Source organism: Microcebus murinus, chromosome 11 (assembly GCF_040939455.1).
Source record: "Microcebus murinus isolate Inina chromosome 11, M.murinus_Inina_mat1.0, whole genome shotgun sequence".
Lineage (NCBI taxonomy): Eukaryota > Metazoa > Chordata > Mammalia > Primates > Cheirogaleidae > Microcebus > Microcebus murinus.
The window spans coordinates 14,157,336-14,445,693 of NC_134114.1; positions in this window are offsets into that span (position 1 = coordinate 14,157,336).

Consider the following 288,358-nt stretch of genomic DNA (forward strand, 5'->3'; position numbering starts at 1 on the left):
GGTTCATCCTCTTAATCTGAAACACCTGTATTAAATAGCCAACTTCAAGCACATAGGTGAAAATACATAAATAAAACCAGCATGAAAGCCTTTGATATTGTAGCTCATTAAAATATTAGAAGACATTTTTAAGCCGTGCTACCCAAAGTGTGTTTCACAGACCAGCAGCATTGCTATGACCGGGGAGTTTGTCAGAAATACAACATCTCAGGGACCTATCCAGAACTACTGAATCGGGATCTACAATCAAACATCATCATTACCTTAACCATCACCAATATGAATAACAGAAGGAAAAATAAAACTAAGAAAAATATAATACTAAAAGAGAATCTGAAGATGTAAACTTTATACAATATCAATGGAGTGGAGTCAAAGTGGCATAAATGCAGTGTTTCATTAGCTGCTATAAGCCACTGACTTTGAGATATGTATGTGCTAAATGACATCAATGAGAAAGGACATAAAGTGGTTCATATAGCATACCTAAATTTAGCATGTTTTGGGATAAAATTAAGAATATGGAATTCAATTAAATGAAGTTATATATACATTTAATTCCACATTATACTGCAAGAGAGAGCTTGTCTATATTTTACACTGTCATTCCCATAAATAGAAATTATGAAGAGATGTAGGGATGGTTCAACATATGCAAATCTATAAATGTAATTCACTACATAAATAGAAGCAAAAATAAAGACTATATGATCCTCTCAATAGATGCCGAAAAATCATTCAACAAAATTCAGCACCTTTTTATGATAAGAATACTTAACAAAATAGGTATAGATGAGACTTACCTCAAAATTAAATTTCTTTTTCTTAATCTTGATTTCATTGTGTGTTTTTCTCCCATTTGTTTTTTTATCATAATTCCCCATGTTATCATGCTATTGTCTATCTCTATGTCCCTTTTCTATCCCTCCATCTTTTCTTTTCTTTATTGGGAAATTAATCCAAATTTAAAAATACAGTTTAAGGTTTCTGTCAATTTAACAATTCTTGTAAAGTGATACTTGGTGATAATAAACTGCATATTTATTAATAAAGAATAATTCTTGGTCCAAAGTAATACAGCCAATAAACAGAAAAATTTATTGTAAGTTGTTTGAAGTCAATAACAGTGAATAGATCATGATTGTGCATTAACAGATGAGACTCAGAAGCAGAAATTTTCATTACTGTAAAAAATATGCTCATAATTGTATATCATGTATACAATCATGCTCCTTCCTAGAAAGGAAACATAATTAAAAACCATATGGTCAACATCAAATAAGAAAGGAACACAATTGAGATTTATTTTTCTGTTTGAACAGTAATGAATTAATTCTTTATTTCTTTTATCATTTAATTTGGTCCAGATGGTTTCAATATGTCCACATTAATATACTCTAAGTCTCATGTCAATGGAACAATGTAGTCCTGCCACACAGTTTTTCAATTTGTTTCTGTATCCATATTTTAAAACTAAAATTATTTTATGTTTATTTATGAAAAACTAAGTATCTTGAAGGCAAAAACCAAATAAAAATTTTCTCATTAAAAATCCTACTTTTAAGGCAATGCTCATCTGTCAAATAAATATGGTATTACTTTATATACTCAAATCAACAGAATACATATTAAAAGTTTAAGTAGTCTAGAAACATTGGAATATGTACACCACAATATCAGTAATTTCTGTGTTTGGATGGAGAGATTATCAATGAATATTTTCCATTTTTTTCTTTCTATTCTCCCCTTTAGCTTTCTATGTGTTTTAAGTTTCTAATCATTATCATAATCATAATAAATGTCTGTATCAAATACCAAAGATGTATTTTTAAATGGAAGCATACTTCTTTTCAAATATATAAAAAAATTACAAAAATTCAAATAGCTGAAATGAAAATTTTCAATAGAAATTAGTAGTTAATTCTAAATAAAGAACTACAAATTTTAGGTCTATACAGTGAATAAATGCTTTACACATAAATATCACTTGTAAAAAAATAACAGAATACTTATTTTAAATTCATTGCAATCACTATTTATTGTATATCTTCTATAGGCCAGCTTATATATATATATATATATGATACACACACACACACACACACACACACACACACACCTTAAAATATTTCAGTAGTTGAGACAATGGCAATAGGATAAAAATGAATTACTAAGACAGAAAGTTTCTATAAAATGGGTTAACTAATTTTGGACTTACAAATGGAAACTTTGACATCAATGAAAGTTTGCTAAGATTTAGTCTTCAAGTGACTATATATATTTTTCAAGTGATTAAAATTTAAAAAGAAAGTTTAACCATAAAAATATTCATATAAAGACAGAGAGAGAGATACATATAGGTGTGTGTGTGCAAACATACACACATATGTATATATTTGCATATATATTATATCTACACATAACATTGGTGGTTATAGTCATTCCATTAAAAATGAATATTTATAATTTTTAAATTAAGAAGGTAGAGGGCACATATATACTTTTTTGTATAACTTTATACACATCATATAGAATATATTTATTTCTTAACTAGTGAACTTGATTTAAGACTTAATTTAAGACCAATAAGAATTAATTCATATCTTTGATTCTTCATGACCATCATAAATAAATTGCTGCCGGATTTGCCTTACTTCCATGTGAAATTATAAAACTGGAAAAAATATATGAAGAAAAACTTTTTAGACCTGAGAAATTTGGTGGAGCAGGACACTGATTCCTGAGATCATAGAAACAAATAAAATGAGCTTAGTGGTTTGCTGGTGAAACTGGTTTACACACACACACAAACACACAACACAAAACCAAAAAACTCAAACATACCCTAGTCTTTAGCATGTGCATTTTTCTGTGGTATAAACACATGGTTGGATATAAGTTTTCAATCAATGTCCCTGAACACAATGTGATGCATATAATCAGGTCTTGAGAAAGTTATGCCCAGTTGAGTGCATGACTGATTGAGCTCTGTAGTTACTCTAGTTTTGGGCCTAGAAACATCTTCCAGACCACAGTGGAGGGTGGCCCAAAGCCTAGGATGGTATCTTGACAGAGATAAGAAAATATATACTGTATTTTAAGGAAGCCAAGATGGCTGAATGTTGTAGAACACAGTCCCAGAGGGAAAGAAGTTGCCTAGAGAGAGAGAGCTACAGAAGTCTGCATAATGGTCCCCTCAAGCCTTTGACAGAGTAACTGCGCTATACACCGTAGGGTAAAGCATCACAAGATGACCACTAGGATCTTTAAGCTGAAAAATTTCCAGAGCTTACAAAGTCTAGATGACATTCAGATTCTAATCAAAGTAGAGATCTCATGTCAAACACAATAGCAACCACAGGAAGAGTATGCCTTGGGAGTAGAGCCAACATAGGTGTAGAATAAAGGCTGGTCTAGATTAGTCCTTGGAAGGGTCATCAATAAGACCCAGGAAGGATCAAGTTGATTCATAAGTAACTTAGAACCTGCCAAAATAAAATTCAACATGCTCTGCAAAAATAGAATGCAACGTAGTCATCTAATAACATAATGTTTGTAATGTTACATTCGATATAAATTTGCTAGATAAGGGAAAAACCAAAAAATGTGTTCCCTCTTATCAGGAAACAAAATCAGGTAGGGCCATAGAAATAGACCAAAAATCTATATAATTATAGACAAGGATTTTAAAACTACTATTATAAATATAATTAAGGATTTAAGGCAGATCTTGCATATAATGAGAATAGAAATGGCAGCTATAATATAAAAAAAGAAACTTATCGAATATCTGAAAATACAAAATCTGAAACAATAACTGAAATTTAAAAATAATAATTAGATAGGCTTAACAGTAAGCAGTACATTATAGACAACACAGTCAGTAAATCTGGAGTCATAATAAAAGAAATAATCTAATCTAAAGCACACTGAGGGGAAAAAACAGAAAAAAATGAATTTAGTCCTATTGATCAGTGGAATAGTATCAAATTGACTTTTGTAATGTAATTGTAGCTCCAGAAGAAAACAAGTATTTTTAATACTTTCATATTTGCTTTAAATAGTTTTTAATTTAGTATTTTCATAGAAATGTTTCATCTTTATTGTCATATTTGTTTGAGAAACATTGACATGGGATTCCCTTATATTTTTGCTAATTAGGTCTTTGTATTTCTGTACCTTTTTCCAGTCAAAGTTATTTGAGTAGTTATTATTTATATATTACTCATACATGCAAGTTTATGTTTAATATTAGCTTTTTAAAAGATTAAGATATTTTCAAATTTAATACCTGCTTTTTTTCTTTTTAATTAATACATATTTATGCATCAGAAATGATATCTGGCTGTATTTATATAAAGTGTATTTTCTTTCTTTCTTTTTTTTTTTTTTTTTGAGAAATCTGCCTATGTTGCCCAGGCTGGAGTACAGTGGCTATTCATACATGTAATCCCACTACAGATCAGCACTAGAGTTTTGATCTGCTCCATTTCCAAGTTGGCCATTTCCAAGTTACACCCCTCTGGAAGCAACCTGGTAGTCCCTGCTCCAAGGAGTGCACCATATTGATGCTAAACTTAGTGTGGACACTGATTGGCATAGCTCACTATAGACTAGAACTTCTGGGCTAAAGTGATCCTCCTACCTAAGCCTCCTGAATATCTGGAACTACAGGCATGTGCCACCATGCCCATCAGGATGCATACATTTTTATATTCTTTAATTCCTCATTTAATTAATTTTATACTTGGCTCTTTTCTGATAAATACAATAGAATATTGTTTTTCAGAGTAAATCTTATACCAGGTATTCAAAAAGTCTTATATATTTATCTCTGTATAATTACTGGTATTTCTTCATATTAATGGTTTATTTTTTGTGTGTTTCTGTCCAAGAATAGCCTTGGTTTGAGATGGTACATAAACTCATTATATTGTACCTACTTTATATTTTTATCACACATATTGATTTAGAATCTGTGTTTATCAGTTGTGGAAATACAGTGTTTTCAAAAGGTCCTGGAAAATGCATATTATGAAAAAACTATGCTTGGATTTCAAAAGTTTTTGTACCAAAATAAACTTGTTAGTTATATTTTGTACCAAAACTGACTTGTTATAACATGTCTGAAGAGGATGTGGGTTGAGGCACTATGAAGGATAAGACATCAGTTTGAAAAGAGCCCCTATCAGAGTAACATGAATTCTGCTAAAAGTGAGACAAGAACAAACATAAATTTATAGTGAAATTTGGGTGGGAGAATGTGAAATCATTGATGCTTTACATAAAGTTTATGGGGAAAATGCCCTGTATAAATTGATAGTTTACAAACACATAACTCTTTTTAAGCAGGGACAAGACAATGTTGAAGATAAAACCCACAATGGAAGTCCATCCACATCAATTTGTGAGGAAAAAATTCATCTTGTTTGTGCTCTAATTAAAGAGAACTTGCAATTAACAGCTCAAACAATAGCCAATACCAGGATATCAATTAATTTATCTTACACAATTCTGACTGAAAAATTAAAGTTGAGCAAATTTTCTACTCAATGGGTGCCAAAACTATTGCACACAGATGAAATTCAGATAAGAACATAGCTTTGAATGGAAATTTTAAACAAATGTGATCAAGATCCTGAAGCATTTCTTTGAAGAAGTATAACAGAAAATGGAACATGGTTGTACCAGTATGATCCTGAAGATAAGGAACAGGCAGAATGTGAGAGAAAATATATAGAAAAAGGATATGATGGAGAAGCCAGTTGAATAGACACTTTCTTGGTTGAAACAATTAATAGTGCCAAATTTTGCTGACACATCAAATAGAATAAGGAAAAAATGGATTTAGAGACATAATCATCATTTCCCTCAACAACAATGACAACAAAAAAATTGCTAAATGATGAGACCAGATGCCAAAATGAAATAGATTGAGATAAAGAGACTGAGTTTTTGAAGTGGATTGTGATGGAAAGGAGAGAGTTTAATATGTTAGACAGAGATATTTGAAAAGTTATGTGAGAGTGTTTCTGCTATCTTTGTATTTGTTGTAATGGGAGAAAAGTACTAAAGTTATTGAGAAATACTGATCTGAGAAAGAGTGGTTAACTACCCAAGTGAAGAAAGAAGATAAATAATAGTTGGATCTTCATAAGGCTTGAAGAAAATCAATTTAAAACACTAGCAGAGAGATTCAGATTATTTAAGAGTAAGAAGAGCTTCCGTATTGTAATCAGAAGACAAAATTACAGGTTGATTTCAGATATGGGTTGATGATCAGAAGATGAAGCATTTTTCATGTGACATTTATATTTTCTAAATAAAAGTAGGATGTCAGGCCAAAGGCTAAGAATGAAGTATTTGAGGTTGGAAGCACTGTACGTAATTATGTAGACAATTGTGCTGAAACAAAAGAGTAGACATGTCAGGAAGACATATTTCTGGTTGGGTGCCATGAATTTAGAAGAATTAAATTACCCTGTTCAGAAACTCGATCTGACACAGCCCTTATAGTAGTTATAGAGACTTTGACGAGTTGGTTATATTCATGATTGGATTATTTTAATAAGTAAAGTTAAAAAACAAAGGTACAAATAATTTAGTATATAAATAAATTAATTTGATCAATAAATAATAATTAAGCACCTAATTTGTGCTAGAAGCATATCTAAGTGACAGTAACATAACAGTGAAAATATAGACCTTTCTTCTCATGGAATTCACATTCTGATGAATTGAGAGGGCTATTATTTTTGATAATAATAACTGCTCTTTAAAAAGCAGGACAGGAAATAATGGATGATTAGAATAATATTTTATAGAGAGTGTCCAAAGAAGGCTTCTAAAAGGTGATGTTTGAGCAGAAAAATGACTAACGTGTGCCCGTAATTGTAATTGTGTCTGGTAGGGTAATAAGGCAGAAGAAGGTAAGCAGAGCAGGTGCAAAAGTCTAGGTTACAGACTTGTGTGATCTATCCAATAAAAAGCAAGCAGATTAGTATGGTTCAAAGGGAATGAGCCAAAGAGAAGGAGAAAATACATAATACCAAAGAGTTAATTAGGAAGCAGATCAATGAGAATCTAGTGGAAATTTCAAAAAAAAAGTTTGGATTTTAATCAGATTGAAATGCAAAGTAGTTAGAGAGTTTTAGAGAGAGTAATGATCTATGCCTTGTGACATACACATTTGAGGTCTCATTCTAGATTCTACGTGAAGAATATATTGTATGGTCAAGAAAAATGTTTATGGGAAGACAAGGTAGTAAGCCATGGCAGTAGTTAAGACAAGACTAAGTAGCGACAAAGGTGGTATTGAAATGATGGCCATAATCCCTTATCCAATGTGTTCAAAATTATTTTTCTGAAAGAAAAACAAAATGTGTTCTTGTTATTGTGTTGCTTAAATTTCATCAGTAACTTTCCATTTTCCTCAATATTAAGTCAAAATTTGCTCATATATATTTCAGGGACCTTTATGACCTGCACTCTGCTTGCTTTCTGTCTCATCTTTAAGATCCCAATCACAAAGTCTAATTCATTTCACTCATCAAAAACTTTTTCCTGGACTTTCCCAGATGGTGTTATTTTCCCTGGCAAATACTCATTCTGTTGATTCCACCTGTTTCATCAATTTCCTTGGCAAATTCCTGCATGTCCTCAGATCTTGCCTTAAATGTAAGTTCCTCCAGAAAGCCCTTCATTACCCCATGTATCATATCAGAAACTATTCTGTGGCTTCTGTAGTCCTCTGCATCCCACCTCATGACATATATTAGACTTTATTGTTATTTCCACTTTGACTCCATTCCCTTAATGGCTGACACTTGACCTCCCTTTCATGAGAATTGTATTCTTAGATTTTGAACAGTGGCAGTTACTTAGTGGGAAAAGTATTGTTAAGCAGGTAAATATTCATATGTATCCTAATGTTTGGTTTCCTATAAATACTATCCATCTAAATGGGTTTTTATTCTATACAGAATAAGCATATCACTATTTGTTTTAGTTTGAGCTATTACAACAAAACATCATTGACTGGGTGGCTTAAACAACAAACATTTATTTCTCATACCTCTGGAGGCTAGAAATTCCATGATCAAGGCACCAGTAGATCTGGTGTCTGGTAAGGGACCTTTTTCTAGTCTGAAAATAGCCATCTTTTCATGTGTCTTCAAATGGCCTGAAGAAAAATCATCTCTCTTGTGCCACCTCCTGTTGGGACATGAATACCATTCATGAGGGTTCCATCCTCATGACCTAATTACCCTCTGTAGGACTCATCTCCAAATACCATCACATTGGGGGGCAGTTAATATTTAAACATATAATTTTGTGACTACACAAATATTCAGTCAGTAACACTATTTATGATCATGTGTGAGATGCTTTTATGTATTTTATTACATCCACAATTAATCAAGACATGAATTGTTTAGCTTTTAAATGCTCTCTTATTCAGTTCTTTTTACTCCAGGTTTCTATTCTCTAGCTGATTGGTACAGATGACTATTACATGCTCACATAACTTTAAAATATTTACATTCTCTGATATACCATGTACAATTTATGTTCCAAATGGATGTTTTTTATTTAATTAGAGATTCTTACTGAAATGTTGGCCAAGTAATGTCATAAGATGTTTTACATTATATTTTTGGAGTTGAAGAAATACAAGACACAGAATTATTGGGGCAGGTAAGTGCTGAACATAGGGCTTTATTCAACAAAGATGAACAACAACAAAAGCATCCCAAAATTAATATGATTTAAAATTATTCTCCTTGGTCTGTCTTGTATTTATAAAAAGAATTGAGAAAAAACATTGTGAGTCTGTAAATCCTTTTCTCCCCCTAGAGGTATTACACCAGAAAACATATCTGTGTGCTAAGCAACAGCTGAGTTATTGATTAGGTATTATTTGGGTAATTCTAAGAATTCCCACTGATATTTGACCTTGTTTTTTGATTGTTTGTTTGTTTTATTCCCTCCTTTGAAAAGTTACCAGAGGCTCTTGAGATGTCACGTATCTGAGGTGATTTGAAGAGTAGTCTGGTTTTATCAGATCTATCATTTTTTTGCTTTAGAGAAAACTATAACCCTGGAAATCTTTCCCTTAAAATGTTTTGATTTTGGAACAAAAGAAAGAATGAGAAAATAAGGACGTGTTTTATTTTAACCATGGTTTTCTTATTTATGAACCACCCACCTTGAAAGCTTGTAAATTTAAATGTGCACCAAAAAGTCAATCCCACATATGTTGGGAAAGTTCGGAGCTATACTTCTTCATTCAGCAATTCAAACCAAACCAGAAGGCACTCTAGGAAGAAATCACATTAGAAAATTCTGTTTTATTTGCACTCTCTCTGTGTATACATAGATATAGCTCTGAGTGAATGAGACTTACCTGTGAAGTAGAATACACCCTAAAGTACTTATTTTCTTTGTTCTGTTTCAATGGTTTCAAGATGTTGACTAATTCAGAAACTACTAATAGAGACAAATATACTCCCCAATTCTGTTATTTAAAGTAAAAAAAGTGCTTGTACTCTTATTACCCTATTTTAAGACAGCTATGCTAGAAAAATAGTGATTTCCTGCTTTTTCCTCATTTATAAATTGAGTAAATGGATGTAAAATTACATACTTCTTTTAATTAGAGTCTTAATTTTTGATTCATTGAATAATCTGTCAAATACTTATTTTGATATAAATTATCATAAATGTCCAAATAAAGTTATACTTTTTTTCCCTACATTCTTGAGTTGAAAATAAATACATATACATAGTTTTAAAGAAATTCCCAGTACTTAACATTTAAATTTATTTAAGATATAAAAATATTAAATAATAGCTTATGTGCAATTATCCTGGTAAACTGAACTACAGATTTTGTCTTCCTCTCAAGTTAGGACTTTTGTAACTTTTCGGTTTCCAAGCTATCTGTTATATTGACATAGAGGAACATTTGGCCAGGTGATACTCTTAATAGTTGAGGGGGTCATTGCCAAGGACTAGTCATGTCCATGTCAAATGAATGCAACATATTCCCCAATATCATAATTTTATATCATATCAACATTACAGTTTATGTAAAAATAGATATGACTTTCTTCCTAATATTGAACTGAAATGTTGATTTAGAGAGTATTTCTTATTAATAATTATAATCTCTAATAATTAAAGTATTATTGAAATTTACTTACCATAATATAGTATATCTGTTTTATGTATATAATTTATTTCTATAAATTTATAAATATATTGATTATTTTGTAAATTTATAGAATTATCCAACCATCACCACAATCCAGTTTTAGAACATTTTCATAAGCACAGAAAGTTTTATCATCTCTGTTTGCAGTTACTTCCTGCTCTAGGTAATTAATGATCTGCATTGTGTCTCTAAAACTTTCTCTTTTGTGGGCATTTCATATAAATTGAATTATTTAATATGCAGTCTTTTGTGTCTGTTTTCTTTCACTTAGCATAATATTTTTAGCATGCACTTTGTTCCATTTTAATGCTGAATAGTACAATATTCTACTGTACAGATATCAGAATATTTTGTGTGTGAATTTACAAGTTGAATGAACATATGGATTGTTTCCAGTTTGGGGCAGTTATGAAGAATACTGTTATAAGTGTTCGCACATATGTCTTTTTGTGAATGTATGCTTTTAACTTTCTTGGGTAGACTTTTAGGAGTGATATTTTTGGTATATACTTAAGTTTATGTTCAATTTTTAAAGAAACATTAGATCATTTCTCAGATTAACTATATCATTTTTATACCCAACAGCAACATTTGATAAAGATATAAAGAAACTGGAATACTAAAATATTGCTGGTGAGTATTAAAGAATGACTTTATTTTATCTTTTTTTGAAAAACAACTTATCTGGATGTAGAATCTTGGTTGAAAGTTTATTTTGAATACTACAGTTATGCAATGAGTTATTATTTTCTCTTTAGCTTTGGCTCAATAATTTGACTATGATCACTCCGATTATGAATCTCTGTGTATTTATGCTCCATGAGGTTTCTAACTTTCTTGAATTTGTAGACCAATTGTTTTCATCAAATTTGGCAAGGTTTTGACAATTACTTCTCCAAGAATTTTTCTTCCCTGCACCTTGTTTCCTCTGGGATTACCATTACTAAACACACACATGTTGGTATACTGGAAATGGTGTCAGAGATCTTGAGATTCTATTAATTTTCTTCCATGATTTTTCTTTTTATTCTTCAGATTGTGTAATTTATTTTGATCTATCTTCCAATTGAAACATTCTTTATTCTTCTACCTTGAATCTGCTAGTGAACTAAAAATTGGGCTTGTCTAGAAAACTTTTAATTATTTTATTTTTCAGCTTCAGAATTTCCATTGGTTCTGTTCATAATTTCTAGTTCTCTATTGAGGATTTCTTTGTCTAGATTCATTGTTGTCAAACTTCTTTCTTTAGCTTTTTAACATATTTATAGTAGCTTCCTTACAGTCTTTGCTAAATCCAACACTGTGAACACTCAGAGGCAATCTTATTTTATGTGTTATTCTGAATATGAATCATACTTTCCTTTTGCTTTGCATGCCTTATAATTTTTAATTGAACACTGGTCATTTCAAATAATATGTTATAGATTCTGATTTTTTTCCTCCATGAAAATTGTTTTCACTTTGTTTTAACTTGCCTGAGCTAAATCTGCGAATCTGTCTCCAAATAGTGCATACCAAAACCCCTCAATAAGGGCATTTATGTACTAGTAATTTTCAAATGACTATAACTAGTAAATGAAATTTTATAGTGTAGGGGAATATCAATAACTGATAATCACATATTTCAGTATGGTTTCACACAAAGGGAGAATATGACATCTCATGAAAAGAAAAAGGAGAGAGAGAAAGAGTAGAGTTAGTCAGCTGGTCTGCTGGCAGATAGAACCTGTATTCCTGAGATATGATTGGAACCATGTTAGACTGTCTAGTCTTAGGAGAGTCCCCATCAAGTAAATAGAAGTACATGAACGAGCTCAGGCAAGTCCAGCTTTAGAACAAATGCACTGAAAACTTGTAAAATGATAAGCAAATACTAAATTATTGAGGTTTTTTTAGGAGACTAAATTTTCAGACAATTTATGCAACAATAGATTACGAATACAGTTTGTTTCTTAAATAGAAATTATCACTCAGAAAGAAACCCAAATGAAATATTCAAGTTATGCTCTAAATAATACAAAACAAACAAACAAAAAAACTAGTGTATATAGAAAGGCAACTCTATTCTTATCAATAACAGACACATAAGTTACAATCAAAATAGATTCAGTTATCTCCCTTTAATCTTTGAAGAGGTGTCAAATATTATTAGATCATTAAATATGAAATGTTCAATTTCAAATCAAAAGTTTACTTATATCTCAACAAGAAGTGGTACACTTAATCAAAGCATGTGCCTAAAGTATTAATACAGTTTTGTCATCTTAACAGTAGCTTGTTTATGGCAGCAGTGAAGAAGCCTGCAGAGCAAATGGAGATGACATCACCAAAGGTGTTTTCCACAGATTGTTGAGAATTGAATATTTTTTCTTGCAAGAAATTGTCCAAAGCCTGGAAGAGTGGTAGTCAGTTGGTACAAGGTCTGGTGAATACAATGCACAACAGAGAGTTCCAAGTTCAGCCTCTGTAGTTTGAGCAGCACTGTTTGTGTGACACGTGGTTAAGCGTTATCTTGCAAGAGGATTGGTCTGTCTCTTTTGACCAATCTCGGCTGCTTAATTGCAAGCCAAGGTTCACCTCTGGAGTCTCTGGGGTTGTATGGCAGCTTTGGCGGGAGCCCTGGATCTACACAAGCAGAGCCTCAGGCACAGTGAGAACTTCAGAGCTGGCTCTGGGGATTATGAGGGTAAAGTCATACATATGGAGGGCTGTTCTGCCAGTAGAGACTGCTGATGACTAACCATGCAGGCAGGGGTTTGTCTCAGCAGCCCAAGGACCAAGGAGGTGGACTGGAGCTGCTGGCCAGCCAAGTTTCTTCCCCTACACCTAAGACCCACTGAGGCAGTCTCCCAAGACTTCCCAGGTGGTGCCTGTGTCATCTGTGGCTTCCCCTCTGCTCAGGTCGCAGGTAGGGCAGGGGGAGCACTCAGCCCCCAATCACAAGGCACAACATAGGTGAGTTTCTGTTCTATGTACTCCATTGCTGGCCTGGTGAGGTTGATGCAAAGGCTGCTGCTAGAAGGCTGAGTCCCAAGCAGACTTGTGTCCATGTACCAGAGCAAGCAGGATGGGGTTGGTTGAGGAATCCCAGGATTGGTAGCCATCTCTGGTTATTTCTAATGTGTTGAGCTTTACTTCTTTTAGTGCACTAATCACACTTTCAATATTTAAAAACATACGATTTAATTATATATAAATGAGTGAATTAAGAATAAAATATTAAGGTAGCTTAATAATAAATTAAAAAACAATAATTCATAAAACTAAAGAATGCTTTTAGAATCTTCTAATTATTTAAAAGCTGTAGAAGTTGACTCAGATCTCTTTGTCCATGATGTTGTATCTACTCATATCTAAAGTTGGAAGACTCTGACGATTAAGTGACATTAGAAAATGACTAGAGGGAAAAAGAACAAAGTTATCTCCGAAACTTTACCTAAAATCAATAGTTACACTAACTTTCTCCATAAAATTTTCTTTCATTTTCATTCTAGTTAAGAGGATTTCTCAACTCAATATGCTATTGCAATTCAAAATAAATCATAATGTACCTTTGGGGTAGATTTCCACCTCAGGACACTGCAGTATTCCTGAAACAGGAGTCGTTTTTATTTCTGTGCTTTGAGAATGAGATCTGAAAGCTGAAATAATGGGGAATTTCTAGCTATACAAGTCTACAGAAAAATATAAATATTAATATATTATTTTAAATTATTTTTATAAGTTCCTATTGTATTATTTAGTTATTAATAATTATATAAAATTATATTCCAAAAAAGGTTATCATGCATAAATAATAGATTATCTACCATACAGGAATAAATCTTAAATCCAATATATTGTATAAACATATTAGAAAGCTTTAGATATGTTTTTGGTTCTGTATGATTTGCTTTTTGTTTTTCTTTTAAGACTATACTATCATTATTCCTTTCCAATTTCTTCCTATGTAGTCCATTACTGATGAAAAGAAGTATTGAATATCAAATTAACTTAGCACTATTTATTAGGAAGATTATACTTTCTTTATTGTGCTTCAAAGTTGCTTTTGCCATAAATCAAATGACTTTACATCTTTGTATTCTTTGTGCACTCTAGTCTGGGCGATTTGTCAGTATATGACTGCACTATCACACTCTAATAGTCTAGCTTTATAATATGTCAATTAATTAAATAAAATATCCAGATAGATTATCTCAGCATATTGAGCATATTTGAATCTTTGAATTTATAATAATTACAAAATGAGATTGTTAATCATTAATGAATTTGGATTGATAGTGCATAGAATTTATTGAGAACTTATGGAAAATCAAAGTATTTGCGATAGAGTCAATTCATGAATAAGGTATATCTTTCTATCCATTTAAATCTTTGTTTACCTTATTCAATAACATTTTAACTTTAAGTATATAGCTCGAATTATTCTTAAGTTTTTATTGTCTTCTTACTGCTATTGTAACTGGTCTATATGTTTTTTTTTTTAATTTCGGCATATTATGGGGGTACAGATTTTAAGATTTCAATAAATGCCCTTTCAACCCTCCTCCCAAAAGTCTGAGTTTCCAGCATGACCATCCCTCAGATGGTGCACATCTCACTCATTATGGATATATATACACGCCCCCCTCCCCCCTGCTGAATACCCTATTACTGTAGTAACTATGTGTCTACTTAGGCGCTACTCAGTTCATACCAGTTTTCTGGTGAGTACATGTGGTGCTTGTTTTTCCATTCTTGGGATACTTCACTTAGTAGTATGGGTTCCAGCTCTAACCAGGAAAATATAAGATGTGCTATATCACCATTGTTTCTTAGAGCTGAATAGTACCCCATGGTATACATATACCACATTTTATTAATCCATTCTTGGATTGATGGGCACTTGGGCTGTTTCCACAGCCTTGCAATTATGAATTGTGTTGCTATAAACATTCTAGTGCAGGTGTCGTTTTTGTAGAGTGTCATTGGATCTTTTGGGTAGATGCTCAGCAATGGGATTGCTGGATCAAATGGTAGATTCACTTGTATCACTTTAAGGTATCTCCATATTGCTTTCCACAGAGGTTGAACTAGTTTGCAGTCCCACCAGCAGTGTAGGAGTGTTCCTCTCTCTCCGCATCCACGCCAGCATTTGTTATTTGGAGACTTTTTTATAAAGGCCATTCTCACTGGAGTTAAGTGATATCTCATTGTAGTTTTGATTTGCATTTCCCTGATGATTACAGATGATGAGCATTTTTTCATATGTTTGTTGGCCATTCTTCTGTCTTCTTTAGAAAAATTTCTGTTCAAGTCCTTTGCCCACTTTTTAATAGGGTTATTTGATTTTTTCTTGATGATTTCATGAGTTCTAAGTATATTCTAGTTATCAGCCCTTTATTGGATATGTAGGATGCAAAAATTTTCTCCCATTCTGAAGGTTGTCTGTTTACTTTCATGACTGTTTCTTTGGCTGTGCAGAAGCTTTTTAGTTTCATCATGTCTCATTTATTTATTTTTGTTGCTGCTGTGATTGCCTTTGGGGACTTCTTCATAAACTCTTTGCCTAGGCCGATGTCTAGGAGATTGTTTCCAACAATTTCCTCTAGAATTCTAATAGTTTCATATCTTAGGTTTAAGTCTGTTATCCAGCGTGAGTTGATTTTTGTGACGGGTGGAAAGTGTGGGTCCTGCTTTAGCCTTCTACAAGTGGCTATCCAGTTTTCCCAGCACCATTTATTGAAAAGGGATTCTTATCCCCAGTGTATGCTTTTGTCTGCTTTGTCAAAGATTAGAGGGCTGTATGAGGATGGTTTTATATCAGGATTCTCAAATCTGTTCCACTGGTCAATATTCCTATTTTTGTGCCAATACCATATTGATTTAATTACTACAGCTTTGTAGTATAGTTTGATATCTGGCATATTAATACCTCCCATTTTGTTTTTGTTGCCTAGAATTGCTCTTGATATTTGGGGTCTTCTTTGGTTCCATACAAAGCATAAAATTATTTTTTCTATATCTGTAAAGAATGCTGATGGGATTTTAATAGATGTTGCATTGAAACTGTAGATCAGTTTGGGTAGTATAGACATTTTAATGATGTTGAGTCTGCCTATCCACTAGCATGGAATGGATTTCCATCTGTTTACATCCTCTGCTATTTCCTTCCTCAGTGTTTCATAGTTCTCCCTGTAGAGGTCTTTTACCTCCTTGGTTAAGTATATTCCTAGGTACTTTAATTTCTTTGTTGCTATTGTGAAGGGTATTGAGTCTTTAATTTGGTTCTCAATTTGATTGTTGTTGGCATATATGAATGCCTCTGATTTCTGTGTATTGATTTTGTATCCTGAGACTTTACTAAATTCATTGATCAGTTCCAGGAGTTTCTTGGTTGAATCTTTGGGGTTTTCTAGATATAATAACATATCATCAGCAAACAGTGAAAGTTTGATCTCTTCTGCCCCTATTTGGATAACTTTAATTCCACTTTCAGTCTGATTGCTGTAGCCAGGACTTCCAGCACTATGTTGAACAGAAGTGGAGATAGTGGGCAGCCTTGTCTGGTTCCAGTTCTAAGTGGGAATGCTTTCAGTGTTTCCCCATTCAGTATGATGTTGGCTATGGGTCTGTCATATATGGCTTATATCATTTTTAGGTATGTCCCTTCTATGCCTATTTTCTTAAGGGTTCGTATCATGAAAGGGTGTTGAATTTTGTCAAAAGCTTTTTCTGCATCTATTGAATTAATCATGTGGTCTTTGTTTTTGCTTCTGTTTATGTGGTGAATTGCATTTATAGATTTACGTATATTGAACCATCCCTGCATCCCTGGGATGAAGCCCACTTGGTCTTGATGGATTATTTTTTTGATAAGTGTCTGGATTCGGTTAGCTAAGATTTTGTTAAAAATTTTTGCATCTATATTCATTAGGGATAATGGTCTGTAGTTTTCTTTTTTTGTTGCATCCTTTCCTGGTTTTGGTATCAGAGTAATATTCGTTTCATAAAAGGTGTCGGGGAGGTTTTCCATTCTTCTCGATGTTGTGGAATAGTTTCTGCAAGATAGGTACTAGCTCTTCTTTGTGAGTGTGGTAAAATTCGGGTGTGAGGCCATCTGGACCGAGACTTTTCTTTTTAGGGAGATTTTTAATTGCTGTTTCTATTTCAGCTGTTGAAATTGGTCTGTTCAGGGAATCTGTTTCTTCCTGATTGAGCCTAGGGAGGCTGTGTGTTTCTAGAAATTTGTCCATTTTCTCCACATTTTCTAATTTGTGTGAATAAAGATTTTTGTAGTATTCATAAATTGTATCTTGTGTCTCTTTGGGATCAGTTGTGATATCTCCTTTTTTGTTCCTGATGGAGCTTATTAGAGATTTCTCTTTTCTGCTTTTCGTTAGCTTAGCCAATGGTGTGTCAATTTTGTTTATTTTTTCAAAGAACCAACTTTTTGTTTTATTAATCTCCTGAATAGCTTCCCTGTTTTCAATTTCGTTTAGTTCTGATTTGATCTTGTTGATTTCACTTCTTCTGCTGGGTTTGGGGTTGGTCTGTTCTTCTTTTTCCAGCTCTTTGAGTCGTTTCATTAGATTGTCTATTTGTGATCTTCTTGTCTTTTGGTTATAGGCATTTATGAAGATAAACTTTCCTCTCAGAACTGTGAGCTCTGTCTCAGAGGAGTTGATAACTTGTCTTTCCATTGTCATTTTCTTCATAGAATTTTTTCATTTCCATCTTGATTTCTTCATTTATGAAGTAATCATTTAGTAGGCGGTTGTTTAATTTCCACGTTTTTGTGTAGAAATGTGAGTTTCTGTTAGGGTTTATTTCTACTTTTATTCCACTGTGATCTGAGAGGATACATGGTATGATTTCTATTTTTTTAAATTTCTTGAGGTTTACTTTGTGTCTTAGGATATGGTCAATCTTAGAGAATGTCCCGTGTGCTGATGAGAAGAACGTATATTCAGTGGATTTGGGATAGAATGTTCTGTAAATATAAGTCAGACCCAATTGTTCTAGGGTTTTGTTTAAGTCCCTTATTTATTTATTAATTTTCTGTTTGGAGGATCTGTCTTATGCCGTCAGTGGGGTGTTGAAATCTCCGGTGATTATGGAGTTGGTATTAATCCATTTGCTTAGCTCCAGTAAGGTTTGCTTTATGAATCTGAATGCACCTTAGTTGGGTGCATATATATTTAAAATTGTTATCTCTTCTTGTTGAAGTGTGCCCTTCACCATTATATAATGACCCTCTTTGTCTTTCACTACTTTTGTTGCTTTAAAAATGAAATCGTCTGAAATTAGAACTGCCACACCAGCCTTCTTTTGGCTTCCATTTGCTTGGAATACTGATCTCCACCCTTTCATTTTTAGTCTATATGCATCCTTGCAGGTTAGATGTGTTTCCTGAAGACAGCATATACTTGGCCTGTATTTTCTTATCCATTCAGCCAGCCCATGTCTCTTGAGTGGAGAGTTTAAACCATTCACATTTATTGAGAGAACTGATAGGTAAGGTAGATTACTGTTTATTCTATTGGGTTGGATGTTGTTGCTATGATTTCTGGCTTGAGCCATTGTAATATCTGGCCTTTAATCTTTGGGTTTTGGTTGTTTTTATATTCGTGGGTTATTATTATGATGTTCCATGTGTAACACTGTTTTGAGTACTTCTTGTAGGGCTGGTCTTGTCTTGGTGAATTCTCTGAGCCTTTACTTGTCAGAGAATGTCTTTATTTCTCCTTCATATACGAAGCTTAGTTTTTCAGGGAATAATATTCTAGGCTGGGCATTGTTTTGTTTCAAAAGAGTGAGAATGGGGCCCCAGTCTCTCCTTGCTTGAAATGTCTCATTAGAGAAGTCTGGTGTTACTCGAATTGGCTTTCCCTTGTATGTTACTTGCCTCTTTTGTCTTACAGCTCTTAGAAGGGCCTCTTTAATTGATATTTTGGTCAGTCTGATGACTGCATGTCATGATGTCTTCCTGTTTGCATTGGATCTCCCCAGGGTCCTCTGAGCTTCTTGAACTTGTATATCGAGATTTTGAGCAAGGCCTGGCAAATTTTCCTCTGTTATATGTTCAAACAGCTTGTCCAACCCTTGAGTGTTGTGTTCTTCCCCTTCTTGCAACCATATGACCCTCACATTAGGTTTCTTCACATAATCCCACATCTCTTGTAGTCTTTGCTCTTTTCTCTTATTTCTCTGCTCTATTTCTGTGACTGATTTATTTAATTGGAGGGTGTTATCTTCAAGCTCTGAGATTCTTTCTTCTGTTTCATCTACCCTGTTCTTGAGACTTTCCACTGTATTTTGTAGTTCCTTGAATTGATTCTTCATTTCCAGGAGTTCGGTTACACTTTTCTTCATTGTGTCTATTTCTTTTCCCATATCCTGGAGGCTTTTTGTGGTTTCTTTGTGTTGGTCATTGAGTTGTTGTTGCAGCTGGGTGAGTGTTCTTATGATCCACATACGAAATTCCTCTTCTGTCATATTGGTTTCCTGATTTTGGTTGGTGTCCGTGTCTAGGGGGCTGGTGCTCCTCTTTGGGGGTGTGTTTTCCGTTTGGTTCTTCATATTTCCTGAGTTCTTTCGCTGATTTCTTCCCATGTCGATCAGTTGTTGTTTCTTTCCTTAGGTTATTGTTTGGGTATTCACACACCTTGTTTAGTTTCTGAGGCGTTAGGTGGTGTCTGTGGGTGAGATTGGACCACTCCCTGTATATTGAGTCAGTGAGTGCCGTGGAAAGGGTTTGCAAGATGCCGTCCCTGTCAGTAGGTGGCGTTTGCTTGGAGGAACAGGCTATACTTTTGATGTTTTGTTCTGTTAACAGCTCTTGTTCTGGGCGGAGCTGGGTTGGGTAAGCCTGCCCTCAGGCCGTTAGCAGGGGTCAAAGTTCTGGTCTCTTCTTCCAGGGAAAGCTGTCAGGGCGGGGCTGGAATGGTCCTGCTCAGCCAGAAAGTCTGGGTGTGGGGGTGGGGCTGTCTGAGACCCACAGTCTGGAGCGGGCCTTGCTTCTTTCCACCCTCTCCAAATCCGCAGCTACTCCTGGGCCTCTGCCAGCAGGCCAGACCACAAGCCACCAGGCCTCCCCGGACTGTGATGCCGGCAGGGAGGTTCCCTGCACAGGAACGCCACCTGGGTTGGGCGCATGGCCTCCTCCTGGGAGGAGGGTTGCCCTCTAGGACGCAGGTCCGCCCCTGGAGGCACACACACCTCAGTAGGCTGTTCACGTATAATCCTTCTGTGCCCCGGGCAATGCCAGCCCTCAGTGCAGGGGATCTGGTCTGTAGGTCTGACCTCTGGGTCCCAGAGTTCAAGCTGTATCCCCACCAGGGAGAGGATTTCCGGTCCCAATTCACCCACAGGGAGCCCAAGCTGGGTCTATGTCTCTCAGCCTCTGAGTCGGCACCGTTTTCCTGGGAACACGGTGCCAGCAGCACCTGGGAGGGCGGGCGGGTAGGGGCTCACAGTCTGAGTTCCCCTAAGTCAGGTGTAGGGTCCCAAACGGGAAGGTCCCATTCCCTGGAGGTGCCTCCGGCTGGTGGCTGTATTGTCTCTCTGGGCAGCGGTGGGTAGGGTCGGCGGAGTGGAGGAGGAGGCAATATGGTGCCTGCCTCGAGGCTCGGGTCTGTGCACACGGAGGTGCCCGGAGGAAGTTGGGAACCTGGTGCCACGTCTGCTACAGGCTCACCGTTGGCAGGCGGCGGCGGTCTCTGTGCTGGTGTCCGCAGGTCTCCACCCGCTGGGGAGCCCACCAGCAGTCCCGAATGCAGGGGAGGGGAAACAGCAAATCCACCTACCCTTGCTGCTGGTCTCTGGGCTGCTCCGGTGGTCTCAACCTCCAGTTCTCCTCCGCAGCCTCCTCCCGTGGAGTCTCCCGGGGTCTCAGGTACCCCTCCTTCCGACCCTTGTCTGCTGTATGCTTCTCTTCTTGCTTCTTTCCTCTAATTTCTGCTAGAATCTGTCTTTTCTGCAGAGACGCTCTGCCTAGCGGTGTTATTCGTCCGCCATCTTGCTCCGCCCCCCTCTTTTTTTTATCTTTTTAAGTAAACAACATTGGAGAACACAGGGAAGCCCTGCTGGGAAGGAATAGCTCTCAATTCAGAATGTACAGAAACATTTAATTCTTTGGACTCAAGGATCAAGGTTACTCTTTGTGAGAAAATAAGCAGTGAAATGAAGTTATTTAGTCTCATATCTATTGTTTTCCACAATGTTTTCTCCAACTAAATTAACTTTTTTTTTTCAAAATTATTTCCCTGGAGAATATCTACTTAAAGTTTGTCTGATATCAATTTTTTATTCATTTTCTGAAGAAATGGATTTCAAAATTTTTACACTTACATCTTTCTCCCATCAGTTATTCTAATTTTTAAGTGCATTTTTCTTTATCTAATTTCTGTTGGGATCTCTCTTCACCATTACCAAATAGAAAATTGTTTGAGGGACTAAACTCTAACTGTCCAATATCTCAAAATCGAAAGTTTTCCCAAATATATTTATAAAGTCCTCAAATTCTAAATGAAACAGAGAATTAAATCCAAGTTAATCTCATATCTTGGCTAAAGGAAGTACATTTGTTGTTTTGATTATCTAGTGACAATTAGTTGAATTTTAATTATGAGTGTCAGGCTCAGTATTACAACTAAAAATCTTATTTTTTATTTGCATTCAAATATAATAAATATGTCCTGTGAAAATAACTATTAAAAAATATGTCATATTTTTTCACTTAGTAAATTTTTCTCTACCTATTTACTTAATGCAAATATAGTTTAAACAATTAAATATTTTCTACCTATAATAAATGCATTATTATATATAAATAAAATATTGTTTAAATAGATCAGTATTCTATATTTCACATTGAAATTAGGCATACAATTTTATTAAGCTGCCTTAACATTTACAAGAGACATATTTAATAAAAATATGAAACCATTAATTAGTAACTTAATAGCTGTCATAAACTCTTATACTGCTTGTATATCATAGTGCTACCAGTTTTCAATACCTGGACAAGTGTGCCACGGCAGCAGATATCATACTCTAGTCCACTTATATTAGTTTGCTAGTAACTATCTTTTATTTATTTTGTTGGTCTTGTCTGTGGTTTTATATTTCCTTTTTGTTTGTGAACTCTGAAGTTTTTCAATAAAAAAATTCAAAGCTCATACAACATTGCAAGCCTAAACATGTGTTCTTTTGAGAACTTTTAATAGTTTATAGTTAAAGGGATTCTGTAATATCATTATTTTTTGTCATACAAACCATCTTAATAAATCAAACTTTTCACCTCTGGAATTTCATTTTTTCCCAGCAGTAATCTACCACTTTTGACCAATAATTTTTAAAATATATCTCATAATATCTTTAAAAGTTGAACGCAGCAGGCATCTAAACTCAAAAAGGACGATAAGATATATAAAAATTGCCTTTTTTCTTCACTATGAGAAGATATAAATCTTTGGGTTTGCTTCCAATAAATTTGTTATTGCTTCCAAACAATATATCTTTCTCTCAAATAAGATTTAGACCTTGATAGGGAAAACGAAAATGAAATGACATGAAACATAAAACTTGGATGACACACACACACACACACACACAGACACACACACACACACACAGAAACATGTACACATATTATATACTATAAAATATTATTATGACCATCATTATAATGATAGTACATTATAAGGTAGAACTTACATTCTTTCCTACATCTGATGCATATTTTCTATGGATAGTTTAAATGCAATTTTCAGTATGCTCTTTTGTTTTCAAATTATGACCCATTAGTCACACAAACTTCTAAACTATTCATGCATATAAACAAATATTTATACAAGATCTCATTCATGATATTATATATATTTTCTAACATCTTCATATATAACTCTAATATCTAATATCGTAGCAGTCATGGTGGTATTTGTCCTTGGGTGCATGGAAGTGCCCTGTCTCCCTTCTCTCACCTTGGCCCAATGGTGGAAGGAGCAGCAGCCATGTCAGTCCAGCCTTGGAGCAGGATACAGATCTCCATAAGTCAGGTTCTCAGAATTGCACCAAGTTGAAGCTGCTCAGGGCCTGGGTGCCTGTGGGACTATGCTGAGTTTCCTTTCTGGAGCAATGTTTCTGCGCAATCTCTAGGCAGCTTTGTATGTTAGACTCAAAGTCCATGTGAGTTGAGTTCTCCTGTTACGAAGAATGTAAAAGCCCATGGTAGAAACATGAAGTCCTGAGGGATTCTCTCTTACCCTTCCCCCTCACCCAGGGACTTCTCTATGCTGCATTAATCTTGAACTCTAGCCTTCAGCATTGACAGAAAAAAAATTTCTGTTGTTTAAGCTTCCTAGAATATGCTATTTAGTTATGGCAGTCAGAGCTAAAAGCTAACAGCTGCAGTGCCTCACATGCAATAACGTTAGAATACATGTAATCAAATCACCCAGGTTTTCCAAAAACACTCAAAGATTCAGTGGGTGGGAAAACCAATATTCCTTGGTTTCCACAATGTGTTCATTATTATTGCAACAAATATACCTAATTATAAAGTTTTATGCAAAATTTATTGTTTTACTTTCACCTTCAGGTTTGATATAGGCCCTATTGTGTCAAAAAGCATAGCTTTATCATTGTCTTTTGATGTCATCATATAACTCATTGATCTTTATCTTTTTATTAAACCATAGAGGCTCTGGCTCTTACCTTATGATGATTTTTCTTGAGTATGAAACAATAATGAATTTTCAGGCTTTAGTCTATTTTGCTCATATTCTGAGAACTTGACTGATTCTATTCTACTTTTTCTTATCGAACAAGTTTCTATTGGATGAATTTACTATTAAGAAAGCAGTTATTAGATTTCTTCAGTGGTGCACTTTGAATATCAGGGAAAGGGGTTTTTATGGCATGATAACAATATATGTAAGGGTAGGGTTTCCATAATTTCTATCTGAAATATCATCTATATAGCTCATATCTTTTTTATTACTAGAGGATCCAATTCTCTTATAGTATCTTTTAGATAATATTTAAATAGTATTTAAGCCAGTAATATTTAAGGAAACATGTTCTTATTATTAGAATATATAATTAAAAGAAACGTGTTGACAATCAGTTTAAATTACTCCATAAAATTGTTGGACAGTAAAGCATATAAACAGTACTCATTAAAATTACAGTGAAAACATAAAATAGAATGGATACTAATACCTAGTTTGTATTTCTTTACCCAAAGAAACTTTTTAAAGGAATAAAAATAATTTCTATAGGAAAAGGGGAAAATGTGTTTGCAAAAGAACAAAAGAATACATATTTGAAAAATGAATTATCCAGAAGATTTCTAGTACAAGGCTGTTTAAAAATATTTTATATTAGGTTCCTGTATTTTCTTCTTTGATGAAAGATAAAGGTCTGTTTGTGTACAGTAGTCTATGAAATCGTCATGAATATCTTGTAATCCAGCAAAACTGATGTTGAGACAAATATATAGTGACCAATAAATGTTTATTAACAAAAAAATTATTATTTTTTTGCGTCCTTGTAATGCTCTTAACTACGTCATCAGAAAATTGATTTTGTTCCTTATGTAACTTTTTCTATTTCTTTTAAAAAGGTCAATTTTTGCAATGTTAAATGTCTTTTAAAATTATATTAATAAAAGCAGTGGATTGGCACATTTATCTTATACTAAGTGACTTGTGAAAGAATTAACTTTGCAACCAAATAAATTAGATAAGTGATTGATTTTATTTTTATAATGAGATTCTTTGACCAGAGAAAATCTTATTGTTTACATTATACTGTACCTTATAGGCCCAACCATTATAGAAAATAATAATGGGAACAGCAATATAGCATGACTATTGGCATCCATTTGTATGTGAATGATTATAAAGTTTTAAAAAGTCTGAGACAATTAGAAAACTTCCATAAAGTTTATTTAAACTGACTGCATGGAAACCATCTATGTCTATATCATGTTTTTTTTAAAAGTTCAAAAGATGAAAACAAAGTTTTTTTAATGCATAACTTTACACAAGTTACAACTTTATAGATTTCACAGATTCTACTTCAGTTTTTCTTTTTATTATGTAAGAAAATAATTTGCCATTTACAAATATATTTTCCTCTTTTAGTACCCTGAGGAGATTTTAACTTGTCTAGAATCTTAAGCCATAGGATGGGATAACATTGTTAGGAGGTAGGAGAAGAGGGGAAAGAGTCTCTTAAGTGATTTTATGTAAACAATAACAATCTACCTCTGTTTAAGGTCACTGTGGCTGCTAAAGGCAACTAAGATTCTCATTACAATAGAGCTTTGTTCTGGTCCCATCACATTTTAACTTAGAAACTTTATGCAGCTCATTTATTCTTATAAAGTCTTAGGGTAATCTTTTACAAAATTGAAATAATTTCAATTTCAAATATTTCAATTGAAATAATTTCAATTTCAAAATTGAAATAATTTCAATATTAATTTTCAATAAATTCAAAAATACATCATATTTGATGTATTTTAAAATGATTTATACAACTATATATGAGAAAATAGATGAAATATATAATAACATATTATTTTGCAGTTATACCAAATGTTCAGTAATGTCTCCATAAGTATCATGCTCCACACTATTGGAATTTATTTTCCCTTTCTACAAAAATTCTAGGAAAAGCATCTTGACCTCTGAAATATTTAAAAATAATGGTCATTTTCCATTATCTTAGTCTAGATTGATTAAATCCTTGCATATATAACTTTACAAGGGACTAGTTATTCTTCTTCACAGGTATATTATTCCATGCCTCCTTTTATGCTATGAAGTTCCTTCTTCATGGAATACTCTCTCTAAACTCCACCCCTAGTTAATCTATTTCAAATAATTCTCAAATATTACTAAAATATTGCCTCATCTAGGAAGACTTCACATATTCATTAAAGTATAGTATTTTTAGACTTATATTTACCACTTCATTATTACAATCTTTGTAAGATAGCAATTTCTATTTTCTCATAACCTAGAAACCTCCTTAACCCCATGCGGGTATTTGGGAAACTTATTCAACTGGACTGAGACCCAGTAAACTACAGCACTTCTCATCAACTTGACCAAAATACACGCATTTCAAAGTCAATGGTACACAGAATTGATGACTTTTGAATGATGGTGACTTTTTTCATTCAACATTCCTGTTTGAATGGCCTGGATGTGTGTGTGTGTGTGTGTATGTGTGTGTGTGTGTGTGTGTGTGTGTGTGTCTTTGGGTGTGTGTGGGGGGGTACACACTTGAGTAGAAAGAATTATTTCCTATGTAATCTGGAGACATAGCTAAGGTTTAAATCAGAGGTTATATTACAGAAATTTTTACCACCTTTTCATTCTCATTATCTAGCAGCAGAGTTTTGTGTAAATATGTCACTTAAGGTTTAGAATCTCATTAAAAATCTTTCATACTGGGAGAAAGAAAAAAGAATCATTGATGTGCTTTGTGTTTTAAATATAACTTTTGAATTTCACAGATTTTTTTCCTAACTTTATCTATAGAGTAGCATAGCTCTGATAATTACTTATCTTCTTACTTTTCCCAGATTATCAGAAGGATGTAAAATGTATTTATTGACATTTAAAAAGTTACTCTTTTGGCATCATTATTTGCTAATGAGCTTGTTTTGGAATGTTTGCAAGCTTATGTGACAGGATGGCATTTTACTATTTGAATAAGGTCAGCTGTGTTACTCAGTCTATGAGAAAAAAAAGTCATATTGAAAGGTGAAGCTATTAACTACATTTGACCTAAAGCCTGCTTTCAAAATCAAGAAATGGCACCTCAAATTCATGTAGCTCCTTTAACCTGTGAGGTGGAATTTCAGCAATTATCAGGCAATGTCAGGAGGTAGGTTGAGGATGGGGATCACACTTTACCCATGTTAAAGGTTGTGTTCGAGTTAATTTTTGAATGGCACAATGGCCATAATTTTAAACGCAAACAGACTTTTGAGAAGAAATGTAAAAGTTGCTTTGTTTTCCCTGGTTTCTCTTCTTTCATTATCTGTCATCATTAAAGATGTCTGAATGGCTATGAGCAGAGGCTCTATGGAATAATTAAATGCTATTTTTAGTCACTTGAGATGCCATAAAAGGGGACTTAAATTTTGGTCTTTAAGAAATGAGGAGGTTTGAGAGTATGTGAATAAATCTCTGAAATGACAACATTTGTTTTTTACTAATTTTCATCTTGTGGCTATAGACTAAATTTGAATGGAATAAATGTATTTAAGAAGAAATATATCTCAGTAAAAAGGAAATTTTGGACTCCTTGAATATAAGCACATCCCTTCCTGCAAAATGCATCAGTTTCATTACAATCACTTGCAAGTTGATAATTATGATACCATTTAAGTGATATCAAAATTATTAGAATAAAATTTGATATATGAGAAGAAAGGAAGTTGCATTTTTCACAGGTGATTCTATAATATGATTATTAAGTTAGCATTATGTAAGCATTGTCCTGTAAGATGAGCAGTATTTTGAAAGGTAGAGATGTGGAGTGTTATATTTTATCTCCTAGTAATCAGAAAAGCCCAATCTCATTCATATGTGTCCTCTTAGCATGCTTTGAGAACACAAAGAGCATATATTTTCTATACATAAGACAAGCAAAAAGAAATTTAGCCTCATTATAGGTGTCTTAGTTTATTTGTTTTGTTATAACAAAATGCTAAAATAAAAAATACAAACTGAGGAGCAGAAGTTTATTTCTCACAGTTCTGGAGGCTGGGAAGTTGACAATCAGGGTGCCTGCAGGTTGTCTGCTTCCAAAATAGTGCTTCGAACATTGAGTCTTTCAGAGGAGAAGAATACTGTGTCCTCATATGGCAGAAGGCAGAAGAACAAAAAAGGAGGAACTCCCTCTGTGGAGCCCTTTTATAAGGGCACCCAACCTAATTCACTAGGGAGGACCCCTCGTGGCATAATCACCTCTTAATGGTCCCATCGCTTAATACTATTGCATTGGCAACATCTGCATTTTGTAGGAGACGCATCAAACCATAGCAACATGTATGATTAATTACATCTGACCAGGTTCTAGTCTCTTTTCAGTGGCATATGTGAGTTATAACTTGGCTAGGCTGACATGAGACTCAAGGCTACAGAGAGAGAACAAAATGTAGAGACCAGGAGAGTCAGTGATAATGAAGCCTAATTTGAGTGTGCATGCAACATTGCTGGGAGGAATGCTGGAGATTAGCAGAGTGGATTATCAAACTTCAGGCTTCCCAAATTCGTGTAATTCTTTGTCCATGCTTTCTTCTCAAAGAGGATCTTTTTGGGAGGAAGGAATTGTAACACACTAATATGTTCAAGTGGAGGTGAAATAGGAGTGTGGAAGGAAATTATAGTGTTGAAATAGCTTGGCAAAGAGATTACTGATGTTCCAAGTAAAGATTAGAATGCTTGGTTTATGCAGGTGACTTGAGACAGCACAGCAATGACCAACTCAATAGAGAAGTGATTTGGACCTTACAGCAGCACCAAGAGCTAATGACAAAATAGCAATGTAAAAATCAGAACCAATTCAAAGAGCCTGATTCCACCATTAGTACTCTAGGAAAATATCCTTCTTTCTGGGAAATATGGCCCTCTGATACTTGATTAGGGAAAAATACAGGAAGAGAATGAATTTGGAATTTACTATCATCATTTTGTAATATTTTAATATTCACATATATTCTATTCTAATTATTTATTTTATATTCATATTAATACTCACCTTTTTCTTTATATTGTAAAGACACAAAGTTTTGGAAGTACAGAATATGTTTGAGAACAAATATTCAATTATAATCGTAGTCTCACATTTTAAGTGTGTATCTGTTGGGGGTAGGGATTGCAATCCATTATTATATGGATAAATATTAATAAAAGCTTGATAAATTTAATTAGGAGACTTCAGTAAGGGAATATATAAATAAATAAAACCAAAGAAAAAAAGGCAGAAGGCACTAATGTCCATGCTTCTAATTTCTCAAGCATGGATGAAATCCCAAATGCATACCTAGTTAATATTGAAAGAGATTCTGCTGGGGATAGCATCACGATTTAAACAATTTTAACAACTGTAAGTGAAATTGTATCTTCAATATTTTACAGAATTAGAGTTAGTGTTACATTAGCAAAGCATGTAAAGTAACTGTTAGTCCTACATCTGAAAATAGTGTTATAAAATAATATTTTCTATGTGATTTTTAGCTCCTGTTGCTAATTTCCATCTAGTAAGAATATTAAGCTTGCACCTACATACTCATATAACACCTACTGGTAGCAGGGACTGTTTTAGTATTTCACTTTTATATAAAATTTATTTTAATCTCCATAATAACCTTATATTGAACATGCTATTTATGAGCTTTTTAAAATTTACAGATAATTATACTGTGACTCAGATACCTTTGGTGACACAGTAGATGTTAGAACAGTTACCATTCAAATTGACTTCAGAGACCATTAAAACCACCACTACCTATTGTGTGTCAGTGGTGTGCTTACCATTTTAGACTATTTCAATATGATAGCACATAAATTGTGGCATAGAATTTATTCTCATATATTTTACATTTCAAAAGGGAGACTATCATTAACAACATGGAATAAAAACAATGTCAATCAAAATTAAAATATTTGGGAGATTCAAATAAGGTGTCTTCTTATCTCCTTCAAAAATTATAACTAACTGAATAACTGTACATAATTTAAAATGATACACATTTTAATACTAACACAAGTATCCTAAGCTAGGTGCTTAGGAGTTATGAATGGCATCCAGGAGAGAGAGAGAGAGAGAGAGAGAGAGACAGAGAGAGAGAGAGAGAATTTCAGAGGGTATCTCTCATAAATTGTATAATTGACTAATATTAGTTCAAAGTTCTATAATAGCATATAGCTTTTCTTTAAGCTATGAAAGTGAGTTTGGCTTGGTAGCTATGTCTTTGAATATATCATTTTACATATCAAAATTGCTGTAATAGAACAGAATTCTTAAGCCATGGGCTTGTAATAATCTCCTTGGTTGAAGTAAATTCTACATTTTTAAAATTCAATACTTTTTTTTTAAATGGAAATATTTATGGGTAGTTTAAAAGTCATCACATCATCAAATGTATTTTATTATGTATTACTGTCACACCTTGGCTGGTATTTCATCACAGATTCATTAAAATTTCTTCTATTGTATATAATGCAACAAGGTTTTCAAACTGCTTAGGATATTTGAGCTAAATAAACATCTTTGTAGTTATGATATTTTAAAATGTTGTTCCCCATATTATATTCCAACAATGTAGAGTGAAAATATTTCATTTAATTCAGTAATAGTTTTTATATACTGATCTTATTTTTTTATGTTTTTATACATAAAATGTTTCAATTTTCCTTCAAATAGTAAATTTTAAAGTACATTGGTTATTACCATCCTGACTGAATCATAAACCCCCCAAAATTGCAAGAGATGTCAATTAGGAGTTTTTTTTAATTCTCTGCTCTTTTTCAATGTTATAAATGAAATGGATCACATAAGCTTCTTAGAACAATGGCACATAATCACCAATAAACGTTTTCAAATATTATTATTACCAAGTTAAATTCTGAATATTATATCTACCTTAAGTAGAATATTACTATATATTACAATGATTTTATTTTTCAAATATGTAATTTAATGTCTTATATACAAGCCTATTTACTCATCATAATTTTATGGTTATGCTAACAAGAATTGTATACTCCTACTAAGTAAATACATAATTTTCTATTATATGCAAAAAAATATTCTCAGTGATAAACTGGCTATGTATCTTTGATCCTATCCTTTTAGTTGTGTTAGCCACAGGGTTTTTTCTTTTTAAAAGGAGATTGCTGGGCTAATTAATATCTACTACCCTTCAAATCTACAAAAATATGGTGAAGACAAAGTGGCAGTAGTTGTTCTTCATGTGTGAAATTTACATTGGTGGTAAATATTGTCTCAGTGGAAAGTCACAGATTCTGAAGTAAGATAAACAACAGATGGATATAAAATGAATGAACCACAATCAAGAAAAGGATTATCTTGGACGCTAACAGAAGTTTAACTCATTATTTCAATTATTTGTCTTTCTATCTACAAAGCTTAGTGCGATAGCAAACATATAACAGGAGTTTAGTAATTGGTTGTTCAATGAAGAGATTTACCCTACTTAAGATATTAACAAATAGCCTTTCTAAAATAATTTTTAATCCCAATATTCATCCTGAACATAGTACTGTTTCTTAAATTTTAACCAAATTAATAAATGTTTATCAAACAGTGAATGGTATTCAGAGGTTATAAAAAATAGCCAGGTCTTAACTGACCTCATTCTACTTCCCGACCCTGCTTCTTTGCTACCCCTGACCCTCCTTTTTCTTTTTCTTTTGTTAATCACCCAATTTTTATAAATGCATGCTTTATGACCATTTTATAATTCATTGATTTAGCATTATCCATGGACTTATGACAGTAATATTCTTCCTCTACCTCTTCCCATTATTCTACAAATATTATTATTCTACTGTTCTTGATTAATCCAGTAGTCAAGGATTACTTATGTGAGTATGTAAACATTTTTCACAGATGGTTCATAAATTTACCTTTCTTATGTAATTTAATTTTTCCTGGGGTTTATAATGTCCCCATTTTGTAGTTATTTTATTATGCTCCTATTTTCAAATTTCCTCAAATTCTGCAATAGGTATATATAACACTTCGCAAGATGTTTAAAAGTGTTAAAAGTTTAAAAGTTGGAAGTGTTTAAAAGGCCTGAATATTCCATTAGCTTCAAGTATTTTCATAAAGCTCTAAACTCTTGAACTAATCTCTCCTTTGGACTGTTATAAAATGGTCACAGAAGGACTCTCATTACTTTCATTTCCAAAGGTTTTATTTTCTATTTCCTGAGTCCTGTGGCTTTTCTTTGTTGTTTCCTTCCTCCAGGAGCTTCCTTAGGAGGAAGGGAAGGGAAGATTTTGAGAATCTATGTTACAAAGTAACTTTTTTCTAAGCTTGTATTGGATAGATCATTTAGATACAGAATTGTAGATCGCAAGTCTCCTTTTCTTAGAAGTTGGAAGGCATCTCTCATTTTTTCCTAACATTCAGATTTGTTGCTTATTAAGTCTGATTCCATTATGATTCCTGAGGTTTTGTATAAGATCCATTTGTTTTTCCTATCCTCACACAGAAAATCATAGGATCTCTCTTTATTCTTGCTGTTCAGAAGTGTTAATGATACAACTTTGAAGTAACCATCCTTTCATTCATTGTGTTTGATAGTAGTGAGTACTTTCCCATCCTTTCATTCATTATGTTTGATAGTAGTGAGTACTTTCCATCTGTAAAATCCTGTCTCTCAACATTGAATTTTCTGTTATTAATATATTCTTTCTCTGAAAATGTTCTCTCCATTGTAATCTCTGTTTTCCAATTGTGCAACTTCTATTATTTGGATATTGGACATTCTTGCATATTCTCCATTTTTAAATGTTTTAAACTATTTCCTATTTTTACTTTTACTAACCTTTTAAAAAAATTTTCTAATATCTCTTTTTCATATTATAAAATCTATAAATGCATATTTTCAAAAGACCTTTCTTATTTCCTTTCGTATAATATGTTATACTAATTAAATGGTTACATTTCCCTTTACTCTATGAAAATATTGCTTGCTTTCTCTGTACAGTTTTCCTTTGATCTCTGAATTGTCTGTTTCCTCCAATTCCCTCCATTCTTCCAGCCCTTTTTGTTTACTTGTTTTGGTCCCTCTAATATTAAAGCCTTTCTTCAAATATTTGACATCCCTGACTTTAACTCTTAAATTCAAGTAATAAAAGGCTAAATGATAATATTCTGTGTGTGTTGATTTAAGTGTATGTGTGTATATATTTTTCTAAATGCTAGACTTTACTGGAGGGTGAGCTGGTGGATGAAATGTCAGTTGTTTTTCTTTTTTTTTTTTAAGAAATCCAATTGCAAGTAGTTGGAATGCTTTTTATCTGTGACTTCCCAGATTCCGTACAGAAAATTTTCCATACTTTTGCTTTATAAAGGTGGGTCTGTTTCAGAAGCAGGGAAAGCTAGAAATCTATTAATTTTCAGCATTCTGACACCTAAATGCAGAGATTGAGTGTGGAGGTTCAATTTACACAGAGACTTTGCTTCAGACCTGGCTCTCACTCTCACTTTCCACTCTACTTGCTTTTCCTGAGTACTGAATCTATATACTTCTTCAAACTTACTTGGGACTCATGTACTGTTAAGTCTTTTAAAAAGATTCTGGTTCACAGATAAGGTTTTACTATAAATTTTTCACTATATTCCCTCCCTTCATAGAGAATAGAACTTCTTTCTCATTTTTGTGAAACTGTCTAGCAGGGCAATATTCTGTTTCAGTTAGAATTCATCTAAAAAACAAACAGTACACTTAAATCAGTTATATAAAGACAGTTGGAAAGAGGGTCTTTCCACATGTGTGTGGGCAGGTAGGATGTAGAGTAACCATAAAGGATCATGCGGTATTCCAGTGACATAGACTAATGAAGCACCTCATGCTTGAAGATGCCAATTCAAGGAGTTTTTATAGGAGCCTGGAATACAGAAGAGCTGTATGGCAAGGGCCAGATGACAGGAGCCATAGCCTACAGCCAAAGAACAGAGTCAGTCCATAGACCTTCAAAGAGAGACAGAGTATTTTAATTTCCAAAATGAAGGGAACACTCATTGGCAGACACTCACCAAATCAGAGTGAATATTAACGCTAAATAGAGATGATGGAGATTTATAATTAAAATGCTTCATATGAGACAATATTGGCCCTACTGTCTCAGATAAGGATAATTAAGATGAATCCTCTGGAAGTGTATCTAGTCAGTGAAAATTTTACAATAGTTGTTCTAGTTAGCTGAATAATTGCCTCCAAACAGATACACTCACATTCTAATCCCTGGAACCTGTGAATGTTATTTGGAAAAAGGGTCTTTTTCCAAATTTGGAATTAAGTTAAGGATCTTGAGATGAGGAGATTATCCTGAGTTATCTAAGTGGGCTCTAAATCCAATAATAAGTGTTCTTAAAGGACACACATGGAAAAAGAGAAGACAAAAAGACAATATGAGCAAGGAGACAGATATTGGGGCGATGCAGTCTCACATGATATAACACCTGCTGCAACCTCAATGTGCAAGAGGAAAAGAGCAGAATCTCCCCTAGGGTTTTCAGAGGGAGCATAGACCTTCTGACATATTGATTTTGGACTTCTGGCCTCCGGAACTATGAGAGAATAAAGTTCTGTTGTTTTAAGCCACTCCATTTGTGGTCATTTTTTTTACAGCAGCCAGAGGAAACTAATACAGGCCCAAAGAGTTTTAAATTTTTTCCCCAAGACTTTTTTCCTTTAATGTAGTAAGAGTTATTTAGTGACATAAAAGGAATTAGAATTACTATGGCAAGATTATACAAAGATTGGGCTCAACTGTTGAGTATACATAGATGGAAATACATAGATGGAATAATAGCACACACACAAGCACAAGTACACATACACACACTATACATATCAATTCAATCAGGGAAAAAAACGTTAAATCTCTGCACTTCTTTTGCAAGAACCAGGCTTTTTAAAAGAAGAAAGCCTGTTTGCAATCAAGGAACCCTATAAGGAAGGAAGTACCTTAGAAGAAAAAAAGATTTGCTATGAGTCCATCTGTCTGCCCTCAGAATAGATTATAGTTGTAAGGTTGAGTTATGTGCTGAAGATCTTCAAAACATGATGTATGAGGATTTTTTACGGGGGTGATGTTTATGGATTGGTCCAAAAAAATATTGAAAGAAGTCTAGAGCCTATATTAGCCAATCTTCTGATAGAGAGAGCAATTTTACTCATCATTACAGGAAGCCCAAATTTATAAACGTTTATTACCCTTTCAGTAATCATTGTATAACCAATGCCAAGGAGCTGCTGTAGATTTATTCTCCTCCAGCAAATCACTGTTACCCCAAGAGTTGCCTGAATGTTCTCAAGTGAAAGTCCAGCAGAAAAGATGCACGTTAGCCCCTTCTTAATGATCTTATATGGAAGTCCCCTTTCAAATACTTCAGAACAATGAAGTTAATAATGGGTATCTACAATTCTAGAAGATGTAGTTTAGGAGGCATCATTCTTGCTTATCAATAACTGGTTCTCATCTCTTTGCACATAATCAGGACAAAGAGACTAGAGATAGCCAAAAGACAGTTAAAATGAGTAACCATGTAAAACTTTTATGATGAGATACTGAAAAATCCATGTGACCTATCTGTCATTTTCTTTATTCTCCATAACCTAGAATCTACTTATTGAGAAGAAAGTGGCACAAGATGAAACATCATAGATCCTGAATTAATCATTATGATGGGTCTACCACAGTAGACTTTGCATGTGTAAAGATAGACTGGTTATACTGCTAAAATTTGGAAATTCTTGGTTGACTCAGTACATTATACCTTTTCATTACTAACTCAAGAGAAGGTGGTGTTATGGAAGGTAGGGCAATCAACATCAAACTAGTGTGGTATGAGAAAAATAAACTTAAAATCTTCTTACATGGTTTGACAGGTGTGAAGCCCACCTCTCTGCTATCCCTGATACATGTATTGAAAAATTGAAACTAAGTTTTCTGAGGATTGATTTGTGACTTGAATGAAATTATCAATAGTCCTAATTTAAAAATGTTAAATTACTACTGCTGTTAGCATTCCCAATGATATTTTGGAGGTTGCCCCATCTACAATCAGTATTCACCTGCTATCAATCTGCTCTAGGTACTGTTCACTCCATGGTTCATCTGTAGATTTTGGATTTTCACCACCACTTTCTAATTATCCAATTAGAACAACCAAAGTAGGATAATTAGTAGCTCATGCTTTCGATTCTTTAGAGATAATTGCTTGCTTCACTTTCACCTTTGTAAATTTCCAGCTCTCTTCTCTTCAAATTCACAGTATTTGCTACTTTGATTGGCTCTCAGCTAGGTATATCTTCATGCTGAAAGTTCTCTTTTCTTACTATTGTACTGGTTTCTCTCATCATCAAATCTGCCTATGTATTTCTGTAGCCCAATTCCATCTAAAACCATGAGGGACACATCTTTTTTTGCTGAGATTCAGTTTTATCAGAAGGATGGACTTGACTGGAAGGTTTTATTTCTTTTCTTTTCTTTGTTTTGAGACAGGGTCTCACTTTGTTGCCCAGGCCAAATAGCTTTGTGCACTAAATGTTTAATTAATTGATCAAGCTTTTTGGCCATTAAAAAAATGTTGCTGGGTAACATTGCTCTCATTTTCAAAAACATCACGATTATTATGGAATTTTTTATGGAATAGGCATTCATGATATTCCTAGGTATTCCAGAGATCTGTTTTCTAATTCTACATTATTAACTTGGACATAGCTTCACCTCTTTTTTACTTTGACCTGGATAGTATGGGTCTCAGCTTTGATTTTAAGTAAAGGCTTACTCTTTTTTCCACTATAAAAATTATCGTAATTTTAAAATTCAAATAAAAAAATAAACTCATGATAATCCCACCACTAAAATAATCACCTAATACTAAACTTTTGTTATGTTCACTACTTTCAACAGAAAATTAGAACATTTGTTGTCATGTCAATTATGGAATTTGAAATCTTTTCTAAAATGCTTTATATCATTATGATTTTCTTTGATGACAGTATCTTTATATTTTGTGAACACAATTCTGATTTTAATGGTTCTATAAATCTCATAATGTAACCATCTTCATGTATTCATTTATTTTTTCTCATGCATGGAGTGAGACATGTTGAGGATCGGCATTCCAGAAAATGAAAATGGCAAATATGGAATCTTCCAGGCTAGAGAGCACCTTTCACAGGAATAACAAGAAAGCCAGCTGATGTAGTGGGAAAGAGCGAGTTAGAAAATGAGTAGTAAAGGAGTTCAAAGGTGTAACAGGGACTGTTGTACCCTTAAAGCTTTTATTCATGATAAGATGGAAATTCTCTGAAAGGTTTTGAGCTGTGTAACACAATTGGCTGTACATTTAACAGTTGAGAGGAAAACCATGAAGAGTTGCAAGAGATAAAGCAAGGAAACAAGTTAGAAGGCTGATGTAACAGTTCAGGCAAAAGATAATGGTGGCCAATACCAGAGTGGAGGCAGGAGAGGTGATGAGATATAGACAAATGTTAAATGCATTTTGAAGGGAAAGTGGGAACAATGCTTTAAGTAGATCAGCTATAGAGTATGAAGAAAAAGAGGAGCCAAAGACAATTCCTAAACCCCTGGGAAAAAATGGCATTGCCAATAGTATATTTTTTAAAAATTTAATTTACCTGATTCCAGGTGATATTGAATTAGCAACTTTATGCTTGATAACCAGTTGTATATCCAATTTTATCAATTCCTGGATAATTTCTTAAACATTTATTTTTCAAGGAATTCTTCAGACATATATCTCTTTAAAATATGGACTGATTTTCCCACATTCTACCACCAAGTAGTGTCGTGATATTTGTGTTAGTCCTAATATATAAAATTGAACATGAATTTTAGTCCCTACCCATTTGAGTAGTTATTACACTCTGATCTTGTTTAATCTCTCATTTTGCCTTGAATTTTTCAAAGTCAATATGTAGAACAAGTATGAAACTGTTAATGTTATTAAGGATGACATTGAAAAATTATATTTTCTAAATGTCTTTATAATTAAAAATAATTTTACAGATGGTTAACCCACTTAATGTGGGGACCAAGTCTCTGGCCCACTTAGATATGGTCCAGTGCTTACAATAAATACTTAAAACAGTCCTTGAGTAGTTAAATATGTCATATAGTTTTCATGGAAACCAACATTTGTAGTATTATCTTCATATCCCCACATCATAACTAAATGTACCAATTAAGGGAATTGGTACATTAAATAGACCAATTAAGGGAATACTTAGGTGACTGTCCCAAGGCCAAATGTTAATGTTGGAGTCACTATTTGAGCTCAGGTTTTTCAGTACCTGTTGGGGTAGGCAGAATTCCAAAATGGCTTCTGAGATTCCTACCCCTGGTATGCGTGTCCTGTATAGTATCCTTTCTTTGAGTACAGAAAGAACCTGCAACTATAATACAATAGGCTACCCTTCCTGCGTTTAAGTTACTAAACAGTTAACTTTAATTTTATCAAAATGGAAATTATCTAGGTGGTTCTCACTTAGTCAGGTGAGCCTTTGAAGGGGATGGATCCCTACCTGAAGTCAGTTTGGCAACAAAAACAAAATGGGAGGCATTAATATGCCAGATATCAAACTATACTACAAAGCTGTAGTAATTAAAACAATATGGTATTGGCACAAAAACAGGAATATTGACCAGTGGAACAGATGTGAGAATCCGGATATAAAACTCACTTGAACTTTTTAAAGAATGAAGAATTTTTTTGACCAATACCATTGCATTCTAAAGAGAAAATAATTAGTATGATATATAATCGTTATTAGAGAGCATATTTATATATATAAGCTTCAGCCCGAGTCCTTTTGTGAAACATTCCCTGTATTATTATAATTAATCAACAGACTACAAAGATTATGACAAACTTTGTGTGCACTTGTGCAACACAGAAAATGCAATATAATTATTAAATAAATGGGCTATAAATTGATAGGACTTGTGAAATGCTTATTACTGAAAATATATCATTCAATCCACAAATAATGTTTGTGTAGTATGTATACATGAATGGAAAATGACTTTGTTATTAGGTGTTACATACCTTGTTGGCTATTATTAGAATAGAAGTCTGTCTATAATTTACTGAAGGATCACCTGTGACCTGAATGAACAATCTCAGCTTTTTAAATTATGACCCTCATTCTGAAGCTGTGTCTATTCAGTTGATGGTAGAGCAATTCTTGTGGAAGTCTAAAAATAACACTCAGCTGAATGCACATGGTCTGGATGAACTATATGGGGTATTACTGGCAAAGATTCAGAAGAATCAATTGCTCTGATCTTACCACTCAGTAAATGGACCAAAGCTGATGGTCTAAATTGAAAATAATAGTTGGAATGTTCTACAATGGCTCTGCTCCAGAGCATGTAAGACAACTTCACTGAACAGTTTGAGCACCAGATGATTACATCTCAAATTCAGTTAATATCTTCCTGAACTATCTCTACAAATTACATATCACATTTCCACAACACAAATGCATTGTCACACTTTGTATAGCTAATATAACCATTGTTATTGGTACTTTGTCAAAAATGCCATCTTGATGGGAAAAAATGCTTCTAGCAAAAACAATTACTACAATAATTATAGCCTAGCATAATAACAACTTCTTCCATTCTACCTCTCCATGTTTAGACTCCAAATCATCATATATGCTTATCATTCTAATGTTAGCTGACTTACACCAACAAATGTGGAAGTAGCAAGGACACTTTGTTGTGTGATTTTATTAATGTGTCTGCTTACTGATATATTTAACATAAACATGAATTTCTATTTGGTTCATTTGACACATAGAAGTTCAATGACCCATGACTTCTCCTTATTAATCACTTCTCTTTGAATTGGCAGGTGATATTAATTTTATGACATTTCTCATTGGTTATACTTTTATTATATAAATCATCATGTTGAAATTTTTACTATGATGTATATAAATACAGATATATCATAAATTTCCCCAAATCTAACAAAATCAAGTTATATTTTTTCACTTTAGTATTTAGAAAGAAGGATGTATTTTTCAAATAATGTACAGGCAAACCTCTGCAATGTTGAGGCTTTGGTTCCAGACCACTGAAATAAGTGAATATCTCAATAAAGTGAGTCATATAATTTTCTTGATTTCCCAGTGCATGTTTGCCTTATACTGCAGCCTATTTAGTGTGAAATAACATTATGTCTATAAATATAATATACATATCTTAACTGAAAACATTTGATTGCTAAAAACTTCTAATGACCATTTGAGCTTTCAGTAAGTCATAATCTTGCTGGTGGAGGGTCTTGCCTCCATGATGATGGTTGCTGACTGATCAGACTGGGGGTTGCTGAAGGTTGGGGTAGCAGTGGCAATTTTTAAAAATAAGACAACAATGAAGTTTGCCCCATCGATTGACTTTTCCTTTCGAAAAAGATTTCTCTATATCATTCAATGCTGTTTGACAGCATTTTACCTTCAGGAGAGCTTCTTTCAATATTGGAGGTAAATCTCTCAAACCTTGCAACTGCTTTATCAGCTAAGTTTATGTAATATTCTAAATCATTTGTTGTCATTTCAACAATGTTTATAGCATCTTTACCAGGAGTAGATTCAATCTGAAGAAAACACTTTGCTCATCCATAGAAAGCAAAGCCTGATGCATTATAGTTTTATCATGAGATTGGAGGAATCCATTCACATCTTCAGGGTACAGTTCTAATCCTATTTCTCTTACTATTTCTGCCACATCGTAGTTGCTTTCTCAACTGAAGTCTTGAACTTCTCAAAGTCATCCATGAGGGTTGGAATCAATTTCATCCAAACTCCTATCAATTGATATTTTGACCTCCTGCCATGAACCATAAATGTTCTTACTGACATCTAGAATGGTGACTTCTTTACAGAAGATTATCAATTTACCTTGCCCAGATTTATCAGAATAATCACTATCTATGACAGCTATAGACTTATGAAATATATTTCTTAAATAATACACTTGAAAACAGAAATTACTCCTTGATCCAGGGGTTGCAGAATGGATGTTGTGTTAGCAGGAATAAAAACATTAATTTCCCTATACATCTGCATCTGAGTTCTTGGGTGACTAGGTACACCCTGGTATAACCAGATGTGTTATATCTAGGCTTTGTTGTCTCATTTCTAGTACACAGAGTAGATTTAGCATATTTTTTAAGGGACCTAGGATTTTAAGAATGGTAAATGAGCATTGACTTCAACTTAAAGTCACCAGGTGCATTAGCTCCTAACAATGAGACTCACCTATCCTTGGAAGCTTTGAAGACAGGAACTGAATTCCCTCTAGCTATGAAAGCCCTTGATGGAGTCTTCCATCATAAGGCTGTTTTGTCTGCATTGAAAATATACTGTTTAGTGTAGCTACCTTCATCAATTATCTTAGCGACATTTGGATAATTTGCCCCAGCTTTTACATTAGCACTTGCTGCTTCAACTTGCACTTTTGTTATGGAGATGGCTTCTTTTCTTAAACCTCATGAACCAACCTCTGTAAGCTTGCAGCATTTCTTCTGCAGCTTCTTCAGCTCTCAGCCTTCATAGAATTGAAGAGAGTTAGGGCCTTTCCCTGGATTAGACTTGGTTTAAGGGAATATTGTATATTCTTTGTTCTTTTTATTTATTTATGTTTTTATTTATACTTTTATTTATTTTTTTTTATTTCAGCATATTACAGGGATACAAATGCTTAGGTTACTGATATTGCCTTTGCCCCATCTGAGTCAGAGCTTCAAGTGTGTCTATTCCCCAGATGGTGCACACGGCACCCATTAGGTGTGAATATCCCCATCTCCACTTCCCCCCCTTCTACCTACCCACACCCAATGAATGTTGCTACTAAATATGCACTTAATTGTTGATCAGTTCATATCAATTTGATGGTGAGTACACGTGGTGCTTGTTTTCCCATGCTTGTGATATAAAACCATCCTCATATAGCCATCTAATCTTTGACAAAGCAGACAAAAACATACATTGGGGAAAAGAATCCTTATTGAATAAATAGTGTTGGAAAAATTGGAGAGTCACATGTAGAAGATTGAAACAAGATCCACACCTCTCACTTCTCACAAAAAAATCAACTCACAGTGGATAACAGACTTCAACCTAAGCCATGAAACTATAAGAATTTTAGAAGAAAATGGTGGAAAAACTTTTATAGATGTGGTCTAGGGAAACAATTTGTGACAAAGACCCCAAAAGCAATCACAGCAATAACAAAAACAAATAAATGGGACCTGATCAAATTAAAAAAGCTTCTGCACAGCCAAGGAAACTATCATGGGATTAAACCAACAACCTACAGAATGGAGATGCTACACATCCAATAAAGGGCTGGTAAGGAGAATCTATACAGAACTCAAGAAAATCAACAAGAAAAAAGTCAAACAACCCCATTAAAAATGAGCAAAGGACATGAACAGAGAAATTTTTCAAAAGAAGACAGACTAATGCCAAGAAACATGAAAAAATGCTCTAATCATCAGGTGAAAAAACATCTCTAATCATCAGGGAAATGCAAATCAAAACCACAATGAGATATCACTTAACTCCAGTGAGAATGGCTTTTATCAAAAAGTCCCAAAACAATAAATGTTGGCATGCACGCAGAGAGATAGGAACATTCATACACTGCTGGTGGGACTGAAAACTAGTACAACCTCTGTGGAAAGCAGTATGGAGATACCTCAAAGAGCTAAAAGTAGAACTACCATTTGATCTAGCAATACCATTACTGGGATAACAGTTGTATAACAACTTTTTATATAGCATTCACATTATATTAGGTATTAGAAGTAACATAAAGGTAATTTGAAGTATGCAGAAGAATACTCATAGGTTATATGCAAACATTATGCTATTTTATACATGGACTTGAGCATTCCATGGATTTTGGTATCGTGGAGGGAGGAAATGTCCTGGAACCTATCCTCTACTGATATCAAGGGATGACCATATCCTTTTTTACTTTGAGAATTTTGAAACTGTGTGTTACTAGCAAGCTTCTAAAATTAACAGAGATATAGCCCTGGCTCAACTTTCAAAGAACAAGATCACTAATGAATTAGCATGGTTATTAAATACTGTATATGGTAAGCAGCATTAAAAGATGGCCTTACCGATAATCCTCACCTGCTGTTGTTATGTTCTTGTTTAAAACCGTTCCATTGAGTGTGGTATTACTCAGTGATACGCTTATAACCAGCAGAATACAGCAAACATGATACAATGTCTCTTCTGTGATTAGGTCACTAAATATTGTCCCTTTTGTCTTGGCAGTAGACTCTATTGTCCTTTCAGCCTGTACACTCTGATAAACAAGCTGCCATTTTAAAGAGACATACTTCAAGGAAATGTGGGCAGCCTTTTCTTCAACAATGCTTGACAAATTCAGTTCTGACACTAATCATTGTGAGCTTAGAAGTCTTCAGTTGATTTCCAGATGAGACATAGTTTTAGCTGACACCTCAATATCAGTCTTGTGAGAGACACTTATGCAAAGAATCCAGCTATGCCTTGTCTGGGTTCTTGATCAACTGAAATTGTGAGAATGGATATTAAGTCACTAAGTGTGTGGTAGTTATTTAATTCATAAGACAATACCTAACTCTAATATAATTTTTTATGTTGAATTTAAATGAAATGAATAATCCTATTATAACAATTTTGGTTTATCATCTAATTAATCAAAATAACATAAATAACTGTGTTTTATGTCTATTAAAAATTAATCTAGACCAAATGACAAAAGATTAAGCCAATATCAAAAATATAAGTATAAATAAAATATTGAATATGAAAATGTATGAATGAAAAAGGTATTCAAAACAAATAAAAAAACACAAACTATTTCTAAAATATTAATAAAAAATAATTTTAGCCAATGAGTCACAAAGAAATAACATTTGTATCTCAAAATATAAATATTAAATTCACTATCAAAACTTTAGGAGTCAATTGTAATTAATATTAATAAGTACTCAATGTGGGCATTGATGCAAAGGCAGAAGTGGCTTCATCTGTCACTTTTAGCTATTGGAAATACAGTATATAGCAAACACATACTGGGTTCTGGATTCATCATCCCTTTCCACCTGTGATCTCATCTTCAGAATAGTGCCACAAAACCATTTTCTTCCTCAAGGTCAATACATTCTCTCTCTCTCTCTCTCTCTCTCTCTCTCTCAATATTTTTTTTTCTCAAAGAAGGCACTACCATTGCTGGCAGATAAGCCAATGGAACCAATTAATATTCTCAAAGAAACCTAAAAGATTTTCTTTCTTCTTTCTTCAAGAATTTGAATTTAGATCCAGCAATACCATTACCAGGTACAGATCCAAAAGAAATGAAATCAGTATGTCAAAAAGATATCTGCCCTCTCATTTTTACTGCAACATTATTCACAATGACCAAGATACAGAATCAACCTACGTGTCCATCAGCAGATGAATGGATTAAAAATATGGTATTATTACATATACACAACAGAATGCTATTCAGCCTTTTAAAAGAAAAACAAAGTCCTGTCATTTGTAAGAACACAGATGAACCTGGAGGACATCATGCTGTGTGAAATGAACAAGGCACAGAGAGAGAGGTATCACATGACCTCACTTATATGTGAAATCTCAAAAAAGTTGATTTCATAGAAGTAGAGAGTAGAACAGTGGTTACCAGAGGCTTGGGAAGATTGGCAGGGAGTAGGGAGAGATGGGTCAACTGGTATAAATTTAGATAGGAGAAATATTAACAACATCAAGAGATCCATTGTACAGCATGGTAACTATAGTTAATAACAAGATATTGCATTCTTGAACATTGATAAAAAAAAAACAGATTTTAAGTATTCTTACCACAATGAAAAGTTTGTGAGGTAAGGCATATGTTAATTAGCTCAATTTAGCCATTCCACAGGTGTACATATGTCAAAACACCAATAGAAGCTGCCTAGTGTACTCATGCCTGAGACTTCATCTGAGTTTGTGCTTGTCTTTCCTCCCCTCAGCTCCATCTGTTACTGCCAAATAATTATTTTGTAAAAAATATAATTACGCAGTTATTTTCTATTTTCAGACATGTCAGTTACTAGCTGAGTGATCTTTATGTCACGTTTTAAGCTTTTTAAAATGACATTTACTTGACATCGTTTCATTTTGCTTAATTTTACCCAAAATAAGAATTTAAGGGAGAGTAAATAAGTTTCCAGGCTAAAGGCAAATCAGTATGACCAAATATGGTACTCGCTTCTCATATGTTTGGATAATAAAACTAATGGTTCTCTAATCTCTACTCACCTTTCTAGAAAATATTTCTTACTGATGTGAAGAAAGAATTGTAAAACTGGTTATTTAAGGAAAGCATCACAATCTTTTCATATGGATTACAGATGAAATTTTAAGAATACAGCAATGACCTTTATTGAGGATATTCCAAATTATCTTTGACGTATCTTCAGTCAACCACAAGCAAAGAGAATTGGTCTAATTTAATTCTGCCATTGTGAGTAAAAGATACCTTCCATAACTCAAACTGAATAATTAGCATATATACACAAGAGTACATTAGACAGAAACTATATGATATGGTTAGCTAATTCCCTGTAAGGAAATAATGAAACCATAAACATAACACAATTAATTCACTATCTAGATATTGAAATAGTTTCCAAATGCTTATTTCAGAACTAAAACAACATTATTCCTTATTTATGATAACTTTAAGAAAAAGATAAAGGATAAATCATGTTTTAAACATTTTAAGAACAAGAGAATTAGCTTTATAATTATAAGTCAAATAAACTATTTTCACATTATTTCCTGAAATTGAAGTACTTTAAATGCTTTACAAAAATAATTAATGTGGGGTATGGATGAAAACCCAATTGTGATATGATTTAAAACATATAAAAACTATCACATAAGTATGCTACTAAAACATCTATTTTATGAAACATAATAAATCAAAATCTTTAAGGAGAAACACATGTAAATACAGAATATTATGAACATTTCATAATGTCATTAATCTTATTAATACATTCTTAAAGAGTGCTAGATCAGAATTGACATAACCACTAATTTGGATTTCAAAAAACTTTCATTGCCAGGCATTACCCTTGGTTAAATTGGAAAAATGTCACTTGTCAAAGATCTCTAGACTAAGGTCACCAAGAACACACCTGTGGTTGAATAAGCTGGATTTATGACTCTTTGCATGAAAAGAAAGCACACAGCATAGGAAGTCATGGGGCCTCTCAGTAAGAGGGTATTAGAAAAACCTATTATAAGATTTGAGCTTTGGTTAGGTAATTCAGAGGAGCATCCAAAGAAGTCCGGCTTTGTTCACGATTGGATGCTGTCTGGAAGAAAGACGATTTTATGATTGAGTACCTCAACAAATCTTATCTAGGGGAAGGGCAGACTAGGTAAAGAAGCAGCTATCACTCATTTTTGCAGAGAGAAAGGGGCATTTGGGTACTTCATAGATTGCACAGTGACCTTGTTTTGCTTCAATTTATAATCCCCTCAAGATGACCTGATGTTGTTATGTTATCTGAGATTGTTTATGTTCACCAGGAGGCCAGCATTGCTCTAGCTGTGAGCATCAAGCAGCTTATAATAACACTGAGCCCTACCTGTGAGCTTTAGACCAGCCCAGGATGTCAGGAGCTGTTTTCCTTCTCAGACTTTTGTATAGCTGCTAGCTACCAGCTATATATATTTTCAAAACAGAGAGGTTCATAAAATAATATAGTGACAGCTCTGAAAATAATATGGATTCTTCTGGATAATCCATTCATAGTTCATATGGGTTTAGTGACCTTTAAAAAGGGCATTCGGAAGTGGGTTCTCTGTCTTGGTTCTTCTGCTTTTCTGCTATGTGAGGAAGAGTGCTCCTTCCCTCCAGAGGATACAGCAAGGCACCATCTTAGAAATGAAAAACAGACATTTACCAAAGTGTAATGTAGTGTTTGGTATTAGCAGATACCAAACCTGCTGGTGTCTTGCTCTTGTATTTCCCAGTTTCCCAGCTTCCAGGACTATAAGAAATACATTTTTGTTCTTTGTAAATTACCCAGTCTCAGGTATTTTGTTATAGCAGGAAAAATGGATATAATAACATATAATATACTTGATATATATATAATAAATAGCATATATGTTGTATAATAGCATAATAAAATAATAACTTCTATATTTTATATAATTTTAGAAAAATTTAACCTTTTATCCTAAACCAAGTATGTATAAATGTCCACACTATATGCTGGAGTGAGAGAGAAAAACACTTTATATCTTGATATAAACTGAAAATAAAAGAAATTCTGATTTTTTAAAATTGAGTACTGGTCCTCAAAATAGATGATAAAATCTTCTGTCCTTTTCTGTAAATTGCACTGATCCTAATAAAAGCACCTTAATCTCTGATTTTCACAAAAGTGATGAACCTATGCAATAAACAGGTGATATGATATCCCTAGCAAATATAGTGATCATCTGAGAAAACCAATGTTCCTTTCCATCATGAATAGACTATGCGGTAGATGCTTGTGATGCCATGTGTCATGTCTCCTTAGCCAACCCCTGATTTCAGCCACACCTGAGCATGCTTTCAGCATTCTACTCATGTGCCCACTTCAGAAATTTATTTTCCATTTAAATTTCTGCCTTGGGCCTTCTCATAATCTGTTCTACCCGACAGGAGGCACAATCTGAAAATAGCCTATTGAGAGTACCTCTCAACCAGTTGAGTATATGAGAAAAGCAATATTCCAGTTCCCAGCTTTTGGACTGATGATTTGAAGAAAACTTCTTAAGCTTTAGCAATTGCCAGTAGTGTTGGCTTCCATTACTGAGAGCAGCAACCTTAATATATTACCCAATATTTAGCCTTTTTTTCAGCCCTTGTGTCTATGACAAATTGGTTTGATAATTTTTGTTTAAAAAGAGCTTCTTGAAGACAAATTATTTACATTATCTCAAAGAATTTTTCTATAAATGATTAATTAATTACACAAGAGAAAACTGTAAATTTACACTAAAGACCCTTGGCTCATATACCTTACAGTAGTGATCACCAGGTTGTTATAAAGAGATATCATGTGCCTCCTGCTATAATACAATGAGAAAAAAACATGACTCTGGGTCTTCCTGTCAAAAAATCATAAGCTAGAGGGGGCGGAGCAAGATGGCGGACGATTAACACCGCCAGACAGAGGGTCTCTGCAGAAAAGACCGATTCTAGCAGAAACTAGAGGAAAGAAGCAAGAAGACGAGCATACAGCGGACAAGGGCCGGAAGGAGGGGTACCTGAGACCCCGGGAGACTCCACGGGAGGAGGCTGCGGAGGAGAACTGGAGGCTGAGACCACCGGGGCAGCCCGGAGACCAGCGGCAAGGGTAGGTGGATCTGCTGTTTCCCCTCCCCTGCATTCGGGACTGCTGGTGGGCTCCCCAGCGGGTGGAGAGACCTGTGGACATCAGCCCAGAGACTGCCGCCGCCTGCCAACGGTGAGCCTGTAGCAGACGTGGCACCAGGTTCCCAACTTCCTCCGGGCACCTCCGTGTGCACGGAGAGCCGCGCGGCAGGCGCCATATTGCCTCCTCCTCCCCTCCGCCGACCCTACCCGCGGCTGCCCAGAGAGACAATACAGCCACCAGCCGGAGGCACCTCCAGGGAACGGGACCTTCCCGTTTGGGACCCCGCCCGCCCTCCCAGGTGCTGCTGGCACCGTGTTCCCAGGAAAACGGTGCCGACTCAGAGGCTGAGAGACATAGACCCAGCTTGGGCTCCCTGTGGGTGAATTAGGACCGGAAACCCTCTCCCTGGTGGGAATACAGTTTGAACTCTAGGACCCAGAGGTCGGACCTGCAGACCAGATCCCCTGCACTGAGGGCTAGCATTGCCCGGGGCACAGAAGGATTATACGTGAACAGCCTACTGAGGTCTGTGTGTCTCCAGGGGCGGATCGGCGTCCTAGAGGGCAACCCTCCTCCCAGGAGGAGGCCGTGCGCCCAACCCAGGTGGCGTTCCTGTGCAGGGAACCTCCCCGCCGGCATCGCAGTCCGGGGAGGCCTGGTGGCTTGTTGTCTGGCCTGCTGGCAGAGGCCCAGGAGTAGCTGCGGAGTTGGGGAGGGTGGAAAGAAGCGAGGCCTGCTGCAGACTGCGGGTCTCAGACAGCCCCACCCCCACACCCAGACTTTCTGGCTGAGCGGGACCATTCCAGCCCCGCCTTGACAGCAGAGAACAGAACTTTGACCCCTGCTATCGGCCTGAGGGCAGGCTTACCCAACCCAGCTCCGCCCAGGACTAGAGCTGATAACAGGACTCAAAATCAACACCATAGCCTGTTCATCCAAGCAAACGCCACCTACTGACAGGGACGGCATCTTGCACAGCCTTTCCACGGCACCCACTGACTCAATATACAGGGAGTGGTCCAATTTCACCCACAGGCACCACCTAACGCCTCAGAAACTAAACAAGGTGTGTGAATACCCAAACAATAACCTAAGGAAAGAAACAACAACTGATCGACATGGGAAGAAATCAACGAAAGAACTCAGGAAATATGAAGAACCAAACGGAAAACACACCCCCAAGGAGGAGCACCAGCTCCCTAGAAACGGACACCGACCAAAATCAGGCAACCAATATGACAGAAAAGGAATTTCGTATGTGGATCATAAGAACACTCACCCAGCTGCAACAACAACTCAATAATCAACACCAAGAAAACACAAAAAACCTCCAAGAAATGGAACAAAGGTTCAACAAAGAGATTGACACAGTGAAGAAAACTTTAACCGAAGTCCTGGAGATGAAGAATCAACTCAGAGAACTACAAAATACTGTGGAAAGTCTCAAGAACAGGGTAGATCAAGCAGAAGAAAGAATCTCAGAGCTTGAAGATAACACCTTCCAATTAAATAAATCAGTCACAGAAATACAGCAGAGAAACAAGAGAAAAGACCAAAGTCTACAAGAGCTGTGGGATTATGTGAAAAAACCTAACGTGAGGGTCATAGGTTTAGCCGAAGGGGAGGAAGACAACACTCAAGGGCTGGACAAGCTTTTTGAAGATATAATAGAGGAAAATTTCCCAGGCCTTGCTCAAAATCTCGATATACAAGTTCAAGAAGCCCAGAGGACCCCTGGGAGATTCAATGCAAACAGGAAGACATCACGTAATGCAGTCATCAGACTGACCAAAGTATCAACTAAAGAGGCCCTTCTAAGAGCTGTAAGACAAAAGAAGCAAGTGACATACAAGGGAAAGCCAATTCGAATAACATCAGACTTCTCTAATGAGACTTTACAAGCAAGGAGAGACTGGGGCCCCATTCTCACTCTTTTGAAACAAAACAATGCCCAGCCTAGAATATTATTCCCTGCAAAACTAAGCTTCATATATGAAGGAGAAATAAAAACATTCTCAGACAAGCAAAGGCTCAGAGAATTCACCAAGACAAGACCAGCCCTACAAGAAGTACTTAAAACAGCGTTATGCACGGAACATCATAATAATAATCCACGGATATAAAAACAACCAAAACCCAAAGATATTAAAGGCCAGATATTACAATGGCTCAAGACAGAAATCATAGCAACAACATCCAACCCAACAGAATGATCAGTAATCTACCTTACCTATCAGTTCTCTCAATAAATGTGAATGGCTTAAACTCTCCACTCAAGAGACATAGGCTGGCTGAATGGATAAGAAAATACAGGCCAAGTATATGCTGTCTTCAGGAAACACATTTAACCTGCAAGGATGCACATAGACTAAAAATAAAAGGGTGGAGATAAATATTCCAAGCAAATAGAAGCCAAAAGAAGGCTGGTGTGGCAGTTCTAATTTCAGACGATTTAGTTTTTAAACCAACAAAAGTAGTAAAAGATAAAGAGGGTCATTATATAATGGTGAAGGGCACAGTCCAACAAGAAGAGATAACAATTTTAAATATATATGCACCCAACTTAGGTGCACCCAGATTCATAAAGCAAACCTTACTGGAGCTAAGCAAATGGATTAATAGCAACTCCATAATCGCCGGGGATTTCAACACCCCACTGACGGCACGAGACAGATCCTCCAAACAGAAAATTAATAAAGAAATAATGGACTTAAACAAAACTCTAGAACAATTGGGTCTGACAGACATCTACAGAACATTCTACCCAAAATCCACTGAATATACGTTCTTCTCATCAGCTCACGGGACATTCTCTAAGATTGACCATATCCTAGGACACAAAGAAAATCTCAAGAAATTTAAAAAAATAAATCATACCATGTACCTTCTCAGATCACAGTGGAATAAAACTAGAAATCAACCCTAACAGAAACTCACATTTCTACACAAAAACGTGGAAATTAAACAACCTCCTACTAAATGATTACTTCGTAAATGAAGAAATCAAGACGGAAATAAAAAACTTCTATGAAGAAAACGACAATGGAGAGACAAGTTATCAACTCCTCTGGGACACAGCTAAAGCAGTTCTGAGAGGAAAGTTTATCTCCATAAATGCCTATAACCAAAAGGCAAGAAGATCACAAATAGACAATCTAATGAAACGACTCAAAGAGCTGGAAAAAGAAGAACAGACCAACCCCAAACCCAGCAGAAGAAGTGAAATCAACAAGATCAAATCAGAACTAAACGAAATTGAAAACAGGAAAGCTATTCAGGAGATTAATAAAACAAAAAGTTGGTTCTTTGAAAAAATAAACAAGATTGACACGCCGTTGGCTAAGCTAACGAAAAGCAGAAAAGAGAAATCTCTAATAAGCTCCATCAGGAATAAAAAAGGAGATATCACAACTGATCCCAAAGAGATACAAGATACAATTTATGAATACTACAAAAATCTTTATGCACACAAACTGGAAAATGTGGAGGAAATGCACAAATTTCTAGAAACACACAGCCTCCCTAGGCTCAACCAGGAAGAAATAGATTCCCTGAACAGACCAATCTCAACAGCTGAAATAGAAACAGCAATTAAAAATCTCCCTAAAAAGAAAAGTCCCGGTCCAGATGGCTTCACACCGGAATTTTACCATACTTACAAAGAAGAACTAGTACCTATCTTGCAGAAACTATTCCACAACATCGAGAAGAACGGAAACCTCCCCGACACCTTTTATGAAGCGAATATTACTCTGATACCAAAACCAGGAAAGGATGCAACAAAAAAAGAAAACTACAGACCAATATCCCTAATGAATATAGATGCAAAAATTTTCAACAAAATCTTAGCTAACCGAATCCAGACACTTATCAAAAAAATAATCTACCACGACCAAGTGGGCTTCATCCCAGGGATGCAGGGATGGTTCAACATACGTAAATCTATAAACGCAATTCACCACATACAGAAGCAAAAACAAAGACCACATGATCCTTTCAATAGATGCAGAAAAAGCTTTTGACAAAATTCAACACCCTTCATGATACGAACACTTAAGAAAATAGGCATAGAAGGGACATACCTAAAAATGATACAAGCCATATATGACAGACCCATAACCAACATCATACTGAATGGGGAAAGATTGAAATCATTCCCACTTAGAAATGGAACCAGACAAGGCTGCCCACTATCTCCACTTCTGTTCAACATAGTGCTGGAAGTCTTGGCTACAGCAATCAGACAGGAAAATGGAATCAAAGGTATCCAAATAGGGGCAGAAGAGATCAAACTTTCACTGTTTGCTGATGATATGATATTGTATCTAGAAAACCCCAAGGATTCAACCAAGAAACTCCTGGAACTGATCAATGAATTTAGTAAAGTCTCAGGATACAAAATTAATACACAGAAATCAGAGGCATTCATATACGCCAACAACAATCTAATTGAGAACCAAATGAAAGACTCAATTCCCTTCACAATAGCAACAAAGAAATTAAAGTACCTAGGAATATATTTAACCAAAGAGGTAAAAGACCTCTACAGGGAGAACTATGAAACACTGAGGAAGGAAATAGCAGAGGATGTAAACAGATGGAAATCCATACCATGCTCGTGGATCGGCAGACTCAATATCATCAAAATGTCTATACTACCCAAACTGATCTACAGATTCAATGCAATACCTATTAAAATCCCATCAGCATTCTTCACAGATATAGAAAAAATAATTTTACGCTTCGTATGGAACCAAAGAAGACCCCAAATATCAAGAGCAATTCTAGGCAACAAAAACAAAATGGGAGGCATTAATATGCCAGATATCAAACTATACTACAAAGCTGTAGTAATTAAAACAATATGGTATTGGCACAAAAACAGGAATATTGACCAGTGGAACAGATGTGAGAATCCTGATATAAAACCATCCTCATATAGCCATCTCATCTTTGACAAAGCAGACAAAAACATACGCTGGGGAAAAGAATCCCTCTTCAATAAATGGTGCTGGGAAAACTGGATAGCCACCTGTAGAAGGCTAAAACAGGACCCACACCTTTCACCTCTCACAAAAACCAACTCACGCTGGATAACAGACTTAAACCTAAGATATGAAACTATTAGAACTCTAGAGGAAAAAGTTGGAAACACTCTCCTAGACATCAGCCTGGGCAAAGAGTTTATGAAGAAGTCCCCAAAGGCAATCACAGCAGCAACAAAAATAAATAAATGGGACATGATCAAACTACAAAGCTTCTGCACAGCCAAAGAAATAGTCATGAAAGTAAACAGACAGCCTACAGAATGGGAGAAAATTTTTGCATCCTATGCATCCGATAAGGGACTGATAACTAGAATATACTTAGAACTCACGAAAATTAGGAAGAAAAAATCAAATAACCCCATTAAAAAGTGGGCAAAGGACTTGAACAGAAATTTTTCTAAAGAAGACAGAAGAATGGCCAACAAACATATGAAGAAATGCTCAACATCTCTAATCATCAGGGAAATGCAAATCAAAACCACAATGAGATATCACTTAACCCCAGTGAGAATGGCCTTTATCAAAAAATCTCCAAACAATAAATGCTGGCGTGGTTGCGGAGAGAGAGGAACACTCCTACACTGCTGGTGGGACTGCAAACTAGTTCAACCTCTGTGGAAAGCAATAAGGAGATACCTTAAAGCGATCCAAGTGAATCTACCATTTGATCCAGCAATCCCATTGCTGGGCATCTACCCAAATGATCCAGTGACACTCTACAAAAAAGACACCTGCACTCGAATGTTTATAGCAGCACAATTCATAATTGCAAGGCTGTGGAAACAGCCCAAGTGCCCATCAATCAAAGAATGGATTAATAAAATGTGGTATATGTACACCATGGAGTACTATTCAGCTCTAAGAAACAATGGTGATATAGCACACCTTATATTTTCCTGGTTAGAGCTGGAACCCATACTACTAAGTGAAGTATCCCAAGAATGGAAAAACAAGCACCAGATATATTCTCCAGCAAACTGGTATTAACTGAGTAGCACCTAAGTAGACACATAGGTGCTACAGTAATAGGGTATTGGGCAGGTGGGAGGGGGGAGGGGGGCGGGTATATACATACATAGTGAGTGAGATGTGCACCATCTGGGGGATGGTCATGATGGAGACTCAGACTTTTGGGGGGAGGGGGGGAAATGGGCATTTATTGAAACCTTAAAATCTGTACCCCCATAATATGCCAAAATAAAAAAAAAATCATAAGCTAAATCTAGTAGTCATGAAGAAAATAAAATGTAAAAATACTAAAACACTGAGAAACATCATACAGAATAAAGGACTGGGCTCTTCTATATGCCTGCACTAAAAATGTCAAGGCAAAGAAATACAAAGAAAGATTAAGGAACTCTTGAACATCAAAGGATACTATAGAGATATAACAATTAAAAGCAATGAATGCTCCATACTGGATACTTAACTGAAAAAAAATGAACAGCTAGGCAGATACTTTTGGAATAGTTGATGCGATCTGAATATGGATGTGGATTCAATATTAACCAGATTAGTACTAGATTAGTAAAAAGACAGCCATCCCCTTAGCCCATGAATGAAGCAAGCCAAGATAAATGGAATCACCCAAATAAATCCCACAGATATGTGACAAATACATGCTTATTGTTATAATTTGCCCCTGAGTCTGTAATTTCTTTTTATAATTGCCTCTGAGTTTGTAGTTTCCTTTTCAGCATTGTCATGGTAACAAAAAACTATTATATTAACATTGTTAATAAATATAAGAAATTGGCTGAGCGATGGTAGCTCACACTTATAATCCCACTTTGGGAGGCCAAGGCGGGAGGATTACTCGAGCACTGGACTTCAAGTCCAGGACAACATTGCAACATTGTGAGACGCTATCTCTGGAAAATATAAAAATATTTATTTTTTTTTTTTTTGCATGTAGCAATAACTAATTAAGAAGCTGAAGTGGAAGGATCTCCTGAGCCCAGGAGTTTGAGTTGCCATGCAATCTGGGCAACAGGGCAAGATACCACCTCAAAAAAAAGAAAGAAAAAAACATCATCCATTTATTTCCCTTAAATCTATGTCTAGTTTGAATTCAACAGAGGATATTTATTGCAACAGAAATTAATCATTCATTAAGCGATATCTTTTCCCCAACTGACTTCAGTTTAAAAAAATCAAAATATTCTTAATATAGGTAATAAACCTATATTAATAATAAAAGCTTAATAATAACATATATCAATTTGTCTGATGAACAAAATAATTCCTTCTTCCTTTAACAGACCTAGTTGAGCTATGCTTCAACGCAACTGAAGGTACAGTGCTGATTGCCAGGACAGGAGGTAAAAACAGATTGAGGATTCTTTTTTTTGTCTTGAGAAGAACAGGCATTACCTTTCAGTATAGGGATGTTCCACCGCTTATTTGGGGGTAGCCATGCCATTCTGGCACACTCAAAAAGTTCAGAAGAAAATGAGGACTCAAAATTTTTGTGGTTTTTTTTTTTTTTTTTGCTTGGAGTTTCCTAATTCACATCTTTGATTCATTTGATCCTGTTCTCAGGTTTTCCCAGCCTTAGCATAAAATGTCTGCCTGGGCTGAATGTTCAATGATCCTCAAAGTTTATTTACTCTGATTATTAGCTCTTAAACTCTGTATAATACTTCTTTTCTGCAGCAAGAGATATTTTTATTTGTCTGCAACCAACGTAGCACACCAATGATACAGTCCTCATTGCCAGGAGGATGAATAATAATATAGCTCCAAAACCCCACTTAGCACCTTTTATTCTCAGTCTATTCCAAATAAGAACTGTCACACATTGGGTTCTCCAGAAACAGACATGAAGATTGAGCTTGTGATACAATATTTGTTTTGGGCATCAATATCTCTTAAGGGAAGACAGAGGATGAAAATTGTGCAGAAAAAATAGTTCAAACTGCCATGCAGACATTGTAAAGCATCAGTGAAACTAGTTGTGATTCTAGAGCTGGTATTGCCTATCTCAGTGCCCTATGTCTGGCTCAAATGACCAGTCTTTTATACCCCTGCCTTGCTCAGTTGCTGCATGTGGACGGGTCTGAGGAATATGGTGATCTAGCACAAAGCACCTGTGCAACTGAAACAGACTCTGAAGGACTGAACTCGAAGGGGGAACTCAGTGGCACATCTTAAGTGTTTGACACCTATTTTCCTCCATATATGATGAACTAATACCTCAATCAGGTGATTCAGCTGGCATTCATACACAAGATCTTCAAGTTCATATTATTCAGAAAAATTCAGTACCAGTTCCTTAAAAGACGTAGCCTTAATAGCCTTTCCAGTCTGAATGGGTCCCAATATCAAGAACAAAATGGATAAGAGGTTAACTAGTCACAAGGATGGGAGAGAAATATCACTTTTTCTCCAAAGCAGACTATGCATAAAGACACACTTGAATAAAGTTGAATATAGCAGCTGGAGAAGAAAGGTAACAAATGGATGGGTTATTTTAGGTTAAATTTTGAGTCAATTGGAATTTACTAGTGTCAATGAAAAAACAAAAACAAAAAAGCCAAACTGTGAAATAATTTTAAAGAGATTTATTCTGAGCCAAATTTGAGGACCATGACTGGGAGCCATGCCCAAGAAGCCTTGAGCAAGTGGACTCGCTGTGGCTGGGTTACAGTTTGGCTTTATATATTTCAGGGAGATGGGGGTTACAGATAAAGTCATAAGTCAATACGTGCAAGCATACATTGGTTTGGCTTGAAAAGGTGGGCCATCTTGAGGTGGGGGAGGGGCTTACAGGTTATAGGTGGGTTTAAAGAATCTTAGACTTGTAATTGGTTAAAGACATGAAGCTTTTTCTAAAGGCTTGGAATGTTTGCAGATAAGGAGATCTGTTAATTAGAGACAAGCCACAAGACATATATTTATTGTGTAAATTGAGGACCTGCAGGTTTGTCTTGTATACCCTTAGGCCTGTTAATGGGTTACAAAAGCTATCTCCAAGATGGGGGGGGGGGCATGATGAGGCATGTTTGACCTCCCTCCTCCTGGCAGACAGTTTAGTTTTAGGATATCCCCTTGGTGAAGAGGGGGTCCATTCAGTCAGTCAGTGGTGGGGAACCTTAAGATTTTATTTTAGTTCACACTAGTAACACCATGACTTTTACAGAACAATTATAGCCAAGAAGCTGGGTTATAACACTAATTTATATTCAGCAACCTTTGGAATACTCCTAAGCCTGAAGATAAATCTTTCCCTTCCAAAGATTTCAAAGCTTCATAACAATATATATTTGAGATATAATATCTCAGCATGTGGCAACTAATTTAGAACCAAACTAAAAGTCAGCTTCAGTTCAGGTAATAAGGACATAGTGAAGATAATAAAAACATTATCCTCATGGGAATAAAAGATATATAGTGGTTGTAATTTGAAATACCCTTCAGTCCCTTAGTGCAATCTTCCTCTCTCTATGTATTCAGGCTCATAAATAAGTAGGACATATGAGAGTGCATAAATATCCCAGAATGTAAGATATTTCTACCATCTTTGTTCTTCTAATGAGCAACCATGACAAGGCTGGTATAATTATTTAAGTACATTCCTGTGAAGGACAATAATTAACATGACTCTGATCTTATTGAACAATAAATCTGTTGGGTGAAACAATTAGCATTTTGACATAAAATATAGACACAATTTTTCTGCACTAAACTCCAGATAGAAGCACATTGAAGTTTGCTAATAAGCTACTTATTCCTTTCTAAAGAGATATGACAGATTCTTGACATGGAAATTCTAACATTTTTGTCTAAAAAATCCATATTAATTTATAATAAAAATGTCATTTTTATTAATATTTGAAAGGTTTCATCTAGGCTTTCAAAAATTGTAAATAAATAGTAATGTCTTCTACAGTATTCTTTTTCTTTTGCTTTTTTTCTTTCCTAAAAGAGACACTTTACTTTTTTATTTTAATTCAGACCAAAATATTTGTTTATTTGTCCCTTGCTTTATATTAGGCATTGTGAAAAGTTCTAAGGTTGTGAAGTTAAGTAAGCTATGATCCCCAGCAACATAGTTTGTTCCTTCTATTTGCAAGACAATTTACTGAGTATAATAATCATTTATAAGACAAATGCTGTGGAAACAGAGTGGTTAGAATGACTAATTCTTATGGTAAAAGTCATCTCTAAAAATTATATATTTTGAACAAAAAATTTAGAAATATTTTAAAAATCAGGACCTGTCCAGACTTTGTTTTTGGTCTTGTTGCAACTACTTAATATAAAAACAAATACAAATTAAAAATAAGATGCTTAATTCTTTGTTTTGAGAGATTCCCTTTCCTTTCTTTTGCTTAGAGCATTTATATTAGAAAACTTGTGATTGTAAGTACTTTCTCCTCTCTTTAAAATGTATAGAAAGCCTTTTGTCACCTTCAGGACCCAGGAAAGTCTTTCTTAGAGACCTGGAAGCCATAGTTTTGAAATGTAAACAAGGGAGACAACATCCTTATCTCCCACTTCCTATAGGGGGGGAGTAGGAATCTAATTCTGACATCTTCCTTCAAGTTGCAAAATGATATCTTGTCACAAAGATATTAGAAGTTTGTCCTCTGAATAAAGTCAATTAGTTAACATATATGCACACGCCAATTATCAGTTAAATTTGGGGCAAACTATGTTTGACAAATACTACTTCAAGTCCTCTTACTTGAGCAATAGTTACCATTCATTTGAAATCACATGTGTAACGGGAAAAATCTGCTTGGCTCCATAACACAGTGAGATTCATTTATTATTTTTTTTCTGCATAATCTCTTAGATTGCTTTTGATGTGTACCATATTCTGGTTTAATACTGATTTAATAATAAAACTGTTGTCTTTCTCTGTTACCTTTGTGGATAGATTTTCTGGGCTGGGAGAAGATTTTGTTTTTAATTATATTTACTCCATCACTCATTGTGCAGTCTTGTGTTTTATGCCAGCTACTACCTTACTTCTTTATAGGACCTGGAGTTTTCACAATTTCATCTATAGTAGATAGTTTATTTGGATGCAAACTATTAACAGAATCCATCTGTTTGTCTGTGTCTGTCTCTCTCACACCTGGAGAAATGCACACAGGTACACACTGACAACAGCGTGCACAGTGAAGACATTTATTTGTCTTATGTAAAAATAAATAGAAGAAGCCTACTGTAAAGTGGGCTTCAGTAGTCAGTGAGGTCTGGACATGAAGTGAACTTTTTTTGTGCATCTTTTGGTTGAAAGAACACTGCTAACGCTGGTATCCTAAAACAAGAACTTCCAAAGTAGAAAGACAAGGAGCAGTGGCACAAAAAAGGTTTCTCTTTTGTGTAGCCCAACACTTTTATAAGGGCAAATAATTTGTAGCAAGTTGATCACAGCAGAGTTCATCTTAGCTTTGGTTGCTTACGCCCAGACAACGTCTCACAAACTTGACCAGCATGGCTAACACTGGCTGACATCCAGTGAGTCCAGATCTTCTCCTGGATCTGGGAGACAGAACACCCAGAACGTGCTGCCATCTTGATACCTAAACAAAATGGCAGGTTTGGTTAATGAGAAAGAATGAGGCTGTTGTGAGCACTGTCTGCCCACAGTGCTCTTGGCAAATGTTCTTGCCTCACATTCTCTAACAATTCTCACTCGTGCGTTTCCTAATTTCTTCAACTCTTTCTTCCAAAATTTCTTTAAGGGCTAGCAATGTTTTCTCAGTCTTTTTCTCTTGTCTTCCTACATAGCATAGACTCAGTTACCATCATATTCTGATAACTCCTGAAAATAGAGTTCTTGTTTTAGGATGCCAGCGTTGGGAGTGTTCTTACAACCAAAAGATGCACAAATAAGTTCACCTCATGTCCAGACCTCGCTGACTACTGAAGTCCACTTTACAGTAGGCTTCTTCTATTTATTTTTACATAAATAAAAAGATTCTGTGCCCAGATCTCTCTCTGGAGCCTCAGGTCTTTATGCTCATCTGCTTACCGAAAGGCCGCTCTGCTTTAATGTCATTGTGCACTTCCAAGGCCTTCATGATAAACCCAAATTCTCTGGCATAAGAATATGGGTAACTGATAATCAGACTTTCCAAAAGCTCTGGCTATGTCTCCTGCGGGAACCTCCCATTCATCCCACACACTTTTCTCCAGTGACACTGAATTTATTGCTGTTCCCTAAGCAACCTTGGCATGCTCTTTCTAATTTCTAAACTTTGAATTGACTCTACTTGTGAGTCACCTGTTCTTACCAGGCTAATCCCTATCAACCTTTGGGTTGAAGTGTGTCTCCTCACTTGCTCCCCACTTCTCCAACACACCAGGGTACCCTCTGTGTTTCTGTCTGGACAGATAATGTGTGTTGTTGCTTTTGTGCTTTTTGAATAGTTTGTGCTTCATACTCTTTTAGTGCAATTTTTATTTGTTTCCTCCATTAGGCAGTAAGATTTGACTGATTTAATCAAACCATTAATCTCTCAGAACCCTTTATACCTTAAGCATTCAACAGCTTATCCTTTGACTTTAAGATAATAGTACATTAATGATTGTGATTTCCTGGTCAAAGTAATATAAAATAATGAATGTAAATTTTTGAATCAGATATAGAGTAGTATCTATTTTGATTCACATCAAGAAATATTAAACATAAAAATAATTTGGTTTGAATTAAAGGCAAATTATAGGTGCAGCATGAAATTTATATTTGAGAAATGGGGGGTTAAATAGTAGAAATTGGTATGTAGTAGGGGTAAGAAGTTCTGAGAAGTGGCATAGATGTCTTGACAGAAGCAAATGAGGCAAATTATGAGAGTGAACATGGCTCCTCTAAGATAAAGTAAAATGACTCAGCTGTTTGTCACAGAGCAATCACCAGACAAACCAGTTGAGTGCTTTCTGCAGGCTAGTACTTAATAAAGGATGTATAAATGAATTGATCCAATTTGTGTTCTACATGCAACTGCAAAGTGTGTAGGCAGGCACTATAAAACATCAACATTAATGAGAAGCCCTAAAAGCTGTATTCTCAGTAAGAAGAGGCAAACTATGAATTTTACTTTTAGCATTATGAAGTAGAAAAAAATGTTTAATCCCTATGAAACAAGGATTGTGCTAGTATAAATTTAAAGAATACACACAGGTGTTCTTATTTCTAATCAAATAGCTGTCTGGTGAGGAAACATGAATGCATATTCATATATGGTTATAGGTTATCAAAAGCACCAATTTAACCCACCAAACCACTGCCTTATTTACTGTCACGAAAACAAAGATACATATTGAATGATACAAAGTGAGCCTCACTGAGGCAATAGAGAATTCTTAGTTAACAGAGCATATCTGCTGAATAAATATCAAAGACTACTGGGAGGAGAATGCTCTTGGATTTCAGTGAATATAATCTCCTAACTGTACAGTTTCAGTTACTGATATTTAGAGAGAGGGAAGAATGTACAAATTAGTCAAAGAGATAGAATCAAATACATATGCATCAAGTCCTACCACATGCCTAATCTTGTGTGCATTCTAAGCCAGGATCCAGAAATATTAGCAGCAATGCTCATATCTCAAACAGGGCAAAGGTAAATAAAATATATGAAGTTGATTTGTAAATATTCACTATAGCATATTAGTGTCCTGGCCAAGAAACTGTTAAAAAATAATGCAGAGAAAATAAATCTCTAGAATAATTGAATGTAAGATCTTCATTCCATATCCATTGGAATACCTGTGGATAACTGGCGTGTATGTGACTGAGGCTTAAAGAAACAAGTTCACTTTGCCTTAGGTGGTGGTTCTTGGGTTATTGTTTGAATATCTGACCTTCAAATGTCACCAAACGTAACTCTTAATTGATTCGTTTCTACTGCATTGTAAGACAGAATATTATTTTGAGCAGCTAAATAAAAGCCATCAAAAAGTCAATAGAAGCTATGCAGCCATCTCAGAGGCACATTTTTGGAATTTAGAATTTTTTTTTTTAAGACTGTATCCCTGATGTCATGGCAGTCTCGCTCTCACAAATACCCTGCAGGAAATATCCTGAGATGGATCTCAATAGGTCCATGTTTGATGTCCAAGATGCCTCAGATCTTCTCCAAAAGGGTTACAAGAACTATCACATTTAGGGGATAATCTCTATGTTTGTTTAATATGGATGTAGTAAAGGTCAGTCAATATAATGGGAGATAACTGAAACTAAAAACCAAAACAAATGAACAAAACCTGGATTTAAGGTTCTCAAAGGCTGAATTGGCAAAGGAATATAAACTACATTTTATTTCCTAGGAAGCATAAAGATCCACCACCCTATTCCCAGGCCAGGGTTGCTCTGACTCAGGCCTAAGCTATAAAATTGTCATCAAGGTCATGTTACAGGGTCTGCTCTGATGGATCAGATAATCTCCAAAAAGCTATAATGAAATAATGCTGGTACATATTACATGCATACTTTATATTTGCCTTAAAAAATACAATGGAAGCACATTCATTGGTAGCATATGGATTGCCAGATTTTTAATTTGAAACTATTCACGTGAGATATGAAGGTTCATGTGTTTTAAGGATTTCATCCTGATGGGATAGGCTTTATATCACTATTTCTATCAGAAGAGAGTCTGAACTTGTTATACTCAAATATATTTCTTCTGCCTCTCGGTAAATGCAAACTCACATTTTCAAAGTCAAGTAAAGTCAGTATTACCATCTTAAATCATCAGAGACAATACCCTGTGATTTTGATTGTACAGTCATGTGCTGCTTAATTATGGATATATATTCTGAGAAAAATGCATCTTTAGGCAATTTAGTCATTGTGTATAATATTGTAGAGTGTATTCACAAAAATCTATATGATGTAGCCTCATACCTAAGCTACATAGTATAACCTGTACAGAATGTTACTGTGCTTGTCAGGTTTCAGTCTGAAATTTTGGTTCTTCATGCACTCATGGCTGAAGAATGGCCAGACACACCAAAGTAAGGCAAATATGAAAATGAGGTTTATTGAGGAGAGAAAGATAGGATTATACGGCAAGAGCAAGGCATAAGTTTACAGAGTGTGATACAGTTGCCACAGATGACGACTGGACCCATGGTCACAGCAAAGGAAGAGCATAAGAAGAGCAAAAAAAATGGACTTGGCTATGGTCTGCATCTTGGTTTATAGTGCCCAGATTGGGACCTCTAATTGGACAGCTAAGAGTTGCATTACTACCCATGTGGGTTGTTCATGTCAATCTCTGGACTCTGTGGTACCTATGCTGTTGGCCCATGGGCTAGGGAATCCTCTGCATTCTTTTACAGCTGATGAGTTAAGTGGATTGGCAGATTCATAGGGTATTCCTTCCTCCTCAGGCATGGCAGTCACTCAGGAGATAAGGGTGGGGTAGAACAAACATGGGGGCTTCTTCCCAGGTGGGGGAATTGGACCAAAGCAATGGCACTCACTTTTGTCCCAAGGAGACCCGAAATCCCACGCTGTCTACAGAACACATTGAATACTGCAAGTAAATGTAGCAAAATTGTGTATCTAAAAACATCTAAACATAGAAAAGCTAAAGTAAAAATACAGCATAAAAGATTGAAAAGAGGTACACTTGTATATGGCTACCATAAATAGAACTTGCATGACTGGAAGTTGCTCTGGGTGAGTCACTGAGTGAGTGGTGAGTGAATGTGAAGGCCTAGGACATTACTGTACACTACTGTAGACTGTATAAACACTGAACACTTAGTCTACATTAAATTTATAAAAGAATATTTTTCTTTATTCAATCATCTTAGCTTATTGTAACTTTTTTACTTTATAAACTTTTAAATTCATTTTTGTTTTTTTGAATAATGCTGTTTTAATTATTTAAGAATATTACAGGGGTACAAACACTTTGGTTACATAAATTGGCTTTGCACTGCCTGACTCAAGCTACAAGTGAACCCATCTCCCAGATAGTGTGTACTACACAAATTAGGTGTGAGTTTACCCATTCCCTGCTTCCCTCTCCCACCTGCCAGACACCTGATTAATGTTACTTCTATATGTGCATGTAAGTGCTAATTGATTAGCACCAATTTAATGGTGAGTACATGTGGTGTTTGCTTTTCCATTCTTATGATACTTCACTTAGAAGAATGGGCTCCAGCTCCATCCAGAATAATACAAGAGATAGTTCACCATTTTTTGTGGCTGAGTAGTATTCCATGTTATACATGTGCAACATTCTATTAATCCACTCATGTATTCCTGGACACTTGGGTTGTTTCCACATCTTTGCAATTGTGAATTGTGCTGCTATAAACATTCTAGTGCATGTGTCTTTTTTACAGAATGTCTTTTTTTTTTCATTTGGGGAAATACCAGTAGTGGAATTGCTGGATCAAATGGTAGGTCTACTGTTAGTTGTTTGGAGTATCTCCATATTACTTTCCACAGAGCTTGTACAAATTTTCAGTCCTACCAGCAGTGTATGAGTGTTCCTATCTCCATGCATTCAAGCCAACATTTGTTGTTTGGGGACTTTTTGAGGAAAAGTCATTTTCACTGGAATTAAGTGATATCTCATTGTAGTTTTGATTTGCATTTCCCTGATGATTAGAGATTTTGAGCACTTTTTCATATATCTATTGATCATTAGTCTGTCTTCTTTTGAAAAATTTCTGTTCATTTCCTTTGCTCACTTTTAAATGAGGTTGTTTGATTTTTTTCTTATTAGTTTTCCTGGGTTCTATATAGATTCTAGTTATGAGCCCTTTATCAGATGCATAGCATGCAAATATTTTCTCTCATTCTGTAGAGTGTCTGTTTGCTCAAAAAAAGTTTCCTTGAATGTGCAGAAGATTTTTAATTTAATGAGGTCCCAATTATTTATTTTTCTTGTTGCTGTGATTGCTTTTGGAGTCTTCTTCATAAATTCTTCACCTAGGCCGATGTCTGTAAGAATTCTTCCAACATTTTCTTCTACAATTCTTATGGTTTCATGCCTTAGATTTAACATTTAACTTAAAACACAAACACATTGTACAGTTGTATAAAAATATTTTCTTTCTATCCTTATCCTATAAGCTTTATCCTATTTTTAAATTTTAAAATTTATTTTTCTTTACTCTTAAACTTTTTTTTGTTGTTGTTAAAAAATGAGACACGAACACACAGATTAACCTAGGCCTACACAGGGTCAGAATCATCAGCATCACTGTCTTCTATTTTCACATCTAGTCTAACTGGACGGTCTTCTGGGCTATAACACACATGGAGCTTTCATCTCCTATGATAACAATGCCTTCTTCTGACATATCTCCTGAAGGATCTCCCTGAGGCTGTTTTATAGTTAGCTTCTTTTTTTAATAAGTAGAAGAAGTACACTCTAAAATAAGAATTAAAAGTATAGTATAGTAAAGGGATAAACCAACAACATGGTTGCTTATTATTATTACCAAATATTATGCACTATACATAATTATATGCACTATACTTTTATACAACTGGCAGTACAGTAGGTTAGTTTACACTAGCATCATATGAATATGAATATACACAGGCATATGAATAATGTGTTACACTATGATGTGATGATAATCTTATGGAACCACCTTCATATATGTGGTCCATCATTGACCAAACCATTGTTATGTAGCATATGGCTATATCAATATTTTTATAATTTATGGGGCTTCTATATTAATGCATTTGAATGATCATTTTGACATATCTTGAATATTTTTAGACCCATAGTACCTTATTTACCATCAGAGTAATGATGCCTTGATATTTTTGGTAAGTCAATTTAGTAGGAATTACTAAAAAAAGAAAAAGAAAAACACAACCTAGATAACAGTTTTCTGGGTAGTCTTTAGAATTATTTTTTCTTTTCATATGATATAATCTAAAGTTTATCAAAGTGAGTTTGAAGGAAATTGGGCATACGAGAGTGTAACACATGTTAAGTAGGAAAAATAATGTGATAGGTGATCAGGTAAGTTTGAGAAATCATGAGTCAAACTAAATTAAAGACTTACCCCTTATTCTATCTCAGTGCTTTTGATGTGATAATAGCTCCCTACATTATCAGAGTGGGATTTTAATTTGCAGATGGCTTTAATTCTGGCTCATGGAACACTACTGTGAGTGGGGATCAAGAGCCCTCAATTTGGGAAAGAATGGCATGGTAGAGTGAGGAGTAGTTTAAAACTCATGAAGTTCATGTGACTTACAAAGTGCATGGCAGGTAAAATCACTTATATTTTCCAGTTCTGGATTGTGTCATCTTTAAGAGTGTTGAGGCAAGAGGAGAGGACTTTATACTCTGTAATGTTAGAGCTAATAACAATAATGTGCTTAAATATAATCTATAATTTGAAAACCAAATGTAATTCCAAGGGAGTTGGTAGGTTAATCATTATTTCAGAAACAAATTTGTGGTATTTAAACTACTACTTTTCTTTCCATATTTCATTTTTAAGCATTTTCCCCTTGATGTGAGTTATCTTTTTTAAAGTGACTAGATCATTCAAAGAAAAGGAACAATCAAAGCTAACTTTGCCTCAGGCTATTTGCAGTTGATGTCACTTGAATTTAAGCCACAAAGACATTTCAAAGAGAAAACATTTTCATCTCCTAATATGTAACCCAGGAGAGATGAAATCATGACATCTCCAGGGACACAACTTTCCCTGATGTCAACTTAGCAACTTGCATCTGCTGTTCAAATGAACAAAGAAAAAAGATTTAGATATAACAGTTTAAAAACTGTGTATCCTTAAACTTTTTACCTTAAATGCTGCATAAGGGAAACATCCTACTCTTCTAATGGAGATTCAAGGCTTTAACTTCTCTCACAATTGTGTTGGCAAGGGGAAAATAAGATGCACTTGACCCCTGTGTCTAAGACTCATGCTTAAGATCCCCAGTTATATAAGATTAAAAACCATCCTGATAATGGCCTCTGTTCTCATTGCTTCATATCTACTTTTTTCTTTGAACAGATAACAAGTCCGCATATAACCATTAAGATCAGCAAATTTGTGGCAATAAAAGTTAACTAAAAACTACTGCTAATACTTTTTAGCAAGAAATGGACTCACACATTTACCAAATTACACTCTCCATGGTCATTGGCATGCAGCTCTATGAAAAGGCATGTATGAAAATGCCATAACTTTTTTGAAATATCTACTTTGAAGCCCTCAGATAAACATGCTGGTAATTATTCTATTTTTCTATAACCTAAATCATATGTTTAATCATTCTATGACTTTCATCATTTTCAGTTTTTTAAATATGCATGTCTTTGGAACACATAGAAAATAAAGAAATAGAATAAAAATTGTTAGTCACCTTCAAGGAATTAAAATTTCCCAGGAATGACAAAAATACAAACATAAGTAAAATAAAACAGCTTCAGGAATTTATTTCTGAAAAAGTTAGGTAAGGTTTCTTATAAGAAATATTACTTTTGGTGGAACCTGAGAAACAAATGTAGTTTTTTGTTAATAATACAAAAATGAGGTGGGCATTCTAGATAAGGGGAATAAAACCTACAAACTGTAAAGGCACAGAGCTTAAATATAAACATAAATCAGCTTAAATATAAATCAGCATATTTTTAAGGTGGAAGTAATAATATATTTGGAACTGGATTAGAAAATAGAGTGCCTGAAATGTGGAACTATCTGTTGCTTCTGCTTTGCTAACAGAGAGTTACAATGCTAAGGTTCAGTGGGATCTGACCTGCATCCTGGAAATTTCTGATCTTAGGAAATGAGGGATATCACATAGAGCAGCACAGTCTTCAACCTATTTGGCACCAGGGACTGGTTTCATGGAAGACAATTTTTCACAGACTGGGAGGTCGGGGAAGGCAGAGCTCAGGTGGTGATGCAAGTGATGAGGAGTAGCTGTAAATACAGATGAAGTTTCTTTTGCTTCTTTGCCAACCGCTCACCTCCTGCTGGGCAGCCCAGTTCCTAACAGGCCACAGACTGGTATTGTTCCATCACCTGGGAGTTGGGGACCACAGATGTAGAAGATCAAGTTTCCAAATCTTCCTCAGATGAGAGATCAGTAGGTCATATTAGATACATGATTGAGTCCTAGGCACTAGAAACAAAACAAAACAAAAACACTCAGAAGAAAAAGAAGAGTTTCCATGTGTAGCTTATCAAGAGATGGTAAGTCATTTCTAAAAGCATATAAACATTTACAAGGCTCAGAGATAGATTAGTGGATGTTTTTAATATAGGGGTAAGCCTAACTTCAAAGAGCCTTATACAAGATGAGATAACCAGTGAAGAGTGTCCATCATTGTGTACATTAAAGGGTGTTGCCAGGTAAATGTTCAACATGCAGCAATGGGCACGATAAGTAAAAAAGCAGTTCTTAGTGAAAGCTGACATATGACATTATAAAACTAAGACCAAAATGCAGCATTACATGTGCTTATTTTAAAATATCAATAAATATTTTTGATATTTATTTATCAATAAATATCAATAAATTTTATAGTATCTACTTATTAAAATCTTATTAACCATCATAAAATGGAACTGGGCTTACAATCACATCAAACATTGAAGCACAGGTCCTTGAAACACTCCTCCACTGCTTATGCTACATTTATCTAAACATTACTATTTATTTACATATCAGACACATAAATCTGTTAATTTGAGGTCTCCCATTATACAGATATTGATGTATATACATTCTTAATATGCAAATATATTTCAAGTATGATCAAATTGTCATGTTTTAATTTTATTTACTGATATTTTAAGCAATAAAACATATAATTATTATTTTTATTAGAGATGGCATCATTATTTTTTTAAAAGTTGTGCCAGAAAATAAGGCTTATTTATAAAATCAAGTTTCAGTATATCAAGAAACATCAGAATGATTTTTTTGTCAAATATGTGTTAATTCTGCTAAATGTGCATAAATGAGTTTTATACCAATATCTAAATCAGAACTGAAGCCTTTAAAAAATTTCTTTGGGCTAATCAATAAGAAAAAAAAAAAAGAATATACAATATTTACTTTCTAATGATCATGGCCATACTAACTCTGTATAGTGTTTGTCTTAGTTTCAAGATCATCTATTTCTCTATATAATAATAGTTATCAGGAAAATATAACATTTATAAATCTAATAGTCTAACCACTAGAATATATAAGCAGTTTTATTGTAAGAAACTGAGCTATCTAACTTAATTCATAAGCACATTTGTAATAGAATTTGAAGCATTCACTCAATCTGCAAAATGATCTCACTGATCTTATGCTTTTTAACTCTGAACTATATATAATATATAATCTATTCACCTAACTTGTCCTCGCATGTTTGTAAATTGCCAGTGAAAAATATTGCCTCAATTTTATATACAATTACAGTACCACTCTAAATAAATTTCTTTAAAACACATTGTTAAGCCTTCGGGTTGTGACATTGAAGAAAAATTCAGAATTTTCCCATTTATGTATGGTGAATCGTACAGAAGGACTTGAAGACAGAAAATAAAAACAGAGAGTTTACTTTTAAAATAAAACTAGGGAACTGATAATATCTTTAGACTTCAAAGTATGTGTAAGTGCTACCAAAAGCAAAGGCAGAGCTGGCATAGAAGCCAGGAGGAGGAAGTAGAAAAGATAGGGCACAAATAGTGAGATCTACAGGGCATCAGAGAATTTGTTTCAGATAAACAAACAAGCAAGGAAACAAACTAACAAAACACTTTTAGAAGGCATAATCTGGTCTGGGTGCTGAGCCAGCCAAACAAGCTCTCCTTTAGAGAACAGGTCAGAAATGCAAAGAAAGTCAGAATAAATGAACATTCCCACAAACATGAAAGATGAGGAGGAATCAATATGTCATTAGGGCAATAGAGAAAAAGAGGGCTTTTGTCACTGTGACATCAAGCTGGTCAAAACAACCTCTCCCCTGCTGGTATTAAAAGCTGTGTCACAGTAAACCCATCTCAATCAACAATAAGTGGTAGAAAGAGACATTCTTTGCATCCCTATGAGAATACTTGAAGAAAAACATTGAAAAAGTATTTTTCACAGTGAAGAACCCTCTCTAGGAACAACATTGTCACAGAGCAAGGAAACACTTGAACATTTTTTTCTCTATAAATTTAAACACAATCTTTTCTTGGATTAGGAAAAGATTGATGTCTATAGAAGACAAAATATAGCTTTTTGTATAGAAAAAAGGAAAAGCTAGAGCTTTACTTTGTTAAAATAAAATGTATTTATTTTTAAAAATATATTTTTAAAAATATATTTTGAAGGAAACTTACCAGGAAAAAAAAAGGCAACATTGAAAAAGCTGACCACATGCCAAGAAACAAAGATACAATAAGAGAGAGAGAGAGAAATATATGTATGTATAAATATAGATCAATTTCCAAAGAAATAGAGAATTTTTGATATCTAGCACAAGATTTTATGGTATTTCTACAAAGTGAAAAAAATAACTTGGATGGGAAAGATGAACAACTTCAATGCTTTTATTCATGTCGTGAATTTAATGATGATACCATAATTCAACAATGATTGAATCAAAAAGGAATATCACATAAATATTTTTTAAAAGTCCTAAATGAAGTATTAGTAAATAAAATCCAGTACTTTAGTGGCAAATAAATCTGATTGGGGAATTACACAGAATGGAATAATTTAGTGATTTTTATTCCGGCAATACAGAAATGGTACAATGTTAGGTAAACCGATAACATAATTAAAAATTACCATTAAATTAACTAGAGAAATATATAACCATTTTAATAGATGTAGAAAGTTCAGAAAAAGATATGCAGTAAATAAACATGGGGAAATATATGACATGGTAGGATTTTGAGTGAAAGTCCTTATTAAATGGCATTAAAAAACTGAATAGCTATCTAGGAGTTGGAGGGAAGTTGAGTCCCAATTACACAAGGATAAATTTTAAGTAAGTTAAATAAATTTAAAATAAAGCTTAAAAGTAGTTTACAAACATGCACATTTTTATTTTATAAATGTAATGTAATTATGGATGTCTAACTATATTACAAAATCCAGATGCCATAACAGATTTAAAGACAGAAATGTATTATTAAAAAACAAAATTAAAGCAAGCAAACAAACAAAAACTGAAAATTACCTGTCAAAAGACAAACTATAAATCACAAATTTGGAAATTATTTTCAAATTACAATATAGTAAAAGTATCAATTTCCCTAATTTACAAAATGCTCACACAAATCCATGCAAAAATAAACATGAGACAAATACATATTTAAGTAGAAATTTCACAGGAAATAAAAATACTGATAACATTTAAACATATGAAAGATACTCAGCCTACCACAAAAAAGAAGCATAGTATATGTAAACTGAAGAGTAACATATTTTATCTATGAATTGACAGTGACACAATTTTTATAACATGGTTTCTTGGGAACTCAAGAACACCTACTAGTGGGAATGTAATTTTTACATGCCTTATGATATTAGCAAACAAAATTACAATGTAAAAGTCCTGTAGTCCGATAATTCTGTGACACTTAAGTAGCAATAGCCTACTGTTGAACTAATTGCCTTACTAATAACATAGTCAATCAGGACAGATTTTATATGTTATATCAGCAGCTCTCAACCTTTTTGGCACCATGGATGGGTTTCATGGAAGACAATTTTTCCCTGGGAAGGGGCGGGGACACGGGCAGTGATGCAAGCCATGGAAAGTGGCTGTAAATACAGATGAATATTGGCTTACTTGTCCATTGCTCACCTCCTGCCATGCAGCCCTGGTTCCTAAGTTTCATGGAAGACAATTTTTCCCCAGCCATGGTGGGGCCAGGTAGGCAGATGGTGATTCGCAGCCTGGTTCCTCACAGGTCACGGATGGTACTGGGCTGTGGCCTGGGGGTTGCGAACTGCATTTTTATCTGTATTATATTCTGTATTCTTAACAATAAAGTAAACTAGTGAAAAGAAAATGTGATAAAGAAAATCATAAAGAAGAGAAAATGTACTTACTATTGATTGAGTGGAGGTGGATCATCATAAAGGTCTTTATCCTCATTGTCTTCACATTGAGTAGGCTGAGGAGGAGGAGGAGGAGGAAGAGGAGGGTTGGTCTTGCTGTCTCAGGGGTGGCAGAGGCAGAAGATGTAGAGGAGGTGGTAGGAGTAATAGTTGAACTGAGTGGACTGGGGAGAATTTTCACTGAATAGCCATATATGTATCTGTTTCATGTTTTAGCTACTCAAAAACTAAGTAAAATGCTATCAGGAGCAATTGATTGGAATGAGCAGGACTAAAAACAATTCTGGCATAAATATTATGGCTTAAGAATTAGTAACTGAATAAGAGATTAAATAAATACCCAAACACTTCACTCTTCTTACAATATTTTGTTTGAACAATAGATGGAAATAATGAAAAAAAAGCGATATCTTTAAACAATCACTGTCTAATGAAGTGTATTTAGCTATGAGCTGCTTAATCTCCATCGCTTTGATTTTACTTGTAAATCCACTTAAATAAATATTATACTTGAACTTAGAGGAGGAAAAAAATACCTATCTATCTGTATAAATTACAATTGACTCTTGAACAACATGGGTTTGAACTGGGTGGATCTACTTATACACAGATTTTTTTTTCTCCCTCTGTAGAAGAGACAGCAAGACCAACCCCTCCTCTTTCTTCTCCTCAGCCTCCTCAATGTGAAGACAACAGGATAAAGGTCTTTATGATGATTCACTTTCAATTAATGAATGGTAAATATATTTTCTATTCCTTATGATAATCTTAATAATAATTTCTTTAGCTTACTTTGTTGTTAAGAATACAGAATATGTATTATGTGTTAATCAACTGTTCACGCTATTGGAAAGACTTGTGGTCAATAATAGGCTATTAGTAAAGTTTTGGGTGAAGTGAAAAGCTTTATGAAAATTTTTGACTTCATAGGGATTGGCAGCTCTAATACCCATGTTGTTCAAGGGTCAATTGTATTCTTTCATACCTTGTTAATGCAGACAGGTGTTCAATTTATACTGCTAGGAGTTATTAGAAATTTCTCTATTTGACTTATCATGCACAATCAACCAATAGACAAATCCTGATTATAAAAATCTTCTCTATAGTGTATGTGTATGTGCATGTATTTAATTTTTTATTACTAAGTATACTTAAAGTATACTTTTTATTACTAAGTATACTTAAGTATACTTAAAGACCCTTCCTTGTTCTGCCAAAACTGTTCATTCATTAGTTTAGTATGTATTAGGTATATTCCATTGTAAAGTTTGCCACAAACATCTCTCTCCCTTGATGTTTGTGAGCTTATTCTGGAAAAGGACCATGACTTCTTCATCACTATAATGTTGGCATATAGCAGAGTGAGTAGCAACAATAGTTTGCCAAAAAAAAAATGCATTGATATAATATCTATCTCATAAAAATGCAAATGAATGCAAGATGGATATTAAGAATAAATCATATTGGACATTCTGATTGTGATTCTCCTCTTTCTGCTTATCTTTTTTTATTTTGGCTTCAGAATAATTCTTACTTTTCTAACAGTGTCATAGAAATTGCAAAGGTTCTAGTTGAACATGCTTATCTCATATCTATTATCCAACAGCAGGAGGCCTTGAAGCTATGTATTTTCAATTACTTTATAATTACATACATTTCTTGATTGAATTCAAACTGAGAAACATGTTTCTCTCGTGGATACAAAAAGCCTTATCACTGCCAAGATGCAGCCACTTCTGACAATTAAAGCTCTTTACATCAAGAACTGTTTTTTATTTTTACTCAAAGGTGCTAAGAGGAGCAAAACGTTAATTTGGGTGTTTTTCTTCATTTTTATTACGTTTATGGATTTGTTGAGATGGAAGTTAGAAACAGAGGTAAAGAATAACCCCTAATGGAGAGACAGGGGGAAAACTCGGACTATGGAAACACCAATACATTGTTTTAGAGCAAACAGAGCACCTCGCCCTTATACTCAGTTTTAGCCCTTAGGGATCTAGATAAATGCAAATAAGAATACCTATTTGTCATACTGCTTCTGCTAATCCTGTGACTCTGACAACTCCTAGTGGCAACCCTGATCCAGATAAACAGGCTAAAACACTAACTACATTACATTACAAAACATTTCCAATTCTGTCTTACTCTAAGACTTCAATCCCTGCTCTTTTCCCTAAGCAATTTTAGCATAACTTTTAAAATTCCAATAGACTGTATCAAACTATTTGGTAATTTTAATAATATAAATTTTCTAGATTTTTAAAAATTCAGATATTATAGCATATCAGTTCTTTCTTACTGTTTTTCTTTAAAATTTTAAAATAGTCTTTTAAAAATAAAGTACTTATAATAAACATTTAAATTTTTTTTAAAAAAGTATTCACTATATATCTGGCAATGTACTTTAAAATGTATGGAAATTATCTAATTTCATTCTTACAAAATGCTGTGATGTAGTTGCTGTTTTTATTCTATTTTACCGATAAGGACATAAGGCTCTGATTCATTACCTTCCATTTTCACTTGAACCAATTCCATTCCAACACTTCAAAAAGAAAACTATCTTTGCCAATCTTACAAATAACCTTCACTTAGAAAATCTAATGTAAACTTTTAATTTACTTCCTGCTTCATCTTCCTGCAGCACTGATCACACAATATATCCCAAAACTGTTCCTTTATTTCAGGAAAAGCACACCGTCTGTTCTCTCTTTGTCTCATTTGCAGCTCTTTCTTCCTTTCTTCAGAAACTCATCATCCTAGCTCCAGCCATATATCTTTGAAATACTCCACAGTTTAGTTTGGAGCTATTTTGGTCTTTATCGATATTCACTCTCCTGGTTTCTAAAGCCTGTCCTATAGCTTTAAATATCATTTAGATACTGAGGATTTCAAAAATATATCTTCAGTCCAGACATTTATCTTAAAATCCAGACTTATGTTTGCTTAACTAGTAATTCAACCTTTTTACTTTAATATTCAATAGATTATCTCAAATTAATATGCAATAACTTGAATTCATTCTAATCTTTCATGTTTCAATCACCCTATTCAAGTCTACTTTTATTGCACTGTTCCATTTTTTTATAAAAATAAACATATTTGCAAAGAACCTCTATCCTCCTATTGGCAGAGTCCAAAATACTTGAATTTACCTCAACTCTTCTATTTCTCTTATACCAGCTATTGAATCCAACATGAAATCCAATGAGCACTATCTATAAATTATATCCATAGAGAGACCACCACTACTTCTTTCCTGTATATTTTCAATAGCCTCTATTGGTTTCCCACTTCTTACTTTGCTAACTCCAAATTCAATCCAGGAACCATTGTCATCTTTTCCAAACAGAAGTGAGAATGCATGACTCTTCAGCTCTGTGGTTTCTTGTTTCACTCAGAAAACATCTGCACTATTATTTGTGGACACAAATATCACAGTCTTGATGAATAAAGATTTATATTTTATTTTATAGATTCAAATATCAACTTTTTCCTTGAAATACCTATTTCTAGTCAGCAGGAACCTCAGATTACTTCAGAATTTTCAGCAGAATCAGAAACACACTAAATACCATAATAAAAATAATTTGAAATAAAAAAAAAGGCTTCTGATGAATCTTGCCATTTTCACGAAATCCACCTGGAATTGTATTCTCGTAGTATTGGGGCTCCCTCATTTTTCTTTCAGCTGGGAACTGTGCTCCTGGTCCTAGATTTCATAGATTCCACCCCCTCCAAAAAAATATTCCCTTCGGGGAGACTTGTGATAAGGAATCATATTGGGATATACAAAGGCTTGAGATTCAACATTTCCATATATATAAATATATATATGAGATTGAGATTCTACATTTCCATATATGTGGAAACATGTGTACAAATACACACACGCACACGCACATATATATATATGTTTAACATCAGAAAGCAAAAACAAGAACACTTTAGAGCCCTTATACATCATAATTAATTTAGGAAAAGAAGGAACACCTTTGAAGCTATTCAAGCTACATTACCGGGAATTTTTCAATACTAATCATTAAATTCATATTTGAATACTAAGAATACCTCATCTCTTTTAAAATATAAGTGATATGGGCTCTCAAAAGGCCATTTCACTGTAGGGGTATAATTGAAACAACCTAAGCATTAGTGCCAAGTAATGGATACAATAGCTCACAAATACTAAACAATTAATACATGCATGCAAGACACTATTTTTGCTACTTATTTATATGTGTGTGTATACATACAAGTAGTATGTATACACACACACATATATATACATGCCTATATACATATATATGTAATCTCAATGAATTCCCCACAAGAATTATTAGAACTAGTAATTTGATCTAGTTGTTTTGATTCTGCAACCCATGACCTTAATGATTATATGAAAAGCTATCATTTTCAATGGCAAGTTTATTTCCTTGGGCAAATTACTAAATAACCATGCCACTTTGTTTTCTCATCTGTCACATGAGTAGGACCTTCACTGTTACATGAATTAATAGATGGAATGTCTTAGTATTTATAGATTTAGAGTTTAAGCATTCTAATAAGTTTTAAGGAGAAAAAAGAAGGGAAAAATAACAAAAAGAAAGCCTTGCATTTTAAGACCCAATAGACATCAATTGTTCTTAAAATGTAATTTATAAATGCAGTTATAGGTGAGCTTACTAAAAATTAAAGAGTTTTAATTTGAGATTTTAGAAAGGATATCTTGTTTTCCTCATTCAGAGAATTGAAATACATTTTAAACTGTGAGCAGGCAGCTGTGGCCTTATTTAGTAACACTGTCAAGAAATTTGGTTTTGGTCATTAAAAAGGCAAATGGAAAAAAAAATGTAAAAAAGGCAAGAGTAATTGTTTATCGCCAAGAAGCAGTTTTAAAAAGTATTTCACTTGACTATCAACATTTAAAGATTAATTTTGAAAGGGTACATCTCTGATAAACATAATACAAAAAAGCTTGATAATTAACACAAATACTATACAGTTCTAAATTAAATTTTTTTTTACAGGTCAGGTTCTTGCAAGTGCTGATAAATTAGTGTTTATTCAAGATTTAATGACAATTAATGCCACTGTCAAACTGAATTCTTTAGCTAGAAAAGGCAAATCTGATTTACATTAACCTGAACACCTTAATAACTAATTAAAATCTCAGCCTTCTGGCTAAGTTCTTAGATATTTATTCTGTTTAACTCAGCAACAAAATATTATTAGTCACTTTCTTCTGAGAGAAATGGGCCCAATTTATGGGTACTATTAGGTATTTTATAATCTGTAACCTAATCAGTCTTAACAAAAGATTTTGTACTCAGCAGGGCTCAAACATTTTGCTCAATAACTTATTGAAAAATAAAGCCTGCCATTGAATATCTGCCCTAGTTTACTGCAGTGATTTTGTATTACACATATTTGTCCAGTTCATATGTCTCATTGAAAAACTATAAAAAATAAAGAATCCATATAGATTAGTACAGGACTTCCCCAGATTTGTTCACATTTATTAGATCCTAAAACTAAATAAATAGGATATAGGCTAATGTTTTTCTAAATTGAAATGGATTAATGGAATATATGAAGTGAAATCACTTCATCATATTTATTATTCTTATGAGACACTGGTAATTGAGTATGTGACTAAGAGCATGAAGGCTCTCTAAAGGACATTGCTCAAGTGTACGATATAATTTTCTTTAATTTTGATCTGAAAGATTGTCAATAGAAAGATGGAAATTCTGTCAACAAAAATGATTGGATTTCTACTGGATCTGGGAAATATATAGCACCACTGATATTACAGCACTTAATTATTATTATTATTTATACCCCCTTAGTATTTGCAAAAGTAGTTGAACTTGGTGCCACTTGTTGAGAAAGAAAATAGCAGAAATTAATCACAACTGTTAGAGGACTATAAATTTAGCTTTGGATGTATGCTGTATGAAATCTTTTGGTATAAACATGAATGAAGTAAACTTGAGAAATGCATGGATCTGAAGTTCACTAGATATCTATCTGGTTTCAAGAATGATACTGGAGATTCATCTGTATATAAGTGGTAATTGAATCTTTAGGTATAGAGGAGTTCTCTTGGGAGGGAAAATAACTTGAGAAGTGTAAGTATTACAGTTCCTAGAGCATAAGGGAAGAGAAAATGAAAATTCTATAGAAGAGAAGTAGAAAAAAAAAAATAGACTACATTTGAAATGCAAAAGTCAAGAGAAGAAAAAGTTTAAAGGAGGGTTATCAGTAGTTATCTGTGTTAAAAGTTTATGAGAAGCCTAGTAAAAATAACTGATATTTGTTGTTGGTGGTAGTGATATAAGATATGGTATTGATAGAGTGCTCTTAGAGACAGTCATTTCGGCACAGTGAAGTCAAAGCCAGAAGGGAATAGAAAGAATGAGAAGTGAGAAAATAAGCACAGTGGGGTAAAAGAACCCTTTCAAGAAGATCAATAAGAAATGGATGTAAAATATAATGTGGTAATATTTGGAGCAATAATTTGAAATGAGAAATAGGCCCCCAGAAATGTATTTCTTTTTATTAGATGAAACTCTGCTTTTTAAATATAATGGTCATTTTTTAGTTGAATTGAAAAAGTTACATTGACACAAAAGAGAGACATTGTGTTTACAATGTAAAGTTTTTATATTTAGAATGTTTTGGACATCAATGTATAGATAAAATAATTTGTTTTGAAAGTACAGGAGATACAGGTGCTCTTAGTAACAAATGTGAGGATGGTTTTATAAACCTTTGATGTTAAGTGTAGCATTTGGGATGTAAAACCATTAGAATATTAAATTACTTGCTTTTTCTGAAGTATCTGTTGAGAATAATTATGTGTTTGACAGTGATGGTGAAAAGGAGGAATTCTGATAGCATTTGAGGAAAGTAGAGAAAAATTAATATTATTATTGTGAGAAGTGGGAGAATAGATCAAAGATATATGATGGGATTATTGGGTAGTTCTGTGGATGATCTGTTTGAGATTGGTCATCAATCAGTTCAATCAGATCCAATATATGAAATGATACCATGGAGTCAGAAGCACATTGAATGAATAATGCAGTGTAAAGGATATATAGAGTAATGAGTTTAGGAACACAGATGAGTTATTTTTCTTAGGATCATAATTATTTAGAACTGAGAACTTTTTTCCTAACATAAAAGTTTGATATTATATAAAAATACATGTCTCTGTCCAAATTGTGTTTTAATTAACATGAGCATGTAAAAGCATTTATTGTTGAGTAAAGTAATATTACTATAATTATATATCCTTTAATTAATTTTTTACTTAGTTTTTTTTCTAGAGTTGATACTTACCTCATATTTTCATTGGTTTTGGTGTATTCAGACCTATGGCTATTTTTTCCATTCCTTTAGTATATATGTATAGCTTTACTTGATCTTGTCTTCTAAAAGGCTATAATTTTTATCTTTTTGTATGATACAGCCTTCAGGGTGCCTTTTCTTACCTTCATCTAATCAGGAGTCCTTACTTTCCATAAGTTTTGATACATTTGATACTCCTAGATTCTACATTGCCTCCCTCTTTTGATCTCTACTTTGTGGGTTCTATGTCTTCCTTTTTGCTTACTCACCTATTTTGCTGGGATTTGTTTTCAAGTAACTTCATCAGAAAGGATGCATACAAGAATAATATGTTAGATTTACCAATTTGAAGTTATCTACTGGGTTTCCAGTTGACTCAGGAGCTTTGTTGAAGGTGTTTTTCAACAAAGAAGGACATTTTTTTGGTGTGTGTGTGTGTGTGTGTGTGTGTGTATGAATGATAACTCTTTTAGTCCATTTGTATTGCTGAGGCTGGGTAGCTTCGGAAGAAAAGAGGTTTAATTGGTTCACAATTCTGCAGGCTGCATAAGAAGCATGGAGCCAGCATCTGCTTCTGTTGAGGGCCTCAGGCTGCTTCCACTCATGACAGAAGTCAAAGAGGAGCTGGAGTGTGCAGAGATCACAAGGGGAGAAGAAGAAAGTGAAAGAGATAGAAGAAAGGTGCTAGGCTCTTTTTAATATCCAGCTGTCATGGGAATTCATAGAGCAAGAGCTCACTCATTACTGAGTATGGCAATGAGCCATTCATGTGGGATCCACTGCTATGACCCAAACATCCCATTTGACCCTGCCTCATTGAGGATCAAATTTCAGCATGAGGTTTGGAGGGGTCAAGTATTCAAACTACAGCAAATACTTAAGTTTTGACCTTTTGTAAATGAAGATTTTGCTTTCTGTTCTTTATTGTCATTCAAATATATAAATAGAATTTTCTTAATGATGTGAATGGGAATTAGAAATGTAAATAAATAGCTTAAGTAAATGCCATTGAAACAATTTTTATGTGCATATGACATGAGACTGCAGTGTATAGTGTCATATTGTTAATCATTGTTATTCTCAGATGTTCAAGATTTAAGAGTTCCTGAATCGATTTATCTTTAATTTTTACATTAAAATAACAATTTGTTTTAAATGTTTATTACAATAAAAATATAAATTAATGAATAAATAAAAAAATAAGGCCTATGTTTCTTAGAAGACTAATATATTTATAAAATTAGAGTGGGAGAACAAATACTAAAATGAACAATATAAAGACATCTTACTATGTCTAAAATTCAGCTATTGGGATAGCTGAATTTTATTTTGAAACAAATGTACTGGTTTCTAAAATAAAATGCAAATTAAAATGTACTTTTGATATGGAGAATTTTTTTCAATATTAAACCTATATTGAGAATAGTAACTTTGTTTACTTTTATGGAACAATGTTAGATTTCTCCAATAATCATCCTGAAGATACTGAAAATAAGGAATTTTTTTGGCTATTAATTTCCCTAAGGTTAAATTCTTGTTTTTTCTTTCATTATTAAAAAAGTTAGGGGGGCGGAGCAAGATGGCGGACGAATAACACCGCCAGACAGAGGGTCTCTGCAGAAAAGACCGTTTCTAGCAGAAACTAGAGGAAAGAAGCAAGAAGACGAGCATACAGCGGACAAGGGCCGGAAGGAGGGGTACCTGAGACCCCGGGAGACTCCACGGGAGGAGGCTGCGGAGGAGAACTGGAGGCTGAGACCACCGGAGCAGCCCGGAGACCAGCGGCAAGGGTAGGTGGATCTGCTGTCCCCCCTCCCCTGCATTCGGGACTGCTGGTGGGCTCCCCAGCGGGTGGAGAGACCTGCGGACATCAGCCCAGAGACTGCCGCCGCCTGCCAACGGTGAGCCTGTAACAGACGTGGCACCAGGTTCCCAACTTCCTCCGGGCACCTCCGTGTGCACGGAGAGCCGCGCGGCAGGCGCCATATTGCCTCCTCCTCCCCTCCACCGGCCCTACCCGCGGCTGCCCAGAGAGACAATACAGCCACCAGCCGGAGGCACCTCCAGGGAACGGGACCTTCCCGTTTGGGACCCCGCCCGCCCTCCCAGGTGCTGCTGGCACCTTGTTCCCAGGAAAACGGTGCCGACTCAGAGGCTGAGAGACATAGACCCAGCTTGGGCTCCCTGTGGGTGAATTAGGACCGGAAACCCTCTCCCTGGTGGGAATACAGTTTGAACTCTGGGACCCAGAGGTCAGACCTGCAGACCAGATCCCCTGCACCGAGGGCTAGCATTGCCCGGGGCACAGAAGGATTATACGTGAACAGCCTACTGAGGTCTGTGTGCCTCCAGGTGCGGATCGGCGTCCTAGAGGTCTGTGTGCCTCCAGGGGCGAATCGGGCGGAACGGCGTCCCAGGAGGAGGCCGTGCGCCCAACCCAGGTGGCGTTCCTGTGCAGGGAACCTCCCCGCCGGCATCACAGTCCGGGGAGGCCTGGTGGCTTGTGGTCTGGCCTGCTGGCAGAGGCTCAGGAGTAGCTGCGGAGTTGGGGAGGGCGGAAAGAAGCGAGGCCTGCTGCAGACTGTGGGTCTCAGACAGCCCCACCCCCACACCCAGACTTTCTGGCTGAGCGGGACCATCCCAGCCCCGCCCTGACAGCAGAGAACAGAACTTTGACCCCTGCTAACGGCCTGAGGGCAGGCTTACCCAACCCAGCTCCACCCAGAACGAGAGCTGATAACAGGACTCAAAATCAACACCATAGCCTGTTCCTCCAAGCAAACGCCACCTACTGACAGGGACAGCATCTTGCACAGCCTTTCCACGGCACCCACTGACTCAATATACAGGGAGTGGTCCAATTTCACCCACAGGCACCACCTAACGCCTCAGAAACTAAACAAAGTGTGTGAATACCCAAACAATAACCTAAGGAAAGAAACAACAACTGATCGACATGGGAAGAAATCAGCAAAAGAACTCAGGAAATATGAAGAACCAAACGGAAAACACACCCCCAAGGAGGAGCACCAGCCCCCTAGAAACGGACACCGACCAAAATCAGGCAACCAATATGACAGAAAAGGAATTTCGTATGTGGATCATAAGAACACTCACCCAGCTGCAACAACAACTCAATAACCAACACCAAGAAAACACAAAAAACCTCCAAGAAATGGAACAAAGGTTCAACAAAGAGATTGACACAGTGAAGAAAACTTTAACCGAAGTCCTGGAGATGAAGAATCAACTCAGAGAACTACAAAATACTGTGGAAAGTCTCAAGAACAGGGTGGATCAAGCAGAAGAAAGAATCTCAGAGCTTGAAGATAACACCTTCCAATTAAATAAATCAGTCACAGAAATACAGCAGAGAAACAAGAGAAAAGATCAAAGTCTACAAGAGCTGTGGGATTATGTGAAAAAACCTAACGTGAGGGTCATAGGTTTAGCCGAAGGGGAGGAAGACAACACTCAAGGGCTGGACAAGCTTTTTGAAGATATAATAGAGGAAAATTTCCCAGGTCTTGCTCAAAATCTCGATATACAAGTTCAAGAAGCCCAGAGGACCCCTGGGAGATTCAATGCAAACAGGAAGACGTCACGTCATGCAGTCATCAGACTGACCAAAGTATCAACTAAAGAGGCCCTTCTAAGAGCTGTAAGACAAAAGAAGCAAGTGACATACAAGGGAAAGCCAATTCGAATAACATCAGACTTCTCTAATGAGACTTTACAAGCAAGGAGAGACTGGGGCCCCATTCTCACTCTTTTGAAACAAAACAATGCCCAGCCTAGAATATTATTCCCTGCAAAACTAAGCTTCATATATGAAGGAGAAATAAAAACATTCGCAGACAAGCAAAGGCTCAGAGAATTCACCAAGACAAGACCAGCCCTACAAGAAGTACTTAAAACAGCGTTATGCACGGAACATCATAATAATAATCCACGGATATAAAAACAACCAAAACCCAAAGATATTAAAGGCCAGATATTACAATGGCTCAAGACACAAATCATAGCAACAACATCCAACCCAACAGAATGATCAGTAATCTACCTTACCTATCAGTTCTCTCAATAAATGTGAATGGCTTAAACTCTCCACTCAAGAGACATAGGCTGGCTGAATGGATAAGAAAATACAGGCCAAGTATATGCTGTCTTCAGGAAACACATTTAACCTGCAAGGATGCACATAGACTAAAAATAAAAGGGTGGAGATCAATATTCCAAGCAAACAGAAGCCAAAAGAAGGCTGGTGTGGCAGTTCTAATTTCAGACGATTTAGTTTTTAAGCCAACAAAAGTAGTAAAAGACAAAGAGGGTCATTATATAATGGTGAAGGGCACAGTCCAACAAGAAGAGATAACAATTTTAAATATATATGCACCCAACTTAGGTGCACCCAGATTCATAAAGCAAACCTTACTGGAGCTAAGCAAATGGATTAATAGCAACTCCATAATCGCCGGGGATTTCAACACCCCACTGACGGCACGAGACAGATCCTCCAAACAGAAAATTAATAAAGAAATAATGGACTTAAACAAAACTCTAGAACAATTGGGTCTGACAGACATCTACAGAACATTCTACCCAAAATCCACTGAATATACGTTCTTCTCATCAGCTCACGGGACATTCTCTAAGATTGACCATATCCTAGGACACAAAGAAAATCTCAAGAAATTTAAAAAAATAGAAATCATACCATGTACCTTCTCAGATCACAGTGGAATAAAACTAGAAATCAACCCTAACAGAAACTCACATTTCTACACAAAAACGTGGAAATTAAACAACCTCCTACTAAATGATTACTTCGTAAATGAAGAAATCAAGACGGAAATAAAAAACTTCTATGAAGAAAACGACAATGGAGAGACAAGTTATCAACTCCTCTGGGACACAGCTAAAGCAGTTCTGAGAGGAAAGTTTATCTCTATAAATGCCTATAACCAAAAGGCAAGAAGATCACAAATAGACAATCTAATGAAACGACTCAAAGAGCTGGAAAAAGAAGAACAGACCAACCCCAAACCCAGCAGAAGAAGTGAAATCAATAAGATCAAATCAGAACTAAACGAAATTGAAAACAGGAAAGCTATTCAGGAGATTAATAAAACAAAAAGTTGGTTCTTTGAAAAAATAAACAAGATTGACACGCCATTGGCTAAGCTAACGAAAAGCAGAAAAGAGAAATCTCTAATAAGCTCCATCAGGAATAAAAAAGGAGATATCACAACTGATCCCAAAGAGATACAAGATACAATTTATGAATACTACAAAAATCTTTATGCACACAAACTGGAAAATGTGGAGGAAATGGACAAATTTCTAGAAACACACAGCCTCCCTAGGCTCAACCAGGAAGAAATAGATTCCCTGAACAGACCAATCTCAACAGCTGAAATAGAAACAGCAATTAAAAATCTCCCTAAAAAGAAAAGTCCCGGTCCAGATGGCTTCACACCTGAATTTTACCATACTTACAAAGAAGAACTAGTACCTATCTTGCAGAAACTATTCCACAACATCGAGAAGAACGGAAACCTCCCCGACACCTTTTATGAAGCGAATATTACTCTGATACCAAAACCAGGAAAGGATGCAACAAAAAAAGAAAACTACAGACCAATATCCCTAATGAATATAGATGCAAAAATTTTCAACAAAATCTTAGCTAACCGAATACAGACACTTATCAAAAAAATAATCCACCACGACCAAGTGGGCTTCATCCCAGGGATGCAGGGATGGTTCAACATACGTAAATCTATAAATGCAATTCACCACATAAACAGAAGCAAAAACAAAGATCACATGATCCTTTCAATAGATGCAGAAAAAGCTTTTGACAAAATTCAACACCCTTTCATGATACGAACACTTAAGAAAATAGGCATAGAAGGGACATACCTAAAAATGATACAAGCCATATATGACAGACCCATAGCCAATATCATACTCAATGGTGAAAGATTGAAATCATTCCCACTTAGAACTGGAACCAGACAAGGCTGCCCACTATCTCCACTTCTGTTCAACATAGTGCTGGAAGTCTTGGCTACAGCAATCAGACAGGAAAATGGAATCAAAGGCATCCAGATAGGGGCAGAAGAGATCAAACTTTCACTGTTTGCTGATGATATGATATTGTATCTAGAAAAACCCAAGGATTCAACCAAGAAACTCCTGGAACTGATCAATGAATTTAGTAAAGTCTCAGGATACAAAATCAATACACAGAAATCAGAGGCATTCATATACGCCAACAACAATCTAATTGAGAACCAAATCAAAGACTCAATTCCCTTCACAATAGCAACAAAGAAATTAAAGTACCTAGGAATATATTTAACCAAAGAGGTAAAAGACCTCTACAGGGAGAACTATGAAACACTGAGGAAGGAAATAGCAGAGGATGTAAACAGATGGAAATCCATACCATGCTCGTGGATCGGCAGACTCAATATCATCAAAATGTCTATACTACCCAAACTGATCTACAGATTCAATGCAATACCTATTAAAATCCCATCAGCATTCTTCACAGATATAGAAAAAATACTTTTACGCTTCGTATGGAACCAAAGAAGACCCCGAATATCAAGAGCAATTCTAGGCAACAAAAACAAAATGGGAGGCATTAATATGCCAGATATCAAACTATACTACAAAGCTGTAGTAATTAAAACAATATGGTATTGGCACAAAAACAGGAATATTGACCAGTGGAACAGATGTGAGAATCCTGATATAAAACCATCCTCATATAGCCATCTCATCTTTGACAAAGCAGACAAAAACATACGCTGGGGAAAAGAATCCCTCTTCAATAAATGGTGCTGGGAAAACTGGATAGCCACCTGTAGAAGGCTAAAACAGGACCCACACCTTTCACCTCTCACAAAAACCAACTCACGCTGGATAACAGACTTAAACCTAAGATATGAAACTATTAGAACTCTAGAGGAAAAAGTTGGAAACACTCTCCTAGACATCGGCCTGGGCAAAGAGTTTATGAAGAAGTCCCCAAAGGCAATCACAGCAGCAACAAAAATAAATAAATGGGACATGATCAAACTACAAAGCTTCTGCACAGCCAAAGAAATAGTCATGAAAGTAAACAGACAGCCTACAGAATGGGAGAAAATTTTTGCATCCTATGCATCCGATAAGGGACTGATAACTAGAATATACTTAGAACTCACGAAAATTAGGAAGAAAAAATCAAATAACCCCATTAAAAAGTGGGCAAAGGACTTGAACAGAAATTTTTCTAAAGAAGACAGAAGAATGGCCAACAAACATATGAAGAAATGCTCAACATCTCTAATCATCAGGGAAATGCAAATCAAAACCACAATGAGATATCACTTAACCCCAGTGAGAATGGCCTTTATCAAAAAATCTCCAAACAATAAATGCTGGCGTGGTTGCGGAGAGAGAGGAACACTCCTACACTGCTGGTGGGACTGCAAACTAGTTCAACCTCTGTGGAAAGCAATATGGAGATACCTTAAAGCGATACAACTGAATCTACCATTTGATCCAGCAATCCCATTGCTGGGCATCTACCCAAATGATCCAGTGACACTCTACAAAAAAGACACCTGCACTCGAATGTTTATAGCAGCACAATTCATAATCGCAAGGCTGTGGAAACAGCCCAAGTGCCCATCAATCAAAGAATGGATTAATAAAATGTGGTATATGTACACCATGGAGTACTATTCAGCTCTAAGAAACAATGGTGATATAGCACACCTTATATTTTCCTGGTTAGAGCTGGAACCCATACTACTAAGTGAAGTATCCCAAGAATGGAAAAACAAGCACCAGATATATTCTCCAGCAAACTGGTATTAACTGAGTAGCACCTAAGTAGACACATAGGTGCTACAGTAATAGGGTATTGGGCAGGTGGGAGGGGGGAGGGGGGCGGGTATATACATACATAGTGAGTGAGATGTGCACCATCTGGGGGATGGTCATGATGGAGACTCAGACTTTTGGGGGGAGGGGGGGAATGGGCATTTATTGAAACCTTAAAATCTGTACCCCCATAATATGCCAAAATAAAAAAAAAAAAAAAAAAAAGTTAATCTATTCTGCATTTATATTTAGAGGAAAAATTTGAAAATGAAGTTAAAGTTTTTTTACCCCAGGCTCATGAAAAGCAGTGAAAGATCTGGCTGTTTTATGAAGAAAATATTTAAGAATTAGGAAGCTGCAGGCCAGTTGAAATGCTTCATTTAAATATTTTTTCTTTTTATTTTCATTTAAGAGTATTACAGGGATACAAATGTTTTGGTCACCTGAAATGATTTTATGCCATTTTACTTAAAGTTATAAGTGTGGCTATCACCAAAATGCCATTCACTGTACCCATTAGGTGTAAATTTACCCAACCCCTCCTCCCCTCTCCCACCTACTTGGTTTTCGCTGAGTTTTACTACCATATATGTACATGAGTGTTGCTCAATCACTTCCAGTTTAATGGTGAGTACATGTGATGTTTGTTTTTCCATTCTTGTGAGACTTCTTTTAGAAGAATGGTCTCTAGTTCCATCCATTTTTTATGGCTGAGTAGTACTCATGATATATATATATATGAATGTGTGTGTGTGTGTGTGTATCATATTTTATTAATCCACTCATATATTGATGGGCATTTGGTTGTTTCATAATCACATCTTTGTGATTGTGAATTGCACTGCTACAAACATTCAAGTATAAGTGTCTTTTTTATAAAACTGTCTTTCTTTTTCCTTTGAGTAAATACCCAGTAGTGGGATTGTTGGATCAAATTTAAATATTTTTAAGACTTTCAGTAAAATACTCTAATAATACATGAAGTTCTCTTTAGAATTTATCAGTTATTTGAAATGAAGAAGTAGTAAAAACTCAACACAAGGGAAATAACTGTAATGGAAAAAAAAAAAATCTTCCTCCCAAGAGATACTTATAGTATTCCTTAGGCTTTCTTAGAGCAGATTTCCTCCAAAGCTAAAGGAATAGGTAGATCTATCTTACAATGATACAAAGAAGATAAAAAAGAAAACAGTTTATAAAATCTGAATCCTGAAAAGAATTTAAAACATTCAATTCTTCACATTAACACAGAAAGACATCCACGTTCTTAATTTGGTTCACTTGTTGTTTCTTATATAATGCTTTATTCTGCATTTATATCCTATGACTCAGTCATATGAAAACACATTGTGTTCTCACTATATTCTCTATTATTTCTCCCTTCTATGTCTTTAAAAATGAAGAGCTACCTTGCTAATTTTTCTCTATAAATTCAAAAATTTTAATAAGTTTTGCATGGATACTAGATCAATGAGTGGACATGAAATGCTCCATTAATTTTTTAAAACTGTATATAAGTTTTTGCATATCTGCATATGCATGTTCTTTTCAAGAAAGTTTTCTTAAGCTTGTTTAAATCATTTAAGAGGTCCTAATACACAAAATCATAATCACTGGTATATTTGTTTAGTTAGTTCCAGTTTTTGTAGAATGCTTATTGAATATTTTTAGGATTAATAAAAACATTTAATTCTTACCATATCACTCCAAGATCTAGCATATCACATGATATATAAAAGTGTTTAATATTTGTTGAGTGTTTAAATAAGCAAAAAAGCCCATGACATAATTTACATATTTGGAGGCTAAAGTCTAAAGAGGTTAATTTAATTGCTCAAGTTCACTCTGCCAGAATCAGTGCAAGTTGAGAGATGCACTGATCTGGTCTGTTTGATATCATCTCCAAATGGGAACATTTAAAGTTCCAAACCCAAAAAAGACATACTTGAATTTTCAAGATGCCTATCATGTTTCTTCTTCAAATAAAGAGTCTCTAGTCACTATCTTTTCACTCATCTGGGTTACCTGTTCCCTGTACCCTCTACAAACCTTCATCATAACACACAGCATAATGTATGCAATTTGCAGTGATAATGCTGCTGGTAAATCAGCTCTCCAATGGGGAGAAAACACTCTTTTGTAATGTTTGCTAATGCCCATGATATAAACACTCTCAAGGCTGATTTGCAGCTATTATCGTGATGTCTTGGGATACAGAATTCAGAAGAATGAACTTGATGAGTTGAATCTAGATGGTAGTAGCTAGCTCCAGCACAAAAGGGTAGGTTTCTTAATTTCCACCAATAGACTGATATGACTTTATTCTCCAGGGTGTTAGTACTTTATTCAGTCCAAAGTAGATATGCGTTAACTGGGTGAGACTGTGAAGTAGCTATATTTTGGTGCATATTTCTCAGAATTCAAACAAGAAGAAATAGGAAGGCATGTGAGAATTCTTAGCCTTTAAAGTTCAGTTTTGTGTGGGTGTGGTAAGCTTAATTCAAAAGGTTCCCCAAGATACTTGACTCACTGTTATTCATTCAAATACTACTCTAGGCTCTGCTGTGAAGAGACTTTGAAGATAAAAAGATGAATTAATGTCCCTAATTAGACAGCATTAAAGTAGGGAAATTGTGCTGGATTATCCAGGTAGTAGCTCCAAAACAAAAACAAAAAAAAAAAAATCAAAGGAGCCTATAAAACAGAAAAGAAAAAGAGTCATTCAGAATGATAAAAGGTATAGGAAGGCATTGAAGAACGATTGATGGTCTTGGATATGAGCTACCCAGAGGATGCAAATGTCATCTAGAAGTTAAGGATGATTTCCTTCTGAAGGTCAGCAGGGAAATGGGACCTCGGTGCTGGTGCTAAAACTGCATGAAACTGAATTCAGTCAACTACCTGAATGAGAATGGAAGTAGATTCTCCCTAGGGTCCCCAGATAAGAGCCCAGGAGGACTGTCACCAGAGGGCTAACCCACAAAATCATGAGCCAACAAATAGGTGTTGTTTTAAGCTGCTCAATTTGTGGTATATCTATTGCAGCAGTTATAGAAAAGCAATATAGTGGGTATGGAGAAACAAAGCTTAGTGTAATGCCTTTGAAAGTTGTTTAGAGAAGTGATAAAGTGAAAAATATATACTTGGATTTTGCTAAGAATGGCAATCCAAGCCCTCAGCAGCAAAAAGAGTGACTGCACATAAAACCAAATTTTTTCTTACCCTGTGAGGTAGCAATTGTGAATCATTTATGGATAAGGGTGAAGATGAATAGTCTGTACAAGCAATAAAGTCTTTGCTTTTACCAAGTAGTATATTACACTTCTCCACCAACTCATTTTATTTATTTAAAAAAATAATTAAACTCAGAGTTCAGTCTTCATTTGGAAATTAATCTTCTCTATCTAGCTGGATTATTTAAAGAATGACTATTAATTTGTATCAATCACTGTTCATAGAGTGAAACTAAATAAGTAAAGAAGAATGTAACACTATAACAAATGTGCACAATATAATGAAGGAAACTGAAGATAATCATCTTAAAATATGGGATGGGGAAGAGTGCTCATCTTTTAGTTGGATATTTTTAAATATTATGCTTAATCACATTTTAAAATACAATGTGGATCTTGTGTTTTTCTGCAGTTAGATAGAACAATAGGGATATAAAGACATACATATTTCAAATTTTTGAAAGATAATGAAAAGATTTTATATTCCTTAAGATATATCACCTACCACATACCTCTAATTATGTTGTGGTGAATAAAACTTTTATATTTCAATTAGAATTGTTAAAATGGAAATATAACCAGGAAGGATTTCACAATAAAGTATAAGCCATTTTTTTTTCAAAAAGTAAATTCATGAAGGAGATTGGAGTTAGACTATCATAAACCAGGATACCATGCATTTCCATTAAGTAATATTCTAGCATCTTGGAATGTTTATCTATAAATATATAACGAATGGTGGATTAACAAGTTATTACTAGAATTTCTGCACATGCTGGCTACTAAAGAGATTAAAAAAGAAGCATTAGATTTACTTCCTATTTTCAATAATGTTACAATTTAATTAGAGAGGGCTGACTAATGCACATGAGGTAATTAGAAAGTAATGAAAAATAGTATGAATTTATGTGATAAATGTGGAACCAACTTTTAGTCCAAGAACACTACTTTATCTTAAATTGCTACTATAACACTCAATAGAAACCAAACTAAAAGAGAAAAACAAACAAATAAACAACAACAACAAAAACAGAAAAACATCAAGTGACCGAAAGGGAAGGGATATATGTAACAACTATAATGTTAAGTATAAATGAGTCTGTATCTTAGCTTCTTTATATTGTTTTTAAGAATATGAGTCCCTTCCATTAAAACTGATATTGAAGTAATTATTATTTTTTTTTCTTTGTACCATCTTGTCTTGATTGCTCATATGGATTTTTAAGCTTCTGTTTATATTACATTTTATTCTCTCTGAGGAAAAAAGGAGGTTTCATTACTGAAAAGAAATTGTGTAATTAGTAGGCTCTCACAATACTGTGCAACATTTTTCCTGTATTTTTAACCAGTTAATCAGCTCCTACTCAAAGAGAGAAGCCTTCTTTATTCACATACAATTAAATCAAGTAGAATTATAATATGACTCTGAAAAGGAATTCACATTGACTTTCAGTTTTGAGGAAATGTAAAGCATGCTCTGATGCTTATTATAATGAATAGGAGATACAGACAATAGTTTTTCTTTAATTTTTGCTTCATAATACCATGAGAGACTGATAAGAAATATAACATTAATTTTGATATCTCAAGGATAAAAACTATAATGATATTTAATATTCTTAATTTTTAAAAAATCTAACAACTGCCATATTCACTTTCTAGTTTTTCTTCTATGTACCTTTCTTTTAATTGATTTATGCAAGGAATAAACCCATGAAAGACAAGAGACAGTCATGTCCTTATTTTGGTCTGGCTATATCTTAATTACTCACTGATTCCGAGTTTACTGTAAAATCTGTAGATTATAATTTGACTTCTCATTTGGCTTTCTCTCTAGGGAGAAAATATGCTGATCAAAGAAAGTATGTATTCCATCTAATTGCAGTTGTATTTCTTATCAAAACTCCCCTAATTAACTTCCTGGCACATAAGTCATTCTATCTTGAATTGGATTTATACAAGATACTATTATCAAGTTTATTCAATCTTGGGAATTAGAATAATCATTTGGTTCAGCAAATGGAAGAAACAAATATTTGAATATAAATAAACCCAAGGGTTTGATTCCACTCTTGAAAAATGGACAAATCACCCTCTTCTAATGGCACTCTTTTCTTTAAAGTCACATTTTAAACCAAAATAAAAACTTTCGTGTCTTATTCCATAAACCTGCACCTCCTTAGTCTTTGTTTCAGGAAAATTACCACCATTTTGCTTAGCTTCTTAAGTAGTAACAATGGGTAAATTGATTCTCATTATTTAAAATCATATCCAATTTATTAAGTCAATAATAAAAATATAATTTAGCATTTAATTTGTCCTTTTCTGTTTGTCTCTTCTGCCATTGTGTTAATTGTGGCCATAGGAATCTCTCCATTGGAGACTATATCAACATCCTAAGTGGAGTTAAACTTCTATTTTTGTATATACCCATTTTCATTTTCTATGCAATTCTAAAATATTCTTTTAAAAATAGAAAACTTAAAATGATGTACTCTTAATTAGATATATTCAATGGTATCACATTGAATTTGAATAAAACATGCTGCTTAGCATACCTGTTTCAATTTCTTAGGGTTTCTATAACAAAATTAGATATATTCAATGGTATCACATTGAATTTTAATAAAACATGCTGCTTAGCATACTTGTTTCAATTTCTTAGGGTTTCTATAACAAAATGCCATTGACTAAGTGACTTATAAACAATGTAAATTTATTTCTCAAAATTCCGAAGGATGGAAAATCCAAGATCAAGGTGCTGGTAGATTCGGTATTTGGTGAGGGCTTACTTTCTGCTTTATACTTGGTGTTTTTTTTTTTTTTTTTTTGCTATGCTCTTACATGGAAATAGGAGTGAGGGATCTTTTTGGGGTCTCTTTTATAAGGGTACTAAGCTCATTAATAAGGGTTCCATTCTCAAAATCTAATAACCTTTTAAAGGCCCTACCTTCTAATACCTTGGATGTTAAAATTTAAACACTTGAACTTTAGGGGTGTGCAATATTCAGATCATAGCAGTACTCCTTCTTGCTTAATTTGCTTTGGTTTTACCAGACATTTCATTCCTCAAATTCCCAAATTTTTTCATATTTCAAAGTTTTTGTAACATTTGATATGTCTAGAACATTCCCCCATAATATTTAACTCTTCAGATGCATAAAATATAATCTATGTTCTTAGATTGCTTACCATCTAGTAGACATTAGAAACACTCAGTAATTGAATGATATAATGGCAAAGATAAAATCAGAGTTGTGAAAAGTCAGCTACTGAAATGCAGTGTTGTATATCTAAAACACCTGGAATGGCAATCTTAAGTAATCACAATTATATTAGTATAAATAATTGAAGTATTTGGGGAATTAATAGTATATCAAACTGTGCGAAAGATATATCACTCTCTCCAGCGTACACCCTTAAGCAGCCAGTGCCAGTCCAGATCGGAGTTGGTTGAAAGACCCAGGTAAGAATTTGTTAGGCAGTATTAAAATTGTTGACATTGGCATTGGACTATTACTTTTAACATGAGTTAACAATGCACATTTCGATAAAAAATGATCTTTTCATTGATTCTCAATTTACTTTCTTATTATTTCTGGCATTCATATTTTATATAATAAACTCCCAAAATTTACCCTCTTCTCTCATTTATTTTTTTTTGTCTCTGCATTTTACCATTCTCCTATTCCATTTTCTTTGCTTCTGCCTCTATCTGTATAATAAACAAAAACTTTGTGCAAAAAAATCATCCCTAATTTAAGTAATTATTTCATTATCTTGTCTAAAAGTAATGTTCATGTCTTTAATGAAAGTGTCCACTTTTTAAAACAAGGGCGATGTATTTTAAAACTAAATAATTTAAATGCAGTTAATGCGACAAAAATAAGAAACAAAACAGAAGGTTAATACAGAAGTGCCTGGCATCTTAAAGAACACTCTATCAAATATTATTTTTATGACAGAAATCTGGATTACAAGAGTTATAATTTTTTTTTATTTCGGCATATTATAAGGGTACAGATTTTAAGGTTTTAATAAATGCCCATTTCCCTCACCCTCCCCTCACAAGTCTGAGTCTCCAGCATGTCCATCCCCCAGATGGTGCACATCTCACTCATTATATATGTATATACCCGGCCCCTGCACCCCTCCCACCTGCCCAATACCCTATTACTGTAGTACCTATGTGACCACTTAGGTGCTGTTCAGTTAATACCAATTTGCTGGTGAGTATATGTAGTGCTTGTTTTTCCATTCTTGGGAAACTTCACTTAATAGTATGGGTTCCAGCTCTAACCAGGAAAATATAAGATATGCTATATCACCATTGTTTCTTAGAGCTGAATAGTACCCCATGGTATACATATACCACATTTTATTAATCCATTCTTGGATTGATGGGCACTTGGGCTGTTTCCACAGCCTTGCAATTATGAATTGTGCTGCTATAAACATTCTAGTGCAGGTGTCATTTTTGTAGTGTCATTGGATCTTTTGGGTAGATGCCCAGCAATGGGATTGCTGGATCAAATGGTAGATTCACTTGTATCGCTTTAAGGTATCTCCATATTGCTTTCCACAGAGGTTGAACTAGTTTGCAGTCCCACCAGCAGTGGAGAAAAGTGTGGCTGGGGCCTGGTGGGGCCTGGTGACAAAGCTCACGGAATTCACAGTATTTAGAGCAAAGGTGCTGGGAACAATGAGCCCATTAGAAGTACCAATGTGTCCATTTTAGTAGAAACTCTCAGGACTTAAAAAATTTACTCTATTTCAGCCATTTGTTCTTCTTTTAAATAAGAACTCTCACTTAGCCTCTGGATTTTGAAAGAGACTAGTTATTATCCACTAGATACTAGGTAACCACAAATAACCCACCAATGACTATGTGTTATCTAATCTACTTAGTCATGAATTTTGGCATTCCCAGTAGCTTTCTGTCATTAAGAAGTGTTGTATATGAAATAGACTGCAACCCTGCCCAGTATCTTAAGTAATTTTTATGCCTTATTTGAGAACATTATGTGTATTATTCCAATTAACCCTCAATATAAATGTTAACATTTATCTCTCTTTCTTTCTTTTTATTTTATTATTATTATTATTTTTTTGAGACAGGGTCTCACTTTGTTGCCTGTACTAGAGGGCAGTGGCATCATCATAGCTTATGGCTTATGAGAACATCAAATTTCTGGGCTCAAGTGATCCTCCTCCTGCCTCAGCCTCCCAAGTAGCTGGGACTACAGATGGGCACCACCATACTTGGATAATTTTTCTATTTTTTTAGAGAAAGGGTCTCGCTATGATGCCAAGGCTGGTCTTGAATGCCTAACCTTAAGTGATCCTCCCATCTTGGCCTCCCAAAGTGCTAGAATTACAGGCATGAACCACCGCACCCAGCCATCATTTCTCTACTTCACAGATCAGGTATTTGAGGCACAGGCAGGTTAAATATCTTAGAGATATTAACATTATCCATTTAAGAATGAAGCCTGGATTTGTACCCAATCTTGGAAATCAAAGGGCATCTCAGCATTTGCTTGGTTTCTGGGAAGGACCTTCTTGCGGCTTCAAAATATGGTGGAGGACATCAAATGGTGTGAGAAAGAGAGGACAGAAATCATCCCAACCCACTTTTATAACAACCCACTCTATGGAGAATTAACCCAGTCAGGCAAGAACTGTATTAAATCCTTCGTGAGGGCAGGGCACTCATGACCTAAAAACACTTCTCATAGGCCCTACCTACCAACACTACCACGTTGAGGAATCAAGGGTCCAACACTCAAACTTTTGAGGGACACACTCAAACCAATGCAAAGTCATAGAGAATTACTTTCTTTAGTATCTCAAATCATATGCAATTGGAAATAAATATAAATAAAGCAAATGTAAAGCTAATTTCCAAATATATTGTGGAGCTAACATAAATATTAAAAATGCACTTTTTGTGCCATGAAAATCTAGGCAACTAGAGACCATATGGTTAAAATTATTTTCTCTCTTTTTTTTTTTTACTTTTAAAAATAACTCATTGCTTTAAGTTAATTTTATGACCTACTAGAATCAGAGTTCTGTTTCTAGCTTTTGTTATGTTAGCATGGAATAATGGCATTTTTAAATATGGGACTCACACTCTCAATTGAAATCTGTTAAATTGAAAATAAGAGATTGGAAAGCTAAACAAAGTGTGTAGACTCTGGAACAAATCCTATTGAATTAGGAAATGACTTTATAAATAGCTAAAATAGAAATAATTCCAGGAGAGGAAAAATTATGATAAATTATGTTTCTCATTAATATTTGGTATGCCAGTTTCACAGCCTAATAAATGTTAGGTCATTATAAACGTTTATAACACCCTGCCCACACTCTGATTTAAAAATTTATAACAGCAATTTAAATGGTCTTATTTTTTTTTCAAAAAATAACCAGGATTATAAAAAAGAAACAAAAAACTATCTTTGGATATGGCACATTATCCATAAATTGCAATGTTCAATAACTACAAATCTTTCTCTAAATTTGCTTCTTTGTGAATACTATTTATTAGTACATATGGGAAACAAGTATTTTAAGTTGCAGTGATGATTTTGGTGTTTTTAGTATTTAAATATTAAAGAAAGCATTGAATTTCTTGCCCATCGCCAATTCATTTGAAGACACAAGAATGACACCTGTCCATTCAAAATGTGTAGTAAAGACAATGATTCTTCTGCTTATTTGCATAAGATACAAGTGAATGGCCTCAATGCCAATTGTGCCACTCTGAAGACTTGATACTTACTTTAGGTTTATATTTTGTGTATTAATATATACAATATGTGTTTATGTTAGGTTTTGTGATTTCACAATTAGGGAGAGAGAGGATGATTTTTAATAACTTCTCTTTAGAAGAAAGTTTCAGTGGGAAATTGAACAAACAGGCTTCATATTTCAATGTTTTCTAGTTTATCCAACTACAATCTATTGCTATTGCAATTTTAATGGTTTCATATTTCCTCCAAAATTTGACAAATTTACGTAATAATTTTTAATTCAAATAGTGTTTTAAATCAGTGATATATAAAATCAGCTTCTGAATTGGGTAAGTTTTTGGAAATCAAAGTATAGCAATCTTAGGGAGGATTTTACTCAGATAATGCCTCTGCGGTTTATTCTAGGCTTAAGATGAGAATGGAAAGATATAAATGTGCCCTCTGTCACTATCAGTTTTGTAAAATTGTCAGAAGCAAATGTGTGATACACAGTCTTTAATATTTTCATTACATCTAAACAGGTTTACAATAGAGCTAGCCAGCTTTCAGGAGACAAATCCTTCATGGTACAAAGTATAAGGTAACAAAAATTGGTAACTTATTAGCTGCTTCCCCTCAGAATGCCATGGGTCGCTTTTTTCTCACCATAGAAATTAAAGAAAATGAAGATCTCACTTTTGGAATTGCCTTGTTCTTAGAACAATATCTAAATGATACATATTTTCCCAAGGTTGTGGGTACCCACTTATGTTTCATTTAAGGTTCGTTTGATTAGAACAATATTAACTTATTCAGTCTTGTTTTCATTGAAAAGGAAGATTTGTTGAAAGAATGAGCCTTCTTTTTTCATAATCAAAGTTAATCAAATGGAAAAATAAATATTAGCCATTATTCTTTGTGGCCTGTAGGGATTCTCTTTTGGGGTAAGCCAAGTGTAGGTGAATACTAAATATAGAAGGGAGAATATAGATGGAAGATTTATAATGGGAAGACCATGGCCAGATCACTGCTTGGATTTAATCAATCTTCACCTCTAGCTTCTAGCTTACAGGGCATGCAAGGTATAGATAGATATGTTAAATAACATCAATAGGAATCACCCAGATAAATCTAGGAGATAAGGCATATTCCACAAAATCTGACAAAGTTTATTTCCACAAATAATGGCATGAAAACAAATAAGGAAATTTAATAAGAATGACATAATAATCATGATTACTACTTGAGAGGTACTAAGATTTTAGACTCTGTTTTGATTCTTTTTTTTTTATTTCAGCATATTATGGGGGTGCAAGTGTTAAGGTTATATATATTGCCCTTGCCCGCTCAACCCCCTCGAGTCAGAGCTTCAAGTCTGACCATCCCCCAGACAGTGCACACTTCAACCTCACCCATTATGTACCTATATACCCAATCCCCTCCTTCCCCCTGCCACCTGCCTGACACCTAATAAATGTTATTCCTATATGTCCACTTAGGTGTTGATCAGTTAATACCAATTTTCTGGTGAGTACATGTGGTGCTTGTTTTTATTCTAAATTCAAATAATCCACATATAAACTTAATTTTTGAAAAATCAGGAAGACTTGAATATAGAATAGATAGTAGATTATATTAAGACACTAATTAGTAATTTGTTAGGTGAGATAATTGAATTATATTTAGGTAAAAACAGTCCTTGATTTTTAAAAATATCCAAGGAAACATCTGTGTAGAGAATAAAATATTTAATATAATTGATCTCATGGAGACAGAGTAGAATGACAGTTACCAAGGTTCAGAAAAGTAGAGGGGAGGGGAGAATAAAGTGGGGATGGTTAATGAGTACAAAAATATAGAGAGTTAGATAGAATGAACAATATTTGAAAGCACAACAAAGTGACTATAATCAACAATAAGTTAGAATATACTTTAAAACAGCTAAAAGAGTGGAATTGGAATGTTCCTAACACAAAGAAATATTAAATGCCTAAGATAATGGGTACCTCAATGACCCTGATTTAATTAATTGACATTATATGCCTGTATCAAAACATAACATGTACCCTACATAGATATACAATTATTGTGTACTCATAATAATTAAAAATACTTTTTAAAAATGGAAACCTATAGTGAAAAAAACATTTTAATATATCATGTCAGTAATTAAGTTGTGAGAGTGAATTCTCTTCTTTCTGGTTTATTCATTACTTTCTAACATCCTCAATGAAGGTAAATGGCCTACATTTGGAGGTATCATCTTTTTGCTGTTGTTGTCCAATTTCAGTTTCAATAGCATTTGTTGCTGAGACTATTTGTGAACAATGCACATCTGTGATTCATAATTATATTTCAGATATTTGGAACTAAAAGTATAAGTACATTATACCTCTGCAGAAATGTCATTTCTGTATGGTTCTCAAAATAGAAGCCACAAATCACTACAAAAAATTGTGCCCTGAATTCTATAAAGTTATACTTGTAGTAAACAAAAAAACAGATTTCATTGGTGATGCAACAAAACTAACCTATTAAATAAGAAAGAAGGCTTATTGGGCAGAATCTACTCAGCCCTATTGGGTGCTTTATAATCCTCTTTATAAATTTTGCCCTACATGTACATTATTCTCAATAGCTAAAATATTTTTGCTAAAACATGACATCAACCTAGGTGTCCATCAATGGGTGAATGGATTAAATAAAGGTGGTCTGTATATAATACATAATGAAATACTATTCAGGCTTAACAAAGAACAAAGAACAGAAAGGAAGGAAATTTTGCCATTTGCAACAATGCTGATGAACCTGGAAGACAATAAACAAAGCGAAATAAGCCAGACACAAATAGACAAATACCCACATGATCTCACTTACATGTGCAATATAAAAAAGTCAAACTCAGGGAAGCAGAGAGTAGAATGGTGGTCACCCAAGGTTTGGGGGAGACAAGCATGTGTTTTATATCCCCACACCTCCTCTTCCCAACAAATCATATCTACCTGTCTTGTTCTATTTATAACTCACTGAAACAAAGAAGAATATCATTTGTATAATGCTGTCCCAGCCAATAAGAGCTTTAAATATCTTTGGTGTAAATTTGTTTCATTTTACTCTTATAAAAGTGTACTTCATTTCATTTCTAAGATCCAGATGTAGGAGATCCTAGAAGTATACTATATATCAGCACCAGCTCTAGGGCTGTAAATCTAAGGATCCCACAAGTGCTATTGTCACAAACTCCATTAAAGTACTATTATGAGAGTTATTGAAAGAAAGATAAATTTAGAAGCAGGCAAAGAGTGCAAGTGTTTTTAATCTCAAAAAGAGTACCCCAAATTAACTCTATGGTTAAAGCTGTACAAAGCAATAGACTCAACAGCATACCACACTTTAAGGGGCAAGCTGCTTTTGTTTTGATTGCTCCAGAAACACACTCAACTATGATTGATATTTTCAGAACTGAAGTATCTAAGTACCTATTGTGGGGTCTAATAACTATAAAATGTTAAAGTAATTATGTATTTGGATGATATTTCTAGATATATAAAGCATACATAATTTTATTAAAATATATAATTTATATTGAAGATCTAGCATTCATATGTACTGTTAGTATTTCTGGGATTTGTTGACCATATTCATAACTTAAGAAAAGCTGCAGTTCATCTGAAGGTTAACAAAAATTAAACTATTTTTTTACCCCCTATAAAAAACACATTAAAAATCAAAAGTAGTTCTAAAACTTATTTTGATAATCCTTTCTTGGATCAGCTTGTTGCTAATAAAAAACTTCTGTGATTTCAAAATGTCACTTTTATGAAATAAAGTATGTTCTAATTGTCTACCATTCATCCAGGAATTCATATATTTTTTTCTTTTTAACATAACTTCCTTATCAGAGTGTATTAGTTTTCTATTGTTGTGTAATAAATCACCACAAATTTGGTAATGTAAAAAAAAAATGTCAATTTACTGGTTGATAGTTCTTGAAGTTGGAAGTCCACCATGGGGGCAACTGAGTTCTCTACTCAGATATCACAAGGCTAGAATCAAGGTCAAGAACCAATCGAGTTCTTGTCAAAGACCCTAGGAAAAATTCCCCTTCAAGCTCATTCTTGTTTTTGGTAGATTTGAGTTTCTTGCAGCAAGAAGATTTAAGCATGTGCTTCTTGAACACTTAGTTAGAGGCCACTCTAAGCTTCCAGAAGCGATCAACATTCCTTGGCAGATGTCCCCTTCCCTTTTCAAGTCAGCAACAGCTATTCAATGGTTTCAAGCAAGAGGGTAACACAATCAGAAAATTTATCTGGAGAGAACATTGACTACTATGGGAAAGCACATTGAACCGAGGATGGAGAGAATTCAGATAGGACAGTTTTTACAGATTTTGTCCAAATGATGCAGCTATGTCTGAGGTGTTCTTAGAAAGAATAAGTGGAAGTTTGAAACAGACATTAAAATAGCAGTATTTGACCCAAACGTTTTTTTTCTTATGTAGGCTACTGGTTAATATGATAATAATCTTAACTGTTTCTTCCTACTAGTATAGGAAGCAACAAGAATATAGCAAGTCTTGCTTACATGTAAAGGCCGCTTTGTTACCACTAATTAGAAGTTAGTTTGAGAGTTATCACAGCTAAAAATAATAAATTCTTCTAAAATAGCATAATTTTTTCACTGTTGGTGTGTATCACTCCCAATAATTTTTTATCAGTTTTTTTTTTCAATTTATTTATTAATCTCATATTTGTATTTTATGGTCGCATTGAATGCTCAACATAATAAATTAAGAAAAATAAAGACCTATGTTAGTTTGTGATGTAGCTTGTGAAAGACCTAATGTAGTTTGTGAAACTTCAGATTTTTGCTAATGGCAAAGAGAAGACTCTGAGAGCTTTTAAATCACCAATCACTGGCAATTAATAATAAAACTGTTACCATCATATTTTTAATCAGCAAAACTGAATATGAGAAGAAAATGAATTAAATTTTTCAAAGTATATGATAGAATTATAATTTAATATATAAAATTGTCAACTTAGACAAAGTTATGGTCAACTATAAAAGTAGCATAAAAAATTTTCAGAGATATGAAAGGTAAAGAAAATAAACTAGCAAGAAAAATATTTTATTTTTAATGAAATTGCAATCTATATGGAGACTTCAATAGTTCTAGACTAGTCTGCTACTAATAATACAGCTAATAACTGCAAAATACATATTTTAGAAAGAAAAAATTTCAAGAGATAAAAAACATTAAGAAATTTATAGATTCTTTGCAATTGTGTGAAACTAACAGCAAATTTTTTTAAGAAAATAACAAACCAGCTAGCCAAGAAAGAATGAAAAAGAAAAGTAATATATGAATAAAAAATGGAACACATAGGATATATAGACAAAAATGCACAGTCATTTCAAACATTCGTAAAATATGTTTTGGAAAAATTATAATATATATTAAAATAATCCCAATGCATTTTCAAAATAAAAATTTACAGACATTTTTTTGCTCATAATGCCATGTAACTTATAGATAATCATAAATTACATATAGTTTATAATATATAGAGAATATTAATAAATATATGTTATTTCTATACTGTCAGTTTTGGGCTATAAAATGAGACAAATACCTTTATTTCCTGTAATCTCTATCTCTGTCTCTATCTACATATATAATTACATTTATATCTATATCTATATCTATATCTATATCTATATCTATATCTATATGTATGCGAGGTGATGTGTGTGTGTGTATACATATAAGAGGGCTGTCTGGAAAATATCCAGCCATGTAATGCTGTTCTCATTATATTAACAGTGGCTGGATACTTTCCAGACAGCCCTCATATACCTACAAGTAGGCAGTAAATGCATAAGGATACAATAAAACTCGCTGAAGAAATTGATATATAATTCTCTGCATCAGAAAATCCCATACAAATTGTATTGGGAAATAATTCACAAAGACTTTAGTTTCACTATTTATAACTGCAGTAACAGCATATGCTCAGGTTGTGTTAAATTCCCAGGAATTTGTGGGTATCAGGACTCTGCTTTTAGTTTTATCCAATAGAGAGTGATGAAAGAAAATAAACACAAATGAAGTCTTGGCCACAAACTTATCAACGCACGTGCACTCATGAGAAAGCATCTTTAAATTCAGACATTTACACACAAGCAAGGGAACACTTTGTAGAAACTCAGAATGATATGTAGTGTCTTGAGATATGTCTTATAAAATGTTTGGGGATCTGAAAATGCTTTTATAATAACTCCACTCAGAAGCTATATTAAATCTATGCTTTCTGCCATGAAGTACCAATTCTAAAAATATTTTTGATGAATTCAAATGTATCAGGGGAAATGTATTTGCAAAATGAAGACTGTGAAGTTATTAATATTTACAGGAGGCATTCTATCACCTTTGCCAAGCTGATGCAATGCCATATTTAGTTGTTGTAATAATAAATGTTCCATGAAATAGAGCTATATTATTGTGAGCCACACTGTTCTGGCTGACTTCAACATAGCCATTGACCTCTATGCTTAAAGATTTCTTCCTCCCTGAATATCACACATTTTTTGTTAAGGTAATCCATAATTAGGCTATTGAAACTGGAAAAAGAATAAGTGCAGCCAGGAGAGGAGCTTCAAGAAATAAAAAGTTAAAGGCAAAGTACAAAATATCTATTCTCAAGACATTCACAATTAAACAGAATAGGGATGAAGGCACTGGTCATGCACCTTTTGTTTGTCTTCTTTGTCCCAATGCATTCTACATGTAAGTGCTATGGATACATTTCTCCATCTCTGCAAATACATAAAAGTTAGATTAGTTCTTTATACAACTACTCATAAAATATTATAATTAATCCAATAATTTCTGAAATGGATTATTTAATGCTGATAAGAGTACTAAGACCAATTAAGACACTGGCATTGAGAAGACAATAAAGTGGTGCTTTATATTAAGGTTAGAAAATTATGAAGCACTTTTCTTAGATGCCTATATGTGATATATTTTTTTCTACACCATTCCTTACTTCCTCCCAACATCCAAATTTTTACTGCCTATAACATCTAAGTCAGCATTAGTAGTTTATAAATGAAATCTTTTTATTTTAAAGTTTAATTACGTAGCTTCAAAAACAATATCTTTCTGCAGATTATCATTTGGCACATTGAACAGGTATGTAAGCAGATGGCCGAGTATACTAATTTTTATTTTCATGTTATTATTTTGTTTTTAAATTTTAGGTGCTTATGAAATATTTTGATTGTTTAATTTCAGTAGTTACCAGAGTAATAAAAGTATGTTACTGTTAAAAGCATGAAGAAAATTCTCCAAATGGTATGTGTTAATCAAATATTTGGCCAAGGTCTTTCAATGCTGTACTAACAATTATTTTTCAGATAAACATTCTTATAATTTAGATACATATAGTGTTGTAATATAAGCCTTTCTAATAATTCATTGGTGATATATATTTTCATATATTTCTGGAAAATGTACTTGGAATAGCATAATATTAATACATGTTTTCAATTGTATCAAAATAAATTGCACATACAACATGAAGGTCAAAATAGTGAATAAACCAACCCCTGAATTAATGAAGTAGACCCTGATTCAAGGTCCAAGAAAAGAAAACAAAGCTGAAGATCCTAAGCTTGTATTGTCCAATCTCCTAACTTATCCAACACTATTGTACCTCGGATTAGCAGCCTACAGCCTGAAGTATTGCCAAGTCTTCTGTTACGGACTGAATGTCAGCATCCACCCCCAACCCCATTCATATTTCAAAGCTCTAACCCTCGATGTGGCTGTATTTGGAGATTGCAGCTAAGGGGAATCAGTACTTAAGGGGATGCAATGTGAAATTATATCATAAGTGTACTGAATATAATTCATAACAGATTTATAATTCCAAAATATAGGTACATTTATCAGCAGCATTTCAGGTGACTTTAGAAAAAAGTGATGAGATTTTAGTTATATTACTAAAGGCCTAGTGTCTAGAACTAAGGAAGATAATAGGAGAAATGCATTTCATATTTCTAAATACTAAGCAACATTTTAATGCCATTCAGGATTCAACCTGAGAGAAGTGACCAGAATGGTAATGAACATGAAGTTTCTGGAAACTGAATATAATGCATAGTATAATGGTAATTAGAATACTTTAGATGAACATGGACTTCCTCATGGCTGACAATCCTCAACTAGCAATTGACAGGAAATAGAGTTATGACCTACTGAAAGTTAAATTATGAAATATTACCTCATAGGCTTCTTCAAAGTCTAAGGCTTGTAATCTAGTACAGAAATGCAGTTTGTAAAGGCATCTATTTTCTTCTTATAAAACATTAATCTTTGTAAATAGAAATATTTTGAACCTCTAATATGTCATTGAAGACAACGTATTTTGCATGTTTGTGATAAACAATTATGGCAATAAACTCTTACAGAAACACTAGACATGATCTGAAGAATGCTATATTGGCATCTATTTAATTAATCCCTGATAATTTTATTATCTTCCATGAACCTCAAACACTACACTAGTAAAGTAGAAAGAATAATACACAATATCCTTATAAAAAGGGAAATATAAATGTGTATTTGCTACTTTTTCACAGATATCACATATTCTTTTTGCTTTGATAGGTATAGTTTGTTAAGTTTCCTCTATCTTTGCATAAGTAAGATAAAGTAATGCAAAGAGAAATGAGAAGAATATTAATTTAAATAAAACAAGTTAAAGGAAATGAATTTAACATGATGAATAGAGCAAGACTAAACATAAAATAATAAGATCTGTATCCTAAAGAACTTATGTTGTTAATTTGAAGAGTAGAATGAATCTCAAACTTATTTATTTATATATTTTGTAAATAGTGAAATATTAGTGTCATAGTGAGAAGCCAAATTGTGCTATTTTGAACCAGTAATGTTTAAAGGCTTTTAAAAATTTTACCCTGCTAAATAGTATGGTGCTATATACTTTTCTTGGTGATAAGGCCATCATTCAAAGAATATCAACTCTGAATACTATAAAAACCTCTATGTACATAAATTTAAAACTTTGGAGGAAATAGACAAATTCTTAGAAACATACAGCCTCTGTAGGGTCAATCAGGAAAAAATAGAATTCCTGAAGAGAAAAATATACTGTACAAATTTATGTACAAAATCAATGTACACAAATCAGTAGCATTCCTATATGCCAACAATAGTCAAACTGAGAACCAAATCAAAGACTCAATACCCTTCACAATAGCAACAAAGAAAATAAAATACCTAGGAATACATTTAACTAAGGAAGTGAAAGACCTCTACAGGGAGAACTATGAAACACCGAGGAAGGAAACAGCAGAGGACATAAACAGGTGGAAAACCATACCATGCTCATTAGTGAACAGAATCAACATTGTTAAAATGTCTATACTACCCAAAGTGATCAACAGATTCAATGCAATACCTATTAAAATACCACATCATTTTTCCACATATCTAGACAAAATAATACTACATTTCATGTGGAACCAGAGAAGACCCCATATAGCAAAAGCAATCTTAAGCAAAAAGAACAAATTGGAAGGCATCAGTTTACCAGACTTCAAGCTATACTACAAGGCTATAGTTATTAAAACAGCAGGGACTGGAACTAGAACAGAGACATAGACTAATGAAACAGAATGGAGAACCAGGTAAAAATCCATCCTCATATAGCCATCTAATCTTTCACAAAGCAGACAAAAACATGCATTGGAGAAAATAATCCTTATTCAATAAATGGTGCTGGAAAACTTGGATAGCTATATGTAGAAGAGAAAGAGGATCCACACCTCTCACCTCTCAGAAAAATCAGCTCATGATGGATAACAGACTTAAACCTAAGGCAGGAAACTATAAGAATTCTAGAAGAAACTGGTGAAAAACTTTTATAGACATTGGCCTAAGGAAACAATTTATGAAGAAGACCCCCAAAGCAATCACAGTAGCACCAAAAATAAATAAATGGAACCTGATCAAATTAAAAAGCTCCTGTACAGCTCCTGTTTTCTCTTTATCACAAGAGAAAACAGACAACCACGAAATGGAGAAAATATTCACATGCTGCACATCTGATAAAGGGATAATAATGAGAATCTATACAGAACTCAGGAAAATCAGCAAGCAAAAATCAAACAACTCCATTAAAAGTGGGCAAAGGACATGAACAGAAACTTTTCAAAAGAAGACACACTAATGGCCAAAAACATATAGAAAAAGCTCAGCATCTCTAATCATCAGGGAAATGCAAATCAAAACCACATGAGATATCACTTAACTTTAGTGAGAATGGCTTTTATCAAAAGGTCCCCAAACAATAAATGTTGAGATGGAATGCAGAGAGATAGGAACACTCATACACTGCTGGTGGGACTGCAAACTAGTACAACGTCTGTAGAAAGTAATATAGAGATATCTCAGAGAGCTACAAGTAGAACTACCATTTGATCCAGCAATCCCATTACTGGGCATCTACCTAAAGGAAAAAAAGACATTCTATAAAAAAGAAATCTGCATTGGAATGTTTATAGCAGAATAATTCACAATTGCAAAGATGTGGAAATAACCCAAGTGCCCATCAATATATGAATGAATTAATAAAATGTGGTATATGTATACCATAGAGTTCTACTCAGCCACAAAAAACAATGGTGATCTAGCACCTCTTGTATTATCCTGAAAAGAGCTGGAGCCCATTCTACTAAGATAAGTATCACAAGAATGAAAAAACAAGCACCATATGTACTCACCATCAAATTGGTATTAACTGATCATCATTTATATGTACATATAGTAGTAACATTAATTGGATGTGGAGCAGGTGGAAGGGAGGAGAAGGGGATGGGTATATTAATGCCTAATGGGCACAGTGCACACCATCTGGGGGATGGACATGCTTGAAGCTCTGACTCGGGTGGGCAAAGGCAATATACGTAACTTACACATTTGTATCCCCATAAAATGATGAAATAAAAAAAATGCAGAGGGGGAATAAATAAAACCAAAGAATATTAACTCATATGAGTAATAAAATAAGTAAAAATAATATATGTTTTAAATGACAGATTTATATGGGTTGGAAGTAAATGTGACAAATATTTGGATGTTTATATTAATTGTAATGAAAAATTAAGTATTTATGTCCACTTAAATTTTCTGTCTTTATAGAACAATAAAATCCAAGTGAATTCCTAAATTACCTTGATATGAGTTAATTTTATTCTTACGTTTTAAACTAGCATCCTTGTATCCTAATTTACTTGATGGAAAAGAAAATTGATGGTATAAAATTAATTTCCACTTTTTAAAATATACATGGATATAAATCATTGCAACTTGGGTGAGGTTGAAAAATGACTGTATTATCAAAACTTCATGTTCAACAGACAAATAAACATCCTCACAAATCCAAATCACTGTTGCATATTTACCCATCATTAGCCATAATCTACTTCAGATGATGATGATAAATGAACCAAGAAACTGAATCCCGGAACAATACTTGCTTAATGATAACAAACAACCAAAAATGCAGAAAGAGTCTCCTGCTCTAACATTGGTATTTAGTCCCATCAGGGCCTTATTTAACTGTTCCCTGCTCTGTCATGACAGGTTTCCTCTATAAACGAGTGTTCCTTTTTCATAATCCAACAGTTTCATTTCTAATTTACTACTGATCACATAGAAATTGATGACTACACATAGTACTATACATTCTCAAGGTAAACTCTACAAAATAATTATATATGGATAAAATATATATGTTGGCCGGCCTCAGTGGCTCACGCCTGTAATCCTAGCACTTTGGGAGGCCAAGGCAGGAGGATTGCTCAAGGTCAGGAGTTCGAAAGCAGCCTGAGCAAGAGCGAGACCCCCATCTCTACTAAAAATAGAACAAAATTAATTGGCCAACCAAAAATATATATAAAAAAAAATTAGCTGGGCATGGTGGCGCATGCCTGTAATCCCAGCTACTCGGGAGGCTGAGGCAGAAGGATTGCTTGAGCCCAGAAGTTTGAGGTTGCTGTGAGCTAGGCTGATGCCATGGCACTCTAGCCAGGCAACAGAGTGAGACTCTGTCTCAGAACATAAAAAAATAAAAAATATATGTTATATACACATATATACATACATAGACCTATAATACATACATACATACACACTGACCATAAGGACATGTTTCTTTTTCTTTTTTCAGGTAATACTAGCAGTTAAACTGTTTTGACATTATTGTAAAAGTTATCAAAAGTCTGTTTTGGAGGCTTCTAAGCTATAGACACAAGATTCTAAATTTAAAATTCTTACGTTTCTTGCTATGACCAAAAAGACTTACGATAGTTTATAGTAATGAGGCCTAAATATAACCAGGTGCCTTAATTGTACTTACAATTTTTCATGGTTACCCTTTCAAACTTCCTGACTGTGAGCACCCAACCTCCCATTCAGATCAACATAAAATTCTTTTTATCTCCAGATCTTCTGATATTTTTTCAATAGATTGATTAGATTGGTTTGAATCTTGACCTAACTTTCTAAAGAAATCTTTTCTTAGGAAGTGAATTATATTGTTATTATTGTCACGAATTATTTCACTGACCCTTAAGAAATGTTCATGTTTTCCTATACTTCATCATAAATTCATTACTACATCTTAATCATATCAGTTAGGTAAATAACTAACCAAAAAAAACAAAAAACAAAGGAAATTCATTATTTACATATTTGAATGAATATACATAGAACTTCTCTCTATGAAATTTTTCTGAGACAACTTTTATATCTTAATTAAAGATGCAGCTAACATTTTTTATAGCTATTTTGAAAATATTTTAAAATAAGCATAAATAGCTCAGGTGTGAGTATAACTATAAACACAAAAATATGCAAGAAAATAAATCCAAAAGAATAATGACAAATAGAAAATTGTACTTATATCACAAATAAAATTATTATGTTCTTAAATATATATAACAAACACAGACAAAGGAAAAACAGAAAATCCATTAACATATGGTATACCTAATGGAATACTACAAATAATATGTGCTATGGAAGCTTAAATAGAGACACTGGATGGTGCCTTTGGTCAATAAAGAACAGAAGCTGGATCTCAAGCTTAATCTTAACCAAAAAATATATTTAAAAGTTTGTTAGTATGAATGAGAGAAAAATAGAAAGTGTAAGAGGGGAAGAGAGAGAAAGAGCGACGAGGAGGGGAGAGAGAGACAGAGACATTAGAGAGATTAATGTTAGTATTAAAAGTCATTCTTCCAAGTTAGAAATGAAAAAGTTGAAATATGATCAATTTCTCTGGCAACGGTTTATAGTGCATGAATTTCAAGACAACTTGGATTAAATATTGGAATAGCAGCTATATTAGTTTCCTATTGCTGCTATAACAAAGAACCACAAATTTAGTGGCTTAAAAAATACAAATTTATTATCTGATAGTTGTAGAGGTCAGAAGTCTGAAATGCATTTCCTTGGTTAAGATCAAGGTATCTGTCAGGGTTGCATTTCCTTTGGAGACCCTTGGAGAAAATCTGTTCTCCTGAATTTTCCAACTACCAGAAGCTGCCCACATTCCTTGGCTTTTGGTCCAAGATTCCATCATCTTTAAAACTAGAAGCATCCCACTGAGTCTTTCTGATGTTGTCATCTCTTGAGTTCTCTCTCTCTCCTGCCTCCTTCTTCCATTCCTAATAACACTTGTGTAACATTGGCACCATCCAGATAATTTAGGATAATTTCCTCATTTCAGGGTCATCTGATTTTCAACCTCAATTTTTCTGTAAACCTAATTCTCATTTACTATGCAACCTAACATATTCACAGGTTCTGGGAATTAGAATGCAGCTATATTTGTTGTAAGGGGCATTATTCTGCCCACCACAAAAGCCAAGAATAGTCAGGAGGCAAGATACCTAGTTTTGCCATGAAAATATTTGCATTTCTGGATTCTGACTCATGTTTCTTATGCTATTTAATTCTTAGTAGTTAGTGCAGTATATTTGCAATAAGATTTTTCTCAGTAAGAATAAGCCATTGTAGTTCCAACTTGGGCTAGCTCATCTAACACAATGAAGGAAAAAAGATGTTATAAAATCAATCAATGGAAAGAAAGTTTCTTCTTTGGGGAATCAAAACTAAGCTTTTTGGAAATAATACTGAAAAAACCTAAACACAAAAATGACACTAAGGCAAAATATTCTCTTTTCCAAAATATAAAATTTATAAAGTTCTAAATTCAAGGAAAAATTTTCAGTTCTATCTTAAGAAAAAATAGTATGATTACCTTTATTACAATTTTAAAATGCTGATAACATTTTAAGGGTAATTAAAAATTACAATATACATGAGCATCTCTAAAGATATTCGTATCAGACTTTAATCATGTATACAGAGCAATTTTTCATACTTTAAATGTAATATATATGTGAACTATTCTTTCATATAATTTGTCCCATTACATATTTAATGTATAGTTTTAAAATTTCTTAATTCTCTATCAAGCTATTATAATAAATAAAAGGAGAATGCAAAAGAGAAAGCAGAGAAAAAATATTAAGAGAAAATAATGAAAGGAAGGGTGATTGAAAAAAGTAGAAGGGAAGAATGAAAGAGAAAAAAATATAGAAAAGAAGGAAAAAGCTGTGGATGGAGAAAAATAAGAAAGGAGAAATTGAAGCAAGAAAGAATCCCAAGACACCTAAAAGTGGAAATCATCTGACTAAAAAAAAAAATTCACATATCATGAAATATGTGTTCAAAAACCACAGTTATAAACGAAGACCACTCCATGAATTTGATTATAGAAAGTCGAAGTTCTAACCATTGACTAGAAAAGAATATATAGGGCACTTCAAGTTTAAAATGTGTGTCACTCTTATCTCTCATTATAAATATTGTAATTAATTATTATACTCAAATAAGTAATGGTTGCTTCCCAATTATCAGTTCTTGACTAAGACAAAGATTTCTCTAGACAAGTGAACATTTTTTGTTTGCTTGTTTTATGTATGGATAGCCCTTTTAGAATTCTATATTTATATAAGCATAGTATTTTATATGGCAAAACTCTTTGTAAAGCTTACTGTCCTCAATTTCCAGTTCCTCAAAGAATAAATCTCAGTGAATAGATTAGTGTCTAGGAAGCAATTAGTCTTAACAAGGTAAAGAGGAAATATGTGAGGCAGCCTAAGAGTGATTGATTTATTTTTGGTGATTAAAGAAGGTGGCTTTGAGGCGACCACATTCTCAGAAAACATAGAATTCTCTAAGGAAGAAGAACTGGGTTTTTGCTCTAGGGATACTTCCCTGTTTTGCACTCACCAGCACACCAGTCCATGGGTTCATTTAAATTAGTCCACAGGAGAGTTGAACCTCATATGGAAAATAATAAAGTAAAGTAAAGATACTGATCCAAGGTCAGTTAAGAAGTTAATCAGATGAGCACTCGATCTAATAATTTTCTTTTAGACTGGGAAATAAATCAGCAAAGATTTTTTTAAAAAATTAATCAAACAGTAATATTAAATGAACCCTTTGTATAAATAGAATTTTTCTAAGAAATTGCTTATTTTCTTCCAAAATTAAAAAGTGTCTTTATGTATTTTTCTTAGAAGTGAATATTGACCAGTGGAACAGATGTGAGAATCCTGATATAAAACCATCCTCATATAGCCATCTCATCTTTGACAAAGCAGACAAAAACATACGCTGGGGAAAAGAATCTCTCTTCAATAAATGGTGCTGGGAAAACTGGATAGCCACCTGTTGAAGGCTAAAACAGGACCCACACCTTTCACCTCTCACAAAAACCAACTCACGCTGGATAACAGACTTAAACCTAAGATATGAAACTATTAGAACTCTAGAGGAAAAAGTTGGAAACACTCTCCTAGACATCGGCCTGGGCAAAGAGTTTATGAAGAAGTCCCCAAAGGCAATCACAGCAGCAACAAAAATAAATAAATGGGACATGATCAAACTACAAAGCTTCTGCACAGCCAAAGAAATAGTCATGAAAGTAAACAGACAGCCTACAGAATGGGAGAAAATTTTTGCATCCTATGCATCCGATAAGGGACTGATAACTAGAATATACTTAGAACTCACGAAAATTAGGAAGAAAAAATCAAATAACCCCATTAAAAAGTGGGCAAAGGACTTGAACAGAAATTTTTCTAAAGAAGACAGAAGAATGGCCAACAAACATATGAAGAAATGCTCAACATCTCTAATCATCAGGGAAATGCAAATCAAAACCACAATGAGATATCACTTAACCCCAGTGAGAATGGCCTTTATCAAAAAATCTCCAAACAATAAATGCTGGCATGGTTGTGGAGAGAGAGGAACACTCCTACACTGCTGGTGGGACTGCAAACTAGTTCAATCTCTGTGGAAAGCAATATGGAGATACCTTAAAGCGATCCAAGTGAATCTACCATTTGATCCAGCAATCCCATTGCTGGGCATCTACCCAAATGATCCAGTGACACTCTACAAAAAAGACACCCGCACTCGAATGTTTATAGCAGCACAATTCATAATTGCAAGGCTGTGGAAACAGCCCAAGTGCCCATCAATCCAAGAATGGATTAGTAAAATGTGGTATATGTATACCATGGAGTACTATTCAGCTCTAAGAAACAATGGTGATATAGCACATCTTATATTTTCCTGGTTAGAGCTGGAACCCATACTTCTAAGTGAAGTATCCCAAGAATGGAAAAATAAGCACCAGATATATTCTCCAGCAAACTGGTATTAACTGAGTAGCACCTAAGTGGACACATAGGTACTACAGTAATAGGGTATTGGGCAGGTGGGAGGGGGGAGGGGGGTGGGTATATACATACATAATGAGTGAGATGTGCACCATCTGGGGGATGGTCATGATGGAGACTCAGACTTTTGGGGGGAGGGGGGAAATGGGCATTTATTGAAACCTTAAAACCTGTACCCCCATAATATGCCAAAATAAAAAAATAAATAAATAAAAGAAAAGAAAAAAAAAGAAAAAAAAATAAAGTTTCAATTAAAATATAAGTTAATAAATTCAAAATATGGGAAGAAAATAATTCATGTAACTAATCTAAATTTTTGATGTTTTAGAGTAGAAGCAAAATATATTTTGACATAACTATATTTGTTGATTAAATAAACTGACTAAAAGTTAAGGAGGCAATATTAGAACAGAAATAATGTTTAAAAAATACAAAACCAAAAAAACAAAAGGCTCTCAAATAAGACAGCCTAAATTCAAATGTCAATGCTGCCTGTTATTAGCCATGTTATCTTAACTGTATTCCTTAAATTCTTTCATCTGATTCATTTTCCTTATTGGTAAAATGAAAGTATTAGGATAAGTTATGTAATTATTATATGAAAATATCTTTAGGAGAATGCAAATCACAAGTTTCTAATAAATGTTGTTTGCTTTTGTCATCATCATCATTTTTCAAAAAATCAGACAACTATTTTCTAAAGTAACTGTTCTTTAATGAGGATGAAAGTATTAATCATTTTGCTTCCATTTACAAAACACTAGGTCTTTAGATAAGTTCTCATGTGGATTGAAAATACTAGCTAAATGAAACAGTAAAAAAATGAAAGAAAAAATTTTTATACTACTTAATATTACATACATCTGAAAACTGTACATAAAAATGTTAATATTCTGAAAACTCTTGAAGTCTTTCTTATCTTCTTAAGTTCTTTACATTCATTACATGGATTTGATATTGAAGTTTGCTACAAATCCATTCAAGTAATGTAGTCATTACTTGGTTGGAAAGTTTGCATCATGGATCTTTCAACTAGAATGCCCCAGGACACTTCTCAAATATGGGCTAGTGAATCCAAAATATAACTCATCATCAATCATGTATTGACAGCTTTCTTGGCAGTTGGCAGATTTGTCAGTAAACTGGCTGGCTCCTTGAGTTATTTATTGACATACATTTCTTGCCTCTTAAACTTTTATGTCCCCAGGTAAAAACACATCTCTTTGATTTTTTTTTTTTTTTTTTTTTTTTTTGGTGTGTGTATGTGCAGATTTATTTTGTTTTGTTTTGTTCTGTGACATTAAGTCACACACTGTTCTGAATTTCCTGGAGCAGAGGTGTAGATAAAATGAAAATCAATCTGTCCATGACTTAAGAGCAATAGGAATTTGGCATTCGAAATGTGTTTTTTGTATTATATGTTTAAAGTTTTGCCCATTTTGAAGAAATGGCTTATTTTCTTATTGTTTTGGAGAATTCTGTATGAAATATAATGATTCATTCTTTTATGTTATATAAATTTCACCTGTTCCATCCTGGCATACAACCTTTCTTAAACTTTGTTCAATGTCCTTTTAATTTTATAAAAGTTTACATAGTAATTTAGTCAAATTATCAATTCATTCCTGTCTTATTTTTATTTTCCATGCCTAGTTTACAAAATATAATTCTCTTCCCATTTCAAAAGAATATTTCTAAATTCTCTTTTAATACATTTTCAGTTTTCTATCAATTGTATGTCTTCCTTCTTGAAGTGTGGGGGTCATGAGACTGCCTCACAGAGCTCTGAATCCAGATCCGCACTCTTAAATCCAGAGCCATGTTTGCACGGAGGTCGTGCTTTCCACTGGGCTGTTCCTGGCCAGTGTTAAAAGAGTATAACAAGCTTGTGGAAGGAGCTGAGTGACAGCCTCAAGTTAAGACCTCTCTAGAACTTGTAAGGGCCCTTATTATGAAATATTCAAAGTGTTGAAAGGCAAATCCCATCTGTGTTTATATCACTTCATTTTTTGCTTATGTTCTTTTCATAAGAATTATAAAAATATATTTTTAAGTTTTATGTAAATTCTACTACGGTTTTAGTTATGACTATGTGGAAATAATGGATGCATCTCATTTATCCAAAAGGATATCATACTTAACTTTTACCATGTTCTATGGTAAAGTAGAACATTATTCCTCAATATTGATCATACACATTTCTTTTTACTTGTATTCATATATATTTTAAATACTTTTGCAATTGTATTGTTATCGACTGGACATCACTAATTACAGCTAGTATTTACCAATGTAGTTTTTGTAATGAAAGAGGAAATATAACTTTGTAAATATAAGAAGCAAATAAAGTAAATATTCTTTACATAAGTGGAATATGGCTTAAAGAAATATAATTAAATGTTTTAAATTAATTTTTAAAATGATAAAATATCTGCCCTGTAAATACACAAAATCAATAGTATTTTTACAGGTAAAAGGTAGAACACTTTCCTGGTTTCTAAAAAAAGGGTATTTTTTCTAAGTGCCCTCTGAATTCTCTACTGATCATTATCTTATCTTCAAGGATGGAGGAGAGAGATTGGAGTGCTTCATCTCCTCTGTATATTTATTAATAGAAAGACTAACTGGGCATGTGCAGCTCTACCTACTTCCTTTTGGGAACAAATCTATCCATTGGGAGAATACATTTGTATCATCTCCATCATAGAGCTTCTGTCTTACCTGGCTAGACCTTCCTTTCATATGGAGAAGCTTAGCCATGACTAGTGGAATGTGTAATGAGTAGGTAAGCTTTCTTCTGTCATTCAGATGGAAACCCCATTTGGACATCACAATGAGCTATGTCCTGGGAACCTGATTCCTTTATAATAAAATTGATATTTTGCCTTCATCATCCTATGTGTTTGGCATGGAATGAAAGCAATCAGGTAGGAAATATTCTATCTCAAGAAATGATAAAGATCTTTTTATATTTCTATAAGTAAATTTTTGCCATTCAGTTACAACATAGGCATGAATCGCTTCTGTAATTTTAAAGAGCAAAAAATAAATTTGCAATGTAAAATGCACCTTCTCCTAGCTAGAAAAAAAATCCACCTCAAATTGTTTTTGTTTATAGAAAAGCCTTCAGTCTATATTCTAAGCATTTAGAAGGGGGAGAAAAAAAGAGAAAGGTGAATGATCAAGATCCTGGGTCTTTAATACTCTCGGAAGACCTAAACAGAAAGTACTTCATACATATTATCGTTGGGGATTAATGCTGTTGCACAAGAAATCCCATGTAGTTTAGGAAGTGTACATTTAGGGTTCCCATCTTTACAGTAGAGGAACGGATTATGAGTAAATGTTGGCAAACCAATCTATATATTGCCTGCCACAAAGTTCTTAGGGGATCTCTGTAAATTTCAAGATAGGTAGAGTTAATGTAGACCCTCTGAAATCTTAAAATAGAAGCATTTTCACAGAGTTCTTCTACCTCTGCTCTCTCTTAGTTTTTATAATATTCTTTTTTTCCCTGAAAATTTTATGTATGAAATCTAATATTGTCAGGATGAAAAAAAGACACATGTGTGCTTCCAACATCTTAGGTAATCTAATAATTAACAGGGTAGATAACTTGATTTTATCTATTGAATACATTGATCTTATTGAATCAAATAATTATTTCTGTTCTATAATGTGTTATAAGACATTGTGATAATCTCTGAGAAGGTGTAAAAGTTTAAAATCTACATTTAAATTTTAAGCCATGCAAATTTAGATGTATGCAAATGAGATTATTAGATTAATTTTAGATGATATTTTTAAAAATTCCATTTATTAAATAATTATATAAATCCTATTAAGGAAAAAGTTTAGAGCAATACTTGTGCTTTGATGTTAGTTCTTAGAACAACTTCTTTGAAATAGAAGGTCGGCTTTTAGGTATGTTGCACTAAAAAAGCATGCATTACAAAAATCATGAAGGAGGTGGTTTTACTTTGCTTTGCTGCTGACACATATTCTTATTTAACCTACCACTTTCCGGTTTTCCAGCTTTCTCAGTGAAAATGCTGTTCTACTCTCTGTAAAAGAAGTGATAAAATTGATTTGCAATGGGGTAACAATTAGCAGTTGAGATGATCTTCGTAGCAAATAAAAAGAAAACTGGACTCAAACTTGCTTATAAATTAAAGATATACATTATTTCATATAATAAGAAGCTCAAATGTTGGACAGGCTCCAAATGTCCTCTGGTTCAACATCTTACTGATTGTTTCTGTTGTCTTCTATATTTTTGCTTCAACCTAGAACAAGATGTATTTCTTCAAGTATTTCTAGGTTTCCCATTTAGACCAAATTACATCCACAAAAAGAAGATGGATTGTTTATTCCTAGATTTTTTATTTCCATAGGATCAAAGATGTATTTCCAAAACCCATGGAAATCTTTCCTTCATATCTCATTAGTCACAATTAATCACCTGCTCTTCTTAAACCAACCAATACAATAAACCTGAGATTATCTTGATTACCTTGATGGTCTCAGAGCAATCAGGATATGCTCCTGGAGCCTGACATGGGATCAATTCCTGTGAGTCATATGGTGTATGGTGAACAACAGGACAAAAATCAACATTCTATTTGGAAGGAATAAAACTGTAAATGATTATCGGGAAGGTATCCAACTGGAGCAGCTATATAACTTAATGAATAGAAGAATTATTTAATTTTTTAATAAAACAGTAAAATAGTTGTATAAATTAGTGAAGGTGAAAGTCCTGATATTAATAAGAGATAGACATTGGAGTCAATTTGAGGTCAATAGTCTTGGGCTTTTCACATCACTCCCTGAGGAAAATATATTATATCTTGAACCAAAATAAATATTTTATTTTTCATGTTAAATATGGATTGCAACTTCCTTTAAATGAATAAAAATGAAGAGACAATTATATTTAAATAAAGAAAACATGTTTTAAATTATATTTATATAATTATTATGCTTAAAAATAGAAAACTGGACAGAGATTAATATAGATTGCATGGATCATCTGTATTCTATATAGTATCCTCATTACCCTTTAAAAATCCATGATCATGTTTTATTATGATTATGGCATACTATGGACTTTTATTCAGCAAATCAATTCTTTGATAATACTATAAAATGGCTAATAGGTGCATATACTTGTTAATAATATTAACTTCTCAGAAGATAACAGTACATAGCCCATAGCAAAAACTCAGTAAAAATTTGTTTGATGAATGAGTGGCAATGCCATTTATTGACAAATTCGTATATGCCAAAAAACTGTACTGCCTTTGTATAATACTAACAGTAACATTTCAAGATTGGTACTTGATTCTCCATTTTACAGATGAGGTGACTTTTGTTAAGTAATTTCCCTGAAGACAAACACTAACTGACAATCCATTTTCTTCATGGGATGCTTTCATTTGGGTTGACAACCGGTATTAAAAGAAACAAATTTGGTACTTGTATGTTTTAAGTAACATAATCAATGAAAATTGTTGAAAAGAATGGTTGAAAGAATGGTTATGCCACTGAACAGAAGTTTTTTCTCAACAGGGAGAGTTACACTTCTCAATTAGTTCCTAGGCAGTTGGTAAAACCAGTAGCATAAGTCAGAAAAAGGCAACGTAATTCTTTATATTTACATGAAAAAAGTATTTTAGTATGACTAACAACATATGAAACCAATAATTATGGTTGAGGCAATGACTTTACTTCTTCAACCTTTGAGTATTTAAATTGTTTTAAGTTATTACACATATATACTCTAAGTTAATTACACTAAATTTGAAGTGACCCTAATCTCTGTAATAGAAATAGGGCATTTCATATACCTTTACATAAAAGCTTTACCAATGTGCACTATATAATATTTTACTGTTGAAATCTAAAGCCAATTGCACTTGAATCATTGTTTCTTTTTCTCCTATGTTTTTTTTTTGTTTGTTTGTTTGTTTGTTTTTTGCAATTAAAGTTGCCTATGATCTATAAAAGGCAAGAAATCTCATTTGAATAGAGTAAAAGGACTAGTCATTATTCATGCATAGAAAATTTTAAGGATTCGGCTGTGTGAGAGATGGATAGACTGCTGAGAAACCATTTGAGATTTCTGTGGTTAGGTTAGACAGATCCCAACTCCTATTAGTGACTGTTGCCTTGTTCTGTTACAGAGAGGAGGCAGCTGTCTTCCTCACTTTTCCCCCTGGCACTGCTTGCTTTAACTAAGCCTATAACAATTTCGACAAGCAAATCAGGAAGGACTTTGTGGACAGATGGCAATGCTGCCTATGTATTCTCATTTACATGCAACCTTGGTTTGTAACTGTACTTGAGCCATATGCAGGGGGTTTTGCATTCCCTTTGGATTGGCTTTAAGTGCTAGGCAGATGAGTCAAATCTAACTTGTCCATGTTTTCCTAATGTGCTTTAATTCAATGGAGTTATGCAAAGTGTTTATCAAAAGAAGTTTTGAAACTAAAATCTTGACTGAGTGCAAAATACTGATACCAGCCACGGTAAGTGAGGAGAGTTCCCCAGGAGATTTACTCATGTAGGGCACGAATACTTCATTATATTAATTTATAAGCTAAAATAAAATTAAAATACAGACAAACAAACTCTCTTTGGGAATTTGAATTGAATAAGCATGATGTTGGCTTATTGAAGTGCCAAAAATGCTATTTAGTCATAAATATACTAGCAAGATTGTGTATTTCCCATTATTTGATGACACAGTGGTCTAAAGGTAACTAACATTAAAAATATGCAAACATTCTAACTCTCATTTTAACTTTATATATTCCTATGACAATGTATTTAATTAGTAAATCAATTTTTGTCACAATAACTAGAAGTTTATTTGTGATTCATCAGAACAATATCTCATAAGAACATGATAAACATACAGTTATATTTCATTTAAAAGGAAAATTTAAATATTAGAGGTGAGACTAAAAAGAAGAAATACTTTTTAATCTGTCATTTTCTTAACCTTGCAAATTGCAAATAACAACAATGCTTAATTGTATCAAAGTACAATGGCAAAAATCTAGTTTTTATAGCGTTTTTGTCTTAGTGCTATGACTCATAAGAAGAGCATGTGTACTATTTTTCTCTAATGAAAATAATATTTTCTCATTGTAAAAAATGAAAGCATAGAATGTTGAAAGGATTTGAAAAAATTTATCTATACTTCTACCACCCCAAAATAATTATTGTTCTGCACATTTAGTTCTATATATTAAACACAATTGAGATAAATCTATATAAAGCGAAAGTTTATCATGTTCTTTTATTGGTGTCTAGATAATGTCATATTTAGATGATTCTTGGATATTTAATTTTTTGTAAATTCTCAGAATTCTGGCAACATACAAATTAATTCAACACCAAAAGTTATAGAGAAGGGGGAAAATGTCTGAGTCCAAAGACATTGTTTTTGAATAAATGCAACCATAGTATTAAGATATTCCAGCACTTAAAAAATATTTTTGAAATTAATTGAATTAACTTGGGGATATGTCCTCATAGTATGTTTCTTTAGTTTTGGTATTAGGAGTATTCTAACTTCATGGAATACATAGGGAAGTAATCCAACCTCTTAAATTTTCTGGAAAATTTTGTGCAAGATTGGCATTATTTCTTTATAAAAATATTTGGTAGAACTTACCACATAGACCTGCAATTTTTGTGGGGAATGCTTGAATCACAAATTTAATTTATTTAATAGTTACAGGGTTATTCGGGTTATGCTTTCCTTTTATAATTTAGTAGGTTTTATACTTCAAGGGTTTTGCCATTTCATCTTTTTTATAATTTATTGACATAAAATTGTTCATATTTTTGTTTCATCATTTGACATTCAGAATAATCTGTGGCAATGTCATCACAACAATTCCTGATATTGGTTACGTGTCCATTGTATCTTCCTCTCTTTTGTTTTTCTAATCAATCTTGCTAGAAATTTATGTATTTTCTTGATCTTAAAAACTTTCACTGCTTATATCTAGTTCATTTTATACTTCACTAATTTCTGTTTTATATTATTTCCTTTCATCTGTTTATTTTAGGCTTAATTTCTTCCTTTTCTAATTATTTAAGGTAAAAACTGGGTCATTAATTTTCTATTTTTTTAATTTTTGTGGATATATAATAACTGTACACATAAATGATACATGTAATATTTTGATACAAAGTGTAATGATCATATTAGGGTAATTAGGATTTCCATCATCTCAAACATTTATCGTTTCTATGTGTTAGGAACATTGCAATTCCACCTGAGTTATTTTGAAATATACAATAAATTGTTGCTAACTATAGACATGCTGCATTGCACTACCAATGACTAGATCATATTCCTTCTTTATAACTGTATTTTTGTCCATTAACCAACCCCTCTTTATTCCTCCCTCGTCACTACCCCTATGAACCTCTGGTAACCATAATTCTACTCTCTATCTCCATGAGGTTAATTATTTTAGTTCCCACATATAAGTGAGAACATATGATATTTGCTTTTCTGTGCCCAGCTTATTTCACTTAGCATAATGTCCTCCAGTTCTATTTATGTTGTTGCGAATGATAGGCTTTCATTGTTCTGAATAAATGAATATTATTTCATTGTATATATGTACCACGATTTCTTTATTCATTGATCCATTGATAGACAATTAGCAAAGTGAAAAGACAACCTACAGAATGGGAGAAAATATTTGCAAACTATTCAACTGACAAAAGATTAATATCCAGAATATAGAATGAACTCAAATAATTCAATGGCAAAAAAAAAATCTGATTTAAAAATGGCCTAAAGATTTGAATTGACATTCCTCAAAAGAAGACACACAAATGGTCAACATGTATATGAAAAATGCTCAATGTCACTAATCATCAGATAAATGCAATCAAAACCACAGTGAGATATCATATGACCCAGTTAAAAAGGCTTTTTAACAAAATGACAAAAATTAACTGATGCTGTTGAAGATGTGGAGCAAAAGGAATGTTCATACACAACAGTGGAAAATTAGTACAGCCACTATGGAAATTAGTTCAGGCAGTATAGAAATTCCTCCAAAAATTAAAAATGGAACTACCACATGATCTAGCAATTCCACTGATTGTTATATATCCAAAAGAAAGGAAATCATTATATCAAAGATATATCTACACTACCACGTTTATTTTAGCACTATTCACAATAGCCAAGATTTGGAATAAACATAAGTGCTAATCTTTCTTCTTTTCTATCACAAGCACTTAATGCTAAAAATTTTATAAGTGCTATTTTAACAGCATCCTACAAATTGTTATACATTATGTTTCAAATGTATTGAGTTTTAAATTTATTCTAATGTCTCTTGATTTCTTCTTTCACCCATAAGTTATTCAGAAGTGTTTTATTATGTTTCTAATTATTTGTAGGTTTTTAAGAAATGTTTGTCATTTTTTTCTAATTTAATTTAATTACATTGACATTTTTGTATGAATTACATCCTTATAAATATATTGAGATTTATTTTATGGTGCAGAATATATATTGTTACATACATTCAGGAATATAATGTGTATTTTGCTGTTGAAGGGTAGAATAGAATAAATATCAAGTATGTCAACTTGTTTGACAATATTGTTCAAGTCTTGATTATTCTTATTGAATTTATTGCTGCACTTTGTATAATTTTTAGAGGATGTCATTAAAATCTCTTTTGAATTTCTATTTGTTGAATGTCTATTTTCCTTGTAGTTCTATCATTGTTTTTTTAATTTCAAAATGTTAAGGGGATACAGATATTTAGGTTACATGTGTCATTTTGTAATGCTTGAGTCCTGGCAATAAGTGTGCCCATCATCCAAAAAGTGTTCATAGTACCCATTAGGTTAGTTTATTCCTCTCTCCTTTGGCCCCCTCCCCCCTCCCTGCTTGCTTTCCACTGAGTTTTACTTCCCTCTGTGCACATGTGTGCCCATCAGTTAGTTCCAATTTAATAGTGAGTACATATGCTATATGGTTTTCCATTCTTGAGATACTTCACTTAGGAGGATGGTCTCCAGTTCCATCCAGATTGTTGCAAAAGGTATTAATTCATCTTCTTTTTTATGGCTGAATAATACTCCATGATCAATTCTGCCTTTTTTTTTTTTTGCTTCAGATATTTTTGAAGTTTTATTATTAGGTGTATCAGCATTTAAGAATGTTATGATCTCAAGTAGTTAAGAGATAAACTCATTTAACATTGGTTATAGTCTTTACTTCGAAATCTATATCGTCTATACTGTTAGAACACTTCTTTTAAGTAATGTTAGCAAAGTACATTTTTGATTTTAAATATCTCTGTCTTTATATTTAGCATGCATTTTTTCTAGGTAATATACATTTGTTTCTTATTCATTCATGCAGTCTGATAACCTCTGATTTTTTAAGTGAGTGTTTATACAATTTACACAATTGTATCATTTATATTGTTGGGTTTAAGTCTAACACCTCACTATTTCTATTCTGGTTTTATCATATGCTTTTTGGTACACACAATATTTTTTTATTTATGTTGATTTTAAGATCCCATTTTTCTTTCATAGTAGGTATAACTCTTTTGGTGTTTTGGTGGCTAGTTTATAGTGTACAGTAGGTATCTTTAACTTATTACATCCTACCCTCAAATCATGCTCAGACTCTGATTTGTGAATGTATTAGAGGAACAAGGTAGAGACATACATGATGGATCAAAAGAACCTGACTCATTTAAAAGACTCAATCTTTATTCTTAGAAAATTCTACTCATGTAGGATATTATTTTATTTTAAATTGAACAAATATACAAACACACAATCATTCAATTAATTAGCCAGACTCCAAGCCATGAAATATCAGTTTAGCATTGCTATATAACAGTCCCCTTTCTCAAAGTCTAAATGTAACCTTAAGATTCAATGTGGAACCAGTTGATTTTTTTGAGCAAGATAATAAATCAATTAAATGTATTCTCTCCTAAAAGATTCAGGCACTGTCATGAAGAGCAGACAAGAGTGAATAAATTAGGTATCTAGAAAATTAGGCAGGAGACTGCTTAATCATCAAATAAAACAAGATATGAACTTAGCTTAAACTATCGAATACAGAGAAACATGAAGACTTTCATCCTATAAATGTGAAGTTGAATGTATAGAAATTTATTTCAAATATGTTTTGAGTTGTATCTAAATGTATACGCTATAAAATTATGCAGAAAATAATATCTTATATTTAAAAATGTGAATACATAATAATAAAAACTCATATTTACTCTATGTCAGGCAGTATTTCTAGTGTTTAAAATCTTTAGAAAAAATTATGAAATAATTACTGTTACTATCTTCACTTTTCAGGAAAGGAAACCGAGGCCCTGAAAAGCTAAATAACTAGCCCATCCAAGGCCATATAGATAGGAAGTGGCAATGTTGTTGAGCTTAGCATGTTCTTAAGTGAAAGTTGTTTATTTTCAAGTACAATATTAACTCTATCTCTCATATATACACCAATATATTAATATAAATATAATCATAATGAGAATTATAATGGCTAAAACTCCCTGGATTTCACATTTCACATGAAGTAAAGATTGCTTCAAGCCGTGTATTTGTAACATTAGCCTCTAGAGTAGAGTTGTATGATACCAGGTTGATTTAAATGTGTTAAAAAAAATATGACAACTAGGAAGCTATGTTAGTGGATATCCTATCTTCTATTTCCAGTGGAGTGCGGTATAAATTGGAAGTAAAAACTAATAATAATAATAAAATGAGAGAAATTGTTATAGCACCTAAGTGGATAAATTAGTTTCTTTATATCTAAATTTTGTATCAGGTAAAGAACTTGCAGAAAAAGTAAATGACAATTAATGGTTTTTATTATAATCAGTAGTATTTTTCCATAAGTAAGAAAAAAATTGTAATTCACGTATTCTAAAATTATTTCAGTTTAGATATATTGAGTCACCTAACTTTTATCATCTCCTATAAATACTGATTGAGATTAACAATCAAAAAAAGATTTATTTATTCTAAAACATTTCTATGTTGGTAGTATAAAAAATACTGACAAGTTCATTGAAAATATATCTGGATAAGATATAACATTGTAGACATCTTATACATGATATTTAATTTGGTTTATATACAAAGAAATACATTTTCTATATACAAACACTATTTCATTTTTTAGAGAATTTAAAACAAAGAAGATTATTCCATGATGAACATTTGACAATGACATCTAGCAAACATCTGCCATGTGTGATGAATATTTACTTTGCACAGTTGTGCTCCACATCTCAGTGTGTCCCCTGTAGCAGGTCCTTTCAGCAGATGACACATGAGAAGTGTTTTTGGTAAACTTTTTTTATTGTTTTAGGAGAATTTTAGACCTATAGATTTAGACAAAAATGTTAAAGATGGCACAAATGTGAAATTTTGAACAAAAAATCTTTTTTTTTAGAATACAAAATGGTATAGTATTATAAACCCTGAAGATATACATATACCACTGATATCCCAAAGTAAATTGGTGTGTTCTGTTTTGTGATTTGAAGTCTTAAAGCAAAAATCCTTTAGTTTTAGTTTTTAGTTTTTCTTCAGAGGATATAGACTGTGTTGTAATGTCAAAATCATTCTAAGTTTAGATACCCCATGGACAAGTTGTTTCCTCTAATTAAAACAAAATGCATACAAATCTCTTATGCATGAATCTTTGATGATATAAAATGTAGTTTAATATTTCTAAAGCCTTCCTCAAAGTGAAAATGCCTCTCGTTCTGGTAACTCTACTTTTCACAGCCACCTAAAATAATCATTAAAGTATATTTGGTATACTGAATCTATTCATAGTTATATTCTGTTTGATAATTAGTATCCCTGGGACCATTTACTCTAAATATCCCTTGATCTTTAAAAAACATCTCTGTCAGAGGATACTATGCACAAAACATACATATTCCTAAAAAATGTAAGTTTAATTATGAAAAATTTTTCAGCAAAACTCTATTAATTCAAAAAATGTTATGTTTAATTTTCTTAACTAATTTTTTTTCTGCTTCACTATAATAATTTAATCGAATATATTTTCCTATAAAATCTCTTCCTCTTAATAGGTCCATTATAAGCATTTTAACACAAATGAAGAAAATAATTTTGGCATGAAAGCAGGGATTTAAGAAAGAAATGGAAAATAACAAAGCATAACAGAAGTAAAACATAAATGAATTATCTTCTGTGAACTCTCAAGACTTTTATGTATATAACTTCACCAGTTTAAATTAGGACCTAGAACCACAATTCATGGTATAGAGTTTGAGTAAATTTGTTCTCTTATTTGAAATTTCTCTATCTTAGAAGTATTTGAAAATAAACTTGTAATCCTCTACCTAGATATAATTGACTCAAAATCTCACACAATTTTATGTCTAATGCATTTTAATAAATAAATTTCCACTATAGAATGAGAGCAAATATACTACAGATTGATAGAGAACACTATCTGAAGACAAATGGCCCAGATATTTTGGTAATAATCCTATACATTATACTCTGAAGTTAAGTATGACAATTCAATTCCATTCTATTATTCGTAGACTGTTGTGGAGGCAAAAGAAACAAGTGCTAATGTGGGTCACTGCTTAAGGAGTCTCCATCATTCTTTAGTCACGAAATGTGTTCATCTCCACAGGGCAGAAAACAGGGTACTAAATATAGATCATCATACTCACATAAGAAACAAATTGCCCATTTTCTCATTGATAGGACACAGTCAAATAGAGAAATGAAAGTCTCTTATTATAAAAGTTTTTAGTTTTGAGCCAAAGTGAACAATATATTAAGGGGACAGCTCTTCAAGGGTAAAAGTACAGTTGTCTTTATAATTTCAGCTATAACATACTTCTTTTTACCCAGGTGGATAATGAATAAGCAAAATGTATGTCTAATTATAAGAAAGTGGCTGTTTTTAATATCTTTTCTGATACTTAAAGAGAAATTATAACCCTAGCCCTCTAATATAAATGTCACATTTTGAGTTCCTTAATCTTCAATAATATGTTTTTACATTTTTGGGTTTTATTGAAGAGCAGATAACTAGACTATATGTATTTATAATATGTTAAGAATTGGTTTTTCTTAAGATAAAGCTCATAATTTATGAATGACCATTTGAAACATAGATTTCACAAATCTTCTTCCTGTGCATCTAGTACAAACAGAATTTTGCCTCTCAAAAAAAAAAAAAACTGAATAAATACAGAGTCACATAATGTTTCCCTGGATGGAATATCAATGGCAATAGATAATATAGACTATTATGTGCAAAGTGCTTTACCTGCCGTAAGTCATGTATGTCTTGATTTACGTACTTTCTATTTATATTCCTATTTTAAAAATTAAACATTAAGCCTTTAAGTGTCTAATATTTTAAAACCTTAAAATCCCAAAATTAAAGGACAATCCAATTTTTAAAATCATAAAAAAGTCAACACTCCAGCAAATAAGATATATTATTAACAGCAATTAAGCATGCACATAAAAAGTTGTTGAACGCCATTATTCATCAGGAAAATGTAAATTAAAACCATAATCTCATACCACTACATATTTATTCAAGTAGCTAAAACAAACAAACAAACAAAAAGCAGCAAATAGAAATTTGGACAGGGCAATGAAAATTCTCATGCATTGCTGCGGGAATGCAAAATGGTGCAGCTACTATGAAAAATAGTCTGACAATTTATTTTAAAGTTAAATATATCCTTATCATTTGACTCAGCAACTCTACCTCTAAGCATTCTAAAGTCAATGAAAAACTTATGTTCACACAAAGTCCTATGTATGTGTATAACTATTTCATTATTATCACCTGGAAACATAAGATTTCTTTCTACTGGTGAATGTATAAACTATGATACACTCATTCAATGATATTCTGTCCTGAAACCAAAGGAACAAATTATTGAGCCACAAAATGATATGGATGCACCCTGAATTCTAATCCTTTACTTCCAAGCCACTCTAATCTGCACCGCAAGTAATATTTTCCTAATAGCAGGCATAACACACACACACACACACATGCACACACACACATGCACACGCACACATCCTAAGTCTCTCAGTCTCTCCCACTTTCTCCCTCCCTTTCTGTCTTACACTCACTCTCTCTATTTCTATTTGTCCATCTCCCTACCTAGCGACTAATATGTCTGTCTGTCTATATCTATCATTGGGTAGATTGATCTATTATCTCTCATCTCTCATATGTCATCCTTTCTAGATGTAAGACTTTAGCAAATATTTAGAAAATGTTTTCCATGCTGATTCTGTTATCCTGTTATCCATATATAAAAATATTACTATTAAAAATTCTGTAGCATTTCTTAGAGTTATGACCATTTCCAATTACATCCTTTTAGTTCAGCAAACCAAACTAAGCAGCAATTCTCTATCACTTTTTGAACAATATTTTTTTGAGAACAACTCATTTCAAAAAATATAACAAACAGACACCATTCATTTATAAATCTACTTTTGAAATAATGAAAGCATTATTTTCACAACATTTCAAGGGCTATATACATTGTTTTCACTGATGTTTAGTATGTTGAAGGCACAGGTTTTGGGGGTCACTAAATTCTAGGTTGGGCATCAATTCTGTCATTTAATAGTATGATCCTGAAAAAATTATTTAACCGGTACTTGTTTCATTTGCTCAAATACAGGGATAATGATGCTCTCTAATTTCACAAGTTGATGGGTACACTGAATAAAAATAAATAAAATTGTATAAAGAAAGCATAAGTTCAGTCCCTCACTTACTCTTTGAGCATCATAGTTGGAGGGCAGTATAAATTATACTATCTTAACTTCAGCAACTCTGAACACCTTGCATTATTTTGCAGGTATAGGGGAATACTCCATGCTCTGTGATGGAGAGACTACATTATAAATTTACCCAGCCACAGTAGCTAGCAAAGTTCATGTGTTGACTATATCTTTAATGACTGAATGCCAAATATGGTACTTGAATTATCTACATTTTATAGTAATTTAATAACTCATTAAATGTAGTGAAGATATAAATTGTATTCCTTAAATTTTGGAAAAAAATTTCTTTAGACTCCTATTGTATAATTTTCAGTGAAATCAAGTTATACTTGGGGATTTGTGATATAATATTATATTGTAAGCTGAGGTCTACACAATATATTAAAATGGCATTGGGTGAGCTTTCCTTATAGCCCATATGAAAAACATCTGAAAAGTCAGAACTTACAAGATGGATAGCACAAATTTTCAGAAATTTTCCATTTTAGGGGAATATTGACTTTTCACACCACAACTTTGACAGTTCACTTGGAAAGGAACTGAGAAATATTGCTTATCTATTGCCATGTTATAACATTTTGTAAAGTATATTATGGACCAGTGACATGACTTATTAGGATGGTACTTTTGTAATATTCCAGTGTATTGTGCCTACAATTTCCACCATTACATGGGCATTTTTAAGAATGATATATAAAAAGATTGCTAGATTAACTTCTTATTGATTAGCATAGGGGAACAAATGTATTAGATATATATCTCAGTATGTGGAAAAAGTTTTCATAACTTAGGATTCTTAGTTAAAAACATAAGATCCCACTATTTTTTTAATATTGTTTTTTATTTTGTTTTATTTACTTTTAAATTTCATAGTATTACGGGGGCACACACATTTTGGTTACATGTATTGTTTTTGTACAGTTTGAGTTAATGATATAAATGTGCCCATCACCAAGAAGGTGTACATTGCACCTGTTATGTGTGAACCTACCCAAACCCTCCTTCCCCCTCCCACCTGCTTGATTTCCATTGAGTTGATTTATTACTTCCAGTTTAATAGTGAGTACGTGTGGTGTTTGTTTTTCCATTCTTATGATACTTCACTTAGAAAGATGGTCCCCAGTTCCATCCAGATTGTTACAAAAAGTATTAGTTCCCCATTTTTTTTTTATGTCTGAGTAGTACTCCAGGGTATATATATATACCACATTTTATCAATCTACTCATGTACTGATGGGCCTTTGGGTTGATTTCACATCTTTGTGATTGAGAATTGTTCTACAATAAACATTATAATACAAGTGTCTTTTTTTATAAAGATGACTTTTTTCCCTTCTGGTAAATGTGTAATAGTGGGATTGCTGAATCGAATGATAGGTCTACTTTCATTTTTTTAATTTTTAAAACATTTTTTTATTTCAGCATATTATGGGGGTATAAAGGTTTAGGTTACATATATTGCCCTTGCTCCACCCAAGTCAGAGCTTGATGATTAGAGATACTGAGGATTTTGTCTTATGTTTATTACCCATTAGTCTTTCTTCTTTTGAAAAACTTCTGATCATGTCTTTTGCCCACTTTTTAATGGGGCTGTTAGATTTTTCTCTTGCCGTTTTGCCTAAATGCTTTATACATTCTAGTTATTAGCTATTTATCAGATGTATAGCATGCAGATATTGTCTCCCATTCTGTAAGTTGTCTGTGTGCTCTATTGATTGTTTCCTTGGCTGTGTAAAAGCTTTCTAATTTGATCACGTCCCATTCATTTATTGTTGTTGTTGCTCAGATTGCCTTTGGGGTCTTCTTCATAAATTCTTTGTCTAGGGTAATATCTATAAGAGTTTTTCCACCATTCTCTTCTAGAATTCCTATAATTACATGCCTTAGGTTTAAGTCTGTTATCTATCTTCAATTAATTTTTGAGTGGTGTGAGGTGAGGATCCTGTTTCAATCTTTGACATGTGGTTATCCAATTTTCCCAGCACCATTTATTGACTAGAGATTCTTTTCCCCAGTGTATGTTTTTGTCTTCTTTGTCAAAGATCAAATGGCAATATGAACATGGCTTTGTATCTGGGTTCTCTGTTCTGATACATTGGTTTATGTCTCTGTGCTGCTTTAGTTACTATAGTAGTATAGCTTTAAGTCTGGCAAATTGATAACTCCTGATTTCTTCTTGTTGTTTAAGGTTGCTTTGGCTATGCAAGGTCTTTTCCAGTTCCATACAAAGCATAGAATTATTTTTTCTACATCTGCAAAAAGTGACATTGGCATTTTCATGTGGATTGCATTGAATCTGTAAATCACTCTTTGTAGTATAGACATTTTGACAATGTTTATTCTGTCAATCCATGAGCATAATGTGTTTTTCCATTTATTTACTATTTTAAGCTCAGTCTACACCTCAAAAAGCATGCATTAACAGGTATTGAGGTGGTTTATGGAATCTCCAAGAGAGTCATAGAATGAGTCTTTGCATGTGTTAGTAGTAAGAAGGAGGCACACAACCAAAAATTAAACTAATCTGTAGCACAGTACTACTTCAGTGAAGAATATTTCTCTTGTAGCTAACTGGCAGCTGCTGTTAGATTTGTGCAGTGTTATAAGAATGATAGTTAATTCCCTACATTTAAATTTTAGGAGATTTCAACTAAGAATCCATATTTCAAGTTTCAGTTTCTCTTTTGGCACCAGGCATAGAAAAGCACCACAAATATCCTTTAGTTCACTTTATTCATTGAAGATTACTTGTGCAGGCTTTGCATAGTTTGAAAACTCTAACTTAATATAACTGAAATCCTGAAAGAACTTGGATCTAGATCATCACTTTTTCTAAAAAAAAAAAAAAAAAAAAAAAAAAAAAAAAAAAAATTCAGTAATATCCCATGTTCTTTGACTTTTGCTCCAAAGCACATTAAGAATGGGAATAAAAGAACTGCCAGCAAACTGGAAGCCAAATGCATATGCTGCAGAAAATAGCAGAAAAGCAAGTACCTGAGACTACTGAAAGTTATTCCATCCTGAGTTGAGTGTGTTACTAGAAATTAAACCAAAGTAAATATGAGTTATTACAATATCTGTGAATCATGAATTATTAAAAGTATGTGATAATTTAGCATATTTCTGGATATCATGAGCATATAGGTATGTAGTGATGGTTGGATAACTTGTAAATCATGTAATTTTTCAATAAAATCATAAAATGAGATATAAACTATACCATAAAATCAAAATATATGTATATATGTGTATACCTGATTATTCATAAATAGTTCTGAGATACTTAACCTTCTGCATTTTCTCTCTGCAATTGAGAATAATATGCAAATAACAGAACTGTCCTTAAATTTATCCCAAATAATAGTAAATCTAATCTTGCAGGTAAGTTGATTTTATTTGCTGTTTTCATAGTTTTTAACAGTCTGTCTTGATAGGAATTATGCTAATGGTTAAAAAATTATTTCATATAATGTAATTCTAATTATGTAAAAATATGTCTGGGCACATGTAGGAAAAGTATATAAAGGAATGCATCAACAGTTTAATGATAGTTACAACTGAATCAGGATTTGTTATTATTATTGTGTGTCTATGTTTTTTATTTTATTTTTCTGAGACTCCTAATATATCTGTATTAAAGTTATATTAATTTTAAAGTAATAAAGGAGAAATTATAATATTTTCAGTGTTTTTTTCAATAATGTTCTAAATTTCAAAATGAATTTGGCCGATACCTAAACTCTAGCCATTTATATATAAGATTAATAATTTATAAAGGTATTCTGGAAAGAAAATTGCTATGTAGCTAACTTGTGTGATTTTAATAATAAATGTTTTAAAAGTTATTTGCTTCATCTGATTTTCTGTACAAATCCAAATTTCAAAGCAGTGGCCTGTGGGGTTAGAATTCCTTCCAATAGGTCAGCCATGTACTGGGAAAGCACTAACAATTGGCGCTTATAGAACATTTTAATGATTCAACCAGGCACCTTGAGATCATTTAGGTCAGATGGTAATAATGTACTGTATATATTTGATATCTTCCAACAAGTAGGCATCGAATTATAATTTGCTAACACATAGTAAAACCTATTGTTTAGTGTATAAAATCCTTTATCTTCTGATTTAATTGTCACTTGAAAACATTATATGAGATGCAAAAGTTGTAGACCACTAATATCTTTATCTCCCTTCAGAAATATTTATCTTATGAAGAAGCTCTAATATTCACAAAATGAAAATATCTTTTGAAAATGGTTGTGACAGCTCAAGATCATTATGTATCACCAAATAGGACTACTTTTAAGGTAGATTTGTGTTAAATACTATCTACTCTTTTCTGAAGATATATCTTTCTATAAGACAGTCTTTTATGAAAGCATCAGGAAATATATGACTCTCTATGTGTATTTTGAGAGTTTTTATTTAATTTTATAAAATGAATTGGCATATAATAAATATCCTTATATTTAAAGTCAGAAATGATAAGAATTAATTATGGCCCTTTAATTTATACTCTTAGGACTCAATCTTTCTCATCTAAAAGAAGAATGATTTATGAAAATAAACCCCTTGTCCAGAGTGGATTAAAAAATTTTTCTATTAAAAGTGGGAGGGGTGAAATTTTTATCACATTATTACTTATTTATAAGAAGTAAATCAGACGAGAAGGGTACACAATTTTTGAAAAAGACACATACAAACTTCTCAAGTTTATGAGCCTATTTTATCTGTCTTTTATCAAGTCTACATGTTTGGTTTAATATTATGCTAATTATATATTATTATATAAATAATATAATGAAATATAAGTTTCATGAAAATATATGTATGCTCATTTATTATTATACATATATAATATTTTACGTGTTTTAAAAAATAATTTGTGATGTTATTTAGATGATAATAATGGTAAACTTGTAATAAAAAAAACAGTTAAATTGTTTCCAGTTTCTCTCATGATATAACTGTCTAGGATTTTAAGTGTCTGACAATCTTACTTAAATATTTTGACTTTTAATATTTTGCCATGGAGGATTTGCATAGGATACTCTGGACACTGTTTTATTTGTGCCACCTCCCAACTGTCAGTAGAAATAAGGTTAACGCAAGTCACTGTATTAACTTGAAGGTAATAAAGCTAACACTAAACATTTGGCCAACTGAAACTGGGCAGCAGAAACTGTCCATGATTAGTGGAAAAATGCAAGAAATTTCTGCAACAATGGCTAGCGTGCTTCTTATTTTTAAGGTATTTTATCAGTAATTTGTGGTACTGGGTTTTTATCTAATTAGAGGGTCTGAGTTAGAATTTTAGGTTTATATTTGAACATCTGGAATGATTTAATTAAATGTTATTTCAGTAGCTCATAATGTCAAAGTGCTGTAGCAGTAAGAATTAATGATAAAGTTGAACACGAGTGTGTTTATAGCATACCAGTACAAAACATTTAAAATTAATGCTAAACTGAATTTTATATCTTTCATTTTCTAAATATAATAGTATATTGTTCAACAATCAGGCATTCATGCATAGAGGCAAACAAAAGTACATTTACTGAATTTAACATTGGGTCTAATTTAATGTCAAACTGTACAAATCTAAAAATTTACAGATTAGTGACACTCTCTAAAACCTACTTCCAGGAATGGTGTTGTCTCTTTCAATATTTTGTTTACCTCCTTAACAAACTGCAATGATTGTTGGTTTCTCCTAAAATATTCCTAATTTCAGAGTGTCAAGGCCAGGTCTGGCTGCAGGGATGTGTAAATGGTATAGTCATACAGAGATTTCCTCAAATGCCTTGAACTCAGCCTTTGCAGAAGTGCTGTGTGCATTTGTTAGGTCATGCCTTAACTGTGATTGATATAAATGAGATTTTATGACCAATTGTCTGTCAGGAGGAGAGAGATGGACAGTCACAACAGATTCAGGTAACTGGAGATGATAAGACAGTATTCAAAAGAGAATGCTGAGTGAAACAGACTGAAATAAAAAGTGTTCACTGTACTTTACTTTTAGTCAACCCCCATGCATATTATTTTCAATTATTTATTTATTTTCTGTAATTAATACAAAATAATTATATACATTTATGGAGTGTGCAGTATGTTTCAATACATACAATGTCTAGTGTTCAGATCAGGGTAATTAGCTTCTCCACCATCTTAAGCAGCTATCATTTCCTTGTGTTGGGAACATTCAATAGCTTTTCTTCTACTGTTATTTGAAACTATTTAATACATTATTGTTAACTACAGTGGTATAGAACACTAGAACTTATTTATGTTATCTATCTGTAATTTTGTATTCTTTATTCTTTCTTTCTTTCTCTTTCTTTTCCTTTCTTTCTTTCTTTCTTTCTTTCTTTCTTTCTTTCTTTCTTTCTTTCTTTCTTTCTTTCTTTCTTTCTTTCTTTCTTTCTTTCTTTCTTTCTTTCTTTTCTTTTCTTTCTTTCTTTTTGAGAAAGAGTCTCACTTTGTTGCCCAGGCTAGAGTGAGTACCATGGCTTCAGCCTAGCTCACAGCAACCTCGAACTCCTGGGCTCAAGCGATCCTCCTGCCGCAGCCTCCCAAGTAGCTACAGGCATGCGCCACCATGCTCGGCTAATTTTTTTTTTTATATATATATATTAGTTGGCCAATTAATTTGTTTCTATTTATAGTAGAGACAGGGTCTCGCTCTTGCTCAGGCTCGTTTCGAACTCCTGACCTCGAGCGATCCTCCTGCCTCGGCCTCCCAGAGTGCTAGGATTACAGGCGTGAGCCACTGTCATTTTGTATTCTTTAACAAATATCTCCTTATCCTCCTCTTCCTCCTACCAATTCCGGCCACTAGTAACCTCTGTGCTGTTCTTTACTTCTATGAGACAAAGGTTTTTAGTTTCTGTACATGAATGAGAACATGTGGTGTTTGACTTTCCATTTCAGGCTTATTTGACTTATCATAATGTCCTCCAGCTCATCCATTTTGCTGTGAAAGACAGGATTTCATTCTTTTTTATGGCTTAGTAGTATTCCATTATAGATATATAACACATTTTTCTTTATCCATTCATCTATCGTTGGGCCTTTGGGCTGATTCCATAAGTTGACTATTTCGAATTGTGCTGCAATAAACATGGGGGTGCAGGTATCTCTTTAATATACTGGTTTCCTTTCCTTTGGATAAATGATCAGTAGTTAGATTACTGGATCATATGTTAGTTCTATTTGTAGGTTTCTGAGGAAACCATTCTATTCTCCACAGTGGTTGTACTATTTTACATTCCCACCAACAGTACATGAGCATTCCCCTTTCTTCACTGGCATTTGTCATTTTTTTTTTATAATAGTCATTCTAACTTGGGTGAGATGATATCTTGGTTTTGCGATTTTCATTTCCCTGATGATTAATGATGTTTAGCATTTTTTTTAATAAATGTATTTGTTAGCCATTTTTATGTCTTCTTTTTTGAGAAATGTCTACTCAGATCATTTGCCCATTTTTAAATCAGATTTTTTTAATGCTGATATGTTTAAATTCCTTGTATATTCTGGATACTAATCGCTTGTCAGATAAATAGTTTTCAAATATTTTTTCCCATTCTGCACATATATGTGTTTTTTCAACCTGTACAAATCTGTTATGAGTTGAGTTATACCCCATCAAAAATATGTTGATGTCCTAATGCCAAGTATCTGTGAGTGTGACCTTATTTGGAAATAAACATCTTTGCACATGTAATCGATTTGAGATGAGGTCATACTGGATTAGAGTGGCCCCTAAATCTACTGACACAGAAACACACAGGCAAAAGGAGAGAACACCATATGAACAACGAGGCGGAGATTAGAGTTATGTATCTGTAAATCAAAGACACAAAGGAGTGCTGGCAACTACAAAAAAAAAACTACCAAAAGCCAAAGAAAGATCCTACCCCAGAGCCTTTGAAGACAGCAGGGTCTTGTCAACACCTTGATTTTGTGTTTCTATCTTCTAGAATTATGACAATACATTTTTCTTGCTTCAAGTCATACAAGGTTTTGGTAATTTGTCATGGCAGCCCTAGGAAACTAATATAATCTGCAATTGCTACACTCAGCATAAAGCAACTTTCTCTCATACACTCCTCAAAGGAAGAAAAGAAAAATCATGTGTATTTATGGCATTCAGTTTTAAGGTCAGGCTAGTTTATTTCCTCAATAATGTGAGAATGGCACTGGTTTCTTTTCTCACTTACACGAGGATGATACAATGGTTAAAAAAACACATAAGATATTAAATATTAAATATAACACTTTCTGGCTCTATAAGAAAATTAAACTAAATATATACAGTACATAATGAAAATGGAAAAAAAATGATGATTTTTAAACAAATTCCATATGTAGAAAATGAAAAATGATTAAGCCACATAACACATATATAGAAGATAAATTCCACTGTACATTTCCCTAGAAAGGCTTTCTGATTACCTCTGGTTCTGGTCTTTGATTACAGAACAGAGTAATATGAGTTGGAAATTGAGTCTTTTTCTATTGTCTTCTGTAGAAATATTTTACAGAGATATTAAAAGTGATTTTTATTTGATATTGAGCCACTAGTTATACAACCAATCAGCCAGCTAGTTGTCTGTGATTGGTTGAAGCTTGATTCAAAATTAGTTGCAAGGAATGCCTCTAAATTAAGTTTTAGTTTGCCTGTATAAATTGTTCCCAGTATGGTGCAGAAATAACCTCAATGGCCGCTTATTTTGCTTTATCACCTGGCAAGCAAATAAATTCAGGTTTGTTTCTTATCATTTGTAATATTTTTTATTTATTTTTATTTACTAATAGATATCTTGCTGAAAAGGGTTTTCTCTTCTTTTTCTTCATGCTTCCATTAGTACTTAGTTTTACCACTTCACCTTGACTAAGAGCAACCAGAAATACTACGTAGGGACAGTGAAACAGAAGTCATCTATTTTCAGGTTTTAGATTCACTATTAGTGACATTTAATACTTTTACTAGATTAGTAAACAAAGCAAATTGGTTAAATAAGACCTAAGCAACCACAATCTTCCATTTTCCTGACTCTCCCAGGGTACTGCATTTAATTCCTGCTTTTTTTTTTTTTTTCCACACCTAATGTTTTTGTGTTTGTGGAGTCAAAAATATTGCTTAAAGAGAAATCTGTAGTACAGCAGGGAAAAACACAATAAGTTTAGGAATTAAAAATGAAATTAAATATGTAAATTCAGGTGAAATTTTCCAAAAATGAAAAAAGAAATATATGAAGAGAAGAGGAAAAAGTATTCGGAGTTGGAAAGAATAATTTCCCTCCCATCATGTTTTCTCCTCAAAACATAACAATAAATGTTACCACAATTATGGTGGGAATCAGATCAAGTAGAACTAAATATTTACCAGATAAAATATTCACTGCAAATGCTCCACTTATTGTTGCTATGGAAATAGATCGTCATCCTTATAGTAAAGATGTTCTAAGGCAAATGATATACAAAAGAAGTAAGTGTTAAGGGGGGGATCAAGTGTGGTATTTTTAGCACTACATGAAGGATATTATGGAAATATGTTTAGAAGGATTTTTGTCCCTAAGAATAGTGTAGAAATAGGATTTCCCATACTTGTACCTATATATCTATCTAGCTGGCATACATATATTTATGTTAAATCAAGTCTGTATGCTCACAGGAAAAGAAAGCAAGATCTTTAGTTCCTACTGTCTTGATGCATCTCTTGCTAATACTGTGTGGGTCAGTGTGCTTAATTTATCTGACTCTGTGTGTGTGTGTGTGTGTGTGTGTGTGTGTGTGTGTGTGTGTGTGTGTGTATTTTTTCTTTTTGGCTTGGATCACTCATTTGCCTTATGCTGTGAAGGGAACCCTAGGACTTAGGCAGGCAAGGTTGCTTATCCTCTTGATGTTTGGCCTTCTCACCCTGTGCTTACTGTAACTCAGGAGCATAATTTGCAAAATTTCTAAATAATAAGAGCCATTGAAGATCTTGTTAACTAGGAACTTCTAGTCACAGAAGACCTTGTTAACTGGGACCTTCCACTTACCCTAAGATTGATCCTCAGGAGTGTGGTATTGCAATTGATAACATTTAATGAATCACAAACATACAAGCTAATATTTATTTTCAAGAAATTGTGGAAAGCCTTGTTATACCTCACAGAAGATATTTCTCCCCTTTTTCCTTGGTTACAAAAAGATCTTTGAAGAAATATACTTATTTCATCTGTATTTTCTATATGCAATTGGGAAGAAGCTAAGGGGATATCATCAGAAGTGGTAACCCCTAGTATGTATTCAAGGAAAGTTTGGGGGAATTTAAGCTGTGATACATGTATTTTGATATGCCTTAGTCTCTGTCTCTTCGTATCAGAAAAACAGATATCTGAATCCAGTATGTTTACAAACTTGCTGAATATCTAATAATTTAAAATATAATACTTAATGTTAAAAGTGAAGCACATAGATAATATATAGAATAAGCATAGCTATTTGAAATGAGTTAATTTTAATCTTAGATAGCAAATTTTCTTTGCTTTTACTTATAATTTAAAATATGTATATATAAAAAGATATCTGAAAGCAAAAATATAGCATAACAGAGTATTTGGAATCTAATCCAATCAGACATTCATGCCAGTCAGGGGAAGTCACATTAACTCTATGTATCTCACTTTTTTTATTTACTTTTATTTGTTTTTTTATAAATTGTGATAATGAAGGCTGTCCTTTCTGTTTCATTCAGTTTTAGTAAGATTAAATGAGGAAATGTTTTGAATATATTCTGTAACCTATGGAACATCATATAGTTATAAACAATTTTAATGATCTCACAAAATAAAGCACAGGATCAATCTGAACATTTTTACCCTGAAGTTTAATTCAATGAAACGTTAATAAGACTGTAAGTTTGATGGAATGATCATTGGATAGCATACACAATATTACGCTCAAATTCAGTTCTTAAATTGATACTGATATAGTGCTAAAACGAATGACTCTGTATCAATTCAACAGTGGCTGAGGGAAATAAGTTAAACTGACACCTAGTGACGACATTTCTTTTGGAGGTTGAGATTATTTGTGCAGGTGCTTTTCCTTCAGATCTAATTTAATACAGAGACTTAATACTTAGGGGTACTAAAGGAATGAACAGCTGATCTGTCCTTTAGACAGGCATTCTCAACTACTAGAATCATCAAGCCTTTGTCAGCTGCTCAATTGCAGTCACTAATTGGGCTTATCTAGCCCTTAAACATCACCACACATCCTTGCAAGTTCTGCCTCCGTTCCCTGAAGATCTTCTGGCAGCAACAGTTAACATATTGGATTGTTCTTCACATGTGTTTACTGGTCAGAACATATGTACTTGGAAAGCATTGTAATACTATTTTGAGAATGTCTTATATAATCTTTTCACTTTTATGTTTTTGAAAATATTTTTAAGAAAGTAATAATTGGTTCCTCAATTAATAGCCTGAGACAAAAGGTGATTCTCATTACTGTGACAAGCTGGTCATTAACAATATACACCACCTTCTTATGGGGAACAATTTGAGTTAATGGATTATGACAGAAGCAATATTGTTTACAAAATAATTAGGTGATAAAATAGATTAATTATTAGGCTTTCCTACTATAAACTGGCTTTTCTATGGTATAAAAGCTTGTAATTTATTCTCTTCTCATTTCCACTACATATTCCATATAGGATTGTAAATTACAACTTCTTAGTCTGATTATGTTAAAATATTTGTATGACAACAATAGAGACACAATTAGCTCAAGAGCTCAAGTACCCATATATCTGGGTACTTTCATGTAGAATATTTCTGTTGTTTTAATTAATTATAAGAAAATATTTTTTTAAATACACAACTGCATAGTTACTGACAACAGAATTCTATTTATAATAGTTTAAATGCATAAGTCTCTGTTTAGCAATAAGCTTTTCTTTAAACATTGGCTTCTTCCTTAGTTTTTCAGACGTAAGTATTATGGCTTTTGAAGAAGGAACTGCGTGTTTGTCATTGGTTGGGAACATGTACTCATTGAATGGCAACTACAACTTACAAATTATAATCTCCAAATATTCTAGAGGCCAAATTTTTTTAATCTTTTTTTTTATTTCGGCATATTATGGGGGTACAGATTTTAAGGTTTCAATAAACGTCCTTTCCCCCTCTCGCCCCACAAGTCTGAGTTTCCAGCATGACCATCCCTCAGGTGGTGCGCATCTCATTCATTATGTATGTATATACCCACTTACCCCACCTGACCTATACCCTATTACTGTAGTACCTATGTGTCCACTTAGGTGCTACTCAGTTAATACCAGTTTGCTGGTGAGTATATGTGGTTCTTGTTTTTCCATTCTTGGGATACTTCACTTAGTAGTATGGGTTCCAGCTCTAACCAGGAAAATATAAGATGTGCTATATCACCATTGTTTCTTAGAGCTGAATAGTACTCCATGGTATACATATACCACATTTTATTAATCCATTCCTGGATTGATGGGCGCTTGGGCTGTTTCCACAGCCTTGCAATTATGAATTGTGCTGCTATAAACATTCGAGTGCAGGTGTCTTTTTTGTAGAGTGTCATTGGATCTTTTGAGTAGATACCCAGTAATGGGATTGCTGGATCAAATGGTAGATCCACTTGTATCGCTTTAAGGTATCTCCATATTGCTTTCCACAGAGGTTGAATTAGTTTGCAGTCCCACCAGCAGTGTAGGAGTGTTCCTCTCTCTCTCCACATCCATGCCAGCATTTATTGTTTGGAGACTTTTTGATAAAGGCCATTCTCATTGGGGTTAAGTGATATCTCATTGTGGTTTTGATTTGCATTTCCCTGATGATTAGAGATGTTGAGCATTTTTTCATATGTTTGTTGGCCATTCTTCTGTCTTCTTTAGAAAAGTTTCTGTTCAAGTCCTTTGCCCACTTTTTAATAGGGTTATTTGATTTTTTTTCTTGCTGATTTTCGTGAATTCTAAGTATATTCTAGTTATCAGCCCCTTATCAGATGTGTAGGATGCAAAAATTTTCTCCCATTATGTAGGTTGTCTGTTTATTTTCATGTCTGTTTCTTTGGCTGTGCAGAAGCTTTTTAGTTTGATCATGTCCCATTTATTTATTTTTGTTGCTGCTGTGATTGCCTTTGGGGACTTCTTCATAAACTCTTTGCCTAGGCCGATGTCTAGGAGAGTGTTTCCAACATTTTCCTCTAGAATTCTAATAGTTTGATACCTTAGATTTAAGTCTGTTATCCAGCGTGAGTTGATTTTTGTGAGAGGTGAAAGGCTTTAGCCTTCTACAAGTGACTATCCAATTTTCCTAGCACCATTTATTGAAAAGGGATTCTTTTCCCCAGCGTATGTTTTTGTCTGCTTTGTCAAAGATTAGATGGCTATATGAGGATGGTTTTATATCAGGATTCTCAGATCTGTTCCACTAGTCACTATTCCTATTTTTGTGCCAATACCATGTTGATTTAATTACTACAGCTTTGTAGTATAGTTTGATATCTGGCATATTAATACCTCCCATTTTGTTTTTGTTGCTTAGAATTGCTTTTGATATTCGGGGTCTTCTTTGGTTCCATACGAAGCGTAAAATTATTTTTTCTATATCTGTGAAGAATGCTGATGGGATTTTAATAGATATTGCATTGAATCTCTAGATCAGTTTGGGTATAAAAACCACTGCTTCTTAGTAATGAAGTACACAGCAAATTCAAGGGATCACATTATCATTTTCCCATAAAATTAGTCATTTCCTTCTAAAAGAAAACTCTTGGAGCAGAATAATGTTGTCTGTAATATTATCACTGGTTATATTAAAATGTTTGATGTAAAATATTCACACATGATGTTTCTGACCTAGGCTTGATTCACAAGAACAGCAAATGTAAAACCAGGAAAAAAAAACTTGTCTGTGCTAGTGAGTCAAATGTTCTTCTGGGACTCCGCACCACATCGCCTGCTAGTTAGGAATCTATCATTACCAAATATGAACAACAACAACAAAATGAATGGCGGAGTAAGTACGTGAGATTCAGAAAGGCTAGCAAAAAAAAAATTGATACTATATATTAAAAGTAAAGGTACACATATTCACTTATCGAACACGTTTTTGAGAAACTACATCCCTGAAATAAATGCAACAATATAGAATTTATACATGTAAGCATAGGTACCACAGCATTGCTTGGAACGTCCAGAAATTCAGAACAAGCAGAATGAATTAAAATCCATTCCTTTTTTTCTGCTCTTACCATGTCAGTACAGGTACTTTCATACTAGTCTCTAGACTTTCATTAGTTTAGTCAAGAGAAGGTAGAAAAGTGAAAAAAAAAAAAAAAGAGTAAATATTTCTAAGAAAGAGAAAATATGTGAGAGAAAAATTATAAAAAATATATGTACAATGATAAAGAGCAGAAAAAAAGGAACGATATAAACATTTGTTTGATTTAACCAACTTGTAGAATTTGCCCTTTTTTTCGGTAATGTACATTTTACTCTGAAATATATAAATTAAGTAAGATTAAAAGTATGATCTACAAGAAAAAGCTTAGGAATTTTAAATTTTGATGGTTAAATTAATATTTAATTTGCAGGAAGAGGGAACTAATAAAAATAAAGGAAAAAATAAGAAATTAGAGAGGAATATAATTATACTATGAATTCCTTTTGTTTGCTCAGTTTCTTTTTGATCCCTGATAGCAACTCTCCTTCTTCAATCCAAATATGTAAAATTTCCCCGTGATTTTCTGTGCCAGTTTACCGGATGCTTGAATCAGGTCATTATTCCTAGGATTTTATTTCATTATTTCCTTATGTTCCCCCTTGCAGTCCTTTGCCATTCAATAAGTAAAGAGGATAGCAAAGCTTAAATTATCACTCTTGATTGTCTTACATAAGAAGCTCTTGCACTATATTTATATAAAATAGAAGTTGCTGCTTTATGATACAACAAACCTGGAAACACTTGCCCCTTGTAAACATGACCTATATGAATCATTAATGACATGGAAGAAATCTCCTGCTAAGAAAATAAATGATATGCTTTCTGCTGAGTGGGAAGCCCTGACTTTTGGTCATAGGGAAGGTGATAGGATCAGGCATCAAATAAGGTCACGAAAATAGGAGACTGGTTAGAATTTCCAGGGGAAAGATTTATTTTGCTTTATTTTTCAATAATTTCAAAAGGTCAATACCAGGAGTGCTACCAGCATCTGCAAACATTAATAAAAATTGCTGCAGTACAACACATTTGAGGAAATGTAGGATGAAGGTCAAAGAAATAGTTTTTTATTTAGTATTTGTTTCAAGCTAAGTAATAGTACAACAACCTGGAATTTAACTGAAAATGGTTTAGAATACAAAATGTAATTTGAAATGTCATGATACATAGAAAAATGTTTGGAAAATCCTTTTGGCAAATGATGAAGTCTTAGTACAATTGGCCTCTGACCAAGATTTTACTGCTAGCTCCAGCGATTTCACTGGCACTCAGATTCATTTCTTGTACCTTTAAACCTTTATAAAATCCATGCCTTTGAAAATTTTGTTTAAATATTATTAGACAATTTGTTACAATGTAAACTGTTTTTTTATTTTCATATAGCATTTTACAATTTAGATTTCTTTCCTATTACTTTTATTGATACGAAGAAAATACATTAAAGTTATTTGTTTTTATGAAGTGTTTTGCCATTTCTTACAACTCTTTTAACATGGTGATATGTGCAGGTGCTTCTTAAATTATTTTCTTATGAGTTCAAGTTTTTATTATTTTATTCTGGTTTCTATTTATTCTATAAGGCACATATTTGATGATTAATTTCTATATGCCAATCTATAGATATTTTATTAATAAATCAAGTTTCTAATCTCTGACTTATAAATTAATACACTTTAATCCTTTTTTCTCGCATTCATTTTCTCTGGTTTTGATATTTTCATTTTAGTGATGCATTTACTTCTTGACTAAGGTGGTATAGGTTGGTTTAGACTTCTCAACTTTACACTAAAATACTAGGTAACTTCTCCTTAAACATAATTTTAATACTACAAAATATATTATTTTAAAGAAAAAAATGTCAGTTTTCTGTGGATGAATATTTGGTATTGTTATCTTTGCATGAGAGAAGAACCGAGACGCTAAACCAGGAGAGACTGACAAAGGCACAACCTCAAAGTACGATCTTTAGAACAAATGAGTGAGGAGAGAAGAGGAGTAGAATCAAAATAAAAGACAAATATATAGTAGTCCTCCTTACCAGTGGTTTCACTGTCCGTGGTTTCAGTTACCCATGGTCAACCACAGTCCAGAAATATTAAATGGAAAACTTCAGAAATAAGCAATTCATTAGTTTTAAATTACATACCATTCTGAGTAGTGTGATGGAGTCTCACACCATCCACTCCATCCTACTCTGGCCAGGAATCAGCCCTTTGTCCAACATGAAGTTCCTCTCCAGCTGTTAACCTGTGAAAACAAAGTTCTGTGCTTTCAAAATACAACTGTGGGACAAGTATAGGATGGATATTCTCATTCTGAAAGAGAGAAATTAGAAAGAAGAAAGGGATGATAAATCCCCAATAACTTCCAAACCTAGAAAGGCAAATTGCACTGCACCTTAAGGCTGGAGAATAATTATCTTTTGTTCACTGTTCCACTCTCCAAGTCCACTAGGCCCACTGGGCTGGCAGAGTAACCCCTACCACCCTGCATGGTGATTTCATCCCTTTGGCTCAGGAAACACTAATGAGAACACTGTGATATCAGGAACCCATATGACCTCTTTTAATCCTGATTCCTCCTTAGAGGCTCCATCTCCAAATACAGCCAGACTGGGAATTAGGATTTTAACATATAAATTTTCAGGGAACACATATATTAGTCCATAACCAGAGAGTCCTAGCAAATGTTTAAATGTAGCCATAAACTTTTTAAGTATATTCGGGAGGTGGAGGTGGGAGGACTGCTTGAGGCCAGGAATTTGAAATTAGCCAGGGAAACATAGTGAGACCTCATCTCTACAAAAAAATAACAAAGTAAAATAAAATTAGCTAAGTGTAGTGATGTTTGCCTACAGACCCAGCTACTTGGAAAGCTGAGGAGGGAGGATGCTAGAGCCCAGGACTTCAAGGTTATAGTGAGCTGTGATCATGCAACTTGATGGTAGCCTGGGGGCAGAGCTAGACCCTGTCTGTCAAAAAGAAAATTATTTCTAAATTAGCTTTAGATGATTCATACAAGCAATGACCCCTGTTGCATTATTCAAGAAAAGTGAATGCAAACAGTAGACATAAATATAGAAGTACAGCCAGAGAATTACTAGCATTTTAGTTTCTTGGGGAAATTTTAAAATGCAGAATTTTACCTGAATCTTCAGGAAACTTTGTTTAAAAAAATAAAAGGTACAAAGAACAATAAGTGAAAATTTCATGTATATGTGTTCATTTTCTGATAATTTTTGCCAAAGAATTAGAAATCCTTTATCCAATTTTTTTTAAATATCTTAAATTATTTGTTAAAGATATTTTCAAGTAAGGAGATATGTTAAGATTTGCAAAGGGTCCCTCAAGTTGGACGTACCTTGCTTTACAAAAGTTAACATGGAACAATGACGGTGGAGTCAGGACAAGAGATAAGAAGAGTTTGCTTTTTCTTTTTCTTTTGGATTTCTTTTCATGAATGAAAGGTATTCATAAGAGTCTTTTTTACTAGATTTTAAAATAGCAACACATAAGCAGAAACAAAATGCTAAGAGCATTCTGCATAGGAGAAAATGTATAAGACAATCTTATTTCTTTACTCTATAATCTCTACTCCTTGGAAACTAGAAGGTAAAATGAGGAAAGCTATACATTTTACTGATAATGTAGGGGAAAGGAAAACAGAAATCTCAAAGGATACGCTCCAAAGCTGATTGCAACATTCACATTACATTTTGCGTCCAATTTAAAGAAATGGAATGAAATCATCCCTCCATACAAAAGTATGCATTCTACACTAATACTAAATTCTGGGGGGGAAAAAGGATAATTCCTGACAAAACATCAATTTCTAGTACTATTAAGTTTTATTTCCCACTAGAAGAAATATTTAGTAACATGACCTTGAAATTAATTGGTTTTCACAAAGGAAACTAGAAACCTCAGTAGATATTCCCATTAAAATAGTGGATTAAAAGCCCCTAAAAATTACTTTGTAGTTAGTAATTTTGCTAGTCACGTCCTCACTGTCTTTCAGAATCAAATCCATCCTTTATACTCTGCCCTGAGATACTGAGACTATTTCTGTTTCCCATGGTAATGTAAATAAGAGGCACTGAAGAGAAGGATGAATGAAAGAAGAAACGCCCCTCTGTTCATTTTCTCTTCTATCTTTCCTCCTTCTTCTCTCCTGTTCAAGTCAGCATTACTTCAAAAGAGGGAGCTGGCTCCAGTTCCCAGCTTCTTTTGCCAGTCCTGCTCTTAGCCTCAAAACCCTTCCTACAGGCACCAACAACCAAGAGGTACTTTTTCTTCAGAGATCTGAGCAGTAACCCCAAGAGGCATCGAGAAGAACTCCTGGCATTTAATATTACCTCTTTCCTCATCTTTGCTTTCGTCAGTTATTGTCTTTGTGTTATCTTACTGCTCCCTTTTTGCTCTTTTAGTTCTATGGTTCTTCTAAAACCATTTGAAAATCCCACCCCCATGTAAAATACTCAGTATTATCTCTCTTCTCCTGCATGAGCCATGGCCTATTATATAGGACTTTAAAAACAAAAGTTGAATTGGTTCAGCAGCACAGTTTTTCAAAGACACATATAGACCTAGACAGAGCTCAGGTTAGCTGATTATTTAGATTACCTTGCTGATCCTTGATTTTCAGTTTATCTCTAGTGGTTAACTCTTTAGCAATCAACCTAGGTTAAAGGGCAGATTTAACACCATATTCCACGTGGGAATCAGGGCAAACATCCTTCACTAATATGGACATTTATCAGTGACTTACTAACTTCATAATTACTATGTGAATGGAGTACATTCCATTTTTCATTTAGAAAGAAAACACTGCAATGAATAATACAGTATCAAACTTCTTATTATTCAGAGTTGACAATTTTCAACACAGAGAACAGATCAGTGCAATTTGTTTGGAAGCAATTCTCTGTGGTTTTCTGCCGCCTCACACGATCTTTTCAAGACTTTTTGTATAGCAAACAGCCTTGGAAGTTAGAAATAGTGTATTACTCCTTAGGAGAGTGCAGATTTCTTGCCTGACCAGTGTAATAAACACAGAGAATGTTTTCCTCCTCTGAGATATTCTAGGATAGTAAATTTGACCTCCTCTTCCCAAAGGGATACCCTTACATTCCAAAGCAATCTCTCTCTCTCTTGATAAGAGGAAGGACAGCGTTGCCAGTAAATCCCAATAAAATTGAGTTTTTAAAGATGCAGTATTCCTCAGCTGTGACACGAACCCTGTGCATGCAGTGCCCTAGTGAGTCTGGCTAGCTTAGACACAACAGAAACACGTTTTTCACAGGTCTGCAGGTTGGAAGTCCAAGATCAGGATGTCAGTATGATCCATTCTCGTGAGGGTCCTCTTCCAGGTTGCAGACTTCCACTTGGCTTTGTAACCTCACATGGCGAAAAGAAGAAAAGAGAGATCTTTGGGGTTCTTTTTTTATAAGCACACTCTTCGGTTTCATGAGGACTATATCCTCATGACCTAATTACTTTCCAAATGCCCCACCTCCAAATCCCATCACATTGAGGGTTAATATTTCAACATATGAAACAACAATCTCTAACATGCAGCATTTACCTGGGTCACTCCCATGGAGCTTGGAAGCTAAGGAGAACTATGCAAGCAAGAACCAATGCCACTTGCCATGTGTTGAATAATAAACTGTCTAGACCCATTTGGGCTCATTGTCTACCTGTGAAATCTATGCAAATGTGGCCAGTCAGCCACACACCTCCATTTGTCACTGATGCTTAAGGATATATATATATTATATATGTAAAATATAATATAACATGTATATAATTTATATCAAATATAATATACTAGGCACATATTTCAAGGATTATTACTATTTTGTTTGAAAAATATATATGACTTAACCATAGAGTATAACTATTATATTGTGAGTACATATAGAAAATTCTAGTTAAAAAAAAAAACCAGCATTCTTATCATTTTTATTGCAGAATTCCAAAGGGAGGAGTTTATCAACTTGAGATAGAGTTAAAGATAGTGAAATGTTATGTGACTATTGCCATTCTTTAGCTCACTCCATGTTTATACATGCAAAAATATGCTTAGAAAGATAGATGATCCTCCAGAATGTCTCATGTGACCTTCGTTACATGCATTGGTGTCTTCTGATTTGTGCCCTCTGCTAATTGTTCCTTTTTGTAGTGCGAGTTCCCCAGATGTTTACTCCCCATCATTCATAAAGTTATGGTTCCAATATTGCTGTTGTGTATTATTGTTTTACTGGTTTACTTCTGTAACTCTAGAAACTTTGTTGATTTATTAAGATATGTTTTGTCCATCAATCTAAACCAATTATTAGTGTTTGTTAGTAAAATGTTTACAAGTTCTAGTATACTTACATTTTTCAATGTATTCCTTTTAATTTATATTTTATCTGTTATATTCTCTTTCAACATTTTTCTACCTTTTAAATTTATTTCTTTTTTATAACTTCTTTTACCTGAATTATATTTATAACATCAAATTGTACCATGAGTCTTAGCCACATCTGATTTAGATGGTATTTAGATGACACTGTGGATTTTAGATTTTATTGTTGATGCTGAAACGAATTAAGAGTTTTGGGACTGTTGGGATGTAATTACTATATTTTATATGCAAGAAAGGCATGAATTTCATATGGAGTAATGGAATGTTATGGAAGGAATATTTGCATCCTACCAAAATTCATATGTTGTAGCCCTAACTAATCCTTTGTCTGTCTGTAGTTGGAGATGGAGCCTCTAAGGAAGTAATAAAGGTTGAATGAAATACTAAAGGTGGGGTGTTTACCTGACAGAATTAATGTCTTTATAAGAAGAGTCACCAGAGAGTATCCTACCTTCCTAACCCACTTCACTAGCACAGAAGGAAGGCCATGTGTGGACATAGAGAAATATGGCAAAATATAAGTAGAAACAAAATTTGCTGGCACCTTGACCATGGACTCTAGCCTTCAGAACTGGGAGAAAATAAATGCCTTTTAGTCAGTGCCTTTAAGCCACCTAGTCAGTGGTATTCTTTTATGGTAGCCTGAGCAGATTAGTATACTCTGGAACAAAAATCAGAAATGTTTTGATAGAATGAAAAACTATACTTCACCTAGTAAGTCTAAGCAATATGTCCAAATCTATACACTTTATAAAAGGAAAAGCTAAAATTGTGTACTAAGTTGTCCGAATTCTGACAATGAAACTATGCCAATGTCAACCTACATAACTGTAGCAGTTTACCATACTCAACTCTTAGGAGCCTATATCGAATGATACAATCAGGTATAATGCTCATTGTGAGATCTGTGGTAGACAATATTTTGAGAGAGAGGTAGTATGTTTTTAAGAATAACGTTTTTGTAGATTAGAGTCTGGAGATTGAGTTTTGGGTTTCATTATATTGAATTTTAATTGGTCTTTATATATTTCTGATAAAAAATATTAGATGCATATAAAATAGGTAACTGTTTAATGCTTTTAAAATTTAAAGGTCTCGCCGGGCGCGGTGGCTCACGCCTGTAATCCTAGCTCTTGGGAGGCCGAGGCGGGCGGATTGCTCAAGGTCAGGAGTTCAAAACCAGCCTGAGCAAGAGCGAGACCCCGTCTCTACTATAAATAGAAAGAAATTAATTGGCCAACTGATATATATATAAAAAATTAGCCGGGCATGGTGGCTCATGCCTGTAGTCCCAGCTACTCGGGAGGCTGAGGCAGAAGGATCGCCCGAGCCTAGGAGTTTGAGGTTGCTGTGAGCTAGGCTGACGCCACGGCACTCACTCTAGCCTGGACAAAAAAGTTAGACTCTGTCTCAAAAAAAAAAAAAAAAAAATTTAAAGGTCTCTTAAAATCAATAAGTTAAAGAAAACAACCAACATTAGTAAAATATGAATAGAGTTCATATTAGTAAAATATGAATATAAATGAATATTTATATTTATATAAATATAAATATTTATATTTTAAATAACAGAAGTGGCCAATGAACAGATGAAATTATTTTAAAGCTTATGAGAAATTGAAAAAAGTGAACTAAAAGAAAGATATCATTTTTCGCCCATTGCATTCCCAAAAGTTAAAGGCAGATAGTATAAAATTTTGAAAAAAGTATGTGAAATGGATATTCTCTTATTTCTAGTGAAAATATAAATTAGAAGAACATAATTGAATAGTGGCTATGATATTATTTTACAATGTGTTTATATTTGATTAAAATTTCCATGTCTAGAAATATATTTTTGAAAAATAAGTGAAGGTTTATAAAACTGTAATGTAAAATGATTAGCTTTGCATTCATATTAAGTTGACTAAAATGACTGTCATTAAATTGAGTGATGGTAACTTCAAAAATTTGAAAAGTAGCCATTAAAAGGAAGGAAGGATATCTTTATATACTCTTCTAGAAAGACCATGAAAACCTATTTAAATAAAAAGAATACAAAAGTAGTATGGAGATACCTCAAAGAACTAAAAGTAGAACTACCATTTGATCCAGCAATCTCACTACTGGGTATCTACCCAAAGGAAAAGAAGACATTCTATAAAAAAAAAGACATCTGCACTCAATTGTTTATAGTAGCAAATTCACAATTGCAAAGATGTGGAAACAACCCAAGTGCCCATCAATCATAAGTGGATTAACAAAATGTGGTATATGGTACCATGGAGTACTACTCAGCTATAAAAAAAAAATGATGAAATACCTATTCTATTATCCTGTCTGGAGCTAGAGGCCATTCTTCTAAGTGAAGTAACACAGAATGGAAAAACAAACATCACATGTACTCACTATTAAATTGGTACTAACTGATCAACACTAACGTGCACATATGGGAAGTAACATTCATCAAGTGTCAGGCAGGTGGAGGGAGGAAAGGTGATGGGTAAATCTACACCTAAGAGATGGGCATGGGCATGCTTGTCAGTTGGTGCAAAGGCCATTTATGTAACCAAAATGTTTGTATTCTCATAATCTGTAATTTAAAAAAAATAATCATAAGCCAAAAAAAGAAATACAAAACAACACGTATAATATGGTACCATTTTGTTAGGTAGATAGCAAGGAATTCTGGGTCTCCTAAGGATGAAAGTGGGTGCCTTTACAGTTCACCCCCCGCCCCCATGGGCTTACAGAGAGTCTCATGGGGGATCCATACGTGCAATGACACTAAGGTCACATAACTCCCAAATGTTCAGTACAAGTGGTTCCATGATGACATCTGAGCCACGGGGAGGTCCCTACCCAGCAAGTATAAAACAAGACCCAGACTATAGTCAAGACTTTTTTTTTTTCTTTTTTTGCCCTTTTTCTGCTGCAGCAATAGGTCTGGTCGTCCTCTGTGGTGTATGTACCATGCTCTTAAACCTATATCTTGCTCTTGCTCTGTAATCCTATTTAACCTTGTTTTTGTGCTTGCCTTACTGTGGGGTGTCTGGTCATTCTTCGGCCTTGAGCAGACCATGAACAGGCATTTCGGACTGCGACCCGACAATTTAATGTTCAATGGTGTATGTGTCATACAAGCAAATGAACTCATTCAAAAGACATGAAAAATAATTTTGATTTTTAAATAGAGATTTGGAATGGAGTTTATTTCCTAAATAAGTGCTCATGAGATTAACTAACTGACTAACCAACCAAATAAACAAATAGACTTAAGATTTAAAAAATAGCAAACAAGGGAGAATGTCACAATCTCATATTTTAACTTTCAAAAAATGGAGATCAAAGTCAGAAACAATTAAGGGAAGACTAACTCTGACTTTCTCCCGCTTAAAAGGAGGTATTATAGTAATGTGTAAACTTTGAGAATCTTCACCAATGACACCCAATTGTTGAGAAGCTACATCAGAGAATATCTTCACAATTTTCATCTCTGGCTAGCAGAGATTGGACACAACCATTGGGCAAATATGCTTTGACTGAGAGAGGCATGTGGGGTTGAACTTTCCTAATAAAATCAGAAACTCCAGGAATCTTCAATGTATTGTGGAAACACATTGAATGAGTGGGATATGCCACTGATGCGATCAGCTTTGCATTTGTTTAGTGCAGTGAATCCTTTTAGATTCTTGCTACTCAAAGAATGGTTATTAAACCAGTGATACCAGCATCACCTGGGAGCATCTATGAATGTAAAATCATGGACATCCTTTCATTAGCATTTTAGTAAGATCCCAGGTAATTTCAGTGACATGATGGTTGTTTCAAAATACTATTTTAAATGACTTCAAGCAAAACATTATATAATATATAATACTTTAGGAACCAGTTATGTTAGGAAAGCCTGCACAAAGCTAAGACTTTCTTTTTCACTCACACACTCAGCCTACACAAAGTCAACAAAGCTATATTTTCTGATGGAAAAAAAGCCTAAATTTAGGTAAAGAGGGAAAAAAATGAAAAGGAATAGTCTCCCAATTTCTATTTAAAAAATCATGTTAGGAAGATAAAATGTTTAGCAAGTATGTAAACATCATTTTAAAACAAGCAAATTAAAGAACATAATTTGCAAAAGATAAGTGACTATCTTAGGCTAGACTAGATCATTATCGAATGATAGAAGTAAATGCTCTACAAGTGACTTGTGAGTACTTAATAAAAGCACTAATTTATGAAATAAGAGTGAAAAGACCAGATGGTAATAAAACTCAGTAAGATGAAAATGGAGACTGGAAAGCTGTGGAAACAAATTGAGATATAAAATTACAATAATACAGAAATAATAAATGCATTCTACATACAACAAAACAGAACAGATGTGGCTGAAAATGAAATCGTTGACACAGTGGAGAGAATACCTTTTAAAATTATGTGAATGCAGAAGAAAAAGGCCCAGATCAAAGCAATTAGATGAATCACAATAGATGAAGAGAACAAAGATGTTTTAACATGAGAGTAACTGTCATCCGTGATGTAAAGAATTCAATAGAATTAAGAAAAATCATTCATCAGAAATTGATGAAAATTTTCCTGAAATAAATTTTTAAATGTGTCTACAGAACAACAGAATACACAGTGTTCCAGAAATAAATGGTGCAGAACAATTTGCCCAGAGAACTAGCCTGGCAATGTAATTGATATTAAAGAATTCAGTATTCTCTCTCTGGCATCCAATGATGAAATGAAAGTTATGTACAAGAAGGAAATGTCAACGTAGCCTCAGATTTACCCACAGAAGTGTTCAGTGATGGAACATAATAACATAATAGCTACAGAGTTCTGGAGGACATAAAAGGTTATGTGGTACTTGAGACCTAAATGTTCAAGGAAGTTGTTATTCAAGCATGAAAATACACCACCACCATATTAAAAATAAAAATAAAAATTAAGAGGAAACAATCAATAGGTCCTTTTAGGAAAAGAAAAGAAATAAAGAGACAAATAAACAAAACACATTTTTGACAATTAAACCAATCAAGTAATGAATTCAGAAACCTATCATGAGAATCCAAACAAAATAAACATAGAAATAAAACTAAGCAAACATAGTAATGAAATTTTAGGTAAAAATAGAAATATGTAGATCAGTAATGTAAACTTGGAGGAGTGTAAGAAAGTACAAGAATGTGCAGGAGTTAAATTAAAATGGAGATGGGATGTGGAGATTCCTTTAGCAGATAAAGCCAGTTAGGCCTTGCAAATAACCTTAGCGTTGCTTAACTTACAAGTATAAGCAAAACATGGGCCATTTCTTGTAAAGCCTGCATGAGGAAGAAACAAAACTTAAGCTCAATTGATCAGAAGCTGTCAAGTAACTTATAGTTACATAACAACATTTTTTTAGCAGAATACACCAAATAAAGACAACTGTATAACTGTAATCAAGCAAATATTTTCTTTGCTTTACTTCCATATCTGTCATTGAAAAGCATCTCCTTTGCATACCCTCTACAGAGCTCTCAAAGCACTTCTAGTCAGGAGCTGCACAATTCATGAATTGCTGTTTGGTCAAATAAACTCATACATTTTACAGGGTTTCAATTTATCTTTTAGCACAGGTTATGCTAGGTCAAAAAGAATGGCCAACAAACATATGAAAAAGTGCTCAATATCTCTAATCATCAGGGAAATGCAAATCAAAACCACAATGAGATATCACTTAACTCCAGTGAGAATGGCCTTTATCAAAAAGTCTCCAAACAATAAATGCTGGCATGGATGTGGAGAGAGAGGAACACTCCTACACTGCTGGTGGGACTGCAAACTAGTTCAACCTCTGTGGAAAGCAATATAGAGATACCTTAAAGCGATACAAGTGGATCTACCATTTGATCCAGCAATCCCATTGCTGGGCATCTACCCAAATGATCCAGTGACACTCTACAAAAAAGACACCTGCACTCGAATGTTTATAGCAGCACAATTTATAATTGCAAAGCTGTGGAAACAGCCCAAGTGCCCATCAATCCAGGAGTGGATTAATAAAATGTGGTATATGTATACCATGGAGTACTGTTCAGCTCTAAGAAACAACGGTGATATAGCACATCTTATATTTTCCTGGTTAGAGCTGGAACCCATACTACTAAGTGAAGTATCCCAAGAATGGAAAAATAAGCACCACATATACTCATCAGCAAACTGGTATTAACTGAGTAGCATCTAAGTGGACACATAGGTACTACAGTAATAGGGTATTGGGCAGATGGGAAGCGGGAGGAGGGTAGGTGTATACATACATAATGAGTGAGATGTGCACCATCTGGGCCATGGTCACGCTGGAAACTCAGACTTGTGGGAGTTAGGGGGGAAAGGCCATTTTTTGAAACCTTAAAATTTGTACCCCCATAATATGCCGAAAAAAAAAAAAAACTCCATTTCTCAATATTTTTAAAAAAGTTCCTTAAATTTTGAGATATCTTTATGGAAGAAGTGTCCCTTAAGAAGAACAAATATTCATGCAATTAACACTTTTTTAAAAATTTACTTGCCTTTTTTTTTCAAATTCAACTATATTAAATGTAGTTTATGTTAAAAGTATCACTTATAGTATGAACCCGGTTTAAAATAAAATACCTTACTTAAATTCACTTTTCTTTCTTACTTTCATCTATTCTTATTTCCTTTCTATTTTCTAAGAGCATAGCAAACCATCTAGAATGCTCTTTAGTGAATGGTTGAAATATAATTTTAAGTTTTGTTTGTTTAAAGTGATTCTTGATATGTTTTGTACATTGCTTTTCTTTTTTGGATGAGACAGTCATTATTAAGAAAAAAATACAAAAAGTAAAGTCTATGAGTATGCATATAAAAATTTAAACATTACCTTTATGGTGGATAATTGGATTGAATGTAGGTAGAAATCTTAAGTGGGCATTTTTAATTATTACTTCACAATTTTTATACTATAGTAATAGTAATATCATTTGCTATTAATTATATTAAAATATATTTTTTAATCTTTGTATTTTATATATCAATGACAAAGCTCAGTTTTGTTTTGTTTTTAACATATGGAATATGCCTCAGCTGGAGGAGGTTAGGGAAGAATACAAGCTTATGGTTTAGTTAGGAAGAAATTAGTACTATTACTCATTGATTGTAAACCAGGCAAGTCAGAAGCCCTTGAAATGTGTGAAAATTTGAAAATGCTTTCTGTTAAAGTCAGGTTTTTTGTGCATGGTCTGATTGGGTTCTTTTAAGACACTGCTAAGCAGTTTGAACAGACATTATTTGCATTGTACTCCATTTAACAGAGTTAATCTGTCTTGAGAGTCATAGTAGTTTGTTTTGCAAATGATGATTTCTATATATTTCAAAGTCTATATTATATTTAATTTTTAAATATTTCATAAAATAATATACATTTATACTACATAATACCTAATTTCAAGTTTACCTCTGGTTTAATACTTTAATTATCAAAGAGAGTTCAAGTAACTTTTTTATTTGTTTACTTTTAATAAGCTTTTTCTTTCAACCAAAGTAACTTCTAACTCAGCTCTTTGTTGAGCCTTGAAGTAGAGGAAAAAAATAATTAAGAAAATTATTTCTTCCAAAATAATATCAAGTTATATTTGGATAATTTTATTACATTGAAATAAGCCTTTAATGAGTAATAAGGAAAACATATTACTTTTTATTCTTTCTTAACTAAAGTATTGAATGTAACAGATATGCTAATTTTCCTCTCCTTGTCTTTTTAATACATGGATTCTAACTTTTTCATGTAATTGTCAACAAATAATTGTTTCAAGAAAAATATACATACAGATTAGCAAAAATAAAATTACATGCACACATTTGCCAAGACATAATGCCCTGAGAGCTTTCCTTTTCCAGGAAAAAACAATAGATGTAGGTAGTTCATTTCATTTACATAGCCTCCAAGTTTTGACCCACGTAATCAAGATATCTTAGACACAAATTAATTGAGCCAATAAGAAGTTTACTGTGAATTCTAAAATAAAATATGTTCTTCCTTTCTTCCCTTCCTTTCTCTCTCCCCTCCATTCTTCCTTTCTTCTTTCCTCCCTCCCTCCCTCTGTTCCTTCCTTTCTTCCTTCCTTTTTTTTTCTTTTGCCCTCTCATCCTTTCTTTCTGCATTTCTTCCTTTTTTTGTGTAGTTAGTGCTTGGCTATTCCAATTATTTCTCTTAAAAACATAAATGATAGCCTGAGAAATAAAACACTGATATATGACACTGAAAGCAAGAAGCATGCTTAAAAATATGTAAATATGTTTACTTCATGTGGCAGTGAAAATGGCAGGTGAGAATATTTATGGTAGAGACATTGTAGAAAGAGTAGAGTACTCTGAAGGATACAGAAACAAAGGATTGACAATCCCATATTGCGGATTGGACTGCTTGTTGAGACATTAGTGCTGCTGTTCTATTCTGAACAACATTCTGTTATCTCTAAGTCCTGCATGTGATACTGCTAAGATCATTAGAACATTTTGTATGCCCCTACCCCACAACAGATAATAAAAAATAAAACTCCATCAACGGAAGTAAATCAAATATATTTGTTCTTGAAAATAAATTAACTAGATGGAAGCCATCAGACATTCATCTGTAAATAAAATAGTTATGACTTGTGGCATATGTGATTTTCACTGTGCTTGATAAGTTTGAAAAACAGATGTTCTCTAATGTCATTCATTCATTCATTAATCATTCACTCAGTGTTTATTAACACTTTGACTGCCACACTAGAAAAAAAAATTTCCCTGGGGCCATGGTGTTTTATTAACAAAAGAGAATAAAAGTTTTGAAACAAAACTAATTTAATGAAAAATTTAATGAAAAATTTGTTATTTTTTTATTGTTTTCTGTGTGAGTTACCTATGCTTCACAAGGCCCCAGGCTCAAAACTAGTATGTTATCTACAACTCACATGGCAGTTAATGTGTTAAAAGTAAGATATATCCTAGAAACCAATCTAGGTTTCCTAAAAAAGACAAAAAACTCTTTATGGTGGTTAATTCTAGCATTGGAAATATACAATAAATAAATACACATGTGGTAATATAAAAAAATCAGTATAAATTCTTAAAACCATATGGTTATGATTCTCTCTAATAGGATCTTTAGTTTTTGTTTTATTTTGAAGGGGGAAAAAAAAACCTCAAAAATTCCCAAAGCTCATCAAAAAGTGTAAGGCTATTAAGCCATCTTTTGCTTTAGGACTAAATTCTAAGATAAATTTTTTCAGATATAGATACAGTCTTTCCTTGCAAGGTTGTTAGTTTACATCTCTGAGGACTTCCAAAATAATTGGGGCTGATGTTTATACCATAGTAAACTTATAAATTCTATAATGACATGAGCATCTAAAATATTTAATTCCTATATGTTTAGTTCCTACAATAATATTTCACCAATGAATTGCACTTAATATATTTTTGCAGAATGACATAAGAAATATTTTCCTTAGTTTAAATATTTGTCTAATTTGAAAATGTATATATGTCACCCCTCAATGGTACTTTGAGGTATAGTTTCTCATTCAGTATTTTAATGCCTCTAATACTTTCATTAATTTTCTCCCCTTTTATTTTCTTATTAAATGTCTAATTAAATAATATTAACATCTCCGTATAAGGAGTTCTCTTTGCATTAACCTGGAGATCACTCAATGCAATGCTAATGAGAGGGAGTCAACTTGTTGCTTCAGTTAATTCTTAGATATTTTTGTTTTGACATTGTCAGATTGTAGTCTGAAATGTTGGTTCTTAGTGTGCTCATGGCTGAAGAATGATGAGACACACCAACGTAAGGCAAGCATGACAATGACATTTATTGAGGAGGCAAAGATAGGATTATAGGGCAAGAGCAAGATATAGGTTTATGGAACATGATATATATGCCACAGATGATGACCAGACCCACAGTCCCAGCAAAGGGAGAGCAAAAGGAAGGGTACAATGAGTGATTGGTTATGATCTGCATCTTGTTTTATAGTGTCCAGATTGAAACCTCACTGTAGCTCAGACATCATTTGATTGGGCACATTTGATTTTGGGGCAGTTGGGAGTTGCATCACCTGAGTCTATTTTTGGAAGTTGCATCACCTGAGACATTTGATTGGGCAGTTGGATGTTGCATCACCTGAGTCTTTTTTTTTTTAATTTCAGCATATTATGAGGGTACAAATGTTAAGGCTACGTATATTGTCCTTGTCCTCTCTCCCCCGAGTCAGAGCTTTAAGCATGTCCATCCCCCACAGGGTGAGCATTGCATTGTATGTATATACCAATGCCCTCCCTCTCCCATCTGCCCAATGCCTGATCAGTGTTATTCCTATATGCCCACTTAGGTGTTGATCAGTGAAACCAATTTGCTGGTGAGTACATGTGGTACTTATTTTTCCATTTTTCTTCCAGTTAAATTTCCTGCTTCTATGGTACCTATGCAGCCTGGCCCATGTGCTAGAGAGTCCTCTGCATTCTTTTGCAGCTTGTGAGCTAAGTTGATTGGTAGATTTTAGGGTGTTCCTTCCTCCCCCAGGTATGGAGAAGATTAAGGTGGGGCAGAACAGGAACCTCGGGACCACCCTTGTTTTTCTTCCCAAGTGGGGCAATTGCACCAAGGTAACAGCACCCACTTTCATCCCTAGGAAATCCAGAATCCCTATCTAACTGGCAATATTATCAGAAAATACAACAGTATGATCTTCATATATTATTTAAATAAGAAGGTGATTTTTTGGAATTATGTTATCTTTGCAGATAAAATCTCATTGTATGATTTTTGCATAAATTTCAGAATTTTTTTGTCTTATAAAGAGTTTGTAATATTTGAAGACTGATTTTTTAATTTTGCAGAGCTAAATAAATGTAGATATTGTTTTTGATAATGTAGCTAACAGCTATGAAAACACAAATGTCTTTTATAAATAAAAGTTAAATAAAATAGCATATTCTGTTGAATATAAAATTTATCTTTCCTCATTTATTTGAGCTCCTATAACAAGAATCTATGGCTTAGTAAATAGATATATTTTTATTCAAATGTGAAACAAACTACTAGTTTTTGAATATATGTTGCACAGCCCTCTTGCTATCAGCAAAGCATTCTTAAGCAAGAATGAGCTTTTCAATTTGGCTATGAATAAAGAGAACTTTGGAGGCAAAGTTAAGCAATCAACAGAATGCATGCTACTTTGTAGCACAGAAGATACACCCATGGCGATGACTATCTCACATTTTGTGCATATCACTGAGGGCTTTACAAGAAGAAGATAGTCACTAATTCCTGCCCTCACTATCAGCCATGTTTATTTCTCTGATTATTCACATTTCTGTGCCCTTGTTTCTTCATCTCCTTTTCTCCATCTTTTTTCTTGTCTGTCTTCCTTAATGTATATCATATATACACTTGCTTATCTTTGAAAAAATTGTTTTGTATCTGCATTGTGGCATCATGAGCATAATGAAAGAGAGCAAGATCACGTTAAAATATTAAAGCAGAGGACCTTACCTATAGAATGCTACTGGAAATGAGCACTCTAGACAAATAGCTTGTTTCACATCCATTCAATGTTTTTCTTGAATGTTTACACTACATTTATTTTCTCATCATTGTAGCCAACATCCCTAAGATATTTATAAGCGATTTAAAAGCTACACATATTTGGGAATCAAAGCATTAATCTGTTGAAAACACCATATTAAATGTAATGATAGTCATTGTTAGTATTCAAATATGCCTGTTTCATATATATTGTGAAAGAAAGGAGGGAAAGTTTATTATTCAACTCTCACTCTCGGGGAAATCTTGAATGACAGGACTATGTGACATTGAAAATATTTATTTATTCAAATATTCATTCAATCATTTTCTCAATTATTTAATTGTTCATTATTAATTTAACTACTGATTATGGAAATTTCCTACAGACTAGGAACACTTTTTTTTTACTCAAATCACATTGGGAAGGCAGATATTCTTTATTTTTATAATAGAAATTTGGACTTGTTTCTAGAGTTTGCATGTTTTTAGGTAACATTCCTTAAGAATAACCTTTATATTTGACATAGTCATTTGCAGTAGTAGCATGTGAAAATAGAGGAGAAAAATGGAAGATATATCTAAAATCCAGGGACACTTATATCTTCCTTCCAAGAAAATAACAAACTGAACTTTGATTTCTTAATGTATTCTAATAATGAGGAAAAAGGGAAAAATAAAAACCAAAAACAATGTTGAAGCTTCATGAATTCTAAGTGTTCTGAAAACAAATTCCATAGTCTTATGCAAGTCCTCATGACCTTGGGAAGTCAATTATGTTCCTTTTTCCTGCTTATAGTTCTTAAGAATCATTATAGAAAGTGCTGGAGAATGCAACATCCTGAGGTAAGGAGCAACTGGCTGGACAGCCCAGAGGCTGATCTGATCCCTCCTTGAACAGAATACCCTGCAATCCTTTAGCCCAGTAGGTCAAGTTACCCCTGCGAATAAAACCCACAGCAGAGCACACTTTCAGAGTCTCCCAGCTGCGGTGTGACATGGGGTATGTGCAGACTAGACTCTAGATGCCCTGGATAACTTTCCTGAGCTTTGGTGAACCATGAATCCTAGACTTCTATTATCCTTTATTACCTATCGGTGAGTAACAAAGTTGCTCTGTGTAACTTACTGTGTGAGTGTTCTCTCTCACTAGAGTTATACAAGCAGACCATAATAGGAATGCACGATATTGGTAAAGTGTTTAGAGACCTCCCCGAGATCAATGCTGGTGCACAATGAAACTGCTTCACTTATTATAGGAAATTAAGAAAATAATATTAACAAGGTTTATTGAGTTCTGTAACATGTAAACTGAGTGTCAACTTCTTCTTCGTTTGTAGATTTAAACTCATATTTTATTTATTTACTTTTTCATCACTCAAGCTCTTAGTTGTACTATTGCCAAGAGACTCAATATCTTATTCTTGTATAACAGATCGTCCCTAGATGCAGAGGGAGTGCAGGAAGTTTCCGCACTTGAATATATAAAGGCTGGCATGATAACTGACCCTTCAGAAGACATATCTTTAACAATCTTGATTGTTACTCTGTGAAACATGCTACTGTAGACCACATGAAACTGAAATGAAAAGACCTTCTCAAAGGAATACATTTTTTTAAATAATAGATTATGAATATATAATAATGTTATAAAATTAAGGGTTAAATATGTTTGCATATGTATTACATATCATATATTCAGTATTAGTATATAATAATAATAGCACTCTACAGTTAAAAAATATTACCATGCACTTTTTATCAAGAAGAAAGCATTAGATAAGATTTACCATATATAATTTGTCATAAACATAATATTTTTAAGTAAAATAAAATTTGTGTGGCTTGATCAAGATGCCAGTCTTGAAGTAGCAGGGAGAACTAGAATATCATTTTTGTAATTTGTTTGATTTCAAAGAAGTCTCTTTAGAAATACAAGACAACATAGGAAGTGTTACACATACAACTGTTAGTTAGCAACTGGCCTTTTATTCAGTGTCTTGAGGACATCTTGCCATTTAGTGATAATTGGAATCACAACAGAAGATTAAGATATGCTTTAGAATTCCTCTTTATAACTAGGTTGCACCAAAATCATCAGGACAAATAATTGTCATTAGGTATATGACATGTTTTCAGGTTTTATCAGTCTTGTGTTTTATATGAAATATTGTACTATTTAAAAAATTAAGTGATACATGTTAAATATAATATGTTCTACCTTCTAAGTAGTTTTCTAATTTTACACATATTAGAACAGATACTAATTAAATGGTCATGAGAATGCACTTTGTTGGTGCAAAGTGGTGGTGAATTAAAATGTTTCTCCTCTGTCTTTTTTGAGTAAACGTGAGAAACTACCACTACAGGTAAAGCAATGGCATATAAAGGCCACTCACAAAATTTAACTAATTAAAAGTAATATTGAAAAGTAATATTGAAAAACTACTGCACGTCAAGAATTTAGCTAATTATATAGTACTCAAAGCCCAATTACTATATTCTAAAAGTTCCCGTGATATAAAACTGTAAACCTGAAACACAACAGTATGCCATGGAAGTGATATTTTGTTCCAAGGTCCGTTACTTTGATATATTCTGGCATTGTTCATGCAGTCATATATTTCCCAGGTCAAGATAAAGCAGTTAGCTAAGATTGGTTCTGCATTTACATTTGTATATTTTCAATGAAGATAAGACTTTTGGGAAATATGAAAATGTATGTAAATATTCAAACTGCAGAATTGTGAAATATGTGCCTTATTTGTTTTTATTTCTTATTCTTGTTGCTTTCTTAAAAGTCTAAAAAATCAAGAAAGGAGGATCCCCTGTGCTTTCATTTCATAAGCAGAGACTTAACAAACAATACAGTTTTTTTCTTTTTTCTTTTTGTAAAAAAGATTTATTATCTATCTTGATCCTATTACATTTTCATTCAATTTTGCTCTTGATTTGCTTTTCCTCCCCCTCCCCATTTTATTGAAAGTATACTTTATGAGGTAGGCCCTATTCTCCTTTTTGAAAACTCCAAAGGAAACCTTTAAATTCTTATCAAATTTCACTTTAATGCTATAGTTAATGTATTTGGTCATTCAATTCTAAGCTCACCTTTCAAGTATTTGTTGGAAAAATAAAACTATGAAGGTATTTCACCAAAGGAAAAGAAAAAGAATGAACTTATGAGAAGTATGATGTCAGGAATCAAAGAGAAGATGACTTTTTATAGAAATGCAAATCTTTGTAAATTTCAATTACCATGAGGGTAGAAATAAAGCTGTCTAGTATATCACAGTATTTGCATACAGGAAAAATATATTAAATACTTCACAAATGTATATTGAAGAAAAAAAATCAATGAGAGAGGAAGACTTCTGGAATGGTGGACTAAAAAAAAACCCAAAATATTCATCCTTCACAAAAAAAAATTTTAAAAAGACAAAAACAATAAAAATCAAATTTTCAGAACTCAGAAATTAACTCAAGGTTAACATCAATTTGAGGAGTGCTTATTCAAGGAAAAAAATGGTCGAATCTTGGAGAGAATAGTGAGCTTATGGTGTTCTTACTTGCACTAATATTATCTCCTTTTCCCCAGCAAAGCAGCAACCTTAAAAACCAACAGTCTCACAACCATGATTGCTATAAGAAGCAATAGCTTAACAGCCATTAGAAGGGACTGAATGGATTTCGACCATCCATAAGCCTCATCCCCAGAGAATTGCCATTATTCAATCTGGAAGCTCACAGAAAGGCTCCATTCTCAAGGCTTGACTTTATGTGACCTGACTCAATTTACCTGGACAGTATTATCCACCGGGCATTTGTGGGAAAAAAATTGCATAATTGTTTACCATTGTAGCTTTCTATGGTGGCATTACCTACCATATAGGGTTAATTAATAAGGCGCTGACCAGAAAAAATGCACGAAAGCAAACTGGTTAATGAGAAGATAACAGAGGGCTTAAAAAACTCTGATATATTACTGAGACTCTAGATGTCATGCACATGTACAATGATGGAAAATTGCCAAGAAAAATCAGAGAAGGGTCTACTTTTTTTTTTTTTTATCTCTAGCTGAATTTGAGCCTGTACAAGCAAGAAATGAAAGCTCAGGTAAGTTTTAAAATGCCTGTTGGAATGGTGAAATTGTACCCTCCCACACACAGAGAATTCATCACAAATATTGAAAGACTTATTGGTTATAAGCATTTAAGGGACTCTGTCCAATTATTAGGTCACTACTAAACTAATCAAACAAAGACTTCAGTTGAGGCATACAACAAAGGATACATACTTTATAGAATTAATCCAGAAAAGTTATTAAACAAATAATCAGAAACCAGCACCACCACAACAAACAGCAGCAACAGCAAACTCTGGGGAGGAAGGGTTGTTTGCCAATGTTTTCACATTATATTATTTAAAATGTCCATCTTAAAAAAAATTATGAGCGACACAAAGACTTAGGAAAGTGTGGTTAATACACAGGAAAAGCAGTCAATAAGAACTATTCTTAATGCTGTGCTGACATCGAACTTATGAGAGAAAGAATTAAAAACAGTTATTATAAATATGTTCAAATACTAGAATAAATAACATTTAAAGAACTAAAGGAAATTTTGAGAACAATGCTTCATGAAATAAATAATATGAATAAAGGAATATAATGAAAATAAAGAATATAGTAATGTTATTTTTAAAAGAACCAAATAGAAAGTCTGAAGGTTAAATTCTGAAGTTTAAAGGTAAAATAACCAAAATGAAAAATTAACTATAGTGGCTCAACAGGAGGTTTGAACTAACAGCAGAAAGAAGCTGGAACATGATAGGTCAATTGAAATTATTAAGTCTGAGAAGCAGAAAGAAATAAGAAGAAAGAGAAAGAAAAGACCCTCAGACTTGTGTGACACCATGAAGCTTACCAACATATACAAAATGGGATTCACGAAAGAAGGGGGAAAAGGGGGAAGAAAAATATTTGAAAAAATATAGCTGAATTTTTTCCAGTTTTGATGAAAAACTTTCATCTACATCTAAGAAGTTTACACTAACTGAAAGGAAGATAAATTCAAAGAGACATAGACCTAAATACATCATAGACACACTGTCATAAATGAGACATGGATAGAATCTTGAAAAAAACAAGAAAATAAACAACTTTATATGAATGCTATCTCAATAAATCTGTTATAAGAAAGAACTAATGAATATGTGCAAGAAACTAATGAATGATTAACCAACAAGTATGTGTAGGAGAGAGTATAAAAATAGGAAATTCAAAAAAAGCAGGAAAAGAATTTCTTGTGAGAATCACAAACATTAATAACATTTTTTAGTATCTGAGAATGTTATTTTCAGTGGGTCGACTGAAGCATTAATCAGATCAACTGATATTCAACAATTTCTGAATTACACCCCTGTTTACTTTGACTTTCTGGAGACATTATTTAATATCCTCTTGAATGATATTCTACTTAATTAGGTACTTCCACAGGCTCCTTGAAAATTGCTCAAAAGGAGTCAAAAGGAATGAAAAGAAAATAACTAGCATGTTTAGAAATAAATGGAAAGAAAATGTATTTCTTTTAGAAAAGTGTTCTACTAGACTAAAAATGGAATAATGCATTGAGATTCAAGGATTTTTCTATTACCTTACAGGATGCTGTTTTTCATGGTAAAAAGGTTTTGAATTAGGCTATAATATCATAAGCAGCAAGAGATTCTCTTTCAAAAATACCTGTGAGCTTTATAACATGAAAATGGACTCTAAACATAATATTTAGAAAATAGTGGCCTTTCTCCAAATGGAGCAAAAATACATCTGTGTTTTAAAGACATACTGCATTAGAAGTTCCCACATTTTAGTTTGAGAAAATTTTCTTTTACAACTATATATCTGGTGGCCTTGAGCTACAGAAACGAGAGACTATTCTATAGATTGAGTAAATGGCCAATTCTTAAGCCATCTTTAACAATTCAGTGGACATGCACAATGGAAACCGTACCTTAAATCTTTTTTAGGACAAGTTAATTTCTATGAAAAATAGAACACAGTTATACCTTTGTTCAGTGTTCTTATTGTGAATAGTAAAATCCTAGGAACATTAGATGTATAAGGCTGTTGACTTAAGATTGGACTGGATTCACCAGTGAATCTAAAAATCCATGGATTAGAATAAAATTACAATTATATGTATTTCTTAAATGTATATGCTTTAAGTAACAGAGTTTCTGTATTACAGAGAGCCAGCAACTAAGCTATCCTATTTCCAGAATAGCAAATTGACTTAAAATCTAAATATTCATTTATAGAAAGATAGAAAAACTGATTACTTTCTACAAACTTGAAAAATGTATACACTCTTCAAAATAATTCATATATTTTCTGATGTTGACTTTCCCCATTAAAAGATAATATTGAGATCTTTTCATTAGTTTTTTTTTTAAACTAGCCATTTGGGCTAGATTGGCTGTCGTAGAATTCATATCCACCATTCTACCATTTAAGACCTTTATCTGCTAGATTTTGATGCATAACAAACCACTCAAAGTTAACAACTTATTTTTTCTTCTCTGGGCTTGGAATTCTTTTGCAACATGGCAAAAGAACATTGAAATCATCAGTGAATATAGGACCTGATGTGGTGCCTTTTTCAGGTAAATGATAACACAAATAAATATGATTACTGAAAAAGATCTTAATATTGTTTATGTGTAAATATATTGTTTCCTTAACATTAATATATTGAATAAATAAACTTAATATTAATATAAATTATTCTGATGATAAGACCTCACTCTTCTTCTAAAAAAGTTCTCTTTACTTTCAGTTTTTCATGTATAAAAAAGAATATTAAGTTAGATAATTCATGACATTGTCCTATTAATTACACTGAATGTTTACTTAAGATTTATATTCTTATTTGAAAAATGGAACACAAACATATGTTTTGGTAAACAATTTGAGAAGAATCAATCAGAGATCTCAATGTAAGAATTCCAAATCTAAATGGTCTTGAAAGCCTCTTCATTCTAAATTCATATTATTCCGAGCACTCTATTTTTACGAAGAACACATGAATATCAGTGCATTTGTGGATTTCCAAAATCTAGAAAAATGCATTGTAATTTTGTTTCCATTGTGATAATCTTCCAATAGGTTTTCTTCCATTAAGAGTTCAAGAAAAAAGAATAGCATCAGCAGTAAGGTCAATTTTATGACTGAAAAAGGATAAATAAATTGCATGGAAATAGAATTCAACCTCAACACTTGGGTTATTTTTATATCTTGAATAACTTATTTCTAACTTTATCAAGCATCATAATCACATACAGGGCTTGTTAAAACATAGATTGCCAGTTCCCACCCACAATTTCTTACTTGGTGTGTCTGTGGGTGTGGGAAGGTCACAAAATCTGTATTTCTAATGATGTCTCAGGTGATGTAAATGATACTGGTTTGGAAACCACATTTTGATAACCACTGCCTCAGCACATTAAATTTCATTGTAAATTAAAAACTGTATTTTATTGTTATAAAATCCTTCATTCATGATTGCCCCCCAAAAAGTCCATTGAGGGTAAGGTTTTATTGTGTCTCATCCTTATTTTATAGCTTCTTATTTATTAAGCATGTGTAAGAAATTATAATAACATGCATTTATTCATTCCATTTTATTGTCTATCACTGCCCATGCCAACAGAGTTCCATTATTCTGTAAAGAGCTAAATATAAACACTATGATTAGGACCTGACAAAAGAATGTAGACAAACTTATCTCTGCCATAAACTATGGTGTGGAACATAAACCACACTGTAGTCTTCACTTCTAGAGAGTAATGGCATTTTCTCAACATTCAGATAAATCATATTTTAAAGAGTTAATGTGTTTCATATTTTTATGTCTATATGATTAAAATTAAGTAAACCTACCTTTAAAAATTAATTAAATATTGAGTCTCTGTTTTAATTAAAATGTTACACTGTTTTTTACTAGACTGATTTTAAGGTATTTTAATTCTTAATTATATTTATTATGTAATTGGATACTTTGAAACTATATTCACTAAATCATTTCTCATTAAAAGAAATCACATTAGAATTGATCCATAGATATTCCCAGGAAACGTTACTAGATTAACTGTGTTCTAGGATAAGAAAAATCTAATTCATGTCATCTGATGGAGAGCAAGATGGGAAAATGTTCAAAGAGCTTAAGTTATTTTTTCGTTTTTTTGGAGACATGGTCTTTATCTGTCTCCTAGGTAGAGTGCAGTGGCTTCATTGTAGCTCACTAAAACCTCAAACTCCTGGGCTCACACAATCCTCCTGCCTCAGCTTCCCAAGTAGCTGAGATTATAGGTGCACACCACCACACCTAGCTAATTTTTCTATTTTTTGTAGAGATGGGGTTTGCCTCTTGCTCAGGCCAGTTGCAAACTCTTACCCTTAAGTAATTTTCCATCTTGGACCTTCCAAAGTGCTAGTATTACAGGCATGGGACACCACTTGATCAAAGAGCTTACATTCTAATATAGGACTGTGTACATTCATCTTCTTCATCAACTACTTCCTAGTTGTGTGTTCTTAAATAAGTTAGTTAATCTTGCTCATATATAAAATAGAGTTGATTTTTTTGATGATTAAATAAATTAATTTGTGTGAAGCCCTTAAAATAATCTCTGTCAAATAGTAAGCACACTATAAATTTAACTATTATTTTATCTATCCTTTGAAAACAGGAACAGATATTGTACATGTATTAGTTTGTAGTCTCAAAATATAGTATATCTTCCAGTGACTAATTAATATCAGGCTTCATGAGAGGTTTTATTTTATTGTTTTTATTTTTGTTTAGTTTTGCTTGATTTAATAGTGAAATCAATGCATGTTTTGGATTGATATGTTTTAGACAAATAGAATTTCTAAGATTCTTAAATTACATGTTCATTTTGTATGTGTTAATACATGCAACAGGCTGGGTGTAGTGGCTCCCACCTATAATACTAGCACTCTGGGAGACCGAGGCGGGTGGATCATTTGAGCTCAGGAGTTTGAGACCAACCTGAGCAAGAAAGAGTAAGATCCTGTCTCTATTAAAAAAAATAGAAAGAAATTAGCTGGACAACTAAATATATATAAAATTAGCCAGGCATGGTGGTGCATGCCTGTAGTCCCAGCTACTTGGGAGGCTGAGACAGAGGATTGCTTGAGCCCAGGAGTTTGAGGTTGCTGTGAGCGAGGCTGACTCCATGGCACTCTAGAACGGGCAACAAAGTGAGACTCCTTCTCAAAATAAATACATATTCAATATATACATATTGAAAATGGATTTATATGAATTAATTAACTTCAAAAACAATAAAACATTTTAAACACAACTTATCTATCTCAGCAACTGCATATGGCTAATAATTCATGAAATACAAAAAGGAAGGTGACAGGAAACAACTCAGTTTCCTTCCATGTAGTTCCTGCATTTAAAGACTCATGGGCTGAGTGACCACTAGCCACTCACCATTCCCTCACTAGCTCTTTGCTTGACAATCCCCATTAATTACATTTGAGATGATAGTTAAATGTTTCCTTAAAATTTGGCTTTGCCTAACACTCCATCTTCATAATTTGATATGATGGTACTCAAATGCAAGAAAAAGCATCATTCTTGGATGTTTATATATTATCATACTAACACTTCTTAAGTTACTTGCAAAGTCATTTATTTAAATGCAGATAGGTCCTATTTTAGTCATTACAGTTTGGGTACAGTTGTAGTTATTGCAATTATGATAATCATTTGAGGCTGCTATTCTGTTAATCATTTTACTTGTCATAAATTATAATAATGAAAGTCAAGAAGACTGTAATAATCACAAACTTTGCACAAAATTATAACTTGGTTTAAAATCTAAACCATATGGAAAGTGAATTGATAAGATGCAATATATTAATTTTTGGTTATAGAAAACAAAAAGGAAGAAAATATAAGATATAAAGTAATATGATCTTTGTCTCCCTGGTTTAGAAAATGCATTGACTAACAAAAATAGCTGCTTTATGTAAAAATATTATATGATACAAGTATTGTCATGAAAATGCTAACATATTTTTGAACAAAGTGAAGAGAAGATATCATTTTGGAGTTTTACTTCTACACACTGAGAGTTTTTATGGTATAATTTAAATTATAATTGTGTAAATTAAATAAAACTTGTCTTGAGAAAGTTCAATATATATAATTTAACAATTTACACTTCCTAGCAGAATCTCAAATCCAAGCAAATTTTATGGGTAAATTAGCAATCTTAATCAAGAGTTGTTTAATTTGCCAGCAAATAAATGACTATTCACTTTATCTAGTCCTTTCTTTAGGGAGTAATTTTTTCCAGTAATGTGACTTCTACATCAAATGTTATTTATATTCTCTATTCAATGGCTTATGCAACTTCTTTATCATTTAGAATAAAAAGAAAATATTTGTGCTCATCCTTCAATAATTACCAATTTCTTTTGATTTACGTGTTAAACTAGAGATACAGATGACTAATCAATAGAGAATGTGAATTAATACTTTATTCCTCCCAAAATAGTATACAGAAGTGAATTCTGATTCCCCAAGGAGGGGGAGTAACCCTTCCCCAAGCCAATATCTATTTTCCCGTTCAGATCTAATACCTGCTATAGGCAAATGTAGTTCTTCCCCATTTACTGCCACCTGAGTGAATGCCTATCATTTGATGCACTTAACAGCTTTCCAAATGAAGAGTTCAGGTAGGGAGGAAGAAGAGGAAAAGTAAGAGGAAGAGGGAAGAGAAAGCTTATTTTTACATTCCATCAAATAATTTCCCATATTTATCCCTCTCTTAGAAAAAAAGCGTTTTTATTATTTAATTCTTAAATTACTTTTGTATGGACAGAAGTTCTTGACTTAAAATATTCTAAACTAGAATCTCTCAGATTTATGATACTTTTTATGAAATTTAAGACCCCAGTGATGGTGATCCAAAATCCCACAGAAGAACACCTGGTGATTACAAGCAACAGCAATGTTCAAAGCAATATTATGACTTTTTATTTGGCGCAAGTAACATGCAGTCAAATGTGTTTTGCTTTTGTTTCTCTGCACATTTCAAAAAAGGCACAGGGACCCATTAAAGGCAGAAGTTTTAGGGCCAGAAAAAATATGCTTTGATTGCTTTTGGACAAGAATAGATGGCATAATAAAATATATCATGGGAAAAATGAAAAAGCAAATAAAATTTCTCCTGAATCACAATATTTTGCCTTAAGCTTCTATTTTCAAACAAGGTCACAGTTAGGGAGTTGCCTGAAAATCACATGCATCAATTATAGAACCATTTTCCAGGTGGTGTTTTTTTTATGGTGCTTGACTAAAAGAATCATTTAAACCTTTAAATATTTTGTTTATCAATACCTCATTTTTTTACTCTAATGTTTCTTAAAATTCTAATTTGGAATGTAGCTCTTGATACAAATGTATCTGGTGGGGAGAGATAAAGAGAAGATAAGAATCAAGCTCCATCCAAATCCTCACCTATGACTCATATGTGTTATGTTGATGTGGTTAAGGAAAAGGAAATAGACTAGACACGTGTCAAACTGGCTACTGATGAAAACTCATTTTCACCATTGATGTATAGAATCTTTGTAAATGGAAATGAAAATATGCACATTCTCTGTACCTATGTTGGCCATTTGAAGGCAGTGCTACCTCTATGTAAAAATAAATTACTATGTTTGGTGATAATTTTATAGGTGTCTTTATTATTTCATCTATTGTATTAGCATAAACAAATTCCTATTTCACAACAAAATTACATGCTTCAAAATTTATTTATAACACAATAAAAAATAAGATCCATGTCTCAGTATACATTTTTATTTAGAAAACTAGACAGTCTCTGTTTCAGTGCAAAAAGATAAGATTTCATTTATGTTTTACAGCTCTACTTTATACATTTTAACTGCAATACTTTGTAGGTTCAAGGCCTGCAAGAGTGCCTCTATCTTTTAGTTAATATATATGTAATTGTTTTTAATATCAAAGTTTAATAGTCGTACATTTATATTTCTTGTCAACTTTTGAAAGTTTTAACATGTAGCCCAATACTAGCAATCTGCATTTCCTTTTATTTTCAGAAAATGGTATTTCCTAGCATTTCCTAAGAAATTGGGTAATGCTTTCACAAGCAGGAATTTTTCTACTCAGCTATCCATTCAACCATCCATAACATTTACTATGCATTCAGCATTGTGCTGCAATGCAGTCCTTTTCTGAGCACACACACTATCTACAAACCGGAAAAAATCTGAACAAATAATTTCACCTATAAAAGAGTGAGACAGGTGTTTTAATAAAGGAGTCAGGCAGATCTGAAAACAGAATTAAAATGCTGGTTACATATGGGATTTTCCAGATGATTTGCAGGTTTTCATTTAACTGAAATCCCTGTCATGAAATTCAAAAACCTCAAACAGAATGTCTCAATTATAAACATGCAGAAATAGAGTGCTACGTTGAAGCTATATCCAAGGTCTTTAAATTATTTAAATTAAAGCAAACCTAAGTGAATCCTTAGTGTGATTCTGATTATACTTCTACAACATCTTATATAATTTTTCAAGAACATTTCTAAAATCTTGAAAAGAGTTAAAAAAAATACTTTACCAAAGGGACTGGCACATAAATTTAGATTTATAGACATAGTTATGTAGTTTATACTTATGACCAATTTATCACTAGTTGCAACTCATTTTCTGTCACACAATACACTGAAGATAATAATTTTTCCTTGAATGAGATGATCTGCCTTCTTCAATTTGCTCATGTTAAAAGCAAGTGGTGAAACTATTTTTGGATTTTTTTTTCTTTCTTTCTTTTTCTTCAAACTGAGAACAAATAGAGGGAAGTCAGAAAAGTGAGACACAATTACATGCTAGAGATATTTTATGAAAGTCTGTTTCTCTTAAAAGAGGAAGTAGTTCTAAAGCAAACAATGTCCTTTATTATTATGCCTTAAAATATTCCACTTAAAGCTAGTGCATTAGCAAAGAAAGGGAATTGCCAAGGACATCAAGGAAAGGTTCAGGAGTATTATAATTAAAGATAACGTAGGCTACGTGTTGTCGCAGTAAATACCTATTACAGCCAGCAGCGCAGCTCTACAGTACTTTTTGTAAAAAGTTAATTCATAAGCACATATTAATCATACAGAAAATTATGGGAATGAAAAGGTTTTTCTCTTCTCAATTGATTTCACTGTGCAATGATAGCCAATATCAACCTCTTATTAAATCTCATACTAACATCACAAAAGGACAGAAAATTAACCATCCTCAGATTAGCATGAATTACAAAAAAGTGAAGGTTGTGATTTAAATTAAAAATATGTGAACTAAAAGATATATTTGAACTAAAAAACATAATACCTATGCAAATCAACCAAAATTTTTACCATACCCTACATATTTTGAGTAAACTCATAGCTACATATTTTTTCATGAAGCTATATGCTTTATTTCTATAATAGTTTTATTTATATATAATGTTGACAGCCTCATTTTCTTTTATTTAGCATGAAAAGAGATCACAACAAGTGGAAAGAAATTATCAGTGGTGTTACACAATTGATTTTTAGTAAATTATTTTTACAATAATGTTGTATACACAGAAGTATGACATTAAAGAACAGACTTATTGTAGTTGAGGCACTAGATGGGTGAATTTTGAAACTGTGTCCCTATTATCTTGGTCCAGATAGAATATATGCTGGGTTTGCACTTCGTATTTATTATTAAAATATTTCTGGCTATGTGAAGAATTGTATTTTTATGTTTTTGAAAGGATGTATGTTGGCAAAACTACTATAACATATTTACTACTTACATATTCGAAGAGCTCAAAACTAATAACAGTGTTGAGATTTGAATGCAGGCTACTAAGCTAAGTTAACAAACCTACTTGCCTTAAAACAGTCTTCACTACAATGGATGCCAGGTATTGTAAAATTTCACGTTCATTTTTTTATAATCAATTCTATTGCCTAGAAAGTTACAAATATCTATGCAATGGATTATACATTGTTTCAAAATGATATTCAGCAGCTAGAGCATTCATAAAATATTTAGGCTGAAATCCAAGCTACTACATATGTGGAAAAATTGAGTTTAAGTTAATTCTAAAAATCAATACATGCAAACATACATAAAAGGCCTCATACAATAAGTGGCCACTACTGTGACACTGATTTGGTTAAAAATAATCCATTTTACATAATTGTGATGCCATATCATAGGTAGCCTTTCAAAATCTAGAGAGAAAAAGAAAAAGAAAGCTTACCTACTATACATTAATGGCTCTGAACATGACACTCATATTTCATAAATCATTAATTTAGGTGAAACACAGAAAAATTAAAAGTTTAAAATTATCGAATGTATTATATTGTGAAGATTCAGAGTTGAGTAAGCCTAAAAAGGCGTCTGTATTTATTTCAAGATTTCTTAGATACTGAATTTTATTAATGTTCATTATAAAGCTCTTCAATAGATTTTCACATGCTATTCTCCAAGATAAATTGATAATATAGACTATCATATTTTAGCTACTTTAAAAAATGATAGCCTGGCTGTAGTCCCAGCTACTTAGGAGATCGAGTCAAGAGGACTGCTTGAGCTCAGGACTTCAAGGCTAGCGTGGACAATATAGGAAGATTCCATATCTTAAAAAAACGAGATACATGGAATGCAGTTTTAAAATATGTATGTAAGCCATTTAAAAGTGAAAAGAGAAAACTATCAATATTGAGGCTCTCTGATCTGAGTTGAGTGAAATCTTTATTTTTTATTTGTCCATTTTGTTCTTGTAGTTAGTTTACAGACAAAGCTACACAATTCAGGGCTTTTCAAGAAAGCAATCACCAATTTTCAGTCTGAACTCTAAGCATTTCATTTCACTTCTATGGTCAGAGACAATATTTGGTCTAAATCATGCTCCTTTGAAATGTACATTTCAAAAAACAAAATACAATATGGTCAGTGCTAAATAAATGAGATACCTAACAATAGTAATCTTTACTAAGACTACTAAAACTACTACTTTTCTAAAGAGAAACTACTATGTCTCCTACCTTCATGACTCCATTTTTATGGCTCATAGATCATATGAGCAATTTCTAAAGACCAACTTCTAAAGTTTCCTCCAATTTCTATTGCAATGTTAATGTATTGAATATTTAGCATTCTTAAGTAATGCCAGAATAATAAGTAAAACATTTTTCATGGAGAATTTATTTTTCAGTTGTCTTTTATTAGTAGCATTTTTTTGTATTTGCTTTTTTCTACTTTTATTTGTATGTTTGTCTTTTGACCACATTTTTTATTATAGTAAATGTCTTTTCTTATTGATAGGAAAGAGTTTATGTATTAACTTTTTAAAAAATCTTACTGTAGGAGCTAGTTTTGTTCGGGCTCCTGGGTACAATTCAAAGACATATGTTTTAATAAAGCCAATGTGATTTGTGTTACTCAAAAAACAAAGCTTTAGATCAACTCCGGATATATTGTTGGTTGAGTGGCAAATATTCTTAATATGTGATTTTTGAGTATTCAGATATTAGTGTATTCAATATACCCATCAGTTTTACAAAAAATATGGAAAAATTCATTTTATTAATTATGTGTTTTTATTATGATTCTGTATCCTGTCCATTTTTGTTATCATCAATCAATATCCAAGGTTATTGAAAATAACCTAGAACATAGTCATTTTAAAAGAGTGAGCTCTTTTAAAAGCAGAATTATGAGAAGACTAGTATACATAGATTTTTTGCTAAACTAAGACTTTTCTAATTTCTCTCTACTTTACTCTCAGATACTTGGAGGGAATCCATGAAAAAGTATATACTTACTGAAATAACCAAATTTCCTGGATACTCCAGATGACCTCTGGTTTATATCTCTTGCAGATCAATCAATTTTATGAGTGATTTTTATATTTCCTTTCATTCACAAAATGAAAATGTTAAGCTGGTAACTTTGAGATGATCCTGTGAATTTAGTAGGAAACTATACTTAGCTTACAGCAAGGGGGAAGTAGCTTCATTGGATTTATTCTTTAGAAAGACTTCTCTAGTTATACAGTGAATAATGGATTAAACCATAGCTTGGCTAAGGGCCCAAAACAACAATCCTCCAGAAGCTATTAAGATAATCTCTAAGAAAGCATATGATGAATTAAGTAAGATACTAACAGTGGGAGAAGGAGAAATGTAGAGTGATTTAAAGGGTATTAAAGAGTAGAAAATTAATTTAATGATTTATTGTGTTTGGGATAAGTGGGATAGAGTTATCAAAGATCACTACCAGTTTCTGCCATGGGCCAATGGTGTAGGGAACAAAAGAAGTGCAGCAATTTGTCACAGACATAGATGAATCACAGACAAATTGATATAAATGCCTTTGGTATGTAAAGGTAGAAAAACCAGAAGGAACATTCTAGAACTTAGAAAGGAGATCTGAAAAGCAAATATTAATTAAGAATAATATAAGATTAAGGATAAAGAAACTAAAGAAGAATCTATAAAATGAAAACAGAAAAGGACTGAGGGCAGATTAATGACTCACAGAAATGTATAATGAAGGCCACGGTCCATTGGCTCTTAGCAGCCAACTGGCTGGTTGTGATCTCAGAGGCAATGTTTCTATTAAAGGTAAGACAATGTTTTCTGTTAAAAACTAGATTGATACCATTTGAAAAGTGAATGTCAGGTCAGTATGTGATGCAATGATTGTATAAAATTCTTTCTAAATTGTTTGATAAAGGATAGTATCCAGGGATTTCCATACTCAATATGGAAGATGGACAAATTTAATTTGTCCAATTTCCTATTTAAGCATAAGGAAGATGGACAAATTTATTTTAATTTGTTGATGGATTTTTGCTGTGTTTATGTGATTGGAAAAAAAGGCACATAGAGAATTGCAGGAAAAATTCTTTAAATCTGGGGTGGGGGGAGGGAATAAAGAAAGCATAATAAAGGTCAGCTCCTTGTTTCCTATCAGTTTCTAATAGAGACAGAATGTATAATTATAGAGCTTCAAATGATCTCATGTTCTGAACTTCCTATCATGAACTGAAGTTATTGATCCCACTGAGTCATAGAGTTGGACTGAGAACCTGTACTTCTTCTTAAGTAGAAGTGGTGTATATGAGGTAGGACTCCATCTTAAAGATCACAAGTTAAGTGAAAAAAACTTGGCAGAAAATATCAAAAATATTTTTACCTAACTAATGAAGGCACGGTTGAATATAAATTTAGAATCTCTTGTAATAACTCACAAGAGAGATGAGGACCAGAATTGATAATAAAAATAAAGGGGAAAACATACATTTATGACTGTAAAAAGAAGGTCAAAATCTCATGGCAACTCCCCTCAACTCCTTAAGCAAAAGGAAAGGTAAAGCCCTCAGGCATCTGTAAACATTGGCTCCAGAGATCTTTCATTAAGGAAATACATTACCAACCTCCCATAAGCAAGGACATGAAAATCGTAACTTTAGGTCCAGAGGCTATGTCTACCACCTAAAACTAAAGTCTATTTGTTTCTACGCTAATTAATGAATTACAAGTATACCTTTACATGTAATAGAGCAGGAGACACTATAGAATCAGACATCCTTCCACCTATGGAGGACATCTACATAATTGTTGCTTCCTTCAGTCCCTTATTCTCTTCTAACATTCCCATTATTTTATGTAAAATGTAGATTTCCTGGGCCTCACAAGAATATAACCATTGTACCTCACCACCAACTGTCCCCCTCTTACCCACTCTTTTTCCTTCTCTCTGTGTGCCTTTAATGCTGAAGCTTACAAATTCCCCTTCAGAAGAACAACCACAGGTCTGCCTGTGCTTCATGTTTTTCCTGAGAGCATCCTCAACGTTGGCTTAATAAACCTCCGTTGATTGAGATTTTTTGCTTCAGTCACTTATTTGTGTTGACAGGAAATACTACTAAGATGTCACCAAACAAGTGAATTAAAGATATCAGTAATGGTTTCTGTCAACAGATCTCTATCATGTAGGAAATATAGGAATAAAAACAAATTGTGGGAATTTAAAAGTTTTATTTTTTTAAATGCTTACAGGTGTTGGCCAATGGACCAGGGCTTCCATAAGAGGTGTTAAAAAAAACCTTTAAAAGGATTTGAAAGTCATTACTATAACAGTCTGTAGTTGAAGATATGGAAGTAGATAATGCCATTCAGTTAATATAACCCAGAAAATGTAAAGATATCAAAACAGCAGAGGTGCGAGAGATAACCTCAAGGTCAACCTATGAAAGATGGATAGTGGAAAAAGAACGTATTAAATACACTGGGGAAAAACATCCATTGAGGCAAGCTGAATAAGATTGGAATCACTGAAGTCAATGGAACAACTTTGAGAAAAAGAGGAGATTGAACCTTGCCAAATGCTACAGAGAGTATTAAGTAAGATAAGAATTTAGCTAAAAGGAGATCACTGATTATGTTCACCACCTCATGTTCAGTGAAGTGATGGGAGTGAAGACCAAATTATAATCAGTTGAGAAGTGCCTGTGTCACAAGTGAGCAGAAACAGCAATCGGAACTTACTCTATAAAGAAATTTGACAAAACTGCAAACGAACTAGATATCTCGAAAGGGAATTCTTAATAATTTATTATTTACTAAAAGTGGTATATTGTACAAATTCAAAAACATGCTTATAAGAATATTTAGCAACATGAAGTTGTAAAATATATTAGCAGAGAAAAAGCATATGGATAGTAGATATATATTTCCAACTTCAAAGGACAAAAGCAGCTGTGATTTTACCAAAAATGTTATTAAATAGTATTCTTTCTGTGATGAGAAATACTTATTTATGCTCATCTAAAGAATGTTGAATGTTTTTAAAACTATGTACGATGAACATATATAACTTTTGTAAACAATAATAAAATCAATAAAACAACATGGTATGTTTAATGATGAGGGATATAATTATAGTTTTTCTCTATTTTTAATATAAAAACATATTGTTATTGAAGTAAAATTTATATGCAAGTGTCCATTTCAATATGTTGTGACAGCAGGGAAACCCCCCAAAACAGGATACAGAATATTTTCATCATCCAAGAAATGTCCTACTGCTTTCCAAACCATTCTCCACTCAAACAGAAGTAACCAATTTCTCATTCCTAACACAATAAATTAGTTTTGTCTATTTTTGACTTCATATAAATGGAATCACAGATTATATATTATTTCTGCTTTCTTTTGTTCAACATAATGTTTTTAAGATTAATTGACCTTGTAACCTACATGCATAATTCATTTCTTTTTATTGGTGAGCAATATTTCTATGTAGAAAAATACCAAAATTTGAATACCTATTCTTCTTTTGATGGCTATTTGGGTGGTTTCCAGTGTTTGGCTATTATGATTAAGACTAGTATGAATATTTCAATAATTACTTTGAATAAATAAAAAATTATTGAAAGTTGATATAAAATTCTATACTCCAATCAGAAATGCATGAAAGTTTCAGTTTTATTCTATTTTTGACAATATTTGATATTGCCATTTGATATTTCCTTTAAGCCATTATAGTGTTTTATTTAGTAGTTTTTTTTTTCCACTGAAAAGAAAAATGTTGTACAACATGTGTACTATCCACAACTAATTTGTCAGTTCATATATTTATATAAATATATAGGGGGTTTCTGAAATATATTATGTCAGTCATTTCTGGGATATATGAAATGGCAAATAAGTTTTTCATTGTCTTTAATTCATCTTTAGCTTCCTTCCTGCTGTCTTTTTATTAGAAGCTCTCTTTTATTTTGAGAAAATCCAAAACCATTTTATTCTTTCACGATTAGATTGTCCTTATTAAAAAAATCTTATTTAACCCTATGTTGTGAAGATAGTTTTTTTCCATAGAGAACTTATGGTTCTAACAGAGCTTTTTAAGTCTACAATTCACTTTTCATTAATATTTGTATTTATTTTAAGTTAGGTAAAAGTCAAGGTTATTTTTTTTCTCATGATCGTATAGCTGTTCCAGCACCATTTGTTAAAAAATTTTTCTTTCATTTCACATTTAATTATCTTGTGGCCATAGTCAAAACTCAATTGACCATATATAAGCAAATCTATTTTTGGGCTTTCAATTATCTTCCATTTATCTTTTTGTTCTTCTATCAATATTTTACTCTCTTGGTTAATATACTGTTTATAGAAATATTGAGGTTGGGAAATGTAAGTCCTCCAAATATATTCTTTTTATTTATTTTTTCAGTAGTGTTGTGGCTATTTTAGATTCTTTCCTTTTCCATCAAGTTTTAGAATAAGTAAGCCAGTTTCTTACAAAAGAATGCATTTGATTTGGAATGTATTGAATCTGTAGAAAATCTGAGAGGAATTGAAATGTAAATAAGAGCCAGTCTTTCAATCTATGAACACTTATTTCCTCATTAATTTGGGTCTTCTTTAAGTTATCTCAGTATTGTTTTGTAGTCTTCACCAGCCTGGTAATTTTCCACATAGAGAAGGTGCACATTTTGCAATTGATTTATTCTTAGGTACTGGCTATTTTTAATTAAATATTTAATGATATAGTGGTATGTATACCATGTATATATTACACATAAATTAGTATATATATATATGTGTCCTGTTCCAATAGTTTTATACAATATTTGTGTAAATATTATACATGTATGTACATTATTTTATAGCCTACACAATTTGCTGACAAGTTCAGTCGCAATGAGCAGCATAGAAACTAATATTGCAGTAGAAGAGCAAGTTAGTAGGAAATAACAACAGGAGGTAGGATGGCTAACTAGAGATATTAGTTCCCAGACTCTCTGAGAAAGAAGGAAAAGTTTTAGATGGAAAACAAAACAAAACAAAAGCAAAACCATCTCCTTGTAATTCTGAGGGAGAAGTGCCAGAACCTACCAGAGAATCCACAGCAAGAAATTGTGGAGCAGAACAATAAGGAGTGAGATTTCTGCAGAGCTCAACCCTGAGGCATCTAGAGGGTGGCAGGAGTGTTTGTATTCCCTCCCTTCACACCTCTGGCAGACTGCAGGCTCCCAAACAGCTGGGCATCTTCTCTACCCTCATTATTCCAAAAGTTGCTACTGTCAGTGAACTTGGTGCTTCTTGCCAACAGAGCACTAGGCTGCTAGCTCCCCTGGGGTCACTCTCCCTCACTACAGACCCAAGTCTAGGCAGCAGGAGGCATATTGCTTTTTGACCCATCACTTGTGTGCCTTTTTTCTCCCCATGGAGCTTCAGCCCTTCGGTTATCTTGTCAGTGGTCCCCACTCAAACATTTCCCAACTTCTCCCCAGACCACAGTGGCCAGTGGGTCCCAGGGAACTGTGTGATCCCAGAGCTTGGACATTCAAGACCTCCTGCCTTCAGGTGAGAGAAGAGTGCGGCATGCCAGGGGAGCACATATGGACAAAGGGGACCAGAGTGCCAGCTCTCCTCTATTCAGACACTTCTCCTCCTCTTCCTCCACTCTCCTCCCCAGAGCTGCTGTCACAGCCATGGCCATTCTCATGTTAGTCAGTGCCAGTGCCTCCAGGGATGATTGAGCTGGAGCTCTCAAGAGTGGCTGCTTCCCCTCCGTTGACATACCCACCACATCAAGACTTCCTCAGAGAGAGGGCTCATGCCTTTTCTCTTAATGACCTTCAGAACAGCAAGGGTTGCATTGACTATAAGCTCCTTGCTTGCTGGCCCTCCCTGGTGCTGCCTACCTGGCTGCTCCAGAACAGGAAATAGCCTGAGACAGTAAGCCTGCTTCAGTACTCCATGGGGTACATGAGATAGAATGCTTCTCCCTGGCTGTGACAGGGATTGAATTTGGGGGATTAGAGGACACAGCTGCAAGCCAGATCCCACAACCCTAGGACTCAATCGTGTTGTTGGGGGCACTGAGTAAAGATCTGTTACTAATCTTTCTAGGTGAGGAAACCCACATGGTGGAACTAAAAGGAAGCTTTAGTGTGGGTCTGAGCTCCACTGGTGGAGCACCTCTTCCTCAGCAGGAAAGGTGTGCATTTGGTCCAGGGAGGGATCCTGGGCAGGAAGCTCCCAGCCAGCAGCACCATTGCTGGTGAGCTCAGGCAGCTTGGCCTGCTACTTGTAGACAGATGCCAGAAGGAGATCTGTGGGGCAAGGGAAGAGAGAAAAGAGTGAAATCCACTCTCATCTGCCAGTCTGTACATTCCAGACTGCTGCTTCCCCAAGAGTAGACTTTTTGGCTTTGGGGACTGCTTCAGCCCCTCCCTGGTCGCCTTCCCCAGAGGCCTTGGAGCCAACCCTTGATCTCTGATGAGACAGCTCTTGTGCACACCTTTGTGAGGCCTGAATGAAGGCTCACCTGACCCAGCCCCACCCAGACTCACTCTCCACTCACGTCTACTGTGGTGGAGAATAATGAGTCCTCTGGGAACTCCAGGGCCCCTGCCACCACCTGGGGCATCCCAGCACATGTCCTGATTGATTAGAGGTGGTCACAGGCCCCTAAAACACCACTGCAACTGGCTCTTTCTTGAAAGCACCACAAAAAGATATAACAATCTTAAACATATGTGCACCAAACACGGAAGCTTCCAGATTTATAAAGCACATTCTACTGCATCTAAAGAAAGAATAAACAACAACATCATAATAGCCAGGGACTTCAACACTCCACTGACAGAACTAGACAGATCATCAAGGCAGAAGATCAAGAAATTAACACTTGTTTTAAATGGGACTCTAAAACAGATTGAACTAACAGAATTTATAGAATTTCTACCCACAAACTGCAGCATATGCATTCTTCTCATCTGCACCTGTGACATTTTTCAAGATAGATCCTATGTTAGGCCATAAAACAAGTCTCAGTAAATTTAGCAAAACTGAAATCATACCATATATATTCTTAGACCACAGTGGAATAAAACTAGAAATGAATTCCAAGAGGAACTCTGCAAACTACACAAATACATGAAAATTAAACAAGTAGCTGCTGAATGATTCTTGGGTTATTGAAGAAATCAAGATGGAAATCAAAACATTTTTGAATTGAATGATATATGTAACACAAGTTTCCAAATCTAAGGGATACAGAAAAAGCAGTACTAAGGGGAAAGTTCACAGCCTTAAATGCTTATATCAAAAAGACAGAAAGAGGCCAGGCACCATGCCTCATGCCTGTAATCCTAGCACTCTGGGAGGCTGATGTGGGAGGCTTGTTGTCAGGAGCTCAAGACCAGCCTGAGAAAGAATGAGACCCTGACTCTACTTAAAATAGAAAGAAATTAGCTGAGTGTGGTGGCACATACATGTAGTTCCAGCTACCTGGAAGGCTGAGGAATGAGGATTACCTGATCCCAGGAGTGTGAGGTTTTGAGCTAGGCTGATGCCACAGCACTCTAGCCCAGGCAACAGAACCAGATGCTCTCAAAAAAAAAAAAAAAAAAAAAAAAGACAGAAAGATCACAAATGAATAACCTAATGTCACGCCTCAAGAAACTAGAAAAAGAAAGAACGGTCCAAACCAAAAGCTAGCAGAAGCAAAGAAATAACAAAACTCAAAGCAGAAATAAATTAAATGGAAACAAAAAATCAAAAGAAAATACAAAGCATCCACAAAAAAAAACCCCAAAAAGTTGGTTCTTTGTAAAGATAAACAAAATCAATAGGCCATTAGCTAAATTAAACAGAAACAGAATAGAAAGGACTCAAATAAGCTCAATCAGAAATGAAAAAGGAGACATTACAACTAATACCACAAAAATATTAACAGATACCATAGAGTACTACTTGGCCATAAAAAGAAATGAAATAATGTCATTTGCAGCAACTTGGATAGAACTGGAGAACATTATCCTAAGTGAAGTATCCCGGGAATGGAGAAACAAACATCACATGTCCTCACTAAAAAATAAGTGGGAGCTAAATGATGGGTACATAAGGTCATAAAGTTGTATAAGAGACATTGGAATCTAGGAAAGGGAGGGTGGAACGGGTGAAGGATACAAGCTTACCTATTAGGAACGATGTACACTATTTTGGTGATGGGCAGACCAGAAGCCCTGACTTCAGCATTATGCAATTCATCCATGTAATAAGAGCACTTATATATCTTAATATTTTGAAATAAAAATGATAAAATATATATATATATATAAAGAAAACAACAACCAAAAAGATTTGCCTAGAGGAAGCAAGAAAATACTTCAAACAAGAAGAGGGCCTAACAGTAAACTGAATGCTTACATATTCCTGTCAAAGGGAATCTGTGCGTTGCTAGCTATAGCTAGGTATTCATTTTTAAGTTCCTGCTGTGCGTAAGACATTACACTGAATTTTTTTATTAACCTACAGCATGTTTGATAAACACAATCTGACATCTAGGACCTTATCCTGACAGGATTTGATTTATAGCAACTGTCTTTTCTACCTGATAAACATCCATTTTGCCCAGACTAGAACAACCTAGCAGACAGGCTGGTCAGCAAAATTTTTTAGATACTTTTTTCCCTTTCTTACATTCTTCCCACTCTCTTTTATTATTCTAATATGAATAAAATTAATATATGAATACATATTGACAATTATAAGGAAAACATCTCCTTGTTCTAACTGCTTACATATAGCATTTCCAATTATTTCCTGCATCCTGCAATATCCAGCACCTAATCCTTATAATAACCAAATATGTTGCAATAGTAATAGAATATGTAATCTACATTATATATATTTATGCTACATTCAATTAGTTTGTATTAATGAGACGATTTTATATAAGAGTACCAGAAAGTAAGATTGTAAAGAATGTTTGTGGCTATTTAATTTAAAAGAATTTAAACTTTGTTTTTTAAATGAGGATTGTTTGGAGTACCTATAATAAGAAGGTAACATAATGAAAAGATATTATTCAAATGAGATACATTATAAGAATGTGGGCTAATGGATTAATTAAAATAGCTGGAATTGGGAAATATTTCAAAATGTAAATATGATAATATGAAGACTGAATATTTGAAACTCCTCAAAATACACATGTTGAAATCTAATGTAATGTGTTGAAATCTAATCCAATGTAATGATACTCAGATGGGTCTTTGAGAAGTGATTGGGTCATGGGGGTGGAACCTTCATGATTGGATTTCTTGTGCCTTTACAAGATATAATGGAGAGCTCCCCCCTATTTCCAAGTGTGGACACAGCCAGATGAATGGGGTACATGACCAGTAAGTGAGCTTTTGCTGGACACCAAAATGTCCAGTGATCTGGTAGTGGACTTACAAGTCCCTAGTACTGTCAGAAATTAATTTTTAGTGTTTATAAGTCACTCAGGGTTTTGTTATAACAGACCTAACTACAACAGAATGCATATTTTTTTTAAGTTTGTTCCCTAATAAGTATCTTTATCAGAGAAATAATTGTTATTACCTTTACATACAAAAAATATGCTGCAAAAAATAGGTAGGAAAACTATTTCTTCAGCAGTAAAATATGTATAATAATAGATGTTCAAAAGTAAAATATGGTTAGAATTAAAGGTCAAATAAATGTCTCAGAAATATTTACAAAATGCTATAATACATAAGCAAAAATAGGAAATTTTGAAGATTAGTGAAGTATATTCAATAAAAGACTGGTAGTAATGCCATGGAAAGATGTCAGAGAAAATATAAACACATTAAGTCATTATAATACTGTAACAGCCAAGTATCTCAGATTTGGAGCGTATGAATTTCCAGAATAAAAGGCATTTAGAATAAAAGGATAATACGAGGTCTTAAAATCTCCCAGACGAAGTGAAAAAATAACATGTTTATTTGGGAATTAAAGTTTCATCAAATATCTCAATATTAGCAGTGGTTCTGAAAAGGAAGTGAAAAAAATGCTGCAGAAATTTAGAGAGAAAATGGGAAATATGAAATTCATGGACCAGCTAATGCATCAATAAAGTAAATATATTTACCCTTATGTAAAGTAAATATATTCTCAAGCATTCAAGATCTCAGAAACGCCACCTCCCACATCTCCTTTCTAAAGAAAATGCTGAAGAACACATTCCACCAAAACAAATGAGGCCAATATCCAGGGAGATGGTGAGGGAACTTCAAGGATAAGAACGAGGTTGGAGGTCTCTAGTCCAAAATAGAATTAATTCTAGGAGAAATTTCTCCAAGAAAAAAGTGAAACTGATAGAGTCTCTAATGTGTTTGAATATATTAAAGTAATACTTCAGAAAAAGTAATAGGGATAAGTAAATATAATGAACAATTAAAAACAATGTCATTATTACCACCAAAGGACACAAAATGTGTGAAAAAATTTAATTCAGTCATAGCACATTATATGGTCCATTTGAGAGTGGCCATGTGTTATAATAAAATAAAATTTACTTGGTCAATATTTGGAATTTATCCATTTCTTAGAATAAGATATATATATAATGTGTGTGGTGAGGGAAGATGACCAGGGGAAGAAGTAAAATTGTTTTCTTCCATAGCCATAAGTCAAAAGATGATATAATATTATCTATAATATTATATAAAAGATTATACAATCATGTTTTTTATTCAATGGAATTTAAAAACAGAAGAAATCACTCAAAGTGTTGAACATTGTTAGCCTGAGAACATGACAATTAAGATTGTAAAGAAATGGGAGGAGATTATCAATGAGACTAACTGACATTTTATACTATGTAATGTATTTCATTAGATATTAAAAAGTTTATAGAAAACAAGGAAATTTTACAGATTTGCAAAATGTGCAAGTGAGCATCAGACACACTTTTTTATGAGCAAGACAAATAATCAGTTATGGTCAAAAAAGTGTCAATTTTCTTACAAATTAGGGCATGTTTTGGTTTGGGAAGGACAGGCAAGATTTTGAGCTGCATATGAAGCAAGATTGTCCAGCAAGGGGGCCATTTCTCTTCAAGAACATCTCACTGTACACTCTACTTACTTCATTGCTCCCATTTTTCAGCCACATATGTGTCAAAACCCCATACATTCTAGGTTTATTATGCACAGACTGGGAACAACTGAAATATCCTACTGAAATATTTTTTAGATAGATTCCTCTTTCCTCTGTAAAATTCCATTACCAACTTCACAAGCTTTTTAACAACTTTGAACAGAATGGTTAATAGGTTTGCCAGGAGAGTGTGAGAGCCTTTGTTTTTTTGGATGATCCCAGCAGTGAGGGGTCATTTCAGGCCTTTTACTTAATGTTTTTCTTTCCAATCCAACCTCTACACACACAAAATAAATAATTTCGTATGTAATATGGCTCATATAACTTTTTTTTTTTTTGAGACAGAAAAGAAAAGGTAGAGTGCAGTGGAGTCATCATAACTCACTGCAACCTCCGATTCCTGGGCTCAAGGATCCTTCTACCTCAGCCTCCTAAGTAGCTGGGATTACAAGAATGGGCTACCATGCCTGGGTGATTTTTTCTTTTTTTGTAGAGATGGGGCCTCCCTCTAGCTCAGGCTGGTCTCAAATTCCTGACCTCAAGGGATCCTCCTGCCTTGACCTCCCAGAGTGCCAGGATTATAAGAGTGAGTCAACATGCCTGTCCTGCCCATATGACTTTTAACAATTTTTCTTTCAACATTTTCTGCAAGAGAATAAGCCTACATTCATCTCCTTCTCTGGACAATTTGCTTCTGCCGGCACCACATTATGTGTGTGTGGGGAGGGGGGTTTCAAAAAAGCATCATTAAATATTTTCTCATCCAATTTTCATCTAATTATATTTATAAACCTACAGATCCTTTGCTATACCATACAGTGATGGCATTAAAAGAATATCCAATAATAGGAGGAATCAGTTTTAATTATTTTCCTTTTGTTCTTCTAGATCTCAACAGAGCCTCTATTTATAACACTAGTCATCAAAACTATATTTCTTCTAGTTGATCTTCTATTCTTATTTACTTAGAAAACTCTCCAAGATAAGCCTGCATCCTTCAGGTCACAATGACAATATTTGACTTTCCCTTATAACTTGTCTCAAGATTTTCACCTCCATACCAAAAATACAGAGAGCTATACCAGCATCAACTTCTTGCCATTGCCCCCATTGCCTCCCATTTTTTTGTTTTAAAATTAATATTCAAAGTATTAAAGTCACACAAGCAAAAAAGTCTTATTTAGAAATTTATGCTCAGCTTAGACATTTTATTAGACTATTGAGTACAATGAAAAATATCATATTCACTTATTCACTTTTTCATTGCCCTTTTTAATTAAATATTATCTTAAGACACTGTGATTCATAGTTCTAAAAGATAATTCCATCCCTGCCAACTTTTAGTTTGACAAGTTGAATTAAAATAATTATGTGAATCATAGATATTATTCAACCTCAAGTTTTACTGATATAAAATATGGTGGAAAATGAAAAACATCTATAAAATATTGTTTTCCTAGAAAAGTGTAAAAACTTTAATTCCCAAAAGTATTTCCTGTTTTTCTGCATCAGGAAACATTTTGGTTTCAGAATAACACTCATGTATGTGGAAATGCTGATCACAAAGGGAACCTTTTCAGTGTTGGGACATCTATGCTTTGTAATGCTTAAGTCACATAGTTTATAAGATTGTCCCCCATTCTCTAGCCAACTAATCCCATAAATTTACAAATGTCATGTTTATTTAAAACCTGGAGATATCAGTTTTGATCTTTATGAAGTGAGTCCTTAGGATGTTTACTAGCAGGTCTGCTTCAAATTACTAGAATGTTTACTTGAAGGTTATCTGAGTCAATCTTTCCTACTGGCTTCCCTAGCAGGGAGGAGACAGTTTCCAACCTCCTGTTTTATCCTTTCCCCCACAGACCATTTATTTTCCAGTGATATGGACTTCTGAAAATATTTTTAATGTTACAAAACATTTAGTTAGCCTCGTTCTTTGTCAGTCTTTATCAGTTGCCAAAAACGGACTCATGCTTGAGGGGAAATATTATGTACTCATAAAAATCATGAGCTCTCTGGTCATGTGCTCTGGATTTCAGTCTTGACTCTAACACTAACTAGTTATAGGACTTTGGATGAGTTTCTTAATTTCTCTTAGTTTAGTTCCCTCATTTACTTGTTGGGGATATTAATACTACCTAATTCATATTAATACTACCTAATTCATAAGGTCAATGAGTATTAAATAAAGCCCATAAAAGATGTATGACTCATTTTAAGTTAATAAATCTTAGCTCTCATTAGCTACTATATACCAATGACCTAGATCAATTTGTGTTTCAGTTTAAATAATTTCACCCTGTTCTTGTACCCTGTCCATTTTCAACCCCTTCACTTGCTCTTATCCTTGCATCTTGCCTCCTGTTACAATATGCCCCTGCTTTAGTCTCCATTTTCCTATTTCTTCTTCTTCTATTTTCCTTCTTCTTCTGAGACCTACAGGTTTATCCTTAAATTAATATCCTTTTGATCCCAATCGAACTCTGTAGTGACATCAAAAACCAAAACTTTAAGCCAAAATTGAAGCATTGGTTTTAATTTAAAGGTTGGATAAAGTTATTCTATGCTAGCGAATCTCTGCATCCCTTAACAAGAGATTTATATTTCTTTTTATATTGCTAAGGAGAAATAGCTAGCAATTCAGTTTTACATTTAGAAACCAGACTCTTTTCAACTTACATTTTGGAAGATTGCCAATCTATATTGCAGATAGGCACTAAATTAATTCATTTAGGTCCTGATTCAGCTGTGTTTGCTCAGGCAAAATTTCTGCCTGAAGTTCCATTGACTTTGAGGTCAATAAAATCTTTGCATATATAAATCCTGATGAGTCAGATCTTGAATAGATATCTTACAGTTTCTCTCAGTGTGATTCCTACTATTGAATAACCAAATGGTATTTTATGATGTATCTCAATTGCCTTTTTGAAAACAGGAGTTATCCATTGAGTAGAACCCTTGAGCACTAAATAAAAGATAAATATTATACCCTTTCAAATCATTTTCTTCAACTATTAACTTATTAGTGTCAGTGGAAGAAATTAGCTGAGAATGAGTTATATGTACTTTCTAGCACTACCAATATTTTGCATTTTAAACTTCTATATATAATGTGATATGTCCTCATTCTTGGTATCTGTGATGAATGAATAGGAGTAAATTGGCTTATTTACTTATTTCCTTTTTTAAAAAATAACATAAACTACTTTGACTTATGTGCTATAAAATGTGTGCTAGGTATCTCTATGTTCTATCACAAATTTAGAAAGATTAGATGGCGTGTGGTCTAATAAGAAGGATAATTGGAGTCTTTTCCAGTATCCTCTGAGATAGAAAGCCTAGGCCTTAATCCATAAATTAATGCTCTCAATATTCCCAAATTTGAACAACTCAGAGAATTAGTACAAAATGGCCTGGTGTACAAAACGACAACATCAAAAAGTGAACCTGAAATAGACCAAAATATTTCTATTTATCATTCAGGAAAGTAAGTAAAGAGAAATTGGATCTTAGAAGTTTATGGTAGTAATGAAAAAGTGTTATAGGGAGCAACTTATCTAGGTAAAGAAAAAATAGTGTTGAGAAGGAAGATATCCTTTTGCATTTTCTGGGATAATATCCTAAGGATTTCACCAATCATCAATCAGGAAACAGGAAGAAATTGATGTCATACTAGAATATCATCTGATGAGAATTTAACTTCATAGTATCTATTTACAAAGGGGGGGAAGGTGTATAGGAGACTGCATCAGTAAGATACATTTGCTGTGAAACCTAACACCCCACAACTTTGTGGCTTAAGCCAGTAGCCATTTGTAGCCGATAGCTCAAAATTCTGCAGCTTGGTAATTTGGAGTGGACTCGGCTGGGTGGTTCCTCTCCTTTTGCCTCATACATCTGCGGTCACTTTCCAGAGCTTGACAGGTGGCCAGCCAGTCCCAGGCTGCCTCAGAAGGGTTCATCTCTGCTGCACATGATCTGTCACCCACTAGTATGAAAGCTTGAGGATGGTACTTGGACAGACCTCCAAGACAGACAAGCACAAACGTTCAAGGCATTTTGACAATTGAACTCAGAATTTGCCCACTGTCACTTCTGCTGGGGATAGGTAAAATGTCACATTGAAAAGGGTAGGGAAAAGGGGATCTATAGAAAGTGAATCTATTTTCTATGCTACTATAATGGTGGATACATGTCATTATATATTTTTAAAACTCATAGAAAATACAACACTAAGAGTGAACCCTAATGTAAATTATGGACTTTGGATGATAGTAATGTGTCAATTTTGGCTCATTGATTGCAACACATGCATCACTGTGGTGTGGGAGGCCGATGGTGGGGTAGTCTGTGTGTGTGTGTGTGGATGGGGGGGGGAAATTTTTTGTGATTTCTGCTCAATTTTGCTATGAATCTACAACCAAAAAATAAGTCTATGTTTTTTTAAAAAAGCATGGCTGCTTGGATAAATCAGTGTTCTAACAAGGTTTGCAACCTACGATAGGACTTACACGAGATAGAGCAGAGATGTGGGACTATTCTGTCACATTAGATTAACTCACATTTTCTAGAATTTTATATTAATAGGATCAAACAATATGCAATATTTTTGTTTGTCTTTTACATAGCATAGTTATTTGGAGATTTATCTCATTTCTTAATAGTATAGCATTGTATGAAAAACCAGTACTTATTTATCCATTCACCTACAGATGGATATTTGGGGTTCTTGTAGATTTGGGTTAATATAAATAATACTCATACCATTCATGTTGTCTTATTTCTCTGTGGTAGGTACTTACAGGCAAAATGGCTATATCATATGATAAATGTATGTTTATACTTTTATGAAAACACAATTTATTTTCCCCAAAGTGATTATGTCATTTTACATTTTTTTCCAGCAGTGTATAAGAGTTCCAGCTGTTCCACAAAATTCCTGACACTTGGTATAGCCAGTCATTTTATTGTAGCCATTCATGTGTGTGTGTAGTGGCATCTTATTTTGGTTTTAATTTTTATTTCCCTAGTGACTTATGACACTGAATTCTTTTTTGCACTTACATTTGTTATCTGTTTTGGTGAAATGTGCTGATTGTACATTTCTTTTCACATGTACCAAATCTTTTATCATGGGAGATGTATTTTTTTTTTCTTACTGAACTTTGAGAGTGATTTATACATTCTACATAGAAGTCCTTTGTCAGATTTTTGTTTTTACACAATAAATTGCTTTTATTTCGGTATGTATCCACATTTCAGCATTTAGTCATCTTGAACAGAAAGTGGAAAAACGTAGTAATTTGCCAGGAAGTCAAGCCTGTGAATTCAGGGATCTGCTGTGAACATCAAGTTCTTTCTGACACCCCACAGAGGATCCTGGGAAGCAGCAGCACCAAAACCCAAGTATGCAATGAATTCAAGATTGTTTTTGTTCCAGTTGTCAGATTTCAAACTAGACCCCAATGGAATGACCAAACAAGAATCTTGTCTAAAACTTCTTCAAATTTTTAAAAGCAAAAGCAATTACAGGAAAAGGAAACAATTCAGGAGAATCGTGTGTGCTTACAAATGTCTTCATGTGGCTTCTCTCCAAATTTAAGCACGAAAGACACTGAGAGCTGGCAAGTTTGAGTCACACTGGTGACTGTTCCTTTTACTTTATCAAGGCAGATAGAGCTGAAAAACACTATCAGCAGAGAGTGGCTGGGCTAAGGACCCAATATTCATTTCCCTGGCTTGTGGAGAGTGAATAAATTCTGTTCCAAAACGAAACAAGGGAGATCAGAGACACTTTAAACCTTACCTGATGACTTCTCGTCAAAGCAAGAGTGTCATGAAAAGTCTGGGTGGTGATGGAACAAAAAAGGGGCTTGAGAAGGAGGGAAGAGAAAGAAGTACCCTGAATGAAGGTGGGCAGAGAAGAAAGGGGAAAAGCCATGAATTCCTCAATCTCAGAGGGGAGCGTAGCGGTTAGGATCTGTGCTCTGATTAATGGTGGGAGTGAAGCAAGGTAGGGAGAGGACGATGGCTTCTAAGGGGAGCATCATTTAAGACTTAAAGAAAGAATCCAGGGTGCAGGCAAAGCACTCCACACACCTAGCAGTAGTCCCAAAGGCTGCAATCTGAAATCTTCACAGCTACTCTGACAAACCCCCAAGCTGGAGGGCTGTTGCAGGGAGGGCAGGAGGAAGGGAGATAGGTAGAGGGAGAAGGCAGAGTGCCCAGACCACAGGCCACGTATCAGCAGCAAGGTGTTTGTGTGATGTGTTTTTTCCCCAGCAGAATTAGATGTGCCCCACCAGTTATGATGAGTATCAATTTAAATATACTTTCTTGATCCCCAAAGTTCAACCACATGGACAGTGATTATACTTGACAGGATGATTTCTTATTGCACAACTTACGTATTTTAAATGTACAAAAATTAATATAATTTACAGTATCTTAAGATAAATTGCATCTGCATGGGAGCTTTCTTTCCAGTACTTTTAAGTCTACATGATGTGTATAGAAAATTTACCACAGTGGAAAATGAATATTGGTTAAATTGAAGGCAGGGACAGCGGAAGGGCCTATCATTTTTCTTTTTGATTAATTTCTGTAACATAGTCTTTCGGGTGACTGAATGGAGTTTCATATTTTCTGTCAACATCATTAGGTGCTGATGCTCTTGCAGGACAACTTTAGTTTTGTATGAATTTTACCATTTTGTTAGCACTAATATAGCTCTTGGTTCCACCACTCCATTGGAACCATTAACTCCATTAAAATATTAATTTTTGTTATAAATATTATGAAGGAGGTGTCTCTGAGTATGTCGTTCTATTTTAAAGCTGTATTCTCAGTTTTCTTAAATTATCTGAGCCCATGGTGGCTGCCATCTTGTGCCACTCCCTTTATCAGATTTTTGATTTGCAAATATTTTCACTCAATTTGTGGTCGATATTGTCATTATGTTATTATTTTTCTTCAAAGAGCTTCAGTTATTAATTTTTATGGATTCCAATTATGAATTTATAATGGAGTTCAATATTTAAGGATCATGCTTTTGATTTTGTGTTTATAAAATCTTTGCCTTACCACAATGCTAGAAAGATTTATCTTGTGTTTTCTTCTAGAAGATGTTTAGTTTTACTTTTTATATTTTGGTCTATGATATATGGTCAGGTATTTCTTTTCTTTTTTTTTTTTTTTGATGATACAACGTATGCATGAAAGATTATCTTTTTAATGTGAATATCCAGTTGTTCCAGCATCATTTGTTGAAAGATTCTTTCCTCACTGAATTATTTTCAATCATGATTTGAATTTAACCAATCTCTGCTGCTTCATTTTTCTCTAGAAAAGATATCTTAGAACTAACTTATTATACATACATGCAGGCCTCCCAGACAATAAATCTCACTCTCATACAAAAAAAATTCTAGGCAGTTTTCACACTCTTTCAGTCTTTTTTTTTTAATCAAACTACAAATGTATCAGCATTCTATTTTTCATAGTTACAATAAATGTTATTGAACTTAACCTTTTAGGTTTATAAACAAAGTCAGATAGAATCAGAAAATGACCTTTGATTAGAAAGATACTTAGTGTTTAGGCATAATCAGAAATAATCAAGAAGTCAAATATGTCAAAAATGAAACTATTCTCAATTTCTATTTTGTACACTATTTTTAAAAGAAACTGGTATATCTATTTATGAGTACAAAAAGGAAAACATTTTGCTGGGGAATGGCTATTTTTCTGAAAATTTTGTCTGTATAATTTTACTGAAACTTGTGACTGAGATTGTGAATATTTTACATGTTAATGGAAAGATAATCAGAGTATTATAAGTGAAAATACAGTTTTTTAGGAAACCCAAGATACCTACTTACTAATTGAAAGATTATTCTGGCATCCTTACTTCTTGTCACAAGGCTCCATATTTGTCACATACATGGATTTAAAGATAAAAAAAAATGTTCTCATAGGGGAAAATGAGAATTTAAAAGAAGCAAATAAATGATTCTGTAAGGTTTTAAAAATGTCATTTCCTGGAGTATAAGATATATCTATGAATGAGTGTCTCTATTTTTATTTCTTGTTTAACATTTCAATGACATTCTGAAAACCTATTTCTAAGTAATTATTTTTTTGAGATGGAGTCTCATTCTTGATTGCCCTGGCTAGAGAGGAGTGGCTTCATCATAGCTCACTGCAACCTCAACCTCCTGTGTTCAAGTAATCCTTCTGTTTCAGCCTCCTGAGTAGCTGGGACTACAGGTATGTGGTAGAGTATTTAGCAAAACAATTGTCTGTAGCAACATGAAAAAGAAAAAATGAACTTTATGAGCCTGCAAATTAATCTAAGGAGATATCTCAGGCCAAATCATTTCTTGTAACAGTTTTTGAAATGTTGAAGATAAAAACAAACTAACAATGAAACCATTTGATAGTTTAGCAAAATTTAGAGGACATACACAGGGACCAGGAGAGACTCTCCACCCACCCAAATGTTTTCAAGGTAAAAAATAATCACGGAGGAAAACTCAGTCCAGAGTTTTATACTATACCAGTATAGTATGGCCTCAGAGTAATTTTAAGATCAAGCATGTGGTCATCAGAACCTTTGCTAAGATCTCAAAAGTATATAAGGTGATTCCTTGTAAACCATCTTTACTAGATAAATTTTATTTTAAGAATTGTTACGGTTGCTATGCCCTTTCAGATAAAATGATTTTTACATGATTTTAGGGACTTGCTGATTATTCTATCTAAGATCTTGAAAATGGTTTTAAAGAATCTTAGAAGGCTGTCCTATATCACCATGGTTCACAATCTGAGGTAGAGAAGAACCCATCTCATAAAACTTCAGAGGCTTACCTTTTTGTTTAAAAGAGCCAAAATCCAAAAGATCCAGAGAAAATCCACCACTTTCTAAGAGAATTGCATTAACAGAAGCACCATCAGCTTGAACTGCCAAAGACAAAAGGTGGTCAAAATCAAAGCAAGTGTGGGATCCACAATCTTCAGAAAACTGAGAAAGCTTTAAGTGTAGACCATTTAAATATTAGGCCAGCTATAAATATAGACCATTTCTTACTGAAAACAGTGATTCAAAGTGCATAATAAGAGCTCAAAGGGCAATACATAGAGCTATAAATAATTCCCACAAACAGAAGTAGATCTTAATAAAGAAAAATTAGCACTATCTGCTGAGGTGGACTTCAGGATTTCTATGAAACAGTGACTACCAGGTTCCTTATAATGGTTAATGGATACAAAAATTCAGTTAGATGAAATTAATAAGATCTAGTGTTCCATAGCCCACTAGGGCAAGTATAGTTAAGGATAACTTATTGTATATTTTAAAATAACTAGAAGAGTAGATTTAGAATGTTACCAACACAAAGCAAGGATATATGATTGGGTTGATGGATATCTCAAATATTCAAATTTGATCATTGTATGCTTGTATCAAGATGTCACATATACACCCTAAATATGTATAACTATTATGTATCCATAAGAATTAAAAATAAGAAGAAAACATAAAGAGGGTGTTTGTTGAGGTTTTTCTTTCTCTATATGATCATGAATGTTGAAGGGGAGCTGGCATCAGTTATAAAAATCAACCTCACATTCTAGTCTAACATTCCCCCCCCAAATCACCCAATTAATTCAGTAATTATCCATTTGTCTTCAGATTTAATGGGTTCTTCATCAGCTATAATATTGATGGATGTTATTTTCCATAGACACAGTTTTATTCATGCCATCATCTTAATCAAAAAACTTTCATTTTATTATAAGAAATAAAATAAGTAAAATAAAGTATTATTATTAGAGTGAGTAGATCTTCTGTAGTTTGGCTATCTCTTTTTTAAAAACTTTATTTCTCACACTTTATTTCATTACTATATAGCTCCAGCAACATAAAAATAATTCATTCAGGGGTTTCTAAGATTTAGAGTAAAGATCCTCAGATTAATGTTCCCTCAAAGTGTCTGTTAAAATGCAATTTTCTAAGTGCCATGACAAAGTTATTTATTCTGGATGCCTGCTAATGAACTTCTATATGATTTGAAAACTACTGACATAAGAAATATAGAAAAGAAATAAAATTTAAATACAAGAATTCAGACTTCCTGAATTTAAGGAAGTAGTAAAAATAAAAAGTTGTAATGTCTAGCTGAAAGTGAAAAAAAAAATGAAGAGCTAAAGTTTCAGAAGGGTTTCATAACTGTAGATCAATATTTGGAAGATGAGATGCCTGATATATGTATCAAACTCTTAGATATGTCCTTATGTCCTTGAAGTAAAGATACTTCCCCCCCATTTCTTCCCCTTCAATTTGGTTTTTGTTCCAGTTTAATGAATATTGTTTAAAAAAATGAGGAAAATCTCTTTATTTTTCTTTAAATACTTTTGAAAAGAAAATGTATTTTGTGCTAAATTATAACACTAAACCTACTGCTCTTTTCTAACTATAGATCTGAAAATATCATGGATGACTTATAGTTTAAAAGAAATTGGAAACTAAATATGGGAGGTTAAAATAGATGCAAAAATAAATTTTTCATAATATGTGTTTTGTTGCACAGTTTTATAACAGTTAGACTTCTATGATTTGGGAAATCAACAACGACCAAAAAAATAAATTATAACTAGAAGGGGTAAGTTTAACTTTGTTTATACTCACAATTAGACAAACAAACAAATGCTGCTGGAAGTTCACTTGTTTTCCTCAGAGTTTAGGGAAAAAAGGAGAGCTATGAAGCATAACATAAGTCCATGCCACTGTCACAGATTTTCCGTTTTTGATGTGGAGTGTAGGCAAGGAAAGTATAACAAAGGCTTAGATTTTTGTTTTGCTTAATTCTCAAAGAATAATTTGATTCTATATCTCCACATAAATTTATCATTAATTTTATAATTAATTTGTTAATCTAGTATAAGATTTCTTAATTACTAAGGGCTTAGATTGGTACATTCATTTGTAATCAAAGTTAATATTTATTTTATAGTTATATCTATTTTTAAATTTCCTAAACAGAATTAATGGTAAACAAATCTTTAACTACACAAAAATTCTTAGGAATAAGAAGCCCACCCTGAGAAATATATTTTGCGCCTTTTTTCCAAATAATATGTTTTGGGACATGCCCACATACAAACTAAAGATATAAGAAGTAATGATTCACTAAAAAACACTAAGTTTTATTATCAAGAGATTGCCCAAAGTTATATGGACAACTTTTGGTCAGAAACTCTGGAATATGTAAATAAAATATTGTTTTCTATTTTATTTAAATATTGATAATTTATGTCAAAAATAAAAACACATTTGCATTCTTCGGATTATTTATCCTAATACTCAATTTCTGTGGTAATTTAAATAGGTAACTATAGAAGTTTAAAAGGCCAAATATTCTTTTTGTTATTTATTTATTGCTAGTTCTATCAACAGAGTGATTTTGAGAGAAAGTACAACTTGTGCTATTTTTTTTAAAATTTCTAGAGGGAAGTTAATTTTTTAACTTCCTTCATGAGCACAGCAGTTTTTCTAATTCACATTAAAATAAAAAATAATTGAATATTCTGGTCTCAGAAGAACTATTAAAATTAAGTAAACCCAAAAACATTTAATTATTTCTGACAATGAGGAATTAAAAATACTTTAGCATACAACTTTGCTATTTATTGGTTAGGGGACCTTGGAAAGTGTATTATATACCTTCGTGTCTCAGTTGCCTCTCTGTAAAATGGAAATTGAATACATTAATAAATGTAAAGTTTTTAACCCCGTGTCTGAAAACTAGCAGTCACACTAAGCATTTATTATAATTATCATCTCACTGGTTGAGTCAATCCAGTGCAGAGTTGAGTGAGAAAAGAGGAAGGAGAAATGTGACTAATAGAAGTAAAGGTACAAAATAATCTCTCATAGGAAAATTAGATGAAATAGAAACTCTCTTATTTGCTTAGTTTTCATTTAAAAAATTCAGTATGAATAAAAGTATAAGATGATGATACTCTTCACTCCATAATCGTACTTTTAGTTATTCATGCTAAGAACATATTTTATCGATAAATACTTACAACATTAAGTATGAAAATAAGGCATGTTTCCAACAATAGAATATTTAAATCAATTATTCTACATCCATAAGGTGAACTATCAGGCTGAATTTAAATTATGTACTTAATACCATTTAATAACAAAATATTATCACGATAATGTTCAGTGTATACATTATAAGAATATAAAATCCTATGCAGCTTCAAATCCTGCTTAAAATATTAATGAATATGGATTTGTATAGAAAGAAAAAATGGTGAAAATCTTTTCAGAAAACCTCTCGTCAAACCCTCTTTTATAGACTAGAAACCTTATTATTCACAACAGAGTTAATAACTTTTCCCTAATCTCTTTGAAAAAGATGGGATGAAGAAATCATGACCGTTAATCATTATTGTTTTCAAGTAAGTCCCAGGAAGATCCATGTGTATCTTTCTCTGATATATGAATTTCAAATTATTGTAATAAATTGAACATGAAATGCTTTCATAGTTCTGTGAGAAATCACTTTATAAAAATTGTACCAGCTTGTTGTTGAAAGCTGACTCTAAATAACACAGAAGGCTCTGCTCATTTAATCTACCACAAATGGATAATGGAGTTATGATTGATTCTTATCACTGCCAATCTCTTTCCTTTAGAGAGGTTGCAAGAAGGTTCGAAATACATACAAATCTAGTAGGTGATGGGTGGCTGTTGGCAAATGCTCTGTGTCTGCCCTGTAAACTGTTGAAAGAGATCCAATTTTGATTAGACAGAGAAAAATTACCCCATCTCACAAAGAGGATGGAAATTTCATAAGCAAAGGCCTGAAACCACTGAGGCAGTACCTTAATATTATGACAAAGTGTTTTATATGGGAAGAATCAGTAGAAATAACAATAAATGTTCTCAGGGTGTCTCAGAGTCTGGAAATTTCTGACTCAGCACTTACTTTTAAATGACCTAAAATTAGTCCTAGCCTGAATTGATGGACATGAATTGATGGATCATATTAATACATAAAACCACATGCCTAGCATGCAGAACTTTCAGGTTTGTTCCTAGCTCTGTCATTAAAACAACCACCACCATATCCTCAACGCTCCCTAACCTATGTAGTTGTAGAGGTAATAATTTGCAAATTTCAACATACTACTGATATTCCCATCTCTCTGCTTCCTGCCATTTTGCTTTATGTCTGCTTACAATATAGGAACCATTTTTAAATATTTCACTGGCTGCTTTAAATGCAATTTTTCTGAACTTGAGAGATTGTTGCTTGGTGTTCTTGTTAGCGTAAAGAAAGAAAGCAGTGGAGAAGGAAGAAGTGTTCTTTTATGTACTTTCACAGGAACAGGATTACTCTTTTTCCTGAGCCAGAACACAAGTACACCACCATTCTCTTCATTCAGTGTATTTCCATTTACTTTTTTATATAGTGTATACTTTTCCGAAAGTTGGGTAAGTTGCCTTGCTCATATGTCAGTGTTAATAGAGATTATTTTCAATTCCAATTTTCTAGTTGTTTAGTGGAAAGGCAGAGAAATCCACATCAGGACATATTATTACTCAGCTATCATTGCAAACCAAATGCCTATTGCAAAGGAAATGAATATAACTTGAAAATAAACTCAAACCCTCTCCAAAACTGGCTAAATACTTTCTGCTATGGTTTAAAACATAATGGCTGAAAATACTATACTATTATTTTTTTAAAAATCTACATAAACTAAAAAGCAAAAGAATTTTGAAAAGAATTTCAGAAAATATTAAGAGCAATAATTTTAACTAGCAATGTACAATTAGTTCATGTAGGTGTCCTACTTTCTGCTTTAGTTGGTATTTTGCATGTAGCCTGCAGAGCAAAATTGTTTGTGTCTGATACCAGAAAATCAGTCGTTAATGTAAAAATGTTAAGGATGTAACAAATGCTTTTCTCTATCCAAAGTTTATTGGCTCAAAGAAGGATATACAGAAGGAGAAACAGTATTTACATAGTATTTTATATCCAATTAGATGCATTTCTTTCCTTGGTTTAACACACACACCACATAATAAGGAAAAAAGATAAGGGCTAACAACAAATGTACAAAATAAAATTAAAGTTCAAATAATTGTAAACTGCTTCATTTATATGAATTGCTAAATAATTACTTTAAAAGCAATATATCCACAAGATTTTTAGACCTATTTTCATATATGTTCACAGGACATGATACCTGACTTTGTAGACTGTTCATAGCACTTTTATTTTTTAAGTGTTACAGTACTTTCAACTGTCTACAGTGATTTATTGGCATCACGTCAAAGTGAAATATAACTTTTTCAAATGGAAAGCTTAGAAAATAATCAAGAACTGTCCACATTTTTTGAGAAAGCGTTTGTTTCTGAAACTCCTTCTTCACTGTACAATAACTGTTCAGCAACAGAGGACTTCCACAGAATAGCAATTCCCTTATTTAATCCTGCAATACTTAAACTTCTTAGGTTCTAAAATGTTAACATTTTTCATTTTAAAACGCACAACCAAAATACAGGTTTCTAACAGAACACTAATATCAAAGCATACTAATTTGACATGTAAACATAAACTCAGATATTATTGATTCTATTGGAATGTTTAAATAAAAGGTTGAATTTTAAAGTTAATATATTAGAAAAATCCTCATCATGGGAGTGGAGAATATTTATTAGGCCTGATTTCTACTCACTATTCGTGTGGGTTTTGGCTCCATTCTCTAGAGAAGCCTTTTTTCTTTCTTTTTTTTTTTTTTTTTCATCCTTTTCCTTAATGGCATCTCAAAAAGGCACTTGAGAATATAACCATAACTGGGAAGTGTGAATTTTTTCTTTTTTCCTTTTTTTTTTTTTTTTTTTTTTTGTGGTTAGGGTTAGGGTTAGGTTAGGCTTAGGGTTAGGGTTATGGCTGTTTCCATAGCAATTTTGCTTGTTGTTCAGCTCTATGTTATCTTCACCCAGGAAATCCAGGCTGAAAGAGTAGCCGCTGTCTGGAAGATCACGAAATTCACGTAAAGGCAAAAAGATTTGTTTAACCAAGCATTAGCTTCCAACTGGATTTTATTACACCCACATATATTTCATTGACCAGTGGAAGCCCCATGGCTTAGCATACCATCAATGGAATAAGAAAGCATAAACTTCTTCTAAAAAGGAACATCTCAGAGAAAGCAAAATTAATTATATGCCAAATAGTAACACAATCTACCTTAGGGCACATTTACAAAACATATGTAAAATTGGGTATCTGTGTTTTCATAATAGGAAAACAGATACCTTTTTTAAAAATGAAAACTTCACATATATGGAGCTTTAAAAGAAAATAAAATCAATTCAGTTCTGATTCTCATATGAGTAATTTAAACCAAGAAGACAATGAAGAAAAGAATATAGATTACTAGATGAAAAGAACTAATGTGCCCAGGTATATCCAGATGTGAAATCATTCATCTGTCAGAAAGAAAGAAAATACAATTGTAGGATATACAGTGGCTGATAGAGTATGCAACTAATAGTACCCCATCTATAGGAAATTTTAAAAATGAACTGAAATAAGGAGTTGAATTAGGTGTTAGTAGATGAACTAATGGTGACCAATTAATATTATGATATTTCTACAGTCAAATTTCATGAATAATTATGAAATATAATGTGCAAATTGTATTAAATAAAGTAATTGGAATAGGAAAATATAAATGTGAATAGGTAGTGAATGGCTTAAATATAAATATTCTAAAAATCTCAGAACAATCCAAGTGATTGTGCATGGAAATTGGGCTGGGATGAAGCTGTATTGATGGCTAAGGTATAGATTGATAACATATATTTCAAGAGGGTGGAAATTTTATATATTAATACAATATTCATTTAACTTTGGCTGTTATAGAAAATATTCTCTACACAGGTGTTACGGAAAATACTCTTTACATAAGTGATGTGGAATTGTAGTATAATTATAAAATTTAAGCAGGAGAGGGAGAGAGAGCAATAGAAAGAGAGAGAAAAGAGGGAAAAACTGCTGGAAAATATTAGAATGAGGAAAGAAAAACGAATAAAACAAAATCTTTATATAAAACTTGTTGCTCATAAGTTTTTGGTTACTGAAGTGGATCACCGGATCACTATGAACTTACTTGTTTTCCAGATACAAGAATTCTTTGATCTTCTTGTAAATGATTTATGTGCAGAAACACAGCCCTGCAATGGATTTGACAACATTACAGAGTAGAAAAATGGTATCATTATTTTGCCTGATGTAGTCTCTGTAAATTGTGGTCAGACTGAAGGTGGACTTTGTTTTGACCCATGAAATAGAAAGAAACCCAATAAAATGGGTAAAATGTTTTTCACTAATGATCTTCAATATCATGTGGATGTTCTTATTCTGGAATGGCAGGTATACTTGGTGCAATAGGACACACATCAGAGAAGTTATTTTAGTTTGGAACAGCCATTGTTTATACCATTCCTACTTGGGGAATCTGATATGGATAATATTTTTCAATGATTAATAAAGTCACATTTTCAGTGATAATAAAGGGTTTCATCATCACAAATCACTGTTTCCAAGAGAGCAAAAAATAAAACACTGCTTTTAAATTCAGCTTATTGAAGATTCCATATATTTAACAGAGGAGTCCAAAAAGTATGCAGTGGGAATCATATCATGCAGAATTGTACTCTGATCAATTTGGAATGTCTCAGTATAGTGCTAAATGACGATATTTGGATAATCATAAATAGTAGGGTGTTTTTCTACCAAAATATAAAAATATTTTATTAAAGTCCAAAGTATATGGTTTTTATAAACTATGAAACCTATTCAAAACAAATTTATAATGAAAGATTGAACGTGATTAGGCTTCAAAATATTTATCAATAAAATATTAATAATATTTCATCCTAAAATATGTATATATATATTATAAAATAAAGAAAATAAGCAACAATCTCATAAGGAACTAAATGAAAAAAATAAAATGTCTTTTACTACTAAATTTGATCTGCAACTATGACTATGAACTGATGATGAATAGTTTAACCTCAATTCCTAGTTCGTTGACTAATAAAGCCCAGAAGCAGGGGCCAAATCAGTGACAATAAATATTATTAACACTAAAGCTTTTATTTTTATCATGTTCACCCATTAAAACAACTAGTGTTCATTAAACAATGTGAGTATTCCAATTGTGTTCAAGAACAAGCTGAGCCCACTATGTTACAATACCAGACATCAAAGAAGATGTAAAAAGATTAATGAGAAACTGTATCTTAGATTACACAAATGTTGATGAAAATACATAGATTTTGTTTATAGTAATATTCAACCTGATAATTGAGGAAGAAATGATAGCATTATGATGAAATAATACTGTCCCAATTTTTCAATGTCTGATGAAATAAAGACTCCAAAATATGATTGTCAATGTCTGCTAAAACCACTTGTAAAAAATGTTTATGGGGAACATATATTAAAAAAATAACTCATGACCAAATAACCCTGATCTCAAGAATGCAAGTTTAACAATTGGAAATCAATCCTAATAATTTCCCATGTTAAATGGAAACAGAATAAATGAAGAAAACATTAAGGTAATGTCAATTCTTGCAGAAAAAGAAAATTATCTGACATAATGCCACATACTTGATGGAAACTCATAGGCAAACTGGTAGAAGAAGAGTACTTTATTAACCTAATAATAAGCATTAAAAACCTACAACTAACATTATACTTAATGGCAAAGACTGAGCATGTTGCTCTTAATACTAGAAAGAAAGAAAAGGTGTTTGCCCTAAATATTTCTACTCAGAAAAGTACTAGAATATCTAGCCAGTACTACAAAACAAAATAAATAACTAAACAAACAAATAACTAAAATACATATTTTCAGAATGAAAAACTAAACTGTTTTTATACACAGAGACATTATCTCCAAACAAAATCAGTCTGTTTATAATTAAAGCCCTATGAAATTTTATTACTTTAGTAGGTGTTTTGCTGAATGAGAGTTAATTTCATCATGAAAAGGGAAAATAGTGGCTTAAAAACAAAAAGATATACTGGGAAAACTATCAACACAAGTGTTTGAATCAAAGTAATAACTATTTGAATTTTACTTGACCGATTCCCATTTTTTGACGATGAATATCTTTTTTTTTTGTAAAGAGACAGGGTCTGTTGCCCAAACTGGAGTGCAGTGGCACACTGTACACAGCTCACCGCAACCCTAAACTCCTGGACTCAAAAGGTCTTCTTGCCTTAGCTTCCTGAGTAGGTGGTACTATAGGAATGAGTCACCATGCCAACCTAATATATTTTTTTAATTTTTTGCAGAGGCAGGGTTTCGCCATGTTGCTCAGGCTGGTCACAAACTCCTGGCTTCAAACCATACACCCTTCTTGGCCTCTCAAAGGGCTAGGATTACAGGCATGAACAACCATGCCCATACTTTATATTTTTAGAGTTTGAAGTATTAATAGGTTTTTAAAATAGACATTCTCTGTGTTTTGGAAAGAAATTGTATTTTTTTCTCTTAAATTTTGATCTCTTTTAATAGGATCAATTACAGATGAACTCATTAAACTTGTTTTCAATTCTTCATATTGAAAAAGGTAAGATTAATCAATGTGCTAGCATACATGACAAGTACATTACAGCTGAAATTAAAAACAAAAAACAATTAAAAATTAATCTAACTAAAATATTTAAATTATACTTAATATTATTTTATTTCTATTTTTTGTCCAACAGTTATTTCTTTTTTTATGTTATCGATGCACAGAAATGAAACCAAGAACAATAAATAATTTCCATTATTTTTGTATATAATGCTTACACTATTTTCTACTTTGGCAGAATATATGTCAATATAGTGTACTTTATTTTAGAATGCATGGCTCAAACTTTATTAAAATATCTCTGGGCTCAAAGATTTTATCTTACTAGTCTTTTTATTTTACCAAGGTCATGTTTATATTTTTCAATCTCTAATGGTATTTTCCTAATCATTTCAAAACTCTGTAAATGCCTTTTCAATTGTGATCTCTGGAGCCATACAGAAAAAGTTTTAAAGTTAAAATAAGGAGACACAGAAGACAAAGGTCTTTCTCATGGAGAGAGTGGAGTATGCCTTTTTTTTTTTTTTTTATTATGACCATTCTCTGATCTTTCACTTGGCACACTCCCTAAAAATATAAAAATAAGTAAGTAAATTAATAAAAAGTGAGTATCTATTACATATGCAAGTATATATGGCATTATACATACATATATATATATATATATATATATATATATATATACACTCACACACTATATGTGTGTAGTGTTTCTCATCAGGAAATTTAATTTCATAATGGTCTGGACAGCACACATATAACATTTCATTCTGCAGAGCAATTCCATTAATTATTATTATTATCTCAGTATAGAGATGAGTAAGCTTAGATTCAGATAACATTAGTAATTTAAACTCTCACAGTACTAAGTAGCAGTAGAGTAGCATTCTGCATGTTATTGTGCCCATAATCTCCAGAATTAAAGTTTTCATACAAACTACCAGTATTAAGTAAATTTGAAACAAAAGACTTATAAAGTGTGTGATTTATTAAATTAAAAGGCAAGTCAATATATTGCTGACCAACATCCTTACTCTACAACCAAAATAGCATGTAGTTATATGTATAATTTTCTATTTTCTGTATAGAAAACTATAAATCTATTGGTATTGATCCTAATAATCATTTTTTCTAGGCCACATTATATATACACTATATTATAGTTCTCAACATAATTGCCTAAATAAACCTATTGTCCTACAGCGTGCACTTCAGTGGTGAATAGATCAAAATATGGTGACCATATCTTTATATATATATATATATATATATATATATATATATATATATATATATATAAACAAAGTGTCAAGGGCTGATTTATACACTGTACATAATTAGTTTCATCCAAGTGTAAAGCAAAAAATCTGCAGCCAGACAAATGTGATAGTAATTGGGTGATGCCCAACATGTTGTCTGATAAAAGAGTTTTGCCAACAGCTCATATTGCTTTTCCTCAGTGCTTGATATTTGTCATAACATTTGCAGCTATTTTTTTTACAAGCTTTAGAGCAAGTGTAACATAACATTTCTCCCCTAATCTAGGAATGCAACTTTCCGTGATGTCTCAGTATTTATAGTCTCTTCTCTGCATTTAGCAATATAATTCATCAATTTTAAGCTTGCAAGTGTTATTTTGTGCTTATTCTATATAAAACTACAAATTGCTTTCTTAGAGAGCAGCAAATAGTGCTGCTTTGAAAATGATATGGAATTTTAGTGGCTTCATGCCACTATTTATTATGGTTGCCAAGAAAAGGCACTGGGATCTGAAGCACATGGATCTCCAGCTCAATTAAGTTTTTTCTCCATATTTTTATAATCAGGGCTCTTCTCCTATTTTGGGGGGTGATTTGACAACTCTTTGTAGCCACGGATTTTATTAACCCTGTGGACGCTGGAGTTCTCTTGACTGTTTTAACACATTGACTGCCACACTAGAAACAAATTTTTTTTTTCCCTTGGTGTCATGATGTTTTATTATGAAAATAGAATAAAAACTTTAAAAACAAAACAATCCATTCTAACCTAATAAATAATTTGGGTTTTTTTGTTGTTTTCTGTGTGTGAGTTATATGCAACTTGAAAAATAGTTCACATGGTTCCCAAGGTGAAGAAACATGTGAATTACATATGCTTCATGAGGACCAGGCCTCAAAACTAGCATGAGTTAGATACAACTCACATGGCAGTTAATGTGTTAAATTTGCTATGTTATTTTTTGTTTTCTATTGAAGTTATATTATTCTTTCCATTGCTAATTTTGTGCTGTAGTAAAGCATTAATGAATCCTGATTAATCTTTGTGAATTGAAATAATAATATAGCACAATAATAGTTAAATAAGAAACTCTAACAGACACAAAACATTAATGCAAATTATGCTAGTCTAAAATCATCTTAGTTGGTTTGGGCTATTGTTACAGAACACTATAGACTGGCTGCCTTAAACAAAAATCATTTATTTTTCACAGCTGTGCAGGAGAGGTAGTCTAACATCCAGGTGCTGTATAGATTTGGTTGCTGGTGAGGGCTCTCTTTCAGGCTTTCAGATGGCCTTATTCTCATTGTACCTTCACATGGTGGGAAGAAAGAAAGAGAAGACTTTCTCATGTCTCTTTTTATAACAGCACTAATCCCATTTTGAGGGCTCTACCTAAGTGACTTAACCACCTTTCAAAGGCTCCACCTGCAAACACCACTGATACAGGAAAGTGACTCACAATGCTGGGATACTCCTGAGGTCTAAGTGGGTCCTTGGCTTTGCACAAGAAAGAATTCAGGAGTGAACTGACAGCATAAAGTGAAAGATAGATTTATTCAGAAACTACAGAAGTCTCCTACTCTGCAGACAGAGCAGAGGCAAGTTCTCCCTGCAGAAGAAAACTGGCTACCTGGTTCCTGTTGCCTTTCTATTTAAGCAATGGCTTTTTGTTTGCCTGAGAATGCATTTTGGGAAAGAAAAATAAATGAAAAAATAAAATAAATAAATAAAAATAAGCAATGGCTTAATTAAAGGCTAAAGAAGGGGAGGAATATTCATGGCAGGAGCAGTGTTTTCCTGGAATCAGGATGACATCCTTTATTTCTCCACCGTCTTGGTTCTAACTGGATGGATGGAACTTGCCCTGCCTCCAACCTGTTTTGTTCATAGTAATTTGAAATTTGTTTTGAGACTTCCTGACCCAGGCAATGTTGCAACAGTGCCCAAAGCAATGCCCAAGGCAATGCTTGCAGCAATTCCCAAAGCAATTCCCAAAGCAGTACCTAAAGCAGTACTTGCCAGTTCCCTGTTTCGCCATCACAATGGGGTTTTTGGCCTTAACATATGAATTTTGGGAAAGCACAAATATTCAGTCCCTAACAAAGACCAATTTAACTCTGTGATCATTTTAGGGCACACAAAGCCTTTGAAGACATGATCTCATCATTCCTGACTTCCTTTAGAAATCATTTGGCTTTGATTTCAAATGGTGAAATATAAATAAAACAATAATCATATCATCATATTGGCCTCAAAAAATGGCAAAACACCTTAATACAATATCATGGAATGTTAAATACCACCAGCAGTCCAAAGACAATATTTTGAGATCATACATGGTACAGGTTGATTTTAATGGTGTATTAAAAGTCTTTGCTTATTCCATTATACCATGTAAATGTCAAATGCTTAGAAAATTTACAAACTAATGAGACTAATGTTGTTAACAAATTGAATGTTTGTATGTAGAGTAAAATATTAACATTCCATTAGATCTACTCATTTTCACTGCAAAGAGCCAGTGAGTTTGTTTCTTTCTCAGTAAATGGGAATAACAGTTCCTGACATGACACAAAGTAAACCAGGAAAACTATTCCCCAACCTATAACCTGTAAGCCACACAGGTGACTGATTCTTATATTGCTGCTGCAATATTCATTATGAGAAAGGCAACTAATCAAAAATTTTAAGAATATTATTAAAATATATTTATAACTCTGCATAACCAAATTTGAAATTTATATCTGAAATGACTAACCCGAGTAATCAGTTAGTTCTCATATTTTTTTTGCATGTCCCTAAAATGTAAAGCCCTAGTAGTTGAAATAGATTAAGGCTGTACATTCAGGAAAAATTAGCTGTGCTTCAAAAGCTCTCTTCTCTTTTAGTAGCTATCTAAATTGCCAGCTATCAAGTGTGAGATTGCCTATGATTATGAACAGAACTCATAAGGATTGTAAGTCCCCAAAAACTCGCTATTTGGCACATTTTAGTCTGTTATATATATAAAAAAAATTATCTTGATTAATAGATTTATAAATAGCAGATTTGATTAGAAGTATCATTTTATATATAATATATATGATACATATTAGTAATATATATCTCACAAAACTGAAAATTATTCTTTAGTGATATCTTTCAGGTAATATAAAATATAAATAGTTTGCATATTCTCTATTTACATAAAAGATTTAAATATTTAAATTTTCATTTTCAATAATATCATATAGATTATTATAAAATGTTAGATCTTTTTCATGGGAAAGTGGACAGATATGAATGTAACTTAAATTGTATTTAAATTATTTTGAAGGAAAAAATTCTATACATACACTGGATATTCTTTTCTAAAACAACATTGCAAAAATGTCATGCACACACACACAAACACACACACAGATTAAAACTGTGAAATTGCCTAGCTTTAATGGTCTTTTGTGATGAATTTACAATTTCCTCACTTACAAAGAGGATATTATTAATTATACACAAAAATAATTTCTCCATTTAATTGTGTATTTCTCCTATGGATAGCTAAATAAAAATTATATAATTATAAACAAAGAGATCAGTTCAAAAATTGCCATTAAAATATTTATTTTTTGCCTCTGAATGACAATGTTTTATAGTAATTTTAGAATGACATTTGTAAATATTCTTTATCATTCTGAAGTTTAAATGAGTCACTCTTATAGTTTTTCATGTGGCTATTATTGTCTTTTAGTCATTTCAAGTGAAGAGGGCACATATCAGTTTATTAAATATTGTTGAATTAGTGTCTAATAAAGACCATGAGCATTTCTGTTAGCAGCCTCCTAGTGAAGGTTTTCCAAGTTCTTGTTGATGGTTGGGAAAAGAATTTCAGGATGTATCACATAAGATAAGCGAGTGACAGCTTTGTTTGTTGTTTTTTTTTTTTCCCTGAAAGTGAAAGCGCATCCTTAAGAGAACAGCTGCACTGGGAGGAAGTGCTTTTTGGACTTTTGAAGTCTTACTAATTGAGGGGAGGAGTATTCAATGCTAAGAGATTGACTTTTACTAAGTATTTGGATAGTAATTCCTAAAATTGTGTTTTCTCCCATTTTTAGACTTTAGATTGTTGTTTTAGAATTGTCATGATAATTTCAAGGGCAGAGTAATTTTAAAAACACAATGTTAATGATATTGTAATTAGCCTAAGTTCATGTAAAATGGCAGAGATAGCTGACCAGCCAGTTGAAGCCAATTTTCTGATTTAAGTTTTCCTCCAAAGCTGCAAGAGTCCATTTAGCCATCAAAAAGGCATCCCAACAGGGTAGAAGCATAACTCATTCCTAGGAATATCTTCAAAGAAATGGGGAGGGCGGTGTGTCAGGGAATGAGAGTCTATGGATAAATGTCCCAATTCTACATCTGGAGAAACAATCCTGAGCTACTTGTTTCCACATATTGTCTTGAAAATGACAGAGCCACACGTGTCCATAGTGTTAACCGGCTCAATTATACACACTTTACCATCTTTTCTTACTTTTCTGTCTTACTCCATTTTGCCGGTTCTGCTTCCAGACATCACCACCAAAAAATATCATACCTGAAGCCAAGTCTTTTTCTCAGCTTCTGTTCACAGTAAAAACCAAATAAAACCATATGGTAGAAGAAGCCAGATGGTTTATACATGAACATATAGTAGCATCATAATTAATGAAATTCTCACCTTGGCTGGATTAGGATGAGCTGCAAAAGGAAGCAATAGCTTCCCAGTAATTATATATATATATGTATAATTTTTTGAGACAGAATCTGGCTCTGTCGCCCTGGGTAGAGTATAGTGTTGGCATGATAGCTCACTACAACCTCAAACTCCTGAGTTGAAATGATCCTCTTGCCTCAGCCTCCTACATAGCTAGGACTACAGGTGAGCACCACCAAGTTCAGCTAATTTTCTATTTTTAGTAGAGATGGAGGTCTCACTGTTGCTTAGGCTGGTTTTGAACTCCTGAGCTCAAGCAATCCTCCAGCCTAGGCCTCCTAGTGCTAAGATTATAGCTATGAACCACCACACCAAGCCCACAGTGATTCTAAAACTTTAATGGTATGGGGAAAATTAGAAATATAAGAAAATGTGTAGTAAACTGTCAATTATAAAAACCTTCTGTGTCAACACTGCAAGTTTTGGAAGAAAAAGAAAAAAATTCTGAATATTCTAGAGAAGAGAAATAGACTTTCTATCATTCTTTTTCAGGAGGACTTTCTCTTCTTCCTTAGTGAACATGCAAATTATAGTTTGAAAAGAATGCCTTAAAAAATAGTATTCCCTGTTCTCAAACTGTCCTTCCCACTTCTTTTATTGCCTACAGTAAACTCAGTTCCTATTTGGGATTAAATAATATCCTTATTGAAGAAACTTCAGAACCAGACTAATGTGACAAATACGCACAGTGACAATAGGAGAACTCGCAGGAGTGGATCTTTTGGGTGTTGGGTAAAAGAGAGAGTTGACATGGAATGTGGCTGAATAGGGGAGCAAATATTGATCCAGAATTTAACCTCCTGGCCAGACAAAACAAGATTTGTCTAATATGCTACTTGGATACTGGACATTATGATGAAATCATGATAAATTGACTAGTAATAATAAATTGGCATAGTAAATAGAAATAGGTATGCCAAAACTATGTTGCTAGAACTTGGATTGAGGTTGAGAATTGGGAATATGATAATTGATGAATTAGATGTAACCAGAGGACAAATATTCCTATGCTCCTGAAAAATATTCAGAATACATTCCTCTAATTAAAGATATAAGGGATACCCTAATGTATGAGTGCACTGGCAACCACAAGAAGTGCAATGCTGAATGACCTACCAGGTCATAGTTGATGATGGGAGATGATTCCATTAATCTATGTTCCCCTAATTTTTTTCTTAAATTCAGGAACCAGTTGGTAGTACTTAAACATCAGGAGCAATGTAGTTTGCTACATAACAGGTGGCTACATCAGCTGGTATCTTGACCTGCAGGGATCTGTGGCTACAGCTAAAAGATCATGACATTTTTAGAGGCAATATGGATTAGAAATGTGGGTAGACTTGAATAAGGCAACACAAGTATAGCTAGGCTTATATGTTTTAGAATATACAAAATATAGGGAGGAGTTCAGAAATCAAATAGGAGAAATTCTCTGGGAATGATGGCAATAGTTTCTGAATGTCCCTAATTTCCCCACAAAAAAGCATATAGAGCAACTAAAATAGCAAAATTAAATAATCACAGAAAATATCAACCATTGAACTGGTTGGATAGATAACTCCAGTGTACTAGCTTGCTAGGGATGTCATGACAAAGTACTATGAACTGGGTGGCTTAGAACAATAGAATTCATTATCTCTCAGTTCTGGAGGCCAAATGTCGGAAATCAAGGTGTCAGTAGGGCCACGCTCACTCTGAAGTCACTAGGGAAGGATCGGTTCTGGGCTTCTCTTTAGCTTCAAGTAGCTTCATTGATTCCTTGCTTGTAGTTGTCCATCTTCTCCCTGTATCTCTTCACATAGTGTTTTCCCTATGCACTGACATATGTCTGTGCACCAAATGTTCCCTTTTTATAAGGACACCAATCATATTGGACCAAGGCCCACACTAATGATCTTATCTTACCTTGATCATCTACAAAGACTATTTTTAAATAAGGTTACATTCACCAGTACCAGTGGGTGGGACTGTAATACCTTTTTGAAATGAATGCTATTCAACCTGTAACATCCAGGAATCATAAAATAAAGTAGTATTCACACAATTTCTTCAACTAAAAAAAAAAATCTAATTCATATCAAATATTTTGCTAGAGGAATCAGATGGACAGCAACGGGATTCTGAACTAGAGAATATCAAAGTATTCAACAGGTTCTCAGGGACAAAGATGTGGTATAATCTTAGCACAACAACTAAAATTGGCAAGATTTTACAATTTCCAATTTATGGGTATTGGAAAATAGTACCAGAGGTTTGGAAAAAACAAACACTGACTTGGCAATGTAAATTCTTGAAACTAGCAAATGAAAGCCCCCTTTGAGGACAAACTCCTGCCTTGAAGAGTTATTGTTAGGAGTATAATCTAAATTGAATAGGACAGAGACAACAGGGAGAACAAGGGAAATGGAACAAATAAAAAGTGGGGGAGTAAATCAGAGAAGGGGAATATCAGAGTGCTAAGATATATTTTTTATCACTTTTTAAAAATAAGTGAAAAGGAAACTCTAAGTCCCTGAAGCTAGGAAAGCAATTCTATTTTCCAATTTCTGTTAAAAGTGCAAAACAACTCATATCACCTCAACATAAGAAGCAGAAAAAAACTGCAATTGAATCCTATATAAAGCTATTTTGGGGAAAAAATCCAGGAGTTAATAAGGTCCCTATGGACAATGAGAGCAGCTGACAAATACATGCCCACAAAACAAAAGAAAACTGTAAACTGTCAAAGGAAAAATTGCACCCAACAAAGTTAAACATGTAAGGAAGACTTTATTCAAGGCTATTACAATAAGGGGAGAGAGACCAGCAGTCTGAACTCAGATTCAAGGTAACAAAAGGCTAGAGAGTTTTAAGCAATCTTAGGCCATCTGTGTTTACCAACTGGCCTTGACCAAAAGAGAAGTAAACTTTCACTTTCATCACAGCAAGAAAGAATGAACTAAAATACTACTGAACTAGAAAAAGAGAATTTAGTGGTGGTTTATGAAATGAATACATAGTCAATAGCTTTTATAAATAAAGGGAAATAAAACTTGCTTGATATTATATTGATTTATAGTAGCAAAAATAAAAATCAAATACCTAGGGATGAATTTAATATGAAATATTAAAATATGAAAGAATAAAAATAAATATGTATTGATTCCTTGATCCAGCAATGTCACTTCTAGAAAGCCAACAATTACACAGCAGCAACACTAGAAAAGATGTATGGTCAAGGTCATTTATTATAATATTAATAATAGCAAAATATTTAAAATAGAGTGAATGTCCATCAAGAGGAGACTCGTTGCATGTCATGGTACATCCATTAAATGGGATAATAAGTAGTTATGAAATGGAATAAAGAATATTGCTCTAATAATACTTCTAACAATATCCAGGATAAATTAAGAAATTTTTTAAAAAGCAATGTAAAATTTAATATGAATAGGATATTACTCTTTTTTATAAGAAACATGAATATAAAATATAAGTTAAAATAATAATAATATATAAAGGTTAAGATAGTATAAGATGAGAGCTCAAAAGTTAAAATTTATATTTTGAAAAATACTTTGTTTTATGTATTTAACTGTGAATCCATGTACATATTTTATACAAATATATACAAATTTTCCAAAAATCTAACATTACATTTATCAGGTTTTGGGCAAGTGGGAGGGGAGAAGAGGGGATGGGTATGTAGAGACATAATGAGTGAGATATGCACCATCTGGGGGATGGTCACACTTGAAGCTCAGACTTGAGGGGGGAGGGGGGCCAGGGCATTATACATAACCTTAAAATTTGTAGCCCCATAATATGCTGAAATAAAAATAAAAGCTATATGAATGTAATTAAGACATTATTCAAGTAATAAGATATTGTAAATACAGATAGCAGTAAAATGTAGAGATGAACATCCTAAGTGACTTTAAAACACAGTAATTTAATAAAATATCCCTAATATAATGTACCTTATAAATAAAATTATGATAAAAATAAGCTCTTTTCAGTAATTATGTTGTTGTGAGTTGTCTACTGTTATCCTGAGACTGTTGAATGCATGTTGTGGAATAAATAAAATGAGTAGTTATAATGAAATCTGGATGTTTTATCCTTGGGAGAAAGGTGATACAGGTGCAAGATTGAAAATATTAAGTAAACTATATGCTGACCTTGACTTAGAATTACCAGCATGAACTCACTATGCATTTTGGGTTTGTTTTTTTTTTTTTTTTTTTTTTTTTGACACATGTATACTTTCTACTTCCATTCATGGGAAATTCTCACAAGTACCTGTTTTGTGATGTTTAAACTTCCCAGGACATCTTGGAGAAATAGTTGCTTCTGGGACTTAGACTGGAGTTGTGGAAGAGCCAAGCAATACTATGTCATTTGAGAAAGCAAAAAGCTTTCAAAGGCTACTGGAGTATGTGAAATAAACTCAGGTACCAACTAAGAAAGCTTCCCACAGGCAAAAGTAGGAAAATTATATGTCAATATGAATAATAAGTGCAAAAGATTAAAACACATCAAATATATTTAAATCCATCATTCAAATGAGAAAAAAACAAATTGCTTAAATGTATAGGAAGTTAGAGAATGAACTTATTTGTTTCTTGAAATCTCTTGTATAAATGACATAAATTAAGCAAATACCCTACCTTCCTCTATGAACAAAACTTGAGAATAACCAAATAGTTAATTAGGACATTAATTTTCTTCATAGATTTATTTCAAATAATAGTGGAGATTAAATGATATAATTAGAATATAACCATTTAAATATTCCTAGTAATTGCAGAGTTTGAATTTTTACATTGCACCTTAATATCTTCTGACATCAAAGAGAAAATGATAGAGAGAGGAAGTCAGAGAGAGAAAAAGGAAGGAAAAGAAAGAGCAAAAGGAGGAAAAGAAAGAGAATAAGGAGGAAAAGAAAGAATAGAAAGAAGAAAGAAATGAGAAAAGGAATAAGGAAAAAGGGAGGAAGGAAGGGAGAGAGGGAAGAAGCAGACATTATGTACATTCTAGAAGCAAATGGTGCTATCTAAGCAGTAACCATGATAGATACTATGCCAGAGTATTAAGAGGCATGCCTGATCATGGCACTGTACCTAACAAAAAATTTACAAAGCTGCAGCACTTACAGGAAAATGTTAAATAACAAAATGGGAACCATATCAATCAAACACAGAATGTGTAAAACTATTTAGGACGATAAAACCAATTTGATCTATAAATAAATGTCAAAAAAATTATGAAATGGAGTCCATAGTGTAAAAAAACACATAAGGGACATATAAAATAATTATAGTAAATAAACCATATTTAGATTCTAATTAAAACAAGTAATTATAAAAATATATTGGTGTGAGAATTAGGAATATTTTTTGATACAAAATAGAAGTACATATTTTTGGTGCACAATTATATTTTGACATACTTATATAATGTTTAATGATCAAATCAGGGTAATTGGGATATCGATTGACTTAAACATTTATCTTTTCTTTATGCTGGAAACATTCAAATTATTCTCCTCTAGCTATTTTGAAATATACAATATAAACTAAATTATTGTTAACTACAGTCACCATACTGATCTATTGAACATTAGGTCTTATTTCTTCTAATTGTATATTTATACTCATTAATCAATCCCTCTTTATCCAGCCCCCTACCCTACTTCCAAGCCTCTGTTAACCACCACAGTGATTTCTGTCTTCATGAAATTCACATTTTTAGCTCCTACATGTGAATGAGATAATATGATATTTGCCTTTTGTATTTGGCTTATTTCACTTTATGTAATGACCTCCAGTTCCATCTATGTTGCTGCAAATGACAGAATTTCCTTCTTTTCTGTGGCTAAATATTATTCTATTTTTTATATATGCCATTATTTTTTAATCCATTCATCTGTTGATGGACGCTTAGATTGAATTCATACCTTGGTATTGTAAATAGTGCTACAATAAACATGGGAGTGCAGATGTATCTTTGATATACTGATTTCCTTTCTTTTGGATATATACCCAGCCGTAGATTGCTGGATCATATGGTAGTTTTATTTTTAGTAATAGTGTTTTGAAGAACCTCCATGCTGTTTTCCACAGTAGTTGTACTGTTATATTTCCATCAGTGGTGTATAAGATGGAGTATAAGGGTTCCCCTTTCTCCACATCCTCTATAGCATCCTTTATTACCTTATTACCTGTATTTTTTTTTTTTTGAGACAGAGTCTCATTTTGTTGCCCAGGCTGGAGTGCCATGGCATTAGCCTAGCTAACAGCAACTTCAAACTCCTGTGCTCAAGTGATCCTCCTTCTTCAGCCTCCTGAGTAGCTGGGATTTCTGGCACTCACCACCATGCTCAGCTTATTTTTTGTTTCTATTTTTAGTTGCCCAGCTATTTTTTTTTTTTCTATTTGTAATAGAGATGGGGTCTTGCTCTTACTAAGGTTGATCTTGAACTCCTGACCTCAAATGATCTTCTGGCATTGGCCTCCCAGGGTGCTAGGATTACAGGCATGAGCCACCGTGGCCAGCCTATTCCATCTTTTTGATGAAGGCCATTTTAACTGGAATGAGATGATATCTCAGTGTGGCTTCGATATACATTTCTCTGATAATTAGAGATGCTGAGCATTTTTTCATACACTACTTGCATGTCTTATTTTGAAACACTTCTATTCTAACCTTTTGCCCATTTTTCATTGGATTATTTGGTTCATTTGTTCATTTTGCATTTGAGTGCATAATGTTCCTTATATATTCTGGTTTTTAATTACTTGTCCAATGGATAGTTTGCAAATATTTTCTCCCATTCTGTGGCTTATATCTTCACTTTGTTGACTGTTTCCTTTGCTATACAGAAAGTTTTTAGTTTGTTGTAATTGAGTTTGTCAATTTTTGCTTTGGTTGCTTGTGCTTTTGAGGTTTTACTCAAAAAACATTTGCCTAGACCAATTCTTTTGTATATGGTTATTCAATTTTCCCAGCACCATTTTGAAGAGATTGTCCTTTCCCCAATGTGTGTTCTTGGATCCTTTGTTGAAAATGAGCTGGCTACAAATGCATGGATTTATTTCCAGGTTTTCTATTCCATTCCATTGGTCTCCTTGTTTGTTTTGTGCCAATACCGTGCTGTTTTGATTACTAGCTTTGAAGTCTGGCAGGATAATGCCTCCAAACTTATTATTTTTCCTCAGGCTTGCATTGGCTATTTGGGTTTTTTTGTGGTTCCATACAAATTTTAGGATTTTTTTCCTAAAATTGTGAAGAATATCATCAGTATTTTGATAGGGATTGCATTGAATCTATAGATCACTACGCACATTTTAATAATATTAATTCTTCCAAGCTTGGGATATTTGTGTCCTCTTCAATTTTTTTTAATCAGTGTTTTATAATTTTCCTAGTTGAGGTTTGTTACTTCTTTGATTAAATTTATTCCTAGGTATTTTATGTTTTTCATAGCTATTGTGAGACCATTTACTAGATTTCTTTTTCAGATTGTTTACTGTTGGCATACATAAATGCTACTTATTTTTACATATTTATTTTCTATCTGCAACTTTATTGAATTCATTTATTAGTTCTAACAGTTTTATGGTAGCGCATTATGGGTTTTCAAAATGTAAGATCATGTTATCTGCAAACAAAGATAATTTGACTTCTTCCTTTTCAACTTGGATGCCCTTTACTTCTTTCTCTTGCTTAATTTCTCTGGCTAGGACTTTCAGTATTATGTTAATAAGAGTGCTAAAATTGAGCATCCTTGTCATGCTCCAGATGTTAGAGAAAAGGCTTCCAATTTTTTCCATTCACCTGTGGATTTGTCATATATGGCCTTTATTGTTTTGAGGTATATTACTTCTGTAATCAAGCTTTTGAATGTTTTTATCATAAAAGTAAACTGATATTCATCATGTTATTTATCCTAGTGTTGTATAATTTCTGATTTTTTAAAAAAAGTTTAAAGTAATATATATTTTTCCCAGAATTATAACATTGTTAGCAATTTGAAAGTAATATTTAGTTGTTAGATTCAGGGAAAAAATAAATAAAAATTGTCATCAGATTAAAAGAATTACTAATGGGTCAAGCATGACAGAAGGGATCATGTAGAAATCAGGGAATGCAACATGAAAGGGCATCTTTGGAAGGCTTTGGATAGTTTAAGAAAAAGAATGATGGTGTGGAATCCTTATATTTTTGGATGAATGCTGTCTAAAGCCCAAAGGCTTTCTAGGTTGGTTCTAAAGGAATGCTTTAGTTGTTGCAGCCACAGGACTGAGACAGCTGGAAATAAAGTATCAGTTTTATTTCAAGGGTTAAGTATAAGAAGAAAAGTTGAAGTGAAGTTGAAGCCACATTCTTGTCAAAGCAGTTATGTGAAAATAAGTCTATGTAAGACATCCTTGTAATAATCATGGGGATATACCAGAGACCTCAGAATATAGAGGTTATTCTGAATCCCCACTCCACACTCAACTCTTCTGGACAACCAAAGCTTCCTGTCTGCCTTATATGAAAAGCCTGTTCTTATTGTCTTTAAATGAAAACACCATAACTTAATGAAAAGATGGAGATCTTTTCCTTTTGCAGTGTCCCCAAAATCTATAATTTCTCCCAAGCTACAACTAGAGTAACTGTGTAACCACAAGGTTAATGAAAATATTAAACACTGAATGATGAGCATTTGACATAATGCAATTGAAAAAGTTTGCTAATTTATATTTTCAATATGTGTGTAAGAATGTATTCTAAGATAAAGAAGGATTTGACTTTTTATTAGATTAAAGTTGTATTTATGTATGCAGTTAAAATAGTATGATGTGATTGTCTTCTGGGTTCGTTTCTAATTCTTTGGCCTAATTTCACCAATATATGGGCCCAAGAGTGGCACATGATTAATGAAATTACAATGCCAATTATTTATTGGATTCTTTGGTAGAAATATTAGAGTGAGTTAGTCATGGAGACTCTTCCATTTATCCCTGGACTATGTCCCTTAACTGGGCCCAGTGGCATTCAAGGCTTTCATTAAAAATATTACAGTAAAGGTTATAATAACTTTGAGTTGTGCTTTCTTTATTTTTTAGAGACAAGGTCTAACTCTGTCACCCAGACTGGAGTACAGCTACATGATTATATCTCTCTGCAGTCTCAAACCCTCTAGCTCAGTCTCCTGCATAGCTGGGACTGTAGGCATGTGCCACCATGCTCAGCTACTTTTTAAAATTTTTTTGCAGAAAAAAGGGGCTCTCTATATTGCCCACGCTGCTCTTGAATTCCTGGCCTCAAGTGATTCTTCTGCCTCGGCCTCCCAAAGGGTTGTACCTTAATGGTCAAGAGTTACAGTAGGAGGAATTATCTTTAAGTTGAACTCCCTGGATTTTCTGAGATGGCAGACACCCATAGGGAATAAAATGGATATAGTATGAATTCAGAACGATCTGATGATTAAATTTTTTTTTGATGTTAGCTAATACATTGCTGTGCCTTTAGTAAGAAAACAGATGGAAATTATCTAAAGTCCATTCTTATGTGTATAACTATGAACATTCCAATAATATGTTGAGAAAACATAGTAATAATATAATAAGATCTGGGTCCTAACATATCCATCAACTCATGAAAAAAGGAAACCAAAGTAACCATCTAGATGATCATGTATTTCTAATATCTTTACTAGATTACTCAAACAGAATGTGACAATTTTATAAGTAAAATGATCTCCAATGATTGTTAGGCAGTGACTTTGATTTTATATTTATTGTAGGGGACAGGGTATAACAAGGTTGTCCAGAAGTCAGAATGGAGTTTTGTAAAGTTCAAATGATATCTGGACTTTGGACAAAGTATAATTTCATGATATTCTATTTGAAATCCTTGATTGCTTTTTAGATCTTGAGTAAAGAGTTAAAATACATACAGTAACTGGATAAATTCATTTATTATCTCTCTCGGCCATAAAATTAAGGGATACTTTGTTAGAAATTACTATATTAAATCCTTTAAATTTCTCTTCGTTTATGAAAGAGTAAACCCCAGTCAATACCACATGAGAAGGGAACCAAAGAATTGAGCTCCATGCTCTAAAATGGACTCATGGGGTCTTGATTTTTAAAAAATTCAACTTTAATTCTAAAGATTTTTTTCTTAGCAAAAAGATATAAATTACAACATATTTTTGCATAATTTGTGGCTACTGCAAAATGCAGCTATTCCAATGTAGTTATCTTACAGTTCAAATCAGTATAACCTTTGAGTAGCTAGTGAGTGTCTGTAGTTTTATACTGAAGTAAACAACCAAAAACCCCAAACAAACAAAAAATACCACTAGAAATACTTTATTTTCACAAACTTGAAAAGTGGAATTCCCTATCCCTATCTCATCACAGGATTATAGGACCATATTAGGTTTCTGTTGCCACTATAACAATTTATCACAAGCTTAGTGTCTTAGCATAGCACATATTTATTATTTTATATAAGTTAGAAGTCTGGGTTTACTCTATTGTTTTCTCTGCCTCATGATTCAGAAGGCTGACATCAAGGTGTTCGCTGACCTGGACTTGTATCTTGAGCCTCTGGAGAGACTCCATTTCCAAGGTCATTCAAGTTGTTAGCAAAATTCATTCCCTTGTGTTTGTAGAGCTGAAGTCCCCATTTCCTTGCTGGCTGCCACCCTGAACAACTCTCACTTCCTTAAGATCGTGGCACTCCCCTTTACAAGGTCTCCTGCATGTGCAAACCAGCAACAGTGTGTCAAGTTCTTCCATGCTTTTAATCGCTCTGACTTTCAGTTTCATTTCTTCTTCCTCCAGATAGAAAAAGTTCTTTGTTAAAGGCCCTTGTGACTATAGTGGGTCCATACAGCTAATCCAGGTTAATTCCTTTTTCTTAATGTCCATAATCTTAATTACATCTGCAAAGTCCTGTTTGCCATGCAAGTAACATATTCACAGGTTCCAGGGATTAAGCATGAGTATCTTTGGTGAGGAGGGGAGTTTTGACCTGCCTACCACATTTATTTTGAGTTTTGTGACATAATTTAGATAATAGGGAAATTAATGGCTCAGTATTCCAGATGATATCACTTTCATGGTCAGAAAAAATATAAAATAACAAATAGCTCCATAGTTGCCTCACTAAAAACCCTATGCTGGAAAAAAATCAAACATAGCATGAGTGCAAGATACCTCAGTGAGCCTTCTAGATGTAAATTATTTTGGTTAAATTGGATTTCTCTAAGTAATATGGCTTTCTAAGCTTTGGGCATCCTATCATTATGTTATAAATGCAATGTTTGAGAGGACTTGAGATTTTAGAAACAACACATACAAAATTGCACATACTGCTTCCATAAACTTACTGAAAAAATAGAAAGATTTCTAGACCTGAAAAGGTAAAGAATAAAGGGATTTCTCTATTTAACGTGGCAATGCGTTCAGCTTCAACACTCTATTCTCTGATTTAGTAGGTCCAATGTTGTACAGGATGTCTGTAGCACAATAGAATACTGTGTGCATCCTATGGAAAGTCCTGACAGAAAACTCATAAAAATAGTGCCTAAGGTTTTATTCTCAAGCTACCTTCTCATTGGCAAGTCATTATTATGTTTTTGAGAAATAATTCATGGCCTTCTAGCCTTGATGGAAAATGAATATCTAAACATCCGGAAATAGGTAGCTGTGTGAACTGAGTTGTCCGTCATGAAACAGACACTATTGGAGGTACCTAACACAAAAATAAGACCATTGTTTACAAATCAAGGGTAAGTGCTGAGTAGGTGAGATTATGCCAAATCAAATTCTGGAGACAGGAGTTGCATGAATAGCTTGCTTTCTCTTCCAGAATACTCACTCTGGTTGATATGCTACTTCTTCCTAATTAATATCTACATGTTTCTAAGACCTACTGACTGAATGTTGAGGCTGCTTACATATGGCTCTATAAGACACACCACAAGCTGGCAGCGAATTGCCATACCTTTCTGGCTTCACCCTTGAAAGGCATTGAGCAGTAGAAAAGATAAATTCTCTGAAGATCGACCACTTGAAACTGTATAGTTATTTTCCATGTTTACTGAGAATAAGTGAAGACCCAATGTAAAGATTTAAGCTGATTCATTGGCAGTTGATAAACAGTTTTGGATTAGTTTGTCTTAGAAAGAATAAATTTGGAGACATCACAGAGAAAACTGGACAACATTGCCATTTATCAACTTCCTGTAATGTATTTAGTGTGGGCTAAGTTACCTGTGTTCCATTGTTCACAGAATACCTCTCATGGTGGAAAAGGATATTAATAAATCAGTTAGAGATCCTTGTTCTTCAATTGGATTAATGCTTACTACATTAAAAAAAAATCTGCCATGATGTAGGAACAGAGGATATGCATGTGCTTGATAATTTGTATTTCCCTTCAAGGTTGTCATGTATAATCAGTGACAAGGATATGATTTACCAAAAAGAAAGACCAAACATATAGTCATATACATTGAGGGGTCAGATCAGGTACTGATAGAATGTTGAATATATTTGCCTTTCTACTATGGAAGGATCAGCATTTTTTTCTCTAGCTGGAGTAGACATTCATTATGAATTTAGATTTGTTTTTTCTATCTGCAATGGAAAAACATAACTATCTACAAATGAAGAAAATGTGTCATACATTGTCATGGAAGCCATAAGTGTAATTATTTTGATCTACAAATTTACTTTATGAAAATTGAAAAAATAATGATAGGTGATAATGATAGATACATAATTGTAGAATTCTCTGTATTATTAGGTATTCACTATATTGAGGTAACTGGTTATTTAGAAAATTGGAATGTTCTACTAACCACTTAGGTATAATGTCAGTTTGAAACGAATAACTTTCAGTTTAATGTTCTGTCCTGCAAAATGCAGTATATGTCCTGTACCAAAAATCAAAACATAGAACTTTTTATTTTATCCATAGCCATAAAAAGGAGATTAAGAAATAAGAATTGGTTTCCTGTTGTTCATCATTACATTTGATCAGCGTCTCTTGAATACTTTATTTTCTACCTGTAGACATTTACATTGTTATTTAGTCTCATAAAATAGAATGCTTTCAGACGGGCAGAACAGATTTATACATAAAGTAAAAGGCAATCATGGTGGCTAGTCATTTGGGATATTCTTTCCACTTGGAAAACCTAATATAACAGGATTTATGATATTTACTTAATTTTAATTCTGAGACAAGTGAAATTTCTTTTATTCAAGATGGCAGAAAATTTTAGGCATTTTGGGGAGTGTCTCCGTGAGAATTTCTTAAACTATGATAAACCATGTATCCTGAAATATAACTACCACTATGTACAGGACTATATATGTTTAAAATGCTGTGGGATTAAATGTGTGTATCATTTTAGTGGGTTGGATTATGGCTGCCAAGAGGGTTATGTCTGAATCTTAACACCCAGTGCCTGTGAATGTAACAGTATCTGAATAATGGATATATATAAATGTAATGAAGTGAAGGATCTCAAGATGAGACCATCCTGGATTAATCAGGCAGGCGCCAATCTACTGTTAAGTGTCCTTATAAGAACAGAAGAGGAGAACCCTAGAGGGGACAGCTAAGCTATGTGAAGATAGTTGCAAAGATTAGAGTTATGTAGATACAAGCCAGGGAATGCCAACGATTGCAAGTAGTCATTAGAAGCTAGCAGATATTAATGGAATGGATTTTTTTTCAGGGAAAAACATCCTTTCTGGAAAAAATCAACTGTGCCAACAACTTGATGTTGGAACTGTGAAAGAATATATTAATATATTTCTATTATTTCATGCATTTGTTTATGCTAATTTAGTACAAGAGGCATAAAAACTAATAGAGTTGTGAAACAGATAATTGCATCAATCTAAAATGCTATCTTTACAGGAATAGAGCATTAAAATTACAGAGGAGGATAAAACAAATAAGTGCTAAGTGCTCAATTTGACAAGCTGGAGGGAGAACAAAACAGTATCCAATTTTTAAATCAATACTACAACAAACATATTTTGTATAAATTGTTTGAATACTTTATCCTCTCTTACCTCAATCACTCCTCATTATTTTATATATTTTTTCAGGTAGTTATTCTATATTCTTCATGTTTTTAAAGTGGAATCATTAGAGATAAAAAGTCAAATTAAGGCCAGGCATGGTGGCTCATGCCTGTAATCCTCTCACTCTTGGAGGCCAAGGCGGAAGGATCCCTTAAGATCAAGAGTTTAAGACCAACTTGAGCAAGAGAAAGAGCCTGTGTCTACTAAAAATAGAAAAAAAAAAATTAGCCGGGTACGGTAGCACATACCTGTAGTCCCAGCTACTCAGGAGGCTGAGGTAGGAGGAACACATGAGACCAGGAGTTTGAGGTTGCAGTGAGTTGTGATGATGCTACTGTATGCTAGTCTGGGCAACAGAGCAAGACTCTGTCTCAAAACAAATAAAAATAAATAAATAAAAGGCAAATTGATACCACACAGCTATTAGAGTTACATGCAGTAATTTATGTAATTATAAAAATTCTTTGCTAGATACCTAAATAAAAATATAAGCAAATTATATATAAAAACATAAAACGTAAATATTATGTTTGAACAAACAAATAAAAAGGAAATCACACTCAAGCACATAATAGTTAGGAATACTAAAAACCAGTTAAAGATGATATCTTTAAAAAAACATCCTAGGAAAAAACAGACACATTTTATGTAGACAAGAACAACAAAAATAACAGCTCACTTCCATTAGGCCCAATGGAGGCTGAAAAACAATAGAATGATATGTTTAAACAGGTAAAAGAATAAATAAAAGCTGCCAATCTAGAATTCTAAATACAGAGTAAATGCCTTTCAAACTAGAATGTGAAACAAAAACTTTTTTTAATGAAATAAGAAAATATTTTCCTAGTAGATGTATTCCTGCAGCTAAAGGAAGTTTTTAAAGTTAAAGAGAAATAATTCCAGATGGAAATTCATCTGTGCAAGAAAGAATCACAGAGATTTAAATATGAGGTAAATACAATTTTTCAATATATTTTCTAACAGTCAAAAAGTAAATGGACTGCAGTTTCCATTTAGCCAAGATTTTGGCAACTGTCCGAATACAAATCATCCAACATGTCTTCCAAAAGTTTATGGATCAATGGTAAGTAAAATAAGATCTCATTAATAACATATTTTCAGCAAAATAGAAAAATGAAAAAATATGGTTACCTGTAATGAGAATAAAAAACATAAATTCTCAGTAGATTTATTTTTGGTGGCCTCATTCCAGTATTTATAATAGGAAGCAGGTGAAAAAAATTATAAAGAAGTTAAAATGAAGAGTCTGAGTGTGAACTAAAATCACCCCAGAAATAGAAAGTGTATCACACTATGAAAATACTGAAAAAGTATGACAGTAGATCAGAACACTGATTATAGAAAGTAAATTATGAATGGGACACAAGAAAGTAATCTTTGAAATGCAACCATTATGGAGAGAAGATGATAAAAAAAGAAATAAATACGAGGCTCTTTGGAAATGACACAGCAAACTAAAACAAAGCAAAAAGAGGTAATTTAGGATCCTGCAAAATAAAAGGAAAAAAAATTCTGAAGTTATAATTCTTCTTGGTATTTCCCTAAAGGAGTTTAAAACATATGTCCACACAAAAACCCGCACATGGCTGTTTATAGCAGTTTTATTCACGATTGTGAAAACTTAGAAGCCACCAACATGTCCTTCGGTAGCTAAATTGCTAAATAAACTGTGGTCCATCCAGATGATGGAATTATCATTTAGCATGAAAAATAAGTTAGTAAGCCTTTAAAAGACATGGAGAAAACTTAAAAGAATATTACTAAGTGAAAGAAGGCAGTCTGAAAATGCTACATACTGCATGACTCCAACTACGTGACATTCTGGAAAAGGTGAAATTGTGAAGATACTCTGTATGATGCTGTAATGGTAGATATGTATCATCATACATTTGTCCAAACTCATAAAATCTGCAATACCAAGAGTTAACCCTAATGCAAACTCTAGAATTTTTATGATAATGCAATGTCAATGTAGATTCATAAGTTGTAACAAATGTACTACTGCTGATAATGAGGGAGTCTATACATATGTGGGGGCAAGGAATATATGGGTTAACTCTGTATCTTTGGCTCTATTTTGCTGTGAAGCCTAAACTGTTCTAAGAAATAAAGTCTAATATATATATATATATATATATATATATATATATATATATATACACACACATATATGCATTTATATATAAAATATATATAAATGTAAAATCTGAAAGACAAAAACCTCCCTCCACTGACCCTAAATAAACCTAACCATCATAGAAATCTCACTCATATTCCCATGGAAAAGGTAATATCACACTACAAATTGATTAACCATCTCAAGAGGCCATCCTGTCTACAGAATACATACTTGTAAGTGCTTAACAACATAAAGCTACTTTATAAAGAAATCAGCTTTAAAAATAAGCTGAAGAAAATTCCTCAAAACAAATCAAACATAAAGCAGAAGAAATATAGCCCATCATTATATATTGAAAAATTACTTAATTAAAAATAACTATTGTTGGCTGTGCAGAAGCTTTTTAATTTGATCAGGTCCCATTTATTTATTCTTGTTGCTGCTATGATTGCCTTTGGGGTCTTCTTCATAAGTTCTTTGCCTAGGCCAATGTCTAGAAGAGTATTTCCAACATTTTCTTCTAGAATTCTAATAGTTTCACATCTAAGGTTCAAGTCTGTTACCCAGTGTGAGTTGATTTTTGTGAGAGGTGAAAGGTGTGAGTCCTGTTTCAGTCTTCTACAAGTAGCTATCCAGTTTTCCCAGCATCATTTATTGAATAAGGATTCTTTTCCCCAGTGTATGTTTTTGTCTGCTTTGTCAAAGATTAGATTGCTATATGAGGATGGTTTTATATCTGGGTTCTCTGTTCTGTTCCACTGGTCAATGTCCCTGTTCTTGTGCCAGTCCAAAGATGTTTTAACTACTATAACCTTGTAGTGTAGTTTGAAGTCTGGTAAATTGATACCTCCTATTTTGTTTTTGTTGCCTAGGATTGATTTTGCTATGTGGGGTCTTCTCTGGTTTCTTATGAAGCATAAAATTATTTTTTCTGTATCTGTGAAAAACGATGATGGTATTTTGATAGGGATCACATTGACTCTGTAGGTCACTTTGGGTAGTATAGACATTTTAACAATGTTGATTCTGCCGAACCATGAGCATGGTATATTCTTCCACCTGTTTAAATCCTCTGCTATTTCCTTCTTCAGTGTTTAATAGTTCTCCCTATAGAGGTCTTTTACCTCCTTAGTTAAATATATTCCTAGGTACTTTATTTTCTTAGTTGCTATTTTGAAGGGAATTGAGTCTTTGATTTAGTTCTCACTTTTACTGTTGTTGGCGTATATGAATGCCTCTGATTTCTGTGTATTGATTTTGTATCCTGAGACTTTACCAAATTCATTTGTCAGTTCAAGGAGTCTCTTGGTTGAATCGTTGGGGTTTCCTAGGTATAATATCATGTCATCAGCGAAGAATGAGAGTTTGATCTCTTCTGCTCCCATTTGGACGCCCTTAATTCCTCTCTCTTGTCTGATTGCTGTAGCGAGGACTTCCAGCACTATGTTGAATAGAAGTGGAGATAGTGGGCAACCTTGTCTTGTTCCAGTTCTAAGTGGGAATGCTTTCAATTTTTCCCCATTCAGTATGATATTGGCTATGGGTTTATCATATATGGCTTGTATCATTTTTAGGTAAGCCCTATCTATGCCTATTTTGTTGAGTGTTCTTATCATAAAAAGGTGCTGAATTTTATCAAATGCTTTCTCTGCGTGTATTGAGAGGATCATATAGTCTTTGTTTTTGCTTCTGTTTATATGTTTGCTTCTGTTTATACATTTATAGATTTGTGTATGTTGAACCATCCCTGCATCCCTGGAATGAAGCTCACTTGGTTGTGATGGATTATTTTCTTGACAAGCACCTGGATTCGATTGGCTAGGATTTTGTTGAGAATTTTTGCATCTATATTCATAAGCGATATTGGTCTTTAGTTTTCTTGTTTTGTTGCATCCTTTCCTGGTTTTGCTTTCAGGGTTATGTTGGCTTCATAGAATGTGTTGGGGAGGATTTCATCCTTCTCGATGTTGTGGAATAAATTCTGCTGGATAGGCACCAGTTCTTTGTAGGTGTGGTAAAATTTGAGTGTGAAACCCCCACAGAACAGGAGAAATTTTTCACAAGCTACACATCCAATACAGGGATTATAACTAGAATCTATTTAGAACTCAGGAAATTCAGCAAAAAATCAAACAATCCTATCAAAAAGTGGGCAAAGGGAATGAACAAAAACTATTCAAAAGAAGACAGAATCATGGCCAACAAACATATGAAAAATTGCTCAACATCTCTAATCATCAGGGAAATGCAAATCAAAACTACAATGAGATATCACTTATCTCCAGTAAGAATGGCCTTTATCAAAAAGTCCCCAAACTATAAATGTTGGCATGGATGCTGAGAGATAGGAACACTCCTACACTGCTGGCGGGACTAGTTCAATCTCTGTGGAAAGCAATAAGGCGATACTTTAAAGTGATACAAGTAGATCTACCATTTGATCCTGCAATCCACTACTGGGGATCTACCCAAAAGATCAAATGACACTCTACAAAAAAGACACCTGCACTCGAATGTTTATAGCAGCATAATTCACAATTGCAAAGTTGTGGAAACAACCCAAGTTATCATCAATTCATGAGTGGATTAATAAAATGTGGTATATGTATACCATGGAGTACTATTCAGCTTTAAGAAACAATGGTGCTGTAGCACCTCTTGTATTTTCCTGGATAGAGCTAGAACCCATTCTACTAAGTGAAGCATCTCAAGAATGGAAAAACAGGCACCACATGTACTCACCAGCAAATTGTTATTAACGGATCAATACCTCAGTGGACATATAGGAATAACATTTATCAAGTGTTGGGCAGGTGGGAGAGGGGAGGAGGGGATGGATATACACAAACATAATGAGTGAGATGTGCAACATTTGGGGGATGGTCACGCTTGAAGCTCTGACTCAAGGGGAGTGGGGTAGCATGGGCAATATACGTAACTTTAACATCTGTACCCCCATAATATACTGAAATAAAAAATAAAAATAAAAAATAAACAAAGTCTGAGAAACTGTTATAGCCAAGAAGAGCTTAGGAAAACCTGAAGGTTAAATGCAATGTGCAATCCTGGGTGAGAACTGGGAAGAGAACAAAGGAGAACTAAATAATGTACAAACTTTAATAAATAAGAATGTCTCAGTATTGGTTCATCAGTTGTAACAAATATACTAACTTTTGTTAGTTTTTAATAATAGACAAAACTGGGTGTGTGGTATATAAAGATACTCTGTATTATCTTGTTAATTTTTTCTGAAAATCTTAAACTGTCCTAAAACAAAATAATTTATTCAGAAAGTAATTAAGCTGTATGCTTACAATTCATTTATTATGTACAATATACTTTATTACAATTTTTTTTTAAAACGCATGGTATAAAAAACAATTGTGTTGCCTATGTGCATGAATTTAGAATGCCTCTTTATCTTTGTTTAATTCAACAATTTTGAGACTGTGCTTGTAAAATTGACTTTTTGTACCATGCAATTATATGTCCCTAGTCAAGAAAATAATGATTCAGCATCTCATAGATCTTTATGGCTGCAGGGGCTGTGGTATTCTAGTCCTTATTTCTCTGTAGAAATTAATAAGCTAACAACTTACATTTTTTTGTTTTTTCTCTTGCCATCATTCTTAACTTTTCCCTCACCTTTCTTCACATGTAACTTCTTAGAATAAACTCTATCATTCATATATGTGAAATACAAATAATATCTTAATAAAAGTCAATATACATTATAAATTTTATTATTAATCATATCTCTCAATTTTATCTACTAGGCATACTTTTTTTTTTTACTTTTTTATTTCAGCATATTACAGGGGTAAAATGTTTAGGTTACATGTATTGCCTTTGTCCCACCAGAGTCAGAGCTTCAAGCATGTCCATCCCCCAGACAGTGCACACCTAAACTATTAGGTGTGAATATACCCACCCCCTTCTCCCTGCTTCCACCTGCCCAACACTGGATGAATGTTACTACTATCTGTGCGCATAAGTGCTGATCAGTTAAAACCAATTTGCTGGTGAGTACATGTGATGCTTGATTTTCCATTCTTGGGATACTTCACTTCATAGAATGGGCTCCAGCTCTATCCAGGATAATACAAGAGGAATAATACAAAAATAAATACCATTTATTTTTTTGTGTGTGTGCGTGTGGCTGAGTAGAACTCCATGCTATATATAAACCACATTTTATTAATCCACTCATGTATTGACAGGCACTAGGGTTGTTTCCACATCTTTGCAATTGTGAATTGTGCTGTTATAAACATTACAGTGCAGATGTCTTTTTTACAGAATTTTTTTTTTCCTTTGGGTAGATGCCCAGTAATGGGATTGATGGATCAAATGATAGTTCTACTTGTAGCTCTCTGAGGTATCTCCATATTACTTTCCACACAGAGGTTGCACTAGTTTGTAGTCCCACCAGCAGTGTACAAGTGTTCATATCTCTCTGCATCTATGCCAATATTTATTGTTTTGGGACTTTTTGACAAAAGCCATTCTCACTGGAAAGCTGATAAATTTATTTTATTTCTATTAAAATAAAATAAGTTTCATATAACATACCTGAAAAATGTACATTTTTATAAATGTAAATACATTGTTAAGACTTTCCTCTATTTTTAAAAATTTTACATAGAACATCATAATTTGGACTGAGTAAATGTAGAACAAATTATTAATGCTACAAATCCATATGAAGGTAATATGAATTTGGGTTGAAATGATCTGATGAACATTTTGCAAATAAGAAAATTAAAATTCATTTTGAGAAGTTTTTTGGGGGGAAGAGGCACACGATATTAGATGTCAAGGACAAAACAGTGAATAGTATACATGGTCCCAAATACCCTAACGTAGACAGATAGATATTTATCATACAATATAATAACAATTAATATGGGGGAAGCCTCTGCCTACTGTTACCAGTACATACAAAGATGGGCACTGAAGCTAGATTTGAGGTACAGATTATAATGTTTTTTGGAACAATTTAAGCTTGTTTTGGGATTTAAAGAATGAGTAGGAGTTAGCTAGAAAAAGGAGGCAAAAAAATGCTCCAAGATAATAAAACCAAATATCTATAACCTGGAAGTGAGTTCATGCCTCCACCCAGGATCAGTAGATCAGCAGGTGGCAGAGTGAGGTGTGGTGAGTAGTGAAAGTCTAGCCACAAAGGGTATCAGGTGCTATATTGTATGCAGCTTTGTAAACCAGGATAAGGCATTTACCATGAGGCTTATAAAGGGCAATTAACATTTTCAAGCATAAAGAAGGCCAAGAGAGCACACAGAGGACTTTACAGAAATCAGGTTAAACAATGAAGATGAGCAATGGCAGAATAATGCCAAAAGGAAATGTAGGAAATTGTACAGAGTTGAGAGACTATTATAAAGTCTAATTGGAAATGATTGATTCGATATGAAATTGAAAGAGAGAAATATATTGAGTATGTCTCAATATAAACTCTGACGTGTTTAATTTCAGTTATTGATTCAGCTGATAATATAATTTACTGAGATGTAAAGCACAGGCAGAGGTGCAAGTTTGGGGCAGAAAACCAAAGATCTCATTGTGGACATGTTGTTTGCGAAATGTACATATGGTAGTAGTAAGTAGGTGATTGAATGATAAGATCTTTTTTCTTAAAACAGCAATAAGGCTGGAGATAGAATTTGGGAATCAATCTTCTGGTGATGATATATGACATCACTGGAGTAATATTGGCTATGTCTATATGAATAATAGGAAAACTAGAGACACACAACTAGTTTCTGCAAAATAATCATTCTATTTGCACAACAAGAAAGAGGACATGGATGAGAAGGCTGAGAAGGATCCTGTGAGTGAGTGAAAGGAAAACTAGGAATGTGCAGTACCATGAAAGGCAGACAAAAAATTACTTCAAAGTAAACATAGTGGTCATGATAAGGAGTGTCAATATGCTAGGTGGTCAAGTAAGAAAGAAAAAATATAAAAGTTCCTCCTGGATTTAATAAAAAAAATCTCATTAATATTGGCAAGATAAATTTCTTTGGAATATTGGGGTTGAACATAGAATTGAAGACAATTTAGAAGGGAATAAAAGGGAACAAAGAGAGTGAGATGCACAGCTATTTTAAGACTACGATTGGTAGCATACGGTGTTCTAGTTTGATGGAGTCATATCATGGATGAAAAGCTTTCTTTATGGGAAACACATAAGCACAGTCATGTATTCACATGCTGATTTGATATTCCAGAAGGATATTGAAAAGATATCAACAAGGGGGATAAGGATTTCAGATAAGAGGCTGTGTGTGAATTTACTGGGGCTGCTTCCTCTGACCCATTGTCTTAACATTATATTGATTCAAACGTCTGAACCAGAGTTTCTCAGCCTCAACGTTGTTGGCATTTGGGGCCATTCTTTACTGATCTTTAGCATCAACCCTGACCTCTGTCCCTACATGCCAATAGCACCGCCCCCAATCGTGATAATCAAAAGTATCTTCAAACATTGCAAATGTACTCTGAGTAGGGAAAAATTCACTGCCATTTGGGAACCACTACTATAAGTGAAGGGATATGTTTCAAAACAGGAATTCTAACAATGTTTTCTATTTTAAAATGCAATTCTGAATATGTATTACTTTTATTTTAATCAGTCCCTAAATTGGAAAGGAAGACACACTTTCATATATATTTCATTTGGGAATGTTTCAATACTTGCATTCTAATGAAGGGAAATATTTTTGAAAGTTTATATAGTGCTTTATATTTGTTACAGCTTGCAACTCATTCTGTAACATTTTTCAGTGTGGAAACTACAGTTATTCTCTGTGTAACATAATTTGGTAGTTAGTGTTCAAATTATACACCGTAGTCTTCCTTTATCCACAGTTTCTCTTTCCATGGTTTCCACTACCTGCAATCAACTATAGTCTGGAAATAGGTGAGTACAGTACAGTAAGATATTTTCAGAGAGAGAGAGACAGAGAGAGATAAAGAGAGAGACCACATTGACATAGCATTTATTACAGGATATTATACTAATAGTTCTATTTTATTATTAGTTATTATTGCTAATAATTTACTTTGCCTAATTTATACAACTTTATGATCAGTATGTATATATAGGGAAAAAAACTATAGAACTGTGTATATAGGGTATAGTACTATTTGCAATTTTTGCCATCCATTAGGGGTATTGAAACATGTCTCTTCCAGATAAGGGGGTCTTCTATATACAGCCTTAGGAAAACAATGGCATAGGAAATGAGGTCTATACTTTGGAATTTAATATAACCTAAAGATATGAGACTATCCAGTGTAAAAGAGAAGATTATAATCCTTAAAGTAGTACTTTGGAAGAAATAAGGAATTCAAAGTGAACAGATACTCACTAATACATTTACAAGTGATATTTTTCACAAAATATTTACAGATTCTGTCAAATGCTTTACCAAAAAAGTTAGATATACTATGATTGAAAAGTTTATTTTAGAAAACACTTATTCTTAGAGATATAAACACATGCTTTGCTCTTGGCTCATTAGGCCCTTTTTAGTGAATTTGTTTAAATTAGGAGTCCTGAATCATTTTTTTGGGTACAGCATTCTTTTGGCAGTATTCTAAAGCAGGGTGAATTTCTTCTCTGAATACATATATTCATTTTAAATCCATGAAATAAAATATAGATGCTTACAAAGAAAATCAATTATACTGAAATATAAGTGTCAAAATGTTTAAATATGATATGGTAAATAAATGCTTATTTATAAATGCATTAAAAATAAGAATTAGTGGTAGGTCCACTAATTATACTAATAATAGCATAATTTCAATGTAGGGATAATTATATAAGCTATATTGATATTATGTATAATATCTGATGTGAAAATATTAATGGTTTCTATTACTTATAAAGCCAAAGTTTCTGCCACTACTGTGATTTTCCCCCTAAATTCATAAGTGAAGAAAATACTAAAATTCAGCTTCAGTCTATTTAAAGACATAATTTTTCCCAAAGAAGTTCATGAGTCACCTAAATATTATACTTTTGTTTCCTTTTTTAAAAATGTATTTATTTAAATTGACAAGTAAAAATTATATTATGGTGTACATGATGTTTTGATATATATGTAGACATTGTAGAATATCTAAAACAAGCCATTTAATATATGCATTATTTCACATAGTTATTTCTTGTGATGAGAACACAGAATCTATGTTCTTAGCAATTTTCAAGTAAACAATGTATTGCTATTAACTGTAATCACTGTGATATACAATTGATCTTGTGAACTTATTCCTCCTAACTGGAATGTTATACCCTTTGACAAATATCTCCCTAACCCCATGTCCAATAAATTGTGTCCTTTAATTACTAGAATTTGATAGAAGAACAGATGTTTAAAAGGACATTTCTATGCTTCTTAGAAATTATTTTTAAACTGTGTAATTTGAGAATAGTAAGAGAAGTCTAACACTACATCTACAGTTTATTATGAGCACTCTTTTACTAATGAAATAATCTTAGGACTTAACTCCTATTAAGTTTCAGTACTGAGTACACATCAATAACTATCTCTTTGGTGTGCCAAACAATTTGCTTTTCAGTGAAGGAAATAGTTACTCATTAGTTGTTCTGTACTGAAACCACAATATATAGTCACAAAATCTCTTAAACTTCCTAATTGTGAACAAATATATGACCATTATTTTAGTACTATTGTTTTGTTACAATTTCAGCACTTATCAATAACTAGTTTATTTGACCATACTATCTCAGTTTTCAATATTGTTGATTCCTGTTTCGTATGTGGAAAAAAAAATTCTTATATTCTCTGTCATCAGAATTTCTTAGTTTAAGATAGCTAACTAGAGGGACCCTGCATTTCGCCTACTCTAAAAAGTACTAAAACAGAAAGTAGACAAGCACATGTCAAATAAAGCATTTAAAAAGAAATGATAAATGTTTGAAGTGATGGATATCCTAAGTACCCTGATTTGACCATTAAACATTGCACATATACATCTAAATATCACATGCACCTCACAAATCTATACAAATATGTATCAATAAAAGAACAAAAAAGAAAAAAAAAATGCACCTCACAAATATGTACAAATAGGTATCAATAAAAGAACAAAAAAGAAAAAAAAATTCTTGGTTTAAGTAATTGTTTTTTGGCAGAATTTTCTTATCCTCCTTTGTAAGGTCCTAATGTGCTACTTCTCATATAAATATTATATAAATATAAATATTATTGCTCAAATCTCACTCACAGGCCTCTTCCTACCCAAGAATTCTCATCTCAATATGACTCTAGCATCCATATCATTGCTAACCCACAATACTGAGTCAGTTTTCTTTCACCAATCAAACTCCAGTGCTCAATGATATTACAACAACAACAACAACAACAAAAATATTTCTTTTACTTCTCCTCACCCCTACTGTCACCAGCTCTAGCAAAACCTGCCATTAGTCTTCTACTATGTCTTTGACTTTTTTTTTATAGTGGTAGCCTTTTGAACTGTGTATATAAATTCATGAGATTAGTTTCTAACATCCTCATAGTTTGATTGGATATGTGATCAAGAACTATCAAATATGTTATTTAAAAAGTGATGTCTGCTACTTCTAGACCATGTCTATCAGAGAAGGTAACCCTTTATTTTCTTTATTTTTCAGTTCTTACTTATTGAAGCTGTAAATAAATTTAAAAAAAGATTCTGCTTTTCTTCTATCTGAGTGTCACTGTGTTATGTCCCACCATCAAAAGATTCTTATAAAACACTTTGCCACTGTGTAGCCACAATAACTTCCTTAGACTATATGTTCTGACTCCTATATGCATAAACAGTAAGCTCCTATTAAGTTTCAGTACTGTTTGTGTTTTGCTTTTTGGACAGAGATGAAGATATAAAACTTCATGCTGTCACAAGTGATACAAGTTCAGAATTAATGTAGTTTGATCATTTACTAAAATATAGCTCAATTTTGGATCAGAATGTAGGGAAATAAAACATTCTGGTTAGATAGGCAGGTAGATAGGTAAGTGGATGAATGCATGGAAGGAGAGAAGGAGAAATGGATCATAGAATGTAGACAGAAACATAAATAACAGGGCAGAATTTTATTTGTAAACATTTACTTCACCGACTATTCTACATTCAAACCAAGCTAAATTCCAGAACAAAATATTGTCAGCTCTATCCACAACTGACAAATATTAGTGATATTTCATTGTCATTTTCATCTCACCCATCTAGCTGTTTGTTATTTGGAGTGCTTGCTATGTTTTGCTTAGTTTTGAGAGATTTTACAAAAAATATTTATTCCATCATTTCTAAAATGCAGATGCAGTGACAGGATGAAAGCTCGATTAAGAAGCCTAAGACTATTATTGTATTGAAAGTAAAATAAATTCCACTGATGGAAAAATGATTAAATGTGCCCATGTGAATGAAACAAATTATTCAGTAGGAAGGATTCTGAAGGACATGCAATAAATAATACAGAATGTTGAAAATGCTATTAGTATGCCATTGACAATGATCACCAAGAGACGTGCATGAGAAAAAGGAAGGCAAAAATAAGGAAAAAAGTGTTGGCCCTGGATTCTCACAAAACAAAACAACAATATCATTGATTTTCCATTTAAAAAAAGGGGAAAAGAGGATTAACATGGCAAATTTGCTACAGGTGGCTCTTTAAGTATAAACTTTGTTGTAATCTGCACAATTTCCATGTTTCTTGGTGGTAAATGCAAATATGATGACTGCTAAGGTGCTTTGGTGGCAATATAGGCACTATCAAAGAGGATATTTCAAGGGAGAAAGATTACCTTTCTCAAAAACCATTCAATATAGAGGAAATTGATTTATTTTGGGAAGAGACAAGGAAAAGAACAAAAGTAGCTGAAAACAACCTAAGTGCCCATCAGTGGACAAATGGACAAAGAAAATGTGGTATATATAAATAATGAAATATTATTCAGCCATAACAAAGAAGTAAACCCTGGAGAACATTTCACTAAGTGAAATAAGCCAGACACAAGAGGACAAATATTGTATGATATAACTTATATGTGGAATCTTAAAACATTAAACCCACGGAAGTAGAGAGTAGAAGGGTGGTTTCAGTTATAAGATGAATTTAATTCATCTTATAGGGATCTAATGTAAAAGTGTATTGCTTACTTGAAATTTGTCCTTTTGAGGCTATTTTCTAGATCTTGTAAGCATGCTTTATTCTTTCTAATTTTTTTTTTCTTTTTTCTCTTCTGACTGTGTATTTTCAAATAGCCTGTCATCAAGCTCACTAATTCTATCTTCTTGGTCAATTCTGCGATTGAGAGACTCTGGTACATTTCTCAGTTCTTCAATTGAATTCTTAAGCTCCAGAATTTCCACTTGATTTTTTAAATTATTTTAATTACTTTGTTAAATTTCTCTGACATTTCTGAATCTCTTCTCTATGTTGCTTTGAAGTTCATTAAGCTTTTTTCAGGACAGTTGTTTTGAATTCTCTGTGTGAAAGGTCACTTATCTCCATCACTCCAGGATTGGTCACTGGCCCATTATTTAGCTCGATTGGTTAGGGCAGGTTTTCTTCGATCTTCTGGTGCTTGTGGATGTTTGTTGATGTCTGGGCATTGAAAAGTTAGGATTTTATCTTAATCCTTGCAGTCTGGGCTTGTTTGTACCCACACTTCTTGAGAAGGCTTACCAGATATTCAAAAGGAATTGAGTATTTGATCTAAGTCTTTGGTCACTGCAGCTGTATCAGCACTGTTACTGCCCTGAGCCCAGTAATGCTGTGACTGACTCTTGCAGACTCCTGATGGTACTGTATTGGTGGACTTGGGTGCGATACAGGAGAATTTCCTTGATTACCAGGCAGAGTCTTTCACTCTCTTCCTTCACTATTTGTGCTGGGCTGCTGGATTTCAGGGAGGAGTGACATGGGCACTCCTTTGTGGCCACTTGCACCAGGTCACACCTGAAGTCAGCCCCATCTCTCCCAAAGCCTATGGTGACTGTTTTCTGGCTACTTCTGATGTTTATTTCGAAGCCCAAAGGCTCTTTAGTCAGCAGGTAGTGAATTCTGCCATGACTGGGCCCTTCCCTTCAGGGAAACATGTTTCTTTAACAAATTAACAAATTTAACAAAGTAATTAAAATAATTTTAAAAATCAAGTGGAAATTCTGGAGCTTAAGAATTCAATTGAAGAACTGAGAAATGTACCAGAGTCTCTCAATCGCAGAATTGACCAAGAAGATAGAATTAGTGAGCTTGATGACAGGCTATTTGAAAATACACAGTCAGAAGAGAAAAAAGAAAAAAAAATTAGAAAGAATAAAGCATGCCTGGACTCATGGTCTTCAGGAAACTATTTGGTGCTTTGCTTTACTGAGGCTGAGCTGTTTCCCAAGTTGCAAAACAAAGCCCTCTGAACTTTTTCCTTCCCTTTCCGAAAGTGGAAGAGGACTCCTGAGCTTCACTGCCTATAGTTGCAGGGGTGTGGGCATTACACAGGCATTGGCTTGGCTGCCACCACTGTTGTCTCTCTAGGTCATGTGCACCCCAAGTCCACTGGGTCCAAGCCAGCACAGCTGCAGGAATTGCCCTAGAACTGCAGCCTTTGTGGGTGACTGCCTTTCAGATTTAGTCCAGGCCCTAGGCTGTTTATTGTAGCCATTGTTGGGGTTAGCCAGAATTCAGTTTCAGGGCAGAAGATTTATATCTGGCCAGGCTGGTCTAAATGCTCCCTTCATGGGCACTGGCAGAGTTTTGCCCTGTGCTGTGTTCCCCTGTGCCATAGCAGTTCTGGGTTTCAATGCAAAGTCCCACAATCACTTGACTCTCCCCTTCCTGGGTACACAGATTCTATTTTCACTCAGCATCCTGGCAGAGCACTGCCAGGGGGTGGGGGGAGTGGAGTGGCATCGGCAATGCAAGATTGTCTTTTCTGCCCTCTCCCCTGCCTCTTTCCTTGATACAATGTTAAAATCAGGGAGTATGATTGCTCATCTGATTTTTGGTTTTTCTAAACATTCTTGCTTGCATTGTATAATTGTTGAATTTGATGTTGGCAGAGTGATAATTGCTGCAGGTTTCTATTGGGCCATCTTGCTCTGCCCCCTCTTCAGTTGTCTTAATATATGTAGTGTTTTTTTAACAGTAGGTCTTAGATATGATGACTATATTTTTTCCATATTTGCACCAACCTTTTATACTTAACATTGTCCATTTATGTATTTAAATTCACAGCAACAGTTTTTATTCCAAATTTTATTTCAGTATTTATTCCAAATTTCACATTTTAGATTACTTACTTTGATTTATTTCTGAGTCAGTTGGACTGATTTGTATGATAGTTTTTCTCTTATTGACTTGGTTGTTAATTTAATTCTCACTAAAGCCCTGGTAAACTGCTTACCAAGGGTCTCCATGCAGCTGATTAATGGGAGAGCCAGGATTTGGTCCTGGCCTCTGGGCTTCAGAGTTATTTCTGACACCACATTGCCATGTGAACTACTAATGTTTTCAAGGACCTTTGTGGTCTTTACACATGAACAATGGCTTGTGTGTGGATAAAAAGTTTTGTTACAAATAATCTCTCTTAATATCCTTTGTAGTGCTCATAACTAAAATACCTCATAACTAAAATACACTTGATTTTTTTTTAATTTATTTTTTGAAAAACAACACAAAATTTTCCTAGATGTTCTTCAGTGGAAAATAAAAACAACTTCTCAGAATATAACTCTTCACTTTTCCATTAACATGCATTGATTATTTTTTCACACATTACTAATTTTTAAAGCCTCTCTCCCTCTCTCTCTCTCTCTCTCTCTCTCTCTCTCTCTCTCTCTCTCTCTCTCTCTCTCTCTCTCTCTTTTTATGTATTCATTTGAAGAAATGGTGTCTTCCTATGGTGCCCAGGCTGGAGTGCAGTAGCTATTCGCAGACATGACCCACTACTGATTGGCGTGGTAGTTTTGACCCCTTCCTTTTCCAACCTGGGCTAGTTCACCCTTCCTTAGGCACCTGGTGGGCTCCCATTCCCAGGAAATTACCATATAGATGCCAAAGTTAGTGCTGACACCCTACAGCACACTGCAGCTCAGAACTGCTGGTCTCAAGCCTCCTGCCTTAGCCTCCCTAGGAGCTGGGAATACAGACACATGCCACCATGTCTGGCTCTTTTATCTTTAAATGTATTACTCTTTTCAAATATTTTATTTAATTTATTTATTCGTTTTTAGAGACAGAGTCACCTTTATTCCCCAGGCTGAGTGCTGTGGTGCAATCATAGGTAATGGCAGACTCAAACTCCTGGGCTCAAGCAATCCTCCTGCTTTAGGCTTCCAAGTGGCTGGGAAAATTTATCATACTCAATGGTGAGCCTGTATTTGCCAAAGGACAGTGAGTGAAGTATTCCTTGTTCACCAATTGTCATAGAAGTATTCTAGCTTCCCCTCTCAGAATGCCACACATAGGCAACCCTTATCTTTAGCAAGCAGTGAATCTGATTGTCTGATATTTGGCTATCCCCCATCAGACCCCCTGGTCTTTTGGCTTACTTAGAGATTCAGATATGGTGAGTTAAGTGTTATAGGGTCAGTTAAAATATTGCACTCCTGTTTCTCTGACCCCTAGCATGGACTACTTTCAAACAGACTTTCTGGGTCTGCTATTTTTGATATGTTCTAAAATAGTAATTGTCCCAGAATCCAGTGCTATTTATTCTAATTTCTATCATTACTGAGAAAGGGGGTTATCTGAACAGATGATAATAGAAAGTGGCAGAATTTTGACTTATAATATATAGCTCTGTAAATTTGGAATAGCTGCTTTTATTGATTCATATATTTCCCTTAATAATAGGGGTCCTGAACACTGGAGTTAAGTCAGAAAGTCAGAGCATGGAGTTAAGCCAACTTAGTTGGCCAACAACATCTGTGGGCTCCCCATCGGTCAATTCAACCAACAGCAGATTGAAAATATTCGCATGGCCAACAAACATATGAAGAAATGCTCAACATCTCTAATCATCAGGGAAATGCAAATCAAAACCACAATGAGATATCACTTAACCCCAGTGAGAATGGCCTTTATCAAAAAATCTCCAAACAATAAATGCTGGCATGGTTGCGGAGAGAGAGGAACACTCCTACACTGCTGGTGGGACTGCAAACTAGTTCAACCTCTGTGGAAAGCAATATGGAGATACCTTAAAGCGATACAAGTGAATCTACCATTTGATCCAGCAATCCCATTACTGGGCATCTACCCAAAAGATCCAATGACACTCTACAAAAAAGACACCTGCACTCGAATGTTTATAGCAGCACAATTCATAATTGCAAGGCTGTGGAAACAGCCCAAGTGCCCATCAATCAAAGAATGGATTAATAAAATGTGGTATATGTACACCATGGAGTACTATTCAGCTCTAAGAAACAATGGTGATATAGCACACCTTATATTTTCCTGGTTAGAGCTGGAACCCATACTACTAAGTGAAGTATCCCAAGAATGGAAAAACAAGCACCAGATATATTCTCCAGCAAACTGGTATTAACTGAGTAGCACCTAAGTGGACACATAGGTACTACAGTAATAGGGTATTGGGCAGGTGGGAGGGGGGAGGGGGGCGGGTATATACATACATAATGAGTGAGATGTGCACCATCTGGGGATGGTCATGATGGAGACTCAGACTTTTGGGGGGAGGGGGGGAAATGGGCATTTATTGAAACCTTAAAATCTGTACCCCCATAATATGCTGAAATAAAAAAAAAGAAAATATTCAAAAAGAAGTTATATCTATACTGAAAATGTGCAGACTAGTTTTTTGTCATTATTCCCTAAACAATATAGTAGGACAATTATTTATATACCATTTAGATTGTATTAGGTATTATAAGTAATTTAGAGATGATTTAAAGTATCATCCAGAGGAATTTAGCATCTATAGATTTTGGTCTCTTCTGGGCTCCTTGAACCAATTCCCTATGAATACTGAGGGACGAATGTATACTTATGTATGTATTTGTGTGTGTGTGCTTTTGTGTGTGTGTATGCAGCTCAGTTTTTTTTTTTTTTTTTTTTTTTTTTGAGACAGAGTCTCACTTTGTTGCCCAGGCTAGAGTGAGTGCCATGGCGTCAGCCTGGCTCACAGCAACCTCAATCTCCTGGGCTCAGCGATCCTACTGCCTCAGCCTCCCGAGTAGCTGGGACTACAGGCATGCGCCACCATGCCCGGCTAATTTTTTGTATATATATTTTTAGTTGGTCAATTAATTTCTTTCTATTTATAGTAGAGACGGGGTCTCGCTCAGGCTGGTTTCGAACTCCTGACCTTGAGTGATCCGCCCGCCTCGGCCTCCCAAAGTGCTAGGATTACAGGCGTGAGCCACCGCGCCCGGCCTCAGTTTTTGTTTTGAGAGCAAAGCCTATGATGAATAGCCCAACAATATGACAATATGCCTCCTAATTAATCTCTTTGAACAGTTTAGCCAAAGAAAAGGGCCGCCCTTTACCATCAGCTCCCGCGAGATGACTCACTTTCTTTCCACCGATATGAACACCAACTGTCGCCGACTGCCACTATCTTTTCTGAATTTTTGTTTATCATTTCACTTCTTTAGCTTTTGATACTTCTAGATTCTTTGTACTTTTTTACCATTGTCATGCATATTTTAACAAGAAGTTAGTGATGTCACTCATATGGCTTGAGGTCCAGGAGTATTTTCAGTTTGTGTGGAATTATTTTAGATTCAATATTGGGAGACAGTTTATAATGACATTTGCCGATCTAGGCATAGTCCATTGATCTGATATAGGGAGCTACCTCTTTTCTGTGGCTAGGAATTTAAGTCAATTCCAGCTTGGGTGTTTTCCATTTAAATAACATTTGCCCTTATATAGTTGTGGCATCAACTTATGCATACCTAGGACAAAGCTTCATTTCCACAATATATGCACAGCATTTCTCATATTTATTTCACATAAGCAGAACACAATAGTACATGAATCATGCCCACCATTTAATCCTGAAGCACAATGTCAGCAATATATTAATATGAATGTTTAATGCTTATACTTCTTAGTTTACCATTCACATTTGGGAAAAATATGCAAATTCCCTAGAGCGATATTCTGTTGGCCCTTAAGTTTTTCTTTAATTTAAAAAAATGTAGTCATAATTCTCTGGCATGGACTTTTATCAATTTATTTGACCCCCAGTATATATTATATATTATATGCAATATAATATATATTAAATATAATATATACCCACATATAATATGCCTGTGTTAGTTGCTTTAGAAATGCATAGATTAAATAAACATCATTCCTGGTCATCAGAGATGATTTTACTGGGCATTAACAAGATACTTTTAACCTGATATGAGAGAGATTGAGCGAGAGAGAGAGGAACCCTAAGTGTAGAATATTTCTTGTATGGGCATTTAGAAGGATAGTAGGTCTAACTGAAGGGACCAGGGAAGCTTATTATTAGATACGATTCATGAGTTTATTCCTGGTATGGGTTGAATTTAGATATGCTCATTTCAAACAAGGCACTCAAGCTGATGGAGGATTGATGGCAATGAAAATATTTTATTTAATATATCTCATTTTATCATTTATTTTCTTATTTATTGTATTTCTCTTTAGAGATACATATCTAAATAAAAAACATTGACCTGCCTAATATTTAAAAAGAACTTTGTATATTTTCCTTTTGTGTAGTTTTAACCGCCCTCCTCCCTTATTTTTATAGTGTTCTATGATCTGTTATGCTCAATAATTACAATATTCTTTGAGACGGCATACTAAAACTCTCATAGCAAGTACCATTGGAAAATAAGTCTTTCATCATCAACTGTCTTATCCTAGATGTTCAACTACTGTCCCTCTAGTCTATTTAGTAATAAAGGCTGATATGTATTTAGTTTTGTTGTCATCATTGTTGTTTTTCACTGTCACCTATGAAAAATTATGTGTAGGCAAATATTCTAAGTCATCTAGTTGTCAATCTGAGCCTATATCATACTTGAAATACATATATACATGTTAATAATATTATGTGATACTTTCATAGTGATAATTTAAGGGTTAAGAACAGTGAAGAATATAACCAAATAAAATTCATTCCCAGAGTATTATAAACACATTATTAGGTCCCTACTAAAAACAAATCCTTATAAATTCCATTGGAAAAAATATTTATGATCAAATCTTAAGGGAAACTAGACTGTCTTCATTGTGAGCTATTCTGTGGAAACAAATTTGAAATATATACACTTTGTTCTACTGGGACTTTGAATATCTCAGCTGAATGTTTTAGAAGAAGCCACAAGTGTGTTAAAATAGGAAACTAATGTGTAGTAGAAGCCAGGCTAATCAGAGAAAACAGTGCTGCAGCATATGTTGTTTTCAATAAAGAAAAATCCAAATGGGACTTTCCAATGACTGAGACCGAAATTAATTTTATAGGCATTAACATTTGTGGGTGTCTCAGGCAAGTACAGAACATTTCCCTTGATGATAAAATAAAGTGTGGGTATCTAGAGGGATGTAAATTGAAACTCACAGCTCCTTGCAATCAATTGAGTTTGTATCAGCCATGGTTTGAATGTTCTCACACAGTTTATGCATTTTTTTTTCCTAACCAAACATGTTGGTTACAACAATAATAGATATTTTAAAGCTAAACAAGTTTAAATAAATAGTTGAACATTTAACTTCAATAGCATGTTATTGGCATTCAAAAATTGACTATTTACTGTCCACATTTTGTGCTGCTTTGAAAGTAAAATGGGAATCTATATTAAAAAGAACTCCATAAATTTCAGAGTTTATTTATTTAGTCTGGAAAAATGTCAAAAACATACAGAAAAAGTGAATCACACCAATTAACCATTTAACCATTTTTAAATGTTTTATTTTCTAGTCAATTAAAAAAAAACAGTTGAAAATCTGTCTGAATACTGTCTTCTTCAGCATAACAAGTGAAAATATGATTTGAAAACTATTATTTGAATTTATGATCAAAAGCATTTGTTTATTAAACAGATAAAAATTTATAAAGCATTTTATGTGAGCAATTGTGCTAGAGATTCAGAGACACTATCCCAGTCCTCAAACATCTTATAAACACATGGTATTCCATCTATTGACATAATCTTTATCAATAATATTTCAACAAGTTGAGTGCAGTGCAGCCATACAATTTGCAACTTACAATGTGTATATACTTCACACTTAGTAATAAAAATTATTATAACATTTCTTATATTATAATTTAATTTATTCTATTAAAATTAAAAAAATGGCAGTAAAAACAACAAAAAAGGAACATAAGTCACTTTCCTAAACAATATTCTAATATTTGCCTAGAAAATTCTTTTGTCTTTTATATCTGAAAATTCTGATAACATTGTATATCTCTATAGTACACACACAATTCCAACTTAATTTTAGTGTTAAGGGCTGTACTCCTTCTGGGTGCTCTAGAGAAGAATCTGTCTCCTTGCAGTTTCCAGTTTGTAGATACCACCTCCATTCCTTCTATTTCCTGTATTTTCAAATCCAGTGGCATAGAATCTTTAAATCTCTCTTTTTCTTGGTCTTCTTGATTTCTTATAAGGTCATTTATGATTACATAGGGCCCTATGGACAATCCAGAAACATCACTTATCTCAAGATCTTTGATTTAATCATATCTGCAATTTTTCCCCCATAAGGGAATTCACAGATTCTGGATATTAGGATGTGAACATTTTTGGAGAAATATTTTGCTCTCCAAAGATCCATGTCCATCCAATGCAAAAAAAAAAAAATCCACTTTATCTAAACATTCATAAAAGTCATAACCCCTTACAACGTCAATTCAAAATGCAAATTCACACTTAAGTTTTATCATCTCAAAAGCCTAAAACCTCCTCCTATCTAAATCATGGATGGATAAGAATACGGTATCATTGATCCCAGGGTAAATTCCACTCCATATGTGGCCTGTGAAACTATAAAATAAGTCACCAGTTCCCAAAATACAATGACAGATCAGACATGGTAGACACATTATAGACAATTCCCTTCGAAAAGGGACACAATAGAAGAGGAATAAATGTTACTTGTCAACAATTTTGAAATCAAGTTAGGCAAACAACATTAAATTTCAAGGTCTCGTGCTAATCCTCTGTGGTTCTTATTTAGTTCTATCTTCTAGCTTATGGCGTTACCATTGGATTTATTCTTCCTTTTTTTAAATGAAAAGTATCCTGTGTTTTAATTTGAGTGATTTTATTTACCTATGGAATTTGGGTAATCTTAGAGCTTACTCTTATTTTGTTTTCTTTCTGTTTCATTTAACCCAAGTTGGCAATATCTCTGCTGGTGTAACATTCACAAGGACCTCTGGGTCTTCTGTCTATGTCAAATGAATTCATTCCATTTCATAAGGTGTTTTCTCCACAGATCTTTCTTGAATAACACCATCTCTATTCCTGGATTCTGCATTAAGATGGCTAGAAGTCACATGAATCACATATGTAATATGTTCAAAGAGACTTTTTGTGACTGAATACTCTAACTTTTCATCCTTCCAGAGCACTAGAGAAAGACTGTAGCCACACATTTATCTTTCTTCACAGGGCACACTTTCCTGACAGCGAATCTCCTAATAGCATCATCGTTTACAATTTGAATAGACAGAGAATTTCTCAAATCCTCAAGGCATGGCTACTTTTTGCTTCACAGTTCTTTCCTGAAATTATCCATTTGTTTATACAAACAACATTTTTTCTACAAACATCAAAAAGAAACCTGCCACATCCTCAGCAATTTGCTTGGAAATCTTCTCAACTAAATCATCTCTTATAAGTTCTCCCTTCTACATAGCTATGGCTGTATTTAGCTACATAAGATATCTTGCACTATACAATAAGGATTCCCTTTCATCCAGTTTCTAATAACATGTTCCTCATTTCCTTCTGAGCCCTCACCAACAGTTACTTTAATGTCCGTATTTCTAACAACAGACTGTTTATGATGACATAGGTATTCTGTAAGAAATTATAGCTTTTTCTCTACTATGTTCCCCATTTCATTCTGATTTCTCACTAGCATAGTTATTAACATTCAAATTTTTACTAACAGTCTGTTCAAGGTAATCTAGGCTCTTTCTATCATGCTCCTCAAAATTCCCTGTGTCTCTCCTGTTCCCCAATCCTAAAGCCAATTCAAATTTCTTAGGTTTTTGTTACAATAGCAACCCATATCCAGATAATGAAATCTGTTTCAATCTCTTATTGCTGCTATAGCAAATTACTACAAATTTTGTAGTCTAGAAGAGCAAATTCATTATCTTACAGTTCTAGAGGTCAAAAATCATATAATTTATGTGTCCTCAGAGAGGCATTCATTCTGGAGGTACAGGGGGGAAACTATGGTCTTGTATTTTCCTGTCTCTAAAAATTGTCTTCACTTGAGGCCCTTTCTTCCACCTTCAAAGCTAGCAGAATAGCATCTTCACATCTCTTGCATTTGTCATCACACCTTCTTCTCTGACTGTAACATCATGTCTCTCTCTTACAAAGTCCTTTGTGATGGCATTGGACCCATCCCTGTAGCCCAAGACAGTATCCACATTTCAAGATGTCTAACTTAATCACATGTACAAAGTCCCTTTTGCTATGTGAGTAATATATGCATAGTTTCCAGGGATTAGAATCTGGACATATTTTGGTGGTGGTGGTGGGGTAATTGTTCTGCCTACAACAATGCCTACTTATTAAAATTATTGTGAGTAAATGAGAAAATATATAAATTCAAATACATTAAAATTAATAATTTCTGTTAATCAAGAAATATTATTAAGAGAGTGTAAAGTAAAGGCCAAGACTGAGTGAACATGTATTTTCTATGCCTATACTTGATAAAAGATCCATATCCAGAATACATAAAGAACTCTCTCAAATTAATAGGAAAATATGACTTATAAATGAACAAAGTTATGGAAAGATCCTTCACAAAGGATTTTTTTGTGCTTATGAGAAATAAACAAATAAAATATCACTAAACATTGTTAGACATCAGGGAAATGCAAATTTTATATTGAGATCTATATATACCCAGCAACTGAGCTTAAATTCAATGGTTTGATAGTCAAAACAAAATGTGGGAATTCCATATTTTGACATTTTGTTTATCATGAGTTTTTTGAAATTAAATTTGCTTTTTAACAATAATACATTAACATATGGTTTATCTTGATCACTGAGATTTTTGAAACTCCTCACATGCCTCATTTGTTTCACCCTAGTCTCAGCCCTAATATAAAGTACAGACACGGGGAAAAAACAGTGATAAAGGTCATAATACTGGTTGCCTTTTGAAAAAGTGATATTGACTAGGAAGAAGCACCAGGAAGCCTTTGTGTGCTGAAAATTATATAATTTTGTGAATATGGGGTGTTGATTGTATAACTATGTAAAAATTCATCCAATTGTACAATCTGTGCATTATGTTGTATAAAATATAGTGCCTTAAAATAAGTAAAGAAGAAAATTGGCAAAAATGTACATCTCAGTATCTGTATATTAAAAACAAATTTTTAAAAATGTGCCTAGTATCTTCATGATCTCTTTCATATATTCAATTATCCATCTTATACATTTAAATAATTTAATAAAATTTTTCATGTTTCTTGTGGGAGTATACAATTATATTTTTAGCTTTCTTTTACCATGAGAATATATAATTGGGTAGTTTTATTTCTGTAGGGGACAGCTTCTTACAGACTATGGAACTTTCATGAACTCTGCAGTTTGTTTCATGTTCCCTGCTTCTTGCAAGGCCATGACAACCAAAACTCAAATTCTCTTATGATGAAAACTAACTTTAATGTTCTTGCTTTACTTTGTTCCTGATCCCCCATAGTTCTTGGCTTCTGAGAAGTTCTTACTTTAACACTTTATCAATGCATTTAAAAATATTGAAAAACGTATGTATCTAACTATTTTAGACTCAATTGTGTCCCCCTAAAATTCCTATGCAAAAGTCCTAACCCCCACTGAGGTAGAATGTAACTGCATTTGGAGACAGGGCCTTTAAAGTAAGATAAGAATAAATGAGGTCATATAGGCCCATACCCAACGTGACTGGTGTACTTTTAAGAAGAGGAAGAGAGAGACACTAGGGTTGCACATGCTCATAGAAAAGAACATGCGAAGGCACAGTGAGAAGGTGTGGCACAGTGAGAAGGCCATCTGCAAGCCAAAGAGGGAGGCCTCAGGAGAGACCAACACTGCCCACACCTTGATCTGGCACTCAGCCTCCAGAACCGTGAGACAATACATTTCCATTGTTTAAGCCACCCAACCTATGGTTATGGCAGCCTTAACCAACTAATACATCATCAACTTTAGTCATTTTGAATGAAAGGGTATGTTTTGAGTAATCTAGTGCTGACCTTATGTCAAATCATGATGCCTCAATTGTGAAAAAATATGTCTAGTGCCCAAACCTCACACTGTGATTGTGCTGGGAAGGCAAGACACGGATATCATATATCATGCAGGATGATGAGGGAGGGTAGGGACAGCATTATCCATTGACCAGAGCAGGGAAATCTGCACAGCTGTTCACTGTTACAGTAACATAGTGTAAGACGCTACCCACTGCCACTGTCATAGAAATAAATATAAATTAATTAACATTTTCCACAGTAGACAATAAGATGGCGATGGCAGGGTCCATTGCTATTTATTCTGTTTCTCTGAGAGCATACACAGTATACATATGCCCAAGGGGACATACTATGCCCAAGAGTTGTCCTAGCACATTTGAAGAAAAAGAAATCTAAGTTCACCCAGATTTTAAGTATTTTTCATTTGGTATATGATACCAGCTAATAGAGAGCATGTCCATGACAATTACAAACTTAAAAAATAAAAAAAACATCTATCACTGACTTCATTTTCCACAGGGTGATCCAAATTAAATATCATTCAAAATAAACACACTTTTAAACCCATAAACTTAATTTCAAACTTTAAAAATAAAAGAATACAAGAACAGCAGTTGATTGCCTGTCGATCAAATGGCAAACAGAGAATGCAAGACAAGAAAATAAAATCAAGTTTAAGTGTTTTTTTTTCAGTTATATTTATATAATATTACAATGAGCAATTGAAAAGTAACATTTCAGTTTTTAGTCAATGAAATGCCAGTAAACACTACATATAATTTTAAATTATTTACTCTAGTCTCAAAAATATTTTTTTCAAATTTCTTCTGTTTCTAAACAGTGAGATTAGTTGTAAATGTTTGGCTTCATAGAGACATTTTAGCCAGAGCCTGAGTACCAAGGGCCAATTTTTGTAAAAGATGATTCTCCTTTAAAAAACAAAATTGAAAATTTTATCTTTTGCCCAATTTAGTGACTATTTAGATAATTCTATATCATTCTATATAGTTTTTTAACTCTTTCAGTTCATACAAAATAAAATATTTATTTATATATAAACTTATTTATATATAAACCATATTTATATATAAACTTATGAAATCAAAAGTATTTTTATAATCTCTAAGATGAAGTGATTTTTCAAATTTCAGAATAACTGTATATTACACATACACAGACACACAGAGTCATGAGTCACTTAACAGTGAGGATACATTCTGAGAAATGCATCATTAGGCCATTTTGTCATTGTGTGACTATCATAGAGTGTACTTACACAAACTCTACTATGCACCTAGATTATATGGTATAGTGTACTGCTTCTAGACTACAAACCTGTACAGCAGTTTACTCTGCTGAATACTGTAGGCAATTGTAAGACCATGGTTAATATTTATGTATTTAAACACATTGAGACATAGAAAAGGTACAGTAAAAATGCAGTATAAAAGGTAAAAAGTAGAACATCTATATAAGGCATTTAACATGAATGGAGCTTGCAGGAGTGGAGGTTGCTCTGGTGTGAGTCACTGAGTGAGTGGTGCACAAATGTGAAGGTCAAGATATTACTGTACATTACTGTAGACTTTATAAACACTGTAGACTTAGGCTACACTAAATGTTAAAAAGAAAACTCTCTTTAATAATAAGTTAACCTTAGTTTACTGTAAATGTTTTTACTTTATAAACTTTTAAATATTTTTTCTTCTCATCAGCTCATGGAATGTTCTCTAAGATGGATCACAAAACATGTTTCAACAAATTTAAAAAAATAGAAATTATACCATGTATCTTCTTAGACCACCGGGCAATAAAATTAAAAATCAATTCCAACAGACACACTCATCTTAACACAAAGTCATGGAAACCAAACAACCTACTTCTGAGTGATTGTTGGGTCACAGAAGAAATTAAGATGGAAATCAAAAGATTCTTTGAACTAAAATTTTTAACTTTTGACTCTTTTGTAATCACATAGCTTAAAACACAAGCACATTGTATAGCTACACAAAAATATTTTCTTTCTATCCTTATTCTATAAGCTTTTTTCTATTTTCAAACTTTTTAATTTATTTTTATTTTTAAAAGTCTTTTCTTAAAAACTAAGATGAAAACACAACCATCTAGCCTTACACAGGGTCAGGATTGTCAAAATCAATGTCTTCCACCTCTACATCCTGTCCCACTGGAAGGTGTTCAAGGGCAATAACACCTGTGGAGTTGTCATCTCCTATGGTAACAAAGCCTTCTCCTGGAATACCTCTTGAAGGGCTTGCCTGAGGGCATTTTACAGTTCTTTTTCTAAGTAGAAGGATTGCTCCAAAATAACAATAAAAAGTATTGTATGGTAAATACATAAACCAGTAACATAGTTGTTTATTATCATTATAAAGTACAACATACTACACATGATTGTATGTACTATATTTTTATATGACTGCCAGCATAGTAGGTTTGTTTGTACTAGCATCACCACAAACATGTGAGTAATACATTACACTATGACATTGTGATAGCCACCATGTCACTAGGCAATAGGAATTTTTCATCTCCATTATCAACTCATGGAACCACCATCATATATACAGTCCATCATTGACCAAAATGTCCTTATGTGGTACATGACTGCATATGTGTGTGTGTATACTATGGATAATGACATTACATGGGCATATATATAACTTTTGTGATGTTATAGTCAAAAATAAAATAAGACCATTTTGTGATTGCTATTATAATGTTGCTTAGATATTTTACACACATAAATCTTAGATTAAAATATTAAAAAGATCCATGATTAAATCACTTTTTTTACTGTGCTTTTTCTTAAATAATTGTTAAATATCCAATAATTTTATAAGGTTTTACCACTTGAAGGCCAAATATAATTTTATTAATAATGGCTGTTACCAGTTTTACAGTGGCCTTAGATGTGTATACTTCTCTTGTCCCAAAATCACAATGAGATTCTTTTAACTCATCTCAGCTGTCAATCAAATATCTTCTTAGTATAATACAAATAATAACTTTTTCATACATGCCAATTTTGAGATATAATACAAATGACAAGAGACCTCTCTCTCTCCCATACATATATCCTAACATACATACATATATACAATTTCAATTTTTTTTTTATTTCGGCATATTATGGGGGTACAGATTTTAAAGTTTCAATAAATGCCCATCCCCCCTCCCCCCACAAGTCTGAGTCTCCAGCATGACCATCCCTCAGATGGTGCGCCTACAATTTCAATTTTATAGCAGTTTTTTCTAAATTTCCTATTGTGCTTATTTAAATACCTGCTTTATTTGGGATTAGCTTAAAATGATAACTTGATAGGACTAATCTAAAATTATAATATAGATTCTTGTCATTAAATGAAGGAAAAAGGAAACCAACACGTTAAGTGTCATCACTGTTTAGTCAGTGTGATATTAGCTGCTAAAAAAAATCCCCTACATTGAAGTGATTTAATGCAATAGTTTAATCATCACCTGCTTCACTGGTCTATGAGGTTCTCCAGGTTTTCAGCAAACAGGGAGGGTAATGAATTCCACTCTGTCCAGAGAAGGAAATTGTCATCTTCAGCAGTTGATATAGAACATCCTTTCATACATGAACATTCAGCTGATCAAGCAGTGAGGTTAAGGCAGAGGGAGTAAATCTACTTGTCATCAGCCTCTGCATAAGTATGAAGTACATCACTTCCGTATGTATTCTATTACTGAAAACGAGTCATTTAGCCCCATCTGAGTGCAGGACAGTGTTTGAGGAAAAAGTGGTGCTGAGTGGTTAGCTATTTCCAAGCAATAAATATAGTATATGGAAAGGAGATTACAATTTTTGGTGGACAGTTTCTTCCATAATCTGCCTTCCATTGTACAACTTACTTGCCTTTCTTTTTTTTTGGCCTGGAACACCCTCAAGCTCACTCAAAATCCCATCTAATCTCTGAATCATGGACACATTCCAGGATCTCCAGACACATTTCTGTCAGTTCCTGATGGGTTTTTCTATGCTCTAGAAAATTCTGAACTGAAATATATCTCCTAAAAGGAAGTGAAAGAATTAAGCAACAGCAGCAAAAATTTTCAATCAAAAAGAGAAATATGGAAGACAAATAACTCTTTTTCATTCACAGAATGCATGAAATCCTATGGACCAGATAGTACAACCTCTGTTTTGAAGAGGAGAAACTTTCTTATTCACTTCCTCTCCCTGTAACCACACCCTAAGTTCTTTCCTTGGCATAATTACTGAGACTGATTTGTCTGCCACCATGCTCCAAAAACTTACATTCTTAAGTTAATGAAAACTAATCTGAATCCTAAACAAACAAGCTTGAATGGAAAGGTAGCAACCATAGTCTGAACTTTGGGTAGGGATGAATTCTTATACACAACAGAATGCTGAATAGAATTTTCTTGCTCAAAAGTGGTTTTAGAATCTTAGCTCGGACTGTTTGGATCTACAAAAATTTCACTTTTGTTTTCAAACTTTGAGGATCTATCTTCTTAGTTCATTCCAATTCTGCTCTTGAATCAAACAATTATTTTCTGAGTTTTCTTCTTTCTTCAGGAATTTCAGCTACAATGCAACATAATATGTTCTTGAAAAACTTTGTGTTTTCCAAAATTGAGTATTAGGTGAAATAGAAAAGATAGCCTCAGTACAATAAAAATCTATGTGGCTTTGTAATTAAAGTAGTAACAATAATCATTTAAAGATTCCTTTTAAAAAAGTAAATTCATGTTTTAAAGTGGTTATGAAGACAGATACTCAGTTTGGTAAATGTAGAAGGTCATCTTAAAATTGTTGGTAAAGGTAGCTTGATGGAAATGGGTTAAAGGAAGTATTGAGGTGGAAGAATATGAAAAAATCCACAAAAATCTCCAGTTCCATGTGAGAAGCACTGTCAATACAGAACAGGTAGACAAACTGAGTGAAGAGGAAGGAAGCACGCTGAAGGGTACCATACATGACTTGGCATTTTTCTTCTGTATCCATCGTTGCTAATATTCTGTGCAGCCAGATTCTATCACCAGTTGGTTCAAAATAATCAACGAGATAGGAAATAAAAAATGACCCAACATGTTCCCTGTATTGTATTGAAATAACTCCCCTAGTGACCATTTGTGTATAAGAGAATTTGCATAACAGAAACACATGTTTTAGCAGAACAGAATGCAAAAGCTTTCAGAATCCAGCAAGCAACAATCTGTACTCTATTAACACTGAGCTTTCAATGTTTCCCCTAGCTACAGGCACTGTGAAAGCTAGATCTGTCTTCTGAATTATCTCAAGAAACAGTTTTACCAAATGCACAACAAGAGTATCCATCACCCAAACCTTTGATAAATATTTCCTCACCACCTGCTGTGTGTATTGGTAGGCACTTCTGATAATTTTTATATTAGGAAAGATGACACAGTTGAGTAGAACAAACTCAATACTTTCAGTGGATTAATATTCAAAAATTTATTTACTATGCTTTTAAAATGTCAAAGTAACAGTTTTGGAACAATATGAGGGTGAATAATTTCTGCTTTTCAAATTTATGTAAGGACCTAGGCTGAAGGATGACACTCTGTCATCTTAGCACGTGATATTTAATGTCGACTTGGTGTCAATATTCACCTTCCAGAAGGACAAGAGAAAATAGAAAAGGCACATTTGCTTTTAACCACTTCAGACTTGAAGTGAACATCCATCCCTTCCACTCACGTGCCATTGGCAAGAAGTCATATAATCCCATCCACATTGAAATAGGGCTAGGAAATCCAGTCTCTTGTAGAATAGCTACTTCCAAAACCACATTTATATGCAATGATGTAGGAGGAATTTTTTCTCTTATTCACATATACCCCACTTCAACTGCTACTGGGAAACCACAAAACCAGTCCACTCTGGGTTCCATACCCTGAGGACAATAGGAATACATGGGATAAAGTGTTGTAGAACATTCTGCTCTAGGAAAGGCAGGGGCAATGTGTGGTCTGGCCTGGGCACATCTTCTCTATCTGAAGATGTTGCATTCTATAGGAGGGGCAGGACAAAGGCCTGGGACCTTTTGATCAGTTCTTTCCTATCTCAGGATGTTGCATTATACAGTTATTCTGAGAATTATGGGCAAGGGAAGGAGGGGAAAGTGGGTCAACCAAAGTTATCCAAGAACCATCCTGAAGGATTTTGAGGACAGCTTTATTCATAATCATAAAGACTATAAATAACCAAGATATCTTTTATAACTGGAATGAATAAACTGAAGTTTATCCCTACAATGGAATATATGTATCCATAAGTAGAAATGAGCTACTGATTCACAGAACAACAAAGACATATCTTAAATGTAGTTTACTGAGTGAAAGAAGTCAGGACCAAAATATTATATATTGTATAATTCCATTCATAGTACATTCTGGAAAAGGATGTACTATTCTGCAAAACTCTAGGGATGGAAAACAGATTTGGAGTGTGGAGGATGGGCAATGGTTGACTATAAAGAAGATGAAAAAGAAAATTTTAAGATGGAGGAACTATTATGTTGTGGTGGGGTAGTGGATATATGGTTGTGAGATAAGTACATAAAACTGTGAGATAATTAACTACATTAAACTACATAACAAGAAGGAAAATTTAATGTGTGCAAACTCAAAAAGAAAAAACCAAACAAACCACAATCATGGACACAAAAACCGAACCAGGATGTTGAGGGATCCTAGGATACAGTGCAGATTCTCTTATAAATGCATACATAACAACACTAAAGAGGGTGAGGTAAAACTAGGAGATGACCTAAGTAACTATGAAAAATGGTTATTCATATTTTCTGGAATTTAAATAAATAAAATGTTTAATTTATATAGAAACTTCAAATATGTCCTAAAGATCATAGAACGATTTAGAGAAGATATGAAAATATTGAAATAAATAAAAATGTCTTACAAAACAAGTAATAACTGGAGGCATACCAGAAAATAGTATATTTTTAAAAGTTCATATAAATAATAAAGTATAAGCAAAAAGACAAAGAAAGTAACAAATTTGAGTAGAACATACAGGAACAAATGCGTGTGTAAGGTATGATTGTCTTACTCCATTTTGTGCTGTTGTAATAGAAAACCTGAGACTGGGTATTTTATTTAAAAAAGAAATTTATTTTCTCACAATTCTGGAGGCTGGGAAGTCCAAGATCAAGATACTATCATCTGGCAAAAGACTCATGAAGGCCTTCAAGTCTAACTATCTCTTAAAGGTCCTCTTAATACTGGTATAATGACAATTAACTTTCAACATGAATATGAAGTGGACATTTACACCACAGCAGTGATTATAATTATACTTCCCATGAAGAAGGAATGGATGCATTATTTATAAAATTTTGAGGAAAAATTTTGGCTAATTATTTTTAAAATACCTGCTTGATTCATACCTCAATTAGTATGAATGTCATATGAGTTAAATGTTTAAAATCTAGAAAACAAAACTATGTGCAGGTTAGTTAAAAGTTTCTATTTAAAATATGTGCTTAATGTGGTTCAACACACTAGATAAACAAGACTCTTAAGAGTAGGAATCATAAGGTACACAATTGACAGTTAAAAGCGTAAAAATGATATATTCCTATGAACTAGGTATGTTATATACTTACAAAATCTCATCAGTCTAGAACAATATTTGCTACTGTTTTATGCAACAGAGGTGGTGTAAAATAATTGTATATTGTGAACAAAGCTACCAAATCATTAACAAATATCAAACACTTATTTTTCAAGTCAGTCTAAAGATATGATAGATAATCTTAGAGAAGAAACAGAAATGACAAGCATTTAAAATGATTTCAATGCCATTTAATCAACTGAATTTATTCAAAAGTAATATCGTATAAGGATTGGCAAAAATTGAAAGAATAATACTGCCCCTTCACTGTTTGCAGGGGATATATGAAGAAATTCTCTTTCATTGCTGTCAAAAGTATGTAGTAAAATTTTCTTTTGTTTCCCCTTAGATTTATTGAGGCATAATTGGCAAATAAAAACTATATTTATTTAAGGCGTACAATGTGATATTTTGATATGCATATGCATTGTGAAAAGATTATCATATCAAGCTAATTAACATACCCATGATCTCAGATAGTTACTGTGTGTGTGTGAACATCTGTGTAGCAAGAATACCTAAGATCTACTCTTTTGGGGAAATGTTAAGTGTATAATACAATATCATTAACTATAGTAGCTCTCCCTTATCCCAGACACCTAATGGATTCCTGAAAATGTAAATAGTATCAAACCCAATATATATATATACATATATATACACTATGTGTTTTTTTCCTATGCATACATACCTATTATAAAATTTAATTTATAAATGAGGCACAGCATGACATTAACAAAAACAATCATAAAATAAAACAATTATAAAAATAGTAATAAAAGTTATATGATTATGATATCTCTCTCCCTCTTTCTTTTTCTCAATATTGTATTATATTGTACTCACCTATTTTCATATTGTAGTTGACAACAGGTAAGTAAAACCATGGAAAGCAAAACTGCAGATAGGAGGGGACTACTATATAGTCTTCCCATTGTCCATTCAGTATCCATAATTTATTGATCTTATAAATGAAAGTTTGTATCTTTTGACCAATTTCCTCCATCTTGTCTGATCTGTACTAACCACCCTTCTTTCCTCTGTTCCTGTGAGATGGAATTTTTTACACTCCACATATAAGAGAGATCATTCAGTATTTGTCTTTCTGTGTTTGGCTTATTTTGCTTAGCTTAGAGATCACCAGGTTCAACCATGATATCACAAATGATAGGATTTCCTTCCTTTTTAATGATGAATAATATTTGATTATATTATGAAAATAGATAAAAGAAAAGGAAAAACTGAACAACATAAGCCTATTCAGATTTCTCTTCTGGCCCAGGAATGTGTGTATGTCCAAAGGTAGCTATGCTAGCTAGGAATAAGTGTCTCAACTTTTAATAACTAGATAGCTGTAACCCCAGGAATCTATAAACTATAGCTGGCCCCTTGCCTATTATTATATTGTTAGGCTAGGTTGTATGCAGTATTAAGAAAGTGGTTGAATATTCTGTAGTCATTAGGAGAGTGGTTAATGAGTGCTTTGATTAATTTCCTTCATGTAAATTATTTGCCCCCCAATTTTTGCTAGATGTTTGTTTCTATTTTTATCATATACTATAATATTCTTAGAAATTTCTCTTATAAAGTAGCAGTAAATGTAGTGAATGTTGATGACAACATGTATACCTCTTTGGGTTAGTAATGTATATTAATTCCCTATGACTATCATGCACCTCAGAATTCTTCCATCCTCTCTCTATACCAATTCTAAAGCTATAGTCACATTTTTAAGTATGTATTATAGCAGCATTATACTCACTGTTACCAAAATCTGTATGAATGTCCCATGACTGTTACAACAAATTATCACAGATTTGGTGGCTTAAAAACAAGTTTATTCTCTCAAATTTTGGGGGACAGATTGAAAATTAAGTTGTTGCATGGTTGTTCTCTTTATGGAATTCCTAGGACAGAATCTATCTCTTAACTCTTCTAGCTTCTAAAAACATTCAGCCTTCCTGTGTATATTGCCACATCACTTCAATCTCTGCCTCCATCTTCACGTTACTTTTTCTTCTGTGGGTAACTGTATTGTAATTGCCACTGTTTCTATCTTATTAGGGTACATGTGATTGCATTTAGGACCCACACTGATTAACTAGGATAAATGACTCAAAATTCTTAGCTTAATTGTACCAATCTTTCCCATTAAAGATAATAATACTAACACTTTCTATAAGTAATAATATTTAAAAATTCTGAGAATTAGGATATTGACATATCTTTGGGGCCACTATTCAGCCTACCACCATATGAATATGCTTAGACACTAGTAAATGAAAACTAATGGAAAGAATTCTTATTTTAAAGGAACCTATGATTCTTATATTTTTTCTGTATTTTTTCCTTTATATACTTCACCTCATTAAAATATAAATTAATGATCATAAAGCATATTGTTTCAATGTATTTTGATTAATTGATGTGTCAATATTAACAGATTTTTATCAGTTTGGGGAACAGTTATTTAATTTTTTTTTTTACTTTATTGTGAAGTCCAGTCATATTCCTCTGTACTCCTTTAGGAACTGAAAATACTAACCATCATCTTTTGTGCAAGCTCCAGCAGTAATTCTCTTCTCCTTACCAAGGTATTGTTATTGTTTAAATGAGCTGCCTGTATCTTCTCCATATCTGATGCTCTTCTCAATGTAACATTTTGTCACTTCCCAGAGGCACAGAACAAGCAATTTATTTTCCTTTGAAATATTCACTCTAAAAGAAGCCAAAACTTGTCACAAGTTGAAGGCAAAAGGCAGAAGGATGCTTTAAAAGTGTGAGGTGAGCCAGGGGGCAAGACGGTAGAGTGAAAGGGCATCGGCTTTGAAGTCAGACAGACCATTAGCTGGGAACCCTTCGGCATTATACAGAGTTCTCAGGAGCTTTAGTTTTCACCACTGTAAAATCCGTGTAATTATCGAGGCAATGCATATGGTTGTTATAAATATGCTGTCATTCCACATACATATATAAATATTGATTACTTAACATTACTGAGCAAAAGTATATAAATAGCCTAGCACAGTGTCTATGAGAATGCTTTCTTTTTAAAAGTAGTAGCTATCATTTTATTAACTATGAGATAGGATATTCTTTATTGTGTCATCACATGCTGCAGTAAAATCTCCTAAATCTCGGGGACAAAGGAAAATAAAAATAATCCCCCTTTTTTATACTACAAATCCAATGTTATTTAATATAAAATAAAGAGTCCACCTTTTTTGAGATATGGAAGAGGCATTGCAAATCACTTCCATGATATATAGTCTTGTGAGTAGAAGGATAAAGATTATCCCTGAAATTGTGGTGTTATTTTGGTTTTTCCACAACCAGATGCAAGGCAGGCTCACTGTGAACTATGCTCTAAGGATATGTAGCCTCCCTGCTAATGATATAAAGAAAAGGTACAGAGTAAACATGCCTGGATCCTGGGAATAGTCTGCCTGGGATGAAACGCCGACACAGCTGCTACGTGCTCTGAGTCTTTTAGGGAGTTGCTTTAGCAATCTCTGCCTCAGTTTGCTCAACTGACAACTGCAGCTGATGATGATAGTGGCATCAACGTCAAAGTTTATTGTTAGGAATAAAATGATCTTATACATGTGAAAGCACTGAGAATACTGTCTGCATGTAATATTATGAAATAAATCCAATTTTGAGGAATTTAGGGATGACAAGTGGTATAGCAAGATGCTGCTGATCCAGAAATAAGGTAAACAGTAGGCTTTTATCACTCTTTCTCCAACATCACCATAAAGAAAGATTTCTGTTGGCACTTTGGGGCAACAGACTGGTAACAGTTTGTTGTTAATCACTGATAAAAGTTCAAAACTGCCCAGAGATCCTGATATTATACTGAAAATTTATTTTGAGGATGAATGCGAGTTACTAGTACATCAGCAGTAGTTGAATGGATGCTCTGATTTACTTTTTCCATTACTGGATTTTGAATTATGCATTAATGTATTAATCCCATGTCCCCCCTAGTAGAATATAAACTGTTTGAAGGCAAATTTTTTGCCTTCTTTTATTCTGTGCCTACTGAGAAATGTAGAACTTGCAGCACATAACAACTCAGTCCAAACCTTTGCACTAATTGGTGATCAAACTCTAGCATGGCTTCTGGCAGCATAAATTCATGTCCCTAGGATGACCCCAGTTCCCCCATTAAAATGCTTTCCTGAGAAAAAGCTCAATACACTCAAGAGAATTTACTCTTTGTTCTAGTAAACCCTGACCTCTCTTTCTTTAGAGCAATTACAAAAAATGGCTTATGAATACTTCCTCTGTCCCTTTTGGATGTATAGCTATCTCCTACAACTCAGAAGTGACTTTTTCAAGGACCTGAAAGCCATTCCTTTGAAATGTAATTAATCATCTGTAAGGAAAGTGCCTCTGTCTCCCAGCCGCTATGGGAAGATAGCATCCTAACTTTCACAATTGCTAGCTAGCAGACACAGCTAGCCTAATTGCATTTACACTGACCAACTCTGTAATTTTTCACTTCTCTGCCTCTGCTTGAGTCCCTAACTGCCCCCTTCCTATTCTTCTTTTACAACACACAGTTACCTCTGCACACATGCCAATGAGCGCAGTTCTCTCCCCTGCTGTCAGTAGTTATTGAATACAAACTGTTTTCATTGATTTAACTAATGTCCAGCTGTGTTTATCTTTGAGACTAGCTCCTAGAATAATGCCTGACACGTGTATGTTAATCACTGTTTTTGGATTAATGAGTGAAAAAGTCTTGCCACTTATTGGTCTTTTATAGTAGCAACCTCCTTTCAAAGGTTCTGTCCTGAGGAATTGCTTGGTTTGGTAATTTCTGACAACTTGCCAGGCTGTTTGAATCTTAATATTATCATTTTCCTTCTGAAATGATGGATGGTCACCAAGACCAATTATATTTTCATGAAGATAGGAAGTTGATGCACAGGTAACCCACTTTTGGTTGAATTTCTAAAAATTTTTTTTAACCCAAGATTGCTTTGGTTTCCTCCAAAAGGAAATGAGAAGGGAATAAATTATATGTTTTTCATTAAAATGAGGTTCATGTGGGCCACAATTCACATACAGTTAAATGACCCTGTTTTAGATGTACAGTTTTGACAAATGTATAAAGTTGTATAACAACCACTATCACCATAATCAAGAAATTGAATTTTCCACCACCCAAAACCAAGATGTCCCATTGTGGCCCTTTGTAGGTCGAATTCCTCCTTCTTACACCCATTCCTGGCAAACACTAACATAATCTCATAGTTTTGCCTTTGAGCATGTCATGTGAAAGAACTCAGGGAATTTCACCCCAAAATATGACTCCTTGGTAAAAAGAGTATTTTCAATTAAAGGCCCTTAGAGATCAACGGGTGTGGGAAGAGGTTTCCCTTCTATCTCCTTAAAGACCAGCTAGAAAAAATTGTCTTTCCTTCCCCCTGTTATCTCAGTATCTATGGCAGGAAAGAAGATCAAGAATGAAACCAGACCTGGCCCAAACCACTTTAAAAACAATGTCTGTCTCTAAGGTTAATTTAATTTCCAAATAAAACAGTTTATTAATACAAGTCCATCTGTTTACTCCATTTATTCATTCTCCCAAGCATCTATTCATCCTAATCACCTCTTGCTCCTCAACAGAATTACCAATATTCCTCCTCTTCCTCCCCTCTAAAACGAAGGTATAAAAGTTTCTTGATCCCATGGGAATGTTGGGCAATCACTTTGTGATTCTCCCAGTGCACCCAAATTTGTAATCTTTTTCTCTTGTTAATGTGCTTTATTTTGAGGTGATTTTTTAGGGAACCAGCTGAGGGTGAACAGGAAGCTTCTCTTCACTCCAACACACATCAATGGAATCAAACAGTGTAGTATGTCAATTATACTTTCATTTCAATTATCTTTTGCACTTCTGCATTCTAAATAGTTCATAATTCTCTGATTTAATTGAAATTATAGGTGTGCATATTGCTATTGTGACATTACCTTTTTGCTGTGAATAGTCAGTCATTTTGCTCATGGTTCCCTTGTATACTGCCCTACAATTTTGTGATTTAACAATCTGGGACTGTGACTTCCTGTTTTAGTAAAAGTAAGCATTCTCCAAGTTCACAGAAGCTTCCTTCCTTTTTTCTTTTTTTTCATTTGTTTGTTTGGTCATAGTGACACTTGTCTCCTATAGTTCCAATCATTTGCTATTTATTAAATATTTGCTTACACATTATTTCTTTTGTGAAAAACATATCTAGATTTCAAAATAAAGGCTTCTACTTCTCAATCATTTATATAAAGCAATTCACTTATTCTCTCAGGCTATAGAAATATAATACAATGTACTTTTTTTGGAATCCGCCCTTTGCTGCTTACTGAGGCTGCTGTGTAAATTCAATGATACCGAGAAAGAAATCAAATTAGGAAGCATTATGCAATGACCAGGTGTCATTTTACTCTGCCATCATTCTAACTCTACCTTATTCTACTGAAAGTTTCCTGATGGGTTAATTCTTCTAATCTTTCTGTGCTCCAAATTTAGTCCTTGTCCAGCTCTTCGTTTTATCTTTTAAAAACACAGTTCTAATCCTATTACTGCCCTGCAAAAATGTTCTTGATGATTTTTCACCACTGACCTAACTAAACCCAGATATTTTATCCTTCCACTTAAAACCTCTGCAAGATGGTTCTAAAAAAGGTTCTTTATTTTATCTTCCCATTTCTTCCCAACATACCTTATTCTTTCTGACATTGCATTTTGTGCTATTTCTGGAACAGGCCCAAATTAACTTTACCCTCTCTTGGAAGGTCCTGACATAATTGTAGTGCAAAGTTAATATTAACTAGCATCAATTAACCAGGAAACAATGTAGGCAGTATCAACTCTACGATTTTGAGATGGCTTAGAGTTAAGAACTAAGTAAATAATAACCATACTACTATTATTATCTTTACTTAGCTAGTATCAACTACATTAAGTCATACTAAAGTTAATTTTATTAAGCATTTTTACTCCAGTAAATAGGTTCAGTAAATGATTATTATAACACAAATAATAATTATAGAATTGCAAATGTCATTACTTAAGGGGTCAAAAGTAAATAACAACCATTTCAATAATATCTTGAAAAACAATTTTTGTGACCATGAATGTTTTAAAACTCATTTAAAATTTAAAAAGAGATTATAAATTAAGTAAGTCATAGAAATAATTTCTGAAATAGTTAAAAAATGAAGCCTAGATCCTAAAATCTAGTTAAAGCTATAATGCCACAGGATTTTAAACAAATATTCCTCTACAATGCTAATGTAATAAAGATAAAATCTGGTAAGCCTCTTTTTTACCTCTCATACATGTACTAATACATACATAAGAAGTACTTGCCCCCAAATTTTTCAGACAGTATCAAAAGATGTGAGAAGATATTTAATTCTCTCATGTATGCACTGTGAATTCATGAGTTCCAGTAGAGACACAAAGTATTTTGCCAAATTCTCAAACCATATCTTCTAAAAGGAAGAAGTTCTTAACTGACAACATGTATCATAGTAATATTGTGAAGCTAAAGAACATATAGATGATGAACCAATTGTCCATAATTTGAAAGAATAAATGGAGGCATATTTCAAATGAATGAAGATATATAATTTAGGAAGGACATTTCTTCTCTGATTGCTTCCATAGCTCTGGTCAAAATTATAAATGCTGACAGGCAAGTGTATCCATGTGATACAATAAAAGATTCTTATTCTGAATAAGTTTACCAATTGATTATGAACAAAATTAAATATGAAAAGGGCAGATGTCATCATGTGCATAAGGTTAGGACTTTTTCATGAAGATATATGATAAATCTCTGTCCATTGGTTATTTATCTAAGTTTTCCTCTTACTTAGTTTATTAAAAGTTTTATTGTTATAGCACTTTAATAAATATGTGATACATATATGTATATATACATGTATAAATATGTATAATATATACACATATATGTACATGCATATACACACATAATTTCACTGTAGTTGTTATTGGTGTTATAGTATCTTTCATTCCATTAGACCAGAGAGAAGTGAATCTAAAATAACACAAAATAAAACATCAACATTTGACTTCATTGGTTTCCTCACAGTGTCTTTACTCAGAGACATTATGTCAATTCACTAGTGAACAAATCAGATACCTATTTTGTTAAGTTACACTGACATCCATGGCATATCATATAAGCAGTAAAGAAATATCTACACTTTTGTACCTTTTTAGTTTGATATTCCAATGTTTAGATATTGATATAATAGCCTAATAGTATTATAGCCTAGTGGTTAAACTCAGGAAAGCTGGAGTCTAATTACCTAAGTTTGGTACTGGTTGCAATACCTCCTACTTGTAGAATCACAAACAAGAAACTTAAACCTCTATGCCTCAATTTTTTATATGTAAAATAAAGTTAATAACAGTTGTATAGTGTGTTATTAGGTTGAAATTATTAATATTTGTAATATGCTTATATCAGTGACTGACTCAGACATTATTCTCTAAATATCTATTAAATAAAATTACCAATTTTCTTTTTCTGTGCCTAAGAAATGGTAACATTTTCCCTTCATGCCAGTTGCTATGGTTTGGTATAGTTTGTTTAGCACCACCAAGTGTTATGTTGACATTTGATCTTCAGTGTTGGAAAAGGAATCTAGTGTGAGGTATTTGGGTAATGGTGTAGGATCCCTTATAAATGGCTTGGTACTATTCTTGTGGGGGTGAGTTCTCACTCTTAGTTCCCATGGAAACAGGTTGTTGAAAAAATCCAGGCAATTCCTCTGCTTCAGATCTACCCCTTCCTCTCTTGCCATGTGATGCCTGCTCCCTTTCACCTTCCATCATGATTGGAAGCTTTCTGAGGCCCTTGCCAGAAGCAGACACTGAAGGCATTCTTCTTGTACAGCCTGAAGAACCAGGAGCCAAATAAACCTCTTTTCTTTATAAATTACCCAACCTTAGATATTTCTTTATAACAACAAAATGGACTAAGAGAAGGATCCATAGACAAAAATGGGTATGGGACAATTAAAAATTTAAATTTAAAAGACAGAAACAGGAAAAGAGATAATTAGGGTATTTCATTAAATCATCTAATCATTTAATTTCTACCCTTTTAGTTAAGGACAGCATATTGGAACTCTATAATGACAAAGAAACTGGAGACATAAACCAGTGGATAAATTATTTGTAAAATAAGCAAACAAATAAAAAATCACATCCAATTGTGAAAGGCAGAAATCAGAGAAAGAAATTCCACCTGAAGCTGCAGATTTGATAAAAGAGCAGCTTGGTGTACTGATGGAGCAATTAATGCAAACAAAAAACCTAACATAGTGTCATTAAAATGCAGAAAAAATGAAGAGGAAGAAACAACAGGCATATTTCTATTTGTTCCTAGCATTAAGAATTTTTCTTCCTGACTGTTCCCACATCAAGCTAAAAAAAATGGGGGGGAGAAAAATGACTTCCAACCAAGAAGCATCAAACCTATGCTCAAAGCTCAAGGTTTGGATAATTCTGTTTAGGGACTTTTTCTGAGTGAAAAAACAAGATACATTAACATGAAATTGAATAATATAAATAAAAACAATCAATAATTAAGAGTACTAAAATACACAGAACCTCAATTATTATATTTAATATATATGAAAAAGTCATACATAAATTAGAATTGGATGTTTTGATACAAGAGTAATCTGAGAACGATGAGAAGATCTTGAAAATTGAGAATATGTTTACATTTTCAAGAAAATAAGTTTTAAGCATCATTGTATTAAATTAAGGTCATTATCAAGACTGCAGAGACCACCCCTACCACCAGCAGCAATGAAAAGATATAAACAAAGAAATAGGAATCAACATGGCAGCAGACTTTTCAATAGATAAAGTGAAACTGGAAAACAATGGAATGATGTCTTCAAAATTTTAAAGAATAAATATTTATTATAGAATAGTTTAAAATATTATTTAAATATAAGGGTATAATAAAAATATGTGCTTTATTCAGGGACTCAAACAACATCCTCCCAGTGTCTTTTCATGGGACTGAATTTGCTCCAGCAAAATGAGAGAGCAACTCAACAAAGGAAAAGATCTTGAAACCAATGGGTCAGCCTGAGAAAGACAATAAGAAAAGCCATACAGTGCCACCCATAACACTGGCATTAATGAATATAATAACCAGCTCAAATTAGAGGAGGATATGGGAATCTGAGCTAGGACACTTGATGAAAAGAAAAAGCAGGGTAGTAGAGAATTTGATAAAAATGCCTTAGGAGTCATAGCTTTAAAAATGTGGGTTATATTAAGGATACTATTAATTATATATATACATATATATATATATATATATATATATATATATATACACACACACACACAAACATTTCAAGTAGAAACATGTGTAGATAATAAATATTGTATTCAAAGTTACCACACATTGAATATGCTATCATATACTGATCAGAGGGCTTTAATAATATTAGCACATTACCAAAACTATTCATAATTTAGCACAACACTATTTATTTTGATTTAATAGAATAGGAGAAGGAAATGCAAAGAATAGGAATAATAACTCAACTGTAGAGTGATCTCTTTAACTTATCTTGGGCTTTAATTATGCCTTAGTTCCCCTTATTTTGAAACATTGGAATAATATGGGCAGATAATAAGGAAAATAAGAAAACATTACAATTAAAAGTATTTGTAATGTTAAGTTATGACTCTCTGACACTTAGAACATCAAGTGCTATTATTTGTAAAACACACCAAATACCAAAACCATTTCTAGCATCAATGCATAAAAAATCAGGAATATCATGCATGCATCTGGCATACCTTGTTTAGAGAAGATTCCTGAAGTAGGTCATCCCAGTCCTGACGAATATTAATCCATAGCAGGGTGAGGTCAAGAGCATATTTGCTATATGCTCTTGGAATGGAATACAGTGATTTGATGTTTAGTAGAATATTCAGACTCACACATATTAAAACTCACAAAGCATACTGGGAAATGGGTAGGAATCCAGAGCTCTGCCCTAATATATTTCTGGTTGTTTCACTACAACATGTTAAGCATGTCAAATCCATAGTCTAGTGATAACTGTTGCTAAGCAATGCTTGCTTGGATTTGTTTCCATGTAATCATCCTACTTATTACAATATTCTAGTGCAAATAGAGATTGTTTGGAAGAAAATTATCCTTGTATGACTGAAGTTCTTAATAAATACTTTTCTTCTTCTTTTTAAAATTTGAAGTCTTTTATGTATATCAGATGAAAAAAAAAGTCTGTGTCTCCTAGATATCTTAATTATAAGTGAATTGAAACAACCCACTAATTTTATTCATAATAACTTCTCTCATTACCTTTTCTTTCATCACCATGTCTTTACTAATAAAACACTAAAAGATTAGGAGTTGAACAAAAAATAAAATAAAGGATTTGGAGGATAATGATCTCAGTCAGAATAAAAATAATGACAGTGAAATCACTTGGATGTCATTACAATTCAAAAGTAGTTATTTGTTGACTCATGTATTAGTTTTCTACCACTGTTTAACAAATCCCCACAACTTAGCAACTTAAGCAGCACAAATTTATTATCTCTGAATTGCCATGAATTAGGAATTCAGGCAGGGATTAAATGGGCCTTCTTCTTGGGGTCTTACCAGGCAGAAATCAATTTGTTGATTAGGTCTGTGATCCCATCTGAGACTCCGGGTCCTCTTTCAAGTTCATTCAAGTTGTTTGCTGAATTCCATCCCTTGCAGTTATAGGACTAAGTCCTGTTTTCTTGTGGGCTGTTGGCCCGGGTTTGCTCTCAGCTCCTGGGCTGTTGGCCAGGGTCTGCTCTGAGCTCCTAAGATATTTTCAGCTTGCTTCTTCAAAGCTAGCAAGAGAATCTCATTTGCTTCAAATATTTCCATCCAGTCTGCTAAATTGGAGACTCATATACTGTAACCTAATCAAGAGAGTGAAAATCCTATCATATACATTTATTCTACCCACATTCAAGAGGAGGGGATTATACAGAGAGTGTGTACCCAGTACAGATTTCTTGAGAGTCATCATAGAAGTTTGCCTACCACAATTAAACAAAGATACCTGAATATCAGCAATATTTTAGTAATTAAGAACAGTATTAATAGTCTATTAATTGACTTAGTAATTCTCAAGTCTGTCACCTGTTTGAATCAACTATTAAACTTCAAAATACAGCAATCCTTAGGCTCCATCCAACCAGTTAAGTTGGAATTCCTGACAGTGTGGTCAGATAACATATTTAATGTTTCTCAGGTGATTCTAGTGTGAAAGCAGGGTCAAAACCTTCTTCCTTTAATAGAAGAAGCACATGAAATTCTGTGCTAATATAGATTACAAGTTCTCATGAATCTTAGGTTTGCTTTTATTGAATTTCTGCCCATGTAGAATTTAAAAGTGCCTTAACTGAAGCAAATTATCCATTTTGATAGAAAATTAGCACAATGCTCAGTATATTTTAAGAATGAAACATATATTTGTTGGGCAAATAGCAAAGGGATATTATTTAATTTAGAGAAATGTACTGGCATGCAGTACAAGCTAGTGGAATATATAATGGGAGGAGGAAGGAATGAGAGAAAGGGAAAATTACTTAAGTATGTATCTCTCTGTGTGTTTGTGTAATACTGAGCACATTTAACCTGTGTTAAAGTCAGTAGAATTAAATAATTAATCACTAGCTTTAGAAATAAAAACATGAAATGTTGAGAGATTTAACACATTGTTCTGCTTTCACAAGTAAAAAAGGCTAGAGAGGTTTCAATCTCAGAGCTATCCTGTTGCAAAGACTTGATGCTAAAAGCAAGCCCTTCTTTAATCCTGCATTATAGGGAAAATTCTTTTCTGCAGTTCCACAACAGTTACATGTGATTTGTACTTTACCACCCTGATTCTATCAATAGAGGCAATTTTATGGGGAAAAAACCCTAATTTTATTTTTCCACTGTACTTTATAATATTAATGAAATGATGTGGATTTCAAAACAGTATGAGTTCATGAAAGGAAAGCAGAAGACATAAATTTTTAATATTTTAGAAAATATAGCATTTTATATTTTCAGAAAATGTAAAATTTTATATTTTCAGAAAATATTACTTTTTATGTTGCAGAAGATATAGCATTTTATATTTCAGAACATATAACAGGGAAATAAAAGTGGTTGTAAAATCATCGACAGGTTGATCTGTAAGTTCCAGGAGAAGTTATTGCCAAGTTTTTAAATTCACATCCTACATAAACTGAATAAGGTAGTATGCATGTGTGTAGGGGGTGATAATTACTTTATGTATATAGAGAGAGTCTGTTCTGCCTTTAATTTAGGTGACTGATATTTAGACTCAAATGTATCCTGTCATTGTCTTCAAATAATCAGATCCTTAACTGTTGATGTCTCAGAATAAAAGTAATATAAGAACATTGCAGCTTTGACTTACTTGAGTCCGAAATAAATTTCTAAAGTCATTTCCCCAGTATGTCCTTCCTTTCAGTTTCTGATGCTTGAGAATTCAATGCTGAGAAATTTGAAGGATGAGAGAGCCTCAGTTCTAAGAACAATTACTGTTGGTAGAGAAGATAAATTACATGCTTGCTTTAGGGATTACTAATAATAGACAAAAAGTGTTGGCAAAATACCTGGAACATAGTAGGCACTCCATATGTGAAAGGCATTTTAATAATATGAAATATTAACCATCTTTTAAGACTTTTAAGATATTCAACTGTTATAATTTATATATTATTTGATAATATTTTGGATAGCTGAAAATTGTATTTAACTTATTTTATTAAGAAGCTTGAATGTTACTGGTAAATATAAAGAAAACATCTGTATAATCCGAAATTGGCATTAATTCACACTATATTTTCCAAATCACTAATATTTTGTACCATTAAGTAACATCAGGTGGATGCAGAGTATATTAAATAGCTAAATGCATCAAGCGTCAGCAGAATGCAGGAATCTATACATCCATTTGCCTTGTATTTCTTCTGTTGTGCCCACTTTAGCCTTGAGCTTTCTCTTGGAAGGACTCAATGCATGGATCTACACAATCATTGTGAATTGTGTGTTTTTGTTCCTCAAAATCCAGCAATTTCAAGTAATTTTGCCTGGTCTTTAAAGGAAAAGTCATTTATATATTATGTTGTTTATTTTTTAAGGAAATTAACGTGTTTTAGAAATACTTCTCTATTAATTTTATTAGGGTTGTTTTGTTTCTGTCAGTACTCTGGTTGTACATTTGTATATACTCTTTAGTGCTTGGCCCTTAAGCCAAATTTTCCACATAAACTTCTTTCTTTTTAGAGTAAATTGTGCTGAGTAATAGCACATTTAGAGTAAATATTTGCAAAAACATATACATTGCATTTCAGCAGAAAGATTCCTACTTACTTTTCTATTATATATTGGATAAGATTATTACACATTGGAAAACACATTATGACTTTGTGATGAAGTAAATAAAAATCAATATGTGAACATTTAACATTTTTGTGCAAATTTTTAATTTGGTAATTAATACATTTTACTTAATAGTTTTCAGAGCCTGATTTGTGCCAGGCTTTGTATTAAGTGATAGTTTAATATTTTTTAAAATAGATGCATTTAGTCCCTGTCCTTGTAAAATTGATATACTATTGGAAAAACACAGATAAAAATAGGAAATTACAATACAATTCAATAAGTGAATTTTAGGAATGGTACAATATATTTTGTGTGGCATAAGAGAGTGGTGTTATGACTTTTGAATTGAAAATTAAAAAACAAAACAAAACAAACAAACAAACAAAAAACATACTAGCTAGTTCCAGTAAGGAAACTTATGGGAAGAGGGGAATGGTGGATTAGTGGCAACCCCTTGGCTCTCTACTCCCAGAGTGGGAGGTGAAGAAGGAGGACAGCTACACATGAGTAGATCACTTTTCCACAAGATCAGCTTCGTGAATCTGCAGAGAAGCAGTACAGGATGAGCAGTGTTAAAAAAAAAAAAAAAAAAAAAAAAAAAAAAAGGTGAATAGGAGTATTTACCACTAAGTTTGGAGAGTGTGACATATGCAATAGGGAATAGAGTGTCACACAGCTGTGCCCACTGGCTGGCGAGGGCACTGTGGTCTGACCCACAGGAGGACAATTCTTCCTCCATCGACCTCCACATCCACTCAGGCAGGGAAGTGTCTGAAGTCCGTGCAAAGTTGAGGGACAAGCTGATGGGTTGTGGAGAGAAGAGACAAAGTCAGGGAACATTTTAACTCAACAGTGCAGGTGCTAGATCCTCACTGGGTGGTGGATGGTCAGGTCTGAGTGGAAATATCTGGGATCCATAAGAGGGAGTTTGGAAACAGGCTTCTCAAATCTGGCACTCTCTGGGTCTAGACCAAGGGAGGTGAACCCCAAGGGAGAGGCTCTGCACCTGGAAACAACCAAGGATTCAGCTGGTGCAGGGTGGGTTAGAGTTTGTGGGACTCTCTACTGGATGGGCACTAATCAGCATCTTAGGAAAGTGGAGGGGATAGCCAGGGGCTCATTGAGACAGCCTGCCAGGTCCAGCACCCACTACCCCCCAAATAGTCGCCTTTGATGCTGGCTCTCCATGAGTGGGCAGCTGCCATTTTACTGGTCTATAGCCTAGAAACACTGTGGTTGTTGCCAAACTGGTCACTGCCCATTCTCCAGCCCAGCAGGGCAGGCCCAGGCTATGACCTCAGACAGTGCCACTGACATGGCCTGTCTGTCAGAGGCCTGTCTGACAAAGACCCCTCTTTAGAGGAGGGAAGTAACTAGAGAAGGCACCTTTCCGGTTGAGTAACTACATAGGTTGGAGGAGCTTGTCTCCCAGCCTGGCCGCTTCTACCTCATGCTTACCAAACTCCACCCTTGGAGGGGTGGAGGGGTGGAGTAATGAGAGAGGCTGCTTTTCAGGCTCTGTTGCCTTTCTGTCATGGCCTTGGAGGAGCTTCCCACCCAGCTGCTTCTACCTCATGCTGACCAGGCTCTTCCCTTGGAGGGGAAGAGTAATCAGGAAGACTGCTTTTGGGATGGAATGGCCCTATGGACTTGGAGGAGTTTCTTCCCCGGTTGGCCACTTCTACAACATGCCTACCAAGCTCCACCCTTGGAGGGGTGTAGTATCTAGAGAGGCCACTTTCCACATAGCCATGGCCTCTCAGGAGCTTCTCCCTTTGCCCAGCCCTTTCTACCTCATGCTGACCAAACTCTGCCCTTGGGGGGCAGAGAAATGAGAGAAGCCACTTTCTACACAGCAGCCTCTGGCAGTGCCTCTCCTCCAGTTCTATAGCTAGACTTACTTGACATCCCCTCAAGCAGGGCAGGCCCCACCCTTGGAGGAGGGGAGAAATGAGAGAAGAGGTTTTCTGGGCTAGAACGTGCAGTTGTCTCAGGTAACACCCCTTCCCCAGCCCGGCAGGTCAGGCTACACTCTTGGAGGTAGGGAGAAAGGAGAAAAGGCTCTTTCTCAGTGTGACTGGAGTTTATCTGTGGGACCTTGGAACTAAGCAAAATGTAACAGATTGTTTAATTGGACCAGTGGGTTGGTCTTGATCAGGGGTCCTCAAAGTTTTTAAACAGGGGCCAGTTCACTGTCCCTCAGACCATTGGAGGGCTGGACTATAGTTTTATGAAAACTATGAACAAATTCCTATGCACACTACACATATCTTATTTTGAATTAAAAAAACAAATGGACAAAAACACCCACATGTGGCCCGTGGGCCATAGTTTGAGGACGCCTGGTCTGATAAGAACATAACAGTAGAGCTTGTACTTGGCACCCAGGCCCCTGCCAGGTTTCGGGCTTGTGGTCCAGAGAAGAAAATCTTAGCCTGAGTCCTCAACAATTGCACCAATTGATACCCTCCCCCCATCTGGGGCTGCCTCACAAATGTGTTTAAAGAGCTCTTCATAACATATTAGCAGCTCTCCCCTAGCAGCAGATCAAGCAACTACAGAAGTATGTGCTCTCAGGCTTTCAGGCACCTGTTGCTCTTCTAATCTCCCCTAAAGTGGCAACAGGTCTCAAGTAACCCTTGTGAGTGACAGGTAACTTACCAAATACTGGGGCACTGTTATACCCTATTTGGGAGTTTAGATCCCAAAACAAAGGTATTGGGATACCTTGATAATTGACTCCTCCATGCAAACTACAAGGAACAAAAGAGGGGGTAAGCCTGAAGCCCAACACAGTGCCTTCCTTCTAAAACTAGTGGAGGGCAGTGAACTCACTCACAAAAGAGTGATTCATCACCTGGTAGACTAAGCAAGGAGTCCAAGCATGCTAATCTCTTTTGGCAAGAGATGAAGACAACAGGTCAGAGACAGCCCAACGGGCTAAAACACCTCTAAGGCAATACAGGACCAGAATATATCTCCCAAGGACTGTCAAGAAATGTCCCTTTGGCGTCCTGGAGTTAAAGCCATAACCTAGCCCCAACACCCCCAGTTCATGACAAAGTAGCCTGATGAGAAAGAATCAGCAAAAGAGCACTGGAAATATGCAGTATCATATAGAAAAGTCTCACACAAAAGAAAAAAATTCGATCTCCATCAATAGACATCAGCTTACATGATATGATTAAATTGATAAAGGAAGAATTCTGGCTATAGATTTTAAGAAAACTCAGTGGAATTTAAGAGAAAATAGACTCTGAGCATAAAGAAACCACAAGAACAATACAGCAAATGAGTAAAAAATTCTCTAAAGAAATTGAACTAATACAAAAAAACCAAACAGAAATCTTGGAAATGAAGGAGACTTTCAAGGAACTTCAAAACACAGTAGAAAGCCTCAAGAACAGAATGGATCACACAGAGGAAAGATACACAGAACTTAAAGATAATGCCTATGTGCTAAACAGATTGGATGAAGAAAAAGAACACAGAAAGAAGAGACAAGACCAAAACATACAAGAAATGTGGGATTATTTAAAGAAGACAAATATAAGAATCATTGACATCCTAGAGAGAGAAGAAGAAAATACACAAGGAGTAGAAACTTATTTCATGAAATACTGGAGGAAAAGATGCCTGACCTGGCCAGAAATCTAGACATCCAGATACAAGAAGCACACGGTACTCATGTGAAAGTCAATCATCATGTCACATAGTTATTAGTCTGATCAAAGTAGACAAAAAGAAGCAATCCTCTGAGCAGTGAGGCAAAAGCAGCAAGTAACCTACAAAGGAAAACCTATCAGACTAACTGAAGGCATCTCAACTGAAACTGTACAAGCCAGAAGGGATTGGGTTTCTATCCTTAATCTTTTAAAACAGAATAATTGCCAACCTAGAATTCTCTACCTGGCAAAATTATGCTTCATCTATATGGGAGAAATAAAGACCTTTCTAGACAAGCAAACTCTGATTGAATTTGTGAATACCAGACCAGCCCTACAGGAAGTACTCAGACCGGCATTACAAATGGAACTCCACACTAGACATTCTCCAAAGTAAAATCACTCAAGGGTTAAAGTCTTGAACCTGGTCTCCAAGATGATTTAAGGAGTAAAGCAAAACAATAAGAATTTATCTAAAAATATGAATGGAAAATCTACATCAAATATCAATTTTTTCAATAAATGTGAATGGCTTGAATTGTCCTTTGAAGGGACATAGACTGGCAGAGTGGATAAAGATCCACAAGTCTAGTTTCTGCTGTCTACAAGAAACACATCTAACCCACAAAGATGCTGTCAGGCTTGAGGTTAAGGGATAGAAAAACATCCTCCAGGCAAATAGTAGTTAAAAGAAAACAGAGGTAGTTATACTTATTTCAGATAAAATAACCTTTAAAATAGCACAAGTATAAAAGGACAAAGAGAGCCAATATATAACAGTGAAAGGAAAGATCCAACAAGAAGACTTAACAGTTCTTAGTATTTATGCCCCTAACTCAGGCACACCCAGCTACATAAAACAAACCCTGTCTGATATAAATGGCAGGATAAACAATAACATAATAATAGCTGGGGACTTGAACACCTCCCTGAATGGGCTGGACAGATCTTCTAAACAGAAATTAAGCAGAGAAATAAAGGGCATAAACAGAGCTCTAGAATAAAAGGGTCTGACAGACCTCTACAGGGCATTCCACCCAAATGAAGCCAAATATACATTCTTCTCATCAACTCATGGAACTTTTTCCAAAATTGATTATATATTAGGCCACAAATCATACCTCAACAAATTAAAAAAGAAATAATACCACGTATCTTCTCAGATCATAGTAGCATAAAATTAGGGTTCAATTCAAACAGAAATACCCACCACTTCACAAAATCATGAAAATTAAACAATTTATTGTTGATTGTCTATTGGATTAAGGAGGAAATATGGAGAGAAATCAAAACATTATTCAAAATTAATGATAACAGGGACACAAGGTAATCAAAATCTGTGGGAATGAGCAAAAGCATTCCTGAGAGCACAACTAATAGCATTCAATACTCACATCTAAAAGGCAGAAAGCTCAAATATCAATAATCTAACAAACAGTCTCAAGGAATTGGAAAAGGATGAGAAAATCAACTTTAAATCTAGAAGAAGAAAAGAATAACTAAGATCAAACCAGAAATAAATAAAATTGAGAACAAAGGAACTATACAGAAGAGTAACAAAACAAAACTTGTTTTTTTTAAAAGATAAACAAAATTGAAAGCCCTATTGCCAGGATGACAAGAACTCAAAGATAAAGGAGTCTTAATAAACTCATTAGAAATGAAAAAGGAGAAGTCACAACAGATACCATGCAAATAAAAATATTATCTTTGAATACTATAAAAACCTTTATGCCCCAAAACTACATAATGTGGAGGAAATGCACAAATTCTTAGAAACATACAACCTCCCTAAGTTCATCTGGAAGGAAGTAGAATTACTAAATAGACTGTTATAAAGCACCAAAATTTGAGCAGTATTTAAAAACCTTCCAAAAAGAAAAGGTACTGGACCAGATGGCTACACTTCTGAATTCTACCAAACATTCAAAGAACTCACACCTATACTATAAAAATTATTCCACAACTTTGAGGAAGATGGTATCCTCTATAACTCATTCTATGATGCCAACATCACCTTGATATCAAAACCAGGAAAGGTCACAACAAAAAAAGAAAACTGCACACCAATATCCCTGATGAATATTGTTGCAAAAATCCTCAACAAAATTTTAGCAAATTGAATCCAACAGCATATCAAAAAAATAATTCACTATGACCAGGTGGGCTTTATTCCAGAGATGCAAGCTTGGTTCAACATACGCAAATCTATAAACACAACTCACCTCATAAATAAAAGCAAGAACAAAGACCATATGATTCTCTCAATTTATACAGAAAAAGCATTTGACAAAGTCCAGCATACCTATTTTTATCATAAAACTCTTAGAAAAATTGGCACAGACCTGATATACCTTAAAATATCAAAGCCATATATGATAAACCCATAGCCAATACCATTCTTAATGAGGAAAAATTGAAACCATTTCCACTTAGATCTGGAACCAGAGAAGTATGCCCACTATCTCCACCACTTCTATTCAATGTAGTGCTGGATGTCCTTGCTAGAGCAATTAGACAAGAGAGGGAAATTAAGGGCATCCAAATGGGGGCAGAAGAAATCAAACTCTCACTCTTTGCTAATGGTATGATATTATTTCTAGAAAACTCTAAGGAGTCAACAAAGAGACTCCTGGAATTGATAAATGAATTCAGTAAAGTCTCAGGATACAAAATTAATACACACAAATCAGAAGTATCCTTATACACCAATAACATTCAAACCAAAATTAAAGTTAAAAACACAATACCTTTTACAATAGCTTCAAAGAAAATGAAATATATAGGTATATATTTTACAAAAGACGTGAGAGACTTATACAGGGAAAACTACAAAGCACTAAAAAAAGAAATTGTAAAAGATGTAAACAGATGGAAAAATCACCTTGCTCATTGATTGGTAGAGTCAACATTGTTAAAATGTCCATAATACCTAAAGTGATCCATAGAATCGATAAAATCCCTATCAAACTACCAGCATCATTCTTTACAGATTTAGCTAAATAAATAAGCTCTGCTTATTTTTTGTCAATCTAAATCTAAAAAATAATTCTAAGCTTTGTATAGAACCAGAGAAGATTTCATGTAGCCAAAGCAATCTTAAGCAAAAGGAACAAACTGGGAAGTATCAGTCTATCAGACTTCAAGCTACACAAGTAACTAAAACAGCATAATACTGGCACAAGAATAGAGACAAATACCTTTGGAGCAGGACTGAAAATCCAGAGATGAAAAAATCTGCATACGCTAATCTTATCTTTGACAAAGCAGACAAAAATATGCACTGGGGAAAAGAATCCCTTTCAATAAATGGTGCTGGGAAAACTGGATAGCTACATGCAGAAGATTGAAACTGGATCCCCACCTCTCATCTCTTACAAAAATCAATTCTAAATGAATAACAGACTTAAACCTAAGGCATGAAACCTTAAGAATCCTAGAAGAAAATGTAGGGAAGACTCTTTCAGACATTTGCCTAGGCAAAGAACTTATGAAGAAGACCCCCCAAACAATCACAGCACCTACAAAAATAAATAAATGAGACCTGATCAAATTAAAAAGCTTTTGTACAGCCAAGGAAACTGTCATTAGAGTGAATAGACAACCCACAGAATGGGAGAATATATTTGCTCTCTACACATCTGATAAAAGGCTGATAACAGGAATCTATCTAGAACTCAAAAAAATCAACAAGAAAAAAATAAAACAACTCCATCAATAAATGGAAAAGGACATGAACAGAAACTGTTCAAAAGAAGACAGAATTATGGCCAGCAAACATATTAAAAAATGCTCAACATCTCTAATCATTAGGGAAATGCGAATGAAAACCACAATGAGATATCACCGAACTCCAGTAAGATTGGCCTTTATCAAAAAATCCCAAACGTTGCTTCTGATAGCTAGAATATATGGATGGTTCCTTTGTATACATATACAAATTTTGATCTCTTCTGCCCCCATTTGGATGCCCTTAATTCCCCTTTCTTGTGGATGTGGAGAGATAGAAACACTTTTACACTGCTTGTGGGACTGCAAATTAGTGCAACTTCTGTGGAAAAGAATTTGGAGATACCTCAAAAAGCTACAAGTAGAACTATCATTTGATCCAGAAATAACACTATTAAGCATCTACTCAAAGAAACAAAAGTCATTATATAATAAAGATATCTGCATTTGAATGTTTATGTCAGCACAATTCACTATAGCAAGGATGAGGAAACAGCCCAAGTGGCCGTCAATCCATAAGTTGATTAATAAAATGAGGTATATGTATACAATTGAATACTACTCAATTATTTTTATTTCTTCCTATTTTATAATCCCAGATTTTTGTAGGTTATTTGGTATGTGTTAATATCAGCAATCATAAGAAAATCACCTATTTCCATAATTTTTCACCATAAAATAAATATTTTAGATGGAATCAATGTTATGTATAAACTATAGTAAATAAGACATTTGCTAAATTGATAAAAAAAGATTATAGATAGATGTATGGTGAGCAGAGAATACAATATCAAATTAAAATGCAAGTATCTGTTTTACCTACTTTAAAGGACAAGAATCAACTGGCGTCTATTAGCTATGGGTACACTGGACATACGGTACAATGACAATAGTTACTTTTGCTTAGTAGTCAGCAATATTGGACAGTCAACAGGACTAGCCAGATTGGTATTATATTTCTTTTTTATTTATTCAACTATAGATCAGTATTACTTTAAAAAAAATCATATTACTGAGCTCATGCCAGCGAGGTCACTGTAGTTACACATCTATTTCAAAAGCATTAAGGATAGAGACAAAAGCTGCCTAACAGTAAGAGTGGATTATCTTCCCAACTTGAGTTTTGAAAGCCTCATGTGCAATAAAATGGTTTGGGCAAGCATTCACATTCAGTCATAATTTTTATCAAGTTTGATTTACCTTGCCTTTAAAAAAATGTCCTTTTGATTCATCCCTTAATTGCAATTGTTAAAAATCTATAACTATTGAGTGAGCCACTTACCTTCTCATATTAAGTGATGGATCTTAAGCTCAGCTTATCTTTTCTTCTCAATGATGAGGACAGATAACTACATTTTATCAATAGAAAATAAAATTTTCCTCCCTCACTCTCTTCACCCTCCAAACTCCATTGTAATTATTATGTCCAACAATTCACTTCTACCTATGTCAACAAGTAGTGCAGAACCATCTCGTACTTGTAACCAGATTTTTTTAAAAAAAATGTTCCTATTCAGTTAAATGATCATAAAGAAAAGCCCAAGGAGCTAAAGAAGTGAGCGTTGGAAGTTTGGGCATCCTGGCAGGAGTAAGTACATAAAAAATGTGAGCTACATGCTTATGGAACTTAATTTTCCCAGTTGGCTTTTCTCCATATATATGTCACTTAAATTTGGAGATTAAATGCTGCTAGGAATGCACTATTTCATACCTGATGGATAAGAAAACACCCGGTTCATGATAGCCAATTCTGTTCAAATAGTTTCCTTGTGTCTTATGTTGGTCATTCAGTTCTTTCTAACTAACTTCTAACTAACTAACAAGGTAAGAGCAGTTTCTCCAATAGCATAGCTATTTTCAGGTTCCTCGTCTATGACTTTTTAGTTTGCTTAAGTGGAATTTTCTGGTTTCAAAATAGCTAATGGGAATAATGAGCATCAGGTATCTGTATGTCAAACAAAGAAACCAAACCACTATGGTGATTTTAAGTACAAACAAACCAGTTCTATAAATTCTAGCTATTCATTATCCTTGGGTTATATATTGTAGTGTGAATCAGTTTGGTAGTAAGAATTACACTGAAAATCCTAGGAGTGCTGTCCAATTTCCCTCACTCCTATATTCAGTGACTAAATCTGGGACATCTATGGGGTGAACACTAGTTCTATTTCAATCACACAGGTAGAACATGGGGAAATAGTCTTGACCTGAGTTTTGGTTCCCAATGGAACCAACTTGTCACATACTTAAGTCAAAACTCCACCTTTAACTTGAACTCTAAGCCTACGCACTAATCATTCAACTACTTATGGTGTCATTAAAAATGAAATGTCCAATTTTGAATCAGAAGTTTAGTTTATTATATCTCAAATAAGAAGCAGTACAATTAATCAAATTTGCCTAAACTATCAACACAATTTTGTCATATTAACAGCAGTGATAAAGCCTGGAGAGCGAGCGGGAATGACATTGTAAAAGACATTTGTCAGAGCTTGTTGAGAATTGAATGTTTCCTTGCAAGCTGTAGTCCAAAGCCTGGAAGAAGTGGTTGTCAGTTGGCGCAAGATCTGGTGAATATGGTGGATGACAGAGAGTTTCCACGTCCAGCCTCTGTAGTTTGAGCAGCGTTGTGTGACGTGTGGGTGAGCATTGTCTTGAAAGAGTATTGGCCTATCTCTGTTGACCAATTTCAGCTGTTTAATCACAAGCATCCCCATCATTTCATCCAATTGGTTGCAGTAGACATCCGCTATAATTGATTGACAAGGTTTCATGAAGCTGTATTGGATAATACTAGCACTGGACCATCAGACACTATTAGCTGTTTCTGATGAATATTCGGTTTGGATTGTGTTTCAGCACTTCATCTTTATCCAATCATTTTGCTGAATGCTTGTGATCATCAAAAAGAATCCATTTTTCATCACATGAAGCAATAAGATGAGAAAATGATTCACCTTTATGTTGTGACAGCAAAGAAAGGCAAGCTCCCAGAAGATTTCTCTTATGATGCTCATTTAATTCATGCAGTACTCATCTATCCAGCTTCTTTACCTTGCTGATCTGTTTCAAATGGTCCAATATTGTTGGAATAATAGCGCCAAACCTTGCTGCTAATTCACATGTAGGTTGAGATGGTTCCTTTTCCACTACAGCTTTCAGCTCATCATTATCCACCTTGGTCCCAGGTTGCCCACATGGCTCATTTTCAAGATTAAAATCACTAGAATGGAAGTTCCCAAACCATTGATGTACTGTGCATTCATTGGCCACATCCTTTTCAATCACTTCATTGATGTTTTCAGCTGTCAAAATAATACCAGTGCTGCACTGGTTCCACGATGGAACTTCTATTTGAAAATAACACAAATGTTTGACTTATCTATGGTTAACAAAAATTGCTCCCAAACCATGCATTTGCAAGAATGAGAATGTACCTTTACAATAAAAATAAAACAAGAAGTGTCAAAGAGAAATGTCAGAGATATGAACTGTGTAACTTAGTACATAAGGAAATCAGACATTTCATACTTAATATTCTATACATTCAGGGGATTAGCTTTTCCTTGTGGTTTTTCTCAGTAACCTTCATCATATCTGGATATTTTCATTCCTCAATAAATTGTTAATCTCAAAAACATTTAGAATGCATAGCATCTATTAAGAAGATATTCAGTGCATAATTGTAATGTTGTTGGAATATATTTCCTCAACGATTTCCACTTCCCCCTTTGTTCAAATGACTCTGAGTCTGAGAATCAAATTGGTTCTGGAAAATGAGTGAGAGATCATTGTAATTATCAAGGCAATTCAAGGCTGTTCTAGGGTTCTTTTCCTTATTAAACAAATCAAGTGTTATTTTGTGAAGTTCTCAACCATTTCCAAACTGGGGACCTAGTAATTTATTATTCACTACCAAAGATCCCAGCAGTGGTTAAACCAAATATAAATGTCACGTTTACCTTGCTTCTGAAAGTTAACTGCTATCACTTGGCCTCAACAACTCAAAACCCTGTATCCCTACTGAAATCACAAAGGCTGTTTCACATACAACATATTTTACCTATAGAGAACAAATAGAATGGCACATTTCAAATATGCTGTCACTTCTCTCACTGATAAAGTTGTTGATCTTAAGGTTAAAATAGTATCTTCTGGATCTAGTTAAGAGAGACACTTATGGATTAAGTTGCATTTCTATTTCTCTAAGTCTCTAGACTTCTTTTGATTCTGTTGGGAATTAATTTCTGTCTTTCAATTTCATTTGCAGGAGGACACAGTTGAGTAGAGATTTCAGGTAATCAACCAAGCAACCAATTAGACCGTCTGTCTGTGTATTGAACTAGCAGATTGTAATTATATTCTCTGGTAAATACACTTGTCTTAGGTCAGACGCTCTAGAAGCAGAACTCGAGATGGAGACTTATGTCTATTTGATTTATTAAAGGATTTTCCTTAGGAAAAATTAATTATGGGATGATATAAGCAAAATAAGAGAGGGGAAAAGCTATAAAAATGTAGTTTCAAGTAAAATTTAGAATGATTCTGATGTAATCAACTTACTATCTAACAAGTATCCTGTGGGTCTCTGCAAGAGCGTAGGTTACTGGGGGGTCAGCTTCTTTCTTTTCCTGCTGACAGATTCGGCATTCAGGAGCAGCAGCTCGTGACAGGGA